The following is a 285,537-nucleotide window of genomic DNA, read 5'->3' as shown; positions in this document are numbered from 1 at the left end:
CCAGGTGCTCTGATGGAAGAAATCCTGGAGCACAAAGCAAGGCCACCTAATCTGGACTGGAGATCGGGAAAGGCTCCCTGGAGGAAATGACTTTTAAGGTCAGACTTGAAGATGAGCTGGAGTAGATCAAGAAAAGAAGGAGCTGGGCAGAGAGACCAGCTTGTCCAAAGGCCTGAGAGGAACTGAGGTGAACTCAGTGTGGCTAAAGAGTGGAAGTAATCAGGGGATCCGACCGCAGAAGAGCCTGGGAGGCAGGTGAAGGCTGGTCACAAAGGACCTCATGAACCAAATTAAGGGAGTGTGAATTTTAACCTACAGGCACCGAGCAGCCATTAATGTGTTTTTTTTTTTTTTTCAATTAATGTGTTTTAAGGTGCTGGTGTGTGTGTGTGTGGCAGGGTTGGGGTGGGGGGGGGTGGTTATATTATCTGATTTTATAGAATTGGTGGTATAACCAGTCATTCTTGGGAAAAGTGACATTGAGTTTTCGGATTCATCATTCATTCGGATTCATTCATTTTCCGATTCATTTCTGTTTCATTTGCAGAGGAGATTCTAGATTTGTGGTCACAGGTAGGGAACGAAGGGAACTACCCAGAGAAGCTGAGAATTAGACATGAGAAAGGGGAGGGGGCTCAGGAGAAAGGCAGCCAACCACATTTCTATTCATCTGTAGATTCCACCTTCAAAAGGTCCCGCCTCCTCCCTTCTTCCCCATTCTCTCTTTAACGTCATGAGGCAAGGCCCCTTCTCATGCCTGGATAATTGCAATAGCACCTTAACTAGTCTTCCATCTGCTCATCTCACCAAATGACTGGCAGACTCAATTTTCTAAAGTACCACTTCTAACATATCTGTCATTCATAGAAACTTCCGGGGCTCCATGTTGTCTCAGAGACAAAGCCTGAATTCCTGACTGGCACTTAAAGACACTTCATAAACTGGCCCCAGATTTTCCCAACTTAGCCCTTCACAACCTCCCATCTCCAGATATGACTGGTCTCCTAACAGTACCCTCACCCCAGGCTGGGCTTTCCCACCTCTTTAAATTTATTGGGACTTTTGCTGCCTGCCTCTCCAGGCACTGCTCAGTGACTCTTCTTTTTTTTTTTTTTAAACTATTCCACTATTAATAGAGAAATTGTCAGCAATATATCCCAGAATCACTTAAAAATAGCATTAGGGACTTCCCTGGTGGTGCAGTGGTTAAGAATCCACCTGCCAATGACAGGGATACGGGTTTGATCCCTGGTCCAGGAAGATCCCATGTGCCGCGGAGCAACTAAGCCCATGCGCCACAACTACTGAGCCTGCACTCTGCAACTACTGAGCTCACGTGACGCAACTACTGACACCCGCGGGCTCTAGGGCCCACATGCCACAACTACTGAGCCTGTGTGCTGCAACTACTGAAGCTCACGTGCCTAGAGCCCATGCTCCACAAAAAGGGAAGCCACCACAATGAGAAGACTACACACTGCCACAAAGCCCACACTACACAAAGCCCACGCGCAGCAACAAAGACCCAACACGGCCAAAAATAAAAATAAAGTAAAATAAAATATATTTTTAAAAAATTAAAATAAAAAAAATATCATTAACTTGTGAAGTCCACAATGATTTATAATGTACTTACACATACTTTGCTTCAGTAGATTCTCAAGACTGAGTAGCAAAATTATATTTTTCCCATTTTCAAATGTGGAAATTCAAGTTTTTAAAGGCCTAGCTGGCTCTGATTAAACATTCAGCAATACCACAATATATATAACTAACAAAAATGTTGACGGAATGGATGAGATCCTCTGATGATTCTTTCTAATGTGCATTTAGAAAAAAAATTTTGTTTTCTTTTTTTCTTTCTTTATTTTTTGGCTGTGTTGGGTCTTCATTGCTGTGCGAGGGCTTTCTCTAGTTGCGGCAAGCGGGGGCTACTCTTTGTTGCAGTGCACGGGCTTCTCATTGCGGTGGCTTATCCTGTTGCAGAGCATGGGCTCTAGGTGTGCAGGATTCAGAAGTTGCGGCACGTGGGCTCAGTAGTTGTGGCTCGCAGGCTCTAAAGTGCAGGCTCAGTAGTTGTGGCACACGGGCTCAGTTGCTCCGCGGCATGTGGGATCTTCCTGAGCCAGAGTTCGAACCCGTGTCCCCTGCGTTGGCAGGCGGATTCTTAACCACTGTGCCACCAAGGAATTTCCTCTAATGTGCATTTCTTAATTGAAGTATAATTGATTTACAATGTCATGTTAGTTTCAGGCATACAGCACAGTGATTCAGGTATCTATCTATCTATCTATCTATATTCTTTTTCAAATTCTTTTCCCTTATAGGTTAATACAAAATATTGAGTATAATTCCTTGTGCTATACAGTAAGTCCTTGTTGTTATCTATTTTATATGTAGTAGTATCAGTGGCTCTTCTACGAAAGTACTTTTTGATTCAGCAGGGCTGCTCCTGAAACACAAACAAAACTTTGTTGAAACTATGCAAGTACAGAAATAACACCCAAGATCTCCTACCAAATCACATTAACTATTTTCAATTCTCAGCTTCTTTCCAAGGTGTGTGTGTGTTTCTATTATATACATACATACAAAAGTACATATATGGTATATATATAGGGCTGCTGTGGGTACATACAATATGTACATAATCTTATGTTCTAGCCATTAGAATTCCAGATTTCTGCAATCTTAGATTTTATCATTTTTACGATGGCAGATGTTCCACTACTAGCTATAAAATGGAGAAAACAATATTGCCCATCTTATGGGTTTACTATGAGAATTAAACAAGTTAAAACAGAGACACTCAAACTTGACCATGTTGCAGAATACACGGAAGGCTTATTAAAATAAAGCATCTTAGGCCTTGGCCTCAGAAATTCTGATTCAGTAGGACAGGGTGGGGTGCCTGAATCTGCATTCCAGATACTACTAGATCAAGTACCATACCACACTTTGAAAAACCACTGAATTTATACATGTAAAGTGTTCAGAATAATGCCTCGCATATAGTAAGCACTCAATAAATGGAGCTATTTGCTATTTCTGTGATAATATATGAAAATTTACTTGTTTGATATTTAGATTGCTTATAGTTTTATAACACTTTTATTGAGACAATTCATATACCATAAAATTCACCTTTTTACAGTGTACAATTCAGTCGTTTTTAGTATATTCAGAGTTGTGTAACCATCACCACTACCTAATTTTAGAACATTTTCATCACCTCAAAAAGAAACCCCCTTCCATTAACAATCACTCTCTAACCCCTTGTTTGCAGTTTTTTGAACTTATAAAAAATGTCTCTGTAAACATATATATATATATATATATATATATATATATATATATGGCTTCTTTTCTTTTTTTGAAAGATTTTGTCAGAATAAATTCCAAGAAATAGATTTCTGAGTCAATGATTATGAGTATTTTTACGTATAGCATGATGGTTAATTTTATGTGTAAACCTGACTGAGTCATGAAGTGCCCAGATAGTTGGTTAAATGTTATTTCTGTCCATGATTTCAAACTATATTACGAAACTATAGTAATCAAAACAATATCATATTGGCATAAAAACAAACACATAGATCAATGGGACAAAATAGAGAGCCTAGAAATAAACCCACACATGTATGGTCAATTAATTTACTACAGAGGAGCTAAGAATATGCAATTGGGAAAGAACAGTCTCTTCAATAAATGGTGTTGCAAAAACTGAACAGCTACATGCAAAAGAATGAAACTAGACCCCATCTTACACTATACACAAAATTAACTCAAAATGGATTAAAGACTTGAATGGAAGACCTGAAACCTTAAAACTCCTAGAAGAAAACATAGGCTGTAAGCTCCTTAACAGCAGTCTTGACAATGACTGTTTTTGGATCTGACAGCAAAAGCAAAGGCAACAAAACAAAAATAAACAAGTGGGACTACATCATGCTAAAAAGCTTCTGCGCAGCAAAGGAAACCATCAACAAAATGAAAAGGCAACCTACGGAATGGGAGAAAATATATGCAAATCATATATCTGATAAGCAGTTGATATCCAAAATATATAAAGAACTCATACAACTTAAATAGCAAAAGAATTACCTGATTAAAAAATGGGCAGAGGATCTGAATAGGTCACAAATTTATGTTGAAATGGAAACTTTTCATAATACAAATCCTGATAAACGGTATAAAACTATTGGTTAATGGACTGAGTAGGCTGTCAAGGCACACTGAGCTTCCATGCTGGGCCTGAAACAGCAAATAAATGCTTGAGGCAGAGGCATGAGGACTGGATACCTAGGCCCTGCCTTTTTCTTCCTGAATCCCTCAAAAGATTTAGAAACCAGGATTTTCCCACCCTGGTTGCCGAGATATGGGAGTTATTCCTTGTTTAATTCCAGAAGACCACTCCAAGTCAGGAAATCTGATTGCTAGTCCTAGCTCTGCTCGACAGTTGCAGGTAAAATTCAAGACCATCATTTCCCCTTGCAGTGCTTACTTCCCAAGGCAGACGATAGGAACAATTAATACCCACCCAACTGACTTCATCAGCCTGTGAGAGCAGGAGTGAGCTGACATACTTTCAAGTATTGGGGAAAGATGAGACAGAGCATAACGAAATACTATATATGCACAGGCTGGGTTTAAACCAAGTTCTGCCGGGGCCTGTGTGACCAGGGCAAGTCACGTAAATCTGAACTGGCTTCATTTGTTAAACGTCCCTCCCTTCACGTCGCCGAACTAGTAGGAAGTGTTGGGGCTGCAGCTGGGGGCGTCTCTCCGCAGCGTCCCCAGGTGCGTATGAGGCGCGTGAGTGTCCTTACTGTCCGTGTCTAAACTGGCTCTGGGCTTCTCTGGCCCAACTCTCCTATTTATAGATGAAAAAAGCTCAGAGAACGAATGACTTCTCCACGATCACACAAGGGCCTTGGGGTCTGTGAGGAATCTAGCGCAGCCCGCCTTGGAACAGCATCCAGCAATGGCGGCTTCATAACGTGGCCGCCTTCTGAGAGAGATGCCGAGGCCCGTCACCTAGCGGCGGGTTCAGGCAATGCAAGAGAAGCCTCTTGAAAAAGATTCTGGGTACTGCGGCGTCCAGGAGCCAATACATTCTCAGTTCGCTCAGTTAACTCCTTTTTTCCATTGGGTCTTTCTACCTGTCAATCAATCAGTTGCCGAGTTTTTACTGGCTTAGCTCCACTCATTCTACTCAATTTACTAATAACATGCTTCTTTCCAATAGCATCTTTACGTCGTTAAAACTCCTCCTAAGTCTGACGAATTTAACCAGTTCTTCTATTCCATTGGCTGGACCCGGCCCCGCCTCTCGTACATCCTGTTCGGGGCGGAAGTGAGAGAGCCCTTATTCCTATTGGCTTAGGTTTGCAAGCGGCGGCGGCCTCTCGTCTATAAAGACAACGTCAGCACTCAGGAAGTACAGTTCCGGAAGGGGCGGGCTTTGTGAAGATGGCGGCGCCGGTGAGTGTAGTGTGTTTGCTTCTTCGGCTTGGTATTGTGGACGTTTGTTTTCTCCTCCGTGCCTCGAGGCAAATTATTGGGGCGAGGGAAGGGTGGTGATGGAAATAACTCCAGGGAGGCGCCCTCCCTTCCGCAGCGGGGCAAAAGCAGTAGTAGGGAGACGTGGCTGGATTTACCGCTCCTTTCGAGTGACCTGAGAGGCTGGCGGGCTCTGAGGCGAGGCTGCATGTGCACCGGAGTGGGAAGGCAGGAAGTCCGGGGTGTTTGAAGGAGAGAGGGGGCTTTTCCACCTCACATGTTCCGTCTTATAATCCTGAGGAAAGAATGTTTTTTTCTTTTCTCTCCCTTCCATAGGAGGTGCTGGAGTCAGACCTGCCAAATGCCGTAGCACTTTTGAAAAACCTCCAGGAGCAGGTGAGTAATGGCACCCCTTCGGAATAGATTAGTCACGAATCGGCTTTGACTTTGCCGCACCTCTAAACTTTCGTGATTTGGGGGCACATATTTGAATGACCAGATAACAGTAAGAGCAAAATGATATAATGAAAACCTTTTCAGGCTACAAGTCAGAGTAATTGATTTCTGCGTCCAAAGGAATACAGAAAACTCCAGAAAGAAAGCATCTGAATCAATTTTCTTTATTCTTAGAGCTAAGGAAACCGATGCCGAAAACGGTGACACGATTTGCCCTTTGGGTGCCTAGCTCATATACGTTTATATAGTTCTATGCATTGCAAGTTCAACCGGTACAAAGCTACAATGCCCCCATCACCACTGTCCCAGCCCCCAGCCCCTCCCCCTGGTTTGGTAAGATGGTCTCTTTAGCTTTAAGAAGAGGTGGAAAGGTTTTTCTACCTTTTGAAGAAGTATCAGAAACCATCTCTCCTATATTTTCTCAGAACTGAAAAGATAGTGGTGTACTTTAGGCAGTGTTTCAGATAATTTTTAGGTGGCATTGTTTAGCTTTTGCACTTCACAGCTCACAGAGATAACTTGATGTATTCTAATCAGTAGTTTTATTTGGATTAATTTCAGGTGATGGCTGTCACTGCACAGGTGCAAGCTCTGACCAAAAAAGTTCAAGCTAAAGCCTATCCTACAGAGAAGGTAGGACATAACTGAAGAGTAAGCACCCCTTGACTTGATGTTCTCAACAATTCTTTCCATCGTAGACTTATTGAGTGTCTTGTATGTGCTTAGTGCTGGAGCTTTGAAGATGAATAAGATCCAGTTTCTGTGCTGAAGTCTAGTAGAGAAGGCAGGTGAAAGCAATAGGTATAAGCAGTAGCAGTCATGATGAGCGGCTGTGCGAGCTGAGGAGCAAGATTAAATATCACGAAGCAGAGGGAATCAGCGGGGGCATCTCAGAGGGGTAACAGGATTGTGAGGAATAAATAGGAGTCAGAGGGATAGAAAGAAACAGCGTGTGCAAAGGCACAAAGACCTAAAAGCATGGTGATATTCTGGGAAAGGAGGTAAGTCGTGTAGTGTGCTTGGGTGTACATTTTGTGTGTGTGTTGGGGACAGAGAAGTAGTCACTCTGTGTGAAGAGCCTTGTAGGCCAGCTGTATTTCATTTAATATAAAATGCTGTTAATTGGCGACGTATCACTGACTTACATTGAGTATACAATGTTGCTTGTTAATCTATGACATAATGCTAAGATACCATTGATTTAAAGATGTATCCTGACTTCAGAGATGTTAAAATATAAAAATGATGTCTATCTTAAAATTAAATATGGTAGTTTTCAAATTAAGGTCTTATAGAACCTTCTCAGGGACCATTGAGTGTGGGGCAGTATAGAAGGAGGTCTCTGGGGACTTCCCTGGCGGTCCAGTGGTTAAGACTTCGCCTTCCGATGCACGGGGTGTGTGTTCAATCCCTGGTCAGGGAGCTAAGGTCCCACGTGCCTCGCGGCCAAAAAACCAAAACATAAAACAGAAGTTTATTGTAACAAATTCAATAAAGACTTTAAAAATGGATCACTTCCAAAAAATCATTTAAAAAAAACAATGGTCTCTGGATCCCTCTTACCTGCTTGAGCTGGAAAACTTGGGTGTTACCTGTTTTATGTATTGAGCTTTCGTCCTAAGATATCATTTAAGCAAAACATTCCATAGGTCAACAGAAATATGCAAATCATAGTAGGTTAATAAAAATCATTGAAGGATTTTTAAGCTGAGATTTACAGTGGATTGTGTTTTAAAAAGACACGAATTTTTTTAAAATTTTTTAATTTATTTTTGGCTGCGTTGGGTCTTCATTGTTGCGTGCGGGCTTTCTCTAATTGGGGCAAGCGGGGGCTACTCTTCATTGCAGTGCGCAGGCTTCTCACTGCGGTGGCTTCTCTTGTTGCTGAGCACGGGCTCTAGAGCGCGTGGGCTTCGGTAGTTGTGGCATGCAGGCTTAGTAGTTGTGGTGCACAGGCTTAGTTGCTCCACGGCATGTGGGATCTTCCTGGGTGAGGGGTCGAACCCATGTGCCCCCTGCATTGGCAGGCAGATTCTTAACCACCGAGCCACCAGGGAAGTCCCCGAATTTTTAATGTATCTTCTTTTTGCCTTTTCTTTCGCATCATTCATTTTCGTTCTTTTCTTGTTTCTCATTTTTTAATCTTCGCTTTTTATTTTGTCTTTCTCTCATACACTTGTAACCCATTACAACTTGACAATGCCCAAGCATGTCAGAAGAGCCTATTTCTCAAATGCTTGGCTATCTTTATTCTGTTATCATGCTTTGATCCATTTTAATGCCTTTTTGAGATGGGCTGTGCACGTGTATCTTAGATCACTATATATTTATTCACTGAACAGATATTTATTAACCTTCAGGATCAAAGACTTCTAGTAGGTGCTTTTTAGGCTACAAAGTACTTTCATATCTTATTTGAGCCTCATAATTACTTTTGGGGGTGGGAAGGAATTACTGTACATATTATAGATGAGGAGACAGAGGTCATGATTTACCCAATATTTGACTGCTAAATGCCTAATTCAAAACTTGAACTCAATTTGTCTGTCTTTAAATCCTTTGCTCATCCTCCTGTAGCATGCTAGTGTTGATCTCAAGAGCTTAGCATGTTGGTTTGCAGATACCTAGGGCTTGGGTGTTGGAGTCAGGCTGAGTTTGAATCCCAGATGTACTCCTATTACTATGTAATCCTAGGCAGAGTATTTAATCTGTCTGAAATAGGTCTTCCGAGGGCTGTGGACTTTTTCATTTTCGTTTTATGCAGTCACGGTGACTTTTTTTTTTTTTCGGTGCCTTTTTTTTAATAACTATAGCTTAGGTCTGCTTACACACATGACTTTTTTTATTTAAAAGAATACACTTATAATTTATGATTTTCTGCCTGTAAGTATAATACTTTTTTTTTTTTTTTTTTTTTTTTATTTTTTGGCTGCCTTGGGTCTTTGTTGCTTCGTGCGGGCTTTCTCTAGTTGCAGCGAGCGGGGGCTACTCTTCATTGCGGTGCAAGGGCTTTTCATCGCAGTGGCTTCTCTTGTTGCAGAGCACAGGCTCTAGGCACGCAGGCTGCAGTAGTTGTGGCACATGGGCTTCAGTAGTTGTGGCTCGCGGGCTCTAGAGTGCAGGCTCAGTAGTTGTGGCGCACGGGCTTAGTTGCTCCGCGGCATGTGGGATCTTCCCAGACTAGGGCTCGAACCTGTGTCCCCTGCATTAGCAGGCGGATTCTTAACCACTGCGCCACCAGGGAAGCCCCTAATACACTTTTAATTTTAGAAAGTTTAGGAGATACATAAAATCACAAAGAAGAGAATTAAAAATCAGTGTAATCACCATTCTGAGATAATCACTGGGGTACATTTTTTATTTCGTTGATTGTAAAAGTAATATATGCTTGATGGGAAACCACTTTTTCAGTACAAGCACTCCGTTTCTTGCTTTTCTTCATCTCGATCCTCAGGGGTAGCAGTTGCTAATTATGTTATTTTCAGATATTTTTCTATACATATAAAATGTGTGTATTATACTTCTCACCTCCCCCCCTTAATTGGAACCACATTATTCACACTTTCTATACAGTGTAGAAAGTGTGTCGACATAAGTAAGTCCGTGTCAGTATGTACAGGTCATTGTTTTTACCTATATCATATAATTCCATTGTATGGGGATAAAATCAGTGATTGTTTTGGTTAAATTAATTTAAAATTCATTACTGTATGGAGACATTTCTGATTGTCACAGCTTGGGGGATGGCATCAATGGATGGAGGCCAGGGATGCTGTGGAACATCCTTCAGTGCCCAGACAGCGCTCCACAGCAAAGAATTACCTGTCCCCCAAATGTCAATAGCTCTGAGTTTGAGAAACCTTGCTATGGTCATTTTGGGGGATACTTTATTGATTTTCCTGCTCTTATTGTCATACAGTAATTCTCTAAGCTGTGCTTCTGTTGTGTTAGCATAATTTTCTCTGTGGCCATTTTAGGTACAGCCACTTCCTTGAGACTACTCCAGATACCTTATATGAACTGCATGGAAAAAAATTTGAACTTGGAAAAAGTTACCGTGTTCTCCCTAGACTCTCCTCCTTATTCTGTGGTTAAAACTGAATTTGCATCTCTTACTGTTTGATTCAACTCAGGGTCTCAGCCTTTTGGAAGTGAAAGATCAGCTGTTGTTAATGTACCTTATGGATCTGAGCCATCTCATTCTGGACAAAGCCTCAGGAGGGTCTCTTCAGGGACATCCTGCAGTTTTGAGACTGGTGGAGATTCGCACGGTATGAGGCATTTGTCATCTTAGAGTTCTGCGTTTCTATATCCTGAACTCCAGGACTAACACAATAGCTCTCATTTAAGTGGGTGTTCTCATGTTTAAGGGAGGAAACCAAATGAAAAAAAGCATTTTTGTCTTCATTTGCTCTACTTTGTGCATATTTTAGGTGCTTTATCTGGCAACTTAACATAGGGACTTTTGGTGTATGCTTAATTTTGAGGAGGACATGTAATCCTATTTAACCACATTATAGGTTTTGGAAAAGCTTCGTCCTTTGGACCAAAAACTGAAGTATCAAATTGACAAACTGGTGAAGACGGCAGTGACAGGCAGCCTCAGTAAGTGGGGGAAGCTGTAAGGTTATGTGTGGGCCATTCACAAAGTTCCAGATCTTGTAAAATCTCTTGGGTCTTTTATTTTAGGTGAGAGTGACCCACTCCGTTTTAAGCCTCATCCCAGCAATATGATGAGCAAGGTAAGAGGTAGCATTATCCTGATTTTCCTCAGGAATCTAAGCCTGAATGAGCCTTGTAATGCTCCTGGATCTCCTGGGATTCTCTTATTACCGTTGATTCCCAGCTCGTGCCTTAGAATGTTGAATGTGAGATTCCCCTTTCTCCCTCTTGTTTGTATTCCCACCTTCCCAGAGTACTTCATCTTTGGATTTTCTTATCACTTGTTTGACTAACGCTTCCTAAGTTTGTGGACATTATGTTCCTTTTGTAGTTGAGCTCTGAGGATGAGGAGGAAGATGAAGCAGAGGAAGGCCAGTCTGGGGCTTCAGGGAAGAAATCTGGAAAAGGGACAGCTAAGAAGTATGTTCCACCACGCTTGGTTCCAGTGCATTACGGTATGAACTGTGGAGGCTGCTTCCTCAGCATGAATTGTGTTTCTCTTCTCTGTTCTGCGATAACCCTTGCTGATTTTTATCACATAGATGAAACAGAAGCTGAGCGGGAGAAGAAGCGCCTAGAACGAGCCAAGAGACGGGCATTGAGCAGTTCTGTCATTCGTGAACTAAAGGAGCAGTACTCAGATGCTCCAGAGGAAATCCGTGATGCTCGGCATCCTCATGTTACTCGGCAGAGCCAGGAGGATCAGCACAGGTCCGAGTCCTTGCAGTTAGAAATTGTTTTCTATGCTGTAGAGACCTGGCCTTTGAATGACGATGATTAAGTCTAATTCCAAGAGAACCCACATTATCTAGAAAGTGGAGTGCAAAATTTGGTGTGACGGTTTCTAAGAGTTAGCGGTTTGAAGTACAGAATAGGAACTAGCGGGGGAAATGTCTTTTTTCTTCCCCCAGGGGTTCAGGCTGAACAAGTGCTACATGGAGGAGAATATATGCAGTTCCACCTAGTAGGATTTTAAAGTTCTGTGTTTCACTATCACTGCTGTTTATTTTCTGCAGAAAGCAAGAAAGTCACGTTTTTATAATGGCATGGAGAGTGCTAGATAAGTTCAGGGAAGAAAAGTAGAAAAGCAGTTATAAGTTGAACACAGACTCATCAACTTTGCCCAGGTGTCCATCTCTGCAGTTGGTAGGTTTGAGTGAGAAGGTTCATGTAGAGGATCCTGTTTATGGAACTGGAATATAAAGAATTTCCTGTTATAGTTTAAGTATTCCTGTGGATGGGCTGTGAGTTCATCTCTGGGGAGGAGGGAAGTTCTAGTGCAGAGAACATTTCATTGAGTATTGAGCATTGAGTGTTGAGCGCACAGTATCACCTCACTAAATACTATAGTGACTTGCTATGAAATTTCTTGAGAACTGTCTGAACGTGGAGTGAGTAAACACCTGGGCCCAGGTTCTTGGCTGCAACTTTCTGCCTCTATGGTCTGAGCATGCTGCAAGTGGTGTCTGTGTTTCTCTGGCAGGATTAACTATGAGGAGAGCATGATGGTGCGTTTAAGTGTCAGTAAGCGGGAGAAAGGACGGCGAAAACGAGCAAATGTCATGAGCTCACAAATTCATTCCCTCACGCACTTCAGTGACATCAGTGCTTTGACAGGAGGAACCCCTCATCTTGATGAGGTGAGGAAGTGATACAGTGATGGGAGGTGACCTTCATGCTTTCAGCTAAATGTATGTGGGCTTATTACCATGAGGAACTTGGGAAGGGACACTAAACTTGGAAGCTCACCGCCATTCCTTCCCTTCTCCATGTGTCTCCAGGATCAGAATTCTACTAAGAAGCGGAAGAAGATACCTAAGAAAGGTCAGAAGAAAAAAGGTTAGTGAATGACTAGGACTTGGGTGATCAAGTGCAGGATGGGGTTTACGAATTGGGATGCCAGCTCCGGATTTGCCATCCTAGGTTTTACCAACCTTTGTAGTATCTCTTCCATACTGGGTGTTAATCTCTTTAGAGGTGGGCATTTATTTTTTTCTTTCCCAAGATGAAAATCAGCATCATTCACAAAAGAGATTTCTGGATTCTATTTCTGAAGGCCCCACAGTCCCTGTTCAGGTTTCCTTAAGTAAACTATGAAAGCGTCACTTGAAGGAACCATTATCCCATTTCAGTTTCTATCCTGCTTCTAGTCTTTTGTCCTGGGAGGATATAGAGAGTATTGCTGAGGGAACCCACTCCTATCGAGCCCTTCTCTCTAGATGTCCTTTTTTTCTGTCCCTTTGGCTTTTCCCAACTGTCCTTTGCCTCATTCTTGGTTTCCCTTCCTTTCAGGTTTTCGGAGGCGGCGGTGATTATGGGTGTACATATTTAATTTATTTTTTGTCATCCTGGAATACTTCTAATTTCACTGTATGTAGGTTTTTTCCTCGGAATTAATTATTTGCTCTGGACATGTGGAAAGATCTTTATTAATAAAATTGATTTTACTTATGAATTGAAGCCCCTTTTGCACATGTATTATATGACTGGAATCACTGGGTATGGGGTATTTTTGGTGAGAGGGTGATGGAAAAGGGAAGGATGAGGTTTTGGGGGGAATAAGAAAGTTTGGCTTTATATGGTTTTCTTTGATAATACATTTTCACCAGAAACTAAAAATTGGTTATTTAATCAAAAAATATTGAGAGATTAGAGTAGTATAATCCACTCTTTCAACCCCACGTTGCCCCAAGTTCCTGTATGATTTGTTATAATTATAATACAGATCATCTGAAATATATGGATTTTAAGATTTATTAATGTATCTTGCTGGCCACCAGGTGGCATTAGTGGCTTAGGAAACCTCCTTCGGTGCTTGACTATAATCAAAAGCTAGATAGAACCTTTTCTCTTTACCAAGAGTTATTCTTGTCTCCACTTCTCTGAAAATTTTTCCTTTCTTTCTAAAATAGCATGGACGTAGGGCTGATCTTAGGTCAGTTATTGAGAGTTAGAGTTTATCTGGAGAGAACAGTAGAGTGAATGAGAGGAGTGTGAAGAATCAGTATAGTCTTGTGTTTTTCAGCCTCTTTGACCCTCTTTCAACAAAGTCTTCAGTTTACCAGTGAGCAAACGCCAGCCCTTTTACAAAGAGCTTGTGAAAGAATGCCAACAAGCAGGCAGACAGAAAATTCCTGAAGACCAAGAGAATGAAAACCCCTCAGTCATATCAGCCCAAGTCAGGAGACTGGTGGGAGTTACATATCTGAGATCTTGTATTCTGTTCAGAGAATGACTTCTGTTAGTGAGAGATCCCTCTGGCCTTGGATAATATAGAAGGTGGAAAGAGGGACGGGAAGAGAGTTGAGTCTAGAAGTAATTCATTGGAGTTAATGATGTGTCATGGAGAGGGATATAATTTGGATCATTACATCAGTAAAACCTAGTTGATTATAAGTCCTATGAATTTGGACTTACACTGGTCTGCCCAGTTGGGGTGGGGGGGGGGGTCTGTTTTCAGTCAGCTGTAGCTTGGTAGGAAGTAGTTAAGAGAGACAACCCAGTACTGTCTTCTGTTAACTCTGTGATCCTGGGCAAATCATGTGACATCTCTGGCCTTTAATTTTCCTCAGCTGAAAAATAAATGTATTAGACTGAGTCTCTGAGATTTCCTCCAAACCAGAGAGCCTAGAGCTGTTTCTCATGGATGGTAACCAAGATGCGCTTACTCCTGGGGCCTCTGACTTAGTCCCTGGCAGATCTGAGTGACCCTGATGTGCCCAGAGCCCTCATACTTCCATCTCCTTGAGTGAATCTAAGCAAAGAGCCTCAAGAACATATTTAGAGATTCTTTTTCCTTTCTGGCTGAACTAACTGGACAAGAGGTTAGGACTACTACATTCTCTTTTTAGGACTAGCTATTGCATTTGCATCTAATTTATTAAGGATTTTTGGATTGTGGGAACTGCCAAGGAAAAGGAGATGCTCTTTTTTAAAAAAAGATCTTAACTTTGTGTTACATCCTGAGCTAAGTGCTTTATACTTAATCCTTGCAAAATATATGTTATCTCTATTTTACTAATGAGGAAACTGAGAAACTTAGGTTATTTATTTACCCAGGGTTACACGACTAATGAGTTAGAGAACCAGTGCTTGGGGAACACAGAGGATGGAGGACTGCCAAGTGTCCTGGGGTTCATGAACGTCTTCAGGATTTTGTTTTTCCTTTTTTTTTCCTTTAAAAATGTATTGGTAGGTAGTTTATGACCTGTAGCTCTCCCCTCTTTACTGCACCATTTCTGTTCAAGCCCTTGCCTTCAAAGAAACCACAAGTTCCAGACACTATTCTGGCCTTTTTGTATTATAGGAGTGAACTGAACAGACAAAAATCCCTGCCTTTGTGGACCTTATATTAATTGAATCCAGTCTTTAATCTTAGGAAATCTTGTTATCCCTGGCCTTCTAGATGACAGGCGATATTTGAAAGAGGTTTCCAATAAAAAATGAGTAATCTTGAGAATATTTGCACCAGAGTCATCAAACAATGTTTAGAGTCCATTGTTGACAAAGTTTTGCGTGGATTCTCAACCTGTAAAACAGGCAAAGGCTAGGTTACTGTGGTTGAAGCGGGGATGAGGGGTCCTGGAGCTTCGAGTTCTCATGGCCCACTTTCCCCAGGATTTCTGAGGAGCTCCTAGGAACCTTTAGAACTCCATAGAATGTACTTTAAAACTCACTTTTACAGTAGTAGGGCAGGGCAACTGAGAAGATTTCAGGGTTTCTTTATGGCTGTCGTTTGCTATTCTTTCTCTTATTCCTATTCAGATTTAGTTCTCTCGTTGTTCAGACCACATGAATGTCAGATTTCATCAGTGCAGTGCTAACGGCAGATCACTTCCAACGTTCACTAAGTAATGTATATCGCTAGTGCTCATGGGCACTTGTTCAGTTTTATCATGTGATGGTAAGGAGAGTCTTAGGATTTATTATTACCTGTTTTAATTAATTAATTATATTTATTTATTTATGGCTGTGTTGGGTCTTCGTTGCTGTGCGCGGGCTTTCTCTAGTTGTGGTGAGCCGGGGCTACTCTTGCTTGTGGTGGGTGGGCTTCTCATTGCCGTGGCTTCTCTTCTTGTGGAGCACTGGCTCTAGGCGCCTGGGCTTCAGTAGTTGTGGCTCACGGGCTCTAGAGGGCAGGCTCAGTAGTTGTGGCGCACAGGCTTAGTTGCTCTGTGGCATGTGGGATCTTCCCGGACCAGGGCTCAAACCCGTGTCCCCTGCATTGGCAGGTGGATTCTTAACCACTGCGCCACCAGGGAAGCCCTGTTTTAATTTATTTAATCTGTCATTATTAAAAATGTGAAGGATCCTTCCTCCCTGGAAGTACAACAAATACCACGGATCACATTTCTCTCTCCCCTCCATCTGCAGAGCTTTTGCATTCTCTCTGTCATTCTTTCTACCCCATCCCCCCACCCCCCAGGTCTGTTTGACTGGTGGGGGAACCCTTCCCTTTCCCTCTCAGAGCTTGGTGGCTCCCTGGGGGTTTCTAATGATGGTTGGGAGTTCCGAGGAAGCAGCTGAGTAAGGGGCATCCATTGCCCCAGGGAGGGAGCTGTACTCCAGCATCCAGTGGGGAAAGGAAATCACTTGGAAATAAAGAGAAAATCTTTTCTCCAGTACTGATAAGCCTTAGTATTGTCATCTGAGGGGGTGGAAGAGGGTTTGATCAAGGCCTTTTTTGTCTCTGAAGCTTTGTTTTGTTATGATTTTATGAAGGCTTGGGCAACTGTCTGTCAGGAGTTCACAGCAGTCTTCATGGCTACTGTATTAGAGAAACATGTTTATGAGGGAAGGATGACTCAATTATGTCCACTTTCAGCACCATGGAGAGTTCAAGCTTTCTCATCTTGTTCCTTGCCTTGGGTTGGTGGAAGGTACAGAGCTAAACCAATCCATAGAGCTGCCTGGTGTAGACCTGCCCTTACGCATAGCGCAGTTTATCTGTTCCATCTCCATTTCTGATTGGTATGGATTGAGTGTGAGTCAGCAGCAGTCCTGAGTATCCCCATCCTCCCTGGGATCTATTAGGTGTGTAAACCTCTGATTCATGTTGAGACTTATCCAAGGATTTGGCTAATTTGACTGAGTCATATGAATGAAATACTGCCTTCTGCTCTATTGGTAACATCATTCATATTGTGATGCACGAGGTTTTTAACAGCCCATGAGAAAAACTCTGTCCGTCCCCCGCTCTTCTTTGCCTTCAGACCCTTGAGGAGACTGAAAGTTGCTTTTTCATTCCTTGGGCTTGGCCTCTTTTTCTGCCTCTGCATGGAGAAAGGCATCATTGATCTGGCTCTCTGCCCAGTCTTGCTTTTGTATTTCTTTGATCTCATTGTTCAGAGGGTCTCAGAGAAGCCCCAAGAGCCATGCCTTTGCATGTTTAAGCTATTGATGCTTTTGAAATAACAGAGCGTTGCTGTGTAAGAAGTGTATTAAAGGTCTGTCTCAAACAAATTTGGGTCAATAGGTGGCAGTAGTCACCTAGTCCCGAGGCCCTGACACCCCCTGAGTACAAGCACATTTAATGGCCGTTATATTTAAGGTTGTGAGAAAGGAGGTCACATTGAAATAAAAATGAGGGAAAAGCAGTCCCTTTTGGTGGGATCTGGGAAATGCTGAGCTGTGCTGGGTTACTTCTGTGGAGGTGTTGTATGTCAGCTGTGAAGGGCACTGGCAGGAAAGAGCGGGGCCTCAGATTGGGCGATACCTGGGTGGGTACTAGAGCTTCTGAGAGCTGGAGTGAGACTGTGTTAAATGAGGACTTGTGCTGAAAGGATAGAGTCTAGGGTTGGGGGAGTAGAGAGAGGGAGAGAGGTGGAGGAGGGAGGGGCAGGGCTGTATGAAGGGACCACGGAAAGGGTGGGCTCTGATGGGGAGGACTGCAGTTAGAGGGGGAGGGGTAGGCTGCTGCAATACTGAGCCTATCTAATGGAGGAAGGGGCCAGGGGAGATATTGGTCTGTGCTGAGCTGCATTGGCTCCCCTCCCCCACACTTCCCAAGGAGCCAGAGCAATGCTGGCAAATCTGTCTTCATGTATTTATTATTATTAAAAATGTGAAGGATCCTTCCTCCCAGGAAGCACAACAAATACCACTGATCACATTTCTCTCTCCCCTCCATCTGCAGAGCTTTTGCATTCTCTCTCTCTCCTTCCCACCCTACCCCCCACGCCCACCCCCCAGGTCTGTTTGTTGGGGGGGACCCTTCCCTTTCCTTCTCAGAGCTTGGTGGCTCCCTGGGGGTTTCTAATGATGGTTGGGAATTTCAAGGCAATGCTGGGAGGAAGCAGCTGAGTGAGGGGCATCCATTGCCCCAGGGAGGGAGCTATACTCCAGCATCCCGTGGGGAAAGGAAATCACTTGGAAATAAAGAGAAAATCCTTCCTCCAGCTAATGAAAGAAGAAGCAGGCGCACACATGCCTTTCAGTACCTGGCATTCCTCCCCTTCCTTACCCTTCTCTTTTCTACTACCTGAATTCTGAGAGGGAAACCCCCTTGGAATGGAAAAAGCCAGGAGTTCTCTGTCCCCCTCCCTTACCTTGTTAAATCACTGTCTTCCCAGGAGAGCCATATAGAATTTAGTCTTCTAGCCCGCATGTTGTGTTACTGAGAGGCTTGAAGGGCAGAAGCCATGACTTCTCCCTCCCCACCTGCACCCCAGGCTCCCGTGCCCAGGCGGGGGCCTCTTTTGTTGCTGTCTGTAACCCTCCGCCATGCCCATAGGTGGTGCTGCTGTTGCTCTGTATGTAGGGTCCTCCCCAGCACCGGTCCTCCCCTCCCCTGGCGCCCTCCCCCTTTCTCCAGCCCTCTACTGCCTGATTGTTATTCCACCAACGTCTCCTCTACTGTTCCCTTTCTCAAATTAATTTTGTGGCGCTCTTTTTTCCGCAGTGCCATCTTCTTCCCCTCCCCCTTGCTCCAGCTCCCTTGCTTTCTCTGTCTCTATTTCTCTCTCTCTGTCTGTGGGATTTCCATCTCACTCCCCTATCTAAAATCTACAGTCTTCCTTACTTCCCTTTTTTTTCTTTATCTCTTCTGCCATTGGCATCTTTCTGATGACTCGTAATTAAAAGGGGCCATGGGTGAGAGTGAGTTAGAAGAGGACAGGGTTGGGGAACTCAGGGGTCAGTGTTAAGGGCTAGGTGAAGAGAAGGCCGAGGCTCTGGGGAGAATGAGTGGAGAAGGGAAAGTACACATATCCTTTGCTGTCCAAGTCTATTCAGTGTCTGGATTTTAGATAGAGTTCAGCTGACAAGGGACCTGGTGTTACCTGAATCTGTAGAATTTAGTTCCACTTGCTGGGAAAATGGAAGATGGAGAGTCACAAGAATTCAGATAATAAGGGCTTCATCCCAAAACTTTTGGTTTAGATTGCTAAGGATAGCTGTGCTTTTGTTATCCTGTGTTTTGTAGAATCTGGAGGAAAACCATGCCCTAAAACCTGTCCTGTGGTCCCTTAGGAAATGTCCTGTTTTTGATCTTTTGAGTCCTCAAATGGTCCTTGCCAGGGCAGCTGTGACGCCTACTTGGTGGGTACCCTGGCCCCCTGGTCACTACTGAGCACAATTCTGGCTGTAGAACCTCCTTTTTCTCTTGGGACTACTTCCTCCTCCTATCATTCCATGTCTCCTTTATCGCAGCCAAGTTCATGGGGTTCCCCACTCAGCCATAGCTCCCTTTATTTGTTTAGTCCTTCCAGAATATAACCCCAGTTCACCAGAGAGTACCCTTGCTCTTGCTCTTGCCCCACCTTGCTTCTTAACTTTATCTGGAAACTGCTCATTCATTGTGTTGACTACTACAACCCCTCAGCTAACTCAGCAGTGTTGTTGGTTGTAAAGTTACCCAGTTTCTAGGATGGCTAATTTTCCTCTTATTGAATTACTTTTGTGGATTAATAGCATCCTGGTAACTCCCTGGATAATAGTGTGGAGTCTTCGCCTTGTGTATGGCCTAGGAATTGCCCACAAGATGGATGGTGTGGCCTCTTTCTTTCATTCCCTGGTGAGAGGAGATCTTCCTTAGCATAAATGGCAGCCTCAGAATGACTGGCTTCCATTTTCCTTGCTGTGTGAGTCAAGGCTGACTCCTAGACTATGGAGAGAGGCAGCGCCCTGGAAAGAGCCACAGTGCAAAACACCACATCCTTCACTTTATTACCTGAGCCTTGGAGGTACCTATGGAAACCTCTCTTTTGCCTGCCTCTCCTGCCGTCTTAAGGTGTGTATATTGGTGGAGACAAATGGGCCAGTGGCTGCTTCGTTTCCTCAGCTTATTTTCCTGCTGTCCTTTTCAGAGACCTCTCATCCTATTCGGGGGACTCTAGTTAGGGTCGTGGACTCATGTAACTTAGAAACCTGTTAAGGTCTCTCTCTCTTTTTTTTTTTTTTTTTTTTTTTTTGTCCACGCCGCACAGCTTGTGGGATGGGATCTTTGTTCCCTGACCAGGGATTGAACCCGGGCTCCCAGCAGTGGAAGCGCTGAGTCCTAACCACTGGACTGTCAGGGAATTCCCAAGCAAGGCTCAGTAAATATTTGTTGCCTGAATGGTAGGGACTTTTCAGCTTTAGTACCTTCTACAAGAGTTATAAAATTTTAACTATTTCTTCTCTAGATGCTTACGGTACTGTAGCTAAAATTGTATTGGTTAAAATTTTTGTTTTCTTCCACTAGGTGCTATAGCGGAAAGTGGTTTGCCCAAAACTGTACAGATAAGTCATTAGCAGAGCTGGCGTTAGAACCCACATTCTCTCGGACACCTAGGTCTGACTTTTTGTTGACTACCCCGATCGAAGCCAGTGTTCCCATTTCATCCCCACAGTCACTGACAGCTTTGAAGCCAGCAGCACAGTCGGGTTTTGTAGCTAAGCCACCCTCGGCTGGCCTGCTGAGGGCGAGCATCAGCAGTGCGAGAGCTGGGGTGTGCAGGCAGAGAAGGTAGCCGACTCCCTGGGAAGGGCTAGCACTCCCCTCAGGTGTTACATAGTCCAGCCTCTTGGAGGGGGCCTTGACAGTAGCAAGGTAGAGAATTTCTGAAGTCTTGGCTGCTCTTGCCCATTCCAGGTTTAATTTGACCTTACTGCTAACTAATATACCCCTTGCCCTAAGCCTTCCCCCGCCCCCCTTAAAAATATTTCAGGGCCGGATAGCGCATGGTTGGTGCTGGATGCCAGAAACTCTGGAGTCTCTGTTTTTTGCCTTGCAGCTCATTTGCAACTAACTGTTGGGTCCGGGGACCAACAAAATAATAAAAGGCTCTGTGGACCACCCACCTCCTCCTATTAGTGCTAATAATGCTAAATTTCTTTTTTTTTTTTTAATAATCCTAAATCTTAAAGAATATATCTCTACTGTAAAGGCATCATTGTGACTTAATAAATGTTCTTACAATTTTTGTTGTTAATTAAAGCCTAGACTAGAAAATAAGCTCAGAAAGCATTCGTGTATTTCCACTAGGACTGAGCCTGTAGCAACTTACTCTGAGAACTGCTTTGTCTCATCTGCCAGCCTTGGGTTTAGCCCCACGGGTGAGATCTGGAGAATAAAAAGCCCTTGAGTGTCTACTTCCTCTTCCCCAATTTCGATTCACTCACTGCTAGCTCTTGCAGAAAGCACTAGGTGGTAAAGAGATCAAATCAGAATTCCTAGCCAGGAAAACCCTGTCTCTTAGCTACAATGACCCTTGTCTGCCATTGCGTTCAGTTCTGTGGCAGTTAACACCAGAGAAGATTCATCTGGCTTCATACCCTCCTTCTCAGTTTCTTTCAGTCAAGTCTTAAGTAATCTATTGCTGATGGCAGGCTTCTCTTGCCCTTTTATTCCCTCCCAAGGCTTCAAGCTCCAAAGCTTCCTAGATGCCTCCCACCAAAAGGGTGCTTTCTGAAACCCAGCCTTTCCTCTCTTTCTCATCCCTCAAGTCCTCAAATTGAGCCCCTAATGGCTGTATTTCCCTCAGAGTGTCAGGTGACACCCTTAAAGAGCCTGCTGGGTGCTGCTAAAAATCCCATTCCTCACCCATCTCCCCGCTGGAGCTCCTGGAATCAGATTCTGCAGCCTCCTCTCATCCTAGCCTCCTTTTGTGTTCATTTGGAAGCTTTTCTCCATTGCTTTTGATAAATTCCTGGTGTGGCAGAAGTATCCAGAATTTAGGAAGATCCTATGGGATGAGTCCCCTGTCTCCGGCACCTTTGTTGACCCTCAGAGGGATCTGCTCGTGCCCCCCTCCCTGCAGTGCCTCCGTACCCCCCTGCCTGGCCTAGGCTGGGCGGGATCAAATGTGGAAGTCCTCTGCACAGACGCTCCAGCCCTCTTTATCCTTCTTGGCAAACAAAGCATGGCTCTGCCCCTGACTTCCTCCTCTTTCTCCTCCATTATTTCTTCTCCTTCACCTTGTCCCACTTCTCCCTTCCCTTCATGAATACCCTTCATTCCTCTTCCTTTAAATCTCCTTCTCGTCCACTTGCTCACCGTCGCCCATCTGCGCCCGCTCTCTCTCCACACACGCACACACACCCCCACCCCGTCTTTCATTTTCAGTAGCCGTCTTCCTCATCGCCTGCCCATACTGAAGAAGCAGCATGCTATGGGAAGAATGGCTGCAGAGTGGGTCCCTGGTTGTCAGAGTAGGCGGTCCCTTTTTCTCCAGAGGATCAGTGGCTGTCTTTCCCCATCTTGTCCTCAGGAGCCAGGGAACCCCAAGACGCTGGCTGTCTTTGGGGATAAACAGCTCTCCCCTTCGCTTCTCCCGGTCGTTCGGCTCCGGCACCCCCTTGTTTGGCTCTTCTTGAGTGTGGTCTGTCCTTGTTTCTCCCACCCTTTCTCTCGTCTCTCGTCTTCTCCCTCTTTCTGTCTCTCCCCAGCACAAAGCGGCGGCAGGACTGAATGTGTCTGTCTAGAGGCTCTGCCAGGCTGTGCCCCTCACTTTTGCCCCTCCCCCGTCGCCGTGCGTGCTGTTGGGGGGAGGGTTGGAGGGCGGTGGCATGGTGCCAACCAACCCAGAACCATCTGCGGTGCCTTCTGCACTGAGGCGGGCTCTGTCTCTCCCGCCCGCCTCCTCTCCCACTCTTCCTCTCCCATTTTTAATTAGCTGCTGAATTAATTAAATCCCACACGCTAATTAACATTCCTACAGGGAAGAATGCTAGGTCAGAAAAGTAGGAGGTGGTAAAGCTTCTGTCCGTTTAGGATAGGAGACTTAGGGATGGAAAGGGGGCTGAAGGGTTGAAGAGGAAAGAACAATCTAAGAGCAGAAAGAAATCTGAGGGAGGTGTGAAGAGACAGAGAAGGGAAATCATGGAGAGTGGAGCCTATTGAAGAGAATAATTAGAATTAGGAACATTGGAGAAATGAGAGTGTCTTGAAGCTTCTAAAGATTAGAGGTAGAGCTCTGGGTCTCAAACATTAGCATGCATGAATAACCTGAGAAATAATGATATAGAGGATGCTAATTTGCTGCCTTGAACGTCTTCTAAAGAAATAAATCTCAATTTTAATAAGAGTGCTTTAGGTTAGAAATGAAGGAGAACTTCCTCCTTGCAAGTCAGTGACATGCTCTAGTGAAGGAACTCTTTGGGAGATAAATTCTTATCTGTCTAGAATGGTTAAAGTTTGCCCAAAGCCGGATGAACTTTGAAGGTTTTTTCTAGACAGACACATTAATCCTTAAATGTGTACTGTGTCCTGGAGAACCAAGAACATCCAGGATAGGAAAATTCAGGATTCATTCTCAGTTCCCTTTCCTCCTTGCATTCAGGGTGAACTTTGAGTTTGATCTCTGTGGTCCAGTCAACATTTTTGGGATGAGCCTTCTCTTCAAATCAGATAATTACTTCCTTGGGGTGTTTAGTGCACTGATTCCTAGCTAGGATTTCAAAGAGATGACTGTCTGATGGCTAGCGTGGCTTCTGTCCTTGACCGAGGGCTGGAGAGACAAGAGAAGAGCTGCAGATGTATATGGAGCAGAAGGGAGGCTGGGGTGTGCATTGACAAGGGTGTGGTTGGCACTGAAGATTCTGTTAAGGTCACTACTGTGATCTGACCTGAAAAAAAGAGGAACATCTTGCTTGTCATCGTTTTTCTCCTCTGAAAAGTAAAGGGACTATATTCAATGCAGATTGAGACTCCTCCCTGTCTAGCCCTTCACCAAAGAACTGAAGTCTGGGAGGAGTCCCTTGGGTTAGCAGAGCCTCCTGATGGCAGCTATCCCAGTGTTTCCCAACTGTTTTCAGTCTGAAATACACCAGGAGCAAGTTCTATCATGTCTACTCTCCTAACCACCGTTCACTTAGATGGCATTCCCCACTGTTATTCATACTGCAGTAATTAATTCACTCAAAAGTTTGCATGTTAAACGTGCAGAGTAAAGAGTGTCATTAAGAAACATTTATTAAGCACCTACTATCTGCCAGAGAAACTAGGCATTAGGTTTAGATATAAAAATAAGGGATGAGATAGAACTGCTACATCTAAGGGGTTTATATTTTGGTTCAAAGGGGAAATAAAGAATATACAATAAAGGGCAGTAACTCACTTTGTGTGTCTATGTGCAAATGGGTGTGAACTCCTTGTAGCACCTATTCCCTGTGCTGCTTTTGTGTCCTCTTATATTGTTACTTACTCTTTCTTATATATGTGTCTTAGCTGTCCACAGAGATGGGATGCTAGCTCCTTGAGGGCAGAAATCCAGGTCTTTAAAGTGAGGTACACATAGCACTAGCCTAAAGCCTTACACATTCCCAGCTGTTCGGCAAATGTGTTGAATTGGCATAGAGCCATATATCAAGGTATAATAGTTGCTTTAGAGTCTGTGACATTCCTAGTTGTGGTAAATATTTGTCCTTTGGAGGGAGGACACAAAAAGTTACAATAAGTATGATGATGAGTAAGATAATTATGTAATGCCCAAGGGAGGTCACTACACAGTATAATAGTGCTTAGGCTCCTCAATAGGATTCTAAGCCAGTTCCTAAAGAGGGGCCGGGGCTGAGGAGTGGCAGTGGAGTGCAGAGGAAAGGACATAGGCTTATTTTTATATGTACTGTATTTCCTTTTACTGTTTTATAGACATTTCTCACCATCTTCCCACTCCAAAATTATGGTTAGGCCATTTGTACACATTTGTACCCTGTTTTGTTCACTTAGCGTAGTGGTGTATTTTCTTATGCTATTAAAAAGTCGGATTAAAAAATACTTAATCAACATGTAATATCTCATCATGTATATACCATAATTTATAAGATCATTTCTTTTTGTTAGACATTTATGATGTTTGCAGGTTTGTCGTTGTATTTTCCTTCTGTGACAGCTACCCACATCTTCATACAGAGTCTTTGCAATTTTCTGAAATGGAATTTCTGGGCCAAAGGATAAAGACCACCATTCTGGTCTGTGGAGTGACTGCATTAGATTCACCTGAAGGAGGTTATGATTATTTTTATTTTTTCTTTTTTAATTTTTTTAAAAAAATATTTATTTTTGGCTGTGTTGGGTCTTTGTTGCTGCCTGTGGGCTTTCTCTAGGTGCGGCGAGTGGGGGCCACTCTTGTAGCTACTCTTGTAGCCGCGTTGCGGTGCGCGGCTTCTCATTGCGGTGACTTCTCTTGTTGCGGAGCAGGGCTCTAAGGCGCACAGGCTTCCATAGTTGTGGCTCGCGGGCTCAGTAGTTGTGGCACACAGGCTCTAGAGCGCAGGCTCAGTAGTAGCGCACGGGCTTAGTTGCTCCGTGGCATGTGGGATCTTTCCAGACCAGGGCTCGAACCCATGTCCCCTGCATTGGCAGGCGGATTCTTAACCACTGCGCCACCAGGGAAGTCCCTATATTCCTTAAAAGAGTTTATTTTTTGAGTAGGCAAAAAATGTAAACACTACAAAAGGGAATACAATGTAATTTCCTTTGTACCTTTGTCCCTCATTTCCCTCCCCAGAGGTGTTCTATGCATGTATAAGCACATGTATAGATAAAGAACGTTTGTAAATAAAGAGATCATTTGATCCCACCTCCCGGAAATTCTAATCTAGTCTGAAGTGGAACCTTGGAATGTCTCTTTTCCTCCCCTAATGCCTTCTAGCTAACTCTACTATGCAGCCAGATTTGGGACCATCACGTTAGATGAATTCTTGGGATTCTTTTCAGGTCTAAAATTTAATGACTAAAACTCACAGAATTAGTAATTTAAAAAAAATAATGATTAATGTTACAACTAAATCATCAAGTATCATAGATTCTCTTTGGAATGATCTCAGAGATCCAATTTTTGATACTGAATTTATTATTATTAATACAAATAATGGTCACCATTTATTGAGTGCTTACCTGTGCCAGGCTCTGTGGAAAGTACTTTTTATACATTCTCACTTAAACCCCATAGCACTCCATGTACTAGGTAATTCTTAAACCAAGGCTTTGGAAAGATTAAGCAGCTTACCCACAATCAAGGGACCATTAAGTGGCAGAGTGAAGATTTGAACTCAGGCCTCTTACTCCAGGCTGATGTTCATTACCCTCTACCTTCCACCCTCATCATTAGATTATACTATGCCTGGTGTTTGGTAACTTGCTTTTTACACTAAAAACATACCTTGAACATCTTTCATTTCATATATAAAGGTGTATATATCTATATATACATAATTTAGTTCATTTTTAGAGGGTGTTGGTCATTATTTACTACACATGAATACATTTCTAAAGCAGGTTTCAAACAATACAGATAAGGGAAACCCCTTTGATTTTCACTGCAGTTCTTACAACCACTATTATCAAATTCATGTATATCTTATGGATTCTTTTCCATGTATTTATGTATGTACAGAAATACATGGTCTTGTGAGTGTTTTATAGTTACTTTATTTTTACATAAATGGGAGCACACTATACATAGGGTTTTATAACTTGCTTTTTTATCTTAATAATATATCTTAAATCTTTCCATATCTCTGCCTAAAGGTCTTTCTCAATTTTTTCACTGCTACATAATGTCTATAGTTTATGTAACTATTTCCCTAATGATGGGAATTATTCTAAACACTGTTGTTGTAAAGAGTATTAAATTATTTTTCTCATAAATGTCTAGAAGTAGAATTGCTGGATAGAAGTTTGAAATGTTAATAGAGACTGAAGTTGCCCTCCGAAAAGGCTAATAAGCCAGTTTATACTTCCACCGGCAGCCTGTGAGAGTGCCATTTCCCTTGCCAGCACAGGACACGCTGCAGCTCTTCCCCTGAATTTGCTTTATGTTAATTGCTTCTTCTGGATAGTCTCTTGCAGAACAGGCCAAATATTGACAGATCTCTTTTGATTAAACTCTAGGGTAACTTTTCCCCTATTATTTTTGACCTCTGTCCTGGGCCTGTTCTCTGACATACATAGACTTTTTTTTTTTTTTTTTTTTAAGAGGCTAAATCTTGTGTCTCTTCTGGAACATCCTCTTGCCTGTCTGCATCTCCCTCCTGCAATCAGTGATAGGTCTGCAGTGGTTCAGGCATAACCCTGCTTACAGCCAGAGTGACTTATCTCAATTACCTATTGGCACAGGGAGAGGCAAGTTGAAGAATTACGTAACACTTTGTTTCAACGAACTGCTTATTTTCTGCTTTAACACTTTCTTTGTTTACTAGCTGTTGTTATTCCACATTTTTGTGATCTGTTCAGAATGTGTGGGTCAGGCTACCTTGAGTGGAAGCCACTAAAGGGCGGGATCATCATCAGTTCATCAAGAGGCCTCTTGATTATAGGGCAGCTTTGGCTGGCACCCAGACTGAAAATGGGCCTGCCCTGCCGTCTTTTGGATCACAGACACAGGAATAAGTAAACAACAATGAGAAACAAACAATTCTAAAATTAAATGAGAAGAAATAAACATTGTTTGATACATTAAAAAGTTCAGTTGCCTTGGGCTTCCCTGGTGGCGCAGTGGTTAAGCATCCGCCTGCCAATGCAGGGGACACGGGTTTGAGCCCTGATCCGGGAAGATCCCACATGCCGCCGAGCAACTAAGCCCGCGAGCCACAACTGCCGAAGCCCGCGCGCCTAGAGCCTGTGCTCCACAACAAGAGAAGCCACCGCAATGAGAAGCCCGCGCACCGCAACGAAGAGTAGACCCCGCTCAGTGCAACTAGAGAAAGCCCGCGTGCAGCAACGAAGACCCAATGCAGCCAAAAATAAAAATTAAAAAAAGTTCAGTTGCTTTAATAATTATCAGAGGAAAAAGAAAGATGAATTCAGGAAGCCTTCTATTCCTAAGGCTTGATTTTTCTCCTATGTGAGTCATGGAAGAATAAATATGTGGAGGGGTAAGAGCCTCTTGAAGCCCTGGGGATCTGGGGTCCTTGAATAATTTGGCGTGTTTGCCTCTGTGGCCATAGAAAGTACAATTGGGTAATTTAGCTTCCAGATCTTCTTTTTTTTAAAATAAATTTATTTATTTATTTTTGGCTGCGTTGGGTCTTTGTTGCTGCGCCTGAGCTTTCTCTAGTTGCAGTGAGCAGGGGCTACTCTTCGTTGTAGTGCGCGTGCTTCTTGATGCAGTGGCTTCTCTTGTTGCGGAACGTGGGCTCTGGGCTTCAGTAATTGTGGCATGCGGGCTCAGTAGTTGTGGCTCATGGGCTGTAGAGTATAGGCTCAGTAGTTGTGGCGCACGGGCTTAGTTGCTCCATGGCATGTGGGATCTTCCCAGACCAGGGCTCGAATCCGTGTCCCCTGCATTGGCAGGTGGATTCTTAACCATTGCGCCACCAGGGAAGTCCCTAGCTTCCAGATCTTGATGGCATGAACTGATGAATGAAGAAAAAAGTGACAGTGAGGGATCATTCAAGAAATTCCAGAGCATTAGATCTGGAAGGAAGTTTGGAGGTCGTTTAGCAATAGCATATGGCTTAATGCGTTTTGGGATCTGAAAAAACCTGACCTTAAAACTCAACTCCCTAGCTGCATAGCTTTTAGCAAGTCACCTATCTTCTCTGAACCTCAGTTGCTTCGTTTGCAAAATGAAGATAATAACTACTTCATAGAATTTTACGAGGAATGGAAATAAGTAGAAAGCATTTCTCATAGTACCTGGCATATAGAAGGTACTTTGTACATGTGGTTATCACATGGGCCAGCACCCTCATTTGCATGAAGAGACTGGTTCAGGGAGTGACATGGACAGCACAAGTTCATGAGTTGTGAGTTGCAGAGCCAGACGCCGATTTAGAGTTCTTGACTTTTAGCCCAGTTTCCTTTCTACCACCCCACAATGCAGGCTTTTTTTCATTCATTCTTTATCTTAAAAAGGAAAAGAAAAAACATGCCACCACCTCCTACTTCCCTCCCCTCCATACACATTCTTCTTTGTGTATAGAGCGTTGTTCTTCTTTGTGTATAGAGTGATAATTGGGACAGAAACCCTACAGAGGTACAGGATAGGAGGCAGTATTCAGTTGGAGAGGCTTAATTGACCAGCTTATCAAAACTGGCAGCAAACTGGTGATCCTGGATCTAGCTCTGGCTGTGAGCAGGGAGGAATGTACTTTGAGTTCCTCCCTTATTTCCAACTGTGCTTGCCGGCTCTGGCTGGCCAGGACTCCCAAATGGATGAGGCTGATTTGAGCCAGCATCCTATTGGCCAACTCTGTTTCCTCCTAACCAGGAGCTGCTGGGAGGAAAATGTCTGGTTGGGCTCTGGGATTTTTCTGCAATCTGCAGAGGGAAAAAGGGAGGAGGGGGTAAAACTGGAAGGTACAAGGCTGAGGCTCTGGCCTCAGCAAAGAGATGCAAATGCCTGGGAATCCTTGGCTCCCTTATGGCTAAATTCTGTGCAGAGATTGCCCTGGATGGAGGAAATTGGCCACACTCACCCCCTCTCCTTCCCGACCTTCTGTCGGGAACTGTTGTATCTTGTGCTGACTAGCATGGCTGCCAGATCCCTCTTCACTGAGGCACCCTGTGCTCTAGACCTTTATCTGCCTTTCTGGATCATATTTTATTTTTTCATACCACCCCTTCCCAAAAGACCATTTTAAAACAAATTAATTTATTTATTTTTGGCTGTGTTGGGTCTTCGTTGCTGCGCGTGGGCTTTCTCTAGTTGCGGTGAGCGGGGGCTACCCTTCGTTGCGGTGCACGGGCTTCTCATTGCTGTGGTTTCTCTTGTTGCGGAGCACGGGCTCTAGAAGACATGCTCATTTTTATCTGCTTACTTTCCAAGATGAGATATTTAAACTTCACACCTAACTGCTAAAGAGGCTGTCAAAATGTAAGGTACAGGGCTTCCCTAGTGGTGCAGTGGTTAAGAATCCGCCTGCCAATGCAGGGGACACAGGTTCGAGCCCTGGTCCAGGAAGATCCCACATGCCGCGGAGCAACTAAGCCCGTGCGCCACAACTCCTGAGCCTGCACTCTAGAGCCCACGAGCCACAACTACTGAGCCCGTGAGCCACAACTACTGAAGCCCGTGAGCCACAACTACTGAGCCCACGAGCCACAACTACTGAGCCCATGCGCAACAACTACTGAGCCCGCGCGCCACAACTACTGAGCCCACACGCCACAACTACCAAAGCCCGCGCGCCTAGAGCCCGTGCTCCGCAACAAGAAGAGCCACCACGAGAAGCCCACACACTGCAATGAGGAGTAGCCCCTGCTCGCCGCAACTAGAGAAAGCCTGCATGCAGCAATGAAGACCCAATGCAGCCAAAAATAAATAAATTTATATATAAAAAAAAGTAAGGTACAGAGTCAAGACTCTGGTGTGTGCCCTTACCTGTGGGCGTGCTTCACCTTAGCTCCACACTGCTGCCTTCCTCCACTAACTCAGTTTCTCTTCTTGTTTCTCCAAGTGCAGTTTTAATTTGTTGGATTTCTGGTGGGAAAGAAAGTGGCACGCCCACCTCACAGGTCCATTTCTTCTGGTCCTAATCCTAGGCAGAGCCACATACTAGAGTTAGGTAGATTTAGAGAAGAGACAGAAAAATGGTGACTTAGTAAGTCACCTAGCTCTGGTCTGCACCAGAGTTCCTCAAGGTGTGGCCCAAACAATACCTGTTATTACAATCACCTTGGGGAATGGGGAGAGTTGTTAAATGCATATTTCTGGGTCCTTCCCCTGTCCTATTGAATCAGAGTCTCTGGAAAGGTGACCTGGGAATAAGCATTGTAAAGAAGCGTATCAGGTGACTCTTGTGCTTACTCCAGTTGGAGAATCAGGGCTGTAGAGGTTGGTGTTTTAGTATGGGGTGGCCTGGAGTAGGGGACTAAAGTCTGTGGAGGAGGGCTCAGCAGCCTCATTGAGCACTGGTCAGGAAAGTGCTCAAGGTTCAGCAGGAAACATCCCACTTAAACATCCAGGTTTTCCTGAGTGGCATGTTCTGCAGGCAGTGATGGAGACAGAGGAGGATGTGGGGTATTCATCAGCCCTCTTGCCAGAAGGTAGAAACCCAGCCCCAGGTGATGGAATTAGTCAGATGGGGCCGGCCGAAACATGTACGCTTTTAACCTTAGCTTCATTCATTCCAATACTTATTGAGCTCCTCCTATGTGTCAGGCACTATTATAGGTGGGATACATTCTTGAACAAAGCCAAGATCCCTACCTGCCAGAGGCGAGAAGTAGAAAATAAACAATAAAACAAGTAAGTCAGATAGAAGGTAATAAATGCAATGGAAAAAAGGAAAAGCAGAGCAGGGTAAAGGGGCTGGGTGGGGTCAGGAGTCAGTATTAAATATGAGGTCAAGTAGACCTCCTGAGCAAAGGGCAGGAGGGAGGGCGGGGTGGCTGGGTGTGCAGTTGTCTAGGGAAATGCACCCGCCTTAGAGAACAGACAGTGCAAAGGTCCTGCAGTGGGGAGCAGATCTGGTGTGCCCTTCAGTCTGGGGCTCAAGGTCTTAAGGCATTTCCCTAGAAAAGTTACTACCATGACCCTAATTTTTTTAGTGCTCAGGACCAAAAAGAAATCTGACAGTAGCCTTAGAAGACATGAGCTGAGCTGCAGAATTGGAAAAGGTCAGCGCCAGAAGGAATACAGGAAGTCCAGTGCCACACTGAAGGAGTGGCAGAGATGGGATCACACTGTGGTTCCCCTTCATGCTCACTAGTGTTAGATTTTTCTGGGGAGTTTTGTTTGAGATTAACCCTCCTGAAGGGTAGGGGGGTTCACGTTGGGCTGTGGAAGTGGTGGGCTTGGAGGACTTTTCATCTTCCCTGAGGGTCCCACCCCCCAGAGGCCATCGCTAACCAGTCTCTCCCCCTTCTTTGCTGCTAATGGTGAGAGCCTTAGAGAGTGGCTGTCAGGCAGAGGGGTGGTTCTAGAAGACCATATACGGTTTATCAATGTTGAATTTTGTAGCTCGCCTCTGCCGCCACCGTTGGAGGGAGCGGCCAGGCTTGGCAACATTATTTGATAATAGAATAATCATCATTTATATTGCAGCTCGGAGTGCCTCTGCTACTGATAACGGCTCAGTGCCTGGGTGTTGGGGAGATAAAACAGACTCTAGAAGGGAAAGTGAACTGGCTTGGAATCCATGACCCTGGAAGGCTGGACTTTGGCCTCTCTCACTGACCTCTGAGAGGGGACAATTTAGCAAAGATGTTCCCCAGGGATAAAAGCAGCCCTAAAATGCTTTCTTTAAAAAATGTGACCTGTGAGCACATCTAGGTCATACCTCTTGCCCTCCCTGGTTGGGTAGTTGACTCCACTTTGTCCCCCCCTTTATCAGATCATTCTTCAGCCGTGGGAGTAGTCAGCAGGTGGACAGTGGGGGCACACTATGAAGCGGCTCTGTGAGCCCAGTGACAAAAGGCCATCCTGTCAGGTACACGGGAGGGAAGGAGGAGAGGGGTCAGCCAGTTCTCTTACAGACTCTTAGGTTGGAGCTCCAAGGGACCTTGTGATTCCTGCAAATTTGGACGTAGACCTCTTCCGCAAATCAGAATTGTATTTCAGAGCTCTTCTGTCTTTCCGATGGTGTGGCGAGCTGTCTTGTGAAGAGAGTCATCACTTGTGAAGTTGTGGGTGTGTTTCTGTACCGGGAGGGTGGCCGTGAACTGGGCAGCGTTCACACAGCAGGACCCAGAGAGCAAAACCAATTTAACAGGGGGACTTCCCTGGCGGTCCAGTGGTCAGGACTCCACACTTCCACTGCGGAGGGCCCGGGTTCGATCCCTGGTCTGGGAACTAGGATCCCACAAGCTGCATGGCATGGCCAAAAAAACCCAATTTTATAGCGTTCTCAACCTTTGAAATGAGCTAGACTCCATCCATCTCCATTGTCCATCAGCTCCCCAAAGGGCTGTGCTGGAAAAGATGGGCCCACGCTGTGGCGGGATGGTGGATGTTCAGAAGCTTGGGGAAGCCGTGGTTCCTGAGGTCTCCGAGGGTCTCCTCACTCTCATGAGATGTGTGTCCCTGCAGGTTGAAGACAGCCTCTCCTCTTGAGGACTCTGATGGCCAGGCTAAGCAACCTCAGGGACTCCAGATGCCAAAGTGAGAAGGACAAGAAAAGGGAAAGTTGCTAGGAATACAGCAGGAGGTGTCCCAGGAGACATTTGGGGTTTCCTGACCAGATTGGGATTGAGGCTGGGATGGGAGTAGAAGCCTTGTGTTGATACCAGTGATGCATAGTGGGGTCGGGGGTATCCTGGAAGGGAGGGCAGAGATGGCTTAGTGCTGATGTTCTGAACCCAGGGTATCAGGAACACTTAGGGAGAGTCTGTAAAGCACGAACTCCTGCCCCCATCCCCACTCCTTTGGGAATAGACTCTCCAGAGGCAGGTAGATGCTGCAGGGTTCCAAAGGGGGGGGGGGGGTGAGGGCCAAGGCAGGGTGGAAAAGACAGGCCCAGGCCTTAGTCCCAGAGGAAAAAGGGAGTCTGGGTGAAGCTTTTAAATAGTATATGTTTGTGATAAACCTCGTGCTGGCCTTGTCCTGAAGATTTTTTGTTTTTTTTTTTTAATATTATCTTGACTTTTTTAAAAAAATTTATTTATTTTTGGCTGTGTTGGGTTTTCGTTGCTGTGTGCGGGCTTTCTCTAGTTGCGGCGAGCGGGGGCTACTCTTCGTTGCGGTGCACGGGCTTCTCATTACGGTGGCTTCTCTTGTTGTGGAGCACGGGCTCTAGGCGCGTGGGCTTTAGTAGTTGTGGCTCCCGGGCTCTAGAGCGCAGGCTAAGTAGTTGTGGCTCGCGGGCTTAGTTGCTCCGTGGCATTTGGGATCTTCCCGGCCCAGGGATTGAACCCATGTCCCCTGCATTGGCAGGCAGATTCCTAACCGCTGCGCCACCAGGGAAATCCGTGTCCTGAAGTTTTAACAACAGAAAATAGAGGAACAGAGCTAGGCTAAAGGTCAAGAAATCTCCGTCCTAACATCAACGCTACTGTTTAGTGGCTTTGTGACCTTGGACAAATCACTTCACCTCTCTGAGTCTCAGTTCCTTTTACTCTAAAATTAAGGGATTAGGCTTAATGGTTGCTAAGGTGTCTTTCCAGCTCTGAAAATACAGGTCTGTGATTCTAAGAGTGATTTAGTTTCTCTGCCACAAGGTGGTTTGGTACCTTGTTGTATTACATCTGGAAGGCGAGAGCTTGGGTGCTGCGCTTTGTTTATGGAATGTGATACCTGGGGCCAGCTCATCCATCTGCCAGCTTCTAGGCCAGGACCACCCCTGATCACTTGACAGAGCTTTCCCTATAAGTGGGACACTGCTTCTGTGGGAATAAAATTCATTAAATTAGAAAATTTTAAAATGAGGGTTCCAGGGTCCAGTGAGTTTGACAATCAGGGTTAAATGCATTCAACAGTTTCTAATTTTAAAATGAGGGTTCCAGCGTCCAGTGAGTTTGACAATCAGGGTTAAATGCATTCAACAGTTTCTTTTTTTTTTTTTTTACAAGATTTCTCAGAGCCTTTAACACACCAGTATGCATCTTGAATCTCTTAAGAGGGAGAATATGTAGTATATACCAAATAATTTGATTGTGAGATCCATTTTTCTTTATTTATTTACTTATTTATTTATGGCTGCATTGGGTCTTCGTTGCTGCGTGCAGGCTTTCTCTAGTTGTGTCGAGCAGGGGCTACTCTTCGTTGCGGCGCGCGGGCTTCTCACTGCGGTGGCTTCTCTTGTTGCAGAGTATGGACTCCAGGTGCACGGTCTTCAGCAGTTGCGGCGTGTGGGCTCGGTAGTTGCAGTGCGCAGGCTCTGGGATGTGCAGGCTTCAGTAGTTGGGGCCCGCAGGCTCGATAGTTGTGGCTTGTGGACTCTAGATCGCAGGCTCAGTAGTTGTGGTGCGTGGGCTTAGTTGCTCCGCGGCATGTGGGATCTTCCCGGACCAGGGATCGAACCCGTGTCCCCTGTACTGGCAGGAGGATTCTTAACCACTGCGCCACCAGGGAAGTCCCGAGATCCATTTTTCTAAGGAGCATCTCATCGGATTCACGTGTCATAGAGCACCCCGAGAATGAAGTTTCACTATACTGACATCTCTTTTTCTTTAAAAACAACAACTCAAAGTTAGATGCCGTTACTCGCTTTTTCCCAAATCCTTGACCTTCAAGGTGGTAGGGGTGTCCACTTTTCCTACGCTGGAATCCTAAAGACAGACTGTCTTGTGTCACGGTCTTCCTAGGGCAGCCTTGCAGGCAGTGCCGGTGATCCTCAGTGAACTGCTGTTGAATCGACATCCCTCACGGTTCCCCATACGCTGCCCCATTCTCCCAGCAGCAGACACTCACAGGGTGCCCCCGACCTTGACAAGGGGTAGCGAAGGCCAAGTCAAGAGGGCTCCTCTGAGCCCAGAGTCTGGTCTTGGTGACCTGGTCTGAGGGTCACTGGGGCTGGATGGACCAGGTAGTAGCTGTTTACTCAGGTTTGGGGTTGGTTTTCTGTAAGAGACAGGGAAGAAAGCTGCCAGAGTCCGCCCCCTAGGAATATATACTTGTCCAGGCTGGGCGGGGACGAGGAGTCGGCTGTGTCTCATTTGGGCAGGAAAGGCTGGGTCACTCTCACTTGGACTCAGTTTTTACACGCCCTTTTCCATGCCTCTGTCTTGTCACTCTGCCCTCCTTCTCCTTCATCCTTCTTTTGGATTCTTTCTGTCTCCCAGCTGCTCTGCTAAGCAGACAAACTCTCCTTCCTCCTCCCCCATCCCAGTCTCCTCTTCACACTCCCTCTGCCCCCCCAGCCTGGCAGCCTGCCCTTTAGGAATGTTAATTAGCATTCCCGATTTAATTAATTCAGTAGCTAATTAATGATTGGGGACTGGGGGTGGGGAGCTGGGGTGCAGGGGAGTTGGGGGCTGGAGGTGGCAGGGAGAAACAGCGGAGGCTGCAGAAGGCATCGCAGATGGCTGTGCGGTGGCTGGCACGGTGCCCACTGCCGTGGATGCAACACTCACACGCACGCACACGTACACACACACACGCACACACACACACAAAAGGAAAGGGTGATCGAGAAATAAAAGCAGGGAGAGAAGGGCACAGGGGCCCTGGGAACTGGGGGTGGGGAAGGCTCTAGATCTATTTGAAGCTGCTCCGGAAGTGGAAGAGGGGAAAAAAAAAAAAAAGAAAGCACCACAGGCGCAGCGAGAAGAGAGCTCTCCCGATACCCCACCCCGCCCCCACCCCACCCCAGCCACCCCTCCTCCCTGGCATGGGATTCATGGGCACCAGCTGAGGACAGGGTCCCCTCCCTCTGCCTGCCATAAACATTGGCACCGAGGACCCAGACTCAGAAGGACACGACATTCCCAAAGAAAATGGTTTTCCTTTTAAGTTGCTTTGTAAAATACATATGTATCTATTTTTTAAAAACATTGCACCCGTTTTGGTGTGAGGGCGAGGCGAAGGAAAGAAGGTGACTGAGCCAGGAGGAGAGAGCACAGATGGCTTGGTGGTGGTGTGGTGTGGTGAGTTGTGGGAGCAGCAGAGGGGTCCGGCAGAGGTTGGGCGTGGGCGGATGAGGACCCTGTTTTCCTCTTTTCCTTTTGCTGCGGATGAAGGAGAGAGAGAGAGAGAAAGAGAGAGAAAGGGGGTGGGGAGAGAAGCGAGACAGATGGCAGAGTGGAGAGGCGGCAGCCAGTGCCGGCACTGCCCAGCCTGGGCGGACCCAGCTCCCCCCGCCTGCCAGCTTCCAAATGCCACCCTTCCCCCATCCTCCCTCTCCCCATCCCCCCAGCTTGGCACTGATCTCAGAGAGAGAGGGAGGGATGCTGGGCAAAGAGCATCTGTTCCCTCCATTCTCCCAGCTCCATCGGCTGCCAACCTAGGGCCATCGCCTGCCTCCATCACCCTTCCTTCTGCCCGCCTGCCCGCCCGCCTCCCCACCCAATCCCAAATGGGTGCTGGATCAGGTGCCGAATCTGGCTGCCTCTCGGGTATACCAGTCACTATGCATTGCTGTGTGTCTGCCACCGCTGCCTGGCACTCAAGGGGCCGTGTGTGTGTATGTGTGTGTGTGCGCGCGTGTACATGTACGCCTAAGTGCGTGCTGTATGTGAGCCTCCTGGGCATGGGTGGGGGTTGGCACTGCGGTTGCCAACCTAGTGTCCAACTAGAATGACAGAGGGATGGAGTGGAAGAAGGAGGGGAGAGGTTTGGGGCCTGGGAGGACAGAAGGAGGGTGCCTGAGTTGCTTCATGCTGCCTGCTTGCAGGCATGGGCACTGCGGCTGCCACCCTCATGCCCGCGGAGATGGAAGGAGGCGAATGGGGAGGGGGCAGCGGCAGGAGTCCTGGTGCTCTGGGAGGAAGGCTCGGGACCCGGGAGCCATTGGCATCACATCCGTCAGGCTGGCGCCCCAAGCGGGGTCCGTGGGAACGGGCCCCAGGGGGCAGAGAGGAGGGGCAGGGATGAGTTCCTGGTGTCGCTGTCCTTCTAGAGCTCAGCTCTGGGAAATGATCGGGCTCTGAGGTGATTGGTCCTCTTCCAGTCTGGGAAAGTGAAGTGGTGGAGAGAGTAGCCAGGGAAGTGCCAAGAGGAGAGGTGTGCCCACCGCTCCCCAGGGAGAGCTCGTTGGGCTGGCAGACCTGGCAGACCGGCCCTTTGTCAGAGCACTGAAGAAGCAAGGGGACCCGGCAGGAGGTGGGCGGGTGCTGGCACTGCCCAGGCAGCCTGGCACAGGCTCTGGTGTTGTGTGAAGTGGGGAGGGTGGCGGTGTCTCTTGCCAATCTGCTTGAGAGGCTTGTTGTGCCAGGAGTGAGAAGGGAGGAGGAGAGATGGTGTGTGTGTGTGTGTGTGTGTGTGTGTGTGTGTGTGTGTGTGTGAGAGAGAGAGAGAGAGAGAGAGTTGTTTGGGAGAACAGACTTTTTTCTGCCGGGACCTCCTTCCCATTCCCTCTTAGGTGTGGGGAGTGGAGCGACAGACGGAGAGAGGCGTGAGGACACAAAGGAGGAAACACGCCATTGCCAAGACCCCAAGGAAGGAGGATGGAGAGGCTGGCAGTCCTGCCTGGCCCCCAGCCAGTTTCCTGCTAAAGATGGCCAGATCCCCTTGCCTGGTCTGTATATGTTACTCTGTGGGCGTCTGCGGGGGAGGGAAGGGCTTGCTTGTGAGCTGGGATCTAGAATGGGAAGGGCACCTTTCTGCGGATCCCATTTGGACTCTCCACTCTAACAAGTGAAGTGTCTGGTTTTCTCCCTGGTGCCCTTCTCCCCTCCCCCTCCCTCTGCCCCAGCCCTCTTTCATCTCTATCACCACCTGGCTCCTGCCGCTTGGCACCCAACCAACTAGATGCCGCCCCGCTTGGCAGCACTGCACTGGCACGTGAACGCCGTCTCAGATCCTGGCACTGCGGCAAACCCAAAGCCACCAAACATGCTCATGACCGCCACTTGGTGGCAGTGAGAGTGGCGCACACAGGCGTGCCACGCGCCGGGTGGAGCCCTGCTGGGGAGGAGCTGAGGACACCCTCAATAGAGGGGCTGAATCCTTGCTCTCCAGCCAACCCCAAGTCCGCCTTCCTTCCAACCAGACACCACCTCCCTCCTCCTACCCCCCGCCACGCCCAAGAAAGGGATTAAGATGGTGCCACTCTGTGTTTGAGCAGAATTCCAAGGGAAGCTGGAGCACAGAGGGACAAGGGCACGTTTAAGAGTCACGCCCAAGGCTCCAGGCTGGTGGACTCTATTCCTCTCTGGGGAGCAAGGACAGAAAAAAAAAAAAAAATCCTAAGAGGGCAAAATGAGATCCTACAGAGAGGCCAGCCAGCTATGCTGCCACTAAGATGGTGCCAGAAGAGATTGGAAGGGAAAGAGTAGGAAGAAGGAGAGCCCCTCAGGCCTTGCTGCTGGGTAGTGGGGTAGTTGGTGCCTGTGTGTATTTCGTTCTTCCCTGTGCCTTGTGATTGGCTGAGCTGTGGTTGAGTTGAACTGGTTCTTTCTCCCTTGTGAAAAGGCCCATATTCAATAACAGTCCTAGAAAGGTGGAGATGTGCTCTAGGCCTAGAGAGGTGGGCAGGTGTTAGGAAGACAAAGGCAACTTGGACTTGTCCTTCCAGAAAGACCACTCAAGGAGGTTTTGTGTTTAGGAATTTCTCTATGGCTTCCCAATTCGAGGTGGACAGATTTCCCTGTCTTTGAAATCCACCTCTGGAAGAGAGACCACGGATCAGCAATGAGCCCTCCCTGGTAAGAGAGGAAGGCCCCTAGGAGTGGAACCCCAGCATCTGTGGTGACACAGACCAGCCCTACACCTCCAGACGCAGTGCCATCAGCAGTCCTGCTAAACTGGACCTTGGGCCTCCATGTGGAAGAACTCCTAGCAGGTTGGGCTTTCCTTGCTTCCTGGGTGGCCAGAGGCTGTGAGTCAGTGACTAGGAAGATACTCGGGTAGAAGAATTGGTGGCTCTGGGTGATGTCAGGGGAGGCTGGACAGCTCAGATGGGGGTAGGACCTGCTCAGAGGGGAGTAATGCCGTTGCCCGGCCTGGGGTCTCTCTTACTTCAGCACCTCTGGAAGTGGATGCAGCTTCAGAAGAAGCAAGGTGGTTTCCACAGCAGAGGAGAAAACAGGGAGGCACTCAGTCAAGGGTGATGCTTGTAACTCTTCTCCTGTTGAAGAATAGGCACCATAAGCAGAAGACATAGTCAGATTTCCAAATGTCAGGGTAATGAGGAGGATAATCTGGGGGTGAAGCTAGTCCCCTGTGGCAGCCCCAGCCGTAGCAGGGTTAGGCCTTGGGTGCTGGAGAGTTGGGGGCAGGTCGCAGATGTAGACAGGGCTGAGCGATCTAAATAAGTGCTTCTCAGACTCCAGAAAGCACTGAATCACTTCAAGAGTTTCTGATTCAGTCGGTCTGAGGTGTGGTCCAGGAATGTGCATTTTGAACAAGTTCTCAGGTGACCATTGATGCAGGTGGGCAAAACTTTGAGAAACACTGTTCTAAGAGATGGCAGTCACCTTGTAGGACAGTTAATCAGGTCTGGATTTCCCACGCCTTTTACATCTTTCTTCATCCCCACCAACCATATTTACGTCTTTATGCGGTCATGCATGGGATATATGTGTTGGGGGGTGTGGGGATGTGTCTTTAGGTGGGGGCAGCAGGAGGAAAAGGAGAGATTGTGAGGTCAAAGCAGGCAGATTTAACTGTTAGAACTATGCTTCTCACTGGCAGGAGTTATCACAGAAGAACCCCTTACGGGACACTTTCGGCCTCCAGGTTCTGATGGATGGCTGCCCTGTTTCTGAAACCAGACCACTGAGAACCCCTAGGTTAGGAGCATTGTCGGAGATTGCCCTCTGCGGTCCGGTCAGATGGGTGTAGATTCTGTGCCTCGGTACGGGATGGGTCCTGGTTACACTTCTCTCTGGAGGCAGGTCAGGGTCCCGGGGAGTGGAAGCAGGGGTCGGCAGAGTCCAGGGCCTGGCCTGCTGCTGATGCTTAGCGAGTTGCTGCCGGTGCTGCTGTTTGAGCACTGGGCGGGGCTCTCCAGGAGCGAGCACAGCGGAGGCCAGGCCAGTTGAGAAGACATGCTGCAGGTTGGGATATCAGGGAGGGACTGTGGATGTGGGGCAGTGCTGAGCTCCTGCTGATGACTTGTTCCAGTCTTTTAGTCACTGTTTGTTTAAGAGTGTGTGTATGGCTGGGGAGGAGTATGAGTCCATCGTGGTCACCTTTCCCCCCTCACTGTCTTTCTGGTCCACCTGTAATCAACCTGCTTCCCCACTAGCCTCTAGCCAGACACCTCTCCATGACTGGAAGCTGCAAGAAACATGAGGCTCAGACTACTGGCAGGGAATAATGCCATTTACCCCTTGTCTCTCCTTTGTCTGAAGGCTGTGGAGATTCTCTATATGAAGGAGAATGATGGGGTGGGTCCTCACTCAATTTTATGTTCTTCTGGGAGTTTGTCTTTCCCCGGGAGGCTTTCCCTGGGGATCGATCACTTCCCATCTTTCCCCAGATTTAACGAGTCCTGGCCTAGGTCTTCTACGAACATCCTCTCTGGCTTTTTTTTTCATCTCATCTTTTCACAATTGTATCCACGCTGTAATGCTGTAAACCCCTGAGGATGGGCCTATAGCCTTTCTTATTGTAGCCAGAACTTCGTTGGAATTGGGTCATTTCTTCCTTACTCAATTCACTGAGAATGACATCCTCAGGGCTTACAGGTTTCTCATTAGTTGCTCCCCAATACCTGGCCCTTCATGTAACACAGGGTCCCAGCACAGTTTATCCCTGTGTTTCATATAAATTTTCCTCAGAGCTTCTTCCTGGTTTCTCTTCTACCTCCCTCCCCTCCCTAGCCAGGCTCTTCTGTCCCCCAGATTACAGGGTTCCTGGTAAGGACAGCTACTCAGTCAGCTCCAGTCCACGACTGTGAATGTACATGGTGTCTCCACACCAGAGGAATTTAAGGTCCTTTCCCATGGATTAATGGTCAACATTTGGTCACCCTTCTTGACACTGGTTACATTTCTCTGTTTATAAGCTTTTCCTACTTCCTGTTGTGTGAAGAAAATTACTACGTATTGGAGGGTGTTTTTACTTAACGGGAGTGAAGTTGATGACTCTGGGGCACGGCCCTTGTGCCTGTATGCCCGTGGGGCCCGTTCTTTCTGGCATTTGTGTGTATCTGTGTAGCTCTCTCTATACATGGTTCTGCTGCTGTTTCTGATGGTGTGCTTGCTTGCTTCGTTGGTGCAGTCGTATACACAGAGCTCTGTATTTCAGATGTGAGTATCTATACAGGGATGAATGATTAGAGGAGCGAATGTGTCTACTCCAGGGGCTAGGGGGTCGGGGGGAAGAACAGGTCTCTTTCTGTGGTCCTATTGCGGACTCTGCCCCATTTGGCCACTACGGCTTCAGATTTTCTCATTTTCTTCCACAGACTTTGATTTTTGTTCCTAGTTGAGAACTGGGTACCTTAAGCCATCCCCATACAGGCTCTGGTTTAGAGCAAAGACAGCCAAGATTATTTCCACCTCCTCCTCCTGGTACTGACCCTGACAGTAAGTAGGGTGGACCAGAATTTGGATGCTTTAGGACCTGGGTATGTCAGAAATCCTAAGCCTTTGCCCCGAGCCATGGAAGACCAGTCTTATGAGCCCTTGATTCAGGCTCACTTTAGAGCTGGCGGGGAGGGGAGGGTACCACAAGATAGGTATGGATGTGCCATGCGCTCGAGTTGGTTTACTGCTGCACAGAAGGAACACAGTTTAACCTGGGCGGCTTGGCATTCACCTCTAGCATTCTGCGCGGGGCTGTGCCGACTCAGCCTCTGTCCACAGGAGCCACCCACTCACTGAATCTCCAGTGCAGAAGTGCTGCTGCTGAGGATTGTGGTCTCAGGAAGGGGTCAGGGAGGAATGCTCCAGCCACTGGGAACATGGAACGGCACACCCTCCAGAAGCACGTTGACTGACCTAGGTCAGCAGTTGGCCAGGCTCTTCTGTCCCCCAGGTTATAGGGTTCCTGGTAAGGACAGCTACTCAGTCAGCTCTAGTCCACAACTGTGAATGTACATGGGATTTTCCACGCCAGGGAATCTGGGTGTAAGAGATTATTAACTCCTGATGAAGATATTCATAGTTCAAACTAAAGCCAACCTACCCTGGCTGTAAATCCCTAAAATGCATGAAACCACACCTCTAATCATCCCATGCAAGGAGTTTGCCAAGGTTTTCTTTAAAACGTTCCCTCTTTTTCTCCTGTTTTTTTTTCTCTAATTTTTCTTTGTTTGTTTTCAACTTTTATACACATATCACATTCCCAGAAAGCACAGAGTGAAAAAGCTTCTTTCCTCATACACATGCTGCTAAGAAAATAGTTTTATACACAGAATTTCAACAGGAGAGAGAAAAGGATAGAGAGGGAGGGAGGGAGGGGTGCACGAGAGATGCTGAGGTGGGGGAAAGGTGGGAGCAGCAACAGCAAGCCCACGGTTGGGCAATTTCACTCTTCTTGCTTGTATTTGTAACTGGCATTTTTGGCATCATCAGAATAAGTAATCCACCCCACCCCTGATGTACTAGGTTAGGAGCTTTTCATTTTAGAAATGAATGGGACCAGAAGTGAGATTCACAGAGCATATGGAGACTAGGAACTGAGCTAAGTTTTCCCTCCCCTTTTCTCTCCTCCTGTCTTTTCTGCACATAAGCCACTGCTTCAGTATTAACATGTTCAAGGAACAGAGTGACAGGCCAGGAAACCTAAATCCCAGGGCTGGCTGAATTTGTGTGTTTGCGTGTATGAAATGGATCCTGGTAGTAGAAGCAGCCTGCAGGGAGAGTTTGGAAGGAGACTGCCTAGAAGGGGGAGGTCTTAGGGGCAAGGGTCGTAGGAGAGACTACCTGTAGGACTGGGAAATTTTTGCAGGCTTTTCTTTGCTAAAACACCTGCGTCTCCACCCAGTGCCACTGTGGCTGGGCTTTGGAGTTGCCACAGTTACTTGATGCTTACAGAGACAACGAGGTTAGAGGTGGGGAACCCTCTTCTAGCACATTCCTCATCTGTTGGTTCCCTTGGTGATCTCACTCTATCAAAGGTTCACCTTGTGCTTCGGTCATCTCCTTGCCCACCCATCCCCTTAGCTGTCATCAGCTTGAGACCCCGTGAGCTTCATAGGGAGGCCCTGACTCCTTTGTGTGTGTGTGTTGCGGGGGTACCTCCAGCAGCAGCTGCTGCTTCCTGGAGGAGATGGGCCAGGCCGGAGGAAGCAGGGGGAGAGGATGGGGTGGTGTGGGAAGAACACAGACAGGGAATAAGGGTCCCCACAAAGGCAAAAAGGTTCAAGAAGTGCCAGAAATCTGAAGGGGGCGCCAGGAAGGGAATGGGAGGAGAGGTTTGTGAAAGAAGTGAATGAGAGGAGACGGTGGCAGCTACATGAAAGGGAAGCATACCCAAGATTCAGAAACCAGACTGCCCGGCCTAGTCCACCCCTTTCCTCCTGAGACAGCCAAGCTACTCTCAGTGACACTGACTTTTGTAACTCACAGCTGAGAATGAGGGGATGTTTGTTACCTGTCCTGATAAATACTCAATTCAGGGGGCAAGGATGGGGTTCTCTCCCCAGCCTCCAGGCTCTTCTCCCCATTACCAGCTCCTGCTTCTGAGGCCGGGCACAGCCAGGGCAGGGCTGCACTCCCGTTAGTCTTGTGGACCACTGAACCCAAGCAAGGACTTAAAGCCATTTGATCTTCCAGAGACAAGGTGGTTCAAAGACGCTTGAACCCTTAAAATGGGGTGGGGTGGGGAGTGACACAAACAGGAAAAAAACCACTTGTTTGATGAGAGAGTTTTCAGGCTTTTTTCTTTTTTTTTTTCCTGTGTTTTCCAAGTTTGTTTTTCATTAGTTCATTCCTCTGGTCTCTCCATCTCTCTCTCCCGCACGTGTGTGCGTGCTCTCTCTCGCACTCGTGGTTTTGTTTTGTTTTTTTTTTTTTTTGGTTGTGTGTTTCAGTTTTTCTTTAAAGAACTTTGGATTTGCCGTTGGTGGGCAGCGCCGGTCCTGGAGGCTGGACCGCCACGTGGCAGGGCTGGGACAAGGGGCAGGCCGACGGCTGCTGAGAGGATCTCTGTGTTTAAAGCCTTTGAGAATAAGTTACTGCAGTTTCCAGGGTGCAGGGTCGGGGCTGGCAGAGGGGTTCCTGGCCGCGGCTTCCCCTAGAGTTCAGGCCACAGGGGCTCCCCTGTCAGGTGAGGAGGGAGGGGTGTGAGGAGAGTGAGCTGGGAGCACTTCTCCCCGCTGACCTCCAGTTTGGTTAGAGTTTCGTGGGCTCCCTGCCCATCCCAGGCTCCAACCTTGGGAGCCAACTGAGTATTTGGAAGGAGTTTGTGAGCGGTATGGCGCTCTAGACGAGGGGGGTAGGAAGGAGAAGGGGGAGTGGCAAAGTTTATTTTCCTTCCCCCTTCCTTGTCTTGGGTTTTCTTTTTCCTTTCTTCTTCTTCTTTTTTTTTTTTTTTTTTTTTTTTTTGGTGTTTTCTCAGTCAGTGGAACAGCATGGGATAACATATTTGTGTGTTTATAGGAGTTGGAAGGGTGACTGGGAATTCAGTAGGAAAGAGGCTGTAGGAAGATGAAACCAAGGATAGATTTTGTGTCTGGTGGGCAGGGTGGATGTGAATGAATAATCGAGATGGCAAGATGGATGTGTTGGCCGTGAAGACCAAGGGGCAAGGATTTGTGAAGGATCGGTGTGTCTGGGGGTGGAGGAGGAGGCAGGACTCTGCTGGAGGTGGGGTGTGTGAAGCCCACTGAGGGTGGGAACTGAGAGATTCCCAGGGGGGTGGGCAGGGCCAAGGGTAGGGTTAGGGATTTGAGCTCCCACCAGACACCCCTTGGGGTAAGAGGAGCCCCGAGGCCCTCCCTGCCCCCGTGTCTTGGTTTATCTGTTTATAAAGCTAGAAGTGTAGAGGTAGTAGTAGTTTTTGGGTTGGAGTCCGTGTGAGGTAATCTTGCTTCCTCTTTGGCAAAAGCCACAGCAGCCGTGGCGGCAGTGGCGGCGTTGGTGGCGGCGCCAGGTGGGCCCCCTGGGGGCGGGGCCGCCTTGCGCCTGTGGGCCGAGGAGCGCAGGTGCGAGGCCAGGGCTTCTCGCCCACTCAGCAGCACCTCACATGCCAGGCAGTGGTAGGTGCAGATGGGCACCCGCAGTGGGGGGGGCATGGAACCCCCAGAGCCCTGCCCAAAGAAGCAGAAGGATCTCTGGTGAGCAGTGGCCAGGGCCTCCCCGTCAAATGCCATCTTGCACTGGCGGCAAAGGTAGCGGTGGGTCACGTCCACGGTGGAGATGCCCGTGCTGCCTGTCAGCAGCTCATCGGCCTCCCCGGCCTCCCCCTCCCCCGGAGCGGGCAGTTCAGGCGGCTTCGGAGGCGCTGTGGCTATGGGCTCGGGGGCCTGGGGCGGTGGCTGGAGGAGGGCGTTGGGGAGCAGTCCGACGAGGGTCTGAGGTATCACGGGGTTCATGGGAAACAGTCCCTTCTTCATGCCATAGAGCTGTTGGAAGTAGGCCCCCTGTAACTGGGGGCCAAAGACAGCTGGCGGCGTGGCCCCCCCTGCAGAGGGCAACGGGAAGGGCAGGAACTGGCCCCCCAACAGGGCTGGGACAGTGGCCTTCAATGCTTTGAGGTTCTTGAGGGCATCGGTAGAGGAGTTGGCGGGGGCTGCAGCTGGCTTTCGCTCACCGGAGACCTTGTCCCCAGAGGGTTCAGTAGGCGGGCCTGGGGCAGGGTCAGTGGTGCCTACTGTGGAGGTGTTGGTGTGGTCGGGCATAGGTCTCTGAGGTAAGGGGCAGCCTGGGCCAGCAGTCTGGACCACTGTGGTAGCAGGCAGGACCGAAGTGGCGAGGCCAAGGAGGCCTGAGGAGGCTGCAGGGCCTAGGAAGATGAAGAGTGCGGATTAGCCACCTCCTGGTGCTGCCATCCTTCCTGCTGGAGGCCACCTCCAGCCACGTACTCATGCGTCCCCACCGCCTGGCCTCCATGCTCCCTCTCCTCCCTTCTCTACCCCACCAGCTGGAAACACAGGGAGGCCAGGGAGGAGACTGGAGATGGGAGGAGTCAAGAAGGAAAAGGAAGGGCACCTCATTAGAGGGAGATGCCCTCTGAGGTCCAGCTTCTCCCAACCTCTCACTCACCTGCGCTGAAAGGAGCTAAGCTGCCCAGCGGGGGCTGGGCCAGAGCTGGGCCGGACAAGAGGACCGGGGCCAGGCGAGGCAGAGCCGGGGCAGCCCCGAGGGGCACAGAGGCAGGTGTGGTGGCAGGTGGAGCCTTGGGAGCGGGGGGTGCCTCGGGTGCTGGGGCCAAGTCGTAGCACTTGCTTTCACTCTTCAGCTGGGCTCGGACTGCCTCCTTGAGCTTGGCCAGGTGCTGGCGGGAAAAGAGGTGGCCTCGGCAGGAGACATAGAAGTCATACTTGACGTCACAGTAGGGGCAGTCGGTGCGCTGGGCTCCCGAGGGGCCCTCACTGCTGCCCCCAGCCCCACCGACTGCTGCCCCCTGCAGCTTGGCCTTCTTCTCCTTGGCACGAGCATTCTGGAACCAGACCTGGATGACTCTCTTGGGCAGCCCAATCTCCTCCCCCAGCACCTCACACTCCTGCATGGTAGGGGTGCGGTAGGCTTCATAGCAGGCTTTCATGATCTTTAGCTGCAGACTGCTCATCTGGGTCCTGTAGCGCCGCTGCCCCATTCCGTCTGGGACCCCAGCCCCACCTCCTGGGCCCCCATTGGTCCCTCCAGTCCCAGGGGACTCTGGTTCAGCCAGGCTGGAAGCTGACGAATCACTTAAGTCCCCTGCAGATGGACTGCAAGCCTCACTCTCTGGAGAAGCTTTAGACGGTTCCTCCGGGCCCTCATCCTCATTGGGTGGAGGGGGCGGTGGGAGAGGTAGAGGTGGCTCTGGTGTCAGAGTGGGGGCCTCTTTCCCAGGTGGCAGGAAAGGCAGAGGCCCAGCAGCAGGGGTGACCGTGGGGTAGGGAAAAGCGGGTGTTTCCCTCTTTGGGGCCTCCCTCCCAGCCCCATCATCCACCTTGCCCAGCAAGTGGTTGAACTTGGGGAAGGGTGCGGGGCTGGGTGTGATGGGGACCTTGACTGCCGGACTGGGCACTGCCCCGGGGGTGCTTCGGAACTGGCCCTTCCTCTCCCGGGCCCTGGTGTTCTGGAACCAGACCTGCACCACTCGCTTCTTGAGCCCCACCTCCTCGGAGATGCAGTCGAGCATCTTGCGCGTCGGGTTGGAGTCCTGCATGTACCAGCGGTACAGGATCTCCAGCTGCTCGGGCAGGATGGTGGTGCGCAGGCGCTTATCCCTGGGGGGCTCACCCTCCCCACCCACCCCTGCTTCGCTGCCCGTGGGTGACAGGCTACCGTCCTCGTGCTTCCGTTTGAGGGGTGGTCCTGGCACTGGTGGAGTGCCTGGCACCGGAGGGTTTCGCTCCCCGAACACCAGCAAGGGCAGCTCTAGGAGGGGGGGGGCAGTGCTGGGCTGCACAGGTGGCAGGAAGTGGAGCCGGCGGTGACTGGTCAGGAGGTCCTGGCTGGGGAAAGACATGGCGCACTGGTCACAGGCGTGGATGGGGGAGGGCGAGGGAGGGGCCCTCCCTTCAGGCTCTTTGCCTCCTGGCTTTGTGGCCTCTGCTTGGCCCAGCTCTTCCCTGTCTGGAGGTTCTGGTGATGGGCCCTCAGGCCCGGCTGGGGGTTCTGGGCCCTGTTCCTCCTCTGCATCTTCCTCCTCTGCATCTTCCTCCTCCTCCCCTCTCTCTGCCTCTTCCTCCTCTTCTGGATGCTGGTCATCATAGCATTTCTTGAGGTGCCGCACCAAGTCAAACACACAGGAGAAGGTGGCGCGGCAGCGCCGGCAGCCAGAGGCTCCCCCAGTGCCTCCCCCGCTGGGCACAGGCCCGCCGTCGCCGGCGCTTCTGCGAGCCTTCTGGCGGGCGTTCTGGAACCACACCACCACCACGCGGCTAGCCAGGCCCAAGAGACTCGCGAGCCGCTCCACCTCTCCGTCCTTGGGGTAGGCGCTGGTCTCAAAGAAAGACTGCAGGGCTTGGGTCTGGAACTCTGTGAACTTGGTTCTGGAGAAGCGGCGGCCTGCAGGCACCAGGGGAGGAAGATTCCCTCTGGAGCTTTCCTCCTCCTCTGGGGGCCAGCGTCCTGCTGCCCGGCCTCGCTCCTCAGGGGGGCGGGCCCCCCCTGCCTCGGGCTCTGGGACCAGGTGGGGAGCAGGTGAATCCAGAGGCCCATCGGGAGGCTTGGGGGACCCTGCCGGGGGTGGGTAGAGGCTATCATAGCTCTTGCGAAACTGAGCGGCATATCGGCTCAGGGCCTCAAAGGGCAGAAAGCGGCGGTGCACGTGCTCCTCGTGTGTCTTGAGGATGAGCATGTTGGAGAAGAGTTTCCCACAGGCCCCGCAGGCCAGCTTGTCCCCACCCCCCAGGGCCTCGGGTGGGGGTGGTGTTGGGGGAGGGGGCACAGCCTGCTTCCCCTCATTGTACTGGATCACCAGCTCAAAGCCAAAGTTTTCTAGAAGGGCTTTGGCTGCAGTGCGGGCTGCCTCGTTGGGTGTTGGCTGGGGGGGTGAGCTGGGCGCCGTCTCGTTCCCCTCTTCTGCCGCCGGTGGCCGCTCCCACTCTCGCTCAGCCAGCTCGGCCTTAGGGGGCGGGGGAGGAGGGGTGGCGGCCGGCAGGGACAGCAGGGGCGCGGGCCCAGCCAGTGCCAGTTTGGGCCCTACCTTGAGGTCATGGAGGTAGAAGGGCAGGAGCAGCTGCTGCTGCTGGAGCTTAAGCAGGGACTCGGGCACCAGAGGGAAGGAGGGCAGGACTGGTGGGGCGAAGAGTGGGGCTGGGAATCGGTGCAGGTCCAGGGGAGGTGGGGGAGGGGACAGGAAGGGCAGTCCACCAGACACGAAGCCACCAGGGTCAGGGCCCTTCTTCTCAGTGCCCACCTCCCCCTCAGTCTCGCCTTCCTTGGGCTCTTCTGGGCCGCGCTCTGGCCCCTCGGCCTTGGCATCCGTCTTGGCTCCCCTCGAGCGAGTCTGGTGCAGGACGGAGCGCATGTGGATCTCCAGGGTGGAGCTCTGGTTGTACGAGACGCGGCAGACCGTGCACTTAAAGGGCTTGTCTGTGGCAGCAGCGGGGGCGGGCGCGGCCCCGGCTTCCCCGCGGGCAGGCCCGGAGGGGTCAATGGCAGCCTTCTTCATCTTGTGCAGGTGGGAGACCGAGTTATAATGGACCAGGAGGATGTTCTTCTGCGTGAAGGACTCCTTACACACAGTGCACTTGTAGGGCCGGGCAGGGTCGAGAAACTTGTCCAGGGCAAAGTTGGTGGTCTTCCGATAGGTCAGAGGGTGGCGAGAGTCAGCCGGAGCTGGCTCTGCCAGGCGGGGCTCCCCGCCAGCCCCCTCTTCCTCCTCAGCCGTGGTGGGTGGCGGAGCTACCTCGTCAGCTTGGGCATCGGGCCGAGGGGCTGGAGACGGGGCTGGAGAAGGGGGCTGGTCAGGGCTTCCCATGGGCTTGTCTGGGGCCTCGGCTGAGGGCAGGGGAGGCTCAGGAAGAGGCTCGGGACTGGCTTCCGGGGTCAGGTGAGGGCCTTCTAGGGGAGAGAGAAGGGGGCGCAGTGAGAAGGGAACCTTGTCTAAGTCAGACCCCACCCACTCAATATCTAGGGCAACTCATCCTTGCCTCAGTTGTCTTTAGACCTTCTTGGTCCGAGGAATCCAGGTCCCCTTTCCTGCCACCTTGGGAGGTCTGCCCTCCCTTCCTTACCTGCTGCTTGGTCTCTGCTGGGCACAGACTCTGGCCCGGGAGCGGGGGGCTCTGGGCCGTCCCCCAGAGGGCTTAGAGTGGGCCTAGGCAGCACTTTGGTCGTCAAGGTCATCTCTACAGTTGTGGCCTGCGATGGAAGAGATCCCAGTGACTTCCCCCACCGTCCCGCTACCCCAGACCCCCCAGCTCTGCACCTGTGTCTGTGCGCAGCCCAGCTCCAGCCTCCTCTGTGGACAAACCTCCCACCTGCCCAGCTCCAGCCTCCTCTGTGGACAAACCTCCCACCTAACTTCTGCCTTCCCCACGGAGGGGAGGGCCTGGGCTGCTGCCTGTCCTGTCCGGCAGCCGTGCCTGCTGTGGAACAGCTCCTCTCAGGACCCAAGGGTGCTTCCTCCCCAGCGAGTAGAGGCTCTGGACAGGTTTTGGCTCTGAGGTTCCCTCCAGCTCTAAACTCCACCTTCAGATCCACGCAGAGCCGCTCCCCTCAGCACACACAGCTGCCCGGACACCGCGGCCTCTGCCTCCCCTCCTGCCTTGCCCCCCAGCCCGTACTCACCGCGAGCAACAGCCTCTCAACGCACTCGGGCACCACGTTGTGCAGGTGGCTGAGGTGGAAGTGCAGGGCAGGCCGGCCCACCAGCTGCTCCTGGCACAGAGGGCACCGGTACTTGGGCTGCACTGCGTGCTGGGAGAGCGCGTGCGCCCTCACCTGCTCGGACTCTGGGCTCAGGAAACTGCAGTATGGACAGCAGAACACCTGGGGCACACAGGCGGTGGGGGGAGGTGTCAGGGAGGGGCGGGACTCACCACTCACCCGGACACAGCCTGGTCCTACCCCTGCTGGAGGAGGAGTCCCAGTCCTGAAAGCTGGCTCCTCCCTCGCTTCACTTGGACGGGGACAAAGGCCTAGGCTGGGCTGCCCCGGCTGGCCCGCCTTCTCTGTCCTGCCCTCTCCCTCCATCCTGGCCTCTCTCTTCCCCTGTCGCTGCTGCCCTACTCCGTTCTCCAGCCGACAGGACGGCCCTGTACCTACCTCCTCTGATTTAGTTTTCTTTTCTTACCTGCCCCCACCCTGCCTGTGCTCCTCCGTGAAATAGCTCCCCTTGCTTCTGGCACTTCCTGGACCCAGAGGCTCCTGAATCCCTGCCACTCTGCTTCTCCAAGGTCCCTGGACTAAGCGGGACGCTCCCTACCTGTCTGCTCGGAAGCCGGCTCTTTCTCCCTCCTTCCCACTTTCTTTGCCTGCCTTTTTCTCCCCTTCCCTTTTTAATGTAAACAAACACCACAGCTCCCCCAGTGGCCCTGGAAAATTCTGGCCTGGCGCTGTTGGCGCATTCCCGCCCGTACCTCCAGAGGGTGGGGCGTGAAGGCCCCCCTACTTCCGCCTCAGTCACCTGACTGCCTGACCTGCAGCCTGCATTTCTGTCAGCCTGCACTTCCTCTCCTGTCGCCTGTGCCACTGGTCCAGGCCCGCATGTCAGGGAGGGGGTGGCCGTAAAGGAAAGGTATTCGGACACTCATCTTAATGCACCCGTAGCCCTGGGAGCAGATAGCTGGAACAGGAGTTAGGAGGCAGGGGAGCTGAGGACATAAGCCGTCACTGCAGCAGTTTGCAGTCGTGATACACACGGCATATTGCAGTCCGGTTTGGAGAGCTGGGAGGCACAGGGTGGCACCTCAAGACCAAAGGCTGGGAATCCCCTCAGAATGAACCCTTTCAGGCCACAGAGCCAAGCTACTCTTGGGCCCTGCCTAGGTCAGCCACTCGGAGACTTGCAGAGCTTCCTGTCTGCGTGGATCATCTGGGTCAGTTCCTCTAGCCTGAGGAAGGAGGTGCCAGGGCAGTTCCACCCAGGCTCGGGGTTCTCTGTAGAAGATGAACTTCACATCTTTCTGCTCCCAACAGGAATAAAGAGCTGGGCAGCAGCTAGTGTTTTATTTTTGCCTTTCTCTTTTCATTCTGTCTCCCTCTGTGCTCCACCCCTCAGGGCTGGCTCAGCTGGTGCTCACATCCGGTAACTGGACCTAGGTGCAATTTCTGAAATGTATTTGGAGTGACGTAAGTCACAAGCATGATAAAATTAGATCTGCCTTTGGTCTGAAATCTCTTGTCTGTAAAGACCTACTAATTAGAAGTTCAGCCTTTAGGATATGAGCAGATCTCAGTAAAATTAGACACCCTCCCCCAAGATCTTCCCAGTTACCCCGGTTCTGACCGTGGTCTGGCCGGCACTGTCTCCAGGAGGGCCAGTCTTGTTCTCTGCCTCTTCAGAAGCTGAAGATGAAAGGAGAGATTAAGAGACTCTGACAGCCCCTCCCTCTTCCTTTCGCAGACCCCCGGCCCTTAAGATGACCTGATTTGTAGCAGAGGGCTTCCAAGGTAGGGGTGGGCTCTGGGGAAAGGGAGAAAGGGCAGGGAAGCACAGAACTGCGCTCAGTACAGGGAGTGGAGCTTGGCAGGGCTGAGCCCGGGTTAGCGCGATGGCCAGAGGGCAAAAGCACCCAGCTTTCTGTGGCTCCGCCTCCCTTCCCTCTGATGAGCCCTTTCTTTTGATCCCTTTAGCTCCTTCTGCACAGGAGGCCTTGCTGGGTGTCTGGATTACCGCAAGGTCCCATGAGCATCTCAGAATGTATAATATTAGGACTGGGGGGTGAGGAGGGCAAGGGATGGAGAAAGAAATGGATCAGATGAGCAACTCACCCAATTGTTCTGTCTTATTCTGGGCCTCTTTCTCAGGGGTGGGTGGCTCAGCTAAGGGGGTGACAGGAGCCTTCCCTGTGTAGGATGAAGAGAGAGTCAATTTAAAAGGATGAAGCATCAGAGGAGGGAGGACATAGGGCAGAAGAAGCAGGACAAGCAGCCAGGCAGTAAAGGGAGAAGATGGATAGATGAGTCAATAGGCAGGAGAGGACAAAAAGCCGCCAAAAAGAAATACAGAGGATGAGGGGGGAAATTACAGTGTTGGAACTGGTAGAGCCTAAGAAATCATCTCTGTGAGTCTAGCCCCGTCATTAAAGATGAGGGAACAGGTCCAGCAGCAGGCGATAGAAACAGGACCAAACTCAGCTCCCTGTCTTGACTGATCCTGGAAGAAGGGAGCCCAGAAATGTAGAGTGAGGGGCGCTGAAGAGGGCAGGTGAGGTTGAAAGGAAGCCGCTGCAGCGAGCAGGAGGCGGCAGGTCTAGCTGGGAGAGGAGATTACCACTCAAGCAAGAATTGACAGATGTGTAGGAATTTATTTTCAGTGGCGGCCTAATTAAAGTGCTAAAGTTCCTTAACTCCATTCAGTCCTGCTCCAGGATCGTTAGCTATTGATCTGGGCCCCTCCGGCACTTAACTCCAGCCAGTGTATTGGCAATTCAATTAGCACCAGTCAATGCTGCCTGTTCCTGGTTCCTGCTGCCCCTGCCCTCACCCTTGCCCACCGCCAGCCTCTGCAAAGCCCGGACACCCGTGCCCAGCTCTCACAGCCCCTTCCAGGCTCTTCTGCACCCTCTGGGTCAATGGTGCCTGGCGGGCTCTGCCCAGTCTCTCTCGTACAACCTCAGCTGCCTAAGGGGGACCCTAAGCCCAGCCTTCGGACTGAAGACCTCCTAGGAGACAGGAAGAGGCTGGGGAGCTCATCAAGGGCTTCCCATCCTGCTGCCTTCGGGCCATGCCCCCAGCTCCCACCTCCTTCTGACAAGTCCTGGCCCAGCCCAAAGCTGATTCTATCTCTGTTTTTCTCCCTTCCTCTCCTTCTGACCAGCTGCTGCCACACCCCACACACGCCCCGCCTCCCGCCCACCCCAAGCTTTGCCAGCACACAGTCACCACTCGGAAAAACTGGGTGGTTCCTTCTCACCTCCCTTCCTGCTCTACCTCTCCACCCAGCAAAATCCCTGCTCTTCTCTGCTTCCTCCTCCAACAGCCTCTTGTCCCCCACTTCCCTCGGCTGCCCCAGTGTTCCTAAAAGCCAGTTTCAGCAGCCTTCCCAGCGCCTTTCCGCTTGCTCTGGACTGTGCACGGCCCCATTTCTCGTCCCCGTGCCACTTTCTCCTGGGCCCCCAGCTCCCGCCCTCGCTGCCCTCCCCGCCCACCTCTTCTTCTCCAGTCCCCTCTTCCTCACCGGGAGGCCGGAGCTGCCCGTGGCTGAAGCTCAGGATGCTCTGAAGAGCTGAGAGCCCCTCGTCGGCTGCGGGGCCGCTCTGTAGCAGCTGCAGGCGCCGCTGGGCCTGGGCATCGCGGTGGGCAGGGGCGCGCAGGTGCTGCAGCACAGCCAGGCGGGAGGGCGTCTCCCAGGCGCACAGCAGGCAGCAGAATAGCCCCAGCTCCGTCCCCGCCGCTGCCCCCTCCATCTCCAGCAGAAACTGGAAACGGGAGGGAGGCTGCTCAGGCACAGAAGGACAGATGGACGCCCCCAGGTCCTGGGGGCCCCTTTGCCTCCCCGGGGGGCCTGACCAGCAGCACCCCGACACCCCTTCCTCCCTCTTGGACTCTCCTCTTCCTTCCTTTGGCCACCTGAATGTGACTGCCTTTTCTCCACCGTCTCCTCCTCTTCCTACTACCAATCCTGGACTCCCTCCTAGTATATGAATGGAATCTGGTTCCATCCTCTTGAACTTCTGGGGACAAGATGGACTGAGCAGACACAGAACCCTCCCGCTAGTCCCAAACGCCAGAAAAGTTGAATAAAGTACCGGAGTCACTTGGTCAGAATCCACCATCCTTTGGTCTTTCTCCACGTCTGTCTCCAAATAGTTTTTCCCCTGGTGCCCTGGCCTTTTTTCTCCAATCCCGCCCCCCTGGGTTTTCGCATCACCTTCCCACTCTGCATCTCCTTGCTCCAGCCCCATCCCCTTCTCCTCTCCCCCTCAGGCTCTGTGCTGTGCCCTTCAAATCCCAGACCCTTCCTGCCCTGCTCTCACCTTATAGATCTGGATGTTCTCTTCGTGGGCCGCACCCCGGGCGTGCAGCTGCATCTTCTCCTTGCTGTTGGACTCAAAGTCACAGATGTTGCAGCGCAGGTGCAGGGTGGGGACAGACCCATAAGGAGCCCCGTCTCCCAGGGGCACTGGGGAGGGGGTGCCCATGGCCCCGCCCCCCTCCCTCAGGTGGGCCGCCAGCTGGTACTTCTGAGCATGTTTGTCGGTCTTGAGGTGGAGCTGGAAGTTGGCCTTGAGCTGGGTGCCATAGCAGCAGAGCTTGCAGCGGTGGGTGTCACCAGCTACCTCCTTCCACTCGGCCTCCGGGAGGCTCCGGCCCACGCTGCAGTGGTAGAGCAGCAGCTCCAGGCTGTCTGTGCTGAAGGCCTGGCACACGAGGCATCGGAACACCTTCAGGGATGGGCTGTCATCTGGGGGCGGCGAGGCAGGCAGCCCGTCGGACAAGGGGCCCAGAAGCTGACTTTGAGGCAGGTGGGCATCCGGGGAGGGGCTGCCGGGGGCTACAGGACAGAGACAGGTTAGTAGCCCCCGGAAGGAACAGGGAAGGGTCAGCTTGCTGTGTGGGAATGGGAGGGGTGGATGCTGAGGGAGCTGGGGTTATTTAAGCGGCGGGGCTGGCCCTGGGGAGAAAGCAGGGAACCGAGTTTGGCCCCGAGGAAGGGAAAAGAGAACACCCAGGGAGCTTACCAGCTGTGGGGAACTTGCGGGCAGGTGCTCCGAGGTGGTGGAAGCCATTGAGAAGCAGCTGGGCTTCCAGGGGCTTGTCTGGCCTCAGCCCGGGGCCAGGCAAGGGAGCCTGAGGCTGCCCTAGGGCCTGCGGTCCGAAGTACTGGAAGAGGTCAGGGGAGGTGGCAGGGGCAGCCCCTGCTGGGGGAGGGGGGCCTGGCCCCACCATCCCCGGCGGCAGCCCCAGCGGCAGCCCCTGGTGCAGCATGAGGACGTTCTGCATGTGCTTCTCGGAGGTCATGTGGATGCGCAGATTGCGGGAGATGTTGGTCTCGTAGCTGCACACCTTGCACTGCCAGGACGCTTTGGTCTTGGGCTCCTTGTCCCCCGCGGGGGGCGGGAGCGCTGCCTCTTGGGGGCTCCCCTGCCCCACCGGCCCCGCCTGGAAGCCCTGCAGGTTGGCCAGGTGCTTGTCAGACTGCATGTGGATGCTGAGGTTGCCCTTGGTGGTAGTGGAGTAGTTGCAGACGTCGCAGCGGTAGGGCTTGTAGCCACAGTTGTAGCTCTCCCCCCGGGCGAGGCGGGGGTGGGCGCCCCCAGCGCTGCAGTAGCTGCAGTGACTGTTGCTCTCAGGGTGCTTCTCCCGCATGTGCACATCCAGGGTCTGCTGGTACTTGTAGTGCCAATTGCACTTGGGACACTTGAGCGTCTTGCAGGAGTTGCGCGAGTGTAGCAGAGCCATGTGGCTGGACAGGCTGAGGCCCTGGAAGGCCGCAGGGGCCGGGGTGTAGTCGTCGGCTGGGCGATAGGGCTGGGGCGGGTCACCGGGGTCTTCGGGGGAGCCCACTGGGGCAGGGAGAACGCCCCCGTCCTTGGAGGTGGGTGAGCTTTGGTTGAGCGAGGGGCAGAGCCCTCCATCCTCCTCTTGCCCCTCGGGGAACCAACCTGGCCCTGCCTCGCCTGCCAGCGTCGGCGATTCTTTGGCTTGGCTTGGGCTGGGGTTCCAGGCGGCTGGGGTTGTCAGCGGGGAGGGCGGGCTGAGGGCCATGTCTTCTTCCACGGGCAGGACAGGGGCCTGGGCTTCGGCCGCGGCGGGGCCATCCTCGGTCTGAGCCGCGTGGGTCTCCATGTTCACGGTGCTGCTGTTGTCGAGGGGTATTTCTAAAGGGGCGTGAGCAGGCAGCTGTGGTTCCAGGAAGCTCAGGAGGGCCACGCAGCCCTCGTCCCCCTCCCGGAGCACGGCTGGGTTGCCTGGCAGGCCCTGGTGTTGAGCAGCGGTTAGCTTCACCCCGTGAGACTGTGTGTGACCCACAAAGGCCTGGGGCCTGCCGAAACCCAGGCGGCACGGGAGGCAGAGCCAGAAGAGTGCCCTGGGGTCTCCTCCCCTGCTCCCCATGGGGCCATCTTTGGGATCTCCAGGTGGGTTTGGAGCCAGCTGGTAGCTCCAGAAGGCTCCACCCCTTCCCTCACAGGTGGCCGGAGATGGCGCTGAGGTATCGTGGGACAGAATTTGGTCAGAAGAGCTAAAGCCTTGGATTGGGTCAAAGCCATGTTGGATGTGAAGGGCAGTGAGGTGTACAGGGGGCGGGTGGGCAAGGAGGGGCAGGCTGGGCTCTTCCTTGATGCCTGCCTCACCCCAGGGGAAGCCCTTTGGTAACGGGAGTTCGCTGCCACCTGGCAGGGACAGCTTGGCCACTAGGCAGGCCTCACCGCCAGCCGTGAAGACTAAGTGGTCGCTCAGGTCCACAGGAGGGAGCCCTCCTCCTCCCTCCCCCTCTTCCGCCCCCAGGCCCTTTGGCGGGGAGCCACCACGGCCAGGCTCCTCTTGGGGCTCCCCTATCTCCTTTGGTGGGACGAGGCCACAGCCTGGCTCCAGGGGCTGCCCCCCGGGCTCTGAGGACCTCATGCTCTCAGAGGCGGAGGGGGCCGCAGGGGGATCTTTGGTGACAGGATCAGAGGGGGTGCGGGGGGAGGAGGTGTCCGGAGGCGGGGACGGGGCATTGTGCCCAGGGGAGGGGGTGGTGCCAGCGGTAGAGGACGAGTTAAGGGTGGCCATGGCAGACGGAGGAGAGCTGGGGGTTCATTTCAGCGTGACAGCCAGGACCCTGTGGGGGAGACACGGAGAGAGCGGAGCTGTGAGGTGGCAGCGGAGACACCCAGTCAGGCAGTAGATTCTCCGGATCCTCCGGCCCCACCCTCCTCCCTGAGCGCCGGATTCAAGCACCCATTTGCCAGCTTGAAGCTTCATTACCTTAGCGTCTAACAGACTTCAAAGTGAACATGTCCAGAATCAGAACTCTTTATTTCTGCCCTGAACTTGTTTCTTCCCATCTTCCCGATCTCAAAACTTGGTACCACCATTTATCTGGTTGCTTAGGCTAGAAACCCAAAGTGTCCTCCCTCTCACCCACAGGCAGGCAATTCGACAGCACTCTCTCAAGCGAGCATCTCCGCCTTCCATTCATCCACGTCTCCGTCAGCACCAGCCTGGCCCAAGCCATTACTGTCGCTTGCCTGAACGAGTGCAACAGACTCCACGTTGGCCTCCACTTCCACCACTGCCCCTCCTTCCGCTCAGAATGATCTTTTATTTAATTCTCAATTATGAGAAATGCCAAACATACATAAAGATAGACCAAACAATATGAGGAACCCGTTTGTACTCATCACCCAGCTTCAACAGTCTCCAAACTCAGGGCCAATCTTTTTTTTTCTTTAATTGAAGTGCAGTTTGTGGCAATCTCTGCTTACAGCAAAGTGACTCAGTTACACACACAGAGACATTCTTCTTTATATTCTTTTCCATTATGGTGTATCACGGGATATTGAATATAGTTCCCTGTACTATACAGTAGGACCTTGCTGTTAACTCATGGCCAATCTTGTTTCATCTATATCCTCACCCACTTCCCCTTTTCCTGTATTGTTTTAAAGCAAATTTCAGGCATCATAATCACCTTTCAAAATGTAAACCATACTATATTCTGCTGAGAACCCATCAGTGAGTTGACTGCACTGTAAATAAAATCCAAACTCTGCTCCCTGATCTACAAAAAAGGCCTATTTGATCTGGCACCTGCCTACTTCTGACACATCTTTAATACTCTCCACCCCACCTGGCTGGCTAACTCCAGCCCACTGACCTTCTTGGTTCCTCAAACACACCAAGTTCATTCCCACCTTAGCAGCTTGCCTGAGCTGTTTACTCTGCCTGCAGTGCTCTTCCCCCAGACTTCTGCCCAGTGGCTCCTTGTCATTCGGTGTCTGCTTAAATAGCACCTCTTCCAACAGGCCTCGCCTCTCTACAGAAGCTAACACAACCGGCGGCGGGCGGCGGGGGGGGGGGGTGGGGGGGGGTGGGGGGGGGTGGGGGATGGGGGGGAGGGGTATTTTCTTCAGAGATTCATCACTACCTGATATTTCCTGGTTTCCTTATTTCTCCCTTCTAGAAACTAAGTTCCATGGGCGCAGGAACTCTGCTTTATTGGTTGCCCTATCATTGGTACCGAGAAAGATGCTTGCCACATACCCATACATGTCTGTTGAATAAATCAGCTCTGGGAAAGACCCTCAGATTTTCCATACCCTGAAGAGTTAGTTTCCCAAAGTCAAGGTCCTCTTGCCAGAGAGGCCACAGTGACTTTCCTCTGGCCTGCAGACACCATGCTGCTCTCAGATGCGTTCCATAGCCATCTCTCATCACAGGTGGAAGAGCTTCTGGCCAATTGAAAGACAATGGCTTGTGTGAGATGAGCCGCACCCCTCCTCCTCCCCAGGGATTAAAAAAAGTAACAGTAATAACATTAAGGTACGTATAGCATGGCCCTGGCACTGTGTTAACTGCTTTAATCAATTATCTCATTTAATCTCACGACAACCTTATTTTATGGGTGAGGCACCCAAGAAAGAGAGGCTGAATTAGCTGATTGTCACAAGCTCCAAGGCGGTGAGACTAGAAAAGGACTGGCGGCCACAGAGCTGGACCCCAAAGCTGTGGCCTGGGCTCCTCCATCTACCCGGACTGCCCCGCAGACACAGTACTGGCGAAATGAGCCTCCCGAAGTCTAGAAGTCAGGATTCCCGAGCTGCCTCCAGCTGACCAGGATTACCGAGCCCCACCCGCTTTTTTACCTTGGTCTCCCCTCAAACTCACCAGTTCCCCCATGCCTCACCATCCCATGCTTCTCCCAGTGTCCCAGGTGGCCTGACTCCTCTTCAGTTCTCAATTGTCAGCAGATATCGAACGATTAAACCTTTAGCGCTCAGGCCAGAGTGCTGCCAGGAAGTGGTGTGGCCTCTCCCGCCTTGGGCAGCCTCTAACCCTCACCTTCAGATTCCCTGATTTGGAATGGGTCCTTGGTCTGGCCGCACTCAGCCTGGAGGCCCCCATTCCCACTTCCCTCCTCCTCCTGGGGGGCCAGCCAGGCGTGAAGTCGAAGGAGGAGCCATTAAGGCGCTCCGCGAGGGGCTGGCTCTGCATGCTAATGAAAATGCAAATCAGCACCTGGGCCGAGGTGGGTGGAGAACTAACAGGGAAGTAAAGGAATTGGACGGGGGGCGGGGCGGGGGGGGAGGCAGTTATCTTACATAACCAGAAAGCAGAAGCCCTGAAGTTGTGGGATAAAGGTATTCTTCCTATGGAATCCTTGGGGTGCCGGGGGAAGTGGGGAGATACATGTGCTGGAGTGTGAGGGCCTGACATTCCACTGTCACCCCCATAATGGGGGCTCACCTGGTAGGAAGAACTGAGACCGGGCAAGAGCGGCCCCTCCTGGGCCCTGACACTGAGGGCTGAACCTGGTGGGTGCTCTCCCCGTGCTGGCCCACCTCACATCCGTCAGCAACTTCTCTCTGGCTCCCGAATCACAACTGTAGATCAAACTGCAGAGGAGGGCTAGGAAGACCTAAGCCCCAAATCCTCTCTCCAAAGCTTTTACTTCCCAGGACTGGAAAAAAGACAGCTGATTCCTAGCTAGAAACCAAAGGAGCTTAGCTTTGGGCTAGCTAGTGGGTGAGACCTGGATCAGCGGAGGGAGGGTAGGTCTGAAGCTGTTTAAAATTGCAAATCTCTTTCCCCCCCCTCCCCCTCCCCTCCCCCTCTACAGGAAAGAATTTCAATTGCAAATTTATCTCTGCCTCAGTGCCTCTCTTCCCGCTCCCCCCACGGCCACCAACTCCCCTCCCCTCTTCTCTGTGCTTCTCTCATCACCCACTATTTATTACAAACCTTGAACTGCAGCAATTATTTTTTCACTTTCCCCCCCTCCTTCCATTTTCCTCCGCCTCAGTCTTTTCTTCTGTCCCTCTCTGAATCTGTGTCCCTTTCTCTGCCCTTCCTACCTTGACCTCAGTTTTCATCTCTTTCTGGAGACAGGTTCCCACGCACCATGACCAGGCCCAGAGTCATATTCTCCCTCAGACCACTGTCATTCTTCCTGTGGTTCCAGGCTTTCCTTAAGGGCATCTCCTCTCCCTCAGGGTACACCTTAGACGTGGGGAAAGGGAGAAGGCAAGCCCTTAAAGGCCCTGGCATTCCTGCGTGTGGAGGAGGGAAGGAGGAAGAGGGCGGATCGGGTGTAGGGTGGAGGTGGGGGGATAGTCAAAAGGAAGGACCTGGGTAGAGGCGAGGGCCGGGGGCCCGCGAGGAGAGGGGTTAGGGGAGACAGAGCAGGCAGTGGTGGCGGTGTGATTAGAGCGGAGATTGATGTGAAGGGGCGCCACAGACGGCAGAGAGAGTCAATAAAACGAGAGGATCACATTAGAGGCGACAGAAAGAGCTTTAAATTACAAGGCTGCTGCCACCGAGGGGGATGGGAGGAGGCAGGCCTGGAGCCAGGGGAGGGTGGAGAGTTCTGAGGGTGTAGTCATCCCCTAAGATGAATCATCTGGCTCCAAAATGGCCCTCAGCCTCCAGAGCTCCCTTGCTGCCCCTTCATTCCATCACCCTCCCTAATGCTTCCTTCCCTCACAGCGTGAGGCGAAAGGGAAAATGGAGAGAAAGCTATGGGGAAACGAGATTTTTGGGGGGTATTGCCCTCTTCCTCTGTCCAGACCCAGGTCCCTTGCTATTCCTCAAGGAGAGAAGGAAAGGATGGCAGTGCTACTTCTTTCAAAGCTCAGCTAGGGACTTGTTGCCCCATCAACATAATCCCTGAACTGAGATATTCTTCCATGGGAGGTGGGCAGAAAAGCACCCTGTAAGTAGCTGGACAAGAATTCCTACTTCTTGAAATGTACCGTACTTAGAACAGGAAGACGCCAGGGAACCAGGAGGCTTCAGGACAGACAGTAGGACCCAGAGAGCTACAAAGAAAGACGTTATGAGAGGGACAGAAAGGCTTGGATGTGAAGTGGAAAGCTGCAAAGGCGGGCTCTGAGACCGCAAAAGACAACACTCTGAGACTTCAGAACCCGAGAATTACAGGAGCCAAAGGAGCAAGGGCAAAGGAAGGACCAAAGAAGTGAGGCCTGAGCAAAGGAAGAATGTGCCCCTCACCGAGGAGGCGCCAGGCCGTGGGGCCTGTAGAACTGGAGGCAAAGCTGGCCAGGGGCACTTCCTCTGGAGCTGGAGCCCCAGCAAGACCAGGACTCCCCTGGGCTGGAGCCCCCTCCCACCTCTGGCAGAGCTGGAGTGGAAAAGTGACACGACTGCCCCCTAGTGGTTATGGAGGGAACATCACCGAGGAGAGGACAGGCCTGCAGGGACAGACTGGCTTTCTCCTCCCAGCTCCCCTCCTTAAAATAAAAAACAAAAACCCCTCTCCTTTCTTTTCTTCAAACCCCAGCAAAGTCGGCCAGAGGGCACTGGCACATTTGCTTACAATTTGCATACAGTGATTTCCAAGTCCCAGCCCTCCAGACATTTTTGCCTTTCACTTTTCCAATTGTTCCATCTATCCTCTTTCCTTGGAGCCCATTTTAGGGACCTTTTCTTTCTTCTCTCTGAAATCCCTGCCTCCAGCCTGCCCTCTTCCACACTAACTTTGCCCTGCCCTTCTCCCCTTTCGGTTTCAACCTGTTGCTTTTAAGAGGCAGCCACAGAGGGGAGGGGAAGAGAAGCAGGAAAGATGGAGTGTGTGTGCCCACATTAGGGGGAATCAGTCGGCACCAACAGCAAATAAACTCTAACCAGGTGAGATTTCTTTTCTAAGGCAGTGGAAGAACATGGGCTATGGATTCACTTAGACCCAGGTTCAGTCCTGGCTCCCCGCCACTCACCAGCTGTGCAGCCTTGGTAAGTTACTTATCCACTCTGTTTTCTCACCTGGAAACTCCCTGGCCCTCACTCCCAAGTGCTCTTACAGGACAAGGGTTTACAGCTGGCTTTGTGCTGTTATCTGAGCCTGGGTCTCTCCAGTACACCTACAAGATCACATAGCTGCCACCGCTGTCCTTACCCAGCTGTTGTGAAGACTAGTACAGGTAACATGTGAAAAGGGCCCATACTGGTGTCTATCAGGTCAGTTTCTTTCCTTCTCTCTGGCTCTCCGCCCTCGCCTCCCCAAGAGGGGAGCAAGGTATGTGCAGCTAGGCTGACGCTTTCCTTCTGTCTTGCCTCTTCTTGACCTGGACTCATCCTCTCATCTCTGCCCTTTTCGACTGAGGGCAGATTCTTTGGCGGGCAGGATTTAAATCTAGTCTGCCCAGCAGCAGACTTCATTTCTCACCAGGCCCTCTTGATTGCTGCGTCTAGAGACATCCCATTATCCCAAACCAGAGACTGGAAGCTTTGCCCAGGCTCACAGTTGCATCAGAACTATTATGGCCTCTCCTTGCATTAAAACTATCACTTTCTCTGTCTCTAAAGCTTACCTTCTGTATTTAAAAAGAAAACAAAAAAAGGTACTCCTATTCCTCCATTTTAATTCTACCTATCTCTCCTAGACATCTCCCTGGCACCCCAATACTTGGGGAGTGTTTACTTTGTGCAAGAGAATTTTTGTCCTAAAGAGAGAAAATAAGAATGGCAGGAAATGAGACAGGCAGGAAAAGGAGTATCATAGAGGGTAAAGAAAGACAGCCAAGGCAGAGAAGAGGATGGAGGAAGAAGGGAGGGAGAGGGAGGGAAGGAGCGGGGAGCTGGATCTCCATTTGTACATGTAAATACCGAATCTTGGAGAATCTTGAATCTCGTTGAGGGCTCCCAGTTTTGGCAGCAGATTGGGCAGGTGGCCTGTCCCCAGTGAGAGGGATGGAGCAAGCGAGATGCTTAAGGTGGGGGGGGGGGGAACTGGGTGGGGTGTGAGGAGAAAGGAGAGGCTGAGAGGAAGAAGATGGGGGTGGGAGGGAGTAGACAGGGCTAAAAGGGAAGCTGTGCATTAAAACCACAACCAGAGAACATCCATCCACATTTGTGTGGCTTTGTTGAGATGTGCTGCAGTATGTCTGCTGCTGGAGGAGAGGATGTTGTGGAGAGGAGTGGAGCCTCTTGCCAGTGCATCTCCCTCAATGATGCCACAAGTGTTAGGACAGCAGTGTGGAGCTGTGTGATCTTGTAGGTGCACTGGAGAGACCCAGGCTTAGATAACCACGCAAAGCCAGCTCTGAACCCTTCTTCTGTATGAGCACTCCAGAGCCAGGGGACAGGGAGCTGTGCCCTTGAACTTAGATTCAGGATCCTATCTGATCCTGGCATGGGGGACCTCTGCGGAAGACCTTTGATCTCCCTGAGCTTGAAAAGAATTACGTGCGATTCTTCTAGAATTACTTGGAAGGATACCATTGTAAGTGTCTGTGTATATAAATAAATCCTTCTGGTTCTCTGATTCTGCATGAACCCTTGTGATAGTAATGACTCTGTTTAAATACTATTAAAACAACAACAACTAATAATAATAATAATAATAATAGTATCTTTAAATGTTTACCTTGTGTCAGGCACTGTGCTGAGCCCTCTGGAAGCATCACATCACCGAATCCTCCACTACAGTCTGATAAAATACATACAGCTACTCATTCCCATTTTACAAACATAGAAAGAGTTAGATGGGTTATGTAATTTTTAAGGTCTAACACTTGGAAAATAGAGTTGAGATTGGCCTCAGGTAGCCTGACCCCAGTGCTCTGCTCTCAAGTTAATTTGTAAGCTTCTGAGCTCTGGCTGGTAAGCATTCTGAATGAGATCCTTGAGTCTGAGTGTGTTACTCTGCTCTTATGTGTGTTGCTTTGAGCATATGTGCTGTCATGCTCTCCTTTGAGCTTGAAAGTGTTAGATGGCCTTCTCCCAGTTAGTGTTAAGATGGGCCAGAACAGGCCACTGCTTTGTGCGACTCCAGGGGGCGCTATTCGCATTGCAGTCTATGCACGGGCCCTGGCCATTCTGTGTGTGTGTGCGCGCGCGCGCGCGCGCGCGCGCGCGCGTGTGTGTGTCTCTCTCTCTCTCTCTCTCTCTCTCTGCTGGGGGCGGGGTTGTGGTGGGTATCAGATTTCTGATAACCTCTCTGAAAGTTGGAAGTCTACACATGTGTATTCTTAATAGCATATGAACTTCAGAAAAAACGGTATGGTATTATTTTAAAACATAGCCTTTAAGGTCAGACACCTGGTATCAAATTCTAGTTCTATTCCCTATGATGTAAATGTCCTCGGGTGGGTTGCTTAAAGCTTGTTGCTTCATAAGTAGAATGGGGAATAGTTCCTCCTGGAGTTGTGCCCGTTGAGACGATCATTACTGAGACTGGCACTTTGCATGTGATCAATAAATGGAAACGATAATTGCGCGTCCACGTGTCTTATTCCCCGAGTTCGGGTGTACGTGTATGTTTATTGCTTTTTATTGTGTGTGTGGCTGAGGGCCTGGGTGTAGCCCTGTCCCGGCACCTCTTCGGGGTTAGTGAAGGGTCTCCCCGAGGCTCTCGGTTACACCCGCGTGGGCCCTGGGCTTCCCGTTCAGCGAGAAGTGGTGTCCTGTGCGGGTGTGCTGCCACGTGCCTGGCGTGCCTGTTTGTGCTCGGTGGCCCGGCTGGCGCGGGCGTGTTTGGGGTGGTGGTAATTACTGGGATGGCCCAGCCCTAATGAGTGTGATCTCGTTACACTCTCACCGCCTCTAATGGAGCTAACCTCATTTCACAGCCGTTAGAGATGGAGATGAGGCCCCGCCCCCGGCCCCGCCAGCTGCAGCTCCCGCACCCCGGCCACGTCCTTTCCCTCCGGCTCGCCATTTCCCCGTGCCACCGCTCCTCTCCCTCCCGGTCCTCTGCTCCTCCTTCCAGGCTTCCCTCTCCCGTTCCCCATTGTTCTCTTCCCTTCCCGTCTTTCCGCGCCTCTCTCCCCTGCCCTCCTCTTCCCTCGTCCCCCGTCCCTCCTCTCCTCCATTCCTGGCTTCCTCTCTCCTTTCCTCATCCCCCTCCCTCTTTTTTCCCCGGGTCCGTCTGTCCTCCGCGCCCTCTTCTCCGCGCCCCTCCCCCGCCCTTCCCTGCTGCTGGCCCTCCCCTCCCCCACGGTGCCCCGTCTGGCCAAAGGACAAATCTCAAGGGGAAACCAGCAAAGACAAACAAGGTGCAGTGACTTCATTATCGTCGTTAATTTGCCACTTCAGTTCCTCCCACAAGGGTCAAAGCCGGCACGGCTTGAACTCAGGACTGACGCGGAGGCTGAGCCGGCCGCCTGCCTTTTCCGCCTTAAGCCTCTTCCACAACCGCTCGGCCTCCCTCCTCCTCTCGGCCGTCATTTCTCTGCAGGGGGTCAGGCTCCGGGTTTTTTCTCTTCCGTTTCTTAGTCCTCGCAGCCTCAGCCTACCGCCTTCCTTCCTTTTTCATTTAAACCGTGGCCTTCTCTCCACCTCTCTCCCGGCTCCAAGTCACATGGTTTTTACCTTTGACTCCCTCTTTCTCGTCCTATTCAGCCTGCTTCCGCTTTTCCCACTCCTCCCTGCCCCGTCCATCCTGAACCAGTATCTTGGTCTTCCCTCTTCCTAACCTCAAGCACACTCCTTTCCCTAAATCACCGGGATTTATCTCTAGGTTTTGAAAACCACATAGCCTGATGAAGCTGGGGATGGGAGGAAGGAGCAGTTTGTGGTCCAAGCAGGAAAAGTGGTACAGAACGTGGAAATGGCTGGATAGAAAGGAAGACAACTGTGATGGGGGGGGGCGTGACAGGCACACGAGTCAAAGCAAGCAGCAGAATCTAGACTCAGACACTTGAGACTCAAGACACACTGGGCCCCAGAGAAACAACCTTGCCAAGACCAGAGAAAAAGGAGGGTGGGCCAGAGGGCCTTGGGCTTGAGACTGGGGGCTGGGGTGGGGTAGGGGTGCATCACCAACAAAACAAGGAGTGAAAAATCTGAGGATGGAAATGGCGTTTACCCCATCAGTTCCTCAGAGAAACACAACCTAACACTCCTGTCCCACCCTCTGCCCTCCTTCACTGAGAAGCCAAATGATTGGCAACTGACTCTTGACCTTTAGCCCAATGCCAGCCCCAAAGGGAGAGGCTGAGGGTAGTTGGCTGTAACTGGAGGAGGTACCAGGGAAATGTCCACACGTGAAGTAAACGTTTCTTCACCCACCCCTGTCCCACCTACTCTGCACATCAAAATGCCACAGAGGACCAGACACAGCATATGAATGCCCTCTTCTCTCCACAGAGAGTGCTTGCTACTTATGGCCCTCTAATTTCACAGGCCCCTGTGCCAACACTGTACCACTGGGTGGCCCTGCTGTGATTCCAAGGCTGGAACCCTGGCTTCAGTGTAATACCATATTCCTGCCCCAATACAGAGGCAGCTCCTGTTCTCTCATTTGACTTTGAAAGAGAGATTTTGAGGGGTGCCGAGCTGTCTTGGGAGGGATTAGGAAAAGGTGTCTTCTTCCAGGTGCACGGCAGTGGTACAGCTTGGTGACAGGAGAGCAGGTGGATCTCAGCCCTGTTACCCCTTAACTGGGCACCCTAGACAACTGGACACAGAGGCCCTGGTCTGCACGAGTGCTTATAAGAGGGGGATACTGAGAGCCAATGGGATTACCTCAGGGTGCTGAAAGGCACCTCTAAATCCTTCACCCTGTCTCACCAGCCTGGCGGGGGGGAGGACGGGTGGGCAGGCAGTCCCCTGGGGCTTTCCACAGTGAGGCAAGGGGCTCTAGAAAAGTGAGGGGTGGGATGACTGAGAAGCCAGAGAAGAAAGATGGAAAAATCAATGAAATGAGTTTCTAACGGTGAGGTAAAGGACCGCCGTGTCGACAGCCTGTCGCCTGCTGCAAAATATGTGCTGCCCAAGTCCATGGCGGTAGCTGACAGTGCATCCAGCCGCCGCTGTCCTCCCTGCAGGCCCCCGCCCACTGGCCCCTTCTCCAGCTGCCCTGGCCTTTCTTATTATAGCTAGACTCTCCCCCAGGGCTCCCAGCTCGCTTCCTCTCATCCCGAGCTTCTTTCCTAGATTCCTTTGATCCATTTGCCACAGGAACAGGTTAAGTTATAATTCCTGATTGGGTGCATCTTTCTCCTCTATGGCTTCCGTGTTTAGACTCCCCGCCCTTCAGACCTCAGAGCTGTGATGAGCTCCGCATCTCCTGCCTCTCCCTCTTTTACTTTATGTCTCTCGACTCCAGCAACGCATTGCGTAGTCGGATGTCAAGGCCATCCCTCACAGGGTTTCTTACATCCAAGTCTGTGCCTCTTTCTGCCTTTTGGCCCACTTGGCCAATGCTGACTTCCTTGTAAGTGTCTGTATTTGGACAGGGTGTTTAGGATGGGCCTGGAATTGATTTATGAACTCTTTGTGATCAGCACGTGCGTGCGTGTGTGTGTGTGTGTGTGTGTGTGTGTGTGTGTGTGTACTTAATTTATATATGGCAGATTCAATTGTGGTTTCACGATTGGGAATGGGGTGGGGTAAGGATGCTACTTCCAATTCAAAATCTCCGACTCTATCTTTAGAAACAACTCTCAACCTTTTCTGGAAACCACCTCCTTTCTCTAGCCTCCTCCATATCTTCCTTCTGGGCGCCTAAGACTGTTCATTCATGTTTTCCTCCCATTATCTCTGCAAAGACTCCCCAGATCAGCCCCTAGAGTCAGCCCTGGATGCTTCCAAGTGGGCCCCTAACCCAGTCTCTCCTCTCTCTGCCTCAGATCTCACAGTTGCTCCCCTCCAGCCTTTTCCTTCAGTGTCTGCTTTCCCAGCTTGCCCATTTATGCAGACTTAGGCCTGAGGGGCAGGGTGAAAGGAAGGTGGGCAAGTCTTTTCTTTAGCCTCTCCCTATTAATTTGACCTCTTGATCAATAGATATTAAGCATCCTCTGTGTGACAGACATTGTGCTAGGTCCTGGAAAACGATGGGAAACTAGACAGATGCAGCCCCTGCTCATATGGCCATCAGGACTCACCCTGGATCTCTCACCCGACAGCTTCTCTCAGAGTCCCCCTTTTTTTTCCCCTCCCTCCACAGCCAAGTTCCACCATGCCCTCTGGCATTTCAGAATCCTTCCCTATTCTGTATCCCTGCTTCACACAGCTCTCACACAGCTCCTATCCCCTCTAATCTGCATTTCCAGCTTCCGGCTCCATTCCTAAACCCAAAGCAAGGTTCATCTTACATTTTCAGGGACTCCCCTCCCTGCTCACAGAGCCCTTCTCCTTTCACATTCTGTAAATGCCATTTCCAGCTCTCTTCCTTCTTTCCTGCTTTTCAGTCCCACCATCCTGTCCTCAATGCCCCTGTCTCCTGAGGTCCCTTTCCCTTGCTCCTGCAGGCTCTAGTGAACCTCAGGTGCTCACAAACAAGACTTCATTTGGAGCTAAGAACAGCTCCAGGGCGGCAAGGTCAAGCTACCAGATGCAGGAATCCTACAGATTTGACTCTGGCCCCGGCCCCATATGTGTGCAGCTCCCCAGCAAAGCAGCAAGTTGCTCCTCTATGGGTCTTAAGGTAACACCGGCTGCTCTGACATCATGGAGGGAGGACCCCTGTCAGGTTGCCAAGGCAACACCAGCAGTTTATGACATCAGAGGCTGGAGGTCTTTGGTGCTCAGGGGGCTAGAAAGATTCCAGTTCCTATCAGCTAAAGTAAATGGGAATTCTACTTTTTCATGTCTTTGCTCACGTTGCCCTGGCTTGGGGTTGAAAAGCAAAGGCCTCGGGGGGGGGGGGGGTAGTGAGGGATTTGGCCAATGGAATGAGCCAAATCTCTCCTTCTCTTCACCAGATATCTCTGCGCTCTCTCGCTTCTCCTTTGGCATCTCCCTCTTTTGGGGCTTTGCCCAGTGGTATTTCTGCTCTGCCTTTTTTCCAAATCGCCCCTCCTGCTGTGCTCTCTTTGCATCCATCATGCTGTGTCCTTCTCACACCAGAGGCATTTGTTTCCTTTGATATCTCATCTCTCCTCTCTCCCCCTACCAAGCTCTGTGCAGCTCTGATCTGCTTCAGCACTCCTCCCTTTGCCTTCCATGTCCCTTCTTTGTACCATACTCTTTTCCCACCTCATCTTATTCTTCCATTCCTCCTTTCCCCCATTTTGCCACTGTATTTATTTAGTTCATATTGCTTTTTCTGATGACCTTCCTCTTGAGGAATAATCTATCCTTTCTCTCCCTCTCTCCTTCTGTATCACTATTAATTCATGTTTTATTTCATTCTCCCAATTTTTCATTAATCACCCCTTGGTTCCTCCCCTGCCCCCCCATTCCACATGTATTTTCATCCCTTCCTTTGCGCGTTCCTCACGCCATGCATTTCTCTACCCCATGCATTTATTGCACCCGGCCTCCCCTTCCTTTCTGTCACTCTATTCACCTCTGAAATTTTCCATTTTCTGCCCAAATCTACCTCCTCCTTTTACCCTTCAAGCTCCTGAAGTCTGGAAAAACAATAATGGGCGTAAAACAAGGTAAACTCTCCAGACTCTTTATCCACCTTTCCCATTCTTCAGGCTGAATGAACCTGGCCCCTTGCATAAGATATCAATCGCTTCCGTCACACTAATGAAAACTGCCTCGTAAAGAATCATGCTGAATCCAAATATGATAAAGAGTGAGGACCCAGGAAAAAGATGAATTAGAAGGTAGAGAAAGAGCCACAGATGTCTAGAATGAACTGAAAGATAAGGGGCAACCAAGCAGGGTGGAGCTTAGAATCCCAGAGAATGTCCCTTTACAAAATCAAAGTTGACAGTGAATGAACATAATGGCCCTGACTGATGAAGGGGTTCTATGCCCCTGGAAGTCCAGTAAGTTGATTTCTTGGCCTGTTTATGTGCTTTCACAAACCATACTTCCCAACTCCCCCAGCCCCTTTGCTCTCTGGTACATTCGCTGCTGCAGTTAAAATGCTGGGTGAGAAGGTAAGGAATACAAGAAACTTAGGGTGACCAAGGATAAACGGTAGGAGGAGTGCAGATTGTGGGAACAAGGGTGAAGAAGAGGCAAAGGAGATCATGGGAGACAGGGATGGGGAAAAAAGGGGGTGAAACAAAATGGGGAAATGAAATGATATATAATGGTAAAGTGAGGGAAGGGAGGAAAACCAAGTCAGAAAGGAAAAGGTTTGTGGTGGGAAGCTCCTGGAGAGGCAGATGACACACAGGAGACCAGAGGTGAGGTCCTAATGGGGGACACAGGCACATGGCAAAGGGGACAGTCAACAATGCTAGGAAGTTCCAAAGCTCCCTGGGTGAAGATGGAAGAGGAGGCCATCCTGGCCATGCTGAAAGGGCACTCGAATCCTTGGGGGAGACACATCTGCTCCATCCCTCCACTCTTCCAGGCCTCTGACCAGTGACTACCACAAACATCAGTCATGACTGATAAGCAAACTCCAAAGCGGCCTGAAAAGGCCAGAGATATCCATTCAGACCCTGAAGGAAAGGGCATGGAGTCCTAGGTGGGTAGAACAGTCAGGCAGCCAAGGTGTAACACACAGTGACAGGGACACACAGGGAAAGGATCACCCGGGTAGGAGGTCACATCCGGAGATAGTGACACACAGACAGACTCGGAGATGGATGGGTGGGGAGAATGAATGAGGTGTAGAATGTCAAAATCCAGAGGTAGGGACACATAGACAGAGACCAGCGGGGCAACAGGAGCAGCAAAACGCGTGGTCGAGTTCTCGTTGATAGGGCTATTCAGAGAGAGGGACAGACAAGAGCAGATGGAGAGCTGGGGGCCAGGAGAGACACACTTCACCTTGAATAGAGGTAGAGGCCTCCCCTCACCTACTACTCACACCTTTCCAAAACAAAACAAAACAAAGAAAACCCAACCCCCCCAAACCAACAAACAACTCAACTTCTGGCAAAACCTAAGATCGAAGATTAAGGGTATCCACGTCCTCTCCCACCCTCCCACCCCCCCAGCGCGCTTGCCCATCCATCTGCCTGCCTGCTAGCCGCCGTTCCTCCCCCATCCTGCGGCCGGCGGGGGGCCACCGAGACCCAGGCGCCTCCAGACTGACAGCTCCGAGCCCCCGCACTCCCCGGCCTCCCCTTCCCTCCGGGACCCCCGCTCCCTGCACAGCTCGGCGCGGCCCGTCTAGGCTCTCGTTACCCTCCATCTGTCCGGCTGGCTCCCGGTCCAGCCTCGAAACCTTTCCCTTCCCCGTCTCTACCTCCACCCCGGCATCTCTCTCTTCACCCCATTCTCGCTCGCAGGCCCTCTCCTTCCCTCCCATACCCCTGTCCCTCCTTCTCCTCAGGCTCTCGGTGTGTCCGTCTGTCCGTCCGGGTCCCCTCCCCCAGTCCCTTCCCGTCCCTCTCCGTGCCCTCCAGAGGCAGTCTCCGAGCGCCTCCTCTCCCCTCCGTCTCAAGCTTCCAAAGAGCAAGGAAGGGAAGAAGAGAGAGGGAGAGGAGAAAAAAAACCAACCCAGCAGCATCGGAAATCGATGCACTTACACCTCAGCTGGAAGCAGGGACGGGAGTCGAACCGCGGCCGCCCAGCAGCGCGAGGCGGGGAGGGGAGGGGGTGGCTCTTGGAAGGGACTTCTCCGATGTGTTGATTCCTTTTTTTCCCCTCCTCCTCCCTCCCTCCAGCGCTCACTCCGGGGCGTCGGGGACGGAGATGGAAAAAATAAATAAATAAATTCACGGCGGTGAGGGAAGTGAAGGAAAATAATCAATGCTATTTGGCTGCGGCTGAAGTGTTTTCCCGGCTTCGTGAGGGGGTTTCCATTGATTCACCCTGGGCACTCGCTCGCTCCCTGCCTCCTCCTCCTCCTCCTCGCCCTCCTCCTCCTCCTCCTCGCCCTCCTCCTCCTCCTCCTCCTCCTCCTCCTCGCCCTCACTCCTCCGCCTCATTCACTGGCTGGAGCCGAGGCGTCCCACACAATGGAATAATCAATACCCAGGCGCCCGGGGCGGCCCCACTGAGCAGGTGCAGCGGCCCGCCCGCCGCGGAGTATGCCGGGAGTTGTAGTCCGCCCGCCCCCGCCCCGGCCCCCCGTTTCTAGAGCTTGTGTCCGCCTGCTTGGCTGGACTGTGGGCGGGACCCGAGGCCCGAGGACAGGCGGACAGCGGTCCCGGCCACCTGCTTGACTGTGGGGCCAGGTCCAAGCCGGTGCCTGCAAAGAGGGCAGGCTCCTTTAAACACTTTCCTGTCTTCTCCTCCTCTTCCTTCTGCCTGCAGAAATCGCACACGTGTTTTGTAATTTTGTTTTAAATCAGCTCTAGAGCAAGTCCTGGCTTCTGCCAGCTTCCCGGAGCCACTCGAGGCCTATCTCTCTTTCTTCACTCCCTTCTTCTTGCTTTATTAGTTCCTGTCCCTTCCAATTGGGCACTAGAACCTTATCTTCCACAGCAATTAGTCTTGGTCCCTGGGAGCTTCTGTCTCCTCCACGTGGTCACAGAGTCCCCAGAGTTGGGTGGGGGGAGCGGAGGTGCTGGCTCCCCATCCTCATCTTCAGTTTATCAGCTCCTATAAGCTCTCCTATATTCTAATAACAATAGCTGCTAAAATTAATTGACCGCATAGGGACAGTTCCAAGCACTTTTACATATATTAACTTATTTAATCCTCACAACTAGTCTCATTTTACAGTTGAGGAAACCAGGGCACAAACAAGTTAATTAACTGGCCCAAGGTCACACGGCCAATAAGTGACCTCGCCAGGATTCAAATCCTGATAGTCTGACTGCAGACCTCACACTAGCTGCTATAGCCTACTTCTCTTAAAAGAAAAAAATCCTGGAGTTCACAGGAAAAAAGGAAGGAGAAAGAAACTAACATTTTGAATCTCTGTGATGTGACAGTTTGTCACTGAATTCCTCACACTTAACTGTGAGACAGTCCACATTTTACCAAAGAGAAAACAGAGGTTTAGGGAGGTGGAGTTGCTAGCCCAATGCCAAACACCAGTAAAGTGAAGATGGGACTCAACTCCAGGTCTGTCTAGCTTTGGAGTCTGGTCTTTCCTTTTCCTTAAACTGCTGCCTTGGCCCTACTGGACTGGACTTTATAACTCACAGAAGAGATTAAGTCTTCTTCCTCTGGGCAACAAAACTGATAAGCAAAGGACAGATGAAAAGCAGGCCAGTGAAAGGAATTAGGGGCTGGGGTCCCTCCCCTCTCTGCACATTGGTACCTGTCATAGGATGTGGCGGGGTACGCCTTAAAGAGATCCCAAGTTCAGGATGCCATGTCTGTAAACCAGTGTCCTCTCCACAGTACCTCCCATGGGTCACGTGTTTCCAGAAACATACTGGGGAGAGGACAGGTATTGAGAACCTAGCACTTCGCACCCATCCTAGGAGCAGGCCCAGGAGCTGACAAGAGCCACTGTTCTTCAGCAAGCTACCTTACTCAAAGAATCAGACATGCAGTTGATGCCTCCAGCTAATCATAGCCCTGGGAGGGAGTAAGGAGAAGAAGCCTTCTCTATTTTGTCTCCCAAAGCAAAGGGCCATTCTCATGTCTTCCTATATTTTAAATGAACATAAGTATTTCTCCTATTCCTGACAAAGCCTGCTCAGGGGCCGCTGGACAAACTCCTCAGTCTGACACTCAAAACCTTTTCCAGCCTGCCCTCAAGTGTATTTCTAGATTCATTTCTTTCCTCTTACACATGGGCCAGGTGCTCTCCATCTTCTGAGCCTTTGCTCATGCTGTTCCTGTCACCATCTTGGTCTCCAACCGTTGAAATTCCATCATGTCTTTAGTTTTCATCCAAAATATCACTTCCTCCTCTTACACAAAGTCTCCCATCCACCCTTCTCCTGAACATTCATGGGGATGTATTAACTCCCCTTTAAAACTCCAGAGTCTAGAATAGCTGTACTGGTCTTAGTTATCCTTTTTTTTTTTTTTCCTAGCTCATTCCCACTGGCCTGCATTCAGTGGGACACCATACTAGTTAATAAAATATTTGCTGGACAGCGTCTGAGTGAGTGGCTTGTATTCCAGGCCCATCTGCCAACGGGGTGAGGGGGTTGGAGACAGGACTGGGGCCTCAGCTCCTTTTCCATCCGACTCTCTCAACTTTAGGTCGAGTCCCGCTGGCGTTAATCGCAGCTTTCCTGTCACCATAGCGACGGGTGGGGCAAGAAAGCAAAGTCTCCCTTTGGAACTACAACTCCCATCATGCACCCGGGCCCCAGGGTGCCGACTCAGCCGGCGGCCTGAGAGCCGGGCCGCCCCCACCCCCGAGAGCGGCAGGGGTCTGGGAAGAGAAGCAGAGCGCAGGGAGATGGCCTCTCTCTCGGCCCACCGCGGAGGTTGCGGCCTCCCATAAGCTAGCAGGCTTGTCGGGCCCCGGCCTGCCGTCGGCTTCGCCACAGCGGGCCTAATATGGCCGCTTGTGCCGGGATCTCCCGGGTGTGCAGAGAACCGGGCCGAGGTCCGGGGCCAGGAACTGCTCCCGGCATTCCTCGCGGGCGTGGCGTGGGCTCCCTTCCCCCTTCTCCAGGTCCCGCGAGAGGGAGATCCTGGGGCTTTGAGGTGAGACCCGAGGCTCCGCTGGCCGTTGCTGTGGGGGGATCGGGCGGGGTCGCCACCGGCAGTGAGCCGCCGTCCTCCCGGGGTAGCATGGTGTCTAGCGGGCGCGTTGAAAGGACACCCGCTACACCTGCTTTCTAGAGAGCCCTTTGGATTGAGGGCATTTTCAGCAGTGGAAGGGGTCTAACTGGAGACTTATCCCTATTGCTGAACCTTAGAACATCAGAGACAAGAAGGGGCCATCCGTCACAGAGGGAGGGAGGAAGGGCCCCCAACAGAGAGCCCTGTGACAGTGTGTGCGCTTCCTAACTTCTTCCGGGGGTAGGGGTCTTTGGGAGCTCAGCCAATGTTTGTTGATTGACTGATTGCAGGTAGCATGGCCCAGGGCCTGATTGAAGTGGAGCGAAAGTTCGTTCCCAGCCCTGGCACAGAGGAGCGGCTGCAGGAATTGGGGGGTACCCTGGAGCGCCGAGTCACTTTCCGAGACAGCTACTATGACACCCCTGAGCTGGGCCTCATGCGGGCTGACTACTGGCTCCGACAGCGAGAGGGCAGTGGATGGGAGCTCAAATGTCCCGGAGCAGCAAGTGTTTCAGGACCCCACACTAAGTACATGGAACTCACAGCTGAGCCTGCAGTTGTGGCCCAGCTCTGTGAGGTGCTGAGGGCTGAAGTCCCGGGGGCTGGAGGCGTGGCTGCTGTGCTGGGCCCGCTGGGGCTGCAGGAAGTAGCTAGTTTTGTGACTAAGCGTAGTGCCTGGAAACTGGTGCCGCGCGGAACTGATGAAGAGGAGCGGCCGCTCAGGGTGGACCTGGATACAGCTGACTTTGGCTACGCTGTGGGTGAGGTAGAGGCCCTGGTGCAAGAGGAGGCCGAAGTCCCAGCTGCCCTGGAGAAGATCCACAGCCTCAGCAGCATGCTTGGTGAGGAAGACAGGCCCTTCTGTGCTTCCCTTGCTCCTCTTCTGGGTGTACCCGCTGGGCCAGTTAGTGGGGAGGGTCTCGAGGCTATTTCTGGGGAATTACTTCAGCAATTTTCTAGAGGACCCGGTTTGCTTAGGGCTCTATCAAATCCGGTTTCCTCTTTTGCAGTAGTTGTCTAACCTGGATTGAATCCTTCCATGTGTCTCTAATCCATCCCAGTCGTTGTCTCATGTAGTTCTCATACCTCTAGTCACTGCAAGTGTCCTTCAGTTCTCTTTGTCAGTTCTCCTCTTCCATCTTTCCATCCATCCTTCCTTCCCCCAACTCCTGTCCTCTCACTTTTACAACTAAATCCTCATTTAATTTGTCCTATTGGCTTGAGTAAAAGGCGAGAACGTTGTGTCTATGTGACTGTGGGGCAAACGTTAGCAGATTAGTTTTTCCATTCCCAGGCTTAGCTCCCTTGTACACAGTTCATCCACAGGAGTATAGTGTCGTGCATGCCGTCGGGCCTTACAGCCCTGGAACGCTGCTCTTGCCTCCCCAGCAAACCCACAGCGAGTTCCCTGCTATCTGCCCGGCATGCTGCCAGGCACTAACATTCAGACACTGGCTTATTGTGACTCCACAGCACACAGGCTAGAATTCCCCGTGAATCCCAGCCCATGGCTGTAGCTGCGTCTCTTCTTCCTACATCCCTTGGTTTCTCTCTCTGTGTGCATCTCTGCATGTGCTTCATTACCAAGCTAATGAGCTTTGGCCTGGCTGGATAGGCTTTAATCTTGATTGGGGGGCAGACGCAGTAATTGAAATGAGTCGCTATTGAGGCACCCTCTGTCTTCATGGTGCCTGAGTGCCTTTCACCACTTCTTGCTGGAGGAGAGGCTCATGCTTGGCTTCCCAGGCCCACTGCTGCCTCAAGTGGCCCTCTTAGGCCCCGCTTCCCTAGGCTAATCAGGGAGTGGGCTGGCAAGTTAGAGAAGCTGGTTGGACGGTGTTCGGAATCCCAGTGCTGCCTTGGAAACAACTTTGGGGTCCAGCTGCGTGGGCAGGGGGAGTCAAAGCATTTTCGGCTCTGTCTGGTTCTCTGCTCATTCTCCTTTTGCCTGTAGGTGTGCTGGCGCAGGAGACGGCACCTGCCAAGCTGATTGTGTACCTACAGCGCTTCCGGCCTCAGGACTATCAGCGCCTGCTAGAAGTGTACAGCTCCACAGAGAAGCCTTAGGGGACTGGAAGATCCAGACGTGACACTGGGCTAGGGTGTCACTTGCCCGATGGGGAAGAAAGCTCCGGGTCGAATGAGGTTCATTCCTGGGCTCACTGTGCCTCTTCCTCTCTGGCTCCCCTTCCCACGGTGACTCCTCTCTCTCCAGCTCCGCCTGTTCCTTCCCCCTACCCTCAGCTATCCTTCCTGGAGCCCTCCCTGGCTGCCCCCTCTCCCTCATCCGTCAGATGCAATCTGTGGGCCGCCCCTCTCCCCTGGCCGCTAAGCAGCCTCCATTGATTTCCGCTCGTGTTTATAGGATTTCCACTTAGCCGTGATCAGTAGTTAAGCACAGGAAAATCCCTTGCCACCCTCCCTCCCTTGGTCGATGCCATTGATTCTGCCAGCGGCTCCTAAACCGCCTTACAGCTGAGTTAGAGATGAGGGGAGGCAGCAGGGATTTCCCTGCCCTGGGGTATGGGGAATAGCAGAAGGCTGGGGAAATGGGTGGGAGTCCCTGTTAGAAATCTAGAAATTCTGGTTTGATGTTGCCCCTGTGCCCTGCTCTGGCCCAGAGGGTAGAGTGCCTCCTGTGGAAGTTTAGGGGCACATTTGCCCCCCAGCCTGGAAAGGGGTAAAAAGAAAACCTTTCTTTGTTGAAACCAGTTCCAAAGGCTTAGGGCAAGATACCTACTTCCTGTGTAAGAAGGCTCTTCCCTGGCTGTGCTTCACACACGTTTTCTACCTCAAATATGGCTTCCCCCCTCAGGCTTTATTGGGCTTTCACTATTTGTAGGGTTGGGGGCAGCCCCCCCACCCCAGTGGCAAGTACAGGACCAGAGTGCCACCTGCTGGCTGTCCTCAGATAGCGGCTCCCCTGGGCTTGGGGACGCAGGAGGGTTTCAGGCTGTGAGTGGAGGCCGAGTTACTGCCACGTCTCCACAGGCAAGTTGTTCACCTCAAAGATTTCCTGCACCGACTGGCCAAAGTGGTTGTAGGTGAGGCGCAGCTTCAGCCGCAAGGGGGCCTAGGAATAGGAGAGCAGAGACCAGGGTAAGCGCCAGTGACTCCCCCTTCACTGGGTCTTAGCCTCGAGGGGCTCCTGGAGCTCACCTTCTTAGGATTGAGGATTCTGAGGAGCTGGGTCATCGGAAGGCCACCCTGAGCTGGAACTGTGTCCCCACTGGGAGCCTGTAGCTGCAGCTGGAAACTCTGAACACAGGAGGTTGGATGGAGCACACCGCAGGGAGCTGGCTGGGCTCAGGTAACCCCTCCACACCCAACAGTTTTCAACCCTCTTCCCATAACTCCCCACGTGCCTGTCTCTGCAAGTCACTCCCTTCTCATCTCATCCTCTCCCCTACCCACCTCCTCTACTTAGTGGCCTTTTCTCCTAGAGTACCGAGGCCACCTCTGAATCCCAGTCTTCTACAAACCTTGGGCACAGCGGCCTGGCAGATGAAGTGGGTGACATCACCCCCTGAGGTGTTGGTGGCAGTGACAGTGATCAACAGCAAAGTAGGGGTTCCAGGGGGTCGAACGAAAGAAAGATCCAGCTGTAGTCCTTCGCGCTCAAACACTCTGAGATGTGGGATGGGAGCTACAGCAGGGAGAAAGAAGTGGCTCAGCGTATGGGCTGAAGATAACGGTTCACTCATTCAATAAAAATTAAACGAGCACCCATTGGGTGCAGGGCCCTGCTCGAGATGCTAGTGACAGAGTGGAGAAGATGCGGCCTCTGATGGAGCTAACAGCCTAGTCGGGGGGAGAGAAACAATAAACAAGAAAGACAATCACAGACTGTAATTGGTGCTCTGAAGGAAGCAAACTATGCCAGGATAACTGGGGGGAACTAACTGAAATAGGAGAGGTAGGGGAAGGCATCTGACAGTTTAGCTGAGGCCTGAAGGTTGAGAATGAGCCAGTCATTTTGATGTGCTGGGGAAAGGACATTCCATGTGAAAGGAATAGGAACGCCAAGGGCTTGAGGTGAGAGGGCCTGAGGAGCTGAGAGGGGGCCAGTGGAGCGGGTAGTGGGAAAGCATGTGAGGTGGGCAGGGAGGAAGCAGGGCCCGCAGGCCAGGGTAAGAAGTCTGGAACAAAGGGAAGATACTGGAGGGTGTCCAGGAGGAGACTGGCATGATGTAATGAAGCCTTTTACTAAGATGGGGATGTGATGGGGGTACACAGCAGGGAAGAGGGTATCAACCTGTCCTTGGCTTAGAAGGGGAAGCAGCCTGTTTCCACCGCCCCTTCTTTAAGACATCTCCCCTTTGCTGAGGCTTACCAGGGGGTGGGGGAGCACAGGGAAGGTTGAGGAGGTGTATCAAAACGCCTCCTGGGGTGGGATCCAGAGGGGGAGGGTGCTGGGCGTCCCCAGAAGGGCCATCCAGGAGATCTAACAGATCCAAGAGCTTTGAGGCCTAGGGGAGAGGGCAGAAGTGTCAGGGCTGGGTATGGAAGCTGGACCATGCTCTTCCCCCTGGGACTCCCGGCCTCCTCACCTCGGGTTCTGTGGGGACAGGGGCTGCTTCCGAAAGCTGGGCTGTTTCTTTGCTTTCCTTTGCTTCCTCATCAACCTGAGAGCTACCTCGCTCCACAAGAGGTATCTTTTCCAGGATGGCAGCCCTGGGAGGATGGAATGCAGGTGTATCCCTCTGGGTAGACCCTGGGCTTTGCGCAAGAGGCACGTGGGAGGAGGGGTAAGAACACGGGGAGTCCTGGGCACATGGTGGGTCAGAAGTGCCCCTCTGATTTCCTAAGGTGGCACAGTCTTGCTGGCCTTCAGATGAACAAGGATGGTGGGAAGCCCACTTAGCTTCAGTGAACTGTGAGTAGGAGGCTCTGACTGGATGAGGAAGGACACAGGTGAGGATGAGACCCCTCCACCCAGAAAGGGACAGCGGGGAGCGGGCCAGGGGTTGGGTCCCACACTGCGGCAGAGTGGCGCACACACCTCATGTGGTCATACTTCCGGAAGAGGGTGTTATACTCCACCGCCCGCTGCTGCAACTCCACGTCCAGGCAGCTGCTGTAGATGGACACAACCTGGCGGATGCGGCTGGGCCGCAGGGTGGTGCGTGAGTGGGAAGGCTCGTCTGCCATGCCCTTCACCTTCAGGATGCGGCAAGAAAGGAAGAGGCCCCACAGACCACGGAGATACCCATGATTCTTGGCTCAAAAGGAAGAAGCTGGGCTTCCCTGGTGGCGCAGTGGTTGAGAGTACGCCTGCCAATGCAGGGGACGCGGGTTCGTGCCCCGGTCCGGGAGGATCCCGCATGCCGCGGAGCAGCTGGGCCCGTGGGCCATGGCCGCTGGGCCTGCGCGTCCGGAGCCTGTGCTCCGCAGCGGGAAAGGCCACAACAGTGAAAGGCCCGCATATTGCAAAAAGAAAAAAAAAAAGGAAGCTAAGGACGGAGGAGTGGGGATCGGGGTGTGGGCCTGGACAGAAACTCAGAAACTGGGGGGCACAGTGAAGGGACATCTCTCAATGGAGGCACCAAGAAGAGGCTCTGTGGGAGGGGTTGGGACCCACTCTTACTTGTTGTCCCCACGGAGCCGGGTGCTGAGCTTCACGAGGGCTGTGAGGGCATATCCTCGGGTGGCCGGCAGGGACATATGGGACTGCAGCACCCTTTCCAGCAGTGCCAACACCTCCTCTTCCTCCACCTTCCAGGGGGACACAGGGAGTGACCCCGGGGCCAGCCCTGCCTCCCCTGGTATGTCCCTCCTCAGTGTATCCTCAATGCAGGACCTACCTGCAGGGGCTCAGTTTCCTCACAGCTCCCTTCCAGCAGGAGGTCCCCATATTCCCCGATGCACCAGGTTGCCACCTGCACCAGCGGTTGCTGCATGGGATGAGAAACATGATGGGCCTGTGTCTATGTCCCCTCCTCACTTCCAGACCCCATGACATCCTTTAGGCAGTGCAGAGATGGTGGAGTTTGGAGGGGTGGGGAAAGGGAGGGGCCTCAGCACAGAGAGCAGTTATGAGCAGTTTTGTTAATTCGCTCCCAGCTCTGTCCTGGCTCCTGGGCTTCCTCTGCCCTCTGGTGGCCAAGTTTCAGAACTACATGGCCTAGGATGGACCTACAGATTATCGTACTAAATTAAGCCAGACATAGAAAGACAAACATTGTATGATATCACTTGTATGTGGAATCTAAAAAGTAATAAAAATGAATCTATATACAAAACAGAAACAGACTCACAGACATAGAAAACAAACTTATGGTTACCAAAGGGGAAGGGGGAGTGGGAAGGATAAATAAGGAGTATGGGATTAACAGATACAAACTACTATATGTAAAATAAATAAGCAAGGATTTACTGTATAGCACAGGGAACTATATTCAATATCTTGTAATAACCTATAATGGAAAGTAATCTTAAAATATGTATGTATAACTGAATCACTTTGTTGTACACCTAAAACTAACACAATATTGTAAATCAACTATATTTCAATTTAAAAAAGTATCCTAGAATAAAATTCTGAAAGTAATGCAAAAACAAAAACAAACCTACATGGCCTAACCACAAGGGGTGCAGCAAGGATGGGGAGAAGTGACGGGGGGTCCTCCCTTGAGAAAGGGGTGGGTGGTTTCTGCCTAGCCTACTAAAGTAATATGGAAAGGGGGCTATACTGGTTGGCATCTGTGAATTCACTCAGCATTCAAGGTAATAATAAAACCGGGGCACACCGGTTAAGAATCTGCATGCCAATGTAGGGGACATGGGCTCGAGCCCTGGCCCGGGAAGATCCCACATGCCGCGGAGCAACTGAGCCCGTGCGCCACAACTACTGAGCCTGCGCTCTAGAGTCCATGAACCACAACTACTGAGCCCGCATGCCACAACTACGGAAGCCTGTGTGCCCTAGAGCCCTGCTCCACAACAAGAGAAGCCACTGCAATGAGAAGCCGCACACCGCAACGAAGAGTAGCCCCCGCTCGCTGCAACTAGAGAGAAAGCCCACGCGCAGCAACAAAGACCCAACGCAGCCAAAAAAATACCTATGGGGGACTTCCCTGGCAGTCCAGTGGTTAAGATGCCATGCTTCCAATGCAGGGGGCACGGGTTCGATCCCTGGTTGGGAACTAAGATCCCACATTAAAAAAAAAAAAAAAAAAACCTAATACATGCAGAAAGAGCTTTTATCTATCTCATTTGATCAAGGCAGCTCCGGGAGATAGGCAGGGTAGAATGCGGAGTGGACCTAGCATGAAGGTAAATGAGTCATCTGTGGTTGCACAGACAGTAGGTGTCAGAGCCAGGACAGAAGTCCAGGTGTTCTAACTACAAACAGGGCTCTGTCTTTGAGTGTCTCCTCTGCTAAGTAGAGAGCTGTGACCCTGAGGGAAAAACAGTTGGGAATCAGATATATGGAGCAGGTGGCCCAGGAAGGGCTGGGCAGCCCCAGGCCTGGTGGTGGGAGCAGTACCTGGGAGATGTCCTCAGCCAGGGCGCTGTAGAGACGGCGCACAGAGTAGGCATGGAGCTCCTGGGCGCCCCCAATCAGCTGGGTCAGGTTGGCCACTGCGTCATCGCGCACATGGGTGCCTGCCTGGAGGGGTGAACGTGGCTGAGTCAGTGTGGTGAACCCTGCATGCTCCCGCCCAGCTCTCAGTCCAGCCCCCGCCTCACCGTCATCAGCACACGTAGGGTGGTGTCTATGTGCCACCGCTTGGTTGGGGCAAACCTAGGGGACATATGGCTCTTCAGTCCTGGTGCTGACGGTCCCTGGATTCCACCCTCTCTGCCTCCTGGGCACCCATCCCCTCACCTCTCTGCTGCCAGCAGGATGCCTGAGGCACAGTCGGCCTGTAGATCAGGGGGGCAGGACTCCAGAAAACCCTGCAGCTCCTGTGTCATGGCTTGCACGTTGGAGCTATTCACCAGAGCCAGGCTCAGTTCCAAGGCCCGCCTGGCAGGAGAGAGGTGTGTTTATACAAGGTAACCCAGGTCACCCTATGACATGCCTCAGGCCCCCGCTTCCCCAGGCACCTGTCTCCTTAGTTCCCTTTCTCCAGCTGCTCTGAGCTGGCCTGGGTCTTGGCCACCAGGTGCTGGGCCCTCTGCCCCGCCCTCTCGTTCCTCTGTCCTGCTCACCGGCTGAGGGACACATCAGGTTCCCGTAGACATTCCACCACGGTGGGGCGGTGCCGCTGCACAGCACTGTGATCAGACTGCACCAGCCTCAGCAAGGACGTCAGGGCTACGTACCTGGCCAGAGCAGGAGAGGCCCTGTCATGCCATGGCCGTCAGCCCTCCCCCACCCCGTCCTGCCCTGGGTATAGGAATAAGAGGCTGGTGAATCCGGAGACTCTGGAAGAAGGAGGGCAGAGGACCCAGGGCTCAGTGACACAGCCCAGCCAGACACCTGGGCCTATTACCTAATGTTCCTGTCACTGTTGAGCAGGAAGCGGCCAAGAATGTTTACAGCTAGAACCTATGGAGGCAGAGGTTGGGGACAGTCAGGGAAGGAGCAACCTGCTCATTCAGGAGTGGGGACTGCGTGGCACAGGATGACCAGGGTGGGGAGGAGAAACCAGTGAACAGGACCTTTCTGCCTGGCTGGGGCGGGTGGGAGGGGCCCCAGGGGGGAGGGGCACACGGAAGGGTACCCGCAGGCCTGCTGCAGAGCGAATGTCCATGATGGTGAGCACCGTCTCAAACAGGACCGCGTTGCCCGCATTTCGGCTGGTGTCTGTGTTCGTGGCTACCTGTGTGGATGCGAGAGAAGATGCATTCTAAGGGGCTCCGTCCTCTCCTCAGGTCTCTGAAAGGTCTCCATCATATCACCCCTCAAACAGCTAACAAGGTTCCCTGAGCTCCCGCTATGTGCCAGGGGCTACTGCACTGAGACAGACTGTGTCCCTGTCCTCAGGGAGATCCCGGTCCAGAGGGAAATGGAGACGTTATCATATGGCCACCGCATGGTGAGTGGTCGTGTGAGGGATGCGCAGGGCCAGTGGGATCACAGAGCAACACACTTAACTGGCAACCCCACCCCCACCTGGGCCAGCAAGTCATTCATGGTCTCACTGCTCTCCTCGTGGTTCCGGCCCAGAATCCGAAGCAGACGAAGTATCTGGACCTGAAATTGGGTTAAAGGTTGGGGGGGGGGTTCTTAGGGGAAGGAGTCGTGGGGCTGAGGAGCAAAGTCCAGCACTGAGGAGAGCGTTGTGAGGGGTTTGGCTGGTTCCCGAGAACCTCCCTGGCCCTTCCCCCACCTCCACTGGTCCCTTGGGCCCTGGGAAGAGTTCAGAGGTGTGTGAGGCCAAGGGATTTGAGGACAGGCTTTTTAAACATATTGTTACCAAACTGGATTTTCTGGCCTTCAGGCATCCCCCTCCCCACAATGGTCCTGGCAGAACCTGGTGCCTGCCACCCTCCCGCCCAAGACACTGACTGAGCCCAAGTGTTCTCTGGGAAGCGACCACTAGCCATGGGCTTACTAAGCTCTTTGTTCTAGGGATATAGCAGGGAAGGGTCAGCCCACCTGCAGGAAGGGGTCGCTGACTCCAGATATGCTGTGTTCTGTGGAGTATCCCGTCGTCACCAGAGTCCGGAGGATGTGCACCAGCTGGGGCACCATCTGGAGAGACGGCAGTGCCTGGTCTGAGGATTCTTCCTAATCCTCTCAATCTTCAGCCCCATTCCAACCCTACTGCCCTTTTCTTCCTGGCCCGGGGCCCACCCCTTCGCCAGCCCACCTTTCGAAAGTGCTTGAGGGCCGCAGGGCTTCGTTCGCAGAGTTCCGTGATCAGCGTGATGGTGCCCAGCAGGATGCCTGGGTCAGGGCGGGGGAAGTGAGTGGTGGGCCGGAGTACAGGGGAGTCTACTGCGTGCGTGTGTTTGTGTGCACGTGCTACCCTTCTCCTAGGAGCTGCTGTTCCCATCCCACGTTTCCCTTCTGTCCACAGCCAGAGCTGAGGCAGGGGACGAGGAGCCCCATGGCCTTACCGTGGTGGTGTTCATGAAGCAGTTGGGCACAGGGTGGGAGGAAGATGTTGGAGAGCTCAGGGACCTTCCGGATCATGTGCACTGCAGTCAGAACAGCCTGCAGAGGTCAGGGGTCTCAGAAGGGGCAGGGGTCTGCTGGGATGGACTGCCCTCCACACCTCTGCCACGTGGCAGACAGGGGACAGTTTCTGGAGGCGCAAGTGCCTAGAACCTGCCATCTCACCTTCTTGCGCACATAGGCGCTAGGCTGCAGGAGCAGTTTCTCCACCTCAGTGGCCAAGTCCCGGCACATCTCAGCAGAGCCCGTGGCACTCAGAGTGCACAGGGCCAGGCCTTGTACAGCCTGAATCCCTTGGCTCAGGTCACTGCACAGTTTTGGGAGGATGGTCAGTCAAGCCTCTGAAGAAGCCAGCCCTTCCCAGTACCTACAGCAGGCAACCCCCTGGGATTTCCCAGTTCCCCACTCTCCCATCTCCCTGATTCCAAGCGCTTCCCAGAACTCTCTCACTTCTTGATGCTGTTGGTAATGAGCAGGTGGGCATCCTGCCTCTCATCCAGTAGAAGCATGGCCCCCAGGTAGCCCACCCTCTTGTCTGTGAACCTGGGGGAGGCGATCAGTTTCAGGCACTCCATCTACAGGGAAGGGGGCAGACCAGGAAGGGGCAGGGGTGAAACCAGAGGCACTAACGTCCCTTTTCCATCTTCCTCCTTTACACCAGATTAATCTGTGAGGGCAGCATATCCCATGACCCTCCTGTCAACAAGAAGAGAGGTCTAGGAGATTCAGCTAGTGGGTAGTTGCAAGGAAACAGGAGGATGGGAAGAGAGGAGGAAGTGCCCTAAATGGCGCTGGCCGGAGAATGAAGGGTTCAGCCCAGCTGATGACCAGTTGGGGTTATACTGCGGAAGGAGGTCTGCGGTGCATACTGTGAGGGCTCAGAAGCTTTGTAGAATAGAGAAATCGGGACACAAATAGGTGGGGGGGTCCCAGACGGTGCTCCACTAGCTTCTCTCATCAAACTTAGAAGGGAGGCGTCCCTGCCCGGTACCTGTCCAAAGTGGGCGGGGTAGCCTAACAGGTGGACGTAGAGCAGTTTGGCCAGCTGGCGGTGCCTGTGCAGAGGGTCCCCATCGCGGAAGGAGGCCCGGATGTGGGCGCACTCCTTTTGGATCACCTCCCGCTCCTGGGCCTGGGTCTTGGCCTCACGAATCTCCTGGATTAGATCCTGAAGCTTCAGCAAGGACGAGGACGCCACCATCCTGGGGGGCAAAGCCCGGGAGCGGAGAGGGCTTTAACCCTCCGGCTGGAAGCGTCTGGCCTTTCTGCACAGGCTTGCCCTGTACCAAGTTCCTGAGGGCTTGGGTCCCACCGCTACCCTAAAACTGAGCCCTTTCCCCACGCGGGTCCCCAAATTCTGCCCCCTCCTCACCGCGGGAGGAGACCTCCACTACGCATGCGTCCCCGCCCCACTCCACGCCCGTTGCTACCGAGCATGCGCCGGAACCCCGCCTATTTCCCCCCCCCCCCCCCCCGCCCCACCTCTTTTCCCTCCGTGTACACCTGGTTTCCCATCTCTAGGTTAGCCATTCCCTTCCTTCTAGAGCCCAGCGCTGTTTCTTCCTCCGGAACCGCCGTTCACTTCTCAGGCGGCCTCAGCTTCCCCACACCAGGACGCCAGCCCTAACGCCAGCCTCACCTGGCTTCAGTCTCAACTCCGCTCCTCTCCCCACAGCGCTTCCTGGTACTAGCCCCGTCGAGCGTTGGCACTTGGTTTGGTCCTTCCCTCTCCCCGCCCCCATCACGGGACCCCGCCCCTCCTGAGCCGACCAGCAGAGCAATCTTGAATCCTCTAGCTCAGGCCTTCCTGGTTTGGAGTTGAGGGGAAAGAACTCTCAACTATTTAGGGCCGGCGAGAGTGTAATAACAGGCCTGGGGGTCCCCAAGAGGGCTCCTTTACCCGGAGAGCCTCTGAGAGCTTGGTTTGAAGCCATCACACCCAAAGGAGAGGACAATTTCCCCCCCCTTTTTTTGAAATTTTTTATTAATATATTTTTTTTTGTTAAATTTCTTTGTATATTTTTTTTCCTGCAAGACTTGGTGTTGGTGGCACTGTTGTAGTTTAACTTCAATCCCAAATTCCATGAAATACAAATTAGAAGTAAAGGTTGAGAGGGGAGGAAGAGGGAGGCAGGCCAAGGAGTAAACAGAGTTTGACTAGAAAAAAAGAAGAGTTTGTGTGTGGTGGGCATTCCCAGGCAAGGCCATTCCTTGAGGGAGGGGGTTGGCAGGCAGCTTGCCTCTGCCTCATGCAGGGGAGGGAGGAAAGATCCTCTGGGGACCCTACAGTACCCTCTTCCTAGGGCTTCCTGCCCCCAGGGGAAAAGCTAGTACCAGGGATCAGCCACAACCTCAAACAGGGCTCTCCACCCACCTCTCGCCCGGGTTTGACTCTCACCTCTGCTGTGCCTGGAAAGTGTGTGAGAGACTGGCTTCCTTTGATCCCCTCCTTCTGTTGGTTTCCCATTTCACAAGATTCTGATATGATGGGGGAAGGGATATAACCCACTTAGGGACTACTAAACAGCTTCTGCTGCCCTGTGATTTCTTATTAGCTTGTCTGGTTTGTTCTCCAGAAATGCCTTCCCAGCCACTACTGCCAGAGTTGGGGAGTGGGGTCCTTGCTCAGGTGCCTCTAACCCTCTGCAGTAGAAATGCCTCCTTCAGGTCCCTTAGAAATTTAATCAAAGGCCACACGTGAGTCCAGACCAACCAAACAAACTTTTAGGGGGAGAGAGAAAGGTGGGAGAGGGTGGGCTTGGCCGCATTGGACATTCTCTTTCCTTTACACGTTGCTCTTGACGTGGCATGCCACCCTAGGGGGTTGGATGAGGGGCTGGCTGTTGAGGAAAGAAAGAGGGAGAAGATGCTGGGGAGCCATCCTACTTTTCCTTCCCCTCATCTCCTTCAGGGAAGGATGGAGCTCGGGAAGAACCTAGCTCAGTGCTTGGAGGTGAGGTAGGATCCTCCAACGTCAGAGATGGAGGCTGCACCCCCTCCAGCTTTATCACTAGGCCTCAGAGGGACGCCAGGCCCCTTGGGTCAGGGAGTCACAGCAGCACGGCCAGTGCCTCGCCCAGGATACAGTCTTCTCCCGTCTAGAGTATACCCCTTCTCCATTTTCTCCTTCCTTTCTGCTCAGCTTCTGGGAGACTCCTCAGGACACCAAACCCCAACCCTCATCCAAGTTCAGGTCTAAAGAAAAGGCAGGGAGGGTGTGGGGCAATGGTCTGACTTAGAATTGTGTGTCTCAGAGAAGAGAGCGACTCTGAGCGAGAAAAGCCCTTCATATGTAAACAATCTAGAGAGAGGAGAGAAGGGAGAGAGAAGAGGTGGGTGGGGAAGGGAGTGAGGAGGACGGAGACAGAGCCAGGAGGGATGAGAGAATCTGAAAGGAGAGAGGGAAAGAAAAAACAAGAGAGAAAACCAGAGGGGGACAGAAAAGAAAGGGAAGCGAGAAGAGAAAGAAAAGAGAAAAAACAACCAGGAGGAAGAAAAGAGAAAAAGGCAGGTCAGAGGAGTGAAGAGGCAGCAAACCAAAGCCAGAACTAGGCCAGGCAGGAGCCTCAGGTGAGGAGCTGGGAGAACAGGAATGCCAGGCTGAGGTCCAGGAGGGCCACGGCTCCCACCACCAACGGGTTGGCAGCTCCCTAGAGAGATGGGGGAAAATGCAGTCTCAGTGCCTGAGGACCGGGTCCAGCGACGGGTCCCACCTTCCTGCCCTGGCTGAGGTGGCAGAACAGAAGGGTCCCAGGCACCTCTCCTCAGAGGCCAGAGCAGGGAAATCTCCAACCTTTGCTTTGGATTGCAAAACATTCCTCTGCTCCCAGGCAGGGCCCCACCTTCTCTCTGGCTCCCTCAAGTCAGCCCATCCTCCCTTCTCCTTCCACTCCCCTCCCTGCAGCACGTGGCCCAGGCAGAAGGTGCCTGGCCTTAGTATCAGACGTTGGCAGCAGCAGCCTTTACTGCAGTGAAGCAGAGAGGGGATGAAGGGGTGAGGATGTGGTTGCTAGGAGACAGGAGAAGGCCTGGAGTCCAATCAGAGTGGAGGGTACTGGGGAAACTCCACCCCTCCCTGTTTTCTGCCTTCTTCCCTATTTCTCTTCTTCCCAGGAGAGGGAGGGAGAGTCAGGGTAGGGAGGGAACAAGCTTTTCCTTTTTTATTTCTGGGCACCAAAGAGAGAAAGTGTGGAGGTGGGGGTGGAGGTGGAGTAGGAAACCAGGAGCCGGAAATGATATGAAAGGAGAGCAGGCAAAGATGTTCTGGCTGTACTGTTAATTATTCGTAACCTTGGTGAGTTACTGTAAGTGCCTCAGTCCTCCCGTGTGTCAAATGAGGGAGTTGGACGTGAAGGTCTCTAAGGTTCCTTCCAGCTTGCAAATTCTCTATTTTTTTGAGGTGGGATATAGTCCAAGACGGGGCAGGCAAAAAGGAAGCTAAGTGCAAATCAAAGCCCCTCAGGGGATCAGAGAGAAGTCTGGAAAGGATGAGAGGCCAGGCTTTGAGGAGAAGAGGGACCAGGAAGGATGGGAGACTCAGAGGGCACAGGGCAGAGTCGGGGAGGGGAGGGTCTCTCACCGGCTGGGCGGGCCTCTCGGACGCAGCAGCCTCCTCAGCCTCTTCCATCAGGCACCCGGCTTCAGGACCCCTCGAGGACAGGCCCCTCAGGACTGGCAAGGCTGTGGGCTCCGGCTCCGAGCGCCCTGGGGTCCTCATCTGGAGCAAGGGCTCTTCATCCTCCCCTTCCTCCTCTCGAAGACTTCCGGAACTGTCGCTGCAGCCTCCGAGGAGTGGGGAGCCATCTCTGGGCTCTGGTCCCTGCAGCCCAGCCTCATCCTCTGCCTCATAGCCAGCTAGTTCTTCTGCCTGCTCACCGGGGCCCCCCCACTCCTCAGGCCAAGCTTTGGGGCTGGAGAAGGGACCTCGGTCCCCTCCAGAAGGCAGTGGGCTCCGGCAGGCAGGGGGTCGCCAGGGTTGGCGGGAGGAGGCAGGGCTGCTGGGCAGTTCAGGGGAGCCCTCTGAGGGGGTCAGTCCATTCTCGTACACCCCAGGGCTGTCCTCATCCAAGGGCTCTGTGTCAGAACCTTCTGAGTCCTGCCTGGGTCTGCGGCCTGGGGCAGGGATAGCTAAGAATCAGAGGGGATGAACTGGCCTTGGGCTGCAGAAGCTACAGCTGTATCCCCCTGCCTGGGCGCCTCCCAGGACTCTGGTACCCCCAGGTTTACAGCCTCTCATTGCCAGACCCCAACCCCCTAGTCCTATGACCCTATTTCATAAATTCCTACTTCGCTCCTCAAACAGCTGGGCTGGTCCCCACCCCCTGTCCCCGTAGATCCTCATACCCTGGCCTTTCCCGCCCCCGTCCCCTGCAGGGATTCCCTTCCCCTTTCTCCATGCCCAGGCCCCCCAGCTCCCCAGGAAGCCACCCCCTCCCCCGGCCCCGCCCCAGGCTGCCCACGCCTCACCTGGGGCCTCCAACATGGGCTGCAGGTCCTGGGCTATCAGTTTGGCCATTCGAGCTGCCTCCACAGCCTTCTCGGCGACACTGCTGGCTGCCACTGCCTTTAGAAGGGCGTCTGCTGCCCTGTTGGGTTCCAGGGACACTGTCTTAACAGACCTACTCCAGTCCCTTGGCCCAGGTCCCCACTGCATCACACCCCCCAGATCTGAGCTCACCTCTGGACTCCTCACCCTTGCTCACACTCTGCCAGCTGCTCCCCTTCCCCGGCAGGGCAGCCGGCCTTCGGTTTCCTCCCCTAGATCTGGGCCACGCTTGCTGTCATCACACCTTCCTGCTCCTCTCTCACTCCCTCCACCATTCCATCCAGTAGTAACACTTCCCTTCCTCCAGCTGCAGGGCCAGGCCCTCCCCACTGCCCTCAACTCTGTTATTCCATCCCTGTCCTGCTCCCTCCCAGTGACAAATGAGGCCTCACTCTCTTAGCACATCTCTCTGCGGCTGCACCTGCTTGGTGCTCACAAGCTATGCCTCTTTGCTGTGTTGCTACCTCTTGTTATGAGAATTTTACATCTTGTTTTCTTCAGCCACTTCTGTTATCACATCATTCTCCCTGCCCCCGATCACTGCCACTGCCCCCCGCCCCATTTCCTCATTTCTGAGCTCTGGAACTGGAGTAAGGGTGGGTCTGCCCTTTCTGCTACTGTCTATTCCCTCTCCCTGCTAACATGCATGCTTTCTCACCATTGTGATTACACCTTCTAAGAGGTGAGCTCTTCATCTCCCTTCCACAACCCCCCTTCAACCCTGCTCTGCTCCTTAGTTACAGGTAACCTTGAAGCATTATCAATCCTTTCCCCTCTGGTTTTTCTCAATTCTCCATCTGATGTCAGATGTTTCCTCAATTTTCCCTTCCCTTTTACCTTCTGCTGTTAATCATAGATGTCTTGTAATTACTATTATTATTTAACATCTTTATTGGAGTATAATTGCTTTACAATGGTGCGTTAGTTTCTGCTGTATCACAAAGTGAATCAGCTATACATATACATATCCCCATATCTCCTCCCTCTTGCGTCTCCCTCCAACCCTCCCTATCCCACCCCGATGCCTTGTAATTACTAAATTAGTTCTGTAATCTTGACTGAAGGTGGGGCGTAAAGGATCAGAGGTAGAGGTAATCAGATATACTTGCCAGGGGCTTGAATGCGTCAAGACCCATGACTCCCTCTGGCCCTGGGCCTGTTGTATCTGGTCTAAGAAAGCAATCTACGTATGGGGGTAGGGAGAAGGGTCATGGTGTCCCCTGTCATCTTAGGTCTACTTCCTCTCTATATACCTTGGGAGATATGGTCAGCCTCCTCCCCTCAAACCTGGTGGGTCAAGACCTTTAGAACCTGCTTGGAGGGATCTCAGATAACCCTGCTCTTCTGTCTTAGGGCTTTCAGGATCTATATGCCTAGCCCTGTCCTGAAACTGAGCTGGTCTCAGAGCTTAAGGCAGGGGATGAGGATCACCGTTTTGGGTTGCATTGAGTTCTGTTGGCAGCCAAGAAACTGCAACATTGACAAGGTCCTGTATTTTTGACTTTGGAGGGTATGGTTGATCAAATCCTAGCCAGTAGACCCAGTCAGTGCTCAGGCATCAGGCCAGGCTCAGGCTACCTGGCAGAGGCACCTACTGCTGGGGCCCTGCTGTTTCCATGGCAACCAGCAGCCAATCAGGTTTGCCAGGCCTGTTGCTGGGGAGACCAACCAGCCTCCTCCCACTGCCTGATCTTTCTGGCTACTGAGATCAGTTTTTCCTGCACATGCCCACTCCCCATCCAGCCTGAAGTGCTCCCTGGTGCTCTGCCCTCCCCCTTCCCTGGCTTAAGGCCCTGGACTCTAACCATCCAGACACTTGGATATATCTACAGATAGACATTCTCTGGTTCAGGCATCTACTCTGGATATGACCTGTTTACTCACTCACATACACACACACACACACACACACACACCCCTTGTCACCCATTTTACAAACTCACTGAAGCATATTTGGACGTATCTTGACTTTTCATCCTCTGAAACACTCTCAAATTCAAACAAGATCCTTCAACTGTGCCCTCCCTTTTAAAGAAAAACCAATATCTAAAAATTCCTATGTGTAAATTGTATAAATCAGGGGCTTACGAACTCCTCACAAATAGATTTTTGGTTTTCTTTAGTCACAAGCCATATGCAGCTATTAAGCACTTAAAATGTGGCGAGTCTAAATTGAATGATGTACTCTAAGTGCAAAATACATATTAGATTTCAAAGACTTAAGAAAAATGGGAGGGGGGATTTAAAATCTCTCCTTAATTATTTCATATTGATTTTAGGTTGAAATGATAATATTTTGGATATATCGGGTTAAATAAAAATATATTATTTAAATTAATTTCATTTGTTTCTTTGTAATTTTTTCATACAGCTACTAGAAGATTCAAAATTATGTACTAGGCTTACATTATATTCCTACTGGACTGCACTGCTTTAGATAATGAGGTTCCTGATGCATGAAATGTAATCTGATTTGCAGAAAGAAAATTTCATTTATAGGCAAGTCTCCTCCCCTTCAACCTTTATCCGTTGGGTTAAGGGAGGCAGAAGAGACAAAGCTGAGAGGGACTATCTTTTCAGGTGGATAGATCAGCTGTACAAACTAGACCTTCCCAAGGCCTAAGGCTGAAATGATAGCAGACTGTGGGCTGGCTTGGATGTGGTTACTAATGTACGCTCCCTGTCTCTCTGCTGGGGGCTGCTGCTCCCAGCAGCAGAGTCCTGGAGGCCGGATCAGCTACAAGAAGAGGAAGACTAGCGACATGTCTGAGTTCCAAGAGGTTTCCTGGGCCGGCACAAGGCAGCGCTCATTGCTACTCCCACACACAACGACACACATCCCCACAAAAGACACTGAGACACGCTTACAGTCTAACAGGGCTTTCCTCAAATACCCAGCCACCCACAGTTACACCCACGTCCACCTGTAGCCTCAGATATAAACACCTCAAATACCCAGGGCTACAAATGCCTGGCCCTAGGCCTGCTCTTCCCCACCGGGCCCTAGGCCTTGTGTCTTGGTCCTCCCTCCTTTAGGCATCGCCCCCTTCCTTATCCCCAGGGTACCTTCTCCCTTTAACCCCGCTACGGCCTCTGCACCGGGTGCCCACCTGGCAGCGGCGATCTCCTGGCGCTGGCGGGCAGCGCTCACGGCTCGACGGGCGCCCTCGACGGCCCTGTCCACCTTCTCCTTGACTTTGCCCCGCCGAAGGGCCAGAGGAAGAAGGCTGCGCACGCGCCCCCCGTGCACCAGCCGGTTGCGCTTGTACTTGCCCTCCTCGCGGGAGCCGTCGGGGCGGGTGGTGCGCCCGTAGCCGTGCCGCCGGTTGCCCAGCCACTCGCCCTCGTAGCGCAGCCCGTTGGAGCGCTGGCTCACGCCGTAGCCGCTGCGCCGGTCGGCGCGCCATTCGCCCGCATACACCTCAGTGGCCGAGCCCTCGATGAGGGCGGGCGGCGCCGGGGCCGGGGGCCCGCTGGCCTCGGAGCCTGGGGGTCCCGTGCTGCCCACCTCGCTGCTCACCTCGCTGCGCAGGGAGCCCCTCTTGCTGCCCAAGGAGCTTCGGCGCCCGCCCGCCCGAAGCCCGCTGAGCAGCAGCGAGCGGCGGAAGAACCCGCCGGCCGCGGGGGTGCGCTTTCGGCAGGCCGCGCTGTCAGCATCCCCAGGCCCGGCCAGCACGAAGCCTCCCCGGGAGCCGGAGGCCGGGCTGCCTCCTTCGTCGCCGGTCAGGGGCAGGGGCGGGGGCGGCGTCGGGGGATCGCTGTGGCCCGAGTCCAGGGAGGTGCGGCGGGGCGAGCGCAGCAGCGCCGCCTGATGGTAGGGCACACTCTGGCGCACCCCGTAGCCGTGGCGCTTCCCAGCCTGCCACTGGCCCTGGTAGGTGCCTGCGCGGGGCGGGGTAGGAGGGAGAGAAAGAGTCAGGACCCGCCGCTCCTTGCCACCCCCAGCCCCATGCGCCCCTGGAAGCCTAAGAGTCGGGTGGGAGCAACTGGCGTGGAGGTCGGGGAAGGGCACTAGGAGCCGGGGACAGGCCAGGTGGGGTCGGAAGGTGTGGAAGAGCAGAGGGAAGACAGGCAGGGAGTGGGAGATCCGTGGATTAGGGCCGTGCAGGTAGACAGGGGAAAGGGGGAGGGACAGACAGGCTGGGGTGTGTGAAGGACAGACAGTCCAGAGGGTGTGAGGGACAGGTTGACGGGGGTGTATAGATGGCATATGACAAGCAAAGAGAATTGTCAAGGGCTGACTGAGGAAATGTGAGGGGACAGGCAGAGCAGAGGTGTTAGGGACAGGCAGGTGGAGAGGGGAGGTGTGTGGGACAGGCAGACAGGGTGTGTGTGGGGGTTAGGTAGATGCGGGGTGTGAGGCTCAGGCAGACAGGGAAGGGGTGAGGGCAGGCAGATTGGGGAGAGGGAAAATCAGGCAGGGGACAGACAAATAAGGAAGGCGTGTGTGATGATGGGAGGAGAGGGCAGAAAGATGGGCGCAGGGGCGCATATTGATAGGGGAGGCGTGTAGGATAACAGCGGGGCACCGGGGGTTGTATGGCTGGGGAAGGCATACGCGGGGCAGGCCAGCGGGGAGGCGCACGCGGACGAGCAGACAGACAGTAGTGGGCAGGGCCCCGCACCTCCGTCGGAGTAGGTCTCGGTGCCGTAGCCGTCCTGGAAGCCGTCCTTCCAGAGTCCGGCGTAGCGCAGGCCGGACACGCTCTCCCACACACCGCTGCGCCCCTTCAGCCCGCCCAGCCACTCGCCGCGGTACGTCCAGCGGCTCTTGCGCTCCACGCCCAGCCCTTCGCGCTTGCCCTGCTGCCAGTGGCCCTGGTAGCTGTGTCCGCCGGGCCCCGTGAAGACGCCCAGTGACTCGAAGCCCTGCGCCCAGCAGCCGCTGTACTCGCCCTGGGCGCCGGGCCCCGTGCACACGCCGTAGCCATGTGCCCGCCCCGCCTCCCAGCCCCCCACGTAGCAGCCCCCGTCGTCAAAGTCGAACTTGCCCCCGGGGGACATGCATGTAGTTGGCGCGGCCTCAGCCCCCCGGTGGCTCAGCGCATCCTGGGGCTGGAGAAGCCGGCTGGGGGCCTGGGAGCCGGGCGAGGCCTGGGGGCGGGGGCAGTTAGACCGGGGCCAGGCAGGGGGCGCCCAGCGCGGGCAGGCAGGGCCGGACCCTCATCCTGAGTGGCTGCGGAGAAAGAGGGGGGAAGTGGCGAGCGAGGCCCCTCCTCTTTGCCCGTCGCTCCCTGGCCCAGTGGCTCCGGAGCCTCAGCACCGCCCCCCAACCCCCCACCCTTCAGCAGCATCTTCCAGCAGCTCCCAAGCTTTGGAGGCACGGGGCTCCCCCATCCTCCGTTCTTGTAGAGGGCCCCTCCCAGGGCTTGGGGTCCTAACCCCAAGCAGGAGTGCCACTTCTCCAACCTGGAACCCCAAAGCATCGAGTGAGGATGACAGTTGCGGGGGGGGGGTGTCCTGGGAGGGGGCTGGGCAGAATCGTAAGCCACCCGCTTCCCTGGCTGCTGTCAGGACCCCTCTACCCCGGTTCTTTGGCTTCCCTGGCAAAGGTCGGGGGTGTGGGTGGGTTGAAAACATAGGGGGGAGATCGGAGCAAGGTGGGCAGAGGATATGGTGGGGGAAAGGATGGGGGAGGCTCTGCAGGGGAAAGGCGAGGGTGCGGATGGGCAGACGGGCAGAAGGGAGGGGGCAGGTTACTCACCATGTGGACTGGGGCTCAGGCTGCCTCCCAGGCACAGCATCCATGGCAGGACACCTCCACTCCCACCTCGCCCAGGCAAGACAAGCCCCCTCCCCTTCCGGAGAGACTGCTCCAACCCGGAGAGCCCAGGTGGGGGAGCCGCAGGAGAGAGTCCCCTCTCTCCCCAGCCGGAGGAGCAGGCAGTGGGGGGCGCGCGAGGTGGTGGCAGGGGTAGGGGGAGATGAGAATAGTGTAGGGGAAAAAAATCTGCCTTGGATGGAGGTCAGGAAGAGGAGCTGGGAGCTGGATGGGAAGAGAGAGGGGGCTATCAAGAGGGGGTGTTTTTATTATTTTCTTCTTCTTATGGTTGGGAGAGGAAAAAAAAAATCAAAATTCTGATTCCATCCCAGCGCAAATCAATGTTTGCTCCATCCCAGCATCACGGGGGAGGCTGGGCCAGGCAGATTTAAAGGGGCAGGGAGAAGAGAGGAGAGGAGAGGGTGGGGAGAGGAGAAGACGAGGAAGAAGAGACAGTGGCGGTGACAGCGTTGGGGGGCGGGGATGCCTGGGCAGAAAAGGATGGGTGCCTGCTCAACCTGCGATGAGGGAGGAGGCAAGTAGAGAGGAGGATGAGAGGCACAGAGACCCCCAGGGTGGAAAGAAACCCTGGGATGCTGGCAGGGAGTGGGGTGAGGCTGAGGGGAGGGGAGAGGAGCCAGGGGGAGGAGACTGAGCTGAAGATGGGGAGGCTGGGGGAGGTCGAAGCCAGCGGGGGGAGGAGAGATGCTGGCGAGGCCGGGAGAGGGCGAGAGGAATACAAAGAAAGAGGTGCAGGGGTGAGAGCTAAGGCAGGGGGAGATACTGTTGGAGAGGGAGAAAGGGAGGGAGACCCATTCTGGGGCTGGTGAGGGATGGCAAGGAGAAGAGAGGCAGGGGAGGAGGAGAAGGAGGGAGAAGAAATAGATATGGAGACTGAGAGAGCAAAATAAGGGTTGTGAGGGAGGGAGAAAGCTCTGCACAGGGAAGGCGGGCTTGGGCAGAGACATCTATCTAGCCAGGAAGAGCCCAAGCAGGGGCTGGAGGGCCGGAAGTGGTGTTCCCGGGGCCCTGGGGAGAAGGATGAACCTGCCAGCTGCTTGGACTGAAGCCAGGAAGCCTTTGGGCCTGGACGCCTGTGTCCACCAAGTCCACTGTCCTCCCTAAGAAACTGCTGCAGGGGACCAGGAGGCTCCCCACTTGTGCTTTCTGAGCAAGCTTGAAATGGGACCCTTCCAGGAAGCCCGGACCCACAGTGCTTTTCCAGGCTGCACCACCTTCTGCCCCCCACCAGCTCTTTCTCCCTGGGTTCTCCCTCTGACAGAGGTGGGCAGACATGAGGGGGTGTATTGGGTTTGAATGGGGAACAGGGGGTCATGTTTGGCAGCGCCATCAAGATGCTGGGGCTTTGGAGTCGTCTCTTTTGCAAACCTAGAGGCAAAGACACATCTGAGGAGGGCCTTATCGTGGCAAGGCCCTCTTCAGCCTTCCACCGCTCCCTGACCATTCACCCGAGGGGCAGCACATCCTGGGCCTTCCCGTTTACAGACAGAAGTAGGCACATACTGTCTTCCCTCCCCTCAGCTTACTTAGATGCTGCATCTACCCTGCCCCTAAGCATTTAGGAAGGAGGACACCATCCAATTACAACAGGGTAGGCAGTCAAATGCACTCAGGTCCTTTTCTTTCTTTCTTCCTTCCTTTCCTTCTTTTCTTTCTCTCTCTCTCTCTCTCTCCCCCTCTTCATTTCTTTGTTTCTTTTTCTCTCTCTCTTTATTTCTTTCTTTTTTGGCCGCTGGCAGGATCTCAGTTCCCAGACCAGGGATTGAACCCAGGGCCCCAGCAGTGAGAGTGCCGAGTCCTAACCACTGGACTGCCAAGGAATTCTCTGAAGTGTGTTTATTTTCATACCAGGTCTGGTCCACCCCATCATTTTACTGGAAGAGAACTGAGGCCCAGGAGGGGAGATCACTCACCCGAGGTCACACAGTAGAGGTGGCAGAGCTAGGATTAGAACAGGCTTCAGACCTTTTGAACCCTGTAATTCTTCCCAGAATTCCTTGTACTTGGGAACCTCTCTTAAACTCAGGAGATCTATTTTTGATTATGGTGGTAAAATAAAGAGCATGAGGTTTGGAATAAACAGGAATTTCCCTTGCACTTTGTTTTTCTAAAGGTGGATATGAGGTTTGAGAAACATGTAAATTTTAAGCCTTTAGGGCTGGGACCACATCTTCTAAGGATGTGGTCGCAGCACATGGCACATGTCCTAGCGTGGAACAGGGCAACTGTGGGTCTACTTGGGACAAGGGTGGTGGTGGAGAGGTTCTTCCTTCCTCCTTCCCTTCCTTCCTTCCTTTCTCCATTCATCAAACATTTATATAGTTTACTGTGTACCAGGCACATTGCCCTGGGCTACAGATCTAGCGGTGAACACTGCAGTGCCTGCTCTCACGGAGCTCACTGTCTAGTAGAGAAGACAGACAACTAACAAGCAACGCTAGAGTAGTTTGTGTTACGACAGGGGTAGAAATAGAGAATAGGGTGGAACCTAACTTCGGCTGGCTCCCTAGGGAAAGAGGCATTGAAGAGGAATCCAGAAGGAGTACTGGGGCAGGCCCAGCTGCATCGCATCACTCACCCCTAGATATTCAGGCCTTTCTTCTCCACACAGTGCCTTGTACTATTCAGACCCTAAGATTCCCCTTTTCTCCAAAAAGACAAAGTGGGGGTGGGGGGGGGCTGTGAGGAAACGAGAAAAGAAAAACAAAGCTATGGACCTGAGGAGATGTGTGCCCTGTTCTTTAGGGAAGAAGGATGGCAGAGTAAGTGGACGGTGGGGAGCGATGCTTGTTGGTAGGGTGGGTCGGTACTGAATTCTAAGCTGCAAATCAAGGTATAGGTCTGATGACACCCTGAAGAAGTCACTGGCAAAACTACCCTGGCACTTGTGGGGCTCACAAGTCTTAGCCCCCCCATATTGCCCTGAGAGAGGCAGTTTTCCAACCACTCTCTGGTCTGTCCCTACAGGTCCTATAATCCCTTCTTTTAGGGTAAAGATGCTTTTTTTTTTTTTTTTTCCTTTCGGAGGATGCACTGGTTTGTTCTGCCACAATTTACCAATGCCTGGGGGTCATAGAAAAGGAAAGCAACATGAAGTGAAGCAGCTCTGGTCTTGGAGCTGCACTGTGGGTGGTCCTCCACCTGCATTCCTTCATTCAATCCTCACAACAAAACCTAGCTGTGAGCAGCCCAGGCTGGAGGCCAAGAGCTGGGCTTGCAAAGATGGACAGACCTCAGTCTGAATCCTGACTCTACTGCCTGCTAGCTGGGTAAACCTGAGCACATTCCCTAACTTTTCCAAGCTGCAGTTTGTGTATCTCTAAAATGGGAACACCCTAACCTATCCCCCAGCTTATGGTGAGGATTGAAATGATCATGTATGAATAGCACGTGTGATTATATACAGAGGGAAAAGCACCTGGTCTAGTGCCTTGTACATAGTAAATGCCCAGTAAATGGGGCTTGAAAAATAGGTGGCATTATGCCAGTCTTATAGGTGAGGAATCTGGGACCCAGAGGTTAATTTGCTCAATGTTGCACAGCTAATATATGGCAGCGTTTGGAATTGAATATCTATCAGACTCCCAAGTGAGTATTATTTTAACAAATGCAATTTGGGGGCCTATTTCTAAAAGTAAAACATGCTGATTGTAGAAATAGGAAAATAAAGCACAATGTCAAGGGTAAAAATCACGCATAGTCTCACCGCCTGACAAACACTTGAGCGTATTTTCATATTGTCTTCTCTTCTACGCATTTTTTATTTAACATAATCAGCTAAATGATTCATAGACAATTTTGTATCCTACTTATTTGCTTTGCATTACACTGTAAGCATTTTTTCATGTCATTAAAACATCCTTGAATTTTTAATGGCCGCATAATATTCCACTGTTTGGATGCAGCATAATTTGTTTAACCATTCTAGCATAGCACTTTTATGCCATTTGCACAGTTTTTGCTATTAAAAATTAACATCTTTGTTTTTGGGCTGCGCAGCAGGGCTTGCGGGATCCTAAACAGGGATTGAACCCATGCCCTCGGCAGTGGAAGTGCAGGTTCCCAGCCACTGAACTGCCAGGAGATTCCCAAAGCATTTTTAAAAGAAAGCATCGGAGATACAAAGATTTGTATAAAAGATGTTAATTTCTGGCAGTTCCCTGGGGGTCCAGTGGTTAAGACTTGGCACTTTCACTGTGGTGGCCCAAGTTCAATTCCTGGTGGGGGAACTAAGATCCCACAAGCTGTGCGGCCCAGCCAAAATAAAAATAAAAACAAAAATGCTTTATCATGGAAAATTTCAAAGATATACCAAGATAGACAAAAGTAGAATAAAAACTCCCATGTGCCCATCCTTCAACTTCAGCAGTTATCACTTTTGGCTAATCTTATTTTCTCTTCTGCCATTTATTTCAAAACTTAGGTATCATGTTATTTCAGTCTGTGGTTTCTTGAAGTTGGATTCTAACAGTATTAACAGACCCAGAATTGCTGGATGAGAGGATAGAAACACTTTGTAAGATTTTGGATTTATTTTGCTAGAATCGCTTCCAGAAAGGTTGTACAAATTTGTACTCACCCAGTGAGAGTGCTGGTATTATTGCATATTGCACCCTGACCTGTATTTCACACACACACACACACACACACACACACACACACACACCCCTTCTGCCAACTTGACAGGTGAAAAGTGCTTTTTTTCATGCACATCTGTTTGATTGCCAGGCTTAGACTGAGAAGGCACTGCAGTGGAGTGAACCCCCTGAAGGACCCTTAGAAACATGCTGATACCTCCTGGGGACCCCAGCCAGGGCCTGTAGGCTTGAGGGTTCATCTTCCAATTGAGCTGCCCCCTCTCCCCCGCAGGGCAGGGAGGAGCTTGGGAAGCTCTCCCACCTCATCCCACCGGCAGCCACCAGGGGTCAGGATGGGGCCAGAGATCCCCATGGTGGGAGAGAGGGTAAGAGTGGCCTGCGTGGCCAGACACTGCATTTCCTCTATTTGGCCCCTGCTGGCAGGACACACAGCTCCCCTCTGCCTATCAGATCATGGTTCCAGAATGTTCTTCCCTGCGTGACCACCCCTGCCTCTCACCGCTCCCGGTTTTGGCTTGCTGAGAAGGGAAACGGTGTTTGAGAACTCGTTTCTGCTTCTTTCTCCACACTCTCTGTGGGACTGGGTTCTCTACGGAGCAGGGATTTTTAACCCAAGGTCTATGAACTGAGGGACCCAAGGATGGGCCTTAGGGACTGTGAACCCTCTGAAAATGGGCAAATGGAGCATGGATATCCATTTTTTTCCCCTCTGGGGAGAGGACAATAGCTTTCATGAGATTCTGAAAGGGGCATCCATGCCCAGCAAAGTCCAGCATCTTCTGGTACCCCCCTCATCCGTCCTAAGCCCATTTGTTTCCTATGGTGGCTGTGAAGGGAGCAGCCTGGTATTGGAAAGAGAAGTAGTCCTGGGGGTTATGCTACGGGGTTGGGCCTTCTACATCATTCAATGGAGCTGAGAGAAAGAGTCTGAATTTTCCCTGGGATGGGATGGGGAGGACAAAGGGAGACGGGCAGTCACTGGGACTGAATTGGATTTGGGTGCACATTAAGGTACCATGCCTCACACTGAGGGGCACATGATTGTATGCTTTAAATGATCTGTGCGGGGAGCAAAGGATCAGGGGAAGCAAGGCCTGGGATCACCCAGGCCATTGGTCTTGGAGCCTGTACCTCTGAGCCATGGGTGGCGGCAAGGGTAAGATGCCCAAGAGGTAGAGAAACCAGCCAGGTGACATTCCACCAGGGCACTGCTCTGTGTCTTATCTCATCACAACTTGCTCGAAGTCCTAGCCCCTGTACATGTGTGGATGGGAGATGGGGTTAGGACCCCCAAGATCCCCAGAGCAGTGCAGGCTGGCTCTACCACAGAGGGAGGAGCTGGGGGCTTGGAGAGGCTGAGAGTCAAGGCTAGAGTCATCCAGCACATCAGATATGAAGAAAAACCTGAGCATTCCTAAATCCCACACGAATACCCTGGTTTATCTCATAATAATGGTTTATATTTGTACATAAAGGTAACCTGAGGATACAGCAAATCATGATCATTACCCACATCCCTTTCTGGCAGCAGAGGAGGAGGCAGCCAGTAGAGACCTCGTGGCTAAACCACAATTATCACACGGGTGTGAATACACGGCCTTCTGCTTCGGGCGCCTCAGTATCTGATGTTCACTCCGCACTCAGTTGCCCCCTCATCTTATCCTCCAGGGTGGAATTTCACCTCTTGCAGCTGCAACTGCTATTTCCCACAGAATTTCCTCATTAAATGGGAAATTAGCATGTGTGAAAGACAGATTAACATCTAGTTGACTCTTTCTCTCGGATGAAAATAGAAAAATGGAAAATATATTTTAAAAGTGACATCTTCGAAATAAAACGGGAACGACGATTCAAAACACCGTGTGCCAGGAATAAATGCAGGGAGATAAGCCTCTCCGTGAAATTCATGTTCAGGTAAAGAGGTTTCTCCTTCTGCCCCTTGGAGCTGGCAGAAAGGTACGCCACGCTTTCCTCCCTTTGCCCTTGTGCGCTGCCTCCTTCCAGACGTGACAACCACAGGCTCAGTCCCTGCTGTTTACGCTCTGGTCCTCCTGGACCAGGCTGTTCTTGGGAACCATAGAGAGTAGAATGTGCCCTTGTAGTAGCCTTAGGTGGGAGAGCAAGGGCATTCACACCATTAGTTTAGCCTCCCCGCCTCCGCTTTGCCTAACAGTGTCTCTGCACAGGCACCTTTACCTATTCAATCTGTAATTTGAGTCATGGCTTTCCAGCAACTCCGGAAGAGGTGGTGGTGCAGGCTGATCATGATGTGAGACATGGAGAAGTTGAGGTCGATTTCACCCTTCAGTGAGGACTGAGCAGCCACTGTGTTCCTGGTTCCGTGGTGTGGGAGGTACAAAGGGAAGCTTCACACCTGACAGCTTCACACAGCTGGTAGCTCTCGAGCTGGGGCCTGAACCAGGGCACCTCCCAGCCCCTTCCCCTCCCTCGATACGCAGTGAGCACCCCCCTGAGAGAGAGGTGCATTAGGTATCTTCCTGTTAGCACTGGCTGCTTGAAAGTGACACTGACTAGGTGACCCAGGAAGAGGGCAACATTAGGATCCGGATTCTTTTTGTTTCTCAGACCAGGTGGGAGATGATAGTACTAACCGGTTAGTACTAACCAGTACTAACTAACAGATAGTTCTGTCCTAGGTTAGCGGTTCTCAAACTCTGGTACGCAGCAGAATCAGCCAGAGTGCTTGATCAAACATAGCGTGTGGGACCTCACCCCCGGAGTGTGATCCAGAAGGCTGCGGTGGGACCCAAGAATTTGCATTTCTCCTGAGTTCCCCGGTAAGGCTAATGCTACTGGACCAAGGAGCACACTTTGAGAACCACTGCCCTAGGCCTTACAGCTCCTGAGTGTAGAGTCATGGCTTTAGAGCAGTTTCTTTGGTTTCTAAAGACTGTGGGGTTTTTTTGTTTGTTTTTTGTTTAGGTCGCACTGCACAGCTTGCGGGATCCTAGTTCCCTGACCAGGGATCGAATCTGGACCCCGGCAGTGAAAGCACCAAGTCCTAACCACTGGACCGCCAGGGAATTCCCTAAAGCCTGAGTTTTTTAGCCACTGCACACACCGCCTCATGGCAGACTTTTCCATGAAGATTCCCCCGAACCCTGCCCTTGGGGGGGCACGCACTGGGTGAGGAGGGCAGTCAGCCTCTCTCTAATCTCCCTCATCACACCCATAGCTTTCTCCCCATCTGGAAAGACCTGTCCCAGCCTCCCAGCTCTTTTTCCTTGTGGCTCCGTCACCCTGTTGGGAATATCTGCCTAACAGCACGACTCCACCCTCTCCTCTGCTCTCAGTTCTGGGAACCATCCTGGTCCTACCCTGCAGATGGGAGGAGCGATGGTGCTCATTGGCTAACTTGGCTTCAAGGCCACGCGGTGGCTGGTGTTGCCGTGATCCTGTTGTTCCTTTGTGCTTCCAGGTCTGTCCTTGTGACTTCATGCTCCAGACCACCTAGGGACCGAGGACCCTTCCCCGGCGTCCCTGGTGGCCAGACCTCTCTTGTGCTGACCTCCTGCTCACTGGACTCTTGGCAGGTCCCCTCCTGCTTGAGTGAGCGCTGTGTGTAAGGTAGGGCCGGAGCTGCCCTGAATATGTTCAGAGTGACTGGACATTCATCCCTGGGGAAATGTCTAAGGTCATAATCCCATCCTTGGAGCTGGGCTACCCTTCACCTTACCCACCACTGTGTCCCTGTGCTGATAAGCTACAGGAAAAGCAGACTAAGTTGGCTTTTATTGCTAGTATTTAGTGGTGATCCTGGTACCTCTCCCCGATCAGAGCAAAGTCCTGGGGTGGGAGTGAGGGAGTAGCGTGACCTTGTAGTATAGCAGAAAGCATCACGCAGGGACAACGTGAATATTGGGACCCAGATGCCACATCCGGCAGCTCCAGTGCCTAGTAAGGCTCCCACTGCAAAAGGCCACTGTCTCATCTTTAATAAATCAAGCATTAGATTAAGCACATTAGAAGGCCAAGTGTCTCTTTTCTATTTCTGGCCTTCAGACACTAGTGACAGTGGTGACCTCAGGCTGCGGACGGGAAGGATGGTTAAAGGATTTGTGGCCCCAAACCCTTCCCAGGAGAGCCCTGAACAACTCAGGAGAGTCTGACAGTTTTCATTTTGGCTGATGACACACCAGGCTCTCTGTCTTTGCCTTGGTTCAGATTTGATTTCTGGGCCTTTGTCTCTATGAGCTTTACCCTTGAACAGCCCTGTCTGTCACACTCTTACAAGTTTCTGGACGGCTCTCCAAACAGAACATGGGACTCTTACGAGGGCCATAAAGTAGGAGAGTTAGGAGCACACATTCCACAGCCAGACTGCCTGGGCTTGCCTCCCAGCTTCACCCTTTACAAGCTGTGTGACTGTGGGCAAGTTGCTCTGCCTCTCTGTTCCTGAGTACTCTGAAACAAGGAGATGTTTATAGTGCAACTTTTTAGGATTGTGGTGAGGATTAAATGAGTTTACCTGTGTAAAAGTGCTTTGAACAGTACCTGGTATAAAATAAGAGCTACATAAGTGTTATTATTATTTGCTTAGGGAGCTTATGCTCCAGTAGCGGAGGTAGTAAACTAATAAACAAGAAAAAAATGTGAGGCAGTGACACGTGCTATGAAGAAAATAAAAGAGAATGGTGGGAGAGACTGCTGCCGAGGGTCCCCTTGTACCAGGTGGTTAGGGAAAGTCTCTCTGAGGAGGTGACGTTTATCGACCATAAAATGTTTGTGGGAAGAGCTTTCAAGGAATAGCAGATGCAAAGACGGTGAGGGCAGGTTTGGGGCAGAAAGAAGCACGGGGGTGAGGGACAATGCGGATGAGGTGCTCTGAGAGATACGCAGGAGCCGGGGGCTGCACGGCTTTGTGAGTCAGGGAAAGGATTTAAGTTTTGATTCTAAGTGGATTCTAGGTGCAATGGGAAGCCACTGAAGAGTTTTAAACAGTGGAGATTTATGTTTAAGAAGATAACTCTAGGGAATTCCCTGGTGGTCCAGTGGTTAGGACTCTGTGCTTTCACTGCCGAGGGCCCAGTTTCAATCCCTCGTTGGGGAACTAAGATCCCACAAGCCACGCCATGTGTGGTCATAAATAAGCAAATAGATAAATAAGTAAATAAATAAAAAAAATTTTTAATTAAAAACTAAAAAACTCTAGTTGCAGGGTGGAGGGAGAATGGCTTATGAGGGTTTAGGAGAGAATGAAGGAGGTCAGTTAGGAGCACTGCATTCATAGTATAGACCAGAGATGACAGTAGAGGTGGAGAGGAAGAGAGGATTTGAACTGTTTTGGACGTGAAATCAACAGGACTGGCTGATGGATTGTTTATTTTTGTTTTTTTTTTGTGGCCTCTCCCGTTGCGGAGCCTGTGCTCCGGACGCGCAGGCTCAGCGGCCATGGCTCACAGGCCCAGCCTCTCTGCAGCATGTGGGATCTTCCCAGACCGGGGCACGAACCCGCATCCCCTGCATCGGCAGGCGGACTCTCAACCACTGCGCCAGCAGGGAAGCCCATGGCTGATGGATTGGCTGTGGGAGTTCAGGTGCAGAGAAAACTCAAAGGCAGCTCTCATGCATTTGGCTGGAACTCCTTTCTGAGATGGGGAGATATGGAAAGCCAGGTTTTGGTGTGGGTGGGAATCAAGAATTCTACTTTTGTCATGTCCAATCACTTAAGCTCTGTGATCTTCAGTTTCGTTATCTAGAGTATGAAAATAATACTAATGTCTCCAGGGGCAGAAGATTCCTGCGCTGGAGAGAATGGGTTTAAATCCCAACTCTTCCATTTACAGGCCTACCTCGTTTTAGTGCACTTCGCGTTTATCGTGCTTCACAGGTAGTGCATTTTTTACAAACTGAGGATTTGTGGCAACCCGGCATTGAGCAGTTCTATCGGTACCATGTTTCCAACAACATTGGCTCACTTTGTGTCTCTGTGTCACATTTTGGTAATTCTTGCAATATTTTGAACTTTTTAATCATTATTTTGTTGTAGTGATCTCTGATGAGCGATCTTCGATGTTACTATTGTAATTGTTCTGGGGCAACATGAACTGGGCCCAGTTAAGACAGTGAACTTAATCGATTGTTGAAATGACAACAAAAGACTTAGAATACGACACAAAGTTAGTTGACAAAGCAGCGGGAGGGTCTGAGAGATTTGACTCCAATTCTGAGAGAAGTTCTGCTGTGGGTATCAAACAGCATCGCACGCTACAGAGAAATGGTCTGTAAAAGAGTCAATGGATGCAGCAAACTTCATTGTTATCTTATTTTAAGAAATTGTCACAGTCACCCCAGCCTTCAGCGGCCACCACCACCCTGATCAGACAGCAGTCATCAACACTGAGGCAAGACCCTCCGCCAGCAAAAAGTTATGACTCGTTGAAGGCTCAGATGATGGTTAGCAATTTTTAGCAACTATATATATATATATATATATATATATAGGTTGTGCTGCTGCAGGGCATGTGGGATATTAGTTCCCTGACCAGGGATTGAACCCATGCCCCCTGAATTGGAAGCGTGGATTCTTAACCATTGGACTGCCAGGGAAGTTCCAGCAATAAAGTATTTTTAAATTAAGGTATATACTTTTCTTTTTTTAAGGTATATACTTTTAAAAAAGTTTTTATTTTTTTCTTCCAGTGTTATTGAGATGTACTTGACATACAGCACTGTATAAGTTTAAGGGATACAGCATAATGATTTGACTTCATATATCATGAAATAATGATCACAGTAAGTTTAGTGAACATCCATCATCTCATATAGTTACAAAATTAAAGAAATAGAAAATAAATTTCCTTGTGATGAGAACTCTTAGGAGTTACTCTCTAACAACTTTCAAATATAACATACAGCAGTGTTAATTATATTTATCATGTTCTACATTACATCCCTAGTACTTATTTATCTTATGTCTGGAAGTTTGTGCATTTTGACTGCCTTCATCCAGTTCCTTTTTCCTCCACCCCTGTACATGTTTTATTTATTTATTTATTTATTTTGCGGTACGCGGGCCTCTCACTGTTGTGGCCTCTCCCGTTGCAGAGCACAGGCTCCGGACGCGCAGGCCCAGCGGCCATGGCTCACGGGCCCAGCCGCTCCACGGCACGTGGGATCTTCCCGGACCGAGGCACGAACCCGTGTCCCCTGCATCGGCAGGCGGACTCTCAACCACTGCGCCACCAGGGAAGCCCCCCTGTACTTGTTTTAAAGACATAACGCTATTGCACACTTAACAATATAGTGTAAATGTATCTTTGGATGCACCAAAAAATTCACGTAACTCACTTTATTGTGATATTCACTTAATTGTGGTGGTCTGGAACCAAACCTGCAGTATCTCTGAGGTATGCCTATATTGGCTGTGTGACCTTGTGCAAGTATTTATCTGTGTCTCAGTTTTCTCATTTGTGAAATAGGAATGATTATAATACCTACCTTAAATGGTTGTATGAGGAGTAAAAGAATTAATATTTACAAAATGCTTGGAATAGTTTCTGGCACATAGTAAAAGCTATACTAGCTATACTAGCATTACAGAAATATAAAAACAAGTAGGACATAGTTGAACCTCATATTAGGTGAGTGGTTCACCTCCCCCAGATAATCATTAACCATTGTGACAGAAAAAGAAAGAAAGAAAGAAAGAGAACCCTGTTCCTTTTGGAGTATACTAGATAGATTCGACCAATTCTACATAATCTCTCCCAGAATATGGAAGAGGAAGGAAAACTTCCCAATTCATTTTATAAAGATACTATTACCTTGATACTAAAATCAGACAAAGACCGTAGGAAGAAAAAAGGAAAGAAAAAGAAAACTATAGCTCAATAACCCTCATGAATATAGATACAAAAATAGGTACAAAAAGCCTTAATGAAAAATTAGCAAATAGAATTCAGCAATGCATAAAAACCATTATACATCATAGTCAACCAAGGATACAAGGCTCATTCAATATTCAAATATCAATCCATGTAATTTACCATATTAACAGACTAAGGAAGATTGTTCTATGTTTTAAAAGTGTTATAGTTTTATGTTTTACCTTTATTTATTTTTTTAAAGATTTTCTTTTTTGACGTGGACCACTTTTTAAAAAGTCTTTATTGAATTTTTTACAATATTGTTTCTGTTTTATGTTTTGGTTTTCTGGCCGAGAGACGTGTGGGATCCTAGCTCTCCCACCAGGGATCGAACCCTCACCCCCTGCACTGGAAGGCAACGTCTTAACCACTGGACAACCAGGGAAGTCCCCAAGTTTTACCTTTAAATCTGTGTGCCATTTTGAATTAATTTTTGTGTACCGTGTGAGGTTTAGGGGCAGGTTGACTTAATGGACACACCTGGAGCTGGGAACCTGGGAGGGAGCAGCTGAGAGTGGGAGGGCAGGAGGGAGCACAGGGGGTGAGTAGAGTCCTGGGGACATCCTTTATATTACCTTGTGAAATGAACACCTTACTGATTCTTAGAAAAATAATATATGACTCGGTGACAGTTTGTTGAGTCAATATTTAGGATTGACAGGGAGAATATATTCTCAGGAAAGAGGAGGATGGGGGTAAAAGGCTCTGGAAAGTCCTTGATATGCAGCCTTGGAGGACAGGCTAACAGTCTTCTCCTTAACGACCTGTAATTTCCAGGGGCCTGACCTGTACTCAGCTGGGGAGGCCTTGGGGTAGATAGGGATTATCTACCCTATAATAGTTAGGGTAGAGTCTCGGAGAGGAGGAGGGTGGAGCTTTTTGTCTGTGGGGGGATGGCAGGAAGTGGTGGCCGTGTAGGGAGCCTGCCCTCTGAGTAATTTTCCTTGGGGCAGGAACAGGGTGGTGGGAATCTGAGGGGAGCCCTGTCAAGGGCCTGGCTCTCTGCCCGGGCTACCCGCTCTGGACTGTCGCAAGGCTATCGTATTGCTCTGCCCGGCAGGTCGCCCGGTGGACTTCTTAGATCTGAGAGGCTGGGGGCAGGAAGGCTGATGGGGAGTGGCTTCAGGAAGTCTCAGGCAGGTACAGGCTGGGAGGTTAACATCTTAGAGAAAATGGAAGCCTCCACCCCATGGGCCTCACGGAGTTTGGGGGCAATGGCACCATGTTCCCTTCTCTGATCTTTTGTAAGGCAGGAGACTGCATCTTCCCGATTCACTGCAAACCACAGGGCGAGTCTGGGACGGAACCTTCTCCAGGCTCCAGCATGGGGTGGCCAGAAGTATTGGGGTTGGCCGTGTAATGTAGGGAAAAGAGTTGGAGAAGAAGTTACCGTCTGATCAATTCTGGGTACGCTCCAAGCACGCTGCCTGGTGCTTCAGACATTACCTGACTCAGCCCTGCAATAATGCTGGCCATATCATCACCTCCCCTACATTTGACAGATGAGGAAACCTATGTGCTGAGACTCTTAATGTTCTCATCCTGTCAACAGTGTGTTCTGTTTACCTGTGCCAATGTCACCGTGTCTGATTCTGCAGGCCTTGTCACAGTGGGTCTGGCATAGCCGTTCTGACTGTGCTTTCTATTGACGATGACAAACCCAGGACTTCCTTTTTTTCTTTGGCCACTGCACCGTGTGGCTTATGGGATTTTAGTTCCCCGACCAGGGATTGAACCTGAACCTGGGCCCTCGGCGCTGAGAGCATGGAGTCCTAACCACTGGACAGCCAGGGTATTCCCCCCAAAGCTTCCTGATTTATCTGCATCCAATGTCAGGCACTGTCACCCAGCCCTTTCCCCTGATACATGAATCTAAGCCACCTGTGATAACCACTAATTACCCCTGTATTAGAATGTTTTCCTTGAGTAAAAAGATTTTCTTATACTGTGCACAAAGAGATATGTACAAAGATGCTTATTACAGCATTGCTTACAGGACAAAAGGGAACATTCAGAAATTGCCCATCAATAGGCAAATAGATAAACCAGGGAAGGCAGGGTTCTCAAACTTTTCTGTCTCAGGGGCCCTGTAGGTTCTTAAAAATTACCGAGGACTCCAAAGAGTCCTCAGTAATTGTGAGTTATAACTGTCAATATTTACTAAAATAGAAATTAAAACTGAGAAATTAAAAATTTTAACTTATTCATTAAAAACAATAAATTGTTCACATAAATAACATTTTCAGCTTTATTGAGTTATAATTGACAAAAAGAATTGTAAGATATTTAAAGTGTACAATGTGATGATTTGATATATGTATACATTGTAAAACGATTCCCCCCATTGAGTTAATTACCACATCCATCATCTCACATAATTATCCTTTTTTTGGTGAGAATATTTAAGTTCTACTCTCTTAGCAAATTTCAGTTATACAATACAGTGTTATCAACTATAGTTACCATGTTATACATATATTAGAGCCTCAGAACTTTTCATCTTATAATTGAAAATGTGCCCTTTTACCAACCTTTCCCTATTTCCCCATCCCCCAGCCTCTGGAAAATACTTTTCTAACTCTCTGGTTCTATGAGTTTGACTTCTCCTTTTAGATTCCACATGTAAGTGATACCATGGAGTACTTGTCTTTCCATGTCTGGCTATTTCACTAAGCATAATGCCTTCCAGTTTCATCCATGCTGTCACAAATGACAGTATTTCTTTCTCTCTCTTTTTTTTTTTTCAAACAAACAACTTTTTATTGAAGTATAGTTGATTTTCTTCTTTTTAAGGCTGAAATATTCTGTGTCTATATAAATACATATACATCACATTTTCTTGATACATCTCTCTGTTGACGGATACCTAGATTGTTTCCATACTTTGGCTATTGTGACTAATACTGCAATGAACATGAGAGTACAGATATCTCTTCAAGATAATGGTTTTATTTCTTATAGACATTTACCCAGAAGTGGAATTACTGGATGATATGGTAGTTCTATTTTAAATTTCTTGAGGAACTTCTACACCGTTTTCCATAGTGGCTGCACTAGACATTTCTTCATAAAATACCATGTTAAATGAAAAATAGTTATATTTTCTAAAATAAATAATTAGTGAGAAGAGTGGCATTGTTGTACATTTTCACAAATCTCTTTAATATCTGGCTTAATAGACGACAGCTAGAGTCTCATACCTGCTTTTGCATTTAATCTGTTACAATATGCTGTTTTGATGGAAGTAGATGAAGCGTATCTGGACCCACAGATACGCAGTTGGAAAGAGGTGTATCAGCTTTCTCAGATAATTGTGAATATTTTTCTTTGATACTACACCAACACTTGACAACTGGTAGTTTCTTAAAGGTTAGCTGTGATGTGGAATCTGAAACCATATCAACAAATTTTTCTACTCTGTTACATTAAAATTGCTCTGGTCTGTCTTGCACTTTGAGAGGATTGTTCATCCATGTGTGACTTTGTAACGCCATGCATTGGTCACCTGGAAAATTTTGGTTCACTGAACTTTGCATACCCTCCAAATGTTGATATACTTTATTGCACAATATTAAAAAAATCACATTTATTAATATCAATATTGATCTCATTGGAAAACTCTTATAGTGTCAGGCAGTTGTCAAACTCAGGATGGCAGAGGCAGATTTTCTACAACTCTAATTTTTGCTGGAAAATTCAAATTTTATGAATGGCAGCAAATATTGTCAGTTATTTTCCTTTGAAGTGACAGTCTCCTTTGTTCTTTTTTTTTTTTTTTTTTGCTGTGTGCAGGCCTCTCACTGTTGTGGCCTCTCCCGTTGCGGAGCAAAGGCTCCGGACGTGCAGGCTCTGGATGCGCAGGCTCAGCGGCCATGGCTCACGGGCCCAGCCGCTCCGCGGCATGTGGAATCTTCCCGGACCGGGGCACGAACCCGCGTCCCCTGCATCGGCAGGCGGACTCTCAACCACTGCGCCACCAGGGAAGCCCTCCTTTGTTCATTTTTGAGAAAATATCTGCCAAATACCCAAGTATGAATCATAGTTTGCCTCAGTCATTCTCTCCAGTAAAAAGAGTGGTACATGAAGAAAGCAGGTAGTTCAGCTCACATCTCAAATGATTGCACAAGTGCTTTTTATTGAGATAAACATTGTTCTTCAGTATGCAGCAGCAATGTTTTATGTGTAATTCCCATTTCTTCACAGTATACAGTGTTTTATGTATACTTCCCATTTCTTCACAAAGAATGTGAATGTGTTTTATATTCAAGATTTTTTTGGGTGTGCTAACTAGCTTTTTAAAAAAAATTGAAGTATAGTTGATTTACAATGGTTCAGGTGTACAGCAAAGTGATATATATTCTTTTTCAGATTCTTTTCCATTATAGGTTATTAAAAGATACTGAATATAGTTCCCTGTGCTCTACAGTAGGTCCTTGTTGTTTATCTAATTTATAGATAGTAGGGTGTATCTGTTTATTCCAAATTCCAAATTTATCCCTACCCCTCTTCCCCTTTGGTAACCATAAGTTTGTTTTCTTTGAAAGTCTATTTCTGTTTTGTAAATAAGTTCATTTGTATCATATTTTATTTTATTATTTTTTATATGGAGCGCTTCACAAATTTGCATGTCATCCTTGAACAGGGGCCATGCTAATCTTCTCTGTATTGTTCCAATTTTAGTATATGTGCTGCCGAAACGAGCACTGTATCATATTTTAGATTGCACGTATAAGTGATATCATATGATATTGCCTTTCTCTGTCTGACTTACTTCACTTAGTATGATAATCTTTATGTCCATCCATGTTGCTGCAAATGGCATTATTTCATTCTTTTTAATGGCCAACTAAACTGCGAGTGTGTGCTATGAAGAATCTAATGACTACTTGGACAGTTTTGTGCCACTGCTTTATCTGTGGCACCAAATAACCCACCATTGCTTTTGTGCCATTGGTGGAAATATCAAAACCGTTGTTTCAGGAGAAACGATGACATTCAAAAAAGTTAGTCAGCACTGAGAATTTCACCACCACATTTGTTCATTACCAAGTATTCACATAGAAGAAGATCTTTAACGATTAGTTAGTGCTGACATGAGATGAATACGAGAAAACAGCACGTTTCTCCTGTGTATGTTGATTCATTCATTTATGAGGCACAAGTACAATTCTTCAGGCAAGAGATTAACTCAGTCTTCATATTTGCTGCTAAATCTTTAATATGACGAGTGACTGTATTGTTGTTAAGTGGAAGCTCAGATTTCTTTCACGACTTTTCATCTAGCAGGTGTTCAGCTATGTCAAGGTATGAGGCTTTATTATCTCTCAGCTATTGAGTTCACTTCTTCAGCGAATGCAGTGTGATAAGTTATCCTGTACGACGCTTCAGTAACTTTTTCATTTCTCCTTTGAAAAGCTGAAAGAAACAATTTTTAGCTTTTGAAAAGCTCAGCATATCTACATTTAAACTAAGCAATTCCTTTTTCTCTAAACTCTGAATGATTGGTCTCACAATGATGCTGCAACTTACCTAGTGCTATAATACTATTCAAAATGTTCTGTTGCGTAAGACATGATAAGATAAACAACTAATATCTATATAGTTGAGGGAAATACAGATTTCATCATATTTTTGTTTCTTACTTAGTTTTGCACAGTTGCTTTGGAGTCTATCCCTCCTCTCCACTAGTCAGAGAACTCTGACATGTCAATTTCATCTTTTTCAGTATTTTTAGGCATAGATGGTGTAGAGGTGGGTTGAAGAAACAAGTCTTCTAATCTGTCTGTCTTAAGCCAATGATAAATTCTTGAACATAAGAAGAAATATATTGTAAAGAAATGATGGGGACTTCCCTAGTGGCGCAGTGGTTAAGATTCTGCGCTCCCAACGCAGGGGGCCCAGGTTTGATCCTTGGTCAGTGAACTAGATCCCGCATGCAGGCCGCAACTAAGTTTTTGCATGTCACAACTAAGGAGCCTGCCTGCTGCACCTAAGACCTGGCGCAACCAAATAAATAAATAAATAAATATTAAAAAAATAAAGAAATGATGATGTGTGTTAGAATAAAACATTATTACATTATTACATTTATTACATTTATTACATTTCAAAGTAGCAATTTTAGATAAAATTTTTATTTTATTATTATTTTAGATAAAGTTTTAAAAAACTTTTTATTTTTTTATATAGCAGGATTTTATTAGTTATCTATTTTATACATATTACTGTATATGTGTCAATCCCAATCTCCCAATTCATCCCACCACCACCACTCCACTCCCGCTTTCCTCCCTTTGTGTCCATACGTTTGTTCTCTACATCTGTGTCTCTACTTCTGCCTTGCAAACCGGTTCATCTGTACCATTTTTCTAGATTTCACATATATGTGTTAATATATGATATATTTTTTTCTCTTTCTGACTTACTTCACTCTGTATGACAGTCTCTAGGTCCAACCACATCTCTACAAATGACTCAATTTCATCCCTTTTTATGGCTGAGTACTATTCCATTGTATATATGTACCACATCTTCTTTATTCATTCGTCTGTCGATGGGCATTTAGGTTGCTTCTATGACCTGGCTATTGTAAATAGTGCTGCAGTGAACAGTGGGGTGCATGTGTCTTTTGAATTATGGTTTTCTCTGGGTATATACCCAGTAGTGGGATTGCTGGGTCATATGGTAAATTCTATTTTTAGTATTTTAAGGAACCTCCAAACTCTTCTCCATAGTGGCTGTATCAATTTCATTCCTACCAACAGTGCAAGAGGGTTCCCTTTTCTCCACACCCTCTCCAGCATTTCTTGTTTGTAGATTTTCTGATGATGCCCATTCTAACTGGTGTGAGGTGATACCTTATTGTAGTTTTGATTTGTATTTCTTTAATAATTAGTGATATTGGGCAGATTTTCATGTGCCTCTTGGCCATCTGTATGTCTTCTTTGGAGAAATGTTTATTCAGGTCTTCTGCCCATTTTTGGATTGGGTTGTTTGTTTTATTAATATTGAGCTGCATGAGCTGTTTATATATTTTGGAGATTAATCCTTTGTCCATTGATTCATTTGCAAATATTTTCTACCATTCTAAGGGTTGTCTTTTCGTCTTGTTTATAGTTTCCTTTGCTGTGCAAAAGCTTTTAAGTTTCATTAGGTCCCATTTGTTTATTTTGTTTTTATTTCCATTACTCTAGGAGGTGGGTCAAAAAAGATCTTGCTGTGATCTATGTCAAAGAGTGTTCTTCCTATGTTTTCCCCTAAGAATTTTATAGTGTCCGGTCTTACATTTAGGTCTTTAATCCATTTTGAGTTTATTTTTGTGTATGGTGTTAGGGAGTGTTCTAATTTCATTCTTTTACATGTATTTTATTATTTTTTTAAAAATTAAAAAAAAGTTCTTTGGCTGCACCGTACAGCATGCGGGATCTTTGTTCCCCGACCAGGGATTAAACCCATGCTCCCTGCAGTGGAAGCTCGGAGTCTTAACCACTGGATTGCCAGGGAAGTCCCATAAAATTACAAATTTTAGGAAGTTTTTTTGAGAAACATTAAAAAATATTATTGCAAAACAAGATGAAGCATACTTATTTCTCGTGTTTCCCCAGGGGTCCAAGGAAAAATTCAGAATTTCAAAATAACAATATTGGATAATAGTACAGAAATTATAGCAGGTACAATTGAAGTTAGTGAAGAATAGCACAGTAAAAGTTCAAGAACAAACTGAGTTCACCTCTTGAAAATGCACACATTTATACTCTAATTCTACTTCTTTAGAACATTTCGGAAAATATTAGAAGTACACGTACATATTTCACTAGCTGTCAGAGCAATGACATCATCACATGTCATGGAGCCTCTGGAAAACTCCACTGTACATTTGTGAGAGAGTGAGGGTGCAAAAGACAAATGATGTCTTACTATTATGAAAATAATTTTGACCTTATAGGCCCCCTGAAAGGATCTCCCAAGTGGTTCCCAGACCACACTCTGAGATCTGCTAAACTAGGGTAATGTTTGTTCTGTGGAATGTTATGCAGCTTTTAAAAGCTATGAGGTAGATCTATATGTACTGTCATGTAACAAGAACAATGGAATAGCATTTACAATATGATACATACAAACACACAAAACAACTCTACATATTCTGTACTTACATATATGTATGCAAATGCATAGAAAAGTTCTAGAAGAACACGCTGTTAACTGTGGTTACTTTTGGGAAGCATACAGAAATTTGGTGGCTTACTTATGGACAACTTTTGCTTTATTTGGCTTTTTTTAAATGGTTACAAGGAGACTGTAGCCATGTATTGCTGGTGTCCTTTAAATATATTTCATAGGGAATTCCCTGGCGGTCCAGTGTTTAGGACTCGGCGCTTTCACTGCCGGGGCCCGGGTTCAATCCCTGGTCAGGGAACTAAGATCCCATAAGCTGTGCAGCACAGCCAAGCCAAAAAAACCCCATTATATATATATTATATAATAGTTAATTTTATATAATAATTTGTCTTCATCTTTCTCCTGGGTGATATGTAAATTTACACAATTTTGGTATTTTTTTCAGATCAGTGAATAAGTTGACAGCTGTCGTTGTTCTCTGGAGAATCACTATCACTAGGGTGAAAGGGTATGGTTGCTAGGTAAAATACAAGACACCCAGGTAAGTTTGAATTTCAAATAAACCAGGAATACGTTTTTAGTATAATTATGTCCCATGCAATATTTGGGACATACTTATACTAAAAAATCGTTTGTTGTTTACCTGAAATTCAAATTTAACTGGGCATCTGTTTTTTAAAATTTGCTGTTTGTCAATCTCATAAAGGGGATATGGGGGATGACCCTTAGGTGCCAAGTTGTGGAGTAGAACCCAGATCCATTGGCAGCTTGCTGGTGCTCTTTGGACATCTTTGTGAGCCAAAGCTCACTGGAAGATAAGATAAGAAGCTCTGAGAGGAGGATATTGGGGCAAAGAAATGTTGGCAAACTCACTCTTCTCCTGATAAATGCCTTGCAGCTTGTCAAGGTTGTGAGATGTTGTGGTGAAAGGGATGAGCAGGGAATGAATTGGAGGGAGGTTATAAAATGTTGCAATGGGAATTTTTGCTTTTAAATACATATAAACTTTCACAAGATGTAGCCTTTGGCATTAGGTTGCATAACTCTTCCGTAGTCACCATGAGACTGGTACTATGTCCTGTGCTTCTGGGCTCCAGCAGGTCCCTGTTTCTACATTACCCCATGGCTACCAAAGGCCTTGGCTACTGAGGGGGTTTTCTTGAGGTGGTAAAAGGTCACTCCAGAACTTTCTTCCCCATAATCTCTTTTCTTCCCCATCAGGGGAATGTATATATGCCATTTTTCCCAATTCTTCTTTTTCTCACTTTTGTCTTAAGAAATTTCACCGTGGTCAATATCCTCCTCAAATGTACAGAACTTTAAGTTTTTTCTTTCTTTTCTTTGGGTTTTCTCTTCTTCTTCTTTTTTTTAAAAAATTATTTTGGGCTGTGTTGGATCTTCATTGCTGTGCGTGGGCTTTCTCTAGTTGTGGCGAGTGGGGGCTACTCTTTGTTGTGGTGCGCAGGCTTCTCATTGAGGTGGCTTCTCTTGTTGCAGAGCACGGGCTATAGGTGCGCGGGCTTCAGTAGTTGCAGTACTCGGGCTCGGCAGTTGCGACATGCGGGCCTTAGAGCGCGCGCGCTTCAGTAGTTGCAGCGCTTGGGCTCTAGGGTGTGTGGGCTTCAGTAGTCGTGGCCCATGGGTTTAGTTTTTCCGAGGCATGTGGGATCTTCCCGACCCAGGGCTCGAACCCGTGTCCCCTGCATTGGCAGGTGGATTCTCAACCACTGCACCACCAGGGAAGTCCCTCTTATCTTCTTTTTAAGGTTTTTCCCCCCTTCTTTCCTTCTCTTTCAGATTTTGCCCATAGAAAAATCTCTCTTGCTTTTATCATCTCTGCAATTTGTGAACCAACCAACCTTCCAAACAACAAATCAACTAACTACTAAACCAGCTGACCAACTTGTCTTAGTCTGCTTGGGCTGCTATAGCAAAAATACCATAGTCTAGATGACTTAAACAACAAACATTTATTTCTCATAGTTCTGGAGGCTGGGAAGTCCAAGATCACAGTGATGGCAGATACAGTGTCTGGTGAGGGCCTTCTTCCCTGTCCACAGATTGTTGTCTTCTCACTGTGTCCTCATGGAGGAAGAGGTGAGGGACCTCTCTAGAGTCTCTCTTATAAGGGCGCTAATCCCATTTATGAGGTCTCCACCCTCATGACCTAAGCATCTCCCAAATGTCCCACCTCCAAATACCATCACATTGGGGATTAGGTTTCAACATATGAATTTTTTTGGGGGGCGGGACACACAGACATTCAGTCGACAGCACCATCCCAGAAACAAAGGTTGGAGGATGCTTCAACCTGGTACAGAGACCAAAGCAAAGTGATGCTGTGCTTCATATAGACCTCAACTCTATGAAGAGAGTCTCCCATTCTGTAGGAAATCAGCTTTGAATCACCTATGCCCAGGAAAAGCTGGGGAAGGGTCACCACTAGAGAGGAAAGGGATTGAGTGTAGGTCAGGATCCAGGACTAACAAGTCTCATGGAGAAATCTTGCTTTTTAAAAAACTCAGACCTACTGGTGTTTGCCCTCAGTTCGTTCTTTCTTTCTTTTCTTTTCTTCTTTCTTTCTCTCTTTCTTCCCTCCCCGCACCCCCCCCAACCCCGGTTTCTTTCTGCCACGCGGCACGGCTTGTGGGATCTTATTTCCCCAACCAGGGATTGAACCCATGCTTTTGGCAGTGAAACAAGGAGTCTTAGACACTGGACCACCAGGGAATTCCCTCTTTCTTTCTTTTAAATCAACTCTATTGAAGTATACTGTCGATAAAATAAAATGCACACAATTTAAATGTACAGTCCCTAGGATTTTGTCCAATGTCTATATCTGTGTATCCACCATCCCAATTGAGATGCAGAACATTTCCATCACCCTAGAAAGTTCCCTTGTGCCCCTACACTCAGACAACCATTGATCTGATTTCTACCACCATATATTAGTTTTGTCTATTCTAGAACTTTATATCAATTGTACTTTTCTTTTTAATTTATTTATTTTTTAAAAAATCTTTGGCTGCGTTGGGTCTTCGTTGCTGCGTGCGGGCTTTCTCTAGTTGCGGTGAGCGGGCGCTACTCTTGTTGCAGAGCTCAGGCTCTAGGCACGCGGGCTCAGTAGTTGTGGCTTAGGGGCTCTAGAGAGCAGGCTCAGTAGTTGTGGCGCACGGGCTTAGTTGCTCTGCGGCACGTGAAATCTTCCGGACCAGGGCTTGAACCCGTGTCCCTGCATTGGCAGGCGGATTCTTAACCACTGCGCCACCAAGGAAGCCCTAAGTTGTACTTTTCTTTTGGCTTGGCTTAGGTAGTTTTCTTTTCCATGCAGAAGCAAAAAAGGTTCCTGTAATTTTTTGTATTTATGGTCTCATTTTTTATATTTAAATCTTTGATACATCTGAAATGTATTTTGGTGTGTGGTGTGAAAGGCACAGGTCTAATTTAAGTTCTTTTTCCCCAGAGAGCTACCCAGTTGTCTCAACATCATTTATTGCTACATGTATCTTTTTTCTCACTGATTCAAAATGCCACCTTTATCACATGTTAAATTCTCAAGTGTGTTTGTATCTCTTTCTGAACCTTCCCTTCTGTTCCTTTGATTTGTTTGTTCAAGTATCAATACAACACTGTTCTAACTGTGACTATATTATTTGTAAAAATATTATATTTTAGGATTTTCTGCTCTATCTCTTCAATGAGGTAAATTTTTCCAAGGTTCCTGTACTGGTTATCTGTTACTGCATAACAAATTACCCTAACATTTAGCAGCTCGAAAATTTATCTCACAGGTTCTGAGACTCAGGAATGAGAGAAGGGTAGCTGGGGGTTCTGGCTCAAGGTGTCTGGTGAGGCTGTAGTTAAGCTCCCAGCTGGGGCTGCGGTCATCTCAAAACTCGGGCTGAGACGTTTGCTTCCAAGCCACGTGGTTTTTGGCAGCCCTCAGTTCCTTGCCACGTGGGTCTTGCCATATAGGACTGCTCACGACGTGGCAGGCAGGACTAATCCAAGAGGGAAAGAAAGAAACAGCGAGGGCCCAAGACGGAATGTTCAGTTTTATATATCCTAATCTCAGAGGTGACGTACCATGACTTCTGCCAAGCCGGGCATGATGTGGGAGGGAACTATACAAGGTAGTGAATGCCAGCCCCCAGGGGTCCCAGAGACCATCTCAGAGGCTGGCAACCACATTTCCAGTTTTGGCTGTCCTCTCTTTCCACATTATTCACTTTCTTGGAATATCTCATCCGTTTTATGAGGCTGCTTCTACCTATGATCAATAGTTTGCAAATCATTCTTCTGATTACTAACTTGCTCTCTGGAGTGCCAGCACGATTTATCCAATTGCCTGGGTACCTCCTCTGAAAAAACCCACAGGCATCTCTACGTGGCTTATCCTCTGCTCTCCTTGGGTTTGAGGTTGAGTCTCAAACTTCCTTCTATTTGACATGTAGTGCTCTGCACTGCATTAATTTGATTCCTCTAATAGACTGTAAGTTTATTGAGGGTAGGGATTAGGTCTTCAGTGTTTTGATATTCTTGGTACTTAACACAGTGCTTAGCGTGAAGCAGGTGCTCATCAAATATTTGGACCCAGGTGACAGCTTGGGTAGTGGGCACCTGCAGCTCTGCGGCCATTAGTCCTGTATGGTGCCAGGGGCCCATAACAGGGAAGGGCAGGATCACTGGCTTTAGGACTGAGGTCTATGGTCTCTTTTTGGTGCTGACTTTGTACTCAGCTCTGCGTCCCCAGCCAGCTGAGCCTATAGGCTGCCCGTCCTTTCATTCACTCCCCTCCACCCCCTGCCCAGTGTGGGGTCTGGAGCCTGCTTGGACCCACGGGTCTGTCTGCTTCTGTTGTGTGTGAGAGTCTGGGGACAGCTGGACTGGCAGGACTGGGTCATTGGTAAGTGGTCTGTGCAGTATTCTGCAGAATTTCACTCAGACAAGTACTTCCTACACTTTCCCCCTCCTGAGGCTTCCTCACCAGCTGTGTGGGGGAGGCCTTTTCTCACCTCCAACTTTCTTAATTCTAGGACTGTAAAGTCCATGAATCCTTGAGTTTTTCAGATAGAAACAGCAGTGCCTGAAACCCAGCCTGCTGCCTACTCACGTTCTCACACTCAGCTGCAGGCTCCACGGCGGAGGGGCCCCTGACCAGTGCTCAGGACAGCCAGGAGCACAGCCAGGTGAGGCTGAGCTGACGCTGCCTAAGGGCAGGGATGCTGTGCCCAGGTTGGTGTTCGTGATGCCGGAACTGCCCACCTTCACTCCTGTTTACTTTTCGTGCTGGTGCTTCTTTCTGCTGGGCTCTGTCTGCAGCTCAGTCTTTTTTTTTTTTTTAGGCTGCACTGCGTCTTAGTTGTGGCACATGGGATCTTCGTTGCAGCATGCAGGATCTTTAGTTGCAACATGTGGGCTTCTTAGTTGCAGCATATGGACTCTTGGTTGCGGCATGCATGCGGGATCTAGTTCCCCAACCAGGGATCGAAACTGGCCCCCTGCATTGGGAGCTTGGAGTCTTAACCACTGGACCACCAGGGAAGTCCCTGCAGCTCAGTCTTGATTTCTTCTCTGATTGTCATAAAAAAGCTCGTGGGACTATCAGAGCCCTTAGGATCACCTAGCTCAACTTTTCTTACCAAGGTGCCAATGGAGCCAGAGAGGGGAACAGACACCCAAGATCACGCAGCTTCTGTTGACATCTCCCATGTGGCTTGCAGGATCTTAGTTCCTTGACCAGGGATTGAATCCAGATCCTCAGCAGTGAAAGCACGGAGTCCTAACCACTGGACCGCCGGGAATTCCCTCTCTTCCCTGATTTTCGATGTTTCTAATGACTGTACGTCTCTCCCTAGTCTTTGTTTTCTTTCCTTTACCACTCTCTTATCTCTTTGGACCCAAGAGATAAGAGAAGGCCACCTACCTCAACATTGGGACTAGGTTGAGGTGTGTCCATTTGACTTCCCGTCTTCCACATTTGGGCATCTGAATTGACCAGCATGGAAAGGGGAATCAGAGTGGGCAGTGCCAGGTTCAGAGGCCACTCCAAGCTCCCAGGACCTGCATTCAACTCTGGCCCAGTTGACTGCTTCAAAGTAAAGATGAATGAGGGGAGAGGGTGCCAGAGCCTGGGCCTTTGGAAGCCACTCAATCTCAGGCCCTGGTCTAGGGGGACTTGAACAGGAAGGGGAACCAAAAGAGATAGACGAGGGCTTCCCTGGTGGCGCAGTGGTTGAGAGTCCGCCTGACGATGCAGGGGACACGGGTTTGGGCCCCGGTCCGGGAAGATCCCACATGCCGCGGAGCGGCTGGGCCCGTGAGCCATGGCCGCTGAGCCTGCGCGTCTGGAGTCTGTGCTCTGCAACGGGAGAGGCCACAACAGTGAGAGGCCCGCATACCTCAAAAAAAAAAAAAAAAAAAAAAGAGAGATAGATGAGGCCTGACCAGTCTCTCCGCACTTCACCTGCAATAGCCTGGATCTGCTTTTCCTTACAAGTAGGGCAGCTTTCCGGCAAACCACCTTACAGCAAGTGTTGTAGGACGCCGGCTTGCTGAGAGATGGGAACAGCTTCTCAGAGGTGCTATAACTCCAGCCTTCCAGCAGGGGATGTCCTGTCCCGACAAAATGCAAGTCTTCTTTTTCCTGCTGCCCTCCCAGCCAAAGAGACTGATTCCCCCGACACTTGATGGGGTTAATCTGTGCTCACAGCTAGGGGGAGAGGAGTCCCCTGGGGGTCAGAATAGTGTTTAGAATCTGGTGTCCTGTTTAAGAAAGGTAAAACCATCAGGAGTTGAAGTCCCTCATCCCTCTGAATAAAAGCCTGTAAATATGACCTTGCAGAGAAGAGAGAGAGCATGAGAGAGAGAGAGCAAACAGAGTGAAAGCAGCTGGGATAAAAAAGCAAGGAGACGTAGGACCTGCAAAGGGTGGTTTTGGAAATAGGGTACCAGAAGAGACATAAACTGAAAACAAAGGCTGTCCCTCCCAAAGCAGAGCAGTTGGTCACCTTCATTATGGCACTATGACACTGATACAGACTGATATTTCATCTGAAATTTCTCCACAATTCCTGAGCAGCACCCATTCTCTTATCATGTATAGATACCAACACCTAACTCCAGGGAACTGAGTTATGCAAAGGTTGCTAAGGAACGAGGGGAGATGCAGTAGGTACGGCAGGGGTTGCTTAGTAACCAGAGTCCCTTTGTGATGGAGTGGCCAGAGCAGGTGTGGAACTGATGAAGATCTGTGGACAGAGTCAGCTCACACCAGAGCCTCCTGAAAGGGCATGTCCATTGGCCCCTGGGCCCAGAGCGGCCAGAGCCTGCCTCTCTTCAGCTCCCTGACACTGCCTTGCCCAAAAAGTACACCCCAAGTCCTTGAGTATCCTCAACAGTCCTTTGCTCCAACCATGCCTTCCCCACCTCCCTTGGCAGGAAGCTAATCAGATTGCTAGATTCAAGAAGGGGCAGGGCTCTCCAGCAGGCGAACGGGAATCTCACCACAGGGGAGGCAGGAGCCTCTGGGCTCACACTGACCTGGAGCTGGGAAATTTGGGGTTGGGCGGAAAGAGGGTCCCCTAGGCAAGCATCCCTGATGTATTTGCAGTTCACAGGGAAATGTCTTCCTCTCTGAGTCTCCCATGCCACTCTTCATCCTGCGCATAGCTAGGGTGGCACGCCTCTTCCCTTCCCAAGGGTGAGCTGGGTGCGTGGGTCTCCACACAGCAGCCTGGCTTGGGGCTCCTTTGGCTGCCTGGGTTCCTCACAGCTGCCCTTCAGAGAGCTTCACTTCAGCACAGCCTGGAGGAGTCATCATGCAGGCATTCGGAACCAGTCAGGTTTTGCAGCCAGGAGTCCTCCATTCTCTGTTCCCCAGGCACAGAGGTGGCCCTGCTCTCTCCCAAACACCATGGACACTCACACCCCTCTGCTTCTCCTCTCAGTCTGTGCCCTGGACCAGAGCACAGGCCACCTATCCCGCTGCTTCCCCCATCAGACCTCCCTTCACCTTCCAGGTCCTGTTTATCTGCAGCCTCCCTAGTGATGATTCTCCCAGCCTGAGCAGAATGAGCTGTGCACCCCTGTAATGTATTGGACTGACGAGCACCCCTGGACTCAGGCCCAGCAAGGCTCTGGGGCCCCAGAGAGGGAGCAAGTGGCACTGCCCTCAAGGAGCCCACTGAGCCTCTGCTTCCTCCACCATCTGGCAGGATGCTCCCAGGAAAACCTTTGTGGATTGAGCGTTTATACACGAAAGCTTGTTGTTTCATACAAAGCCCTTTGCACAGAACATCTCTGAGAAAGTGTTTGAGACACTGGGAAGTTTCCTCCAAGAAGAGAACTGGGAGACTTAGTTTTTGAACTAGTTTTGAACCGCTTGAATTTAAAAATCTACCATGAGCAGATAATCTTTACTTTTTAAACATTTTGATTGTGAAATATAACAAATACATAAAAAGTATATATGTATGTATATACATGTACATACGCAAGACACACATATCTTTTATTTTTCTTGTGGAGGTATATTCTTTTTGAAAATTTGAATTTATTTTTTAATTAAAACTTTTTTTTTTTTTTTTTGCAGTACGCGGGCCTCTCACTGTTGTGGCCTCTCCCGTTGTGAAGCACAGGCTCCGGATGCGCAGGCTCAGCGGCCACGGCTCACGGGCCCAGCCGCTCCGCGGCATGTGGGATCTTCCCGTACCGGGGCACGAACCCGTGTCCCCTGCATCGGCAGGCGGACTCTCAACCACTGTGCCACCAGGGAAGCCCCCAATTAAAACCTTTTTTATTGAAGTATAGCTGATTTGCAATGTTTCAGGTGTACAGCAAAGTGATTCAGTTATATATATATCTATATGTGTATGCACATATAGATGTATATGTATTCTTTTTCAGATTCTTTTCCATTACAGGTTTTTCTTTTTTGGGGCTACACTGTGAGGCATGCAGAACAATGCGGGATCCACATGAGGGATTCCCCGACCAGGGATCGAACCCACGCCCCCTGCAGTGGAAGTGCAGAGTCTTAACCACTGGACCACCAGGGGAGTCCCCATTACAGGTTATTACAATATATTGAATATAGCTCCCTATGCTATACAGTAGGTCCTTGCTGTTGACCTATGTTATGTATAGTAGTGTATGTCTGTTAATCCCCAATTCCTAATTTATCCCTGCCCCAAGGCACACATATCTTAGTGGACACCATGGAATCATACAATGGAACACAGACAGCACCCCAGAAACCCCTCGGTTTGCCACTCTCCAGTCGTCCCCCCTCTTTTACCCTAGGAATATCCACTCTCCTGACTTTTGTGATAATTACTGCCTTGCTTTTCTCTGCAGTTTTATCACCTGTTTGCATTCTTAAACAACATAGAGGGGTTTTGCCTGCTTTTGAAACTCGTGTCTGTGGAATCACATAATAAAGGATTATTTTCTGTCTGGCTCCTTTCCCTCAATGATATCATTTTTTAGATTCATTTATGTTGTTCAGTGTAGCTTCAGTTCACTAATTTTCATTGCTGCATAGTATTCCATTATATAAGTGCAACCCAGTTTGTCTATCTATTCTACCATTAATGGACATTTGGGCTTGGTTCCAGTTTGAGGCGATTTCAAAGCATGTTGCTGTGAACGCTCGTGTGCAGGCTCGTGGTGCACGTGTGACAGCACTCCTGGGTTGTGAAAGTGCAGAGTCAGAGGGCCGTTTGTTCAACTTCCCTGGGCAGTGCCAAACCATTTTCCAAAGTGGTTGTGCTTATACTCCCTCCAGGTTTGACTGAGACTTTCGTTGATTTCTACTTTTTCAACTATAAGCAGCTCATTAAAATTGATCATTGGTGTCATTATTAGTTTGGTATCTGGCATTCTCACTCTACTGGGAAGCTCCGTGGGTGGAGGTTGGGGGCCATGGTTGCTTGCTTATGGAATGAATGGGAAAATAATCATGTCTACTTAATTCTGGATCTCACATTCTAATTTGCCCCTTTTATAAATAGAGAATTTTCAGGAAAGTTTCCCTGACCTGAGGCTCACCTGTTTGAAATTCACCCTGACTGGCCCGACTCTTTCCCACTCTCTGCCACTGGCCTTGTCTGTCCGGAGGAGCTGGGGGTAGATCATCATCATTCTTGCTGATGGCATCAGTGATAAATGAAGTTGATTCTTTCCCCCAGGGCCGAGTTCAGCAGGAAGTAGACCAGTCACTGGCCGCCATGCAGGGCCTGGGTCCCCGGGGCCTGTTCTGTCCCTGTGCTGGGCTCTCTGTGCTGCTGAGCAGCAGTGGGATAGAACAAAATGGCATTCTGGCCAATCAGGTAGCTGGGGTCACAGGGTCCACTGATGGTTGAGTATCCTATTGCCCTGTGGGTCTCGACCCCTCACAGGGACCCTTACTTGCTCAAAAGGACCTCAGGGCTATAGAGCAGGACAGCTTTGTTGATTTCCAGGGCTTGGGGGGGAAGGAGAATAGTAGCGAGGAGCTGAGGCTTTGTTCCATTCATCTCCACCGCAGGATCAGCTTCGCCATGGCTCAGCGTCTGGCCCAGGATGGGCCCCATGTGGTGGTCAGCAGCCAGAAGCAGCAGAACGTGGACCTGGTGGTGGCAGCGCTGCAGGAGGAGGGGCTGAGCACTGTGGGCACCATGTGCCACAGGGGAAGGCAGAGACCAGGAGCAGCTGGTGGCCACAGTAAGGGGCCCCGGGGGTGGAAGGACACAGGGAGGAGAGTGTGCAGAACACCCTGCCTGCTCAGCCCTGGGAGGGGTGGGGGCCAGGAGGGGGGCTTGGAGGTCCTGGAAGGCGGTCTGAGGCCACAGCTGCTCGCAGTCTAACCGGGCGGACATCACTGCTCACGCCGGCTCTCTGGAAAGGGGTCTGTTCATGGGAGGACCTCACTCCTACCCGTCCTGGGAGATCTGTGGTTGAGGAGGGATCTAAAGGGATTTCTCCATCCCCAGTCCCCAGAGGGGTTTCCTCCCCTGAGGGCCTCAGCCCCGGAGAGCCTACCCCTGGGCCTGTCCAGGGCACTTACCTTCACTGAGAGTTTGGTTCTCACAGGAGCCTTGTGAACATTCCTGCTGGAGACGGTACATAATTAGCAAGCTTTTTAAATAAATTTATTTATTTTATTTATTTATTTTTGGGTGTGTTGGGTCTTCATCGCGGCATGCGGGCTTGCTCTAGCTGCAGCGAGCGGGGGCCACTCTTTGTTGCGCTGCGCAGGCTTCTTGTTGCAGGGCATGGGCTCTAGGCATGTGGGCTTCAGTAGTTGTGGTGCGCGGGTTCAGTAGTTGTGGCATGTGGGCTCTAGTAGAATGCAGGCTCAGTAGTTGTGGTGCACGGGCTTAGTTGCTCCGTGGCATGTGGGATCTTCCTGCACCAGGGCTCAAACCCGTGTCCCCTGCATTGGTAGATGGATTCTTAACCACTGAGCCACCAGGGAAGTCCCTAATTAGCAAGCTTTGCCTCAATGTCCCATGCACAGGGTTGCTCAGGGAGGACGAGGCCTCCTCAGGCCATCTCCAGGCTCACCCAGCCCTTCATGTCCCCCCATCCCCCCAGGTCCTGGAGCACTGTGGGGACGTCGACTCCCTGGTGTGCAGCTCAGCAGTCAGCCCCCCCGGTGGGGAGCACCCTGGGCGCCAGTGAGCAGGTGGGGGACAAGGTGAGAGGCTGCCCCTGGGAGTTGGCTGAGGGGTCTGAAGTGCTCCCTCACCAAGACCCTCCTCTCCCCTCCTGAAGTTACTGTAAAAGCAGGCGCTGACCACGTGCCCCCTGGAATGTGCTGTGATGCTCCTTTCTGGCCTGTGTGCTTTTAAAGCTGGTTCCTACACTCTTTCTGCTCTCTTTTCTCTTCCCATCCCTTTTGCATGTATTCATTCGGCAAATATTTATCGAGGACTTGCTATGTGCCGGGCCCTGTTTCAAGCTCTGGGGGTAGAGCTGTGTGATTAAGTTTCTGCTTGTGGTAAGAGTCAAGCATAGTAAGGTGTCTGCTCTCTGCCAACAGCTTATGTTTTTCACATCCTTTGGTGGGGATGTACATTGGTGGTCGTGCTCCTCTTTGGTGACCGTACCTGCCACTGAGATTCTCCACCTTTCCTAGACGAGGGCTTCTCACTGTCCCTCAGATGAATCTGCTGCACCTGTCAAACCTGGACCCTCCCACCAGCTTTCCATGGGCTTGGATGTTCCAACCCACTGCAGTCCACTTAGCCATCCTGCCACCTGGTCCACCAGGATCTGGGACAGACCTCGTAAAATGCCTTGAGGTTCATCTCTGGCTTTGTTATTCTCCTACGACTTCAGTTCTGTTCACTCCTGTGTTTTTTCCCTTAGCCCCTCTGACAGACCACATGGACTGTGATGGGGTCATGTTCTTCCTGTCATTGTTAGCATCCCCTGCTGCCCCAAGCACAGGCCAAAGCTGTCCTTCTGCCTCCCCAGCTCTCTGGGTTCTGCTGACATCCTTCTTGGGCTGGTCCCTCCTGTGTATCTGCCCTTGGCCGGATGCCCTTCCCTCCACCCTCAGAAATGGCCTGAAATCCTAGCTCCCTGTGGCCTCCCCAGGCTCTTCAGCTTCCTTAATGTCTCCTAAGCCTCATTTGTGAATCTGTAGCTGGGATTTCATTGCTGACAGTCTCCTAACTCTCCTGAGTCATTTTCCCTTTTAGTGTCTCAGTTCATGGGATCATGACTCTTCTTGGAACTGTTTGAAATCTTCACTCCTGAAGCTGGGTGCACTAGATGACAGCCTTCTCTGCTGCTCCCCTATTTTCCAAGGGCTTGCTATTCTACAAGCGCTTCTGCACAGCTGGACAGAAATCTTCCCCCCGTCACATCTGCCACCATCTCAGAGGGGAAATGCTCACAAAAATGAGTTTCTCTGTTTTCACCCAAATGCGATTTTCAGCAGGTGCCCGGTGAGGAGAATTTCTTCTCGCTCATCTTATCCATGGGCCATTTTGAGCACTTCCTTCAGGCAGACCCCATTCTCTCCAGCTGGCTGGGAAATTTCGAATCTATCACCCCTCCACCTCTCCTCCATCCCATCCCCAAGGACTCTGCAGACTCTCTGCACCCTCCTCAGACTCACAGAGCTCCGCAGAGATGCACAGGGCAAGGTATGCAGAAAGGACGCAGTACTTCCATGCCTTCTCCAGGCACTGCTCTCCCCCAGTCTCCATGTGTTCACCAGCCCAGAAGCTCTCTGAACCCTGCCCTTTGGGTTTTGATGAAGGCCTCAGTGCATAGGCATGATTGATTAAATCATTGACCACTGGTAATTTTTTTTTTTTTTTTTGCGGTACGCGGGCCGCTCACTGTTGTGACCTCTCCCGTTGCAGAGCACAGGCTCCGGACGCGCAGGCTCAGCGGCCATGGCTCACGGGCCCAGCCGCTCCGCGGCATGTGGGATCTTCCCAGACCGGGGCACGAACCCGTGTCCCCTGCATCAGCAGGTGGACTCTCAACCACTGCGCCACCAGGGAAGCCTGACCACTGGTAATTTTTAAAAATTAATTTTTATTGGTGTATAGTTGCTTTACAATGTTGTGTTAGTTACCATTGTCTATTTATTCAACTTTCAATCCCTCTCCCCTCCCCAGAGGTCAGGGGGATGGGGCTGAAAGTTCCAACCCTCTAATCACAGAGTTGGTTCCCCTAGCAACCAGCTCCCATCCTTAGGTATTTTCCAAAAGTTACCTATTAACAAACTCAGGTGTAGTTGAAAGGGACTTGTTATGAATATCGAGACACGTTTACCACTTCTATGACTTAGGAAATTCAATGAGGTTTCCCTGGGGTTGGGACTGGTCCAGGCCACATGTTCAGGGCAGGGTGCCACCTGGAGCAGCCTGACTGAGGGCTGTGAAGTGGGGAATCAGAATTTACCAGTGAACCAAGAGCATAAGACTCTGGGGCCAAAGGTTTCAGTCAGTGCAGAGCAGGTTTTACGGGCCTGCAAGAGTTGGGGCCATGGGGGGTGGGCAGTGAGGTGTGCTGAGGAGATGCAGACAGACAGGGCAGGACAGACTGCTTCAGTGGGAAAGCCAGGCCCAGAGAGGTGACTTGCTGGGGTGTCCCACAACCTTTTAATAGCCAAGGCCATGGGCAGAACCTTGCCATTGGATCTCCAGCTCCAGCCCCAAGACCTTCTCCCACACTCCACAGGGGCTGAGTGCAAAGACAGTGAGGGAAGTTGCTAGGCAGGCCAGGCCAGTGCCCCAGAGGCCTGCAGGAAGACACTGAGGGTGGTGCAGAGGGACCACAGGGGCCCCCAAGGAGAGAGAGGCCGCAGAGAGGGGGCGGGGAACAGCAGGCTGACAGCAGGGTCAGGGCTGCTGACCCCTCACCCTCCTGCAATGAGTTACAGAAGGTGCTGACTTCCTGGGTAAGAGTGGGGAGGGGTGTTACCAAGAAAAAAAAAGCCCTATTTCTGTACCCTGAGCAGGAGGCAGGGATTTGAGGCCTGGAGAGAAGAGAACTTTGCTTCCAATAAGGCAACGCTCAGAGAGGGGATTTGTGTGTGTGCAGTGCCTGTGTGTGTGTGTGTCTATGGTGGGGAGACCTCAGGGATGGGAAGGGCTGGGGGAGAGTACAGGAGAAAGGGTAAGGGTGCAGGGGGGGGTTGCACTCGATTTATGGCCCTTGCCCCGTCTTCTGTTGAGAAGCGTCTGGAAAAGCCCGCCCTGGGCTCAAGTAGTCCAGAGCCCTGTGGGGTGAGGGTGTGTCCCGAATGGGGGGGAGGGGAGGGGGGAAGGGGAGGGGGAGGGGAAGGGGAGGGGGAGGGGAAGGGGGAGGGGGGAGGGCATAGGGAGAATGAGGAGTGGGGCAAAGAGAAGGGCAGGCCCTCGTGTCCACCACTCACACTGCCCTCACCTCACAGCCTCACAAGAGGACAGGGGTTCCAAGGAAGGCAGCTTCCCGGGTTGGGTGAGGACACGGACTGGACTTTTTGGATCTCCCCATCCCATTCCCCCAGAGTCCTCCTCAGGCCAAGTTTCCAGCCAGAGGCTGTGGACTGTGGATAATCAGACACAAGTGCTTCCTTGGAATAAATAACCTCAGTATTTCTTTGGTTCCTGACAGCGCTTGGGGAGGTACTGGGATGCTTTCACCTGGGCTAATAAGTGAAAAACAAAACACCGAGTTTGGCACATGAGAGAGTTCCTGCTGTTTTGCGGGTATTTGTGTGCTGGAAGGCCCCGGGGTGCGGGGCACAGGGGCTAATTCGCTTGTAGCTCCCACAGGAATGGGAGGGGGTTCCTCAGGATGGGTCAGGCTCTGGCGCTGGGCGCTTGGCATATCCAACTCTACCTGGGAACATTTTGTCTGTATTTATACATTTCAAGTTAACCTCTTCATCTCTGGTCTCTTAAGAAAGATCTGGAAAGAACTATTAGGGCAAGGGGGAATTCTAGGGCATCCTGGGATGGCCACAGGTGAGGATTATGATAAACGGGGGTGACGGCATTCCAGCCTGAGGGTTCTCTGTCTTGTGACCCAGTCTTGTTTGGATGTTGGGCCACCTGGGAATAAAAAGTGGCACCAGAGCCAGACCCTGGCTGTTTTTCTCTTGTTTTTATCCCAGACCACTGTGGTGGTGGGTCCCTTGTCCCACCACAATGCAGCCCTCACCCCTGTGCTGACATCCCTGGCTGCCTCTGCCCGGGTCCCTCTTGTGGGGCTGGGCTCACGGGCAGGAGGGCAGCTGGAGGGGCAGTGTCCGGGCAGAGGCTCCTGGTGCTGCACTGGAGCAGAAGGGGTGGTCCCTGGCTGGCCTGAGGCGGTGTCTCTGAGCTGAAGAGTCAAACACATGAGTTTTCATGGAGGCTGGGTTCTGTGGGGTGAGGCGAGGGCAAAAATAGCTGAATGCCTGAGGCTATGCTTGGTCAATGCTGAGTTCACCAGCGAAGATCCTCGGTCAGATTTTACCAAGAAGTTGAAGAATCCTTTCATCTAAAGCAAATGGTCCTTTTGGCCAAGTAAGCAGCGGGGCAAACATTAGTTGATTAACAGAATAAATGAAAGATTGAGAATAGGATGGGAATGGAGGACAGAAGTGATCAGGGGAAAGGTTCAGAGCTGAGGCTACAGGCCACAGCGTGCCCTGGGGCTTCCTTACACGTGGGGATGGGACACCGTGTGGAGGCAGTAGAGGGACTGAAGGAGCCATGCTGGGCTGGGCTGTTGTGTGTGCCCTGGGTGCCTGGACTCAAGTTTAGAGTTACAGTTGCCTTAGCCATTGAAGGCCAAAAGATGCTGTCCCCTCTGCAGGATGGGTCCCTGCGAATCCCAGTGGGTAAAATGTCTCCCTTTGCTGATCATTTTATCATAAATCTTTGATGTTTTCCAATTGCAACCTGCTCCAGAGAGGTTAATTTGTCTACATACGTGCAGCTTGTAAAAGGCAAGGCTGAGATTTGAATCCCCGTCTGTCTCTCAACCACCCTCCATGACAAAGTGATGGCCAGGCTCTGTCAGCCCACTTCTCTCTGCAGGTCTGTCTTAGTTTGGTTTCTCTTGAAAGCAGAGACAAGGGCTTTTGGACAGGAGATGGGAGGAAGCAGGAGTGAGGGAGGGAGTGATGAGTGATCAGGGAAGCAAGGAAAGCCCATTCAAAGACTTCCCTGGTGGCGCAGTGGATAAGACTCCATGCTCCCAATGCAGGGGGCCTGGGTTCGACCCCTGGTCAGGGAACTAGATCCCACATGCATGCCACAACTAAGAGTTCACATGCCACAACTAAGGAGCCCACATGCTGCAACTAAGGAACTCGTGTGCTGCAACTAAGGAGCCCACCTGCTGCAGCTAAGACCAAAAACAAAAAAGCCCGTACAGGGGTGTGCAGGGAGGGTGGTACTGCTTGTCACAGACTCTGTTCCCCAACTTCCAACAGCCCAAGGAGAATATGGAATGCCTCTCAGATGGGAAGTGTCCACCCTAAGGCTGGTAGCAGAGCGTTTAATAGAGTGCTTCATCTCCCATCCATCGAGAGCGGCCCCTGGGTTTATCAACACCCCCATACTTCCAGTCAAAGAGAAAGATGCTTTCTGCAGTGTAGCAAGGCTCACAGGTACAATCCACCCGTCCACATCAGAAATCAGGCTGAAGGCGGGAGGGGTGAGTCAGGGCGCCTAAAGTGTCCACCACAGGTTTCCAGGAAGTAACCGTCCAGGGTCTCAGATATGTTTCAAGGACAAAACACTCAACCATTGCTCCAGTGAGGCCCCAGGAAGAAACACAATCTCTCCTCTTCCGCAAATAACAATTAGTCCACTTCCCCCAAGTGATAGCCTTCAGAAATTTTCACTGGAGGCTTTCAAGCCGCCAGATCACGGATCTATGGTTAATAGTTTGAGCAGTCCACGTGGCTGTCCCGTGGGGTTCCCAGAAGAAAGCAGAGGATTGAAATGAGGAGAAGGCAGGAAAGGAAGATCTGAGAGGAAACTCAGAATAAACTCATTACACACTAATAGAGCTGGACTGGGGTCTTTCAACAAGCGAATGCTCTACTTGTCAAAAAATAGAATCATTTAGGGCTTCCCTGGTGGCGCAGTGGTTGAGAGTCAGCCTGCCGATGCAGGGGACACGGGTTCGTGCCCCGGTCCAGGAAGATCCCACATGCTGCAGAGCGGCTGGGCCCGTGAGCCATGGCCGCTGAGCCTGCACGTCTGGAGCCTGTGCTCTGCAACGGGAGAGGCCACAACAGTGAGAGGCCTGTGTGCCGCAAAAAGAAATAAAAAAAAGAATCATTTAAATGCAACACTTAATATGGTGAAATTTACATATTAACAACTCCCTTTGCTTTTCCCTGAGTAAAAATCAGGACAGTTTAGAATGTGAGGACCTGGGAGGGGAGGAAGACAGGGCACGTTTTGTCCCATTTTGACCCAGCTTCTGGAGACAACTGACAAAAGACACTGGTGGTGAGACTGGGGCCTTGGTGACCTGATACACCTCAGGTGTGGGACTGAGATGTGGAGCCTTGGGCTTTAACCACTGGATATCTCAACAGTAATCTTGACCAGAGCACTGGGCATTTTGGGTCTTGAGTGTCCTGGGTTAGATTTTATCATCTAAAGCAAATGGTCCCCGTGGCCAAACAGCTTATGGAGAGCATAGTTGGCTCACATTGGGAGAGTTCCTTTTAACAGGCACCAGGAAGGAGTATGAGATGCCAAGCAAAAGAAACCATCATCCCTATCACCCAACTTCACAACAGACCCCAACAGCCCATATCAGATTGAGTCGTCTCAGAATCCTCCTCTCACTCCTTTCTTCCCCGTACTCCTAAAGTGCACCAGCTAACTCCATGGCAAACATTTCAGGGAGACTCAGTGCCCCTCCTGCCTTCACTTGTTGGGGGTTAAGAACTGAAATGTTTCCCAAAGACTGGAGTGGACCAGTAGAGATCTCTTTCGTTATCAAAGGCTCTGTAATAACACACAGGTATGTGGGAGGAGGGGAGACATTGTTTTCAGCTGTATCAGCTCACACCTTAGTAGGGAGGCCGAGGGTCCTGTCAGAGGGGGAGAGAGGGTGGCAGGGAGAGGTCCCAGGAGGAGTGGGGTGGGCAGGGACGCTGGCTGTGGAGCACGAGAAGGGCAGGTGTTCTGTCTCTCAACCACGCTATCCTGACTTGCAGTTTTTGCTGGTGCAGCCAGGAATCTGGAGTTGGAATTCTCTGTGGCTGGCGCACCGCCGTTAGAGAGCTGGGCTCCCCAGGCCAGTGGAATGGCTGAGGAACTGCGTCTTCAGGAGGGGAATGTCTCCTGACCCCCTTAGAGGAGCTTATTTCCCAGGAGTGTTCCTGTGAGTAAATTTCCAAGGCCAGCATCCTTTCTCCACAGATTCTTTTTATTACCATGGAGACAGTCTGCGGCTCTGTCCAATGAAGAGTCTGAACAGCAGGCACCATGACAACCTGTGGGGGTTGGAAGGACAGCTCCAAAGCACCTCACAGACCACAGCAAGGACGGAGGCCTGGGGACAGTATGATTGTCACGAGTGTGGCTGATGAAAGGGGACAGCTTGACTGTTCGCTGCCTTCTCTCTGTGAGCAGTGAGCGAGGGACGGGTGTGACAGGTGGGTCTAGGGCTGGCGGTGTTGAGGTTTGGGGCTGCCGAAGCCCCATTCTTTTCAGCTTCATTCTTCTTCTGACTCTGTATTTTGCTTACCCCCACCCAGGCCAGCTGATATGTGCCTGGAGCCGTGACAAAGCCAGAGCAGGGCAGATCTGTCCAGCCCTGGGTGGGGTGAGGGGGCGGAGAGGAGGAAGCAGCACATTCCTAGGAAATGACCCACAACTAAATAAGTGCTCTTCTGTAGAAATCACCCCACCCCTCCCAGGATTGTGGAGACAAACAACTTGCTGCCAACTTGAAGTGAAGCTTCCTAATTCCCATGTTGGGGTATCCTGGCTTTGCCGATGGCAAGGTGTTGGCAGTATGAGGCCAGAGGCCTGTGCACGCTCTCTGCTTGTCCCCAGCATTTGCCCAACTCCTGCTGGAGTCTGCCAGACACAGGTGGGTCCCGTGACCTCTGTGTTCAGCCCATAGCTGGTTACTTTGCAGAGCTGGGTCAGGAGCCTTGCCCACCTCCTTCCTTCCTCCCAGGCGCTCTCTCTAGTCTATCCATCCCCTGGCCCTGGGCTTCCTCACTCCCAGGCCAGTGCTCTTACCTCACTATTCCGTGGTTGGGTTATTCAAAGAATCAGCCTGTGTCTCTACTGCAGGCCTCACCCTGAAGGGCTAGAGAGGAGCAGAGTGGTACTGAGATCTCTCTGTGCCTGGAGTGTCTTAGGAAAGTCACAGACATGACCTAAGGTCTGCTCATCCTGCTGGTGGCATCCTGGTGAAGGCCACATCTTAAGAGAGAGAAGGTGGTCTGTGAAAGCAACCCTCAGGACTAAACTCATAACCAAATTTTTATAATAGATGCAAGACATGACTCCAGTTCTGGAGGGTCAAACTCTGTGTGACTCAGTTTTCTCATGTGTAAAATAGAATTAAATGAATTAACAGCTGGGCCTGGTTTATGGTAGGTTTTAGCTGTTATTATCATGTTTTATTACCAAGTCCTCATACAGAGCTTGGGAACACGACTTACTGTTCAGTTATTCTCTGCAGATGCTCCTATGCCTGCCCAGCAGGGGGTTTGCTTATTTCCATCAACTCCAGGCCTGGGGAGCAGCCTCTGCCCTGCTCTTCCACCGTGTACACTTATTATGTGGAGATTGGTAATCCCAGCCCAGAGCTATTCATCTTCATCTCCCAGGGATCCCCTGCTGGTGTGGTTTGCACTTCAACCCACCTAGATAAGAGAGCATCTCACGAAGACAATCCTTACAGGTGACGGGGATTACAATTCTTTCTTGTGGCATCCTCCATCTTTTTTTTTTTAATATATATTTTATTTTATTTATTTGACTGCGTTGGGTCTTCGTTGCTGCGTGCAGGCTTTCTCTAGTTGCGGCGAGCGGGGGCTACTCTTCTTTGCGGTGAGCGGTCTTCTCATTGCAGTGGCTTCTCTTGTTGTGGAGCATGGGCTCTAGGCGCACGGGCTTCAGTAGTTGTGGCATGTGGGCTCAGTAGTTGTGGCTCGCGGGCTCTAGAGCGCAGGCTCAGTAGTTGTGGCACATGGGCTTAGTTGCTTTGTGGCATGTGGGATCTTCCCGGACCAGGGCTCAAACCCGTGTCCCCTGCATTGGCAGGCGGATTCTTAACCACTGCACCACCAGGGAAGTCCCGCATCCTCCATCTTCTATCCTACGAGCACAGATCACAAGCCTCCAACTGCCCATCATAAGCCCTTTATGTTCTCATGTAACCTAGGGATGAGTTCTGTGTTCAGTGCTCTGATTTGACAGCTGGTGGCCTTACCTCTTTGCCCAACACCTCACCTAGTGCAAGTACATGCCTCCATTTCCTCCAGCCCTCAGCTGTCCAATTAGCCTTTAACCCTTAGCAGTGGTTCTTCTGAACCAGTCCACAAGGCATGCCTTACATGAATCACCCAGAGTCTGTCTTCAGAAGCTCCTCCACCCTGGGTCATCACTCTTTGGTGCATCCTATCACTGTATCCATGTGCTGTCTTCCTCCTCTCCCCATGTCAAAACCTGCTCTTAGGAAGTTTGCAAACTCATTCATTCTGACGGGTAAGTGACTTTTAGAACTCAGTCACTCCAACGTTCAGACGGCTTCCGGGTAGCCATCCTTAATGCTTAATGTGGATTAACTGTATGCTCATATGTTCAATAAACACAGCCTGATGATACGCTCCAGTGGATGCTGCTGTAATTATCTTTGTCATCGTTGTCACTGATAACCATTTACAAGCACCTACTATGTCCCAGGTAAGATAATTGGCCATAGTAGAGTACAGTGGCCAACATCTGTACTGGACCCCTACCCCATTTGTTATGCCAAATTTTCCAGAAGGACCGAGGATTTACATGTAAAGTAATATAACTTGTGTTGCGGCTTATGGACAAGAACACATTTTATAGCCCCATGTATAATAGTAAAAGGCAGGAAACCACCTAAGTGCCCAACAATAGGCCATGATTAACAGGGGATGATTAAATAAGTTATAATACATCCACTTATGGACTACTCTGTATCTTGTTTTTCTTACGTCTTTATTGAATTTGTTACAATATTGCTTCTGTTTTATGTTTTGGTTTTCTGGCCGCGAGGCATGTGGGATCTTAGCTCCCCCGACCAGGGATCAAACCTGCACCTCTTGCATCGGAAGGTGAAGTCTTAACCACTGGACCTCCAGGGAAATGTATCTTTAAAATTAAAAAAAAAAAAAAAAAAACATGGGCATAGGTTTGTAACTACTCCAAGATAAAAACTCCAAGATAAAAGTTAAAAGGGAAAAACGCAAGGTGTGGCACAGTGTATAGAGTGTGCCACTGCGTGTGCAATGAGAGGAGAGCTATAAAAGGGTGTGTGCAGAGATTATTTTTAGAAGGAAAAAGGAAGTTGACAAGAGTGGTTGGTTCTGGGAGTGGGATTGTTGATCTAGGTAGGAGGATGGCTTACTTTTTATCCTTTAATGGAGTTTGGATTCTTCTTATTCCTCACCACCTGTGGGTATTATTTCTTTATTTAAATATTTAAGAGATGAGCAAATGTTATGGAATCAGACAGACTTGGACTGAAGTTGAATTCCTATCCATTTCTACCTGCGTGGCCTTGAGTGTGGTACTTACCTTCATCTACTCTCTTTCTCTGTAGAATGGGGAGTAAGAGCACCCACCTCTTGGGCTGTGCTGAGGATTAAGGGGGAGAGAGCCTGCGAAGTTCTCAGCACAGTGCCTGGCACAAAGCGGACCATTCGTTGTTAGGCGCTTTACATAATTGTCTCTAATTACCATGCTGGGTGCAGTACTACTCAACTAAGCTGTGCTCTGTGCGTCAAGCACCCAGCAAAGTCTGGTGATATAAAAGCAGTGGGACAGGGCTTCCCTGGTGGCGCAGTGGTTGGGAGTCCGCCTGCCGATGCAGGGGACATGAGTTCGTGCCCCGGTCCGGGAAGATCCCACATGCCACGGAGTGGCTGGGCCCGTGAGCCATGGCCACTAAGCCTGTGCGTCCGGAGTCTGTGCTCTGCAACGGGAGAGGCCACAACAGGGAGAGGCCCGCGTACCGCAAAAAAAAAAAAAAACAGTGGGACAATCAGGCAGCAAACAACCAACCATAACAATCCTGGAACAAAGGATCTCAGAGGAAAGCATGTTTAACTCTGCCCGAGGGGTATAGGGTAGGGGTCCAGGAAGGGTTCACTAAAGAAGCGACATTTGCCGTGGGAGTTTTATAGGATGGGAAGGAGCAGCTCCAGCAGAGACAGCACACGAGGAGAGGCACAGGTGTGAGGGCTTGGGGCCCTCTGTCCCTGCCATAGGAGAGCAGAGTGTGAGGGAGAGTGTTGGGGCAGGACCCTCAGATTGTCTGAGGCAGGACCCCAGAGTGCTGGGGACAGAGGTGAAGCACCAGTTCCTCTCAACAGCATGCCTTGGCTCCTCCTTTTCCTCGTGGCCACCTCCTAGAGATCATCGTCTGTTTCCAGTTGCTGCAGTGGAGTCTGGGGCAAGAGCACCGGGGGCCTTTCTGTAAATGTGCTTTGGAGACGTCTCGTCTAGCCACAGCCCTTGGAAGTAGCAGCAACACGTGCTCTTTAGGGAAGGCATGTTTCTATTCCACATGCTCCTAATACTGCAGTCTGTTACCTCTAGACACTTTCCTTCTCTGAAATATTCACACCGAGGACTTGTATGGATGTTCTGTTTTCTCTATCAATTATATATCTGCCTATAAAATATAGACATGTTTCTCCCTTTCTGGATAACCAGGGAAGGATCAATGCAGGGAACTGTGATTGAACCAGATGCTCTGGAAGGAAGAAGAGCTGCAACAGCTGATGGGCTGTGGTGGTCACCCTACAGTCGGAAAAGAGAGAGCCCACCCTGATTGTCAGATGATGGTTTAGCCACGCCTGGGGAAGAGCTGAGTGTGCAGCCTCCCTCCCTGTCTCCCGGGTAACGAAGCCTCTGGATGACCCTGCCAACAATAATGAGATGAAAATGAAGAGCCCTGCAGTATAATGAGCGCGATAAAAATAGAGACTTGCTGAGTAAAGGGCCGCAGCGGTGGAGAAGCGGGAGGAGGAGACAAGCCTGGAGCAGGTGGACCGGGCCCCCCAGCCAGACTCCCTGCTCTGTCGCTATGACTCTAACGGGCCAAGGCTGGTTAGGGCTCTGTAGGTGAGGTGGTAAGGATGTCAGAGAGGGATTAAAGAGTGGGCCTGAGCGAGCATCCCGAGCAGACTCTATCCTGGTCACTGTGACTCTGAGCTCCACAGGGGATGGACAAGGTGTGGCCAACATGCACGCTGATGGGGGCTGTGAGATTCCTGCCCTTAGCTTGAGCCCCTCGCCTGCCAGTGAGCATCAATCAGAAAATGCTCTGAGTAAATGTACCAATTTTTTTCAAAACATTGTACCCCTTGTCTGTAGTGTATAGTGTAAGAAGCCTGCTAATTATGCTTGCCTTCCCTCCTCCCTCCCTCCCTCCTTCCTTCCCCCTCCCTCCCTCCTTCCATCCCCCTCCCTCCCTCCCTCCTTCCCCCTCCTTCCCTCCCTCCTTCCCCTCTCCCTCCCTCCATCCTTCCCCCCTCCCTCCCTTCCTCCCTCCTTCCTCCCTCCCTTCCCCCCTTTCCTTCCTTCCTTCTTCAGTTGGCAGCTTGGAGTATCTGCCAGGAGAGGCAGCTGCTCCTACAGAAGGAGGGCTCTGCGCACTGCAGGGACAGCTGCATGTGATGCCTTCTGTCACCTTGTCCCTCTGCAGTCTTTATTTTTTAAATTATTTTGTAAAAGAAAAATTAAAATTTATTGATTTTGCGGTACGCGGGCCTCTCACTGCTGTGGCCTCTCCCGTTGCGGAGCACAGGCTCCGGACGCGCAGGCTCAGCGGCCATGGCTCACGGGCCCAGCCGCTCCGCGGCATGTGGGATCCTCCCGGACCGGGGCACGAACCCGTGTCCCCTGCATCGGCAGGTGGACTCTCAACCACTGCGCCACCAGGGAAGCCCCAAAATTTATTTTTGATATTCAGCCACAAGAAAGATATCCTCCCGTATGTGACAACATGGATGGGCCTTGAATACATTATGCTAAGTGAGATAAGTCAGGCAGAGACAAGTACTGGTGGTATCACTTATATGTGAAATCTAGAAAAGTGAAACCTGTAAAAAACAGAGAGTAAAGTGATGGTGACCGGGGATGGGGGTGCTGATAGGAGTGATGGTGTTTAAGGGTACAAACTTGAAACAAGTAGAAAATAAGCTGTAGAGAGCTAATGCACAGTATAATGAATACAGACAACAATATTGTAATATAATTGTATAATGTGATACATAGTGCTACATCGGCAATCATATTACCATACATAAATGTATGAAAGTAACGCACTGTACACCTTATACTTACAATGTTACATGTCATGGGCTTCCCTGGTGGCGCAGTGGTTGAGAGTCCACCTGCCGATACAGGGGACACGGGTTCGTGCCCCGGTCCGGGAAGATCCCACATGCCACGGAGTGGCTGGACCCGTGAGCCATGGCCGCAGAGGCTGTGCGTCTGGAGCCTGTGCTCCGCAACGGGAGAGGCCACAACAGTGAGAGCCCCGCATACCGCAAAAAAACAAAACAAAACAAAAAACAAACAATGTTACACGTCACATTCATTCAATTAAAATATTCACAAAACTTATTTTGTAAGTCATACATGCATATAGTACAAAATTCAAAAGGAACAAAAGGGCTTCCCTGGTGGTGCAGTTGTTGGGAGTCCGCCTGCCGATGAAGGGGACACGGGTTCGTGCCCCGGTCCGGGAAGATCCCACATGCCGCGGAGCGGCTGGACCCGTGAGCCATGGCCGCTGAGCCTGCGCGTCCGGAGCCTATGCTCCGCAACGGGAGAGGCCACAACAGTGAGAAGCCCGCGTACCGCAAAAAAAAAAAAAAAAAAAAAGGAACAAAAATTATACAGTGAAAGTGAATATCCCCTTCTTCTGCTCCCCAAGCCACCACTTCCTAGAGGCACCACTGTTAGCAGTTTCTGTGCAGGTTTCTGGAGATGTTCTAAGCATATATAAGCGCATGTCCCCCCGTGGCCCCCACCAACATGCATTTTTTTTTTTTTACATAAGTGCCTAAAACTGTATCAGTCAGAACCCTGACAGAAAACAGGTGGCACAAATAACGAGTCATTTGAGTTGACTTTAATGAATGGACTGCTTACGAAAGTGTGGGCAGGACATAGGAGAAGCCCAGGGAGAATGCAGTAACCAGCCAGGGCCAGCAACAGTTGAGTGAGATGGCGCAGTGACCCAGTATGAGCAACACAGCCAGCTGGGGTATCCCAGGGAAGAGGCAGGGGCTAAATACCCATTCCATGCTCTCTTCCCTCCCTGCGTCCCAAAGGCTGAACCCAACCTGAGCCAGAGAACAAGAGAGTCTGTACTCTCAGGAAGAGAGTGAGGCCAGAAGGGGAGGATGGGTAAGGAGGACAAGCTGTGGTATGACACCAGCACATGCACTCAGCCCCTCCACCTGCACTTAAGAGTCTATCTGTACATCTAGCTTCATTCTTTCTGGTTGCCTAGAGCATTCTACAGTATTCCTGCTCTGGAACACTATACCATATATGTATACTATATACAATTATATATACCATATATAATATATAATAATATATACCATGTAAATATAAGTATATATGGTATATGGGAAGTCCCTGGTGGTCCAGTGGTTAGGACTTGGTGTTTTCACTGCTGGGGCCTGGGTTCAATCCCTGGTTGGGGAACTAGGATCCCGCAAGCTGCGTGGTGAAGCCAAAATATATATAGATGATGTAAATATAGGTATATGTAAATTATACATATATGTGTATATATATATATATATATATATATATATAAAATCCCTCACTGATGGACTTGAAAATTGTTTCCAATCTTCTGCAGACAATGCTGCAAGGCATATCCTTTTACTTGGTCTTTCACATGGCATGGATATGTACAGAATAAATCCTAGAGAAGAGATTGTTGGATCAAAGAGCATATGCTTTTGATAGATACTGCCACGTCACCCTGCATAGCCTTTGTACCAATTTACACACATATCAGCAATGTATGTGACTCCTGTGCAGTGTCTGAACACCTGGGTTACAAAGATGTGAATAAAGTTATTACAGCATCTTTCTGGCAGTGTCTGTACCTTCACAAAATGCAAACTTCTCTCTTTTTTAGGAAATTATGAAAATACACATTTCCCCTTGTTTTCTGTCATCTCTTTCAGATTTATTCAGCAGGGATAAAATTCCTCCACTCCTGAATGGAATTCTGCTCCTTCTTTGGGAAGTCTTGTGTCACTTTAAGTCACAAATAACAGCTTCAATTTAGAAGTTAAAAGTTTCCTGTTTATCTTTCTGTACATGAACAAACCAACCATATATATATATATATATATATATATGTACACATACATATATATGTAAGACACTTTGGAGACAGTTAAGGAAACTATATATGTGTCAGGCACCAGGAGACTCCAGAGAATCACCATTAACCCCACTAGGTGTGACAGTATTGCTGCGGCTGCAAGAAAGCGCCCCTGTTCTCTGCAGAAGCAGTCTCAAGTATCTAGAAATATGGAATCCCTGATGTCTGCAAGCTACCCCAAAACACCTTAGAAAAAAAGATGAAGCAAATATACAAACACTAACAATCATTAAATCTAGGTGATGGGTCTTCTTACATGCTGAAACACCCTCATAATAAAAAAACTTAAATGTCCAACCAAGATGATAATCGACACTTCACACTGCATTCTTAGGTAAGACTTCTTCTCCGCCTTCCCATCTTCCCCTCCTCCTACTCTCCCACCTCCTCTGGCTTCTGTTCCTCTGGCTGCTGCCCCCATCCCACCCCATCTGGATCCGGTGGTCACCAATACACCAACAGTTGGAACCTCTTCACTCTCCACGTGGTATTCTTGGGAAGATCTTAAAATGGTTCCAGCCTGGCTTCCCCTCTGCTGAGTGGCAAACATTTATTGTATGGAAAACCCTCAACCCTCTAACAAACCCTGGCAATGCAGGTCCCCTGTCCTGTGGCCACAGGCAGCTTCAGCTTTCTAAGGCCTGAGTTAGGCAGGAGTCTCGGATCCCCTCCAACTGCAGATAACACACACCAGGCTCTCCAGTGGGCCCTGGAAGCCATCTCTCAATAGGTTTACATTGGAAGGTAGTTTTCTCTCCTTTCCCTGGAGATTGGGGAATGAGAAAGTATCAGCATTCTCCAAAGAAATCTCTTAAATCCTCCCAATATATCTGTTAGACAATACACTTTCCCCCCACCATGATGTTGAATATATCTTAGCATTATTAAACATTTACTTTCCATTACATACATTTAAAGTTTTGTCCATATTTACATAGTAGGATTTACTACATTAAATTCCATTTGTTTATAACTGTGTTAGAAGCATGTTATTTTATTATCTATTGTTACAGTGGCTTAAACCAGCCAACATTTATTATCTCATACAGTTTCTGAGGGTCAGGAATCTAAGGCTGGCTTAGTTGGTGGCTCAGGATCGCCCATGAGGTTGCAGTAGAGACGTTGGCCAGGTCTGCAGCCATCTGAAGGCTGAACTGGGACTGGTGGGTCCACCTCCAGAGGGCTCACTTACGTGGCTGAGCCTCAGTTTCCCGCCAAGCAGCCTCCTCCATAGGGCTACTCAAGACAGACAACTGCCTTTCCCTTGAGTGAGTGATCTGAGGGAGCGAGGGAGAAGCCATGATCTTGGTCTTTTATGGCCAAGCCTTGGAAGTGGCATGCCATGGCTCCTGCCATATTGAAACTGCAGAAATGTGTCTCTGGGGGCTCCAAGGAGCTCCAGTTCTTTATGTCTCAGCACAGAAAGAATTCAGAGAGAGGCAAAGTGATAGATAAGAAATGCTTTATTAGAATAGGACGCTTGTGAGGCTTACAAGCAGACAGGTGAGCATTGCGCCGCCCTGAGTACTTAGTGGGTTACATTTTTATAATCAAAGGAAAAGTGGGGAGGGGGAAAAGACCACGTTCTTCCTCATTCTTTAAAAAAACTTTTTTTAAAATATCTTTATTGGAGTACAATTGCTTTATTTATTTATTTTTATTTTTGCCTGCGTTGGGTCTTCGTTGCTGCGCATGGGCTTTCTCTAGCTGTGGAGAGTGGGAGCTACTCTTCACTGTGGTGTGCGGGCTTCTCATTGCGGTGGCTTCTCTTGTTGTGGAGCATGGGCTCTAGAGCATGCGCTCAGTAGTTGTGGCACACGGGCTTTGTTTCTCTGTGGCATGTGGGATCTTCCCAGACCAGGTATTGAACCTGTGTCCCCTCCATTGACAGGCAGATTCTTACTCACTGTGCCACCAGGGAAGTCCCCTTCTTCCTCATTCTTGAGTAGACGTCACACTTCTATCATCAGCTCCTCCTCCACATTGGGTGGGGGAGTTTTCTTGCTCCTACATGGTCAAACTGGGACTGTCATGGTGCAATGGAAATGAGCAAAAAAGTGGTAACATATATTAAAATATGGTAAATCATCTCAGGTTTCAGTATAATGTCACCTTTTCGTTATATTTTTGTTTTACTGTGCGCAGAGGAGCATGTCCTAGGAATCACTAACTTACTGACTTCACTGGGCAGGATGTGGTTCTCAGTCGCAATTCTTTTATTGTTTTGGGGCATGTATTCATGTTTCTATTGCATGGTTTTGTTGATAAGCAAGACGGCTTGGTTTTGTGGTTAAGCAAACCTGCTTTCTTGAGTGATCGTTAACTTACAGGGGTCTCCCAGCTTTTTTTCTCTACTTACAATCCCTTAGTGGGATTAACTATTTAATCACCTACTTTTTGTCCCTTTACTCTGTCCCTATCAATATGCTATTGGTCACAGAGTTCAACCATGGCACATGTGGAAGGGGACAAGGGTGTGATACCAAGAGGCAAGGTCATTGGGACCATCTTGGAGGTTGCCCACCACACCTATTGATGTCATCCTGCATGTGTCTTAGCTGTCAGTGTAAGTTGTGTCTTGTGGACTCACGGCGTGCAGAGTTGTATTCTGTGGAGGAGAATCCCTCCAAGGTTTTGAGTGTGTCACTTGGTCACTGGGTATCAGTACTGAGTGGAGTCTGTGTCTCCCAGAGGTCACAGTGATAATAGCACAGGCATTCTCTGCAGTGAGTCTGGGCCAGAGGATAAATCTTCCAGACAGACCCTGCTCTGTGTTCTTAATTTCCCCCCATAGTGTCCAGTGCTCTTTCGTGCCCTTACCATCGAATCTCTTATAAACAGAAGGTCCTGGGTGGCCTGGCATGTCCAGACATGACTGAATCCTAGCAGGGATCAGGCTCAGGCAGATACTTCTAACCGTTCCCCACCAACCCCGAGCACACAAATAAGAAGCTCTATCTACAGGGTTCAGGGTGATAGACGGGGACAAGGTAGCAGTGGAGTTGTGCTCAGGTCGGTGCTTAGAGCATCCATCTCCCTGTCACAGGGGGAGTGAATCTTGACCCAGGGCGGCTTCCATGGAGGGGAAGAAAAGACACCAGAAGCAAAGGTACAGAGGACACACCTTTCCCCCCACAGAGGACCTTTAAGCAATCTGTGAATTTAGTGGTCCTGCCACACCATGGACCTGATTCCCTAGGAGAAGGAAAGGGAGAGAGAAAGGGAAATTTCTTCTTGAATCTGGGGAGACACTGTCTACTTGGCACTTATACTCACTTAAAACTATGTTTGGGTTTGCACATAGTTTCTTGTAATTTTCACTTGTGTAAATTAGGTTTGCTGGAGGTGAAAAAAAATGAGATTCTGGACCATCAGGGCTGAGAACTAAGTCCTGGCTGAGGTGACCCCTGAGGTATTTAACCCTGGGAGTGGCACTACTATGTTATATCCAGTCTTTTTTTTTTTTTTTTTTTTTTGCAGTACCCGTGCCTCTCACTGCTGTGGCCTCTGGACGCGCAGGCTCAGCGGCCATGGCTCACGGGCCCAGCCGCTCCGCGGCATGTGGGATCCTCCCGGACCAGGGCACGAACCTGTGTCCCCTGCATCGGCAGGCGGGCTCTCAACCACTGCGCCACCAGGGAAGCCCTGTATCCAGTCTTTGACTTGGTAATCGGTAATAGTGGTAATAGAGGCTGTTTGCCGAAGGCTTACCATGTCCAGGCACTGTCACCTAATTCAGCCTTCCCCCAAACTCAGAGAGGTGGCATCACTGTCTTTATTCCATGGGTGAAGAAACAGGCGTGGAGAGGATAAACAACTTGCTAAGTTATTCCTAAAACTCGGGAGGAGGTCTACACCCAGACGAGACAAAGCTCACATCCTAACTGCTGTGATAAATTGTCTCCCATGCTGCTGGAGACAGATTTTTACTACTGCTTGTCATTTTCTTTACAGACCATTATCAATTGTCCATCCTCAGCAAAGCTTTTCATGTTGCTACACTCTCTGGTCAGAAAAGAAAGCACAATCTGAACTGACTCACCCACTTTTTGGGTCATTGGCCTTTCCTGCCCTACCCTCCACTAACAGTGGGCTTATCCCTGTTAACCTGTGGCTGCAGGTTCTGGTGATGGTGTGGTTTCCACGCGGGTCATTCCCATGGAGGTCATGGTTGAAGCCAAAAGGATAGATGAGCTTCCTGTTTTCGACCTTTCTGAGGCACTTCATTTAAGGCTTGTCTCTTTAAACAGCATTGAGCTGGATTTAAAAAAAAAGCTGACCTGAGACACCCCATTTTTAAATAGGTGAGTTTAGTTTGATTGCATTTTTTTTTGCCATACCTGATGTATTTAGACGTTTTTTTTTACCAGCCTTTTCTCCCCTGTTTCTCTTTTTCTTCTCTCCATTCTTGCCTTTTGTTGGATTAATGAAGTTTTCTTGTCTCTTTCACTGATCAGAAGTAGTGACTTCTATTTATACATCCATTTTTGCAGCTAGGTAAAACTTTAAAAACTGTGCATACCTAACTATATTTTTCTATAAAAGTCAAAAGTTAATAAAAATGATGATCCTTCTCCTCCACTAAAGATGTAACATGACTTAATTTCCCTCTGCAATCCTTCCTCTTAAATTCTACCTTATAGTTGTCTAGTATTTAAATTCTTGTATGCGTTTAACCTCTCAATAGTTACGATTTACCATCAGTCAAAGATTAGATGTGCCAATGTGTTTTATTGCGCTTTTGGCCCACTACCGCCCCTTGCATTCTATTCTTCCTTTCTGGTTCATTTTCTTTTTGCTGAGGTGATACTTCTGAAGTTCTTTCAAGTTGCTCTTTCTCTCTGATGCCCTGTGATTGCACTCTGATGTCTCCAGCAGAGGTGAGCATTCATCTTTAATTATGTCGCTTGATATTTGGTGTAGTCCTTCAATTCTGGAGAGTCTCAGCCATATTTCTCAACAGGACAATGTCATAGAAGTCTATGGAGATGGGGATAACATTGCATATGATGGTCACGGAAGGGTCTCTGTGGAGGGGATGTGGGAGCCAAGATGTAAATGGCTAGGAAGAGCCCTCCTGGTGACAGTAGTATTCCAGGTGGAATGAAGGGATAATGCAAGCACTAGGTGGGATTCAGGAATCCGAGGAAGCCCCATGAGACAGGGACGGAGTGAGTGTGGGTGGGTGGCTGGAGATTAGATTAGATTAGATTAGATCAGAGAGGGAGGTAGGAGCCAGCTGGGTAAGGGTTCCTGGGCTCTTCAGAGGGGCCTGAGTTGACAAATGAAAGAGTTCCATGTGAGCTTTTGTGGCAGAGACACCCAGTTGTTCACCAAATCCACTGATTCTTTCTTTCTTAGGCTCCCAGCAATATATCTGCCATGCAGTTGGGTGTGGCCATGTGACTGAGTTCTAAATGAAGGAATGGGAGCAGAAGTGACGTCTGCTACTTGAGTCCTGGCCCGTAAAACACTCCAACAAATTCTCCTCCTTGCTCCTTTTCCCTTGTCTGGTTGACTGAGATGGAAACAACCACAACAATGGTGAAACCTCCGTGTTGAAGATGGCAGAGTTGCCATTAGTCTGGGTACCCGAGTGACTTTATGGAACAGAACTCCCACCCCCATTCTCAACCCAGCCTTTCTGACCTGGAACTGCCCTGGAGTGACACATGTGAGAGAAATCAACACCCTGTTCTCCAAACCATGGAAGGCTGGTTATTGCAGCACAGCCCAGCTAATGCTGCCGGGAGGACCTCGGCAATGAAACCTGAAGTCCCGTGGGCCACAGGGGAGAGGATGGAAGGTTCAGGGTAATATGAAATTATACAGATTAATAATGTCAGAGATGGAATGGCTTGCTGAGGGACTATGACTCCAAGCTCACCTCTTAACAGATGAAATAGTCATGGCGCAGAGAAATCAGCTGCTCTTCCCAAAGACACTCAATGGCAAAGGCCAGATTATAGAGCAGAACTCCCGATTCTTAGCCCAGGGTTCTTTCCTCGAGATTGCAAGAAGAGAGGTGGGAGACTTGGAGGAGAGGGGTGAGTGAAATTAGGTTCACTGGCTACCTGAGGGCTAGGCTTTTCACGGGTGCCTTTAGGACACCTCGGCGAGAACTTTAATTAGCTGCCCCTTTAATTCTTTGGACAAGTTTCTTCTCCCTTCCTGTGGCTGAGGACACTCGAATCCTGGCAATGCTGCTTTGGGCTCAGTATCAGTTTAGAGTCTCAGCAGGAAATGGGTAATAACTCAAACGGGGTAATTGTAAACAGTTTTTTTTATTAAACACCCCTCAAAGGTTTAAGGGGTTTAGGAAACCAACTAGGATGGTGCAGTGCCCTTGGGCCTGCAGTGATGCTAAGGGATATATTTGTTGGTGTTATAAAATGTTAACACAAGTCTAGTGCCTTAAAACAACACGAATGTATTGTCTCACATTTTTAAGGGGTCAGAATTGTGAAGTGGGTCTCACTGGGCTAAAATCAAGGTGTGAACAGGGCTGGGAAGTTCCAAGGAAGAATGGTTTCCTTGATTCTTCCACGTTCTTTGGCTCCCGGCCCCCTTCCATCTTCAAAGCCAGCAATGGCTGGCTTTCCAATGATGTCATTTCCCCACTTCTGACTCTCTGCTTCTCTCCTCCACTTTTTTTTTTTTTTTCATGTTTTCCGTTGCGGAGCACAGGCTCCGGACGCGCAGGCTCAGCGGCCATGGCTCACAGGCCCAGCCACTCCGCGGCATGTGGGATCTTCCTGGACCAGGGCACGAACCCGCGTCCTCTGCATCGGCAGGCGGAGTCTCAACCGCTGCGCCACCAGGGAAGCCCTCTCCTCCACTTTTAAAGGATCCTTCTGATGACACTGGGCCAACCTGGATAATCCAGGATAACCTCCTTATTTTAAAGCCAAATGATCAGCAACCTTAGTTCCATCTGCAAGCTTAATCCTCCCCTTGCCGTATAAACTAATATTCTCACAGGTTCTGGGAATTAGGAGATGGACATCCTTGGGTGCTATTATTCTGCCTATTATAAAGGGGCAAGGGCAGGGAGCAGCTACTGGAACCCAGAGGAGGTAGCTGTACGGAAAGAAAGGGTCACCTAACAGGAATGTGACCTTGCTGAGAATGGGTCCCCCAAATCAGGAGTGGTAGATATCATCTGGCCACTTTTCTACCTGGCCACAGTGGACCAGGAAGCAAAGGAAGGACTTATTGTGCTGGTTGGGTGATCAATCCTGATTGGCATGAGGAACTAGGGTTTCTTCTATGCAAGGGAGCAGCAAAGAGAATTTCCAGAACTCAGGGTGTTGATTTGGGTGTCTCTTAGTACTCCTATCTCCTATAATAACACAGGAGTTACAGCAACTACATAACCATGGGAATAATCATGGGAATCACAGCAACTACAAACCACCAAGGGCAGGAAGAAAAGGAGCCTGAGGGTCTGGGTTACACTACCTGGCAATCAATCTGGACCAGCCTAAATGAGGTCAGGAGATAAGGGATATTTAGAATGGGTGGTGGAGGAGAGAGATGATAATTATCAGTTATGGCCTGGGAACAGGTGCAACAGCAAAAACTCTTGTTTCTGACTCTTGTATCTGAATTCTTCCAGGGGATTGCAACTGGCCACCACCTTAAGGGACTCTGTGACTACTGATTGGACCCCATGCCTCCTGCTTGGGGAAGGAGTGAGAGCATCTTGTACTCACAAGAAATGGAGTCCCTACAATGTACTATGGGAGTCAATACGATGGGAATGAGTGACTCTGAGTGGTTCAAGGGCTGGATTATATTTTATTCAAATCTATGTTCACCCTCAGATTTCCTCGGTACCGACAGCCTCCTGGCCTCTGCTGACACTACCAGGGGCTGACCATCACTTTCTCTGGGAACAGTAAGTCCTTCACCTTGATTGCCACCAGACAGCCAGGCTGAACATCCATGAACCCAGAGTTTCTGGCTCCTCCCACCACATCCAGACTTGGATGGAACGTCACACTGACTCTCACTGCAGAAAGAGCCACCTGACAACCCCAGGGGGCGTTGGGGAGTCAACTTCCTGTGGACTGAAATTTCACTAATGGAAAGCAAGAGATGAGAGGGAGATTGGCAGATAAATTCCCCTTCCTCCTCCCTCCCATGGCTATCATGTCTCTTCGCAGCCTGTTGGGAGAAGAACCATATGCCAGCCAGACAGTCTTGCTGAGTAACCTTCTGTGATCTTTGAGGCTTAGCATAAAGTGTCAGCCAGAAGGACAGCGCACCGTTTCACACCTCCTCACGTTTCCTTGCTTCGCTTCTCCTTTTCTCAGCCTTGCTGCTCTCTGTTTGCACTTCCCCAATGTAATGGTTACTTTTATGCTTCAACCTGCCGGGGCCATGGTGCCCAGTCATGTGATTAAACATTATTCTGTGAGGAGATAAATTTATATATTTGGGAGGATATTTTGGGAATGAAATAAACATGTAAATCAGTGGACTTTGAGGAAAGCAGACTCTGCCCCATAATGTGGATGGGCCTCATCCAATCAACTGAAGGTCTGTAGAGAACAAAGGGCTGACCTCTCTCGAGCAGGAGAGGTTTCTGCAGCAGACAGCCTTTGGAGCGAAATGCAGCATCAACCCCACCCTGGGCTTCCAGCCTGCTGGCCCACCCTGCAGATTTTGGACTTGTCAGCCCATCATTGCAATCGCCAATTCCTTAAAATAAATCACTTTTTATGTAAATCCGCATCTTATCAGTTCTGTTTCTCTGGAGAACCTTGACTAATACACCAAATAATGCTTGAACTCTTTCCTCCTTGCTTTAGCCTCTGTTTTAGAGGGAATTAGGTCAAAATAAGGTCCCTGATTTTCATGGACCTGAAGCCTCATTTCCATCCCCATGTGGATATTAAAGCCCCAACCCTGGACCCTAAGGGTCTATCTCCAGGTCCAACACTCCACTGATGGCTCTAGTTTCACCTTCTTTACCTGATGGCTTTGGTTTCCCTATTTGTTTCTAGGACTTGAAAATTTCCTATTATTTATTAATTCCTATTATTTTATCATAAAATTGCTTTTTATTAATTTCCTTCCTCAACTACATATTTCTAATATTATTATCTGTTGTGCAGTATCTCTCTGTATTTGTTAGCAGGAGGGTCACCCTGGCTCTGATCGGAATTCCTCATGTAATTTGCATGTTGTCTTTTACACGTGTATAACAATATAAACAACACAAGTTGTTTAACAATAACAAACTCTTCATATATGTGTGTGTGTGTATGGGAGGTTCATACTTTCTATCATATGGGGATTTCATTTTCCTGACCATTGTACTAGTGTTAGATATTTAGATTGACTTTCATTTTCACTATTATCAATCATTTTATGGTGAATGTATTTATGGACTAAGCTCTTTTAAGTATTTAGTATTATGCCTCTAGTATAGATTCCAAAAAGTAGAATCACTGCATCAAAGAATATAAACATTTAAAAATCCAAATCGCTCCCATCAATTATGCCTTCACGTGACTTCACTCTAGACATCCTGATTGAAGTGTGCATGCACTTGTCTCTTCTGACTTTGATCTGTTCCCTAAAGTGAATTCTTTAGCTAGCTACTCTCATCCATTAAAGATTTCTTTTTACTGGTTTGAGTCTCAGAGGGCAGGCATCTACAAGTTTTATCTTTCTGGGTCTAAGGACACAGTCATGTTAATGAACAAATATCTCACATATTCTTCCATAGCTATTGCTTTGGATTATATCCCTTTTTTGTATATAAAAATATTTATTTATCTGGCTGCACCGGGTCTTAGCTGTGGCATGCGTGATCTTTGTTGCCACATGCAGGATCTTTAGTTGAGGCATGCAAACTTTTGGTTGCGGCATGTGGGATCTAGTTCCCTGACCAGGGATCAAACCGGGGCCCCCTGCATTGGGAACATGGAGCCTTAGCCACGGAACCACCAGTGAAGTCCCCTGGATTATATCTTAATGCCATGATAAGTGTATGGACATTTACTTCAGTTTACAAGAAAACCAAAATTGTAGCAGAGAGGTTAGGAGGCTGGGGTTGGACACACCTGGATATAAATTATAGCTCCACTGCTTACTTGCTTTGTCACTTTGACAAATTATTTATATTCACTGATCTTTAGATTTTCCATCTGTCAAGTGGGAACAAAAGTAATACCTAACTCAAAAGGCTGCCGTGAGAATTAAATGAGATAATGAACCCAGAGCCTTGGATATACAGAAAATAAGGCATATAACAAGTCCTCACAGATGTAGCTGTCATTAATAAGCAGACATCAGGTTCCGCTGGCCCCTCCCTGTGGCCCCCATAACCTGATGGTATATCCAAATCCCATTAGGGTACATTTTGTCGTGCCCTCCTTTATACTTCTAACAGCACTTTATAGATTAGCTAAGTGTAACATAATTACCTGTTTTATTCTATTTTCATTTCAGTCTTTTAAAAATTGTTTAGTTTAAAAAAATTTAAAATATTATAGATACTGCTAAGTCCTTTAAAAATTTTTAAAAATTGTTGCTCAAGGCACATAACATAAAATTTACCATCTTAATCCTTTTGAGAGTACAGTTCATTGGTATTAAGTACATCCATAATGTGCAGCCATTACCATCATTCATCCTCATAGCTCTTTTCATCTTGTAAAACTGAAACTCTATATCTGTTAAACAATAACTCTCCATTTCTCCCCTCCCCCAGCCCCTGACAACCATCCTTCTACTTCCTGCCTCTAGGAATTTGACTCCTCTAAGAGCCTCATATAAGTGGAATCTACCGTATTTGTCATTTTGTGATTGGCTTATTTCACTTAGCACAATGTCCTCAAGGTTCATCCATATTGTCACATATGTCAGAATTTCCTTCCTTTTTAGGCTGAATAATATTCCATTGTATGTATAGACCACATTTTGCCTATCTGTTCACACTAAATCCCCTTTGGCAACATTCCCACTCTCTCATCCCTCTCCCTCACACCCAAGTTATCCAAACTCAAGAACTTAGTATTTTTCCTTCCAGACCTAAGCCTTTTTTAATTCAAATATTTGTATTCACAGAAAATATATAGTAACTGTATGATGTTTTACATAATTAACATCAGACTGCATATAATATTTTGCATCTTGTACTTTTCACTTAATGTTTTTAATTTATCCATGTTGATACATACAGATCTAGTTGCTCCATTTTAATACTGCATAATTTTTCCATTTTATGGATATATTCCAAGTTGTATTTACCTATTCTCCTATTGATCCCCGGATCTGAGCCCAGTAACTTTGATAGCTTTCTAATACCTTAAAATGCATAAAAAATATTTTGTCCGGTGTTTCTAGTCCTTAGAGGGAGAGCTGATCTTGGCTTTGCTTGCAGCTCTTTATTCTGCAAACCAAATACACAAGAATATACCCACAGAATTCTTTACAAATCAAGCCACAGAAAAATGTCAATAAAATTTTCCACTCGACAGAGAAAGAGAGAGAGACAGAGAACCAACTATGTCTTCTGACTTCAGTTCAGCAAAATTAGAAATATAAATAGCTAACTCTATTAAGTACTTAATAAGGGCCAGGCACAAATCTTGATGCTTTAAACATAGTAAGCCATGAAATTTCATCTAATCAGCTCGATAATCCCATGAAGTGCGAATATTATTATTATCATACACAAATGAGGAAACCGAGGTGAAATAACTTGCCCAGCTTCTCACAGGGTGTCATCGGTAGAGCAAGGATTCAAAAACAGAGTAGCAATCTGATTCCATAGCGCTTAATCACTTCATTACACTGTTACATTGAAAGTAGAATTAGAAAAAAAGAACAAATACTTGCGAATTAAAAGTCAAAGAGAGACAGTAGAGACGATCCTATGGTGCAGACACAAAAAAAGAAAAGTCTGAAAGTCTCAAAATATGTCTACTGGAAAACCAGAAGACATTACTAAATGAAGGCAAACTGAGAGAGAAGGTGTAGGAAAAAAGAAGCAATGGTAGGGCTTCCCTGGTGGCGCAGAAGTTAAGAATACATCTGCCAATGCAGGGAACACGTGTTCGAGCCCTGGCCCAGGAAGATCCCACATGCCGCGGAGCAACTAAGACCAGACGCCACAACTGCTGAGCCTGCGCTCTGGAGCCAGTGAGCCACAACTACTGAGCCCACGAGCCACAACTACTGAAGCCCCATGCCTAGAGCCCATGCTCTGCAACAAGAGAAGCCGCTGTAGTGAGAAGACCACACACTGCAACGAAGAGTAGCTCCTTCTCACCGCAACTAGAGAAAGCCCGCTCACAGCAATGAAGACCTAATGCAGCCAAAAACAAAAATAAATAGATTTATTTTTAAAAAAAAAGAAGCAACGGTAATTATTGAATTTTGTAAAATATTTTGGTAAGTGTAATTTTTAATTGACAGGAAATTACTTGTTAATATACTTTATGTGTTATTTTGAAAGTAAAATAAAGTCTCTAAACAGGTGGTATCCAAAATGGAGTGCATGCACCCCAGAGGGTTAGCAAAATGATCTCTTGGTGTTCAGGAAAAATATTAGAATTTTTATCTTTATATCCTATTTCTTCTTTTTTATATTTTTGTATATATTTTATAATTTATGTAATATGTTAAGTGATACATTATATAAACTCTAAATAAACAAAAACATACATTGCAGCTGTATGCTCAGAGTTTATTAATTGGGTATTTGGAATTTTTGGACACCAGTGTTCTAGACAAAATAACAAAGAGGATTGGGCTGGGGGTTATTCAATGGGAAATGAAAGTACGCTAATTTTGGGGTCTACTTTGTGAAAGGACAGAAATACTTTAAAAATTAGATTTTATTAGAAAATTTTATGGCTATCTATATGTTAAAATTTAAGGACAGTTACCAAAATTAATGTAAATAGCCATAGCTTCTGAACAATCAGAGGTAAAAAGATAAACCTTTATCAACCTGACATTAGTCAAGAAAAGACCCAAAAATTTTAAAAAGCAAAGAAGAAAGAATAAGGATGGACTTGAATGATAGCCCCTCCCCCAAAGATATGTCCCTGTCCTAATTCCTGGAATTTGTGAATGCAACCTTATTTGCAAAAAAAAGGTCTCTGCACATGTAATTAAATTAAGGATCCCTAGGGCTTCCCTGGTGGCGCAGTGGTTGAGAGTCCGCCTGCCGATGCAGGGGACACGGCTTCGCGCCCTGGTCCAGGAAGATCCCACATGCCGCGGAGCGGCTGGGCCCGTGAGCCATGGCCGCTGAGCCTGCAGGTCCGGAGCCTGTGTTCTGCAACGGGAGAGGCCACAACAGTGAGAGGCCCGCGTACCGCAAAAAAAAAAAAAAAAAAATTAAGGATCCCTAGATGAGATCATCCTTAATTATCTGGGTGTGACCTAAACCCAGTGATAACTGTCCAGAGGCACACAGGGTGAGGAGTTGATGGTAATATGAAGACAGAGGCAGGATGGGAGTGATGTAGCAACAATTCTAGGGATGCCAGTAGCCACCAGAAGCTGGATGAGGCAAGGAATGGAATCTCCCCAAGAGTTTCTGGAAGGAACTCAGCCATGCCAACACCTTGATTTCAGACTTCGGGCCTCCAGAACTGTGAGAAAATAAATTTCTGTTTTTTGAAGTTTGTAGTTATTTGTTAGAGCAGCCCTAGGTAAACATTACAGTTGATAAACAGAAAACACAATAAAATATGGTAAATTTATTGCTAATCACAATAAATGAGAAGTAGATAAACTCATCTATTAAACAACTCGCAGGTTAGATTTAAAAAGGAATATACAATCCAGTTATATGCTGATTACAGGAGGCTGAGTGGAAAGAGTGATTGTGGAGGTTGTAAACATAAGGATGGAAAAAGATATACTGGGTGATTACTAACCAAGAGAAAGCCGGAGTAGCAATATTAAATCAGACCATATAAAATTTAAGACAATAAAGAATTAATGAGAATAAAAAGGGATAGCACATGATTCATAATTCTATAGGGAAGAGTCCACCAAGAGGGCTTTATTTATTTGCAAGAAAAGTTAAAATACAAATAACAAACTAGAGGAAAGTATTTGCAACTCATATTATAGACTAAGGCCTAATTTTCCTAATGCATAAAGAACCTCTACAAATCAATAAGAAAAAAACAAGAACTCTTAGAAAAAATGGTTAAGGAAAATGAATGGACATTCACAGAAAATGTTCAATTTCACTAGTATAGAAAGAAATACAGTTTTAAAAAATTTTTTATTATTATTATTATCTTGGCCACACCACACGGCTTGCAGAATCTTAGTTCCCTGACCAGGGATTGAACCCATGCCCTCGGCCGTGAAAGCACAGAGTCCTAACCACTAGATTGCCAGGGAATTTCCAGAAATGCAGTTTTAAACTGAAATACCATTTAAAAATTATCGGGTTGGGGCTTCCGTGGTGGCGCAGTGGTTGAGAGTCCGCCTGCCGATGCAGGAGACGCAGGTTCGCGCCCCGGTCTGGGAAGATCCCACATGCCGCGGAGTGGCTGGGCCCGTGAGCCATGGCCGCTGAGCCTACGCGTCTGGAGCCTGTGCTCCACAACGGGAAAGGCCACAACAGTGAGAGGCCCGCGTACCGCAAAAAAAAAAAAAAAAAAAAAAAAAAAATTATCGGGTTGGTAACGATCCAATAAATTGATTAAACACTGGGTTAGCCTGTGTTTAGGGTGTGATGAAACATTGTCTCACACATTGCAAGCAGCAGTGCAAACTGGTATAACATCTATGGTGGACAATTTGGCAATATCTAATAAAATAACAAAAGCGTATACCTTTTGACCTGCCAGTTTTATTTCTCCTAATTTCTTCTATAGATACAGCAAAATTATGTATGAAAAATGCTATTAATTGCAGTAGTTATAAAAGCAAAATATTGAGTCCGTTATAGAAAACATCCATAAAATACAAATACTATTTGTAACTAGTAAAAAGAATGAGGAATCTCATTTTGTAGTGATTCATCATGATCTCCAAAATATATTAGTTAGTGAAATATATAATGGGTGGGACAGTGTGCACAGTATGTTGCTCTTTTATGAAAAGGAGTTAAAACTATATAAGTGTGATTGATAAATGTATGTAGTTCCTCATATAAGCACATTAGTTGCCACTGGTGAGGGGAACTGAGAGGCGGGTGGAATGGAGTGGGAGGGAGACTGAAAACCAACTAACCAACAAACCAAGCAACTACAACACCAAACCAAACCACGACCAGCATCCTCCCATCTCCTTAGAAAGAAGAAATTGTAGGGATGATGGGCGAAACTAAGCGCTGTTTCTTTAAAGATGACTAATGACAAACCTCTGGGAAAACCAGAGGAAGGAAAGGAGAGAAGGTACAAATAGTATTTGGCGAGATGTGTCCATCGCTGGTGCCCACCTGTTGTGTGTCAAGGTTGTGGATGAATTCCACGTCATCTAGAATGGGTTAAGGAGTAGACTTCATCGGGAAAGGGATCACTTACAGGGCCGAGTTGTCGAGAGAAGGCAGGAGTCCCCTGACCCTCTCGTCATCCCATAGAGGCTTGCTGGGTATTGCTGTGCCCACGCAGTGGTCTGCATTCCAGTGAGGGTCCTCTTCCCCTTGTTAGCACCTCCTTAAGTGCAAATGTAGGAGCAATCTTATCAGTGGCAGAACAAACAGATTGTTTGGTACCAAGAGAACTTGAAAAAAAAATTAGAGAAAAAGAATCACTAGTCAAATTCAGTCTCCCTGCTTCCTCTCAATAAAAGCACTATGACAAGATGGTTTTATAGATGTATTTAGCCAACTAGAAGTGGATCGTTCTTTTTTTATACACAAACTGTTTTGCAGGGGAGAGAGAACACACGTGAGAGAACTATGATACTAGTTTGCATCCACCAAAGTTTGATATATTCTGCTTTCATTTTCATTCTATTAAAATATTTTCTAATTTCTCTGATGATTTCTTTTTTGATGTTGAATACTTAGCAGTACATTTTTTAATGTCCAGACATTTAAGAATTTTCCAGGTATCCTTGTTATTTACTTCTAGTTTAATCTTCTTGAGGCCAGAGAACATACTTGTATGATTTCAATCCTGTTAAATTTCTTGAGATTTGTTTTATGGTCCAGAATATGATCTATCAGGATGAGTGTTCCATGTGCGCCTGGGGAAAAAAAACATATATTCTACTCCTGTGTAGGGTGTTTTATACATGTTAGTTAGGTCAAGCTGGTTGATAGCATTGTTCATGTCTTCCACATCCTCTCTGATTTTCCATTTACTTGCTCTATCTGTTACTGAGAGAGGAGTGTTGAAGTCTTGAACTATAAATGCAGATTTTCCTATTTCTCCTAATTCTATCAGTTTTTGCTTTATCTATTTTGAAGCTCTGTTTTTAGATACATACATATTTAGGATAGTTACATCTTCTTGATAATTTAATCCCTTTTAAATTATGTAATTTTTATTATCAAATATTATGTAATGTTTATTCAATGTTGGTTCTTTTTTTTTTTTCCAGAAAAGTTCAAGGGAGGAAGAGAGGAGCAAAGGAACAACTACACATACAAAGAAGTGACTATAATGATGGAATGTGGATTCTAAGCCAGATAAGGTATGAGGTGGGGACATGAAGGGGTAGGGGATGTAAAATATTGGCAGGTCAATGGATAGCAGGTTCCATTAGGGTTGCAGAATTATTGAAGTCGGGCTGTTGGAGAGAGTGTGTTGAAGGATAAACACTGAAGGAGTGGGATGCTTGTCATCAAGATAATGAAGGCAATGCTAATGGCAAGGTCTGTGGCATGACTGTGGAGTGTGTGGCTTGGGGGAGGGGATCAGGAACTAAGAAGATCATCCTTGTGAATATTGAAGTCCCTAATAATTAAGGCAGTGCTCGTGCTGGAAAGAGAGACAATGAACAAGGTGCTAAAATTTTAGGATGAACAAGGAATAAAGAGTGATAACCTGGACATCAGATGATTACAAAAAGTAGGGGGAAAAAGAGTAGTCTATCAAAAAGGATTAGCATTCAGAATATTCAAATAACCCTTAAAATCAATAAAAACCAGACATACAATCCAATAACTAGTGGACAGAGAACGAACAGGCAATTTACAGAAGAGGAACCCTGCATGGCCATCAAACATGTAAAGAGGACCAACTGCATTGGTAGTTAGGAAAACAAGATGCTATTTCACATCTATCAGAGTGACAAACATGGAAGTGTCTGAGAGCACAGGCATTAAGAACGATGTGGAGGAACAGGAGCTCTCATACGAGTGCACATCGGTACAATGGCTTCGGAGAACAAATTTAGTAGTATATACTAAAGATCAAGATGGATGTGCCCTTTGACCCAGCTCCCCTCTTCCAATATAAACTCTACAGAAAAGCTCACACATGTGTGGAGAAGGAGATGGCAGCATTATATGAAATAGATAAAAATCAAAACAACCCAAATGTCTATCAACAGGAAAACAGGTAAGTAAACAGTGTCTATTCAAACAATGAGAATGCTCATTCTATGCAGTGAAAGTGAATGAACTAGAGACATGTGCTGTGATTCAATTCCCAAAACACAAAGCTGATGAAAATCGGTAAATTGCAGCATGATAGGTACAGTGTGGAAATACCACTTTTGGTAAAGCTTAAAAATAAGCAAATCAGGGCTTCCCTGGTGGTGCAGTGGTTGGGAGTCCGCCCGCTGACGCAGGGGACACGGGTTCGTGCCCCGGTCCGGGAAGATCCCACATGCCGCAGAGCGGCTAGACCCGTGAGCCATGGCCGCTGCGTCCGGAGCCTGTGCTCCTCAGCGGGAGAGGCCACAACAGTGAGAGGCCCGCGTACAGCAAAAGAAAAAACAAAAAGCAAAACAAGATATATTATTTATGAACATATATACAGAGTAAAAATGTAAAAAAATGGGCCTGAAAGAGGCACACAACTTTAGGACAGAAGCCACCTCTGGGGAGGGTGGAGAGAGGGGAGCGGGATCTTGGAGAAGCACAAAATGGCTTTCTATTCAATTTGGAATGTTTTAGCTTTGAAAAAAAGGTGAAGCAAATAGGGCAAAATGTTAATATTTGTGAAACGTGGGTGTTGGCTATATATTATGCTGTTCTTTTCCATTCGTTTGAAATATTTCGCAATAGAAAAATTTCATGGCTTATGTAGGATGACAGCACTATCTGAGATCAGATAAACACATTTTTAAAGCTCATGTAAGCCCACTGTTCAGTGTCAGTCTGTCAAATTACAAGCATTTCTGGAGCACTAAAAATTGCATAACAGTGCTCTCCGTGTCAGGACACCTGCAGAGAATGAGCAGAATTTTCAAACAGATGTCAGAGATCTGAACATGCAACTCATAGAAACATATAATTCATCATGACAAATGTGCATCAAGAGGAGGTGGTGCTGGTGGCTTGGCCTAGAATGGGTTGAATTTGACAAAAACCTACTGAAATATTTCTCCATGGCCATAGCTCTCCAGTTCTTCAATATGTGACTGCTTTCCTCCAGGCTCTCTCTGAGCCATTAAGGGACATTTGGATACATGTCTCTCCTTTTTCTGTGCCATATATATATATATATATACACACACACATATGTAATATTTAAGTATTTGACAAATAGATACTGATGGCCTCCTAAGTGTCAGGCAATGTGCCTGCGTGAGTGCAAACATATGCACGGCCCCTGTATGGTCCACTCCCTTTCCTAGGTCCTCTTCCTCTTCCTGCAGTCATCACCCCATGCCCCTCTGCCTGCACTCTCCTGGGAATGTGAACCCCTGGAGAAAGGTCTTCCTCCAGGACTTTGTGCTACCAGAAGCCTAGCTGGGACAAATTTGGAGGTAGGATGTTGCCTTATAAGGGGTCACTCAGGGATATTACATGTGACTCTAAGGCTATCACATTTTGCTTAGATGTTTTCATGACTCAACAAAGGGCTTGGGAGTGTGGTGGGCAGGGACCAGGTGAGCTTAAGGGCAGAGTCCTAAGAGACAAGAGGAAATAGGATGACGCTCTTATACAGCAGAACACTCAGGATGATCAGCAGAGCTCCGTGCCTGCTGCAGCCCAGGCTTCTGTTCAAGGAACAGACAAAAGCATCTGAGTCCATCAGTCCCAGGTAGGAACGTTTATTTCCTTCAGGGGATTCCCTGGGGACAGAGGGCTGTAGACACTGGAGAGGCCAGAGTCCTCTAGGTGACACATAACTCTTCTCGGCAAAATTCCTGCTCGGCAAGGCTTAAGGTTGGCTTTGGGGGGCAGGGAGGCAGTGGTCAGTGACCTGCACTGGTCACCACCGGGAGGGCCAGAGTATAGAGAGGGAGAGTCTTAAGGCCAGGAGTCAAGTTCTTATCAGAGAAGTGTTTACCTCCTTATTTCTTTTGTACCCAGAGATATCAGGTCAAATCCCCATTCCTTGCTGTGGTCAAAAGCATCAGCCACTGCCAGGGGCACCACCAGCCTAAATGGCCCCACCCTCAGAGACTCAGGAGGGCTCCCGCAGGGCTAGGCCAGGAGGGATGAGGGGGTTCCATCTGATCCCTCCTGTGAATCCTGCTGCCTTGGAAGTGTGTCTAGAGGTTTCCACAGTGAAAGTGGAACATATTCTTTCAGAAAATTTAAGAACAACTCAGTTCTCATATGTTACCTTAAAATCTCTAAATGTATAGCTAATTTAAAGTTGTGAAATTTTAGTAACAGATTTACCTCTTCACAATTGTAATAATCATTGCCAAATTCTACATTCAAAGTTTAAGAAACAGTCTCTTGAAATCCGCTGAGGTACGTATAAAAATTAGCTTTTTATTTTGGATTTATTTTAGATTTACTAAAAAGTTGCAAAGATAGAGCTCCTATATACTCTTCACCCAGTCTCTCTTAATGTTAACATCTTATAGAAAACAATGGCACATTTATCAAAACTAAGAAATTAACACTGGTACCATATTACAACTGAACTATCTGCTTTATTCGTATCTCACCAAGTTTCTTTTTTTCTGTTTTTTTGGTTGCACGGCTTGTGGGATATCAGTTCCCTGAACCTGGGCTCCAGCAGTGAAAGCACAGAGTCCTAATCATGGGACCACCCAGGGAATTCCCAGCATCTCACCGAGTTTTCCACTAATGTCCTTTCACTGTTCTAGGTTCTATTCCAGGTTCCAATCCAGGCTCCCACACTGTATTTAATCCTGGTATGTCCTGAATCTCCTCCTGTCCGTGACATTTTCTCAGTCTTGTTTTCTATGACCTTAACAGTTTTAAAGACTGTTGGTCAAGACCACGTAGAATGTACCTAAATTTGGGCTTGTCTGATATTTTCTCATGATTAGACTGGGATGATAGGTTTGGGGAAGATAACACAGAGGTGAAGTGTACTTCCTATCTCATCCTATCAGGGAGTACAAGACAGCGGCATGGCATTTATGGTGGTGTTGACCTTGGTTACTTGGATAGGGAAGTGTCTGCCAGGTTTCTCCACTCTCAAGTTACTATTGTTCCCTTTCTACACTCAATTCTCTGGGAGCAAGACTCCAAGTCCAGCCCACCTTTCACGTGGGGGAGGAGGTATCAAGTCTCCACCTCTGGGAAAAGAAAGCATCTACTTATATTACCGTTGACCCTTGAACAGCACGGGTTTGAACCGCACAGCTCTACTTATGCACAGATTTTTTCAATAAGTACATATATGTGCTGTAAATGTATTTTCTCTTCCTTATGACTTTCTTTAAAACATTTTCTTTTCTCTACTTTATTGTAAGAATACAGTGCATAACATATAACATACAAAATATGTTAATTGACTGTTTATGTTATCAGTAAGGCTTCTGGTCAACGGTAGGCTATTAGTAGTTAAGTTCTGGGGGAGTCAAAAGTTATACATGGATTTTCGACTGCACAGGGGATCGGCACCCCTGTCGCTTAGTTATTTATTCAGTCATTTTTTGGTATCAGTATGGATACATGTATATTAATTTTCTACTCTAGATTAAAATTCAGTGCTACCTTATTTATTTTCTTACTCACTTGTTCCAGTTTGGGGTCCTCTGTCCATTTGACATCCCTCCATCTCTATTCTTTTCTTTTTTCTTTTTCCCTTCCTCCCTCCCTCCCTCCCTTCCTTCCTTCCCTCCTTTCTTTCTTGTTTTTCTTTTTTAGCAATTGTTTACTTTCTGGCCGTACAATATGCTCCAGGCTCATATTGTATTTTCCCTGCTCCAGCCCTAGAATCAGCCATTTCTCCAAGGAATAACTAGGCATTTAAAAATAGTAGATTTTTAAATACAGAAGCAATGTATACTGCTTGTGGGAAATTTGATAAGTACATATTTAATCTGTCACTTTTATTCCAAGCTTATTTACTTTCAAGCATTTTTATATGTAGACATTTATGTTAGTATAATTTCAGCCTTTCCGTATATAAGTTTGTGTCATGATTTTTCAGTTAGCATTTTAACTGAAGCATTTCCATACTATTACAAACTACTTACAAATGCCTTTTTTTTCTGCCTTCTTATCTCTCTCTTTTTTAACATCTTTATTGGATTATAATTGCTTTACAATGGTATGTTAGTTTCTGCTTTATAACAAAGTGAATCAGCTATACATATACATATATCCCTATATCTCTTCCCTCTTGCGTCTCCCTCCCACCCTCCCTATCCCACCCCTCTAGGTGGTCACAAAGAACCAAGCTGATCTCCCTGTGCTATGCGGCTGCTTCCCCAAAAAGTTGGCAACACCACAAGCAGGGCAACAATGTATCTCAGAAATAATTTATGAAATGTTGCGAGCAAAGGTTAATGTGTACATTTTCATCTGTTGGAGATGCAGATAATTTCTGTCTATTAGAACTGATAATCCCAAAGATTATGGTTTATTGTCTTGTTGGACATTAATCAGTTTTTTGTCTAACCCCCAAATCTTATTCTAACATTTCCTATAAATACCTAGCTTCTCAAATGTCCTTTGAACTGGTTGTAACATCTTATTGGTTCTTCCGTTAATTAATGAGTTGAATAAGATTTTGACACCTATTCATTTTATATTTGTATGAGAGTCATGATATCATTTTTTGGAAAATTATACTTTAAGACTGATTTATTGCATGTGGAGGGTAAACAAAAGGGAGAGGCTATTAGACTTTGCAGTAGAACCATTTTTATTAATTATGCTGCTGAATTTCTCCCTTCCTACTATTTGTTTACCTTTCACATGAAAAATGTTTAAACTCTCTCTCATTTATAAAAAGAAAGCTTTCCCAGTAATCCTTTATCATTCTGTAGCTGCCATACAATACTTACCTTTTCCTTAACAAAGTGGTTTTAAAATGTTGTGTGGGACTTCCCTGGTGGTGCAGTGGTTAAGAATCCGCCTGCCAGTGCAGGGGACATGGGTTCGAGCCCTGGTCCGGGAAGGTTCCCACAACTAAGCCCATGTGCCACAACTACTGAGCCAGCGCTCTAGAGCCCGCAAGCCACAACTACTGAGGCTGCGTGTCACAACTACTGAAGCCCGCATGCCTAGAGCCCTTGTTCCGCAACAAAGAGAAGCCACCGCAATGAGAAGTCTACTCACTGCAACAAAGAGTAGCCCCTGCTCACCGTAACTAGAGAAAGCCTGCGCGCAGCAACGAAGACCCAATGCAGCCAAAAATAAATTTATTTAAAAATAAAATGAATAAAAAGTTGTCTAAGTTGTCTAAAAATTTGCCTCAGACCAAATATGTAAGGCAATACATGAAAAACATCATTGAATATGGAAAGTTACTGTGAGATGCATGTGAAAAGTTTCATGCCTAGGAGAGGTAATTGCAATGACAAGAAATGAGTTCTTTATGCTTTCCTACTTTTAACTTTGCTGCAAAGTTTTGGCCTCTGCTGGGCCCTTTAAGGATTTCCACTGACTCTTTACCTCAATCAGCTTTAACCAGCTCTTAAAATAAGTGAAAGTTGCAACGTCCCTGCACAGACTTTCTCTTGCATCACCATAGACACATGACCCTTTCTGTGGAAAAAAAAAAAATCATGTTATAATGAGGAAGACTGCTGTAAAATATGGACTAATGAGTTGAACAGCAAACAGGGTGGAACCTGTAGTAGGAAGGAGCTGAGTGACAGCAAGGGCGGTTGGAGGAAGGAGATAGGATGCTTTCCCGGCCTCGAAAGAGAGAGACAAAGTGTAGAGTTCTATGAGCCTGAATCTTACATATAGCAGTACCTTGCTGGAGACTCCCACTGTGGTGATGGAGCAGTGATAACAAGCACCGTATTCATGACCCTGAGCTATTCCTGCATATTATTTTGGGAGATCCAGTAGAAATGACAACAAGATTTAATAAGTGTTATGGACTAAAGGTTTGTGTCCCCCCAAAATTCATATGTTGAAATCTAGTCCCCAATGGGATGCTATTTGGAGGAGGGCTTCTGGGAGGTAATTAGGTCATGAGGGTGGAGCCCCCATGATGGGATTAGTGCCCTATGAGAAGAGGCCAGTGAGCTAGTTTGCTTTCTTCCCACCCTGTGAGGATACCATGAGAAGTCAGCAGTCTATAACCCCAGAGTGTTCTCACCAGAACCTGACAGTGCTGGCACCCTGATGTCAGACTTGCAGCCTCCAGAACTGTGAGAAATAAATGTCTGTTGTTTATAAGCCACCCAGTCTATGGTACTTGTTGTGGCAGCCTGAACTAACACAGTAAGTTTAACAAAGGGACTGTGCAAATGGATAAGGAAAATACTAATGCCTAAGTAGGTAAATGAGCAACATTTATGAAAAACAGTGCATAACAAGGAAATCTAACCAGCCAATAAACATATAAAAATTTCAATTTAATTAGTAATCAAGTAACTATAAATAAAACAATAATGGGTTACTATTTTTGCCCACCAAGTTGACAAATATTTGAAAAGGAAAGCACTTAATGGTAATGAGAGATAAGATGAGTACCTTCCTACATTTTTGGTGAAAGTGGAAACTCTACACCTTTCTAGGAAGTGAACTTGACATTATGAATCAAGAACCTGACTCCATTTAATCCAGGATTTCCATTTATGGGAGTCTCTTCTAAAGAAATAATTTATGAAATGTTGAGTGCAAAACTATTTATAAAATAAAAATATCGGAAATAACCTGAATGACCCTGAATAAAGAAATTGTTTGTTATGTGTATCCTGCCCATCGCCCCCCCTTGCTCACTTCACTTCAACCGTATTGTCTTCACTGCTATTTCCTGGGCAGCCATGCTTTGTCCAACACGAGGACAATTGTACTTTCGGTTCTCTCGCCTTGGAATACCTTTCACCCAATACCTGCATGGTTTGCAAACTTACCTCATCCAGGTCTTTATTCAAATGTCACCTTCTTAGTGACACCCTTTTAAAAGTGCACCCCTCTACCCATACTCCTCTCCCTGGCTTCATTTTTCTTCCTAGACCTTATCATCATCCAACATTCTATGTAGGATCTCGATTATAAGTCAATCTATCTACAAAGTTCATCATTGTCTAGTAGCCTTGAAAAAGGTTTTAAATTTTAAAGCCCAATTAAATTCTACATTTCATTATACTGCAAGTTATTGCATGTTTCTAAAAATAAGACAGAAAGAAGAACCTTGAGTCAAATCAAGATTTAAAAGGGTAGAGAGACTCCAAAATGTGAAATTGGCTGAGTGAGAGGCCCTTTCTGTGTTAGGTGATACTGACGTAACTGGTTAAACTCTTTCTCACTGCAGTTTAACTGTCTCAGACCGAATGGCTATTGAAGCTGGAGCTTTAGGAAACTTGGTAGAAAAATACCAGGATGGTAGAAAATATTGGCTGTTTCTTGTGTCTCTGTTTAGTAAGGTCTTACAAAACAGAGACAGCTTTGATTTGAGCTGAGCTGGCTGAAAGCAGAAAAGGGACAACACAGAGACCCCCTCCGCCTGTGGACAGGATTGCTGAGGCTGGGTTAACCGTGCTTCTCACAGAATTGCAAAACCCAGAATCTCTGCCCCTTCTAAAATTAGCATAAAAGTCAAGGAGATGGGAAATCAGCAGGGAGATAAAATTGGGACAGCTGAGAGGCCAGAAAAATGAAGGAAAGCAGATTCCTTGGTCCCTTCTCACATCTCTCCTTCCTTGAACTGTCTCAGTAATCCTTCTCTCTATATGAGGCCAGCAAGTGGGCTGCAGCCTGGTCACAGGTACAGGTTATTCTGCCTCACTTATTATTTCACAGTTGCATTTAAGCCTGGGGCTAAGGGCAAAGTTCCAAGGCTTATGGCTAAGAGAGAGAACAGGAAGGGTAGGGCCCAGTTCTGTGAACACACAGTTCTAAAGTCTATACAGTGTTGGGAGAGTTGACTAGCAATGAAACCTCAACCCTGGACAAAAGAGGAGGGTATGTTTCCTCAGTCTCAAAGGCGACCCTAGACCCCCACCTCTCATAAACTGTGCCAGCAGAAAGTGGGCTACTATAGAAGTTCACGTTCTAACAGGGATCTTTTTGATGACTCTCTTCTATTCCCCTCTCAGTCATGGCCATGGAGGGCAATGGACAAAAGAGTTCTTTGAGTGGGCGGGGTGGCAGGCAGTCATACTGGCTGACTAATAAACTCCTTCCTCCATCCTACCCCTGCCCAGAAATATATACTTTGGATTGGGGACTGTTGTTTGTTTCCCTTCCTTTTCCAGGTGATAGCTTTTTTGTTAATTAATTAAAATGTTTTTCTATTTTTCCTCCATCATTTTTTAATCTGTCAGGAGTGTTGAAATGTATCAGTCAAAGGTTGCATAGACGGAAAGAGTAAGATTTGAGAGTAAGAGGAATGCACTTGTTTCAAGGATCTGGATGCAATAACTAGACATGACATTCAGTTGTTTCTCTTCAAGAAATGGTGCATTTTCATTTGCAAAGGGGATGGCTGCATCGTATCAAGTGGGGACATTTTTGATTCTGTACCTATGGGCAAATGGAATGTTAAGCAGCTAAGGTGTGGAATATGGTAGATATATATTTCTTCTCTATCCAGAATCTCTTCTTTCGGGGAAACATCCTTCCCCTGAATATAGGCTATGCAAGAAGAATACTCCATTCACCTGGCCACAGGGTTTGATTCAGGGATGGGCACATGACTTAAGATGGACCAATCAGAATTCTTGCTGGATTGCCCTGGAGCTAAGATTTTTCCCATTCTTCTGATTTTATAATTCTGAGAGTATTTGAAATGCGGTAGCTAGCTACATGCTTCTTGGAAGAAGTCTATCTGAAGGAAGAGGCCAACACACAGATTTAAGCAGAGCTGAGAGATGGTGAGAGAAGGAAGAAAAAGGAGATATGAGATAGATAGAGATTCTGACCATCTTCTGAAAAGCAATGTCTGAGCGTCCCTGGATCTATTAATAACTATGATAGAAGCCAATTCTATTCTGTACTTTCCATTTCCATGCTGAGTCTGAGTTCGGTTTCTGACACTTGAAACAGAGACGATCCTGACTCATAAAGGAACTAACCATTCAGTCTTTCATATGAGGCAACCTGGCTTCTGTCCCCCGACTCCTCCGTAACTGCTCTTGCCATTCACTCTTGACTGTCTAGTTTCTAAATCTGATGAACCCTTTACCATCCTGGTTCTCGAATCTGATGCTGCTTATAATGTTTTTTTCTTGAAATTCTCCTCCACTGCCTTTTAAGAGATGTGGTTCTTTTTGTTTTTCTTCTTCTAACTTTTTTTTTCTCCTCAACTTATTTTCTAGACCAATGTTTATCTCTAAGATGACTTGCTCCTCAGTGCTGTATTCTTGACCCTCTTATGGTCTCATTACACAACTTCTCCCGGGGTAATCCATTCACTTCCAGAGCTTCTATCTCTACTTACACACTTCAAGATCCTCATCTATAGTCTAGAGCCTCTTGGTCTCTACACTCATATAGTCCACGGCCTACCAGGGTATCTTTTCTCAGGTGTGCTTCAGACACCTCCAAAACAACATCTCCCAAATCGAATCTCATTGTTCATCTACCCAAATATGCCCTTGTCCTAAGGTTCCTATCACAGTGACTAGGACCACATTTAAGTGTTTGCCTCTGTTAGAAATCTGAATATTATTGCTGACTCCTCCTCTTCTTTACTCTCTCAGCAAATTCTGTCAATTATATTTCACAAACTTCACAATTATATTTCTCAAATCTGTCTCTGCATATCATACCGCCTTTGCTTTTGTTTGGTCCAGGACTATGTAGGCTTTGCATTGCACAGCTCCAGGAGCAACCATCCCTAGACATCATGGGGAATGGAGTCATGATGGTAATGGTCCTGGGGGAGACCCTCATACCTTCTCACTTAGCTTACTGCTGCTGCAACTTTCTAATATTCTCCTCACTTCCAGGCTCATTTCTCTTTAATCTTTTCTCCAAATGTGGCAAAAGATTTCTTCTAAATGCAACTGGGAGTATGTCACTTTTCTGCTACAAATCTCTTTGCTTGCCTGACCTTTCCACCTTAACTTTTCACCACTTTAACTATCTATGTTTTCGCCTTACTAAATATTTGGGCTTCCCCAAATGTCCCATGCTTTTCCTACCCTCTGCATTTGCATATATGCTCCCTGTGCTTTGAAAATATATCACTCTTTATCTTGCTAACTTATTTATCCTTTCAGGTGCAACCTAGGGTTAATCTTCCAGACCACCCCAGTTTGGGTTGTAATCTTTCAGAGGTCTTATAATCACACCTTACATTGCCTCTATCACAGCACATACTACACTATGTTGAAATATGCATTTCCTTATCAGTCTTGTCCATCAGGTGTGAATTTCTTAAGGGAAGAAACCTTGAGTTATTTATCTGTATATTCTCAGGGCTTGGCATGTCACTGCCTATTAAATGCTCAATAATTTTAAGAAAATGGTAAAAAGAAAAATAATTTTTTGGCATCTGTCAACTACCTGCTTGCCATTCTAGTCACATCTATCAGGAAGATGGAAGGGAAGGGAAAATATTACTTATTGATTGCCATTCGCTCCCTTAGCGTTTGTCGAGTCCCTTCCATTGTCAGTCACCATGCTAGGCACTTTCACACAATTACATCACTTAGTCAGTTCAGTCCCACAGTCAGGAAAGCATTATTTTCGTTTTAGACATAGGGATCTTTTATGCAGAAGCATGGCTTTTGAAGTTAAACTACCTAAGTTGTAAGTTCAACGACTTGGCTGTTCAGCTAATGATGGTGATGGGCTTGCAACTCAAGTGACCCCTTTTCAAAAACCATGTTGGTATCAGTGCTTCATATTTTCCCAGCGCTTCTTTACAGATGTTTTTTTTTTTTTAAATGACACTTCCTGTTCAAGATGGCAGGCTGAGTACATGTGTTTGTCTCCACTGACTCTGGAACCATTATTGAAATAACAGTATAGAAGCACAAAACCCATCCACATAAAAGTGAAGTGAGTAGAAGGAGACGGAAGTCATTAGCTGACTGTGTCAGTTATAAATCCATTGCCTTTCTGCTCCAAACCCACCCATTGTTGCCCTGCTTGTGGTGTTGAAACATCGCCCCCTTGCCAGCTGCCATGTTGTTAGACTTTATCACAGGGCACTGGAGTGACACTAGCGGAGGAAGGGGTATTTCCTCCTGCTCTAGCAGGCTCTTGTGGTCCAGCACCTCCCCACACACTGCTTCTCCTGAAGCTCCAAAATGCAGTTTTCCAGTAAGTTCCACCAGTGTCACACCTCTGCACATATGGCTTCCACCAGCACCTCTCTGATGGCTTTGCAGTGAGTTCTGAGGCTCAGAACCTTCCTGAGATGGTTCCCCCTGGCACCCCTGAAGGTCACTCTCCAGTAAGTCTTCCTGGCATGGTACCTCAGCTGAATTCACCATCCAGTGAGCCATAGCCATGCTCTCTCCAACCATATCTGGATCAAAGTCCTGGGGGAGGGGACCACTTTCCAGATTTCTTCCTTCCTTGGGGGCTCTGCTTCAGCCCTGGGGTAGTGGTTGCTCCCTACATCTCCTATTCCTGGCTCCAAAGATAAAGTCAGTGTATCTATTGTAAAGAGCAACAGGGATATACCAGTAATCAGAATGACTTGGCTCGCAGAGATTTTGGCAGGAGCTAACTGATCACAGTGTTTATAGGAACAAAATAGATGGACATCTCATTAGAGGATTGTTTGATCTATATAAAGGAAAAACTCTAGTCTGGTAGTAAAAAAAACCTGACTTGAGTCACCTCTGTGGAGAGTCATGATCTCTTACTCAGTTTCCAGATCTAAGTCAATTTATAGATCCAGAGCCCTTTGATTGAGAAGGGAGCTGGATCCCCTTGAAGAATAGTTCTGCATCATTTCCAAAAGTACATACCATCATTTCCACTTATACATACCATAAATCTTCTTCCCCCAAAGTACTTGTGATCATATTTTAGGTTACTATTCATTGGAGAAAGACAATACCCAGACATTTCAGGGATTACTAAGACACTAGCTCTGAATTGATGCTAATTCCTAGGGACCCAAAACACCACTGTGCCTACTAGTTAAAGTAGGGGCTTATGATGGTCAAGTGACCAATAGAGTCTGAGCTCAAGTGTGACTCACAGTAGGTCTAGTTGGTCCACAGACTCACTCTGTTGTTATTTTCCCCATCTTAAATGTGTAATTGCAATAAACATAATTAGTAACTTGCAGAATCTCCACAGTGGTTCTCTGACCCATGTGTTGAGGGCTATTGAGATATAGCCCATAAAATTAAAGATCTACTTGCACCCCTTTGTTCATTGCAGCACTATTTATAATACCCAGGACATGGAAGCAACTGAAATGTCCATTAGCAGAGGAATGGTTAAAGAAGATGTGGTACGTATATACAAAGGAATGAAATTGTGTCATTTGCAGAGACGTGGATAGACCTAGAGACTGTCATACAGAGTGAAGTAAGTCAGAAAGAGAAAAACAAATATTGTATATGAATGCATATATGTGGAAACTAGAAAAATGGTATAGATGATCTTATTTGCAAAGCCGAAATAGAGACACAGACGTAGAGAGCGAATATATGGATACCAGGGGGAACGGGGCGGGTTGGGATGAATTGGGAGATTGGGATTGACACTTATATACACTACCATGTATAAAATAGATAACTAATGAGAACCTACTGTACAGTACAAGGAACTCTACTCAGTGCTCTGTGGTGACCTAAATGGGAAGGAAATCCAAAAAAGGGGGGATATATGTATACGTACAGCTGATTCACTTTGCTGTACAGCAGAAACTAACACAACATTGTAAAGCAACTATACTCCAATAAAAATTAAATTAAAAAAGATCTAAATGTAGACAAAATTTAAAATAATATTTAGGAATAATCTTAAAACGGATGAGACATGCTTAAACATGGCATGAAACTCAGAGCTTATATATGAGAAAGATAAATGAAAAAGATAAATATATTTGGCTACATAACCATTTAACATTTTTGCATGGCAAAAGGCACCATAAACAAAGTCAGAGACAAATGATATACTGCAGCAAATATGTGCAACACATATTATTGATAAAATATAAAGAGCTTCTATAAATTGATTCCCCTCAAACCCCAAACAGTCCAATAGAATAGTAGGAAAATTATGAGTAGAAAATTTACAGAAGAGTATAATCAAATAAATGATTAATAAACGTGAAGAGATTCCTAACCTCTAGTAGTAAAGAAAATTCAAATTTAAGCAGATATGAAATAACATTAGTAGTGTTAATTATGTTATTAATGTACCCCATAATCTTCACCCTCTCTCCTAAATAAAAAGGAATCTAAACCAACAGCCTTAGACTTCCTTGGCGGTCCAGTGGTTACGATGCTGCACTTCCACTGCAGGGGGCATGGGTTTGGTCCCTGGTTGGGGAATTAAGATCCTGCATGCCTCACAGCACGGACAAAAAATAGAAAAAAAAAAAGGAATAGCCTGGTTTCTACCTTTTTGCTGCTTTCTCTAGACTAGAAAATGTATACAAAATATGATTACAAACGTATAGAGTTTTGTAGTTGATGTTTGTTTTTATAAAAATGATATATATTTCTCTACAACTTGCTTTTCTCACTTGATAATATATAAGGACCATCCATTCAGGTAAATAATACATACATAATTCATTCTTTTGAAAAGCTGCATAATAATCTATTCAATGGATGTGCTATAATATATCTAACTTTTCATCCATTTTTCATTGCATAGAAAGCAAAGTAGGTAATATAGAAAAAGAATAACCATTAGATTGTCATCAGATTTCTTGTCAGGCATAACGGATGTTAGAAGACAATGCATTTAAACAAGGATGTTTCCACTGATAAAATTTTATAATTCCTGAAGAAGATACAGCAGTCATAAACTTTTATGTTTCAAATACAACAAAACCTGATGACTTTTGCCAGGACACATAACTCAGACATGGCCACACTGGGTTTGCACACTTTCTTTGAATTTCTATACACATTATTACCCAAATAAGCAATACTTAAAAAGCGTTACCATTAGTGAAGGAAATGGGCCCTTATACACTGTTGTCTGGAGGGTAAAATGGTACAGACTTTTGAAAAGCAGTTCGACAGCTGCATTAAGACTTTAAAATATTCATATCTGTTTCCTAGCAATTCTACTTATCTGCCTTCAGCCTAAAGGTTTCATCAGGTAGGGGAGCAAAGCTTTATCAACAAGGATAAACACAGCATTATACATAATAAGGAAAAACTGAAAACAACATAAATAATTCAACAACAGGAAATTGTTAATTAATTGTAGATCATCTATTAGGTGGCATAGACAATCTTCTGAAAATCATATTTTAAAAGACTAGTGCCATGAAGACTGCTCAGGATATAATATTAAGGGTAAACACGAAACAGAAAAGCATGGGTTTCAAAATACTTCCAGTGCTGTGGGGTAAAATACTTTGTAGCCTGGAAGTTTGTTGCTTTAATATCTACTTAGACTTTCAGTTATAAAATGAAACAAACCATCACAGAACACTAGGATCAACTACAAAGTTGTAAAAACTAGATATTCAAGGAGAAGGTGTTGGCAAAGTTCATCGCATAAGTAAGGACATTGGTGCTTCTGCAGAGGATGTGGTTCGTTCTGTTAGTCTGTCAATCAGCTAGAATTGCAGAACAATGTTCTGGGCGTGGCAGACACCACTCGGAATAAGCAGTCACCACAGTAAAGGATTTGAATGGTGCAATGTCAGAAATACAGATAAGTATGTTACCAACTGAAACATAATTACAGCCGTTACAAAGTGCACTGAGTAATATGGAGAATCATGGTTGTGTTGGTGGCTTGAACATCAAATGACACTCTTGATGTGGGATGCACATACCTCCTAAAATCTCTCCATGGGTGACCCATTCTCCTCCCCTAATTTTGCACTCATTCCCTCCTGGGGCTTTCCCACTATCGTATGGTAGTGACCCCTACTTCGACCTCCCTTCCTACTACCTCCAAAGATAAGGCGTCTGAGCGTGATGGAGCCAGTTGTAGACAGATTCGGAGGGCTGGCCTTTTTTTGGGTCTGGGCTATGTCCATGTGTGTGATTTGTGCAAACAGAAAGTCTGTTCTGATGCTCTAATGACTCTAGAAGAAGACTAGGAGGTAGAATAGGGAGGGGAGGCTGAGCTCATCGGAATATTCTGAAGGGGGTGTGAGAGACGAAGGAATGGGGGTTGAAGCTAAGCCTTAAATGTCTATGCCCATGGGAGACAGTATCTGGGAATCTACAGAGAGGAGCAGTTGCTTTACGAAGCTCCCCATCCATAAATCAAAGAAGGATCATTAGGATCCACATCTCAGGGAAGGTTCTGTGCTCTCCAGAAAGGTAACTTATCTCCTAGGAAAGGTGGGTGGGAATATTCCCCCAGGGCTGGGACTCTAGACAGGAATTTACCTCTGCCTAGCTTACCCTCTATCCCGCAAGATGCCAGGATTGTGTTGCGGGAGCCTAGAGGTGAGGGATGTGCCTTGGTCACCATCGTGAGTGACCAGAGTGTGGCCAGTGAGGGGCTGTTCATAGTCCAGCCCAGACTGCAGTAAGGGTGTGTGTGTGTGTGTGTGTGTGTGTGTGTGTGTGTGTGTGTGTGTGTGTGTATGCCTGTGCTCTTCTAAAGACTCATTTCTGGCCCTCCCTGGTTAGCCTTTGGGTACTAGGTCCTTATCCAAGGGAACACTGACTTTCCCCCTTCCTTCCTTCCTTTCTTTCTTCCTTTTCTTTCCTTCCTTCCTTCCTTTCTTTCTCTTTCTTCCTTTCTTTCTTTTTAAATTGAAGTATAGTTGATTTACAAACCTCCTTCTTTCTTTTTAATCCCTGAGGATAAAACTCCAAATCTCCAGTCCAGGCTGCAGAAGCCAATAGCCACTGATCAAAGAGGCACTACTGGGCCGGCCACTCTCCACTTTCGGAGGCTCTGGGCTTTCCTCTCCTCAGAACACAAGGTCAGGCTGGGCCGAGGCTCCTTAGGATTCTGCTGTGGGGGAGAGGAAGCCTGATCTTATCCCTTAGGGAACTCCTTCTAGAGTTTTCCTACTGATCCCTATGTCTAGGAAGTGTGGCTGACGTTTGCTGACAGCTGATTAGGACCACGGTAATCGTTCAGGAAATCTAAGAACAGGCCAGTTTTCATACAGTTTAAGTGTGCAACTTAGCCAAGGTCATCAAATTTAAAAAGCAGATTTTACTACTGGAGATTTAAATGTGTTGCCATTTGAAGATAGTCTTTCAAAATCCTCTGTGGTAAGTGTTACGGGACTTTTTTTTTTTTTGCGGTAGGCAGGCCTCTCACCGCTGTGGCCTCTCCCGCCGCAGAGCACAGGCTCCGGATGTGCAGGCTCAGCGGCCATGGCTCACAGGCCCAGCCGCTCCGCGGCACATGGCATCCTCCCGGACCGGGGCACGAACCCGCGTCCCCTGCATCGGCAGGCGGACCCTCAACCACTGCGCCACCAGGGAAGTCCTACAGGACTTTTTTTTTTTAAAGAAAGTCTTTGTATTATAAAAGCAATACTATTCCTAGAAAATCTAGTAAGAGAAGTAAAGTAGAAAGTCAAGGGAAAGAAAACACCTGAAGCTCCATCACCCATCAAAACTCCATCAGAAGAAAATTACTTTTGATGTTTTTGTAAATTTCATTTCAAATTTATTGTTGATTTGTTAAATTTAATAATTTCTGCCTTAATCTTTTAAAATGTCCTTTCTTTTTTTTTAAATAAATTTATTTATTTTGGCTGCGTTGGGTCTTCATTGCTGCACACGGGCTTTCTCTAGTTCTGGTGAGCAGGGGCTACTCTTCGTTGCAGTGTGTAGGCTTCTTATCGCAGTGGCTTCTCTTGTCGCGGAGCACAGGCTCTAGGCGCATAAGCTTCAGTAGTTGTGGCTCTTGGGCTTAGTTGATCCGCGGCACATGGGATCTTCCCAGACCAGGGCTCCAGCCCGTGTCCCCTGCATTGGTAGGCAGATTCTTAACCACTGCGCCACCAGGGAAGTCCCAACAAATATATATTGAGTGCTTACTGTGAGTCAGTCACTCTGGGCTCTTGAGGTACGTCAGTGAACAAAGCAGATAGAGATCAGTGCTCTCTGGAGCTTATAGTCCAGGCAAGGCGTGTGGATAATAAACAAGAGACATTATAAAAAAGTAAATGACATAGTGTGTTGGAAGGTGATAAGTATGGTGGAAAAGAAGAAGTTAAGAGGGATCCAGAGTGATGGAAGGAGAGGGGAGTAGAGAGTGGCCAAATTTGGCTTCATTGAGAAGTGACATTCAAGCAAAGCCTTGAAGAAGGGGAAGTCGACAGATGTGTGGCTATCTAAGGGAAAAGCATTTCAGCAGAGGAACAGCCAGTGCAGAAACCTTAAGGCAGGAGCGTGCTCAGCATGTTTGAAGAACCCAAGGAGGCCACTGTGGCTGGGAGGAGAATAGTAGTAAGGTTGGAGATGCAAGGGGGAGCACAGATCACTTAGAGCCTTCTAGGTCATGGCAAGGGTTTGGGTTTTGCTATGGTCTGAATGTTTATGTCCCTTGCAAAATTCATATATTGAAATCCTAAACCTCATGTTGATGATATTTGGAGGTGGGGTCTTTGGGAAGTGCTTAGGTTCTGAGGGTGGAGCCTTCATGAATAATGGGATTAGTGCCCTTATAAAAGAGGCCTGAGAAAACTCTCTTACCCTTTCCACTGAGTGAGGCTATAGTGAGAAGAAGCTGTCTATGAACCAGAAAGTGGGCCTTTACCAAACAACAAATTTGCCGGCACCTTGATCTTGGACTTCCCAGCCTCCAGAAGGTTAGAAATTAAATTCTACAATTCTGTTGTTTATAAGCTACTAGCCTATTGTATTTTTGTTACAGCAACCGGAACGGACTAAGATGGGCTTTCACTCTGAATGACATGGGGAGTCACTGCAAGTTTTTAAGTAGAGGAGACACCTGCTCCAGCTGACATGTTTAAAGGCTCACTCAGACTCCTGTGTTGAGGTTAGACTTTAGGCAGGCAAGGATGGAAACAGGGAGAGAGATGACAGTGGCACCCACCAGGTAGTAGCAGTGCAAGTGGTGACAGTGTTACATTTTGATACATGGTGAGTTAGAACCAACAGGATTTTCTGAGAGATCAGATGTGAAGTATGACACAGGGAAATCAAGGATGACTCCAAACTCTTAAGTGTGGGCAATTGGAAGGATGGAGTTACCATCATCTGAGAGAGGGAAGGCGGAAGCTAGAGCAGGTTTGGGGAAAATATGAGAAGTTTAGTTTTGATATTTATTAGTTATCTATTGCTACATAACACAATACCCCAATATTTAGTGACTTAAGACAACCATTTATTAGCCCAGTTTCTGTGGGTCAGGAGTGGTTTAGCTGTGGTTCTGGTTTAGGGTTTCTCCTAAGGTTCCAGTCAGGATGTCAATAGGGGCTTGAGGGCTTAACTGAGGCTGGAAGATCCACTTCCAAGATGGTGCACTCACATGGCTGTTGGTAGGAGGCTTAGTTCCTGGCTACATGGACCTCTCTGTAGCTACCTGAGTGTTCTCACAACTTGGTAGCTGGCCTCTCCCAGAGCAAGGGATCCAAGAAAGAGAGAAAGAGAGAGCAACCAAGATGGAAGCCACAGTGCCTTTTTGTGACCTAGTCCCTGGAGTTACACACCATCACCTTCACTGCACTAAAACCAGCCCACGTTGAAGGGCAGAGGAATTAGTCTCCACTTCTGAAGGAAAGCATATCACAGAGTTTGTGGACATGTTTTAAAATTGTCACAGGTGTATTAAGTTTGAGGTATCTACTAGGTATCTCAGTGGAGATGTCAAGTAGGCATTTAGTCCACAAACCATAAATGCTGGAGAGGGCGTGGAGAAAATGGAACCCTCCTACATTGTTGGTGGGAATGTAAGTTGGTGCAGCCACTATGGAGAACAGTATGGAGGTTCCTCAAAAGACTAAAAATAAGGTTGCCATATAATCCAGCAATCCCACTCCTGGGCATACATATGTGGAGAAAACTCTAATTCGAAAAGACACATGCACCCTAATGTTCACGGCAGCACTATTCACAATAGCCAGGACATGGAAGCAACCTAAAGGTCCATTGACAGATGAATGGATAAAGAAGATGTGGTACATATATACAATGGAATACTACTCAGCCATAAAATAGAATGAAATAATGCCATTTACAGCAAAATGGATGCAACTAGAGATTATCACACTGAGTGAAGTAAGTCAGAAAGAGAAAGACAGTTACTATATGATATCACTTACATGTGGAATCTAAAATATGGCACAAATCAGCCTATCTGAGAAACAGAAACAGACTCATAGACATAGAGAACAGAATTGTGGCTGCCAAGGAGGGTGTGTGGGGGAGGAATGGATTGGGAGTTTGGGATTAGCAGATGCAAGCTATTACCCAGAATGGATAAACAACAAGGTTCAACTGTATAGCACAGGGAAGTATATTCAGTATCCTGTAATAAACTATAACGAAAAAGATTAGGAAAAACTATATATATATAACTGAATCACCTCGCTGTACACCAGAAACGAACACAACATTGTAAATCAGCTATACTTCAATAAAATAATTTTGTAAAAATGTAGACATTTAAATACGCTAGTCTGGGGTTCGAGAGAGAGGTCTGAGCTAGAGACATAAATTTGGGAGTCCAGAGCATACAGATGGCATACATATTGGGCCACTCCCTCTCTCAATGAGAATGCACGGCAGTAGGGCAGACAGGAGCTGTGCACTGGCTGCCAAAATGGCTGTGGTCACCGAGTCCACATGTAGCTGAGTAACGGGAGTACCCAACTGGGATGCATCCAAGGGATGTAGCAGCCCCATTACAGAGTGGATCTGCTGTCAATTTCCTTCTCCCACATCCCTGCCCAATCCACTATCCTGTTACTCAGCTCTGGAAGCTATCATGTTTCCAAGAGTGAGCTTCTGTCATTAAACACTCCCATTTCCCAGGAGGCAGAGTGAGAAGCTGGAAAGAGCAGGTGCTTTGGACTCAGACGTGGATTTGAATCCGGGCTCCAGATTTGTTTCCCTGGGCAGTTTGTGACTTGACTTAACCACTTCTGTAAAATATTATACTTGGATAATAATGCCTTTATGATAGAATGGATGCTAGGACACTGTGAAAGCTCAGCACATAGTATGTGCTCAGTAAAAGTTAGTTTCTTTTTTTCTCAGACAGATTTGGAGTCTGGGACACTGGGGAATACATTTTATGTCTCATGATCAGGCTCCCAGGTGGAGGTAGGGAAGGGGCTGAAGCCATCACAGCCATCTCTGCTGCGGGATCAGCTTCACCATACCTTGGCGTCTGGCCCAGGATGGGACCCACGTGGTGGTCAGCATCTGGAAGCAGCAGAACGTGGACTGGGTGGTGGCGGTGCTGCAGGGGGAGCAGTTGAACATGACGGGCACTGTGTGCCACGTGGGGAAGGCTGAGAAGTGGGAGTGGCTGTTGTCCATGCTGAGGGGTCAGGGATGGGGGTGATACAGGTGCAGAGATCAGAACACACAGACCCAGCCTACGGAAGTCAAAACACTCCTTAAGATAATTTTGGATATTTCCCAGTGCCAGACATATACCAACACCCCATCACATTAGTGTGTGAGGCGCTCAATGTTGTTATAACAGCTTTACGGTGGGAAACAGACCTTAAGTGTCAGGGATGATTCTGAACCGAGCTCTGCCTCACTCCAAAACCCACATTCTTTTTTTTTTTTTGCGGTACACGGGCCTCTCACTGTTGTGGCCTCTCCCATTGTGGAGCACAGGCTCCGGACGCGCAGGCTCAGCGGCCATGGCTCACAGGCCCAGCCGCTCTGCGACATGAGGGATCTTCCCAGACCGGAGCACGAACCCGTGTCCCCTGCATTGGCAGGCGGACTCTCAACCACTGCGCCCCCAGGGAAGCCCCCAAACCCACATTCTTAAGCAGGACTGTGGCTCTGCCCCTGGCAGGTCCCTGCAGGGTACAGATGCCCGAAGCCTGGTGAAGCTGGGACAATGCCCATGACAGGGGCTGGTCTGTGGACCGGAGCAGGGGAGATGCCAGGCTGGGGACCCCATCGTGGTCATTGTGGGAGTGGGTACTCTTCTTGGGGGCTCACAGGGAAAAGGTTGTTTTTGAAGAGCCTTAAAGGACAGTGGGAATCAGCCAGCTATGTTTTCCAGAGAAGAGACACCAGGTGCATGGGACTTAAAGGGAGGAGGTTTCTGATCCACAGTTTCGTCTCTTCCTCACCCTCTGTGCTGCCTCTGTCTACCCCCAGGCCCTAGAGTCCTGGGGGCATCAAATTCCTGGTGTGAGTGCTGCAGTCAACCCCCTGGTGGGGAGCACCCTGGGGGCCGGTAAGCTGGTGGGGGACAAGGTGAGGCCCGGGGAGCATGGAGCTGTGAGGTTCTCTCCGTCTCCCAAGTCTACTCACACACCTGCACGTGTTCCCAGCTGCCCCCTGTTCCTTGGAACTGCAGCCCCCGGTCCCAATGGGTAGAGCACACCTGGGTCAATCTGCCGCGGTGGCCAATGATGCTGCAGACCTTCTCTACTTCAGCCTTCCTCCAAGCGCAAGGTGTGACGGGACACACCCGCTCAGGGCCAGATCCTCTCTCCTGGCTCAGAAACCTGAGGTTGTTGTAGTCTCGACTCACTGGCACCCATTCTGATCCCTCCAGTCTGGCTGTCCCAGGGACACCTCACCTGTCCTCAGACACGGCTGAGAAAAGGGACCCTTGCCCGGCATCCCAGACGGAACACACTAAGCACAGCAGGGACTCCTGCTGCCTCTGCAGACTCCCTGCCCCTGCTGTTCTGAGGGCACCATCCTGACCTCTCCCACAATGTGCGCAGAGGTGGGTCCTGCGATCAGGCACAGCCGTTCCCTCTTTCCTCCTTGTCGAGTCTCCCTCCGCTGACCACCCCTTCCTTCCTCTCCTTGCAGACCCTGCCCCACTTTCTCTCTTTGGTTCTCACATTCCCTGGCTCTCCCAGCCAAGTTCCTCTCCCTCCCTCCCTTGCCCAGCCTCAGGCTCTTCTAGGAAAGTCAGATTTCCGCATCTGCCCCTAAAAACAGCACCGTTGTTTACCTTGTGCAAATTCTCACCTCTCCTCATTAAAGCAGGCACTAACACCCCAGCTTTCCCAATGTCCTTTCCTGATAACTATTTTCACTGACCTTGTTCTCTGGAGGGTGACATGCCATGAGGAGAGTCTGGCGTGAATGACAGTGAAGGGCTCGTGAGCCAAGTGCTCCTGGTGGGCGAGCAGGTCCCTCAGACCCTCCTCCGCACTCTGGGAGAAGAGCACCCACACCCCCAGCTCCTCCCCATGGGACTCCAGGGAGCGGAGGTGGCTGCCTCCCCACCCTGTTCTGATTGCAGATCCTGGTCGTGAACGTGAGGTCCCGGCTGTGCTGCTGAGCCGGCTGCTGCCCCTCGTGGAGAAAAGGGGGGAGGGCAGGGAGGGCCCGTGGAGTTGGGGGGACTCGGCCTTGCTGTCCTCTACACCAAGGGGACACTTGGGGAAGGAGCCCTCAGTGGAATATCCCAAGGAGAGGAGGTAGAAGGAGTGTGATCTGGCTGCCAGGGTCTGTCCCCGTCGCCTCCTGAACCACGTCTGCAGGCTGCTTTGTCCCCGGGGATGTGGCCAACACAGCGAAAGGGACTGTCTGGAAGGAATGTGGTCGGCAAATTCCAAACCCACAGAAGAGCCCCAATCACCCCTGACAGGCTGTGTCCCCTGAGAATGGCAGGCCAGATGCCAGGCCCAGGGCCTGGTAGTGTAACCCAGAGAGCCAAACCCCTCCAAAGAGGCCAGAGGAAGCCCCTTCAGTCCCTCCCCTGCATGCCTCTGGTAGCCAAGTTTTCCCCCCTTTGCTTTTCACCTCTTCTTGTCTGAATCAGAAACAGTTCTAGATTTGAAACTCAGCTGACTCTAAACGCATTTCTCTCCTATGGGAGTGGCTGTCCCCTGGGCTGCACCGACCTCACCCTGACGGCTGCCTCCAGGCTCCCAGCTCTGTTCTCCAGAGACCCAGCTACTGATTGGCCCTGCCCCTGTGACTGGTTCCAGGGAGTCCTGGGCTTTCCCAGCAGGGGAGGCTGTGTCAACACCCTCTCAGGCCCACAAGATTTTACTTCTCCCCAGAGACCCTGGCCCCACCCCCAATTTCCCTTCTTCTCCCATTACAGCTCAGCTCTGTCGCCTCGTCAGAAGCCCATTTTCTGGGAGCATCTGCTTCACATTTGTGCTCACCTTTTACCTCATCACACCTGTTTCCTCACAGGGGAGGCTCTGCGGTGCTCATTGCCACTGCTGCTGTCTATGTACCTCCACACAGTGAGTGGGGAGCTTTGGAAGGGGGCAGTGGAATGGATGCCAGGGTGTTGGGGAAGTGAATATTGATCCTGTGTAATAAAAATATCCAAGTGCACAAACACTGAACATCTCTCTGGTCCACACTTAAAATCACACTCATTGCCTTTATCTCATTCAAACCCCACACCCCCAGGGATGCCGTGGACGGTTGTACAGGTTGTTCACTGTGCAAAGGCACCAGGTCCAGGGACAGGGACAAGTGGGAGCTGAAATCCAGTCTATGCTCTGCTCGCCAAGCCACGCACCCTGGAGAGGTACTCTATTCTCCTGAAGGAAAGGGGTATCTTGAACATGCATTCACCAAGTCTGGCACCAGAGGGGCTGTATGGGCTCAAAGGAGAGTTCTTTTAAAAACTCACACCAGGGGGCAGTAGAGACATGGCATTCCTGTGACTATCGACAGGCAGCGCTTATAAACCACATAGCAGATGAGGAAATTGAGACCTAGAGATCTTAAGTGACTTGCCCAAGGTCGACCAAGTCATGGTACAGCAGGGGTCTGGCCTTGGGTCTCTTCAGTCCCATTCCCTGACCTCGCACCTAAGCTTTTCTCTCTGGGTCGAGCACAGACCAACATAGCTTCTGCCTTCCTGACCTTTCTTTAAGCCCGGGCTTCATCCTGCTCCTGCTTCAATTTTGTTCCTTGGTAATTCCCAGGGGTGGAGTGGGAGGCGCGTCTGAGTTGGGTCTAAGGGAGAGCAGGTTTATCCACCACAGCGCTGGAGGTTCAGCAAGAGCTCCTCCCCTCACTGGCAGTGTACTTTTACTGTTTCTTTTTCCTTCTTAGATGCTGGACCAGTACCACCAGCAAACTGCCCCACTGGGACTTACCAAGTCCTTGGCTGTGGAGCTGGCCGCATAAGGGCATCCGAGCGCATGGTGTGTCTCCAGGACTTGTCAAGACTGACTTCAGCCGAGTGGTGAGGATTCAGCAGCTGCCTGCAGTTCCCATGCCAACCACCCTGTGCTTTCCCTGGCTGGGCAAGCCGCTCGGGGCTCTGAGAACAGCAGCCTCTCACTCCTCTGTAGCAGAATCAGGGCTCTGGCTTCTGTGAGAAGATCCAGTGGAATCCCCAGCCCCGGGCCCTAAGCAGGGTCATCTTCGCCAAAAGGCACACATCTGGCAAGAGTAGCCAGGCTTTTGCCTTTCACAATCCTATCGAGCACTGACTCTCTGAATTTTTTCAGGTTGAATATAATCTGGCTGTGCAAAACTCTTTTAAAAATCTCTGTGGATCACAGAGGCAGGTGGGGTCCCCAGAGGAGACAGGACTCTGATTGCATCCTGGCTTATCAGAAATTCCTCTCAACGAGTCTGGGGTTGCACAGCCTGGGAGCCGGGAGCTGGAGGACAGGAAGAGCCTGGGAGGTGGGAAACAGGGATGGAGGTATGCTGGGCCCTCCAGCCAGGTCAGCAGGGAGACAGAGGTCAGAGTTCATTAGCACAGGCATTGAGACTGCAGTTCTGTTCCCCTTCCATGCAGGGCAGGGCAGCCAGAGGACCGTGGGGACTCTGTCCTTCCTGTGCTCTCCAGACGCCAGCTACATCACTGGGGAGAACGTTGTGATGGCTGGCTTTTCCTTGAGGCTCTGATATCCACCACCAGGACCGGAGGCTGTTGCTCTGGGTTTGGATATTGCATTTCGCCCTGGGAACCAGATGGTGATTGGCTAGGAGAATGAAGGCCAGGCCTCTAGGAGGTGTTGTAGGTGAAATCTAAGACAAATCTAGTGTAGGGTATGGAGGTGGGGAGACAGAGTTGCTGCTGAGCAGTTGCTGAGCTGAAGTCTTGATTTTTTTTCTTTTTTTTTTTTACTGGCAATGAACTTGTTTTGAAACTCTTAACCTCAGCTTCCTTGTGAAGATGGCAAGTATGAGCAGCTGCTTTGCCTGCAAATGCTATCCCTGCATCAGTGGTCCATCTCCTCACCACTACCCCTTTCCCTCCTGTTTCATCCTGAGATGCCGGAAAAAAGTCTTTGCCTGGGGAGTTAGGGAGGTGGTAATTAAATGTCTTGCCCAGTCTCCCAGGAGCACACCCAAGAGCCTATCCCTCACATGGTTAGTGGCTCCAAGAGGAGATTCACCTCCTCTTAGATGTCTCCCTCCCCACCTCCCTGCCTGGGAGCCATGGAAATAACCTGGATGAGGAATGGATGATCTGCTAAGAGTCCTCCTCTGCCACTGTCTTACCTTCTCTGGTCTTCATTTTTCTCAGCTATTAAATAACGGATTGGATTAATAGCCCCCACCCCTGCCCCCCTCTATTTTTCTGTGAGGCTCCCTCTGTTTCCTGACCCTCTAGCTTCTGGGTCCTAGTGGTCTCGGTGGTTCCAGCTCCCCTCAACATGTGCCACTCTGAGCCGTGTCACCACCGCAAGGTTATGGCCTCTCTCATAAACACGTTCCTATCAGGGAGCAAAGGAAGCTGGAGAAATCTGGGTCCCTCAAGGGGAGGTGGCTCAGACAGACCCCCAGCTTCACCCCACACAGGGGGTGCCCTTCCAGTCAAGTGGCTGTTACACTCCAGTCCTCACCCACATCCTCCTCAGAATTCACACCACCAGCTCCACCACCTTCATCAACACCGAGCCGTGAACCTTCCCTCACACGCCTCCATGGCTGGCCCAGGCCCCCAGTTTTCCCCAATGGCTTTTGAAAACTGCCACCACTCTTTCCTTACAGCTTCACTTTTATTCACTCTGAGCAAGGACCTTGCTGTGCACTTCACAGAGAGAACAATGGCAGTAATGAAACAGGAGGGAAGGGGGCAGGGCACAACCTTTAAGAGAATGACGTAGCTCTAGGTCATGACAAAAACTAGTTAGAACCAGCTAGGTCCAAGATGGTGGAAGATTTGACTTCCAGTGGACCTTGAGCCCCATTATATGCTCATTGTACTACATTAGCATATGCTAAATGACACACCCAACAGCACCATGACAGTTCCAAGGCTGACCATCAAAGATCAAAAAGTGGGGGACTTCCCTGGTGGCACAGTGGTTAAGAATCCGCCTGCCAGTGCAGGGGACATGGGTTTGATCCCTGGTCTGGGAAGATCCCACATGCCATGGAGCAACTAAGCCTGCGAGCCACAACTACCGCGCGTCTAGAGCCCCTGCTCCACAACAAGAGAAACCACCGCAATGAGAAGCCCGCACACTGCAAAGAAGAGTAGCCCCCACTTGCCACAACTAGAGAAAGCCTGCCTGCAGCAACGAAGACCCAACGCAGCCAAAAATAAATAAATTAATAAATTAATTTTTAAAAAAAGTGGGGAGTGGCCCAATTCCTGGAAATCTCTGCCCCTTCCCCAAAATAGTTGGAATAATCCTCCCACTCACTAGCCTATGAAATTATGCAGCCCATAAAAACTAACCATGCCATATTTGGGGCCTCTCACCTTCTGAGATGGCCCTCACTCTTGTCTGTGGAGTGTGTTTCTCTCTAAATAAATCTGCTTCTTACCTATCACTTTGTCTCTCACTGACTTCTTTTTGCAACGAGATATCAAGAACCTGAGCTGTATTAAGTCCTGAGAGGCACAAGAGGGAGGGGATAAGGGGATATACGTATGCGTATAACTGATTCACTTTGTTATACAGCAGAAACGAACACAACATTGTAAAGTAATTATACTCCAATAAAGATGTTTAAAAAAAAAAAGTCCTGAAACCAGGAATGTGATATCAATTAAAAGACCGTGGGTTCAAGTCCCAATCTGAGTTGCATGGTTTCAACAAGATGGTACTCATCACCTTTCCCCACTCTGGTCTAAAACTTAATTGCATTGCTTCTATTCCTCCCCGAAAGCCCACACATCAGTGAAGGAGGTGCGTGTGTCTTCTCTCTCCAGGGAACTCCTTCCTTACCCACTTGGGATCTCATTCACTCCCACCCCTCTAGGCACCTCATTCCTTGAAATTTCTTCTCTCTTATCTGCAGCTTCAACCTCTCAGAGGTTTAAAGACAAAACAAAATCATCCAACAAACAAAACTCATATCTCTGATTATCCTGGAGCCATTATATTATTTCACTCCTTGCTGTAATAGTTCCTTGCTCCTGTGCCCTCTGCGGGGGTTTTCTCATCATCAGTGTGCGTGCTGAAGTTTTCTTTTCCTGCCTTTTGGGGTGTTTAGGAATTTAACATGCAGATCGCTGCTGCTCTCCACATACTCAGATACTCAGCAGGGTCTTCAAGCGTTCTTCCACAGTCACAGAAGTAAGCCTCTAAGTCTGTTGCTATTTTATTTTTTGTTTTTTTTTCTTTTCTGTCTCAGAAATTCTTCATTTCTGCACTAAGTCTACAGGGTCCCGCCTATGGGTTTCACGGCCTGCCCGATCACCTATTCTGTCATTTGAGTCCTGCGTCAAGGAAATTTTCCTTAGATATCTGAGGATTGGGGGGTGGGGGGAGATTTCTGCCATGGATCTCCTTTCTGATTCTGGAAACAAGTTAGTGTCCATAAGTGCCACCTTCCAGACAGGCTTCCGGGACACACTCGTGACATTTCTCAAGAGAGTTTAAAGTGTGCTACCCACAGAACTGGGGAGTCTCTCTTGGCCTGACATTTTGGGGCCTTAGTCGTCCATCTGGGGCTCCAACCGGGCAAAGTAGTTTCCCCAGCTCTCCCCTGGTGGGTATCCCAAGGCTCATGAAGGGGCAATCAGTATCCCACAGCCCCAGCCAGGAAGCATTTGGCCACCATGGTAAGGAGCCATGCCTGGACCTGAGAAGTGGAAAACCTCACACCCATTGGGGGAACAAGGGAATTTACAATATTGGAATCCCTTCAGTAGGGCCTCCAAAATATGGATTGGTATTTCCAAGCTATCTATATGTGTGTATGTAGAAGAAGGGTCATAACAAGAGTTACAAATCACTATCTTCCCATCAGCTCCCAAGGAGCTCCATTGGCTTCACAGACTTTTGCAGGAAGGACCTTTCTCTACACATTGTTGCTTCTGCTCATAAAAGAGGACATTTTGTAGAACTCAGCCCTTTCAAAAGTGTCGGTGGGGAAACACACACCCTTCGCTCTGCTGCCTTATTCACTTTTCCCTATAGGCTGAGGAGTAGATAAACTGATTGGTCCACATTACCGATGGGGGCTTACAAAGGCAAGGCAGTGTCCCCTGTCTCTTCCCCTTGGGCCACCTACACTTAGGTGGGCTCAAGTGACCTTTCTAGTCTCTAGTGAGCAAGGCTTGCCATGTCTCTGTTCTGGGTTGAAGACGTTTGACCTGAAACTTGCTGGGCACATCAGGTCTGCTCTACTCTGCCAGTTACCTTCCATTTAAAGATGAGGTAATGGAAAGCCTTGTTCTCTAACTTAGCATTAACAGTATGAAGGTGACCCTGACTGTGATTCCATCTGTCCCCTTTGGTGTAAGAGAGGACTGTGATCAATAACTAATGGTCCAGAATACTTATATTTCAGTTTGGGAGAAAGTGATAAATAATAACTGTGAGTCCATGGGGGCAGATTAGCTCCAGTCAGTGTATAAATCATAGTTTATGAGCTATTTTACAAAACCCTAAGATGTACTTATGGATTATCTTAAAACAAAATATCTCATTTGTACCTAAGTGGTGTGTACCATTTCGTAGAGTTCAATTTCTGACAGTTCTGCTCTGCTGGGGATTTTACTGTAATTGTCGAGGTGGGAGCAGGTTAGGAATAGGGTTTGTGGCATGGGTTGGCTGTTACCAGGGCTGACACTGCTCCCATAGATGTCTGCACATCTTGTTCTTTTGTCCTTGATATCCCTCAGACCATCCTTTCCTTCTAGAAAGAAGCACATATGTGCCTCAAATAACTGATGTACAGTTAAATTGATCTGTATATTCCTAACTTGCCATCTCTATCACTATCTGCTTTTATATCTACCTAGGTGTACATATTGTTATCCACCATCTATTATACCTAAATTATCTATTTATCTGTCTAGATAACTGGCAACTTCCTGTAGTTCAACTAAATATCTGTCCCTTCAACCATCCTGCAATCTGTTCAGATAAGGACCCATTCTCCTTAGGACCCACCTGCTCCTCATAAAAGGGATTATGGAGGTGAGTGGTGAAGGCCTCCTGAGTTGAGCTCCAAGGCTACTCCACCTGCCCATCTTTCACCTACCCTGCCAAGCATGTGTCTGGCATTGAGGATGACAAGTGCTGGACCAGGAGTGCCCAGACAAGCAGGGAGGGGGTTCACAGGCTGGATGGCCCTGGGAAGAGGAAGCGAGGGTGTGTGTGAAAGGAAGAGGGGTGGGTAGGACCGTCTCCAAACCTCAGTTCTGTTCCTGAGTGGTTTCCCCTCTGGATCTAGGTCCTTATCAGAGGCTATTTTTGCTTCCTTCTCTTCTGCTTTTGGCTCGTCCTGGGCGCAAGCAGCAGTCAGTCAAACGAACAAGAGCCACCATCTCTTCCCCCCTACCCCCCCCCCCCAGAATATTCCAGGTCTTCCTTTCCCCTGGTGACAAGTCAGGCTGCCCTGGGGCTCCCACCAGGTAAGCACTGGAAACACTGTGGTTGCATTTGGGGTGGGGATACCTCAGTTTTAAGGCCTGCTCCTATCCTTCTTGCTAGACGTGAGGTCAAAGTTTCCATTATGATTTTGAGTCAGAGGCAAAAGACTAGCCCAATGGATGCCAAATTGGCCAAAAGGCAAAGCCGGTTCAAAAGCTCCAAATTTAAGGAATACATTTCACTCAGCTTTACTAGCACAATGTTAAAAATTGTAGCCAAGTTTTATATATAGTCAGATGGAGACTTTTAAAAAATTTAGGTACTGTGACATTTCTAAATTTTTTCAATAGGCGTAAATTCAAAAAACGTCTTTAGGTGAGATGCTGGGTTAAATATAAGGCTGTTTATCATGAACTTAATGTACCTTTCAGGGCTGGAGTTGGCTATTTAACAGCAGTCATGTTTTCTTAAACAAAATAGAGACATATGGCTTGAAAAATGTATGCTTATTTGTGGGAAAAATGGAACAAACACTTGAAAGTGGGACTTTTCTGGAAAATCTGGGTCACAGAGTTGTGTATTTTTTTAGAGGATCCATGCGCCATCAGCAGAGCCCAAACTGTTTAATAAGACTTTAGCCTTTTTGTTCTGTGCTGGGCAATCTTGAGCACCTCAGTTGCTCTGGGCTCAGGTGCAACCAAGGGTGGTTTTGTTGCAGAGGCAAAAGGAATGGACATTCTTTACCAGCTACTGGAAATGTAAATCCAATGTAAGTTATTATGTTATCCGTGATATATCATTTTTAGTTGGTAGTGTTTTTGAATCAAATATCTGTAAATGCCAAGAGTAAAACAACTCTTCAACATATGTAGTTATTGCTGTACTCGTTAAGGCTGGGATTCATATTAATTCACTGACTCTTTCACCAGATTCTACGGAGAACCAAGTAAGTGCCAAGTATGCCATAGGGTTTGGGGGTATGGAAAACAAAGTGGTCCCTGACCTCAGGATGCACCCAACCAGGTACGTAGACAGGTATATCGACACGTCAGAACATGATAAGTGCTGTAACTGAAGGATGAGCTGGATTTGTGGCCATATGGACGATAAGCACATCAACGACTCTCACCTCCCAGTCTAGGTGGGATAAGAGGAGATGGAGGAGTTAAGCTAGGGAAACAAGAAGGAGAATGACATTCCTGACAGAGGAAACGGCATGTGTAAAATTGCCAAACATTTAGGGAACTTGGTTTGGTATTCCTGGGGCTCAGACACAAAGAAGAAGGAGCAGTGGGAAAAGAAGATGGAGATAAGAGCAGAAGCCAGAGTCAGAAATCCCTCAATGCCAAGGTGGGAGAACTGGACACAGTCTTGAAGACAATGGAGGGACAGTAGAGGGAGCTTTCTTATCCAACATTTTGTGTCTCCCAGCTTTATGCAAGGAACTCAGACTAAGTTCCTGGCCATGTTCAGGCCTGAGGCATGATCTTCTGTCCCAGACAGTTGTTGAAACTCCGGACTCTGTGCTTCGAGTCTCTCCATTCACTCATCACTGAGTATCTACTCTGTGCCTTGCATCACCCTGAGTAATGCTGACACAAGATTGAATAAGAAAAGTGAATTGATTAGTGTAGTATTCTGCTCTAACAGATAAAATCCAAAATTGTAGTGGCTTAATCCAGGGGTCAGAAACTACCACCCACAGTTACCAGATTGCTATCTGTTTTTGTAAAAAAAAAAAAAAAAGAAGTTTTATTGGAATATAGTTGTGTCATTCATTTACGTGTCACCCATGGCTGCTTTCACACCAAGATGGCAGAGTTGAGTAGTTGCAATAGAGACCATACAGCTTTCAAAGCCTAAATATTTACTATCTGGCCCTTTATAGAAAAAGTTGCTGACCCTTGACTTAACATAGTAGAAGTTTATTTCTTTTTTATGTAAAGTCCAGTTGGAAGCAGAGAGTTCTGCTCCACAGAATTGAGGCTGATGGAGGCTCTGCCATCGTCAACACATGATTTCCAAGCTAACCCTAACACCAACATCTGGGAAGCTAAGAGGGCAGAGAGAGCGTGCAAAGGTTTTATGGGCCAGGCCTGGAAATGTCAAACAACACTTCTATCCATATTCCATTAGCCAGAACTCAGTCACATGGCCCCATCTAAACACAAGGGAGTCTAGGAAATGTTGGAGCTGGCTGGGAAGCAACCTTCTAGTCATAGCTCTACTGAAGGGGAATCAGGGTCTTTGGTGGAAAGCCATCTGTCTCCCACAATATGCCCCCGGCTTAGAAAGCTTGTGTTTGCAGTAGGATCACCACAGGTGCACAAATAACCAGAGTGTAATCTTTTTTTTTTTTTTTGCCATACGCGGGTCTCTCACTGCCGTGGCCTCTCCCTTTGCGGAGCACAGGCTCTGGACGCGCAGGCTCGGCGGCCATGGCTCATGGGCCCAGCCACTCCACGGCATGTGGGATCCTCCCGGACTGGGGCACGAACCAGCGTCCCCTGCATCGGCAGGCGGACTCTCAACCACTGCGCCACCAGGGAAACCCCCAGAGTGTAGTCTTTTAAGAGGCTTAAACCTTGATGACTTTATCAGTATCCCAGTAATGATGGAGCTTAACAGGATACATCACAATAAAATAGGTGACAATAGTACAAAGACTAGGCATAGTCCCTCTTCTTTTACTGTCTAATAGAGTGGAAACATCAAATGTATACCTAATGAAAATAAATGTAAATATTTATTAAGCATCTGTCGTATGCTGTACTAGACCTTTTGAGTACACGATCTCTTTAAACATGTGCCGTGGCCAGAGGAAACCAAGACCAGGTGCGTCTGCGCTGGCCCTGTGAGTGCTCTCCCACCTCTGTCTCTCCTCCCTCCTGCTCATTTTAATTCTGGGGGAGTAGAGGCAGCCTTGTAAGAGGGAAAGGAGAAGCCCTGGAGAGGGAAAGAGAGAGAAGAGGACCACGCTCCCTCCTCTGATAAATGCTTCCAGGATAAAGCCAACACCCAAGCTGGAGAGGGAAGAAGCTTTCACTAAGAAGAGATTCCAGAATTGTTATTACCATATTGGACTGGACCAATAATCACTAACATGAGACTATTCTTGTGACCGAAGGGGAACAGAGGGCTTTTATCATCTAAGAGGAATTTCATCCAGAGGCAGGGCAGGGCATTGGAATAGGGAATGGGGTGAGGGAACAACAAAGGTGTTTTTCTGATTTCATCCTGCTCGTTCACCTTGCCAATAACATTTACAAATACTGGGACCCATGGAGTCAGCTTAAGCAAAAAATGACTTTATTAAAAGGTTATTAGGGAGCTCCTAGAACCTTGGAAGGCTGGAGAACCGGGCTAGAGACTAAAGCTCCAGGTACGTTGCCCACACCAAAACACAACACTGGCTTGACTGTTGTCACCACGGAACCCAAATGTTCCAGGTTGCTCTGACCTGAATACCAGGGACTTGACATCACTGCAGTTGCCACCGATGCCACATCAGTGCTGTGCCTCTGTCAGGAACCCAACCTTGAGACCACCACAGCCTCCGAAAGCCAGCTGGCTCTGAAGCCACAGTTGCAGCAGAATGAGGAACTTATTTCATTTCCTTCTGAATCAGTCTTAGGTGAGGCCCTCTGATTGGTGGCACCAGTGCCTGTGTCTTACTGCAGAGAAGGTGGGAAGAGTCCTTTTTGGCTAGAGAGATTATGGATGGGGAATCGTTAGTCAAAATTCTTCAAATATTAAAACTGTCTTCAAAAGGTGCCAGGCAGCCATAAGACATTCTATGTCCAAGTTCAACACAAGTTTAAAAAATACGTGTATAATCTAGGAAATGTTGGAGATGGTTTTCATAATACAAAGATGGTGGTTCTAAACTCAACAAGAAGTGACCTTGGGCGAGTCATTGAACTTCTTTGTGCTTAATTCTTTTAATCTATCAAATGAGAGACTGGGCTAAGTAATTCTAAGCTCCTGTCCACAGAAAGAAACAGAGATGTATTTGCAAAACCACTTTCAAGTCAATCAGAACCTGAGGACAAGTTTTGAGCTTGACAAGGGGCCATGGGGGCAGATGCGGAAAGGGGGACAACTTCTATTAAAGAGCAGTCTAGTCTCAGACTATCCCCCAGGACACTCACTGAATTCTGACTTGCACTTTGGGGCGGCACTTGGTTCGCCCCGGGCGCACCTCTGCTGCACTGCCTCTTCCATTCACCGCTGGTGAAGATAGATAATGGTGGCTGATAACTGAAAACAGGAGCAAACTGAGGCTTGTGGGCTTGGTCTGCTCCTGACCCAGCCCTGCCCCACCTTCCAGTTTCCCTCACCCTCTCCCACTCCCCAGAAGACCTTTGTTCCTTCAGGTAATTTTAGCTGTTGCGTGCTCGAAACTCAGACTTATATGACATGGTCACCTTCGAAGATTATCTTCAAGTCCCACAGCAGAATTCTTCAGAAGTGGGGGCGTGTTTCCATAAATGCCAGCGATATCCCAGAAAAGCAGAGGTTTTGCTTTTGTTTGTTTTTTAAAATAAAATCATCCTGCACTTTTCCTGTCTCTAGCGCAGTTCCCTTGGTGACACCCAAGGGTCTCTGAGTCTCTGGACAGGAGGGAGCAAGCCCATCTTTCCTAGATCGATATAGCAAATGAGTTTCTAAAATGAGGTCCTCATCTCTCGTGTACCTTCAATTTCAAACTTTAACTATGGATCTAGAGAAGAAAGTGCAATCGTTGTATGATGACAAGACACAAATGACTAAGACTATGGTTAGGAGGATATTTAACGTTCTGATTAAGGATAAAATGTCAAATTAATTTCTCCCATCAAATCAGTTATCTACCCGTTGTGGAAAGCAGCAGAAAATTAATGACAGGATATATAGAAGCCTCTTAGGAAGGTGGAAGTCTATTTAAAAATGAGTGAATTTTAATAACTTACTGGCAAGTGAGGAACTTAGAATTCTAAGTACATGGAGATGAATTTAGCAAGCTGTTTTCCTCGATGGAAATAACTGTAGTTATTTATGTTCAAAATGCTTTGAAGGGGTGGAAATGCAGCAATACCATCTAACATCATGTCCAGTGGAAAGTCGTGGGAACTGGAAATCCAATGCTATATAATTAATTGGGCTCAAATTGTTTCTACTTTTTCTGGGCTTCAAATGAGAGGATCTTCGATAAGAAAGGGGAGCTTAGTGGATTTGGGATTTGCAAAGAATGAACAAACGTATGTGTTAGGAGCATCCGTAAATGCAAGGTAAATAGGACCATTAGGGGCTGGTACCCCCTCTGAAGTCATACTTTTCTTTGAAAGAATTTATCAGATAACTCTAACAAATGGAAAGAGATATGTCATTGCCAACATCCTCAAGAAGATCACTACAACAAATATAGTTCCTGGTTTCATAACCTCCTGTCTGATCATAGAGGAAGGGCCAGATCTGAAGCCTAGACATAGAAAAGACCTGTAATTACTAAAGGCATTTGTCAAACAACTCTGGTAGAGAGATAAAATAAGGAAAATAGGTCCCTCCAGATTCATAAAAATGGCCTCTGTGCTCCCAAAGACTTCTATTACTCAGCTCCTAATGGCCAGGGCCACTGACATGCCATCTACAGTCTTAGCCCAACCCTTGTTTCTTTTTCTTTTCTTTTCTTTTTTTTTTTTTGCGGTACGCGGGCCTCTCCCTGTTGTGGCCTCTCCCGTTGCGGAGCACAGGCTCCGGACGCGCAGGCTCAGCGGCCATGGCTCACGGGCCCAGCCGCTCCGCGGCATGTGGGATCTTCCCGGACCGGGGCACGAACCCGTGTCCCCTGTATCGGCAGGCGGACTCTCAACCACTGCGCCACCAGGGAAGCCCCCCAACCCTTGTTTCTATATCAGTTGCCACCGAGGCAAGTACAGCATTAGTGATCTCAGTCCGAACTCATCCTCCTCGGCCCAGCCTTGACCACTCCCTTTTACTTCCCACATCTCTATCCCTGTCAGTCCACATGAACATGGGTCCAGCCCTCCCACCACCCTCCTTCCTTTCAGGCTGGCACAACCTGTCAGCCAGGGCCTCTGTTGGTTCCCAGGCCTAGACTCCAAACAATCACTGGTCCAGGATCTAGGTCAGGGCTCACGCTAAACCCCAGACAGGTAGAGATCCTGCTGCCTGTGGATGGATATCTTAAGTCACAATATCTGCCCCAGGGGATCCCTGGTCCTCAAACAACCAGAAGAATCTCCCTCTCCCTTTCCCCAGCTGCTGTTGTGAGCCATGTTGTAACTCACGCCGTTTGCGGTGTTCTTTGTACACTTGACTTCACACTCTGAGCTGAACTTCCGGAGCCCTCTTTGGCGGGGGCGGGGGCTCCTCATATCAAGAACTTACCGCTGTTGTCTTTTAATTGCTTCTGACTTATTCTGCAGATTATATGAAAAAATTCCTCAGTCTGTAGAGAAGTGAGATCTGTGACAGATTCCACCTGCTCTGTGTTTAGCTGCAGTTGCTACCACCTTCACCAAAGGAGGAACCCATAAATCCTTGGCTCTGTTTGAAAATGGACAAAATGGTCCAGCTGCCATGTCATCCCTGATTCAGCCAAACAGGTGTCAACTGTTCTTCATTAAAACAAGGCCTCCTTTTTTGACAATTGTCATTGTTCGTGGTTTCTTTACATTAAAAAAAAACAGCAACTGTTCACCCCCTCCTTATCCATAATTACAATATTCAGAATTGAGAAGGAGTGAAAAAAGTAAGGAAATAATTCAAGAGAAGTTGTTAAATTTGGAGATCTGATTTCCAAATAAAAGGGGTTTCCAAAGGTGAAAAAAAAACAAAAGGATAAAATCAATACTCAGAGAAAACATTATATTTGAAAAAAAATTACAGCAAGTACGTCCAAAGCTCCAGGCAAAATCAATAACAAAAGCAACACCATGACATAGTTTCATAAAAAATTAAAACTATAAGGGAAAAAAAGAGAATTCTGCAAGTTTCCAAGTAGAAAAAGTAGGTCATTTTCAAAGAGCAAAATATCAGACTAGCTTTGGCTTTTTCCACTGCAAGGAGAAATGCCTAATGACATGGTGATGACATCTTCTATGGAAGGGATAAGCTGCAACTCTAGAATAATGGGCCACATCAAGCCACTTGTATAGGGAGGCAACAGAGAGACATTCTCAGATCGGCCCAATTTCAAAAGAAATGTGGCAGCCAGGGGCCTCGTTTGAAAAGTGCTCAAAGCCACAATGTACACTATGCAAGGCTAAAATTAGTGGTAGAAATTTTGAATGGCTAATGGCTAAAAAATGAACCCGTGATAATTATTGATAGCAACTATTGTTAAAGAAGTAAGGATAACTCTGGAAGGGTTATTTATGACACCAGCTTAATTATTTGAAGAAAAGTAAGACACAGAAAGCATAAAAGAAACATGAAAGAGAAAACAGTGAGAAATATCATATTTAATTATGAATGGGAAATTAGCGTAGGGAACAAGAAGCACAGACAAAAAGAATAGTAGCCTTTTTCTTCCATGAAGAGGAGTGGAACAGGCTTTTGATTTGGGAAAGAGATCATTAGAATGCTTACAGAATGGTTTACGATATTCATGTATGTCTTTAAAATAGGGCTTTTTTTGTCTTCCAAAACTTTTTCAAAAATAAAGGGGGTAATATAGTTCATATAAGCAAAGAGACAGATCCTAAACATTGAAAGAATGAAAACCAAATGTATCAAATACCAGATTTAATATAAATCATCTAAACCTACCGTTAAAAGCCAGTTTCTGCCTAAATCAATAAGCAAGATTAATACTCCAAAACGTTAAAGTTAGAAAGTTGGTCCAAGATAGGTCATTTAAAAACAGTAAAAACAAATTAAAACAGAAAAAAGAAATTAAAATTAATAAAAATTAATATCAGATAATAGAGTCGGAAACAAAATTGATTAAGCATAGTATAAAGTTTCAATAATAAAAACACCAATATTCAATAAATGGTACGATGAAACAATAAACAGTAGGAATATAAGATATTTTCCATTGCTATATTTTCTTTCATCTTACAGAGAGCTGAACCAAGCCCAATAAAAGACTATTTTTCACTCTCACTGATCTATCATAGACCTTTTTTGTGATTCTATGGACAGAAGATGTATATTCTTGGCTATTAATATTTCTGCAAACTTGTATGCTAACTTAATACTATTGTGGGATCAAGAGGCAGACATACATAAAACCTACAACTGGGTAACACTGACCAGAGAGGGTTAATCTTGATATAAATTATTAAAACATCATTGGATAATGTTCACTAGGCCTTTGGTGAACTTTTGAGCATTTCCACGAACTCTGGTTCATTTAGTGTAATGGTGAATGTGAATATTAAGGCTGGAAATAGATCTTTCTTAGGCATCATTATACAGGTAGTAATTTTCTCATTTGGATTAATATTAAGGTAACTGGAAAAACAATCTCACTCATTTATAGCTTTTTTTTTTTGTACAAGAGAATAATATATCCTCAAAGGAGCCACCCCCTTCCATTTACAGAGATTACCAGAGAATAGGGATTCTGTGAAAGAATTTGACCCTGCACCTCAAATAAAGAAAAGCTCTAATGTGGAAAGGTACGTGCCCTGAAACCCTTCATTTGTCAAGCCCTGGAGCAAGTGCTGAAAGAAGGTGTGTGAGCAAAGGGGACTGTCTGGGGCTCTGTATATCAAAAGGCCAGGTCTCACCTGGGGAGGCTGAGGAGCTGATGCTGCCTCGAGGAAATTGTTTCTGCCTATGAATATTAATTTAGGCTCTAAAGTCTCTGAGAATTAATGCCTGTCCCGGGGAGGTGTGTGTGTGTGTGTGTGTGTGTGTGTGTGTGTGATCAGTAGTTGTCTACCAGATGATTAGGATTAATAAGAAGACATATAGGCCTCACAATGGCAGGAGCCCGCAGGAGGGCAGGACTTGGAGGCAAATTTCCACCAGACTTCCTGCTGAAGTGCTTATGATTAGTTTAGGCAAAATAACCCAGCCTTTGGAAAGTAGACTGTGGAGTTATTACTGTGCTTCACTGATACAGGCAGAAAGGGAATTAGACCCTAGAGAAGGCAAATCCATTTATTGATGCTAAAATTAGTGAGCAAAAGTTTGAAGAGAAACAGGAAATTTGATGGTCTCAAAGTGTCTCTGCACAAGATATTTATGAATTACAAAGGGAGAAATAGTCTCCACAACTGTGGAGAAATCAGGCAGGCATCACCTTAGCCGAGTGATCCAGGTCAACATCACCAGTAACAAGACATATTGACATCATGTACCCCCTGCTAGGATGCCCTGGGGAGGGCACAACGTCACCTCTGTGGGATACTAGCTAAAATGCACAACCTCAATCTAATCGTGAGAAAACATCCGGCAAACCTGACGGGCGTTCTACAAAATCACTGAACAGAGCTCTTCAAAATTATCAAGGTCATGAAAGACCAAGAAAGACTGAGGAATTATTACAAATTGGAGGACACTAAACAGACAGATCAATTAAATGCAGTATGGGATCCTGGGCCAGGAAAAACCAGTGAAATTTGAATAAACTGTGGCGTTTAGTTAATAGCATTGCCTCAGTGTCAATTTCTTGGTCTTGATCATCATACCATGATTATGCAAGAAGACAACAGGGAAAGCTAGGTGGAAGGCATATGTAAACTTTGTGAGTACTAGTTTTGCAATTTTTCTGAAAATTTAAAATAATTTCAAAATAAAAAGCTAAAAGAAATCTAAAGAAATAAACTTTGCTTCTAATTGGCTTTTAAAAACAATACTAATAAGTGGGAAGAACAAGAAATTCAAAGATGTCTAAAAATATTTTTCTACTTCTTATACTTTAAATATGTAGTCGCTTTCAGTAAGTGAATAGTCTCATTTTCCAGGTATTGACAAGTTTAGACCAGTTTCACATCAAAGCTGTAACCTCCTGCAATTTAAACCTTTTCCACAATCCCTGGATCAGTCCTGACTCAGGCTCAGAAACCTGAAGCCCGGAAAGGGGGTCCTGGTTGGCTTTTCATTCTTTCACCTTGTTCTTTTCCCTCCATTTCTCCCTGACCCTGTGAGCTCCAGTTCCCCTAGGGTTGACGCTGGGAGAGGAGACACGCAGAGGGTGGAAAAGGTCTTTGATGACTGGGACAGTTGTAATCTGGCTTTGGTACCCTCTGTGTGTGACCAGTGCCCAAATGCTTGTCTCTTATGGGATGATTCTGGGGTTCATTGGAGACCTTAACCTGAGCATTCCTGACCCCACCGACACTCTCCTGCTGACAGTTGTGGCTCTCACACTCAGCCCTTGGCACCCTGCCTCCATCCCCACCCCGGCGCCTCCAGCCTGTTCTTGGTGGGATCCTTTTCAATTCCAGCTCCCTTCCACAGGGCCCACAGCAGGTCACAGGAAACACACACCTTTCCCCAGCGTCGGGGAGGGTGCCGCTGTTCCCATGGCAGCCTCTTCTCGCCTTGCCCACGGAGGCAGCTTTGCCACAGACTGTGGCTTTCAGAAGCTTTCCCCAGCAGTGACTCAGGTACTAAACCCTACATCCCCCAAATTCCACGGGATTCGTGACAAGGTCTCTGAGTTGCTCTTATGAACCCTCCCCAGCGACTTGCCTTAAACTAAGAGGGAAACAAACTCGGGAAAGGAGAAACAGCACGCTGCTCTGACAACTCTCCAGTTTCTCACTCTCTAAAGAAACCGTCTCTTCTAACATGTGTTCTGCCTCTCGATGAATTCCTGGCCTTCTCTTATATGACCCTGAGGCAGAGATGAGGCTAAAGGTGGAAAGAAAACAGGTATTACCATCTCTTCCCAGCTCCTGAATAGTAGTTCGTGACTTAGTTTGGTCTTTGGGGCCTTTGCTGAAAATCTAAGACAACAGGAAATGTCACATCTAATATCCTATTATTCCATCAAAATTAAAAACGTACGTTTCCTAGGGAACCCTCCTACTCTGTTGGGCGGAATGTAAATTGATGCAGCCCCTATGGAAAACAGTACGGAGATTCCTTAAAAAACTAAACATAGAGCTACCATATGATCTAGTAATCCCACTGCTGGGCATATATCTGGAAAAGACAAAAACTCTCATTTGAAAAGATACATGCACCCCAATGTTCATAGCAGCAGTATTTACAATAGCCAAGACATGGAAGCTACCTAAGTGTCCATCAACAGGCAATTGGTTTAAGACGTGGTGTGTGTGTGTGTGTGTGTGTGTGTGTGTGTGTGTGTGTGTGTGTATATACACACAGTGGACTATTACTCAGCCATAAAAAAGAATGAAATATTGCCATTTGCAGCATCATGGATGGACCTACAGAATATCATACTAACTAAGCCAGACAAAGACAAATATTAGAGCTTCCCTGGTGGCGCAGTGGTTGAGAATCTGCCTGTCGATGCAGGGCACACGGGTTCAAGCCCTGGTCTGGGAGGATCCCACATGCCGCGGAGCAACTAGGCCCGTGAGCCACAACTACTGAACCTGCGCGTCTGGAGCCTGTGCTCCGCAACAAGAGAGGCCTCGATAGTGAGAGGCCCACACATCGTGATGAAGAGTGGCCCCCGCTTGCCACAACTAGAGAAAGCCCTCACACAGAAACGAAGACCCAACACAGTCAAAAAAAAAAGAAAGAAAGAAAGACAAATATTATATGATATCACTTATGGTTACCAAAGGGGAAAGGGAAGGGAAGGGAGAGAGGGATAAATAAGGAGTATGGGATTAACAGATACAAACTACTCTACATAAAATAAATAAGCAAGCGTTTACTATATAGCACAGGGAACTATTTTCAATATCTTGTAATAACCTGTAATGGAAAATAATCCTATCTATCTATCTATCTATATCTATATCTGAATCAGTTTCCTGTATACCTGAAACTAACACTATATTGTAAATCAACTATGATCCAAATAAATAAAAGAATAAATAAATTTTACAAACCTCACATTTCCTCCTACACAGCAATTCTACTTCTATGCATTTACCTCATATGTACATGTTTAGAGAGATGTCTATACAAAGATATTCATTGTAGCTCTACTTGTAAAAGCAAGAGTTTGGAAATAATGTGAGCGCCTATTGATAAAGGATGCATTACAGTGCATCCACTCAATAGAATACTATTTAGGCTTTGAAAAGTAAGAGGCAGCTTCCAGTTACAGATACAGCATCATCTCCCAAGATGTATTTTTAAGTGGGAAAAGCAAGACACTAGCATGCAAAATTTGGTGCAATAAACAGCCCGTGTGTATGAGCGTCTGTTAGCAAGTGCACAGAATATTGTTGGAAAGATAAATAAAGAATTTGATAACAGAGTCTGTCACCGAGAGGGGAAACTAGGGAGTAGGTGGGAAGGTGATTTAGTTTTCACCGTTCATTGTTTGTATGTTTTGAATTTTTTACCATGTACATCTACTGGCCTTCCAATTTATACGAATCAGTAACTTCCCTCCTGTCCCTTGTAGGGTCCTAAACTCGATTTAGGAGCAGAGCTTCTGGCTTGTGATCCCTGTCTGTTTTCCTGCCCTCTTTTTTGTTTTTTAATGGCCTAGTATTTGTATTTAACCTACATACCTCCTCCTGTGTACTTTATTTTTATTTATTATTTTTTAGGCTGCACTGTTCAGCATGTGGGATCTGAGTTCCCTGACCAGGGATCGAACCCATGCCCCCTGCATTGGGAGCATGGAGTCTTAGCCACTGGACCACCAGGGAAATCCTTCCTTCCCTCTTGACCTGGGTCAAGATATGTAGAAAGCAGCCCCAAACTCCACTTCTCCTTTCTGCCTAAAAGCCAAGGTTCTAGGACAATTATAATCACCCCAGCTCGTGGGTTCTACTGGTGCCTTCTATAGTCCTTTAGAGCCGTGCATCCCTAAATCCCCCACCCACACACACACCATACCTATCACTCCAGAAGTTAAAGAGAAGGATAGAAAGTAGAGAAGGTCCTTATAATCCCTCACTCCAAGGATTTCCCACCCTCCTCTCTCCAGGCTTGGGTCACTGTCCACTGGTGACTTTACTGTAGGTTCTTGCTGCCAGAACAATCCTCTCCTCTTCTCCCCAGGAAGGAACCTGGAGGACGGAGGAACAGAGTACAAAGCCAACCCTTGGCTCTAGTCCTGGCTCTGCCTTGAGTGAGCTGTGAGACCTCATTAGTAGTAGGAATAATAACACATTTTCACGGAAACCCACCACAGGCCAGCCAACATGCCAGGCATCTTATACACTGTACTCATCAAATCCTCACAGTGACCCCATGAAATAGGTGCCGTTACTGATTCTGTTTTATAGATAAGTTGACGACCTTGCCCAAGGTCACACGGCAGAGCTAGGGCTCTATTGCCTGCCGAGCATCTGGAACTGTTTACTTAAGCTCTCCTGTACTTTCATCCCTCATTTGTATGATGCAGGAAGACGAAACAAGGCTTTCATGGTCTCTCCCAGCTCCGATGATGCCAAGACTTTCATACTGTGACTCCCTAGAACCTGGGCCTTGTCTCCCTTCTCTGTCTCCAGGGACCTCCCCAATATTAGACCAGGCACTTTCCTGCTCAGCCCAGAAACCCTAAGGGCTCATCCCGACCTCACGCCTCTGACACTTCCCTCTGTGTTTCTAACTCTGTCAGCCCAGAACCCCAACTCAGCCTCTTTGTTAAGTGTGTCTTGGTAAGTTTTTCAAGTGTCTTGGTAAGTTTTTCAAGTGTCTTGGTAAAATTTTCTCCCCTTTCCCACAAGGTCTGCAGCAGAACACCACACCCTCCTCAAGTCCACCTGCCTCACTGCAAGGCGCCCACACTTCCTGTGTGTGCCCCAGCTTTATGGGGGTATTTGAGGTGATCTCCTGTGAAGCGCTTCAAATTCCTCCTCCCCTGACCTTCTCTGTGAATTTCTCTGATTCCCAAGGAGAATTAGGGGGCTCTTCCTCTCTGACACTTGGCACCTTTACCTTAGGTAAGGAGGAACTTAGAGATCATTGCTTACATCACAGTGAATTCCAACTGCTTGTCTTTGTCTTCATCAGATTATGAGATAATTGAAGACAGAGACAAGGTCGTGTTTATCATTTTATCATCAGCAAATTAGCGCTGAGCCCGACACACAGCACGGCCTCAATAGATGCAGCGAGGTTTTAAGTAGCGTAAAAGCTCAGTAATACGTGTGTTTTAAAAGGACTGTTCTGGCACCAACATGGAGGGTCAAATGACAGAAGTGAGATGAGACGAAAAGAGAAGTGTTAAAAGGCAGTGAAGATGAGGAAGAGGAAGAAAGGATGGATAAAAGAGATTGGTAAGATTGACAATTCTTGGACCTACTGTGACATTGAGGGTGAGAGAGGTGGAGCTATCTATATTGACATTGTGATCCCTGGTTTGGGCATTGGTGGATGTCATTGTCATTGACTGAAATAAGAGAAAGTAAATTTACCAAAAAATATCAAATTTGGTTTTCGTCAGGTTGATTTTGAAGTAAACTTTTCGTAAGAAAATTAGCTATTTGGATTTAAAACGTAGACGAGAGGTTTGGGTGAATGAGATATTTGAAAGGCACCAGTATCTGCAAAAATAATATCAGTAAGAAATTCAAGCCAAAAGAAAACAAAATCATGAAGAAATGAGAAATGTCAGTATTTGATGAAAAAAAAAAAAAAGTAGATCCTCAGGAAGAAGAGTTTTCTGTGTTTATTGGATGTTCCTCCATTTCTACAAGGCTGTGGCATAAACCATCTAAAAACTACTGGAAACTATGCCTCCCATGTGAAAAATTTTTTCAGGGACCCCTGGTGTCATTCCCTTAGCTGGACAGTAACCCGGGGCTCCAGTAAACAAGGCACTTGTTACCAGAGACCCAAAGACTCCCTCACAAAAGGAAGGAAGCCAGATTCTGATAGGAAACTAGAATCGTGTCTATAAATGCGAAGAAGAAGAAAGGATATTTTAAATAAATCCTGGCAGACAGTGAGCTTGCTTTGCAATTATAACACAATACAGCAGCCAGTGAGTTGTCCCAGACACTTTGTGTGCGCTGGACGGCTGCAAGCTTTATTTTCTCAAGTAACTTAAATTCCAGTCTTAGTGAGTCTGTCTAAAATCAGGTCCATCTTCAGAAGTTGCTGGGATGGATGTTTTCATCAAGGAGTGTTATCTTGGTTCTGGCGTGAGAAACGCTCGGTGAGGATTTGCCTTTGGCCAAATAGACCAGTGAAGAAAATATCCATGACATTTTCTTGTGTGTGCAGGCCAGACCCCTGGATTTCCAGAATCTGAAAATCAGGGAGTAGAATTGCTGTGGAAAGCCACAATGCACACAATTTTTTCCATTTCTATACCAGTAGTTATTTATCTCTTCATCCTGAACAAACAGAAGTCATCAGTCAAGAGGAAATGATACAAATGAACTTATTTACAAAACAGAAATAGACTCACGGACATAGAAATCAAATTTATGGTCACCAAATGGGATAGAGGGGGGCGGGGGAGATAAATTAGGGGTTTGGGATTAACATATACACACTACTGTATATAAAATAGGTAAGCAACAAGGACCTATTTTATAGCACAGGGAACTATATTCAATGTCTTGTAGTAACCTATAATGGAAAAGGACCTGAAACAGAATATACATACATATATACACGTATATATGTATGTATAACTGAATCACTTGATGTACACTTGAAACTAACACAACATCGTAAATTAGCTATACTTCAATAAAGAAAAAAAAAGAGGGAAGGATTCTGACTAGTGAAGAAAACTGATAAAACTACAGAATTTTGAAGAGCAAAAAATGATGAGGTTATGGACTCTCTCTGTCCTGAATCATGGATGAACTGCGAAAAGTCAAATCACCTCTTGGCATTGATGGGGGCAAAGATGGGGACAGAGCCTCATTAAGGAGAATGTATTTAGAAACTTAACCAACATGCATGACCTTAATTTTATTACTGTAATGTTAGTAGACTAAGGAGAAAAACTTGGAAAAAGGAGAATCTGATGCATCAACAGATGATGATTTTGGTGGAAAGCAAAACGTGACAACAAACAGATATTGTTAAATTATTGTGAGAAGAAATTTCAGAAGCAGATCATTCCACTAGTGTTTCAGAACAGAGTAAACAACAATGCCTGGGAAGAAATGGCAAATATTGTGCTATAGACAAATGCTGAAATTGTTCTGTAAACACAGAGTGTTTTATGGTGCATTGGCGTAATTTTGCCAGAAAAAGGGTGGAGGAGAAAACCAAATATATTGTTTTGCAACTCATTTACATAGGTATTTAGTTATATGGATACTATAAGTTACTAAACCTTTCTCACATTGTTAAATTTCCAGGTTGCTTCTATATTTTGCTATTGCAACAATGCTACAGTGAACATCCTTGTATCTTTTGAGTTACTGTAGGATGAGTTCTGAGAGACTGCTGAATCATATGTTAGTCCTATAAATTCTGACACAAAATAATCGAGTAATGTTTGCTTTAAATCCTTTAGCTAAGGATTTTTGCATTTGTTATGCTTTGTTTATGCAAGAACTATGCTATTCAAATGGTTTTATTTCACTCCCACACTCTGGTTTTGATTAATAAAGAATTATATGAGCTTTCTAATGGTATGCTCAGAAATATATAAAATGCAAATTTTGATTTCATTTTTCTTTAAGAAGTGTTTAAAACACAAGGCTATTAAGATAATGATGGAGATATGACCTGTCGTTTGGGATTATTTTTAGTCTGTTGTGTTTTGTGTTTAAATGGGGAAGAGAGGAATAACATCTTTGGGTACAGATGCATTAATCAAATCATTCTCCAATAAAGAGTTATAATAAACTCTAATGCTTCTGAATTGAGGATCTCAAACATTTTTCTCTAACTTTAATTTGCCAAAACTGTACACAGGTGATTTAAAAATAAATGAATGAATTCAAAGGAGATATGGGCATTTAGTATATAAACAATAGTTAACACCATACAAACATTGTTGACTGTCCTCATCAATAATAATGAAATTACTTTCAGAAAAGTATATTATCCTATAGTAAAATTGAAAAATACCTCGATTGGTATGCACGAAAAGACGACTTTTCTAACAGTTCCCTTGAAAGGAGATTCTGAAGAAATCACATAAGCTGGGAGGCATGTGAATGTTAAAAATATTGCCTAAATTCATCTGTCCTTGTATAGTAAATGCATATGTGAAATCGAGTTATTTCACACATAAATTTCAATAAGTAAGATAGAGGGACTACATTTTTAAATGGAAGAAATCACATGGTAAAAGTTTGTTTTAAAATATTCAAAACTCCCTGTGTCAAAAATCATAAATAATAAAATAGTCTCATATTGGTGTAGGAACTGAAAAGTAGAACTACCAGAGCAGAGAGTCAAGAAACAGATTCAAGTGTATATGGGGATCTAATAAATGATTAAGGTGGCATTTTAAATCAGTGAGGAAAGAATGGATTCTTTGTTTGGGGAAACTGACTACTGAATGGGAAATCAATGAAGTTAGACCCTTGCCTGACATCATATATACAAATATGTCCAAAAGGATTAAATATTTAAATGAGAAAAATGAAATGATTGAATTGCTGGGTCAAAATATAGGAAAATGTTTTTATAATCTCAAAATGGGCAAGGAATTTCTAAGTATAACTTGAACCCCCCAAACTACAAAAATCTATAGATGTGATTATAATAAAATTAAACACTTCTGCACAGGAGAAAATAAACAGGCAAAGTAAAAATACAGATGACCAACGTGTAACACATAAAAGTTTCTGCTGCTATTACAGTCTAGGGAAGTCAGCCTCCTTCATGCTCACAGCAAGTTAAAAGGAGACATGCAAGCTCATTCCAGTTTCCATGCACACATAATTACAGGGTGTGTGCTAGATGCCGGCCATGGTCCAAGGCACTGGTGATACACACCAGTGTATGAACTTTATGGTGAGGGCGGTAAGGTACCACTGAAGTGTTTTAAAGGGTTCAGGGAGGTTCATGCTCAGATTTGAATTTTAGAACAATTGTGCTGGAGAACCAGTTGGGAGGGTATTTGGGTAGGCAGATTTCAAGGTAAGAAAACCAACTGGGAGGCTGGCGTGGCAGTCACCCAGGTGGAGATGCTGCTGGCTTGTATGGGGGCTAAGAATGGTATGTGAGATATGAGAGAAAAATGGTGAGTGAGCTATTTAGATGGTAAACTAGGCAAGATTTTGTGGATTGCATATAGACGTTGAAGTAGATACAGGAATAAAATATGATGCAAAAGTTTTTGGCTTGAGTAACTGAGAGAAAATGGTGCCAATTTACTAAGATAAGGAAGCCAGTGGAGGAGAAGGGTGTAGATGAAAGACAATGAGTTCAGTTGTTGGTATGTTGCGGTTTTGGTAATGTGGGACGTCCAAGTAGAGATGTCCAGAGCAGAGCTTAGTAGAGAAATCTGAGCTGAAGTGTTATGTATCCCAAGTGTCTCAGGTTTCAGCATCCAGGGACAATAGATTTAGTCCCATTATTATTATTTCCCAAGTTTTGTGGGTTCAGATCTACCACTTTTTTTTTTTTTTTTTTTTTGCGGTACGCGGGCCTCTCACTCTTGTGGCCTCTCCCGTTGCGGAGCACAGGCTCCGGACGCGCAGGCTCAGCAGCCATGGCTCACAGGCCTAGCTGCTCCGCGGAATGTGGGATCTTCCCGGACCGGGGCACGAACCCGTGTCCCCTTCATCGGCAGGCGGACTCTCAACCACTGCGCCACCAGGGAAGCCCCAGATCTACCACTTTTATGACTATAGGAATTCTAGTCTCCTGTACAAGCTCTCCCTCCAAGGAGTTCCCATGGGATGCATATAAGTGTCCAGGAATTTAAGCCATCCTTGCTTTCCAGAATTTAACCCATCCTTGCTTTCCAGGATTAGAACTTCCCATCACCCCTGCCCCACTTATGTTTGGCTGAGCCCAGAATTCACGATGCACAAGGCTGGAGAAACTAGTAACACCAAAGGCCAGGCTACACCACAAGTCACACTCAGGCCCTGATGAAGTATTAGAATGAATCTATTTCATAGTGTCCACAGCCCCTCTCTCCTATGGCACATACACTCTGGGGAGGTGATCAGGTCCCAGCGAGCCCAGACCTAGCAATGCCCTCTTATCTGAGGCATCAATACTGATCCTAGTTCTTTTTGCCTAACTTTGTCCAGTACAGTGAACTCTCTTCTATGTTTCTTGATGTCTATTCCTGCAACTTTTCTCCTTTGAGGTCCCCCCAGCCATCAGACATTTTTCTGTATATCTGAATCTCAGGGGCCCTTCAGCCCTTATGGAAATAAATGGCTACATATAGACAGGGGAGAAGCATCATTCAGTCTTCCTCACCTGCAACATCTGAGCTCCACTTGTTGCCGGGACAGGATTCTATCATATATTCAGTACGACACTGCATTTGCCTAAGCCCAAGCCCTGCTTAAAAACTTAGGAACTCCGAAAGTATCATTCAAGACCCTCCGCATTCTGGCAGGGGTCTTTCTTTACAAACTTCCATCCATTTCACACCACCTGTTGTCCATTGACACCAAATCACATCCCCTTCCCTAATGTGTCTCACACTCTGCAGACGTGTCTTGGGTCGTGGACAGCATCATTCTCCCACATCCATTCCTCTGAGTCCCATCTGCCTCCCAGGGACCATATGAAACACTACAGCAGACAGCCATCTATGGAATCCAACTCTGTCATTCCTTAGGCCTATAGCAGTTTGCTTGAACTTTGATATAAACCTCATCGTTTATTCTTGCCACAAATATTTCTTGAACAAAATTACTAAAAGGTGATATATATAGCATAATAGTGAAGAAAACTGGAATAACAATGCCTGGGACCACTGCCAGGATTTGCCCCTTACTAGTTGTATAAACTGTGGCACGTGAGTTCATCTCTCAGTGCCTCAGTTTCCTGATAATGTAAAAATGTGGATAATGGAAACACCTCTTTCTTAGGGTTCTTATGAGAATTAAATCAATGAATTCATGCAAAGCACTTAAATTGGTGCCCGCACAAGTAAGCGCTCAATACTTTTTCGTTATTGTTATATATTTTATGTTTAAAATGCAGCATAGCACATGCTACATTAAGTTGCCTCTCTTGGACTTCCCTGGTGGCGCAGTGGTTGAGAGTCCGCCTGCCGATGCAGGGGACACGGGTTCGTGCGCCAGTCCGGGAAGATCCCACATGCCGCGGAGTGGCTGGGCCCGTGAGCCATGGCCGCTGAGCCTGCGCGTCCGGAGACTGTGCTCCACAACGGGAGAGGCCACAACAGTGAGAGGCCTGCATACCACTGAAAAAAAAAAAAAAAAAAAAAAAAAAAAGTTGCCTCTCAGTCACTTTCTTTGGGTCAGCATATAGGACAAATACAAAAGCTTAACATCTGCCTCTGATCATACCGCACCTAACATGCTTTATTGAAAATGCTTTGACACCTTCATTTTTAACAATTTTTATCCAGCAGAGAATTGTCCCAGAATACATGAGCTGAACAATTTTTTTTTTGTCATGACTGCATCAACTTTTCTTGGCTCCAGTTCTCATTGAATGGTAATTATTTGAACCCTACTACCTGCCAGGGCTCTGCTAAGACTAGATATGCCATTATGAGCAAAATGTATGTGATCCTGTCCTCAATAAAACTTAAGGGAAACAAGCACTCAGTACGTAAAAAAAAAATAAATGCACAAATAAATATATAATAACAAAACTGTGGTAAGTGCTTGAAGAAACAGGGCAGGAAGGAGGTAAGACCAGAGGCATCTAATTTACACTGAGTAGTGAGTGAAGATCCATTTGAAGAAGGGAGGTTTAATCAGAGACCTGAAATCTGGGCAGGACTAGCCAGTGAAGAGTGAAAGAATCCAGGTATGTGCAAAGACCAAAAGGGAGAGAGCAACCTGCTGAGATTCTTGAAATGAACTTCAGCCCAGGGAGTGAGATGAGATGCACGTGGGTGGTGGGGTCAGGTCACATGGGGGCTTGTAGGCCACACCAGGGATCTGTGACTCTGTTCCAAGAGCACTGGAGAGCCTCTGAAGGGTTTCATGCAGTGAGGTGACAGATAACTGGATTTCTGTCTTTAAAAGACTGCTCTGGCTGCATGCAAAGTGTAGATTGGAAAGCAGTGAAAGCCGATGAATAACAGCCTCCCGTAACAATGGATATGACTCCCAAAAAATTCACAGAAGAATGCATTCAGATTGGTTTCATTTATACAAACGTCAAAACCAGGCAAAACTAAGAAAAAACATTAAGGAGCTATACATATATGTTAAAATATAAAGAAATGCAAGGAAACTGTTATTTCAAAATTCATGATAGTGGTTACTTCTGGGAGGCATGACATAGCTTCTGGTTTGGAAGGGGCATATGGGAGGCTTAAAGGCATTTGGTAATATTCTACTTCTTAAGCTGAGTGGCGCATAATATGTTCATTTACATTATATATATTCTTCCCTATGTGCAATATACAGTTGACCCTTGAACAGCAGGCCTTTGAACTACATGGGTCCACTCATATGCAGATTATTTTCAGTAAATACGTATATGTATTGTAAGTGTATTTTCTTTTCCTTATGATTTTCTTAATAACATTTTCTCTTCTCTAGTTTACTTTATTATAAGAATACAGTATATAATACATGTAATACAAAATGTGTGTTAATTGACCATAGTATCGGTAAGGCTTCTTGTCAACAGTAGGCTATTAGTAGTTAACTTTTGGGGGAGTCAAAAGTTATACACGGATTTTTCGACTGTGCCCCTAAACCCTGCATTGTGTCAACTGTATTTCATAATAAACATTCATTTAGATTATCTAACTCCAGAAAATTTTTTGAAATGTTAAAATATGAGAACGTTGGGTCATGGATGCGTGAGTGCGTATTATATTACCCTTTATATTTTTCTATTTGCTTGAAACATTCCAAAACTAATAGTAAATCACAAAGAGAAAATAGATCCGAGGAAGGAGACAGAAGGAGGGAGAGCAGCGGGCAGGAAGCATAGCAGGACTTTAAGGGCATCTTCTTATTGTAACCTGTTGTGGGAATAGAGGTGTGCCGGGCGCGGGGCTGCCTATATAGGCTTCAACGTTAAAGTTCATCCTGGAGCTCTGCTATGATGGCCGCGTCACTGGTGAGGAAGCTTCTGCAGAAATCTAGGCTGTAGATAAACAGTGACTTGCACCAGGGTAGTGGCAGTGGGGATAAAGAAAAATAGGCATTTTCAAGTTACATTTAGCAGGTGGAGGAGCAGACGATAACGGATTGGATGCTTCACTGTATCAAAGGGCTGGGAGACACACCTGCTCCGTGTCATCTGGCTTTTCACAAAATGCTGTTCCAAAAGCAGGTAGTCTGCTGGGTCGCAAGTGCATCACAGATGCTAGTAACACCTCACCTGGAGACTCTGAAACTCTGATACAACTCTCTCAACCTGTGGTTTTTCCAAAGTCACCCCAAAGACTTTCCAGTTCTGTTTTCAAGCCAGATTTCCCAACAGCAAATGCCCAGCAGCTGTGGAGGGAGCGTGACACAGAGAAGGGACTCCTGAGGGACCCCAGAGGCTGGACTGACTTCAAAATACCTCTAGAATGCCACTTGTGTGTCCATTCCTGCTAAACACTATGGTTTATACTCACGTACTTAGGTTCCTAAGATATAGGTTTCACAGGAAAACAGCTGCTGGTGTGTGCCCCAGCTCCTGTCCCCCGGCACATACAGCACATGATAAGTTATCACGTGGTCCTGCTTCTCAGCAGGAGTCGGCCAGCCTTCCCGGTGCACCTGCCTCCGCAGCCACCCCAGCACACGGCATGGCAGCCATGATGGCTGAGGAGGCAGAGCCCAGGGGTCCCCCACCCTCCCGCCTCCCCTGTACCTCGAGGTACAGACATGTGTGCAGTGGCTGAAAAGAGGTTGACTAGGCATCATACTCTGAGCTCAGCGCATCAGCGTAGAACTGGGGGGATCTCCAGTGCACTGTAGTTTGGCTTGTGGGCACTCACGACCCCCATGTGATAGCTGGACAACAAAGAATCGTCTCTCCTTGGTGCCTTCAAAAAATGCTTATTGAGAGTTTCTCTGGTGGGAGGCACTGGGTCAGACTTGGTATGAAAAATGAACAAGACAGTCAAAATACCACTTGTGCTTTGTGAATGTGTATTAAGTATTCTGAGAGCTAGTCATGGTCTTTCCTACCCATGTACTAAATTTTCCTACCTTCCTTAAAGGTTTGGTTATGTAACAGTCTTTTATCCATTTTACTAGAAGGGTTATATTCAGTTTGTCTTTATTTTTAACAATGGAATATTACTAAGCTGATTTTCAAAACTCAATTGGATATTTCCTGTCCAGTACGTATTTCTACGGGGAGTTTTTAAAAGCCTATGGTCTTAAGCTGATGCTCATGATCTGATGGTATTTTTCCTGGCTTGTCTCACCCACGGCAAAGGAATATTAATGATGTTTGTTCTTGGGCTTCTGTGTGTAAGTAATGAACAGGGAGCTAGGTGTGAAACACCACAGCAGCCAGACTCAATTCAATTCACCAGTGTGTACTGAGCAACCTGCAGTGAGGAATATCATGGTTTATGTTAAGACTTTGATCCTAAAACATGACAAAGAAAGCAAAAGAAGTGAATATCATAGACCAGTTTTAGTTGTGAATATAGATGGAAAAAAATAAAATGTTAGTAAGAGTAGATTCAGCATTATGTTAAAAGAATAATGACCAAGGAGTTTCATTTCTAAAATGAAAATATAGTTTATTATAAACAATTTATTATATTCATAAATTATAAGAGAAAAAACAATGAAATCATTTCCGAAGATGCCAAAAAGGGACTTAATATAATTTAACAGGCATTTCTAATTCAATAAAAGTTATTAGTGTATTACAATAAAAAGAATATAAGAGAAACTAAAAGCAACATTACATTAACAGTGAAACACTAGCAGCCATTCCATTAAAGTCAGGAAGAAGACAATGATACTCACCATCACTGCTATTTAAATCATGCAGGAAATCAATTTAATAGGCCAACTAAAAAAATTCTAAAAATCTTAGAAGAGACAAACTTTTCACTATTTTCAGATGTTATCATTGTCTTTCTAAAAATTTCAAGAAAATGAACTGGGAGGAGACTTCCCTGATGGTCCAGTGGTAAAGAATCCACCTTACAATGCAAGGGACGCGGGTTCAATCCCTGGTCAGGGAACTAAGATCCAACATGCCGTGGGGCAACTAAGCTCATGCACCACAACTGCTGAGCTTGCACGCCTCAACTAGAGAGCCTGCATGCCTCAAACTACAGAGCCCATGCTCTCTGGAACCCACACACCACAACTACAGAGCTCATGCTCCCTGGAGCCTGCACACCACAACTAGAGAGAAGCCTGTGTGCCTCAACAAAGAGCCTGCGTGCCACAACCAAAGATCCCGCATGCCTCAACGACGATCCCTCATGCCGCAGCTAAGAGACCCAATGCAGCCAAAAATAAATAAAATAAATAAAAATTTTAAAAAGAGGTTAACTTGTTTTAAAAAAAAGAAAATGAGCTGGGAAATTATTAGAAAAATAAGAGTGTAGTATAGTAACAAATTAGAAAATAAATATTCTGAAATTAATAGCTTTCTATATACTGGCAACAGACAGAAATACAACTGAGAAGAATCCATTCACAGTTGTGACAATAAAGCTGTCAAATATCTAGGAGTAAGTGTAAATTGACAATAAATGAATAAAATCTATATGAAAAAAACTGTTCAACATTGCTGAAGAGCAGAGAAGAAAACCTGAACATGTGGAGTGACATACCATGTTCACAGATGAGAAAATTCGATATTGTCAAGATGTTAATTTTCCCCCAAGCAGATTTTTAAATTCAAAGCAATTCCATTAAACATATTCTACATTTGAAATAGTGAACATGTATAATCTACATAAAAGATGAAAATAGTGCAATGAACATTTGTACACCCCTCAACTCAATTTACCAGTCGTTAGCATCTTGCCACATTTACTTCATCTCAACTACTTTTATTTTCTGAACCTTTCGAATGTAAGTTGCAGACAGCAATGTCATTTTGCCCCTGAATACTTCAACATGTATCTCCTAAGAATTAAAGCATTTTGACAGAGCCATACTCATCAGTTTCACACTTGAGACAGTTAACAATAATCCTATAGTTCCACCAGAAACAGTGCTTATCATATTTTACTATGCATGTGAGCCACCTGGGGATCTTGTCAAGATGCAGCTCCTGATTCAGTGGGTCTGGAGTGATGGCCGAGGTTCTACATTTCTAACAAGTTACCAAATGATGATGATGTTGCTGGTCTGGCAGAACACACCTGGAGTTTCAAGGATCAAAAGTTGTTCCTTCTATACCCCCTTCCCAGGTTATCACTCCCCTCTCCTCCTCTAAAGAAGGAACCATTATCTTAAACTTGGTGTAGTTTATTCCTATGCATGTTTTCATACACTAATTAGATATATGTATCCCTTAACTATATACAGTATGTTTTCCATATTTTTAAACTTTACATATGGTATCGCATTGAACATATTCTTGGGCAACTTGCTATCTTCATTCAGCATTATGTGAGGTTTATCCATGTTAATAAATGTAGTTCTGAGCCACTCATTTTAACTTCAGTAAATCTAAAAGAGAAAAAAAAGAGATAATTGAAAAAAAGATTATGTATTACCTTTGTCTGTTCAGGCTCTATAACAAAATACCAGAGACTGGGAGGTTTAGAAACATAAATTTATTTCTTACATTTCTGGAAAATGGAAGTCTAAGATCAAGGTGCCAGCATGGTCACCTTCTGGTGAGAGCCCTCTTCCTGGTTCATAGCCAGCGCCTTCTTGCTGTGTCCTCACATGGTGAAAGGGGTGAGAGACCTCTCTGGTGTCTCATTTATAAAGACACTAATCCCATTCATGAGGGCTCTGCCCTCATGACTTAAGCACCTACCAAAGACCCCACCTCGGGGCTTCCCGGGGCTTCCCTGGTGGCGCAGTGGTTGGGAGTCTGCCTGCCGATGCGGGGGGCGTGGGTTCGTGCCCTGGTCCGCGAGGATCCCACGTGCCGCGGAGCGGCTGGGCCCGTGGGCCATGGCCGCTGGGCCTGCGCGTCCGGAGCCTGTGCTCCGCAGCGGGAGTGGGCACGGCGGTGAGAGGCCCGCGTACCGCCAAAAAAAACCACAAAAACCCCACCTCCTAACATGGGGGGACATCAACACTCAGACTGTAATTAATGTCCACGAAGCCTTTAGGAACTTAGTATTTCCATGTGTTATGATTGGGTTTAATGTTCATTCTTTTATTCACTGAGTATTTATTGAGGACCTACTATCAGCCAGAAACTGTGTGAGGCACTGGAAATACAATGATGAGCAAAACAGACCAAGACCATGTTCTCAAGGAGACAGTGATTGTAAAGTAAGGCTCAGACATTAATCAGATAATCACACTCATTTATTAATTACAAACTGTGGGGCTTCGCTGGTGGCGCAGTGGTTGAGAGTCCGCCTGCCGATGCAGGGGACACGGGTTCGTGCCCTGGTCTGGGAAGATCCCACATACCGCGAAGTGGCTAGGCCCGTGAGCCATGGCCGCTGAGGCTGCGCGTCCGGAGCCTGTGCTCCGCAACGGGAGAGGCCACAACAGTGAGAGGCCCGCGTACCGCAAAAAAAAAAAAAAAATTTCAAACTGTGATGACTGTGGTCTCTGAGTTGTGGAGATGGAACTGAGAGCTTGGGAAGAACTAAGCAGCTAGAATTTGCAGGACAAAAGACAGAGAGGAGAGAGCTGCAGAGGAGAACTTCACAGATCTACAGAAGGTGCCTCCTGAGTATTCAGAAGAGTACTGATCAGCACATGCATGTGAGAAAACTAACCAAGGCCAGAGAAAGAACCACTGGAAAGTTGCCCGGCTGCTCTCACAAGGCCAGGAATAGCGCCTGTTCCCATCAGCAGATTGAAAACCTTATAATTCATGGGGCATTGGGCAGAGTGCTCTGAGGGGTCTCGCTCGCCTCAGTAATGAAGAATAATCATTCTTAGACTGAGCACTGCTCTGATCCCATTTAACAAACATTCAAAGCAAGATCCAAAAGGATCAAACTGCTCCTAAGTAATTTAACTGTATCCCAGAACAAAATTCAAGAAGATTAATAGGAATACAAAAATATCCAGCATCTAAGAAGATAAAATGCATAATGTATAGCTTCCAATCAGAAATTACAAGGCATGCAAAGAAGCAGGAAAATCCAATCATAATGAAGAAAAAAAAATCAATCGATCCCAACTGACACAGTTGACAGAGATGTTAGAATTAGCATAATATATTAAATAGATGTATTCCATACGTCCACAAAATTATGTAGAGACATGGAAGACTTTTTAATTTAATTTTATTTATTTTTTTATACAACAGGTTCTTATTAGTTATCCATTTTATACATATTAGTGTATATATGTCAATCCCAATCTCCCAATTCATCACCCCCACCCCACCACCACTTTCCACCCTTGGTGTCCTTACATTCGTTCTCTGAATCTGTTCATGCGCTGGAAGAGCAAAATGTCATTTCTCCCCAAACTGACCTATAGAGTCAATGAAATCCAATAAAAATTTCAACAGCTTTTTTCATGGAAGTTGACAGACTGATTTTAAAATCTATATGGAAATACAAATGACCTAGAAAGCCAAAACAACTTTGTAAAAGAACAAAGTCAGAGGGCTTCCCTGGTAGCACAGTGGTTGAGAGTCCGCCTGCCGATGCAGGGGACGCGGGTTCGTGCCCTGGTCTGGGAGGATCCCACATGCCGTGGAGCGGCTGGGCCCATGAGCCATGGCCGCTGGGCCTGCGCGTCCGGAGCCTGTGCTCCTCGGTGGGAGAGGCCACAACAGTGAGAGGCCCGCGTACCGCAAAAAAAAAAAAAAAAAAAAAGAACAAAGTCAGAGGACTAACACTGATTTCAAGACCTATATAAAGTTACAGTAATTAATACAATGGTATTAATACAGTTGGTATAAAGATAGACAACTAGGGAGTCAAGAAAGAGACCCACATACATATAGACAACTGATTTTTGACTATGATGTAAAGGAAATGAAGAGGACAAAGAATAGCCGTTTCAGCAATGGTGTTGGAACAATCGGATAGCCATATATGAAATAATAATGATGATAATAATAATAACATTGACCCCTACTTCACATCATATACAAACATTAACTCAAAAAGGATCCTAGACCTAAGTGTAAGATCTAAAACTATACCATTCTAGAAAAAAATATAAGAGAAAAATCTCTGTGATCTTGGGCTAGGCAAAGATTTCTTAGATAACATGGTCCAAACATCTACAATAATCACCTCTTCTGGGAGGCCCTGACCCTCATCCTGGACAGCTTTTTTTTTTTCCGTATTCTACCTGAGCACTTTGTATATGATATTCATTAAATCATACTGTATATGTTTATATTTCTCTCCTGCATTGAGCACACCTAGAGTAAAGATCATGTCTTAATTATTTTAATGTCTCCAAAGTTCAATAAATGTTAATTACATGATGTCTCCAACTTTAAGCTTAATCAGGGAGAAAATTTTTTCCTAGGAGCCTCTCAGCACATTTCTTGATGTCTCATTGGCCAGAACTGGGTCATAGGGTTACCTCTAAGCAAATCACTAGTTAATGCAATTACCATGATTTACTTGGACCAATTATGCTTCACTCTTAGGGGATGGGCTTACCTTCCCCAAGGAGCTATGGCTGTTGGGTAGGCTGGCTGCAGAGAACTCTCAGAAGTGTGGTGATGGTGGAGTCGGTGACATTAACCAGGCTGCTTCATTTTCCACTGTGAGGTTGTAATTCACAACCTAGCTTATACCTAGATTTTGGAAGGAAAAAGTGCCAGATATCTCTATATTAGAAAATAAAAAGAACAACACAGCTCTGCTACAGTAGGAAGAGTGAAATTATTCGTCTGAAACAGCAAGACTTTGCCCTGGGATTTTTATAGCTTTTTAGATAATGCATCTATAGAAAAAGCTTGGTAAGCTTTACTGCTGAATCATTTACATACAATTTGAATATTTATTATTTTTCACAATAGCCATTGTTTTAGAACATATGTTGTTATATAAACATTCTTCACAAACCTTAAAACTAACTGAAGCAATAGATATCATTACAGTAAATGTTAGAAGCAAAAATATATATATATATCTAGCCAGTGGGTCCTAGGAGTTTGTATTGATATTTTCTCTGTGAATATAGCAGCTTAGAGAAAATAGGGTGCAAGGAAAAAAACATGTAAATGTTGTTTCTAACCTAAAAATCTGGCAGCAAGCATTTCACTGAGAAAAACTGACTTCCTTTCTTAAAGGAAAAATTAATATTTCTAATTTTATGTGTTTTTGTCAGTTGTTTGGTTTTGTTTTGTTAAATAAACTCTTATACTTTTCTTCCACGCTGTGAACCGCAGGCCCTGTCTGGACCACTTCAGGATATGGAAGCTCTGAAGCAATCTCTCAGTCCAGAGTACATGAAAGGACAGTTTTCAGGTCTGGGAACAAGCAAATGGGGAGAAGAGGAGAATTTGGAGCTGCATTTTCATCCCCTCCCTCAGTCTCTATAATGACTTACACCTTTAGAGCTCTGAGAAAAAATGTGGGTAATCTGTGCTCACTGCCCTTCCTTCAATCCATATGCCAAAGGGAAACCTCTCAGCTCCAAGACTGAACTCCCCAGCTACCTAGTCCTCCTCAAACCAGTCTCCCGGTCATATCAAAACTGCCATCAGGGGGCTTCCCTGGTGGCGCAGTGGTTGAGAATCTGCCTGCTAATGCAGGGGACACGGGTTCGAGCCCTGGTCTGGGAGGATCCCACATGCCGCGGAGCAACTAGGCCTGTGAGCCACAGCTACTGAGCCTGCACGTCTGGAGCCTGTGCTCTGCAACAAGAGAGGCTGCCATAGTGAGAGGCCCGCGCACCGCGATGAAGAGTGGCCCCCGCTTGCCACAACTAGAGAAAGCCCTCGCACAGAAACGAAGATGCAACACAGCAAAAAAATTAACTAATTAATTAATAAATAAACTCCTAACCCCAACATCTTCAAAAAAAATAAATAAATAACCTGCCATCAGATCCACCCTAGCTGATCCAGAAGGTTTGACAGGCCCTCCTTGTTTTGACCTGAGCAGTGTCAGGAACCAGAAGTGCTGACTTCATAGTGGGCTCTATATGCAGCCTCGTTCCTAGAGTCCTGTTCTCTTGAGACCAAAGAGTCAGCAGTAAGTAGGGTTTGTAGCTTCATCTGTCTCTGTGGAGTTGGGAGAAGGCACAGCCTCAAGAAGAGACATGATGAGACCCTTTCCATCTCAGTGGCCATTCCTTTTTCTGAAGTTTGCGACAGCATTATCTGGGGCTGGAGACTAGAGGACAAAAGTGGTACTGCTGAGTAACATTTCCCTCCGTGGACCCCAGCCAGTGCCTTGAGGTATCTGGAGCAGCAGGACCCCAAGGGTGGAATGTGTGCTAGGCCCTGCGTCCAGAGCAGAGAGCCAGTGCCCAGAGCTCATTGGTTACCAGCTCTTCTCACTGATCATCCAGGATTGAGCAATGGTAGACTGACCATATCATGTTCTCCAGGTGCTTAGAGAGCATCACTGTGGCTGCATTTTCCTCCAGAGCTCTAAGGCTTGAGGATGTATTGCCACAGGATCCTAGGTTCTGGAGGAAATATGGACTGGACTATGAGTCTGGAAGGTCCTGAACAATGACACCAGGACAAGTGTAGTTGGTTGTAATTGTTTGCAGTATGGATGTAACAGTTATCTTAAATTCCCTGCAGTACTCAAAAGCTCATTGAAAATAATTTGCAGTATTTGCATAATCCAGACGCAAGCTGAGATAAATCTGCCATTTCAGAGGAAAATAAAATTATATTGAGGGTCATAGCATAAAAACTTTCCTCATTCCTAAAACTATGGCTTCATAAAAGTGACTTTATCAATAAATAAATAATAAAAACTTCCCTCAAATCCTTGGCTGTGCCTGAACAGGGCAAGAATCTAAGAAGCTCAATGGAAAGCAACAGCTGGGGTTAGTGGCAGAGATTTCAGGAGTTGTCTGGTGCTCTGGAGAGGGACTTTCTATTGACCTCCAGAAGGGCCATGTCTTAAGAACAAGGATCATGCTCAAGGACGAAGGACTTTACTCTAGGACAAAGGATAAAACTGAAATAGCCCCATTCTAATATAGCTTAAGACCAAGCCTCCATAAGATCGGGGTAATCTTCCAATGATTTAACAGCTGCTAGGACAAATCCAGTGCTCTTCAAAGGAAGATAAGAGAATCCATAGTCTCTTACAATGTATCATACAAAATGTAGAAAATATATAGTCAAAAGTTAGCAGATATGTGAAGAAGCAGGAATATGGGACCAATAGTAAAAAAAAAAAAAAAAGTGGTCATTAGACATAGACCCACAGACCACTTAGATGTTTCAATTAGCAAACAAGAATTTTTAAAACCTATAAATATTTATCAAAGAATTTAAGGGAAGGGTGGATATAATGGATGAAAACCGAGAATCCTGAAAAAGAACCAAATAGAACTCTTAGAACAGAAAAATACAATACATAAACTTTAAAAATCTGTTGGATGAGATTAATAGCAGATTGAACAATGCAAAGGAACAGACTGATAACCTTGAAGATAGACCAGTAGAAATTATCCAAATTGAAGTACAGAGAAAAAAAAAATTGGAACAAGGACCTGGGGAACAGTCTTAAGTAGTCATAACTGGGGTCCCAGAAGGAGAAGAGAGAATGGAGCAGAAAATATATTTGAAGAAATAACAGACAAATTTTTTTCCAGATTTGACTAAAAACATCAAGTCACAGATCCAAAAATCCTGGTGAACCTCAAGTAGGATAATTACAAAGAAAACTACATCTAAGCACATCATAATCAAACTTCTGAAAAACAAAGATCAAGAGAAAATTTTAAAAGCCATGAGAGAAAAAAAGGACACGTTATGTACAAGAAACACTGGTAAGAATTAGAGCTGACTTCTCATAAAAAATAATGGAGGCCAGGGGACTTCCCTGGTGGCACAGTAGTTAAGAATCCGCCTGACAATGCAGGGGACATGGGCTCGAGCCCTGATCCGGGAAGATCCCATGTGCCGCGGAGCAACTAAGCCCATGCACCACAACTACTGAGCCTGCGCTCTAGAGCCCGTGAGCCACAACTACTGAGCCCACGTGCCACAACTACTGAAGCCCGCGCATATAGCCTGTGCTTCGCAACAAGAGAAGCCACCGCAATGAGAAGCCCGCGCACTAAAAGGAAGAGTAGCCTCCGCTCACCGCAACTAGAGAAAGCCCGTGTGCAGCAACGAAGACTCAATGCAGCCGTAAATAAATAATAAAATAATGGAGGCCAGAAAACAATAGAACAAACTTTTCAGAGTGCTGAGAGAAAAACAATAACAAAACTATCAACCTATCATTCCATTAAGTAAAAACATCCTTCAAAATTGAAGGAGAAACGTCGACATTCAGATAGTGAAAAGCTGAGAGAATTCATCACTAGAAAGTTTGTGCTATAAGAAACACTAAGGAAAATTCTGGCGGAAGGCAAATGATACCAGATGGAAACTTAGAACTATAAGAAAAAATTATGATCACTGGAAACTGTAGATATATGGGTAAATATAAAAACATTTTTCCTTACTTTTCTTCAATTCTCTATAAAATAGTTGACTGCTTAGAGAAAAAAAAAAAACCCTACAAGGTAACATGGGATTTATAATTTATGTAGCAGTAAAATACATGATGGCAATTACACAAAGGATGGGAGGATGAGTTAAATAAAATTATACAGTTGAAAGATTCTTATGTTACATGTAAAGTGGTGTAATAATAAATCAAGTTAGATTACAATAAATTAATGCAGACTGTAATTGCGATAGCAATCACTAAAAATGTAATACAATTTGTTTTGCTTAACAGCTAATAGAAGAGATAAAATTAAATAGTTTTAAAAATGCTTGACTAACCCAAAAATGGCAGGAACAGAGGAAAGAACAGAGAGGGCAAATAGAAATCAAATAGTAGGATGGTAGACCCGAATCCAGTCATTTCTATAATTACATTAAATGTTCAGGAATTAACCAGTCCATAGAAGCAGAGATGGTCAGAGGGATAAAAAAGCAAGACCCAATTATATGTTATTTATAAAAGACACAACTTAAATACAAAGGCACAGATACATTGAAAGCAAAAGGATAGCAAAAGTTGAATCTTCAATGGCTTCCCTGGTGGCGCAGTGGTTGAGAGTCCGCCTGCCGACTCCCACAGGGGACACGGGTTCGTGCCCCAGTCTGGGAAGATCCCACATGCCGTGGAGCGGCTGGGCCCTTGAGCCATGGCCACTGATCCTGCGCGTCCGGAGTCTGTGCTCCGCAACAAGAGAGGCCACAGCAGTGAAAGGCCTGCGTACCGCAAAAAAAGATGAATCCTCAAAATGCTAAGCATAAGAAAGCGGGTGTGGCAATGTTAATAACAAAGTGGACTTCAAAAAAAGAGTATTTTAGGAGATAAAAGGATCATTTCACAATGATAAAGGGACCCATTTATTCAGTAGATATAACAAACCTAAATTATATGAGCCTAAAAACAGCTCTACAATACATGGAAATAAAAGCCATAAAACTACTTAAATTAAAAAGTATCAATAAGTAAATGTTTATCAAATCACAGTATTGTAAAACTTCCTAAAAAATATGCAAAGACAGACAACATAAAAGAGAGATTTGAAATCATAACTACTTAAACTTTGGCACATTAAAAAATAACCAGAGGGGCTTCCCTGGTGGCACAATGGTTAAGAATCCGCCTGCCAATGCAGGGGACACAGGTTTGAGCCCTGGTCGGGGAAGATCCCACATGCCGCGGAGCAACAAAGCCCGCGAACCACAACTACTGAGCCCACGTGCCACAACTACTGAAGCTCGTGCACCTAGAGCCTGTGCTCCACAATGAGAAGCCCACACACTGCAACAAAGAGTAGCCCCTGCTCGCACAACTAGAGAAAAGGCCCGTGCGCAGCAACGAAGACCCAACGCAGCCATAAATAAATAAATAAATTTATATTTTAAAAAAAAACAGAGACAACAAAAAAGAAAAATTAGAAAAAAAATTATACCTATGAACAGCAAAACATCTATGAGCAAAGTCCAAGAACATCACCCAATCAAGGCTTTTGTTATTCTAGGAAGAATAGTTTCAGACTGAAGGCCCGCACATGACTCCATCCTTAGGCAGACAATGTGATTGATTACAGGCATACCCCAGAGATGTTGTAAGTTCAGTTCCAGACCACCACATTAAAGCGAATATCACAAGAGTCACATGAATGTTTTGGTTTCCCAGTACTTGTAAAAGTTATCTTTACACTATACTGTAGTCCATTATGTGTGCAATATCATTATGTCAAAAAAATACAATATACATACCTTAATTAAAAAATACTTTATTGCTAAAAAATGCTAACCATCATCTGAGCCTTCAGCAAGCCATAATCTTTTTGCATAGTAACTTCAAAGATCACTAATCACAGATCACCATAACAAATATAATGAGAAAGTTTGAAATGTGAGAATTATCAAAATGTGACATAGACATAAAGTAAGCAAATATTGTTGGAAAAATGGTACCAATAGACTAGCTCGATGCAGGGTTGTCACAGGCTTCAATTTGTAAAAAAAACACAGTATCTGTGATGCACAGTAAAAAGAGGTATGCCTGTACTTCTCCAGTGATGATAGTACTTGCTTGAACACCTAGGAACCATCACGAGAATTGTATCAGTTAGCTGTTACAGTGTAACAAGCCATCCCAAAACTCAGTCACTTAAAACAATCATTTAGTCATTTCCCAGTAATCTGCAGTGTGGATAGGTGACTCTGCTAATCTGGGCCATGCTTGGTTTATCTTAACTAGCTCACCCATGTGTCTATAGTCAGCTGGCAGGTCAGTTGTGAGTCATCCTAGGTTACCCAGTCCCAGCCAAGGCAGCCTAGACAAGAACTGCCAACCCAGACAACACACAGAATTGTGAGATAAATGATAAATGCTTGCTGTTTTAAGCTGCTAAATTTTGAGATGGTTTGTTATGCAGCAAAAGTTAGCCAATGCATCCTGCCAGGAAAAGCTTTTTGACTACCCACAAATTATATGATGAACAGGATGATGATACAGGAGAGAAAATAAGCACTTCCCTTCCTTGGACCCTTATAAACTTTTAGCAGAAATAAGAATAACCGTGTAATTAGCTGAAATGTTTTATTACAGTCATTACAAAAGTGCATTTTAGTGGTAGAGATGAGCCAGAGATTCTCTTGATTACTTGGAGTATAGGTTAGCCTTTCTAGAATCAACCATAGCCCTCCAGTATATTTCGTGCTGGTCTCTCCCCCACCTCACCCGAAGCTCTGCAAACTTTCTTTTCGAATAGGAAGAACTAACTAAACTCAGGGGAGACTTAAAATCATCCATGAGAGTGCAGGGAAAACGATAACTTCTTTTTTATATTTATTTTTATTGCATCTTTTAAGAATTTATGTTTTTGTTTAAAAATTTTTTATATACAAAATATATTAGTATAGTACTATAAGCATAACATTTTAAAATTTATAAAAGCTCAAAATAACTTTTATAGATAGCATTATAGACATCTGGAGACCCATAATATAGACATACCTCTAAATTTCTATATGTCAGACATCACAGCACACAGAAAATGTAGCTCCGTCTAATCCATCTTGAAAGAAATTCTCAGGTACTACAGCCATCAGATCCCACACTTCTATGCTTCTTCCCAGGAAACTTCTTCTTCTCATGGGTCTTAGAGCTTGTTCTTTAACAGTAATTAATTGAGCACTTGTTCTGTGCCAGAGCTAGTTCCTGAGTATAAGTGATGAGCGAGAGTCATAGCCTCTACCCTAATGGAGCTTGCAAGCTGTGTTAGTCTTTTGGGGCTGCTATAACAGAACACCATAGAATGGCTGGCTTATAAACAACAGAAATTTATTTCTCACAGCTCTGGAGGTGGGAATTCCAACATCAAGTCTCCATATTTGATATCTGGTTAGGGCCTGCTTCCTTGTTCATAGATGGCCAACTTCTTGCTGTGTCTTCACGTGGCAGAAGGGCAGAGAGGAGTAAGATCTCTCTTGAGTCTTTTAAGGTACTAATTCATTCATGAGGGCTCCAACCCCATGACCTCATCTAATCTTAATTACCTGCCAAAGGCCCCACCTTCTAATACCATCACCTTGGAAGGTAGGGTTTCAACATATGAATTTGGGGGTCAGGGGGACAGAAGCATTGAGTCTATAGCACAAACTCTCTCTTGTCACATAACCCCGTGTCTCTTCCTGGAAAAAGAGAATATATCCACCTCCACGATGCGGAATCCCAGCTCCTAATCCCTGATCCTGAGAGAGCAGAACACCATATGGTTTCTATGGAAAACTCAGATCCATTTTGATGCTTTCATGACTCAGCAAACAGGATGTGGAGGGAAAAAAGAGAACCTAAAGAGGTGTTTCCTGAAAGAGGAAGGCAAGTAAAAACATTCTCCCTGTCTGACTTTGCCTCACTCCACAGCTAGCGATAGCCTTTCCCTAGCCACAGGTGTCTGAAGAAGGCAGGTAGGGGAGTGTTTTAAGAGTTAAAGGAGGGGCTTCCCTGGCGGCGCAGTGGTTGAGAGTCCGCCTGCCGATGCAGGGGACGCGGGTTCGTGCCCTGGTCCGGGAAGATCCCACATGCCGCAGAACGGTTGGGCCCGTGAGCCATGGCTGCTGGACCTGCGCGTCCGGAGCCTGTGCTCCACAACGGGAGAGGCCACAGCAGTGAGAGGCCCACGTACCGCAAAAAAAAAAAAAAAAAAGTTAGCCCTGGTCCGGGAAGATCCCACATGCCGTGGAGCAACTAAGCCCGTGCACCACAACTACTGAGCCTGCGCTCTAGAGCCCACGAGCCACAACTACTGAGCCTGACGGCTGCAACTACTGAAGCCCGCATGCCTAGAACCTGTGCTCCACAACAAGAAAAGCCACTGCAGTGAGAAGCCCGTGCACCGCAACAAAGAGTAGCCCCCGCTCGCAGCAACTAGAGAAAGCCCACGCACAGCAACAAAGACCCAACGCGGCCCAAAGTTAATTAATTAATTTTTTTTTTAAAAAAGAGTTAGAGGACAAGAAAAGATACTGTCTCCCACTCCCATCCCTTTCTTCCCTCAAAGGTGGGTGATGACAGAGGAGCTCACTGGACACCTGATTATATCCACAATCTGAATACTCTTGATGGTGAAGAGAGAACTCATGCCTGCATACATTTGGGCTGAAGAAAGGAAAGAAATGAGTTGGTGCAATGAAGGAGAGGTGAAGAATGAAGGAGGGAGAAAAGTGTCTGTTCTTTTGATGGCATCAATTTTACTCTCTCTTTTTGAAGGGTCAAATGGTTTCGGAACCACTCCGCCACTTTCTTCCCTCTCTTCCATACATTTTTTTCTATTTCTTTCTTCTTTGTTCTCTCCCATACCCAAAGCTGTGCCAGGAATGGAAGAAGGAAAACTTATGCTTTTATAGGATGTACTTGATGAGTGTTGGTAGGAAAAGAGACAAATCATTTTATTTCATTTTCTTCCTATGGGCCAAGGGGAGTAAACAGAAGAGAGGTGACTTCACATCATGGTATTTAAGTGTTGTTAACTTTACATTATGGTATTTAAGTTACAGGATATCAAGGAGAAGAGTGAACATCACCCAAGGACTTTGCATCCTCTTCTAGGGAAAGGATTTGTGCATTTTCAGTTGATGCAGAAGAGTTATATCATGTTCGGTAGAAGTATGACTTTGTCATTGTCTTTATTTAAAGATTAAGTATGTTTTAAGGAGAAGCATAGAGATGCCACGTTGACAAAGGGACGGCTTGTAATGGTTAATTTTAAGTGTCAACTTGGCTGGGCCACAGTGCCCAGATATTTAGTCAAACATTATTCTGGATGTTTCTACAAAGGTGTTTTTTGGATGAGATTAACAGTTAACTTGGTGGACTTTGAGTAAAGCAGATTACCCTCCGTAATATGGGTGGGCCTTGTCCAGTCCATTGAAGACCTTGAAAGAACAAAGACCTCCCCTAAGCAAGAAGGAATTCTGCCAACAAATGACCTTTGCACTTAAAACTGCAACTCTTCCCTGGATCTCTAGCTTTCTGGCCTACCCCATCAGATTTTCATTTGCCAAGCTTCACGATCGTGTGAGTTAATTCCTTAAAATATCAATAAATCTTTATCTGATATATTTGGCAAGATGCATGAGCAGTTTCTGAAAACTCCATACTTGTGTGAGCTGCCTTCCCAGTCTTCACTAGGCAGTAGGTGCCCACCTGTCTTCACCAAAGGAGAGATAACTGTTAGCCCAGGGGTCTCACCGAAAGAGGACAGGATAGTTCAGTTCCCAATCCCATCTGATTGCTGGTTTGGCAGCCAAATACTACAAATAAACTTTAAAATAAAGTCTCTTGTTTATCCACTACAATTCTATCATATCTCACCATTTGTTAAACCATTTCAGAATTTTTAAAAAGGAATGAATAAAAACATGGAAATATTTCAGAAGATGTTGCCAACATAGAAATCCAACAAAAAGATCAACTCTCAATTAGCAGAAGTTTACAAAAAGAATAACACAAGAACAATAGGAGTAGAATTCATTTTTTTTTAAAGAGAAGGAAAAAAACTCCAGAATTGCAAAAAAGATCACAGATTGAAAATCACACCAACAGTGTCTCTGGAAAAGTAAGAAATTCTGAGACACAGCTTCTTCAACATTTTCAACTACAGGGAAAGATAAACTGGCACATTTCTAAGAAAGAAAATATGGGTAGTGTTCACAGGAACAAGCCCTCAGGCTGAGCTCTGGATTTCCTGTCTCTCACTAGCAGTGCCAGAGGATGGTGGGGTGGCATCTTCCCTTGAAGATTGAGTGGAAAGGTGTGACTTAAAAGTGACATTTTTCATTTTCTGTTGGAAGGCAGAAGAAAGACTCTTCGTAATGTCTAAACTCAGCCAACAGCCTTATAAAAAGGGGGCTCAAAGAAGCACGATAAAATACTAAATGTTGTAATTAGATAACATACCTTGGTATATAGTTATTTTTATTGAAGAGAATGTGTAATAACTTCCAAATGTCATCAGAAAAGTAACTGATTTTTCATTAAATGTTGGAATTGAAACAGTAAGGAAAGGGGCAGGGCATAACCTTTGTAAGAATGACATAGCCCGAGGACATGACATAAACTGAGTAGAACCAAATGGGTCCAAGATGACGGACAAGTCAACTTCCACTAGACCTTGAGCCTCAGTATATGCTCATTATAACACATCAGCAAGCTAAATGACACACCCACAGGCGCCATGACAGTTCCAGACTGTCCATAACGATCAAAAAGTGGGCAGTGGCCCAATTCCTGGAAATCCCCGCCCCTTCCCCAAAGAGCTGGAATACTCCTCCCACTCATTAGCCTATGAAATTACCCACCTCTGTAAGAACTGACAACCCCATACCCGGGTGCCTTTCTCACCTTCTGAGGTGGCCCACACTCTGTCTGTGCAGTGTGTTTCTCTCTAAATAAATTCACTTCTTACCTATCACTTTGTCTCTCACTGAATTCTTTCTGCGATGAGACATCAAGAACCTGAACTTCATTACATTAAGTCCTGAAACCAGGTGTGTGATCTCAGTTGGAAGACCATGGGTTTTGGCCTGGTTCAAGTCCCCGCTGCATGGGTTCAAGTCCCAATCTGGGTTTAGGCTGGGTTCGAGTCCTGGCACATGGGTTCAAGTCCCAATCTGAGGTGCACCACTTCAGAATCAGTAAGGCCTAAAAGCAAATAAAGCAACCTAAAAGAGAAAAAATAATGGGGGATGGGGAGGAACTCAGGTTCTTAAGAACAAGAAAAGTTAAGAGAAGCGACAAGCTGTGTAGACCCAAAGGGCAATGTTGTTTGTCTTCTTAAAAAGAAGTGCCCCAAATTGCAATTAATGCAGTAGCTTTGAATTAAGAATGATTCATAAAATATTTTAAGATATGAAACAGAATTTTTTTGAGTTTTTTTTTCAAATACTTTGAAAGGCTCAAGGGGAAGGAAAGCTCCACCCTGCCTCAGAGTTCAGTATCTGAGTGGGAGGGTGGCCCTGAAGCCACTGCACGTGACCTTGCCTTAAGTAGACAAGAGACATGACCCGATTTGCATTTTAAAATGTCAAAAGTAGAATGGATCCTTCCTATTGCTTTCTTTATGCTCCTGGTCTCTCACTTGAGCTAATATTGAGATTAGCATGCTTCCTGAATCAGAATACGTGTGTGTGCTGACAGCATATCTCTGGGAGAAGGTGCCCTCAGCCAGTGTGCAGGGCAACGGTGCCCTTATTGTCACAAAAGGTGTATCTGGTTATCACCTTTGACAACATTAGCCGTTATGATTCCAGGACCACCAAACAACCCTGATTATAACTAACTTCTCTTGTAGCTTTATCTCTAGCAAGATACTAAGCTGATCAATGAATGTTCTTTTTTGTTGTAAGTCAAGAACTTAGCATTATGGTTTTATTTTTCTTAAGTGTGTATTTCTATGAATTCTCAATCTGCTATCTTTCTTTATTATTTTGATATAAGCCTATAATCCCTTATCCACTACTCTGAAATCCAAAAAGAAAGTTGTTTTTTTCATTTGGCAGCAAAACTTGACATGAACAGATGGGAATCTATTTATAGTCTATCCTCCTCAAGGAGAATACTTATATATTTTGCTGCAAAAATATAATGTGTTTGATTACAAGGTATCCTTTATCTGTATATACTGAGATACAGTTTTTGTCCTTTTTCTGCATCTATTGAGATAAGATGGTGTTTGTCCTTTATTATGCTTTATCGTGAATTATACCGATTGATTTCTTAATGTTAAATCCAATTTACTTGTAGTGTATTTTTTTTAATATATTGCTCGATTTGGTTTCCTGATATTTCACTTAAGATTTTTACATCTCTGTTCGTGAGAGATTAGTCTGAAATTTACTTTTATAATATTTTTGTCAGATTTTGAAATGAAAGTTTATGCTGGCCTTATCAAGTGGGTTGGAAAGTGTTCTGTCTTCATTTTGGGGGAGCATCTGTGTAAGATTGGCATTATTTTTTCATAAATGTTTGGTAAAATTCACAGGCCTGGAGTTTTCTCTGTGGGATTAATTTTTTAAATTGTTATCCATATTTTTCTATTTCTTCTGATGTAAAATTTGGTGCGTTGTATTTTTCTAGGGATTTTTTTCATTTCATCTAAATTTTAATGCCATGGGCACAGAATTACTTACAATATTCTTCTATTATTTTTTATTGTCTGCAGGATCAATAGAGATGCTTCTTTACATTCCTAATGTTAGTTATTTGCATCCTCTCTCTTCTATCAGTCATTTATCAGTATTATTAGAGAACCAAATTTTGGCTTTTTTGTTCCTCCCGTTACGGTCATCTCTTGATTCATTCTTGTCTTTCATCTACTTTCTTTGAGTTTATTTTGCTGTTCTTTTTATAATTTCTAAAAATGATGCTTAGTTCATTTATTTTTCAGCTGTTCTTCTTTTTTGTATAATTCATTCAGAACTTACAATTTCCCTTTAAGAAGCTTTATTACACAGGTTTGGATATGGAATATTTAATGATTATTCAATTCCAAATAGTTTTAAATGACCATTATGACTTATTCTTTAACATGAGTTATGTGGAAATGTATGCCTTAATTTCCAAACATATGTAGACTTTCTAGTTTTTGGCGGTTGTTAGTTGAGTTCTAGCACAACTGAACTGAGGACAGAGAACATGCTCGATATGATTTCAATATTTTTGAGACTTGTTTTATGGTCCTTCATTCCGGCCATAGACTTTTGCCAGGTTGGTAGTTATTTTCTTTCAGCTCTTTTTTTTTTTTTCTGTGGTATGCAGGCCTCTCACTGTTGTGGCCTCTCCCGTTGCGGAGCACAGGCTCCGGACTTCTTTCAGCTCTTTGAAGATATCTGTTTGTTGTCTTCTGGCTTCTGTTGTTTCTGTTGAGAAAACCAACCCACTCTTTGGCTGGTTGAGAAACTGATTACATTGGGCCACTTCATTCAGAAATTCATCCTAAAAAAAAACGAATGTATATATATATATATATATATGTATAACTGAATCACTTTGCTGAACAGCAGAAATGAACACAACATTGTAAATCAACTATATTTCAATTTTTTAAAAAAAGAAAAAAAAATGCATCCTGATGGTGACTGACATGTGTTCTGGGTAAGAGGTGTGCTTTTCCTACTAACTGTTTCTGCACCAACACCATCAATCAAGGACTCACAGGGTGTCTGATTTACCACCGTGACATTCCACATAATGTTACCCTAGGCAAAAAACCCACTTTATGTCAAAGAGGGTGTGACAAGGGGCACATGACGGCAGAATCTATGGGTTCTACCATATGCCATGTCACCCAGAAGCTGCTCATATAAAAGAGCATGGTAACTGTTTTTTGAAGGGATGCTAAGGCACCAGCATGGAGATAAGATGCTGTCTTTCAGGATGCAGTGTACATCTTAAACCAATGGTCATTAAACCAACGATGCTGTGTCCCCACAGACAGAACACATGTGTCCAGGATCAAAGTAGGAGGAGTCCATTTTAACATCATCCCCAGCAACTCACTTGGCTAATCTGTGCTTCTTATCCCTGTGACTTTAATTTCTACAAGTCTAGAGGTCCTGGTTCCAGCAAAAACTAAAACTGGCTGCTCCCTAGTCATTGAGTCATATGACTCCTATGCATAATTTATTAAATTTCTACCATCATCTTCAATTCTTATGTTAGTTTTCTTCTTATCAATGTATTTCTCTCTTTCTTTGGAATTATTAATACTTGATAGCACCCTTCATCCACTTTCTTTCCTCCCTTTCTTCATCCTTATAGTCCAACATTTGCAGTGAATGTTCCTGAATTCACGTTACAATACAAATGTACCTCTCTCAGTCCCCGAATCAGATGCTGCTTCTGTCCAAATACAGCCTGCCTCTAGGGGTTGTGCATCCTCAAGAAATGGGGTGTGGCTATGATTCAGGAAGTCTAGGGAGGGGCCTGAGCATCGTCATCTTCATAAAGCTCCACTGGCATTCCTGACCTGCTCCTCCAGTTGAAAACTGCTCCCTAAGAGGATCTGTACCTGCTTCTCTCTGCATCTCTGCTCCATTCCTCTCTTGCTACCAAATAGACACTCCCCGCTATGAGGGAGAAGACATTCCAGCTATGAGGGTGAGTAAAAGATTCACCATCCCTGAGAACGGCCTTTGTTCTAAGGTAATTTCCAGATTGGGTGAGTGTCCTTTGCAATCAAAAGAACTTAAGTAGGGCTCCCCTGGTGGCGCAGTGGTTGAGAGTCCGCCTGCCGATGCAGGGGACACAGGTTCGTGCCCCAGTCCGGGAAGATCCCACATGCCGCAGAGCGGCTGGGCCCGTGAGCTGTGGCCGCTGAGCCTGCGCGTCCGGAGCCTGTGCTCCGCAACGGGAGAGGCCACAGCAGTGAGAGGCCCGCGTACCGGAACAAGAAAACTTAAGTACATAACTAGTAAGCTGTGATGGCTAATTTTGTGTGTCAACTCGGCTGGGCCACAGTACTCAGATATTTGGTCAAGCACCAGTCTGGATGTTGCTGGGAAGGTATTTTTTTATGTGAAATTAACATTTAAATCAGTAGACTCTGAGTCAAGCAGGTTATCCTTCATAATGTGGATGGGTCTCATCCATCAGTTGAAGGCCTTAAGAGAAAATAGCCTAAGGGACTCCAAGGAACAGGGAGTTCTGCCTTCAGACTGTCTTTAAACTTGAGCTACAACATCAGTTCTTCCCTGGATCTGCAGCACAGCAGATTTTAGACTTACCACAACTCCACAATCACTTGAGCCAATCCCTTAAAATCTCTCTCCCTCTCCCTCTCTTTATAGATAGATAGATAGATAGGTAGATAGATAAAGAGATAGAGAGATAGATATAGACATAGAGGTTCTATTTCTCTGGAAAACCTTAACATATGCATTTCTTGGTTTCTCACCCATTGTTCTTAGCTCTCTGAGTAAACCTGACCTCTGGATGCACAGAATCATGCCCTGAAAGAGGCTGCAATTTCTGGACAACTGGAGACAAGCTCATTGGAATAGGACCCAAGAGCTGGACCAGATGTTGGTGTTAACACTCTCATAACTGTTACAGGACAGGTTGAACACGGTGTGCAATGAATAACATTGAAGAAATGTGCATACATTTTCAAAAGGTACTTTATCAATAAGCAAATGTCCTGGTTTTGCTTTCTTTTTTCTGTCTCTCTTGTCCCTGGGGATCCCGAGGAGCAAAGTCCCCCTGACATTCGGGCTCATGACTCTCAATGAAAAATTTCTAATATAATTGGCTTCTTTCTAACTAGCTTTCTTCAGAGTTCACAGTAGCAAAAATTCATTCCAGCAAAAACATAGTACTGAAACAAGAAAGACTCCCTTTCTTTTTTTCCCTTAAGCTTCCATGAATTTTTTGTAAGCTCCTGTAGGTATGTGACACAAAAATGCTTCTGAAAATGTGGCAACCTATGAATCAAAGTGAGAAACTACTCACCTTCAAGCCAGACATTTATCTTGAGTGCTTTTCTAAAATGTACGCATCACTTCTGTGAACGCGTGCTTTCACTCATTCTTTCTATGCCTCTTCCCACCCAATGGTGCTTCAGTTTCCCTAGCTTGTCCACACTCAACGAAACACAAGGGAATTTGAACCAATCTGATCATCTCTAATGGATTCTTGGATGGGTCATCATTTTCTAAACAAATAAACAAGAGTCAAATGACTGCACTTTAACTAAGTGAAGTGTTCTATAGAAATCTTCTTACTCATTAGCAGCTTGTCTGTTTCTTTTCCTCCTTTTTCTTTCCTACATCTCCCTTCACTCATCCAGAGCCTTGGTGAAGACAGGAAACATTCCACTAGCTCTGATACTTTGGCTACAGGCGCTAATGCATTTCTAGAATAAGTGTTCACACTTCTTGCCTCTAACACGCAGAAACATGAAACCTGTCCCAGGCTTCTCAGCCTGATGGGGAGTCCCAGGGGAAAGGCTGTTTGGGGAAAGAAAGAGCTCAGGCTCTTTGTCTGTAGTCTCTTATTTCTCACAGGTCTCCCTAGAGCTCTCCTGCAGGCAATAGCCCTTCTCCCCGATGATTTAGTCATCATGAATTCCAAATCTAACTGTGTGAGAGACCTTGTTTGTTAAAGGTGCAAGGAACTCAAACACTCTCTCTATTTTTTTTAAGCCTTGTATTTTCTTTTCTTTTTTTAAAAAATTTATTTATTTATTTTTGGCTGCATTGGGTCTTCGTTGCTGTGCGCGGGCTTTCTCTAGTTGCGGCCAGTGGGGGCTACTCTTCGTTGCACTGTGCGCAGGCTTCTCATTTCAGTGGCTTCTCTTGTTGCAGAGCACGGGCTCTAGGTGCGTGGGCTTCAGTAGTTATGGCACGCAGGCTCAGTAGTTGTGGCTCACAGGCTCTAGAATGCAGGCTCAGTAGCTGTGGTGCACTGGCTTAGTTGCTCTGCGACATCTGGGATCTTCCTGGACCAGGGATTGAACCCATGTCCCCTGCATTGGCAGGCAGATTCTTAACCACTGCACCACCATGGAAGTCCAAACACTCTACATTTTAAAATTTCTGCCTGACAGGGTCATAAACATTCTAACTTCTAGCCTTCCTGGTTGAATACAGTGAGTTAGTGTTGAGGTGATCGGAGCAGAAGCCCATTCTGACCTAAATCGAGTCAGTGACACATTTTCCAGCCACTTCTCCATCACATTTTTACAGGAAGAGCCTGATGTTCTATGCATTCAACTATTTTGATGCGGTAGTGAGGAGATCGTGACGCTAAAAAGGACGTCACCTTTACCTTCACCCCTTTCCCGATCCCACGTGAGGCTTTGGGAGCTGAGCTGTGGTCCTGTGATGTCTACTGTGTATACTACTTGCAAATTTAAAATAAAGCCCTTTGAGGAGGGGATTGGATGGCAGGTTTGGAAATTTAGGGTTTTAGGGGAAAGTAGACGCTGTTTAAATTAAAGAAAATTGAGGTAAAGCACCTCCTTCCTCTTCCCAAAGTTTGGAGTGGGGTGGGTATTAATAGCAAAGGGTCATCTCTTTCCAAAGAAATCTCTTCACAGATCTCTTCGGAAATGGAGTATGTTCCCCTCCGTACTCTGATTCCTTTTTTGTGTCCTAAAACTGGGTGAGAGGTTTAAAAGTCATAGAACAAGTTTTTAAACATTGTCTTTGAATATTTGTATATGATCACCTGGCTTTGGAATTTCTCATCTAGAGTATTTTGGTGCCTTGAACAAAATGTCAATTTTAACAGCCTGTTACATATACAAAATAAAAATAGAATTACAGGGAGATAAAGACAAATCTAAAAACATAGGAGAAGATCCTAACACATATTTTGGAAACTGACATCACGTAGACAACATCAATCAATACATAGAAAATATTTAGAAATAAACCTAAATAAAAAGCACAAAAATCTTTATAGGAAAAAATTTAAACTTGATTGAAAGATATAGAGCAAAAGGTGAATATAAACAGATGTTTAGGTTTCTGGATGAGAAACCTTAACATTATAAAGATGTCAGTTATCTCTCAAATTAATCTATAACTTCAATGCAATCTCAATTGAAATCCCGGCAGGATTTTTAGGCAACTTGACTGTTCTAAAATGCCAGTGGGAAAGTAAAGGCACACTAATAGTTTAGACAGTTTTGAAAGAGAAGAACACAGGTATGTGTGTGTGTGGGAGGTCTCTTGCCCCGTTAGACAAGACATATTGAAGACTCTAGAATTTAAAACAGTGTAGGGGAGGGGGAAGGAGGAGGGATAAATTAGAAGTTTGGGATTAACAGATGCACACTACTATATATGAAATAACCAACAAGGACCTACTGTATAGCACAGGGATCTATATTCAATACCTTGTGATAACCTGTAATGAAAAAGAATAAGAAAAAGAACAGATATATATATGTAACTGAATCACTTTACTGTACACCTGAAACATTATAAATCAACTGTACTTCAATTTAAAAAATAAAATAGGACTTCCCTGGTGGCGCAGTGGTTAAGAATCCACCTGCCAATGCAGGGAACACAGGTTCGAGCCCTGGTCCGGGGAGATCCCACATGCCGCGGAGCAACTAAGCCTGTGCGCCACAACTACTGAGCCTGTGCTCTAGAGCCTGCAAGCCACAACTACTGAGCCCATGTGCCACAACTACTGAAGCCCATGTGCCTAGAGCCCATGCTCTGCAATAAGAGAAGCCACCACAATGAGAAACCTGCACACTGCAAAGTGTAGCCCCCGCTCACCGCAACTAGAGAAAACCTGCACGCAGCAACGAAGACCCAACACAGCCAAAAATAAATAACAATAAAAATTTTAAAAATAAATAAAATAGTGTAGTATCATTACAGGAGAAGAAAAATAAATCAGTGGGATAGAAAAGAGAACCCAGACACAGCATGCACATGTGGGTGAATACTAGAGAAGGCATTAAAACTCACCAAGGAAAAGATAAACTATTCAGAAAAAAAGTCTTGGAAAACTGGCTCATCTTTTGGAATAAAATAGAATTAGATCACAATCTTATAAGTGGAAAAACCAAATTTTAGATCAATTAAAACATTTAAACTAGTAGTAAAATATATAGAAGTATATCTCTGTGCTTTGGCAATGGGTGGACTTCCTAAAGCACACACAAAAAGCACAAACCATAAAGGAAAAGATTAATACATTTGATTATATTAAAATTGAAAACTTCTGTTTGGCAAAAGCCACTATAAACACATTTAAAAGACAAGTGGCAGACTATGACAGCACACTTGCAACATATGTAGCAGATGAAGGAGTAGTGTCCAAAGAGACAAATAACTCCTACAAATGTAAGGAAAAGACAATATGGAAATGTTGCCAAATGAGGAGCAGACAATTCACAGGAGAGGACACTCAAACAGTAAAAAGAATTATAAAAGATCCTCAAACTCCTAGTAACTATGGAAAATAAAATTAATAATTTATATATCATCTTTCACTAATCAGAATGACCAAAATGTGAAAGATTGCTGTTACAAATGCTGGCAGATATAGCAGTTATGGGCTACACTTTTATACAATATTTTTGGAAAACAATTAAAAATTTAAACGTTCCTACTCTTCGGTCAGCAGGAGCCATCATGAATTCTATTTACTTCCTCGTCCAAATCAGGACATCCTTGAAGGCCTGTGGCTCTCCTCTCAGTTAATTTCTAAATATGACACACCCCAGGCCTTCCTCACCTGTTCCCGCACTGGCCCAGGGCTTGGAAAGCATAAGACTGTCTCTGACCTTCTGTTGCCCCACATGCAAAACACCTTCTGTCTGTGTGATTCCATGGCCTGATAGCACAGGTATTCTTCCTGATGCCTGCTGCTCTGAAGTATGGCCTGGGCAACTGCTTCTCGGCCTTTTGGCTAAGATCAGGTGTAGTATCTATTCTTATCAGAAGTACGGCCTGGGTTCTCTTTATTCTCGGACCCTAAACATTATGAAGAATTTGTCAGGTTGTTAGTTATCCCCACTCTAGACTAGGCAGGGACAGGAGATTTACACCATTCCCACTCTGCATCTCTGCCCCAAATTCTTCTCTTACACCAGCTCATAGAAATTTTCTAGTCTGTTCTATTGGCTTACTTTTTTTTTTTTAAAGTCTCTTTTGGTCTGAGACTTGGACTATACTTCTCGAACTTAGAGGCTAAAAATGTGAAATTTCCCAACCTTCTACTTCCTTACTAGGTGTGGTGGTATTAAAATATGTTCAAAATTTCATTGGTGCACCTCCCTTCAAGTGATGGAAGCCAAATTCCTCTCCCTTTGAGTGTGGACTGAACCTAGTAACTTGCTCCTAATGAATAGAATACTGTGGAAGTGACAGTGTATAACTTGGGAAAATAGGTCGTGAAAGGTCATAAAAGGTACTCCTGCTCACTCTCCTTTGGATCATTCACTCTGGGGTAGGCCAGCTGCCATACTGTGATGTCACTCAGGCAGCCTATGTGAAGCCCACGTAGTGAGGATGCCTGCCAACAGCCATGTGAGCAAGCCATCTTGGAAGCAGATGCTCCAATCCCTTTCGGCCCCATCTGACATCTTGATTGCAACAACACAGGAGTCTGTGAGCCAGAACTACCCAGATAAACTGACCCACAGAAACTGTGAGCTAATAAATATTTGTTGTTTTAAGTCTCTAAATTTTGGGGTAATTTGTTACTCAGCAATAGATAATTAATACACTGAGGAAATTGGCAACATCTTGTCTCATGGCCAAATGGGATAATCAAAGAGAGAAGAAAAGAACATACAGGTTAATATTTTTTATGGGCTGAACTGTCACTCCACCCCCCTGCCATTCCTATGTTGAAGCCCTAACCCCCAGTACCTCCAAATGTGACTGTATTTGGAGATAGGGTCTTTAAGGAGGTAATTAAGATTAAATGATGGGGCTTCCCTGGTGGCACAGTGGTTGAGAGTCTGCCTGCCGATGCAGGGGACACGGGTTCGTGCCCCGGTCCGGGAACATCCTACATGCTGCAGAGCAGCTGGGCCCGTGAGCCATGGCCGCTGAGCCTGCGCGTCTGGAGCCTGTGCTCCACAACAGGAGAGGCCACAACAGTGAGAGGCCTGTGTACCGCAAAAAAAAAAAAAAAAAAAAAAAAACTGTAACAGATATATAATGAAATCCCAATAGATAAATTAAAATGGAATATTTAAAAGATATTCAAATAACTCAAAAGAAGGCAAATGTAAGAAAACCAGTTTCTTCTACACACAGAACACTCTGACATAAAATGTGCAGTTTTTCAACACTGAGTAGTTTTCCAGCTGTCTATGGATGCCAACTGGGTATCCTACAATTTAATTCAATTCTGACACTAAGTACCCCAAGTAAGTGCAGATCCACAGGCTAAAGGCTTCATCCCAGAAACTGCCTCCCACTTCGGATGCCCATGGCAAGTCTGGGCCTCCCATACTTCTGACCAACCAGCTATAAATCAGGGGTTCCTACACCCACCTCTTCAGTTTCAATAATTTTCTATAACAGCTCAGAGGACTCAGGGAAACCCTTTACTTACTATGACCAGTTTATCATAAAAGATACAACTCAGGAACAGCCAAATGGAAGAGATGCACAGGGCAAGGCGTGTGGGAAGGAGTGTGACGCTTCTGTGCCCTCTTGGGACACGCTACCCTTTCAGTACCTCCATGCATTCACTGACCCAGAAGCTCTCTGAACCCCTTAGTTTAGAGTTTTTATAGAAATTACATGATGTACGCATGACTGATTGAATCATTGGACATTGGCGATTAAGTCAATCTCCAACCCCTCTCCTTTCCTTGGAGGTCGGGTGCGGGGCTAAAAGTTCCAACCCTTTAATCAGGTGGCTGTACCTCTGGCAACCACCCCCAGCCTCCCAGAGTCATCTCATTAGCATATAAACAGACTTATCACAATGGAGGTTCCAAGAGTTTTAGGGACTCCGTGCCAGGAACTGGGGAAGATGACCGACTATATATTTCTTATTATACCACAACATTACAGCAATAAAGGGGAAACAGGAGTGAAACACAGAAGGAACAAGCAAAAACAAATTTATAAAATGGTATACCTAAACCCAAACATGCCAATAATTACATTTAAAAGAATAAGCTGTTTCTATATGCACTAATGTAGAAGAGTCTCTAGGACATATTGTTATATAAAAAAAAGTTACAGAACAAAGCATTCATTATAAACCAGTTAAGTTTTTTATATATTCCTGTATGTCCATGTACATTTGTATTTCCAGCCCAACATAAATGCATTAGAAAGATCTGGAAGTATATTCAAATTGAAAATAGTTCTTGAAAATTCGCTGGGATCAGAGAGGAGAAACAGTGTCAAGAGGAACTTTTTTTCTATATAATTTTAATGACAAGAATGTATTTATGTATTACTTTGTCATTAAAAATAAATGAATGGAATTAATTTTAAAAGAACATATTGTTTCACAGTGTGCTGGTGATACCATATGGGAATTAGACATTTTTAGGTCCCCTGACTCAGGAGTAGCCAACTGCTTTTAGCAGAATTTGTCAAATGAAGTTATTAGTATTTCAATCTATTTCCTATCTGTGCCATTTATCTTTTACTCCCATTTTTCTTCCCCTTCCCAAATTTAAACCCTCAAGTCTGGAGCCCTGTAACCCTAAGGGTTATGGATCCAATCTCCCTTTATCTTCACCGACTCCAACATCATATTACTCTTTTAGAATTTAGCACTTTTAAAATTTTAGATATTCCCAGGAATGGCTTTCATAAAAATATATTCAGCAGTTTTTCCACTATTATTTTTAAAGTAGTTTTAAGAGCAATGTTTTTCAAATTGTAGGTCTCAATTAGTAATGGGTCATAAAACTTATATAGTGGGTCTCAATTCATATTTATTTTTTAAGAAATGAAATAGAAAATATCAGAGTACACTGAAATTATAGCGTGGGTGAGATTTGTGAAATTTTCGTGTGTGTGCACGTGTGTAGTGGGTTGTGATGGAAAATGTTCTTTGTTTTCTGTAGGTTGAGGTAAGGGAGGTGGAGCAGGCAGAGAAACACTGCTGTTGTGAAAACATTTAAAAGAAACTTGATGCAATGTGCCTTCTTTCCTTCTTCTACTTACACTTGTAAGTAACGTGTAAATACTTACCCCTTAAACAAATGCTTGTTTAATGACTAGCCAACAGATTCTTAGCTATATAGGCCTAGAAATGTGAGGTAACTGGAAGTTTTACAAATAATGCCATTCATCCATCCATTCATTCATTCATTCAATATTTATTTAGCATCTATTACGTGCTAAGCCTCAGTGAAAGAATCTTTGGAAATTTCAGGGGAAAAAAAACTAACCTCTTGAATGGAATAATGAACAAAAATAAATAAGACATTTGCACAGGGATTTAAGCCAGTTTTGTAATACGAATGTAATACCGTGAACAGATATCCCCTGAGAGGATAGGGAACAACCAAGCATGCATACCAAGACTCGCTGTCTCTGGTGGGGCAGGTGGGAGGCTGGAAAGGCTTTCAAGAGCAGAGTAGGCCACCATGGCGGTACCACAGTTCCACCTCAGCGTAGGATCCCCCTGGGTAGGGAGGCGAATTTTCTGGGGCCAAAAACTATTCTCCTCACCGGGACAGGCTTGACTCCTGCTTACAAAACTGACTCAAAGTATGTTACTTAAGGGGCTGGAAACAGTGATGATTGTGACTAATATTTTTTTTAAGTACTGAGAATTTTTTTATTACGAAAATTTTAATGATCATGATACAGCACAGCACTGGTTGCAATGACTCTAATTTCAGTGAATTTGAAAGCATGGTTCCCCCCACATATTGATCTCCCCACCTAATGGACATCCTAACATAAAATTTTGTCTTCTGATCATTCACAATAGAGACAGTAAATATTTCCTTGAAAGTCTTTGCTCACCTGCCCTTAGACTTGAGTGTGTGCTCAATCATACATGTAGAGTTACCGACGCTGGTGACGGACTTACATTTATTCCTGCTCCTTGAATCTGGGGTGACAGCGATTATTTCCTGAAAACTTAGAAAGTCATCAGCCTTTTCAGTAAGAGCAAACAGGATTATGATCTATTCTCCATTCATTTTAAGGCTTTAGTACTTAAACTGATGTTTCTTGGTAAAGTATGATCTCAGGTGGCCTTGAGCTGCAGCGGCTTGAAGCAGGATTTAGGTTCCCCAGCCAGAGACTGAGGTCGGGCAGCAGCAGTGAGAGCGCTGAATCTTAGTCACTAGACCACAAGGGACCAGTGGCCAGTGACAAGACCCTGGCCCGTCAGCTGTGTAGAAATGAATTTCCACATAGAGATGGAAAGTAGTGAAGTAGGTAAAGTGTTTATTAGGAGGAAAAAGAGTACGTACAGTACATGTGGATAGACACACGGGGGCGCTCAGAGAGAAAGTCATGCCCTCGTGGTAGTTTGAATCAGTTTTACGGGGTATTTCTTCCAGGTTTCCTTTGACCAATCATCTTGCTTTGCCTGGTTCTTTTATCTCATATGGATTTTTATTTTTTCTAGTTTCTTTACATTTTTATTTATTTATTTATGTATTTATTTTTGGCTGTGTTGGGTCTTCGTTGCTGCACGCAGGCTTTCTCTAGTTGCGGTGAGCGGGGGGCTACTCTTCCTTTCAGTGCGCGGGCTTCTCATTGCAGTGGCTTCTCTTTTTGCGGAGCACGAGTTCTAGGCGCACGGGCTTCAGTAGTTGTGGCACGTGGGTTCAGTAGTTGTGGCTTGCAGGCTCTATAGCGCAGGTTCAGTAGTTGTGGCGCACGGGCTTAGTTGCTCCGCAGCATGTGGGATCTTCCCGCAGCAGAGGACCAGGGCTCGAACCTGTGTCCCCTGCATTGGCAGGCAGATTCTTAACCACTGCGCCACCAGGAAAGTCCCGCTTTGCCTGGTTCTAAGTCCATATTTCGTATATTACAGGGTCCTCCTCTGTGTGCATGCACATCTCTTAGCCAAGAGGGATTCTAGTGAAGAGACCTATGGGTAAGTTGACATCACTTACTATGGGGTGGTGCCCCCTCCCTTTTTGACCTCCAAGGAGCCTTTCTATGCATGTGTAGTCGGGAAGGTCTCCTTAGCTTTGAGGATGAGGAATATGTGGTCTTTTATCTCTTATCTGGGCAAGGCTCAGCCTCCTCTCTCGATTGTCCTGTTATTGATATTTTGGAGTTTCTGTCCACAGGGAATGAACTCCTGCTGCTTACCCTGTGGCCCATCTATCTCCTGCCTCAGGTATATGCATTTTCTTTATTAGATAATAGGTGGATATATTTCTTCTGTCTACTATTGACGTAATTTCTGTGACTGTAATTTTTGGAAAGGAAAAAGGAGTGAAGGAAGTGAGAGGGGGAGGGAAATAGGGAGGGAGATTCACATGGGAGGTGCCACTGGTAGGGACATGGATGGTCCATGCCATGCCACTGTTGCTCTTCCGTGATGGCTGAAGGTGAGCCATTGGGAAGTTGGCAATATATGCCAATGTGTAGCTGAGTTGAAAGACATAGAAGAGGGACAGCCTCGGAGTGAGTGTAAGTAGTAGATATTGTGGTATCTGACCAAGAGAGCCTCAACATTCCCCTCAGCTTGATTGGACTTTAGGCAGGCTTCTTCCTGACTCCAAGCCCTTACCTCCCTTTTCTTAGAGTTTCCTTTTCAAAACCTGTCACTGTGAATTCTTTCTGCCCCTTTGAGTTGTAAATCTTTTTAAAAAGCATCTTGCCAGTTTTACAACCCAAGAATGTCTTTCTCAAGGACCAGGGAGCCATCCCTTTGAAATATAAACATCAAGGGAGACAGCATCCCTATCTCCCAGTTTCTGTGGGAGGATAGGAGCCTAATTTAGGTGGGCACCTTGCTCCAAATTGTAAAACTAACTCCTGTCATGAAGATGCAATAAAGTTTAGTTTTCCTTTGGGTAAGGCCAGTTAACAAACACAGATGGCCTGGAACTTCCCCACCCCAGCTCTTAAAAACTCTCCTGCCCTTTGTCTCCCTAGAGGTGAGCTCAGCCTGAGCTGAGGACCCCAGCCCCTGTTGCAATAACCTTGAACAAAGTCTTCTTTGCCTGTTTAATTTTGTTCCGGAAATAGCACAGCTATGGGCTAGGCTGGGGGGAAAAATACTTGAACTGAGAGTTGGGAAGCTGGATTGAGGTCCCCCCTTTGCTCCTAAATTATAGGAACTGTGGGCAAAGCACTTCACCCCCCTGAGCTCAGGATCTTTAAAATTTAGAGGTTAAAAAGATGGAACTCCAAGATTTCTTCCAGCGTCAAGGTTTTTTGATGGCGGATGTGCTTGATTGACAGTAGGGAAAATTATAAATTCTCCAAGAAACATATAGCGATTTAAATGCAGGTGGGTTGTTGTGTCGCATAGAAAACATCAAGGACTAACAGGATTATACACTGTTGCACTGCTCTTACCTGGTCCTTAGAAGATGAAGGGGCTCTTTAGGAAGCATGAACGTGACCCCCTGTGGAAAACCCTTGTTCTAGAGAAGTGACTAACCCCCAAGATGCTACCCATCTTGAATCCCCAGAGACGCTTGTTTCCAGGTGGGCACGTTGGAGGCCACTTTTAAATAAATATTCTTTCTCTACAGACTTTATAGTTATCATAAACACTACTCTGTCCTATCATGGGTCAGACACCAAGACAGCTGGTGGGAATTTGGAACAGAAGGATCAGAGTAGGGATAGGAACCCAGATACCCAGTTAAGGGTCTGTGATGATTACTCCATACTACTTAACTCACTATGCACTTTTATTGTATAAACCTATCACCTTCCACTCATTCTCCCCAAACAGGAATGTCATTCATTCATCGATAGGCCAACCAGCCCATCTTAAGTGAAGGTGCTCAGTCTCACAGAGTTCCAGCAAATGAAAGGCCTCGAGATAAGAGGCAATAAGAACTGACCGTGTTTGTCCTGCTCCATCAGGAGCGAGTGCTGCAGTACAACGCATACTGCAAGGACCTCTGGTCACAGTGCCGAAGGAATCATCCAGAATCTTCCTGGTCTATTATACTAATAAATCTAATACTAATATACGTATACTAATATTAATATACTTACACGTTAATAATTAATAGGAGTGAAAGTTGCCTCCAACCACCACTGTGACCCCCATCACGAGGCAGGTGCTACAGCAATGTTCTATCAGTCAGGGCTCTCTTGCTAAAGGAGAAGCACTTCTGTATTTCAAGGAGAAAGGAGTTAGTTAGAAGCTTACACAATGCTTTGAAGGGTTGGAGAAACAGTATGGAAACTAGCTGGTTCATGAAATCAAGCAGGGGTGGATCCTAGGGAAACTGCTGACAACAATCCCAGCTGTGTCTGTAACACCAAAGCAGGGGATTCTCAGGAGGGGGCCGGAAGCTGCAGCAAATCATATGTCTATCATATGTCCAAGCGTTTGTTCACAACTGCCAACAGACACACTGACTCTTCTGCCTTCCTCATGTCCTGTGAGCAACTTTAATTGGCAGACTGTAACCCAATACAGGAAGGTGATCCTGGGAAATGGAGCTCCAGACTTCCCTGCAATGCAGAGAATGGAGAAAGCGGTGTGGATGATATTGAATTGACAAAGATAATCTGGTACAAGCAAATTAAGCCAAACACCTATATCGAGGGTAGAAGGCACACAAGATGCCATCAAAGCCCATGATTCCTCGTATATTAGTACAGAACCTCAGGGACACTCTGGGCAGAATCCCTAGAGCAAATTAAGCACAGACAGACATAGTGGCTTAATAATTCACCCAGCTTCTCTTTCCTTCTCAAATGTCAAACTGCCTGGAAGTCTCAGATATGGATCTGACACACACGTAACCCCCATGCAACACAGGCTATCTTTCCTCAACCTGGCAGTGCCCTCAAGCATAACAAGACTCTTCAAAGCCCAAGTCCAAGAGAGCAAGGTCCAGAGAGAGAAAGGAGTTTCCTCCTCCCCTAGGTCCTCCCTGGGGCATCCCTTTGTAGGGTCCAGAGCCTCCCTGAAAATTGACATGAACACCCATGGCCATGTGCTTTCAGTGACACCAGAAGGGTATGGTGTGAACCTATGGCCCCTCAGAACAGGGCAAAAAAATGTGCATTGTGCAAAAAAATGACCATTCACCATATAAGACATAGCATACACAGTAGCAGGGGCCTCATTTTGTTACACTCTCAGATGTCTAACTGGGGAGATGATGGTATCGTAAGTACAGGAGGCAAAGGAGATTGAGAGGAGGAAGGTGAGGAAAGGGACCCTCTGACACTGGGTGGGAATGTAAATTGGTGCAGCCACTATGGAAAACAGTATGGAGGTTCCTCAAAAAACTACAAATAGAGCTACCATATGATCCAGCAATCTCACTCCTGGGTATATACCAGACAAAACTATAATTTGAAAAGATACATGCACCCCTATGTTCATAGCAGCACTATTTATGATAGCCAAGACATGGCTATACATATACATATATAGATGTGTATGTAAAAAGATGCTATATATATATGTGTATACACACACAGTGGAATATTACTCAACCATCAAAAAGAATGAAATAATGCCATTTGCAGCAACATGGATGGACCTAGAGATTATCATACTAAGTGAAGTAAGTCAGAAAGTGAAAGACAAATACCATATGATATCACTTACATGTGGAATCTGAAATACGATACAAATCAACATATCTACAAAACAAAAACAGACTCACAGATATAGAGAACAGACTTGTGGTTGCCGAGAAGGAGAGGTGGTAGGGGAGGGAAGGAAGGGGAGTTTGGGATTAGCAGATGCAAACTATTATATATAGAATGGATAAACAACAAGGTCCTACAGCCTAGCACAGGGAAGTGTATTTAATATCCTGTGAAAAACCATAATGGGAAAGAATACGAAAAAATATATATATATGTATAACAGTGACTTTGCTGTACAGAAGAAATTAACACTACATTGTAAATCAACTGTACTTCAATAAAATTTAAAAAAAAATAAATAGAGGAGGAAGGGGAATTCAGTCAGACACACTGAGTTTAAGCTGTCTGCAGGAGAGCCAGGTAGAGGAAGCCAAAATGCCCTGGAGCCAGGATTCTCTGTATTTCTCCTGTTGAGAATACACAACAAAATTACCACTGGGCAAGCTCCCCAGCCCTTCCAGATTCACTGTTGTTGAAAGGCCTCCAGGCCTTTCATGCCCTAAGGGAACCCTTGCAGATCTGTCTCCTCTCCACCACATTCTTGCCTCCGTTCTTCTGCCACATCAACTGTAACTGTTTACAAAAGCAGGCTGCATGTTCTAGGCCTACGATACTGAGTGTGATAACTTGGTCCTCAAAGAGGAGTCACTCGATAAATATTTGTTGAATTGAATTGAACTGATGGGAAAGGCTAAACTTGTTTAAATTATTTTACCTGAAGCTGTTTCCAAATCAGATCTGAGGAGAAGACAGTCAGGGTCAGACTGAGTCAAAAGGAAGAAAAGACCATTTATGCCTGGGGTCCTGGCCCCAGACCCTTAAAATTCCTTTTGGTACTGCCATAACCAAATCCATGAGCTAACAAATGCTAATCCCTTGGCTAACTGCAGTGATGCAGAAAGAAGATTCCACGTGACACGAGGGTGCTGTGGTCAACTAGAGTTGGCATTCTGGTTTAGAAGAAAGAAAGAAACTCACTCCTTCCCCTCCCCTGCCTTGTGCTTTCCCCACGTCAGAGACAAAACGTGGTTAGTTATCTTGGTCCCCTACTTCCCTTTGAATTTGGCTAAAACACTATACCTGTGATGCTGGCCTGGATCTTCTCCCATGAATATACCCAACAGAGAAGATCCTTGCTGGCCCTTGTCTCCATTGAAGGAAGGCAAAACTCCGAGGCCTGAGCTAGGCTGACCCTGGCTGGGCTGAGCTTTCACTGGAGCTGGCCTGGCTTTTGGGATGCAGATGCACTGACCATCTGGTACCCGCCTCTTCTGGGGAGCTGAAACTCACAGGACAGAACTTGAAGGCTGCAACTGTACTTCGTCATTATGTTAAAGGTCCAACCCCACTCCAACACCAGTTAGAGAGCTGTGTCTCTGTGGGGTCCTTAGAAATCAGAACTCAAGGCAAAGCTTGTAAGCTAACACTTTACTGAGGGTCCAGGCTGCAAAAGTGAAGGACAGAGGGCAGTGAATGGGGGAAGGAGGGCAAACATATACAACGGGGCATGTTACAGAGCTGTCCACAGCCTCAGCAGAAACACTCCAGCTGCTCGGTCATGCCCGATGTCTGGGAGAGGCTGGGCAGAATCACAGTGCCTCACAACAGTCTGGCTGGGACAGAAAGGACAGCAACTTTACCTGTCAGCTCCTTCCCATTTCCTGTCACTCACACCCTTAGCGTGTGAACTCTCCTATACTTCCTGCTCTGTTACCAGCTCCTGGGGAGCCTCCGGGTCTAATAAAGTCAGGCTGCTTTTCTAGAATCCTTGTGGTCATAGAATACGGGAGAAAGAGCAACATAGTCTTACTTCCCTTTGACGTCACCATATTTTTTTTAAACTGGTCATCATCCAAAGGAGAGAGTTTGTGCAGTTGGGGAGTTTAGTTGTGATGACTTGAGTCTTGGCCAATGTCTAAACTCGCTGAGGTATTTCTCAAGTACTTGAAATCAGTTTTAAGAAACAGGAGACAAATATTTAAGAATTGATTATTTTTTTAAAAAATAAATTTATTTTATTTACTTACTATTTTTGGCTGCGTTGGGACTTCGTTGCTTTTTAATACAGCTAGATTTTTTTTTTTTTTTTTTTTTTTTTGCGGTACACGGGTCTCTCACTGCTGTGGCCTTCTCCCGTTGCGGAGCACAGGCTCCGGACGCGTAGGCTCAGCGGCCATGGCTCACGGGCCCAGCCGCTCCGCGGCACGTGGGATCTTCCCGGACCGGGGCACGAACCCGTGTCCCCCGCATCAGCAGGCGGACTCTCAACCACTGAACCACTGCGCCACCACGGAAGTCCCAGCTAGATATTTTTAAATAGTATGCATTCGATTTTTTTAGTGCACAGAAACAGTCTAAAGAAGATAACCACAAAGGACAGTGAATTGGATACATTCTCTGGGCTCCCCTTTTATTCTTTCCATTGCTGCAGCTATAAGCTTCATGTGGGTGTAAACTGACACCACCTTCCTCAGCGCTCTGTGTTTCTCTTGCTCTCTTCCCAGTGTGTCTCTAATGCTGGGGCATGGGACTCATGGGTGGTCTGAAACTGCAAAGGAATTAACAAGCCCTGGGACAACCCTTGACCAATGCAGGAAGGTGCTGGTGAACAACTGATCCCCCTACCAAACTCTTTTTTTTTTAATTTTTAAAAATTTTTTTATTTATTTATTTTTGGCTGCGTTGGGCCTTCGTTGCCGCGCGCGGGCTTTCTGTAGTTGCGGCGAGTGGGGGCTACTCTTCGTTGTGGTGCGGAGGCTTCTCATTGCGGTGGTTTCTCTTGTTGCGGAGCACAGGCTCTAGGCGCGTGGGCTTCAGTAGTTGTGGCTCCCAGGCTCTAGAGCGCAGGCTAAGTAGTTGTGGCGCACGGGCTTAGTTGCTCCGCGGCATGTGGGAATCTTTCTGGACCAGGGATAGAACCTGTATCCCCTGCATTGGCAAGCGGATTCTTAACCACTGCGCCACCAGGGAAGCACCCCCTCCCAACCTTCTGAGTGGAGAATCCAAGGTGCATTCTATGTGGCTTCTCAGAGGATCCCAGTGGCTTCAGCCCCAGCCTCCTACAGTGGTGACCAACTGAAAAACACACTTTTGCATTGGCTTTCCCTTCTTCTCTGTTTTACTTTCCCCACTTCCTCCCTCCTTCTCCTGAGATTATTCCCCCAAAATTGCCTATATGCAAGTCTTGTGTTGGGCTTTGCTTTTAATTTTTGGGGGGGATTGGGGAGGGGGAGGCTAGGAGCGTTGGTAACAGAAATGGTAGAGAGCAGACCCTAGAGTAGGATCCTGGATCTGAATCACTCTCTGCTCAAATGGAAGTGAGGGCTCCACTGCCGGACAGCGTGGAATGGGCATGACCCCTGGTGTGCCATAGCGGTCACAAGATTCCTAAGATGGGGATGAGCGCAGGGTAAAGGTCAAGTGTTGGGTTACGAGGTTGCTAAGGCACTTGAACGATATGAAGGCAGTTATGATTATAAGGACTGAGAGTTTGCCAGCTTTTATTAATTGCTTTAGAAGCCTTGTAGAAAGAAAATGACAAGCCCAGGTTAGCCAAATAACAACACAGGTCACTCTGTGAGATCCAGAAGGACTCTGTAGCTTGTTTAAAGAGACCTCACCTCCGTCAGCCGGAGGGAAGAATGTGCTGAAAATAAGTATTTAATTATATGAGTGATGGAATTGCAATGACGATTGAATGCATGGCTTCAAAGGTCTCTTTACTCAAAGCCCTTTGAGGAGTTCTCAGGAGAGCTCCGGGAGCAGGAATAGGGGCATTTGGGTGTATGAGCCTGATAATATCGTGGAGGCTTACTCTAGAGGAGTCATGAGAAGACACATTATATTAGATAAGAATTCTTGGGAGCTCCCTGGCGGTCCAGGGGTTAGGACTCCGCGCTTTCACGGCCCTAATACACCAGCACTTCTTTTCTCTCCCTCCCTTTTCCCTCCTTGCACACAGACCCCCAAACTGGCAGTGTGTCAGCCAGATGTGTTTTGTAGACCCTAAGTATGGTTTTAAAATTTGAATTAATTGTCAACATTTTAGAAATCACGTCAATCCACATAAAACTCTAAATGTCCACCCATTTTATTATTTACATGAACTCCATAAAATGTTAGAGTTTGAAATCTCTGCCCTGGAGTTCCCCTGGGGGCCATGCTTGTTCCACCCAAGAGGCAAAGGCTGCCTTGGGGGTTTTTTTCCCCTTACAGTCAGTATCGTAGACTGTGGGAATGGGACTAGACAAGGATATTAGTTATGACCTTTCACTTCATTTTGCAGATGAAGAAATTGATGAGTAGGAGATCATAGAACATAGTCAAGATTATACATTGGTTCGTAGCAAAACCAGGAGAGAGTTTAAACCTTTGTTTTCTGAGTACATAGCATTTTCCTAGTGCACCCTTCGCATTTTGGAGGTCAGAGTAGGGGGGAGGTGAGGAAACCTTTCTCATTTCTCCCTTTAGCAGTTATATTGACTTGACATCTGCTGTGCCCTAACCCAAAACTACCTCTCCTGCCAAATTTGGGTGTAACCTACCAGTGTATGTACCACTGTTGGGTAATCAAGCGATTATTTTTTAATGTAACCCAGGGATCACACTTCCCTTAGGATAGTCTCCCTGAATCCCCATCCTGCTTACTCATAGAAAACCCCATCTTTTACCAAGATTCCCTGATGTTTCTGACTATCCCCAAGGAATGCTTAAAGATCCCACAAATCCATCCGAATTGTCTCTGCCTCCCCTGCCCCCTTGCCTGGGTCGGGACTGCTGCTCATTTCCAGCACAGGACAGTCTTTCCATCTCATCACTAGCTTCTCCACGCAGACCATTTTCCCCTCAAACCACTTTCTTTCAAGTCTGGACACAGATACATTCCTATATTTCTCAGGCATAACATTTCACGAAACTTTGCTTTAGCCTTATATAATAACAGGACCAATTCATGCTGCAGAAAAGAAAATGTATAACAGGTAACTAGTTGCATCTGCTCCTAGATTGTCTATGTTATGACCATCCACAGGAGATTAACCAGTGCTCTCCTTTGCCCCCACCCCCACCCCAATCTGCAGCAAAGTTGCAGGGGCCAGAGACGGGCCAAAGATGGGTTATTTCTGTACCTGGGAACACATTTCCAGTGAAACAAAGAAAATCTAAGTTTAAGGCTAGCTTTCCACCACGTATAATGATTTACAGAGATGCCAAATCTACCCACAATGAAAACAAACAGTTGCACTGTTTGCATAGTAGTTTGTTTCTTTCCTGTCTCTCCACCCTAGAGTAGTATTTTGGTTTGGCTTGGCATAACCAAAGGGCCTTTGAAATATTTGCAGTGTCAAAAAAGCAAGGCCCCTGCTCCGCAAAGATGAATTTGAACCTTCACCTTTGACGAAACAAAACTTGCTGGCCTTTGAAAATATTCTTCATACTTCTAGCCACTGAGTTAGAAAAAAAATAAGTAGAGGTTTAACCTCAGCTAGAAAAACCAAGAAGAAATGTTTTATAGTTTCTGGAGAGGTGAGTGTTGTATTTTTAATATTTCAAGATTGACATGGTTTGTGGGGAGTGAGTGAATAATGAAACTAACTATGGAGAAAGAGAAGGGTATCTGTTTAAGAAAACAAAGGGGTATCTCTCCGAGATTGAAAGGAAAGAGGCCCACTCAGGGAAAAGCAGGCCACCGAATTTTAAAGCTCATCAAACACTCTGCCTACTCTCTACTTAATAATTTAGCAAAGTACAGCCCTGAGAAGTAGGTGATTTAGCTCAAAGGAGACATCTAATTAGTGGCGGGACAAGTGAATAAATCAGGCCTCCTGACTCACTAGGCATTTTTCTTTCCACCACATCAGGCCGCCTTCAGCAGACAACAGGTAGGCAAGGCAGTAACAAGGAGGCCCCTTAAGCAGGGATTTCAACTGCCACCCTAGAAAGACAGTGGAATCACTCTCCCCTTTTAACCGTGAACCCTTTGTGGAGTGATAGGGACAGAGTAAAGGGACAAAGTAGGTGATTAAATAGTTAATCCCACTAGGGGATTGTAAGTAGAGAGAAAAGTATGGGAGACCCCCGTAAGTTAACGATCACTCAAGAAAGCAGGCTTGTAGGGACTTCCCTGGTGGTCCAGCTGTTAAGACTCCACGCTCCCCATGAAGGGGGCCTGGCTTCCATCCTTGGTCAGGGAACTAGATCCAGCATGCTGCCATGAAGACCTGGCACAGCCAAATAAATAAATATTAAAAAAGAAACAGGAAAGCAGGCTTGCTTAACAACAAAACCATGCAACAGAAGCATGAGACATGCCCAAAACAATAAAACAATGGTGGAATGAGATCCACATCCTGCCCAGTGATGTCAGTAAGTTAATGATTCCCAGGACACGCTCCTCTGCATGCAGTAAAAACAAAAATATAGGGGAAAAGGTGACTTTATTCTGAAACCTGAGATGATTTACCATATCTTAGCATCTATTAGCACCCTTCTGAATAGCACCATGACAGCCCCAGTTTGACCATGTAGGGACAAGAAAACTCCCCCACCCGACGTGAAGGAGGAGATGACAATAGAAGCTTGACATCTACTCAAGAATGAGGAGGAAGGTGGCCTTCTTCCCCTCCCCACTTTTCCTTTGATTATGAAAATGTAACCCATTAAGTCCTCGGTGCGCAATCCCTTGCCTGCCCGCTTGTATCGCTCACAAGCGTCCTATACTAATAAACTCTTTCCTTACCTGTCACCCTGCCTCTTGCTGAATTCCTTCTGTGCTGAAACAGAAGAACCTATGCTCTACTAAGTCCCAAAATGCATTCTGCGGTTTCAGCAGCACCTTAGGGAGGGTGTTAATGATGGGGAGGGAGAGATGGAGCTGGGAGACAGGACACCTGGCACTTCTGTGTGTTGACTGCATGCCAGCAAAGTTGTTGCCCATCGATTCTGGGAAATCACGTCTATTTAACTGTGGTAAATGTTTTATCATAGTACAAGATTCTGACACTTTACAAAGTGCTTTTTTAAGAGAAGGAAGATGTGGAGGGAAGAGGGCAGAGTGGGGACTTGCTACCAATGGGCACAGAGTTTCAGTGGGGGAAGATGAAAAAGTTGGATGGTGGTGATGCTTACACAATGACATGAATGTACTTAACGCCAAAGAAGTGTACACTTAAAAATGGTTACAAGGGCTTCCCTGGTGGCGCAGTGGTTGAGAGTCCGCCTGCCGATGCAGGGGACACGGGTTCGTGCCCCAGTCCGGGAAGATCCCACATGCTGCGGAGCGGCTGGGCCCGTGAGCCATGGCCGCTGAGCCTGCGCGTCCGGAGCCTGTGCTCCACAACGGGAGAGGCCACAACAGTGAGAGGTCCGTGTACCGACCAAAAAAAAAAAAAAAGCTAAGGAGGAGGTAACCCTAGAGAGGTGATACAGAGCAGGAACAGAGAATGAGATGCTAGAAACCCTGAAGGTTGACAATACTGTCTTCATCTTTTCTTTTCTTTTTTTTAAAAATGGTTGAAAGTATTATATTTCTTCATCTTGCTTTATTTTCTTTTATAAATTTATTTATTATTTGGCTGCGTTGGGTCTTTGTTGCTGCGCGGGCTTTCTCTAGTTGCGGAGAGCGGGGGCTACTCTTCGTTGCAGGTTTCTCATTGTGGTGGCTTCTCTTGCTGCGGAGCACGGGCTCTAGGTGCACAGGCTTCAGTAGTTATGGCACGCGGGCTCAGTAGTTGTGGCTCTCGGGCTTTGGAGTGCAGGCTTGGTAGTTGGTGGCACCCGGGCTTAGTTGCTCCGCGGCATGTGGGATCTTCCCGGACCAGGGATCGAACGCGTGTCCCCTGCATTGGCAGGCAGATTCTTAACCACTGCACCACCAGGGAAGTCTTCACATCTTTTCCGAATCTCTATTTTCCGTATTTGTTCTTGGATTCACAGAAGGTTCCTGGAGGTATCTGCAGCCTATAAAACTGTATACACAGAGAGGAATCTGGGAAGATGGCCAGGAATCTATATCCCCACCTAGACAACAACTGCACCAGCAGAATCTGCCAGGGGAAGGCTTGGGTAGTAAATTGCAGTTAATTTCAGTTCCTAGCACAGTAGCAATTACCCATCCCCCACTCTTAGCCACCTGGTAGGTTGACAGCTGTGCATTTGTTCCTGGAGGAGCTTGTATACAGCTTCCAGGAGCCAGTGTGAGCAAAAAGGACCTTATCCTCCAAATATCAGGGATCAGTGCTCTGACTGCTGATTGCTACTTCTGATCACAGAAGTGCAGACAAAGAGGCAAACAGTCATTGTTATTGCACCTCCCCCCTTTATTGCAAGCCTGTCCTCTGCTGGTTGAAGAGACTTCTGGGGGAATTTAAAAGGCTGACACTAGGGAGTTCCCTGGTGGCCTAGGGGTTAGGATTCTGGGCTTTCGCTGCTGTAGCTTGGGTTCAATCCCTGGTCAGGGAACTGAGATCCTGCAAGCAGCAAAGTGCGGCCAAAAAAAAAAAAGAACATATCATTAAAAATAATAATAATTGGGCTTCCCTGGTGGCGCAGTGGTTGAGAGTCCGCCTGCCGATGCAGGGGACACGGGTTCGTGCCCCGGTCCGGGAAGATCCCACATGCCGCGGAGCGGCTGGGCCCGTGAGCCATGGCCACTGAGCCTGCGTGTTCGGAGCCTGTGCTCCGCAACGGGAGAGGCCACAACAGTGAGAGGTCCGTGTACCGACCAAAAAAAAAGATTAAAAAACAGGAACCCCAAAAGATAAATGGGCAAAGGAAATGAAAAGACAGTTTATAGAAGGGGAAATCAAAAAGGCTGGCAAACATGTGAAGAGAAGCTCAAACTCATTAGCTATCAGAGTAACACAAAGTTTTAAAATAATAAGATATTACTTTATTAAGCTGGTGAAAATAATAAAGCTGAGAATACCAAGTGTTAGCAGGGATGTGGGGATAGCAGGACCTCTTATGCTGTTGGTGGGCGTGTGGACAGGTGCAGCCACCCTGGAGAGCAATCAGACAGTTCTTAGTTATACATCATTGTATTTCGTGACCAGCAAGCCCCACTTCTGGATATATTTCTCCAAAAAATTCCCACTCAAATTCACATGAAGACATCTCCAAGAAGGTTTATGCCACTGTTTGTGGTGGTAAGGATCTGGAGGTTATCCAGAGTCTATCCAAGAAATAAACTGGAAAATAAGGAGTACCGTGTAGCAGTCAGAAGCAACAATTACACGTACCAGAGCAATATGCATCATGCCAAGAGAAAACAGGAAGAAAATAATGAGATCTAGAGTGTATAGCACTTATATAAATTAATACACTATACCCAACAGACAATACACATCTTAAAAGAACACATACAACTGAACGTATATACATTTAACTGGATGGTTGTCTGTAAGGGGAAAGAGGCAAATGAAACTGGGGATTGGGGTTATGGGTCCTGCCCCAACCAATGAGTTCCATGAACCAAAGACTGTACTGAATTCAACCCTCTAAGTCCAAAGTTCCCTCAAAAAAAAGAGGAAAACCTCAAAGAGAACAGGAAGGTTTGCAATGAAAAATAAAATCTTTCTTCCTCCATAGTTTTTCTCTCCATGGAATCTGCTGCTAATGTGTATGTGTGTGTGTTGCACATTTTTTTAGAAAAATGCTGAATGCATTTACTAGGACATGTTTGTATGGACGGGTAATTTTTATTTCTATCACATTGTTCTCTACCTTGTTCTCTTTGCTTCAGAATATACTTTGGGCACCTTTCCCTTTAAGCACTTACAGGGACTTCCCTGGTGGTGCAGTGGTTAAGAATCTGTCTGCCCATTCAGGAGACACAGGTTCCGTCCCTGGTCCGGGAAGATCCCACATGCCGCGGAGCAACTAAGCCCATGCGAGCCACAAGTACTGTGCCCGCATGCTGCAACTACTGAAGCCTGCGTGCCTAGAGCCCGTGCTCCACAACAAGAGAAGCCACCACAATGAGAAGCCCACGCACTGCGTGGAAGAGTAGCCCCCGCTTGCGGCAACTAGAGAAAGCCCGCGTGTAGCCAAAAATCCCAAAGCAGCCAAAAAACAAACAAAAAAAAAACCAACGACATAAGCACTTACAGATCTATCTCCTTTATTAACAGCTGTATTATATTGATATACTCCAACTTAAATGTCCTACCAATAGATATTAGTTTGCTTTTTTTAAAGTTGTTTGCTATTAAACAAATTTGCTTTTTAAATTGTTATTAAACAATGTCTTGCAAACATTCTTGCACATAAATTGAGGGGAAATTTTAGCAAGCATATTCACGATGTAAACCCCAAGTACTGAAATTTCTCAATCAATACAGTCAAAATATACACACACTTAAATATTTGATAGATAGGCTAAATTGCTTTCCCAAAGGTTGCAACAAAATAAAATCCCATCAGGGACTTCCCTGGCGGTCCAGTGGTCAAGACATTGCCTTCCAGTGCAGGGGATGCCAGTTCGATCCCCGGTTGGGGAGCTACGATCCCACATGCCTTGTGGCCAAAAAACCAAAACATAAAACAGAAGCAATATTGTAACAAATTCAATAAAGACTTTAAAAATGGTCCACAACAAAAGAATCTTTAAAAAAAAATAAAATCCCATCAGAAACATCTGAAAGTACCTATTTCCCCATACTTTTGCCAGCTCTGGGTTATGAAGCTTCTCTTTTTTACCAATCTAAGAGTTGAAAGATTGTATCTTGTTGATGTTTTGATCTCCATGTTTTTAAAATGTGAGTGAGATGAGTATGTTTCCATAATTTTATAGACCATTTATACTTTTCCTGTGAACTGTCCGTTCTTATAACTTGCGTATTTTCTTTTGAGTTGTTTTACTTTCTCTCATTCATTTGCATGAGAGTTATTTTGCAAAATAAGGCAATTAGCCATTTTATCATATGTTCTGCAATTACGTTTTCACAGTCTGTCTTTGTCTTTTGCCAAACAGAAGTTTAAAATTTTTATACAGATTTATCAGTCTGTTCCTTTATGCCTTCTGGGGAACAGATATTTTAAATTTTATTTTGTCACTTGGAAGTTTCTGAGAGGATTGATTAAAGTGTCTGAGGTGAAGAGGGAGGAGGGGAGCAGCGGAGGCAGTTGCAACTTCAAAAGGCAGAACAAAGAATTTAAACAAAGAGGTGGCAGGGGTGTTAGTGGGAGCAGAAATAGCAGCCCAACTGGGGCCCATTCCAGGGAAGCAACATCCCAGCAGAGCCTCCTGGATCCTTGCACTTAATGGGAGAGCTCTTAGCTACACCAGTAAGCAGCCCAGACTGGTCATGCGACCTGAGAAACATGCCTAGTTCTTCCCGGACACAGCAGGGAAGGGACCTCCCCAGGTAACTGAAATTCATAATTATCTGGGTCTTTGGAGACATTTCAAAATAGGGTGTCATTGTTTATTAAGCTGGCAAAATTGGGCATACTTATAATGTAAACCTCTCAGTCTGAGTTTCTCAATCAAGTTTCCAAGAGAGATTAAGATTGAAAAATAGGACTTCCCTGGTGGTGCAGTGGTTGAGAATCCACCTGCCAATGCAGGGGACACGGGTTCAAGCCCTGGTCTGGGAAGATCCCACATGCCATGGAGCAACTAAGACCGTGTGCCACAGCTACTGAGCCTGTGCTCTAGAACCCACGGGCCACAACTACTGAGCCCACGTGCCACAACTACTGAAGCCCGTGCGCCTAGAGCCTGTGCTCCACAACAAGAGAAGACACTGCAGTGAGAAGCCCGTGCACCACAATGAAGAGTAGCCCCCGCTCGCCGCAAGTAGAGAAAGCCTGCACGCAGCAACAAAGACCCAACACAGCCAAAAATAAATAAATAAAATACATTTTTTAAAAAGATTGACAAATAATAATAAACAAGTTTTGAACTTTGCAAATTGGGTGATGCTGAAATTTGCCAGTGATGGCCAATGACAGAGCAGCTCCGTTAGCAATTTAATTAGAATACTTTCGAAGCTCCCTGTGGCAGTGAGGGTAGAACTGTGGTCATTTGGTTGAGCCCATCCTCAGTTTTTGATTCGAGATAGGGAAGGACACTGATAATTGGTAAGCACTGTATATTGCATGGAAGGGAGGGGGTAGCTGATGACGTCACCACCTCCCTCTGGATTTACCACTCCAACTTTCCCTGACACAACTCTGACCACCTGGCAGGAGTGAAGGAGCTCTACAGGGTTGACAAAAAATCAGAAGGAAATTTTCATACCACACAGATGCCCCCCAAGAGCTTTGCTACTGTAAATGTTACAAACTTGGATTACGTAGGCTAGAAGTGAATTGTACTGTGGATTTTTTGTTTCTTGCAATTCTCTCATTAAGTTATTAGGCCCTTCTGTTTTATATTTTACTAGCATTTGTATTTCACAAACAAGTCCAGTGGGGCAATTTTTGAAGATAAGGTGTGAGACAGAAGAGGAGAATTCTAGGCCACGTCCTATGGACAATTCTGATAAGATTAGTGATGAAGAATTATAATCTTCTGAGTCATTCCACTGCACCATTGCAAAAAGTGGTCTATAAAAATATCCTCTTTACAATGAAAACTACCCCTCAATTGATTGTTTTGTTTTTTGCTGCACCGGGTCTTTGTTGCAGCACTCGGGCTTCTCTGGTTGCAGCACACAGGCTCTAGAGGACATGGGCTCAGTGGTTGAAGTGTGCGGGCTTAGTTGCTGTATGGGGGATTTTAGTTCCCCGATCAGGAATCAAACCTGGGCCCCCTGCATTGGGAGCGCAGAGTCTTAACTGCTGGATCACCAGGGAAGTCCCCCTCAATGGATTTTTACACATGCTAGTAATCCAAGTTGTCCTAGTGCATGTACTTTATTTGAGGCAAACAACTTACAAATGCAGCAATGGCTCCAGCAAAATGGAAAAGCCACTTAACGATAAATCACAACCATTTGACCCAGAAAAGTGCTGAATATTTCTAATGGCTACTGGAATCTCAAAGCAAACAGAGAAAAACTTTTGTTTACAAAAAAGGTCAGTGGAAAAGCTCAGGAAGCAAGTGATGGAGTAGCAAACTTACTGCCTAAAAAGGAAAAATTACAGAGGTGATGAAAAGCTCCTAATTCCAGGATGTAAAATTATAGTGAGTAAAATACTTGGACAGATACAATACAAGACACTGAAAAATTTCCGTAGCAGGATATGTTGATGTTATCTATGACTTGTCACATGATGTTAAAAAGCTTTTTATCTAATAAACTGAAAACAACCTCTTCTATATCCAGGTTGGTAAGTCGACAGATTTCACTAATGAATGTCATGCTGCAACATTTATTAACGTGTAAATAATGGTAAAATTCAAGAAAAAATTTCTACTGCAAAGTGTTACCTGAAACAAGCAAAGGCCAAGATGTATTTCATGTTTTGTTTAGTATCTAGAAACGAAAGGTTATCTCGGAGGATACTGGCATTTGTACTGATGGCGCCCTATAAACGGTTGGTTCTGTGAAAGGCTTTGCCCCTTGTGTAAAATAAGACAGTCCTGACATCATCACAACACACTGCTTTCTTCACGGGGAGGTGATGGTGTCAAAAAGTCTAGGAGATTAAATGAAAAACAGTTCTGGATGGTGGTACAAAAATGGTTAACTTTATTAACAAAGACCAGGTCACTCAAGTTTGTTTTTAAAGCTGTGGGGAAACCTGGACAAAGAAAGGGTAAAAATCTCTGCTACATAGTGAAACTTCCGGGGTCAGCAGAGGAAGACTTCTAATGGGGTATTTGAGCTCAAAGGTGAATTTCTGGTGTATGTTCCAGAAAGTCGTGGGCCAGATTCTGCTGAGTGCTTTAAAGATAAGAATGGCTCCAAAAACACGCCTACTTAGCAGATCCTTTTTTATCACATGAGCCAGTTGAACAAGCCAATGAAAGCGCTTGGGAAAAATGCTTTGGCTTCAATTAACAAGATTTAAAAGGAAATAGAATCTTTGGAAAAATCATGCTGTAAAAGGAGATCTTAAAGTGTTTCTGCTGCTGCTTGGACTTGAGAGTGAGGAAGAGAGTAGGCAAGTATGAAAGTTAGCTTACTGGGATCACTGCATGGGGTAGAAAAAAAGAAAGCTGATGTGTAGAAAAGAGAAAAAAGTTGAGGTGATATGGGGGAAAATCGTTTGATCACACCATCCTCCCCCCCGTGGGAAACATCCTCCCCACCGTGGGAAACATTGTACAGTCATACCATCATGCCTCCCCAGATCCCCCGGAACAGTGGAGGAATCTATCTAGTGGGGTCCCTCCTAACCCGCCCCATGTTTAGTCTGAGCACACACTCATGATGGAGACAAACCAGCCTTTCAAGGCTCTATCTCCCTCTCATTTTAGGCAAACAATGTTCAATTGTCTGTTCCAATTCTCTATCAAACCATTACTCTGGGACTTCCCTGGTGGCACAGTGGTTAAGAATCCGCCTGCCAATGCAGGGGACACGGGTTCGAGCCCTGGTCCGAGAAGATCCCACATGCCGCAGAGCAACTAAGCCCGTGTGCCACAACTACCGAGCCTGCACTCTAGAGCCCGCGAGCCACAACTGCTGAAGCCCGCACACCTAGAGCCCGTGCTCCGCCAGAAGAGAAGCCACCACAATGAGAAGCCCGCGCACCGCAACGAAGAGTAGCCCCCGCTCGCCGCAACTAGAGAAAGCCCGCAAGCAGCAACGAAGACCTAACGCAGCCAAAAATTAATTAATTAATTAATAATTTTTAAAAAATTACTCTGAGGATGAGTGCGGTCCTCGATCTGAAGAAATGTTATTCGGTGGTCCAAATTGGTACAGTATCTTGTCAATTGAGATAAATATCATGATCACCATAAAACTAATCCACCATGGTTTTCATACAAAGTATATCAGCCCCTTCATAGGGAGAGTTCCACTAGGCATTTATAGCAAGAGAATAATCCCCCTTCTTCAGAGTAAACAAGTGTTAGAGCAGCTTTTATACAGTCCACCAGGCTTAGGAACAACCTCCCGTGTGTCTGGATCATGCATAGATATCTGTATTTGTTTAGTAGTGAGCTGTGGGTCCTACATCAACCCCAATGTGTTCTTCCATGCTGCAGTATTCAAAAGCAAGGAAACTGCCCCTAAATTAGTCACTCTCACAATCATTTTAGTAAACGTTTTTGAGGAAGCTGATGACATTGATTCACAAAATGAGATAACTCCTTCACGCTATTGCCCTCTGGTTTCAGTAGTTTCTTCGTTTTGCCCTCTTCCAACCTGGACAAACTCCTTGGTGACCAGAGGTTGTAGACATGGTGTCTGCTGTTCCAGCATAAATTTTCCAGCACGGGTTTTAAATGAAAAACACAGATTTTATTATTTCTTTTCAGCTTCAAAAATAACACTTTATATGTATATATAGGCCTACAGAAGAGATCAAGAAACTTATATATATGCATAATAACTTTGTAATTGCTAGACCTGTATTTCAGCCTGATCATGTCACTTAGTGAGAAATTTCTTTTTCAGTCTTAATAACATAGTGTCTTAGGCTGTTTTTATTCATATTGCTTTGGCTTGTGATTAATGGCTTTACTATTCAAAACTGTCAAATGTTTTTGTATTATAAATAACATTAATTAAAATAAATTTACAACCCTTGTTTAAGTTAAATCTATCAAGCTGACCTTTCAAAAACTGAATCCCCACTTTGGCTTAAGCCAGTTATTTAACAGAAATGTATTATGTTTGCCTTAAAAGTTTTTAAAATTTATGAAAAGGAAAGAAAGAGATTAATTTCAAGTAAGGTTACTTAATCTTTAGCTACCTGATTCTATTCAAGATACACTGGCCAAAAAAAAAAAAAAACAGAAAAAAAATCTTTTTAGCTTTAAATAGGAGAAATAATTACTCTTGCATATATTAGATACCAGGTACCATACCTCATTAGTATTTCTTACAGTATGATGGTGTGATACAACTTTTAGACCTATTTAGTTAAGTTTTTTTTTAAATCAAGTAGGATTTTTTTTTTAATCAAGGGAAAACTGAAGTCTCCTCGGGTGCACTACTTATGTGCAATAGAGTGAATATCCTTTGTGGGGAAGGGAAACCACACAAAAATAGTAGGCTAATAAATTGGCCATAGTAAACAGATCCACAGAAAGTATGATTCTCTACTCAAAAGAACATTGACTATTAATATTAGATTATTATATCTGTAATTTACTATCATAGTAACGAACCACTGCTTCAGATATAACAGTGTTTATGCCAGAATTCCTTGAGACCTTCCCTTGAAAATTATTTCAAGCATTCCTCGAAGGTAGAAAGATTGAGAATGGCCTCCCTAAGACCCTACTGCCACTGTGTCAGTGTGACAGGTTTCTGTGCCCCTTGTTTGCTCACTTTCTAATCGCTAAGAGTTCTAAAGAACAGTTTCACTGACAGCCAAGCCCAGGTCCCATTACAATACGATTTTTGTCCAACTTGAGCACCAATACCCACTTGGATGTCAGGTTTACTGCAGGATTGAAACATGGCTGCTAGTCTCTGTATAGTCTCACGAGCTCCTTCAGCCAAAAAGGGCAGAATTGCTATTAAATGAGGTAAATGTACTAAATGCTGATGAAAAAAGATTTCCAGGACACCTTATAACATGAAAAAAGCAAAGTTACAAAGTGGTGTATAGCATGTAAACACATTTACATAAACATACCAAGTTACATAGTTACATGTGTTCCTGGCTGATTATATGTTCAGAGACATAGAGGTGAAGCTAAAGGTAAATTTGGAGGCAGAGACCGAATAGAAGGAACAAAATTGCCTCATCAAGAACCATGGAAAAGAAAGCAATTATAAGAAAAATAAGAACGTTAAATGAAGCAAATGGGATGAGAGCTGCTAAATAAAAAATTACAGTGTATGCATGTGTGTATGTATGTATATATTATGTATATAGGTACATGTATATGTATAGATATAATTATATATTTATATATAATTTTATATGATATTCCTAGGAGTCCTCTGCCTGAAGATGGGACAAACTGGTCCTTTCTTGGGGTAGGAACACAGTTATACCTTCATGACCTGAGTCATATTATTATTTGTTCTGAATAAAATAATCAAAAAGAAAACAAATACTTGCAAGAGTAGGTTATAATGCCAGTTACCTGTCAAGGTGCCAAGGATGCAAATCATCTTCCTCTCAACAGCATATGTGGGGAATTCCCTGGCGGTCCAGGGGTTAGGGCTCCACACTTCCACTGCAGAGGGACACGGGTTTGACCCCTGGTCAGGGAACTAAGATCCCGCATTCTGCGTGGCGCAAAAAAGCAGCAAACAAACAAACAAAAAAGCATATGTGGACTCATAGCAGGAAAGCCAAACTATACTAGGCATGCTTTGGCAAGAAACTGTCTAATATAGAAGGATTGTCTCTGTATATTTAAGCCTGACTCTAAAACTGGCTGCAGAATCCTGTATCTTGCTACAAGACTTAGACATGCAATATTTGAAAAAGAACAGAATTATTCCAGGTATAATTCCTATATCAAGGAATTAGGAAAAGGGTAGGCAAGCAAACCCTTAAAGGGAAGCCCAGGCTGAGCCCACATGAAGGCAGGACAGGGAAAGAGGCCCCATAGTTACCTTGGTTCTCATCTTCAGCCCACATTTAGACACCCTCTTACGTCCAAAGATGTGTTGGGTCAGGATGCAAAACTGTTTGAGTTTAAGCTCACAACATTTGATCCATTTCATTATTGGACCCATAAAACACACACATACATAGATATATATAAATAGATATCTTAGAAGTTAAGAGCATGGGGCTTGGAGACAAATCCCACAGCTGATGAACAGTGATTACATGTGGTTGGGCAAGTTATTTAACTTCTCTCTATGACTCAGTTTCCCTGTGTGTAAATGGGGATAGTATCACCTATCAATACCTCAGTGGGATTTTATAAAGATGAAAACACCTAATGAACCTGAGTTTGATACACAGTAAGCACTCAAAAGAAAAAAAAAGTGCTGTTGGACCCTCCTTAGGAAGAAAGATGCTGATTGTAACAGAAAACAATATCAGCTTGGCCACAGGCCCACTTTCTCCAGCTGAATCTCAGGCTTTGACTCTCTGGGTCACAACACACAAGCCTCATGATGTCATAAGAGGCTCAAGGCATCGACAGAGAAGAGAGACGTCATTTTTAAAAAGAGAACTCCAAACAATAAATGCAAACCTGACTCTGGAGAAGTATAAAACATTGACTCTGCCCTTAAGGTGCTATCAGCCTCGTGGGGGTGGGAGGAGGCACAGGGCTGAGACACAGAGTTTGGTTGGAAAGACCAAATAGGTGTATCCAAGAAGGCTTCTCTGCAGACGTGACTGCCTCCAGAGGAGATGATGCCTGTGCTGAGTCTTGAGGAAAGAGTAGGAACAACCCAGATGATGAGGATACAAGCATAGAAATACAGGGAAATTGTTATGTTTCTAGTAAAAGGAGCTTGTGAAAGCAAAGGGAAATGAAGCTAGGGAGAGAGGTCAGGGACAAATCAACAAAATCTTAGTACAAGAAGCCAAGAATTTAAACTTTATCATAAAAGTCAATGGACAGCCATTGTTGAATTTTAGCAACGAGATGGACTTGATCAGTTTTTCACCTTGGAAAGATCACCCCAGCTTAGTTTGGAAGTAACAGCAGAAAAGAGCTACAACTACACTCCAGGCCAGATACATGACCACCGCAATAAGATATAGCAACAGTGGGATGGGGAGAAGATTGACTTAAGTAGAGCAGATATAATATTGGCAGGATTTGGTGACAGTTGGATGTGGAAGAAGTGAGAGGGAGAATCATGGCTGACTCTGAAGTTTCTGACTTGGACAACTGAATGAATAGTGGTTAACATAAAATACAAGAAAAGAAACAGTGGTCCTGGAAGCAGATGAGTACAGTGCTATAGAAAGTCACAGAGGTCACTGTTCACTGTGATGATAAGGGAAGGTGTTCAAGAGGCCCTACATGATGGACAGACAGAACATGATTTTGTGTCTTTCAATAGGAACCTCCATCCTAGTTTGGGGCTCTGATGACTCAAAAAAGTAAAGGCTGGAAAGAGGACATGGAGATCTTGTGGGTGTGTCCTGGGAGGAGGAGAAAGGGATGGCCTGACCTAAAGCATGGAGAGGAGTGGCAGCAGCCCAGACACCCGAGGACCTGCACGACATTGAGAGCTATTATTATCACACGGATTCTCCCCAGGCATCGAGCAAAGCACCTGGGACTCACCACCAAGGTAAGAAAAGTATACATCGGGACTTCCCTGGTGGTCCAGTGGTTAAGAATTCACGCTCCCTGTGCAGGGGGCCCAGGTTCCATCCCTGGTCAGGGAACTAGATCCCACATGCTGTAACTAAGAGTCCGCATGCCACAACTAAAGATCCCATGTGCCACAACTAAGACCCAGCCCAGCTAAATAAATAAATAAATAAATATTTTTTAAAGTATATATAGAATATTTTATACAGATATATATTCTTCCCAAAACCCCATATGCCTGAGACAAGTGTCCCATCCTTTTGGCAACAGAATGCTGTAGAACAATACATATGTAAAGACTTTACAAGTAGGCATACATATCTTTTAAGAAATCAATTTTCTCATTTATATGAAAGCTTCAGAAAAGGCAACTTTATAAAATTTAAGAGGCAGAAAGTAGATCAGTTGTTGCCTGGTGCTGGGGGTAAGAACGGAATTACCTGTAAAGGGCTTGTAGAATCTTATTGGAGTGATGAAAATGTTCTAAGAATGTCTTAGTGAGATTGCTGCACCACTTGGCAAAGTTACTGAGAATGATTCAATTGTATACTTAATTTTTATAGTAAAATAGACTTCAATAAATTTTTTTAAAAAAGAAATCAACTTCCAGATCTTCACCTTCTAGATGTGGTCCTTTCTAAAAACGATCTGCCTGAGAAAGCACCTATGTGCAAGGTTATGTAAAATTTCCTTTCCTACCTCCCCTTACCATTAGCCAATCTCGAAAAGGGAAGAAAGTTATATTATTCTACTATGATGTATTGGTTCAGAATGAGAAAACCTCCCAGTTGCCAACAAAGACTGTTCTACATATTGGTTTCTGGGATACTTCATTTAATATTTAAATGCCTTAGGGCTTCTTACCTTTCTCTTTTTGATACTTAAGTTTGTTAAGAGTGTAGCCTGGTATATTAGAAATTAAGTGTTTTAGCCTGTGTTGGGATGTTCTGAATTCAGATACATTGTCAGGGGCAGTGCGTGTGTGGACAATTTTCATTTAAACACTTTTCCACACCTCAGTTCTTATCAAGGAACACATAATGGGGGAGAGTTCTACAGGAGCAAAGCAAAAATAGCATTGATACAAAATAGCAAATGCTGAAACTAGCGTTTCCAAGTATTTAAAAATAAACATTCTTTTCAAGGACTTCCCTGGTGGTCCATTAGTAAAGAATCTGCCTTCCAAAGCAGGGGATTCGGGTTTGATCCTTGGTTGGGGAGCTAAGATCCCACATGCCATGGGGCAATTATGCCCCTGCGCCACAACTACTGAGCTCCCGTGCCTCAATGAGAGAGCCCGGGTGCTGCAAGCTACAGAGCCCATGCGCTCTGGACCCCACGCACCACAACTACTGAGCCCACGAGCCCTGGAGCCTGTGTGCTTCAACTAGAGAGAGAAAACCCTCATGCCACAACTAGAGAGAAGCCCTCGCGCCACAATGAAGAGCCCAGGCGCCGCCTCTAAGACCTGTCGCAGCCAAAAAAAAAATTCTTTTCAGCTCTTCTCAACACTCAATCCCTAGATTGTGTCATTACTAAGAAAAAAGTCACCTTTGGACGAATGAAGCTGAACTGTTTAGTGACCCTTGTCTCTTTAGACTGTTTTCTAATACTACCAAAATTTCAAGATATATTAAATAAAAGCCATGAATAGAAATTCCAATTGTCTTCTTCAGAGTCAATATGAATTTATCAGAAAGTTAAATAAGTTAAAATAAGTTAAAGCTTATTTTATCAAGTTGCATCATAAAATACATAATCCAGTGCCACTATCACTAACCAATCTTAAGCGAGCCCTTAACGCTGCCCATCATCATACTCTAGTTCCATTACTCTCTCACTCTCTTGACAACTGTTTCATTCTCTCTTTTCTCCTCAAACCTCCAGCACTTCACTCTCAGATGAAGACCTCACTTCATTTTTCCGTGAGGAAATTAGGCAATGAGAGAGACCTTCTACAAGCCCCCAGCACACTTCTTCCTATTTATCTTCTCTCCTCTTACCCCGGATGAATCATAGGTGCTCTTAGCTAAAAGCTCACTCCTTGTGTTCTAGGTCCCATCTTCTCCTGCCTGTTCAAGGATATTCCTCCTGTGATCTGCTCTCCCTCCTACATTGATCATCTTACCCTCTATCCTGGATCACTGAGACCATCCACATCAGTTTACAGATGTGTTGATTTTTCTCTCCTCTTAATCATCTTCTCCATCTGGCAACTGCCCTACTTCTCTGCCTTTTTTTTTTTTTTTCTTAAACAACAAAACTACTTGAAAGACTACAGTCTCTTATTTTTATCTTCCCCTTCTCTATTAAACCCACTCCAATCATGTTTTGAAACCTTTCTTGTCAAGGTCACCAGTAAATTCCACCTTGCAAAATCCAGGGGTCAGTACTCAGTCCTCCTTTTACTTCAGCTACCAGCAGCATCTGGTGCAGCTGATAACTCTTCTCCATAGATGCTGTCTTCACTTGACTTTGGGGATGCCAAATGCCTGGTTTTCCTCCTACCTCTCACCTCTGCAAAAAAAGATGGAAAGTTTAATTGTGCATGAGCGTATGCATGTGTGCGCACGTGCGCACGTGGGCGCACGCACCCCCCCACACACACACAAACTCACACAGAAGTTGTTTCTATAAGGCAAAAATCTAACCATGTCAATATCTGACCCTTTCACCGCTCTTATTAAATTTCAGTGTCTCCCTCTGCCGTCTAGACAAAGCCCAGGTTCTCTGTCTCAGCGTTCAATAATTGCGTTCACCATCTGGCCCTTGACTAATTCTCTAGCCTCATCTCCAGCCTATCCCCACTTCACACTGGATGTTCCAGGAATACCAAACTTGTTGTAGTTTCTCCCACTGTGCTTTTCTCTCCTTGCCTCGATTCATGCTACCTTCCTTGCTTGGTGTGCCCTCCTGTATTCCCAAACTCTGTATTTCATTCTTCGTTTAAGAAACAGCTGAGGAGGGCTACCCTGGTGGCACAGAGGTTAAGAATCTGCCTGCCAATGCAGGGGACACCAGGGTTCGAGCCCTGGTCCGGGAAGATCCCACATGCCACAGAGCAACTAAGTCTGTGTACCACAACTACTGAGCCTGCGCTCTAGAGCCCACAAGCCACAACTACTGAGCATGCATGCTGCAACTACTAAAGCCCGCGCGCCTAGAACCCGTGCTCCTCAACAAGAGAAGCCACCGCAATGAGAAGCCCACGCACTGCAACGAAGAGTAGCCCTCACTCGCCGCAACTAGAGGAAGCCTGCACGCAGCAATGAAGACCCAACGCAGCCAAAAATAAATAAATAAAAATAAAATAAAATAAAAAGAAAGAAGAACCAGCTAAGGAAAGAAAGGAAGAAAGAAAGAAGGAAGGAAAGAAGGAGAGAGAAAGAGGGAGAAAGGAAGGAAGAGAAAGAAGAAAAGAAAGAAAGAGAGAGAGAAAGGGACAGAAGGAAGGGAGAGAGAAGAAAGGAAGGACGAAGGAAGGAAGGAAGGATGGAAAGAAAGAAAGGAAGGAAGAGGGAGGGAGGGATGGAGAAAGGAACAAAGAAAAGCCATGAGAACTATGACCCTTTCTGCAAAATTGAATACATGGATATTATATGAGAACGGAGGGCTTCCCTGGTGGCGCAGTGGTTGAGAGTCCGCCTGCTGAGCCATGGCCGCTGGGCCTGCACGTCCGGAGCCTGTGCTCCACAACAGGAGAGGCCACAACAGTGAGAGGCCCGCGTACTGCAAAAAAAAAAGAGAATGGATATGTAGAGAGGTAACTAGGGGAATTGTTTTTAAAAAAAGCAATATTTAACATGACATCAAATTTTTACTTTCTTCTGTTGAAGGATAATTTTTTAAAAGGTAAAGTCATGACGGTCATGCAAATATAATGTGAACAAGTACCAAAATTTTTATTTAACTCAATAATTCATGAAGGGAACCACTAAGATATTATAAATGATTCAAAAGTTAATTCAAAGAACCACACATAGAGCGAGACCATAAGGAAGACTAAAATAAATTTGCTTAATAGATGCAAAGCTGATTTCTTCCACAGTGGGGGAGGGAAACCAATTGACTCTGCTCCAGATACCATTTATTTGCATCTATGGATGGGAATCATTTGCATGGCTATCAGTTATCTATAACTCATAGAGTTGTAAATAGCTCAAAGGTAATGAAAGGTGTAGTGACCCCCACAGGATCCGATCACCTGGAAGAGTATGCTAGGCAAAGCCTGGTCTTCCACTGAAGACACCCAACCCATTTCAAAGTTGGGATCCACTTTGAAGCCTTTCACAACTTTTCCCTGAATTTTCTCATGAATTTTCCCAAATATTTAAAAAAAAATTTACAGTGAACCTTTTTTGTAAAAAAGCATGAATCTTAAAACAATGGTTCTGGGCTTCCCTGGTGGCACAGTGGTTGAAAATCTGCCTGCCAATGCAGGGGACACGGGTTCAAGCCCTTGTCCAGGAAGATCCCACATGCTGTGGAGCAACTAAGCCAGTGCGCCACAACTACTGAGCCTGCACTCTAGAGCCCAAGAGCCACAACTACTGAGCCCACATGCCTAGAGCCCATGCTCCGTAGCAAGAGAAGCCACGGCAATGAGAGGCCCGTGCACCAGGACGAAGAGTAGCCCCCGCTCACCACAACTAGAGAAAAGCCCGCATGCAGCAACAAAGACCCAACGCAGCCAAAAATAAATAAATAAAATAAATTTATTTAAAAAAAAAAGGTTCTCATGAACCTAGGGGTGGGACAGGAATAAAGACACAGACATAGAGAATGGACTTGAGGACACGGGGAGGGGGAAGGGTAAGCTGGGATGAAGTGAGAGAGTGGCATGGACACATATACACTACCAAATGTAAAATAGATAGCTAGTGGGAAGCAGCCGCATAAGCTAGTGGGAAGCAGCCAGCATAGCACAGGGAGATCAGCTCAGTGCTTTGTGACCACCTAGAGGGGTGGGATAGGGAGGGTGGGAGGGAGATGCAAAGAGGGAGGAGATATGGGGACATATGTATACATATAACTGATTCACTTTGTTATACAGCAGAAACTAACACAACATTGTAAAGCAATTTTACTCCAATAAAGAAGTTAAAAATAATAATAATAATAATAGAAGCTCCTTTTCCTGAGTCCATTCAGGTATTGTCTTCCCCAGGATATTTTATCTAACCACTCCAACCCCAAGGTTAGGTGAGGTACCCCTCCTTCCCTTTTGTCCCCATAAAACTGTGTTGATCATATTTACCTCCTAACACAATGGATAATTACCATTTTTTGTCTGCAGGCCCAGTTCAGAACATGAGAGCTTTGAGTACCAAAACTAACACTATGATAGAGTCATCCTTATATTCTGTGTGCCCAGTACATAGTAGGTTCCCATTAAATGTCTGTTGAAAGAACGAAGAAACTAGTATACTCCTAGATTCTGTATCTTTTTTTCCAAAATAAAGATGTGATGGGAGCAGAGAAGCAGAGAGAGAGAGAGAGAGAGAGAGAGAGAGAAGAAAAGAAATACTTAGCCTTTTGCTTCCCCCAAGCAGATTCTTCCTTGTCAGAAAGACTGAGAAATGGTTTGGGGAAAGGTGAGAAAGTGATTCTGTCCTTGGACAAGATGAAGCCCCAGAGATTTAAGAATAAACTGCCTGGCGTGACACTGAGAAAAAGTTAAGTAGGAGGACAAGGAAACCCTTCTATTTTGAATCCTTGGCTGAAGGAGAGATAAGGAACCATAATGAATGAATAGGAACCACAGGAGCTAAGTTTCTGAGAAAAAAGATCATGAATTTGTGTATATTTGCTTCGAAAGCATTATCTGCTTTGACATTTGCCTAAGATTTACTAAAGTTTAAGTGCTTAAATAAGGGAATTGGTTTTATGTAAATCAGTTCATAGCTATAGATTTGTGGAGATTTGAGCAGAGGGTCAGAATCCTAAACATCAGGAAAACACAAGTTCACTGTGTACACAAGTCCTGATGCCATTCAAAGCCTGAGCACTTAAAAACCAAGAATGGCTACTTGAAAGTAAATGTTTCCAGATCAGAGCTGAACTGACACAACTGGACAGCAGAGGGGAAGAGTGTGGCGAAGGAATTTAACTCATGGGTCTAGTGGGCCCCTACAACATCACTATCTCACTGCAGCCAAATCTCAATTCATTCATAGTTTTCATTCCTTTAACAAATATCTATTAAGCAATTACTAGGTGGTGGGCACCCTGTTAAAAGTGATAAATGCAATACAGTCACTTAGAGTTAGTGAGATAAATGCTAGAAGGGGCATAAGCACAGGGGCCACTACTATTCTTACTAGTTACAGGATCTGAGCAAGTAAAAGCTTACTTTCTCCAGCCTTGTGGGCAAGGCAGGAGTTCATGAAGGAAGCTCTATTTAAATTGGGTTGTGAAGGGTAGTTAGGATTTTGACAAGTAGATAAGAATAAATGGAAACAATTCAAAAAATAATGGGAAGCTTAGAGAAGGTTCAAAGAGCAACCCGAAAAACCACTGGGAAATAAAAAGAAGTGGTCAGACAGCGTGAAACAAGGAAACAAGTATTAATACTGGGTGTCTAGATATTATGCAGTAGGCAGGGAGGAGGCTCTGACTTTTTTTAGCAAGAAGTCACGTGATCATGTATTTTAATAATCTTGAGCATATTTCATCCATCCTTCTAAATTTTAAGTATGAAGAGAAAAAGGACCTTGGTTATGGGAGCCAGTATAAACAGCCAGAAAGAGGAAGAAACCACAAGGACACAATGTAGCAGAGGTAAATAATTTAAAAATCAAAGATAAAAAAGTTTTAATGTATCATCTTAAACACAAGCAAGAAAGTTAAACAGTCTTAAACCAAAAAACTAAGTGAAACTAGGAGCCTTGAGAAGTAAGCTGAGCCCTGCAGTCAGCTTTTGCCTTGTGGGTATTTTCCAAATCCTGTTTGACAAATGCCAAACCCTTTAGCTTCTGTTTCCATGGCCTCGCAGGATATAGGAGACAAAAAAAAGGCCTGCCCAAGGAAGAAAGTCCAGTAGGGGACACTCCAGTCATGAAGCTGGGACCTCAAATAACTACCCCTCAATTAAAAGATGAACTAGAAATAGACCCCTGGAAGACTACAAGGAAAATTAGCTTTTGCAAAGTTAGAAACCAATGGAGGGGACAAGAAAAACATGGCTAAGGATTTGGACCCCAAGTTATGCTCTCATGCAGATTTTTAGTCTAAATTCCTGCTACCGAGATGACTCAACACACACACGCACACACACACACCTCATACACACAAACAAGCAATAAAAAAAAAAAAAGAAGTCAAAAATTTAATTTAGGGACTTCCCTCGTGACTCAGTGGTTAAGAATCCACCTGCCAATGCAGGGGACACGGGTTTGATCCCTGGTCCAGGAAGATTCCACATGCCGTGAAGCAACTAAGCCTGTGCACCACAACTACTGGGCCTGTGCTCTAGAGCCCACGAGCCACAACTACTGAGCCCATGTACTACAACTACTGAAGCCCGCGTGCCTAGAGCCCGTACTCTGCAACAAGAGAAGTCACCACAATGAGAAGCCTGTGCACCACAATGAAGAGTAGCCCTCACTCATCAAAACTAGAGAAAGCCTGCGCACAGCAATGAAGACCCAGCGCAGCCAAAAAAAAAATTTAATTTAAAGTTATCCCAGGCGAATATTGGCCCCAGGTGCTTAACAGAGGCAAAAGAAAAACTTCTTTAAATGAACTTACCTTAATCACAGACCTTACATAGTTCTTAAAAATAAAATGTTAAGGTAAGATCAGCTCACATTCAAAATAATAATTAAAACAGAGGGCAAGGGCTTCCCTGGTGGCGCAGTGGTTGAGAGTCCGCCTGCTGATGCAGGGGACACGGGTTCATGCCCCGGTCCAGGAGGATCCCACATGCCGCGGAGCGGCTGGGCCCGTGAGCCATGGCCGCTGAGGCTGCGCGTCCGGAGCCTGTGCTCCGCAACGGGAGAGGCCACAACAGTGAGAGGCCTGAGTATCGCAAAAAAAAAAAAAAAAACAGAGAGCAAGAAGCAAAAATTAGCATAAACAACAGACAACAGAAACAGACCCTCAAGTTCTTTAAATAATTGAATGATCTGACACAGATTATAAAATAATTAAATATACTTTTTTTTCAAGAAATAAAAGATAAGCTAGGAAATGTGTTAAGAGAACAAAAGAACTATAAAGAATGACCAGGCAAACTTGAAATGTAGAGAAAAAGAATGTTAGAAATTTTCAATATAATTATTCAAATTTAAATGCAATGGATGGACTTAAGAACAAATATGACACATCCAAAGAGAGAATCAGTGAACTGAAAGATGGAACTAAGGAAATTACTCTAGAATGTAAAACAAAAATACAAAAAGATGGAAAATATGATAAATATGTTAAGGACATGGAGGAGAAAGCAAGAAAGTTACACTAACATCTAAGTAATACTCACAATGATAACAGACAGAAAATAAAAGTAGAAGAGACAATAATTGAAGAGATGATATCTGAGAAATTCTAGATCTAATGAAAATTACCAATTCACATATCCAAGAAGTAAGTGTCAAGCAAAATATATATATTTTTAAATTCTACACTTAAATCACAATGATTCTGAGAATTATCATGAGCCATTTCAGAACACAAATGAAAAAGAAAAGATCTTAAAAGACACCCAAAAAGAAAAGAGAGGTTACCTTCAAAAGGAACAGAGGTACTGTAGTTAGACTGCCTTTTCATTGGTAACAAAAGAAATCATAAAGAATGAAATGAGATCTTCTATATGCTGAAAAAAATAGCTATCAACCTAGAATTCTATACCTACAAATATATTTCAAAAACAAGGGCAAAGTAATAACATTTTCAGGCATACAAAAACAGAGTTCACTTTCAGAAGACCTTTATGAAAAGAAAGTCTATGATGTACTGCAGGCAGAAAGGAAAATGAGAGCCCATATGGAAAATCTAAGATGAAAATAAGATTGAAAAGCACAGAATATAGTAACGTATGAACAAATATAACCATTTACTATAAAAAGCAATAATGATGTTTTATAAAAATATACAAAGAAAATAATACTCAAATCAGGAGAATGGAAATGGAGTTAAGGTGTTGTAAGATTTTCATGTTCTTTGAGAGAGAGAGTAAGGGTATTACCTTTAAACTCTAATAAGGTAAACAGGCCTGTTTGACTTTTTAGGATAACAGCTACAAGAATGGCAAGAGAGTACGCAATATATTTTCAAACTAGTAGAGGAGGGAAATGGAAAAAGGAAAAATAATCCAAAAGAAAACAAGAAGGAAAAGGAAAGAAAACAAAGAACTGGGGAACAAAAAATAAAACACAAAATTTGATGTTAGATATTAATTCCAATGTATCAGTAATTACAGTTAAAATACGAAGATAGCCGAGCTAGAATTCTTAATCAAACTATATGCTCTGTTCAAGAGAAATATATTTTTAAAACATTACTGGGCTTCCCTGGTGGCGCAGTGGTTGAGAGTCCGTCTGCCAATCAGGGGACGCGGGCTCGTGCCCTGGTCTGGGGGGATCTCACATGCCGCAGGGCGGCTGGGCCCGTGGGCCATGGCCGCTGGGCCTGCGCGTCCGGAGCCTGTGCTCCGCGGCGGGAGAGGCCACAGCAGTGAGAGGCCCGCGTACCGCAAAAAAAAAAAAAAAAAAAAAAAAAAACCATTACTGAAGGTTGAAAGGAAAGAGTGACAAAAATGAAAGGTAAATTTCAATCAAAGGAAAGCTGGTATCACTATAGTAATATGAGATGGAAGAGATATTAGGTCATTGCTAAAGATAGAAATGTTGAAAGGATCAATTCACTAAGTAGATATAAAAATTTTAATTGCTCTATATACACTGACAGCTTCCAAACATATACAGCAAAATTTTACAGAAGTACAAAGAAAAGAAGAAAAATCCACAATTAGAGTGGGCTAGATAGTGTCACCTCTCTCTCAGTAGTTAATTAGAGCAAGTGGGCCCGTACCCTCAAAAATATCAGTAGAATAAACAGGATTAAAATAACATGATTAACAGACTTGACCTAATGAATGCACATAGAAAAGGTACCAACAACTGTAGAATATACATTCTTTTCAAGCACAGAGAGAATATTTACAAGATTTGATAATGTTGGCCATAAAAGAAGCCTCAACAAACTTCAAGTTATTGAATAAAAAGTACTAGTTTCTCTGACTGCAATGCAATTAAACTAGAAATAAATAACAAAGTTACTTTTTAAAACTTCATATGTTTGGTAATTATAATTGAAATTAGAAAATATCTAGAACTGAATTATAATGAAAATATGTATAAACTATTTTTATGATTATAGTTTTATTATAATGAAAGAATACAAATTAGAACCAGCCAAACAAGAGACATATATATGGCAGAATCTAGAACTGGGAGGCTTACACAGTAGCAAAATAAGTAGAACTTAAACTTGCCCTCCACAGTTTGTGGAGCCAATTTCAGGTACTTTTGATACATTTTAATCCATTTCTTAGTTTTATCTGGTTCTCCTCAAAGGATTTTGGAGCATCTATACTTCTAATATGCTGTTTATACTCCCTATGCTAAAGTGGTGGTGTAGAAAGTCTTAGAAGGGACAGTGTGTCTTCCACATCCTTCTTCTCTCCATCTTCTCTCCATCTTCCTTTTCTGAGACTTCCTCTAACCCAATGACCTCCCTTATTCCCCATGTACTTTTTTCACTGTCTGCCCAGGGTCCTCCATTCATGCTTTTCACTCTTCATCCTCACTGGGTAAGAGCATCATTCAAAATTTACCGAATTTCTATTCTTACTCTGCTCTCAGCTAGCTATCTGCAAGAAAAAGCAATACAGTAAATTCTTAATGTTAGGGTATTATGTCTAATATTGATTCAGTGTTATCCCTCCCAAATATATCTGATTTTTAATAGCTTCTTTAAAAAATATTTATTTATTTATTTGGCTGTACCGGGTCTTAGTTGCAGCACTCAGGATCTTCATTGCTGCGTGTGGGATCTTCGCTGCCGCGTACCGGAGCTTTTAGTTGCCAAGTGCGGGATCTTTATTTGTAGCATTCAGGATCTAGTTCCCTGACCAGGAATCGAACCCGGGCCCCCTGCATTGGGAGTACCGAGTCTTAACCACTGGACCACCAGGGAAGTCCCCCAAGTATATTTGATTTTGAAAAGAAATTCCTATAAAGTCCATGAAGATGATTCTCTTATTGCAGAATTTCAGGCCAGAGGGAAAGATATATTTGACAGAGGTCCTGATGAGGGAGTGAGCCATGAGCCATGGGGATAAATTTAGGAAAGGGTGCTCCAGGCAGAAGATACAGCAAACGCAAAAACCCTGAGGCCGATGTGTGCTTTGTATATTCAAGAAACAGTGAAAAAGCCAGTATGACTGGAGCAAGGGAGGCAGCAACAGGAGATGAGGTCAAAGAGGTAGCTGGATTCCTCTGACTGCTTTGTTCAGAGTCAGCCTAAGGGGGGCAAGGTAGAAACAGGAAGACCCCTTAGGCAGCTCTCAACATAATCTAAGCAAGAGACAAGGAGCATCAGTGGAGACTGGGAGAAATCAGATTTTGAATAAATTTTGAAGGTAGAGTCAAAAGGATTTGTTGACAGTTTAGACACAGAGTGAGAAAAATCTCAATGACACGCCATGGTTTCTGAGCAACTGCAATGATGGGGAAGACTGGAAGGAACAGACCTGGAGGGAAAGATCAGGAGCTGTTTTGTAGATAAATAGTCTGAGAAGCCTATTGGGCAACCATGTGGAGATGTCAAGTAAGCAGTATATTATGGGTATGCAGTCCGGAAAAGAGGCCTGGTCTAGAGATACAAATTTGAAAACCATCAACAAATGGATGATTATTGAAAACCATGAGACCGGATGAGATCATCAAGGACGTGAGCGTAGATAAAAAGGACGAGAGGTCAAAGGAGTGGTTCTGAGGCAGCAGAAAAGGAGACCGAGAAGGAGAAATAAATGAGGCAGGAGGAAAACTACCAGGAACTAGGAAGCAGGACAGTGTAGTGTCCCAAAAGCAAAGAAAGCCCTTCAAGGTGAGATCAACTGTGTCAAATACTGCTGCCAAGTAAGATGAAAATGGGATTGGGCTGTTGAACGTAGCCATGTGAAAGGCACGGGCAACCTTGATCAGAGCAGTTTCATTGGGTTCATGGAGTTCTTACCAAGACAGTAGATTTTTCTTGAATGAAGGTCTCATCGTTCTCTATATGCCTTTAGGACAATTTCCAGTTTGTTTTTTTAAGAATAATTTTCACCATTCATGGTTATTTCCCTGGAGAGAGCTTATGCAAAGCTCTGCACACTGCTGTTGCAGGAGTGACCCCCTTTCTCCTTCCCTTTTAGGAAAAACTTCTCAAAAGTTGTCAGTGTTCAATTCCTGACTGCTTTCCCCTACCCCAAATTCTTTCCTGGACCAATCCAATTGGGCTTTGTGAGCCGTCTCCTGCTGAACCCAATGAAATTGCTCTTGTATACATAAACTACTAAAGCTGTTCTTAGGAAGTTGATAGCCTTAAATGCTTATTTACAAAAGAAAATTAGTGTGCTAGGCATCCATCTTAAGACACTGGAATAATAATAACTAACTAAACCCCAAGTGGTCAAATTCGTGACCATTTTATATAGGATAGGACAGGCCAGAAACACTGGTCTTCTCTTAAGGGATTTAAGATTGTCAAATTTTAGCACTACAGTGAAATTATTTAAGATATTCCTTATGTTCATAACATGTGAGGCTATTTTTTTTTTGTCATGATGGCAAAAAAAAATGTTTTATAAAGGAAAAGTATTTCAAACTGTGTTCATTCAAAGTAAGCTATCAGTTTACACTGAATAGTTTGGCCAACCTAAAAAGTACCGTATGACAAGGGGGAAATGTGATTACTTTAGACAACAATGATATGTTTTATTAAGTTTTTCATTTCTGTTGACTATTGAGTTTGTAGTTCTAGCAAAGGTATAATTCTAGAAAAAACTAGGAATCAAGAAGTTGTTTGGGCTTCCCTGGTGGCACAGTGGTTAAGAATCCACCTTCCAATGCAGGGGACATGGGTTCGATCCCTGTTCCGGGAAGATCCCACATGCTGTGGAGCAACTAGGCCCATGCACCACAACTACAGAGCCTGTGCTCTAGAGCCTGTGAGCCACAACTACTGAGCCCACGTGCCACAACTACTGAAGTCCATGCACCTACAGCCCATGCTGCGCAACAAGAGAAGCCACCACAATGAGAAGCCCGCACACCACAACGAAGAGTAGCCCTTGCTCGCCTCAACTAGAGAAAGCCCACGCTCAGCAACAAAGACACAACACAGCCAAAAATAAATAAGTAAAATTAATTAATTAATTTTTAAAAACTTAAAAAAAGAAAAAAGTCGTTTGAACTAGGACAGATAAACCTCAGTACATTATATAAAATGTACTCAGCTCAACTGCTGTGCTTAAAATACAGATTTTAGATTCCTCTTTACAGACATTGAAGTAAATATATATCTCTGAGTTGTAAATGATAGTGGTTAGCAGAGTATTATATTGTCAATGTTAAACAAAAACCAAAACTGGAATGTACGGGGGGGAAAAGGAAACACACACAAAAAAAAAGAAGGAAAAAATAAAGAAAAAAGAAGAAAGGAAATAATAAAGAGCACAAATTAATGGAAAAGAAAACAAAATATAACATAGGGATTAAGAAAACTAAAAGTTTATTTTTTTAATTTTTTTTGGCTGTGTTGGGTCCTCGTTGCTGCACACGGGCTTTCTCTAGTTGTGGTGAGCAGAGGCTACTATTTGTTGCAGTGCATGGGTTTCTCATTGTAGTGGCTTCTCTTATGGCGGAACACGGGCTCTAGGTGCGCAGGCTTCAGTAGTTGTGGCATGCGGGCTCAGTAGTTGTGGCTCACGGGCTCTAGAGCACAGGCCCAGTAGTTGTGGCACATGGCTTAGTTGCTCCACAGCATGTGTGATCTTCCCGGACCAGGGATCAAACCCGTGTCCCCTGCATTGACAGGCAGATTCTTAACTACTGCACCACCAGGGAAGTCCCCAAAAGTTTATTTTTTTAAAAAAAAAATGATTTTGACAAGTTTATGGTGTGTTTAATCAAGAAAAAAGAGGTAAGGCACAAATAACCAGTATCAGGAATTAAAAAACAAAAGACATCATATGGATCCTGAAGACAATAAAAAGGCACTAAGAGAATGATAGTGACAGAGATCTTTATTCCAAACCTAAACTGGAATTGCACTGAAATGGACAAATTCTTTAAAATTATATACCTATTATATTACATGATATTACCATTAGATAAATGTGATCTATAGTCAAATTTTTTCCTCCAAAAACAAAATCCAAACACAGATGTCTTTACTGGCAATACAACTTGAGAAACATCACTGAAGACCTAAAAGGAAAAGGAGAGATATACCTGCACCAGCAACCTCTCTCACGCTCACAGTCCTCCCCCTTATCCACATAGTCTCCATTCTCAGTCACACACAAGTGTCTTCAGCTCACATGCCACCCCATCTTTCTCTTCCCAGGCAAAGTTCAGTGGTCCTGGTCTCCTCAGTGGCAGCCTATATTCCACTTGCCGTAAATATGACTGTCTGTGGCTCTAGGTGAGCCAAGAGGAAACTTGCTCTCATTTCATCTGGAAGATTGGGTGCATAGAGATATCCAAGGTTTGACAATTGCTCCTCAGGACTCCCCACATGCAGACATGACATCACTGGGTGTCACAGATCTTGCCTTTTACATAAATGCACTTAGTGGGAGCCTCTTACCCTCTTTTTCAGGCATTGTGATGATATGGAGGTGCTATTGGGATGAGCTCCCAGGCAGAACCCAGGAGATCCAAGTGACATTCCCTTATTCTCAGTTCTAGGTTATTTATCTATTTCCCTTTCTGCCCACAGAAAATAGGAGCCTACAGCGTCAGTAAAATGGCCCTGCTGGGACTCACCCAGACCCTGGCAGTGGAGCTGGCATCAAAGAACATCTGGGTGAACTTCCTGGTGCCAGGAATCATCAACACAGACTGCAGTCAAATGGTGAGGACCAAAGGCAGCTCCTGGGCCCTCCCACACTGTCCCATTGCTGTCTTCCCCAGGCAAGACCCTAGCCAAAGAGACCCACGCTTACAAACGTGGAGTTCTATCCTCAAGCCCAACACACCTAGATTCTGGTCCACAGCTTTGAGACTTGGCAGCTTCTGCCCACAATACAGGAGAATGGGTTTCAATTTTAGGGTTTTGATTCTTTAAGGGAGGGGCAGGGAATGTTCCCCCACCTGCCTCACCTCTGAGCAGGGCCATGCTTCCACAAGGGCACGTGCATGGTGTGGCTCCCAATGTAACTGCATCTGTCTGAGTAACAATGACCTATTATTGTTCTTTGCTTTAGCTTTTTGAGGACCCAACTTTGTGGAACTGTTTGGGAAGATTCCATGGAATACAGAGGTATGTTGTGATGAGGCAGTAGCCATCCGGATCTGGATTAACGTGACCTTAGAAGCTTTGTGATGGATAAAAGATCACATGCCATCACTCTGCAGGCTGTTACCCATTCCTCTTTCTGAGATCTGATCACCCGCCTAGCCCTGGGATGAGTATAAGTCCCTGCAGAGCCCATATATCTCCATTTGCAGCCCTCCACTCATCCCCATGAGGGTCTTGACTTCACAGCATCCCACAGGAACCCAGAGCTCATGGGGAGGTGTCACCACTCTCAGCCCCACCTCCTCTTTCTGTGCAGAGTGGAGTGGCCTGAGGACTGTGCAGAACTGGTGTCCTTCCTGTGCTCTTCAGATGCCAGCTACATCACTGGCAAGAACATCATGGTGCCCAACTTCTCCCCCACCTCTGAGGGGTATGAGCACAGAGCTCAGGCTTGCCTCTTGATGTGAAGGCCCCATGTGGTTCTGGGCCACCGTGTTGGAAAACCTCTATTAATGACAAGCCTGTGCTCAATATACACACTTTGAGTTCAGAATCACCAGAGGGTAAAATAGTAAAGGAAAGAAAAGAAAGTTTACAATATAAAACTGTCTTTGAGTATTTTCATTTTTCTTCACCCCTTTCCCACCTTGGTTATTAGGAACCATGGCCTAACAACAGCATAGTTACCAAG

General features: G+C 46.5%; 6 protein-coding genes, 2 long non-coding RNA genes, 2 other non-coding genes and 1 pseudogene across 26 annotated transcripts; 7 read left to right on the top strand and 4 right to left on the bottom strand.

The window, feature by feature from the left end:
• The first annotated feature begins 5,400 nt into the window (after positions 1 to 5,400).
• Positions 5,401 to 13,080, top strand: NGDN (neuroguidin). 2 transcript variants are annotated; one of them, XM_067740043.1, is made up of 11 exons: positions 5,401 to 5,484; positions 5,839 to 5,898; positions 6,520 to 6,591; positions 10,092 to 10,229; positions 10,479 to 10,563; positions 10,648 to 10,700; positions 10,952 to 11,075; positions 11,163 to 11,331; positions 12,104 to 12,260; positions 12,402 to 12,459; positions 12,913 to 13,080. In XM_067740043.1, the coding sequence occupies exons 1-11, from the start codon at positions 5,473 to 5,475 to the stop codon at positions 12,930 to 12,932; spliced, it is 948 nt and encodes a 315-aa protein (XP_067596144.1). In that variant the 5' UTR covers positions 5,401 to 5,472; the 3' UTR covers positions 12,933 to 13,080. The 2 variants fall into 2 exon arrangements, with proteins under 2 accessions (XP_067596144.1, XP_067596151.1); XM_067740050.1 differs by lacking the exon at positions 10,092 to 10,229.
• Positions 13,081 to 36,236: 23,156 nt separating this feature from the next.
• On the top strand, positions 36,237 to 44,224 carry LOC137226076 (uncharacterized). The gene is made up of 3 exons (XR_010944166.1): positions 36,237 to 36,511; positions 37,945 to 38,100; positions 39,130 to 44,224. It is a non-coding gene; the product is annotated as an uncharacterized lncRNA (long non-coding RNA).
• A 747-nt stretch (positions 44,225 to 44,971) lies between these two features.
• Positions 44,972 to 73,069, bottom strand: ZFHX2 (zinc finger homeobox 2). Of its 7 annotated transcripts, XM_067739892.1 has the most exons (12): positions 61,243 to 63,447; positions 60,056 to 60,848; positions 59,488 to 59,619; positions 55,924 to 58,007; positions 55,219 to 55,736; positions 54,420 to 54,660; positions 53,012 to 53,086; positions 52,527 to 52,585; positions 50,867 to 51,067; positions 50,311 to 50,437; positions 46,682 to 50,137; positions 44,972 to 46,421 (listed from the first exon to the last, which is right to left on the bottom strand). In XM_067739892.1, the coding sequence occupies exons 4-12, from the start codon at positions 57,956 to 57,958 to the stop codon at positions 45,442 to 45,444; spliced, it is 7,692 nt and encodes a 2,563-aa protein (XP_067595993.1). In that variant the 5' UTR covers positions 57,959 to 58,007; positions 59,488 to 59,619; positions 60,056 to 60,848; positions 61,243 to 63,447; the 3' UTR covers positions 44,972 to 45,441. The 7 variants fall into 7 exon arrangements, with proteins under 7 accessions (XP_067595993.1, XP_067595991.1, XP_067595996.1 ...); XM_067739890.1 differs by having other exon boundaries at positions 60,635 to 63,447; XM_067739895.1 differs by lacking the exon at positions 60,056 to 60,848.
• A 2,343-nt stretch (positions 73,070 to 75,412) lies between these two features.
• Positions 75,413 to 82,385, top strand: THTPA (thiamine triphosphatase). 2 transcript variants are annotated; one of them, XR_010944057.1, is made up of 4 exons: positions 75,413 to 75,769; positions 76,138 to 76,689; positions 77,802 to 79,157; positions 79,291 to 82,385. XR_010944057.1 is itself a non-coding variant. In XM_067739880.1 (3 exons), the coding sequence occupies exons 2-3, from the start codon at positions 76,143 to 76,145 to the stop codon at positions 77,912 to 77,914; spliced, it is 660 nt and encodes a 219-aa protein (XP_067595981.1). In that variant the 5' UTR covers positions 75,413 to 75,769; positions 76,138 to 76,142; the 3' UTR covers positions 77,915 to 82,385. The 2 variants fall into 2 exon arrangements, 1 of the variants encoding a protein (XP_067595981.1); XM_067739880.1 differs by having other exon boundaries at positions 77,802 to 82,385.
• Positions 78,645 to 87,331, bottom strand: AP1G2 (adaptor related protein complex 1 subunit gamma 2). Of its 8 annotated transcripts, XM_067739842.1 has the most exons (22): positions 87,292 to 87,331; positions 86,911 to 87,121; positions 86,370 to 86,494; positions 86,085 to 86,226; positions 85,862 to 85,958; positions 85,612 to 85,688; positions 85,398 to 85,493; positions 84,912 to 84,992; positions 84,520 to 84,618; positions 84,289 to 84,344; positions 84,005 to 84,118; positions 83,679 to 83,819; positions 83,540 to 83,594; positions 83,337 to 83,459; positions 81,652 to 81,741; positions 81,435 to 81,562; positions 80,850 to 80,954; positions 80,398 to 80,521; positions 80,181 to 80,316; positions 79,330 to 79,493; positions 79,007 to 79,105; positions 78,645 to 78,920 (listed from the first exon to the last, which is right to left on the bottom strand). In XM_067739842.1, exons 1-22 carry the CDS (start codon positions 87,315 to 87,317, stop codon positions 78,819 to 78,821), a joined length of 2,391 nt encoding a protein of 796 aa, XP_067595943.1. In that variant the 5' UTR covers positions 87,318 to 87,331; the 3' UTR covers positions 78,645 to 78,818. The 8 variants fall into 8 exon arrangements, with proteins under 8 accessions (XP_067595943.1, XP_067595947.1, XP_067595955.1 ...); XM_067739846.1 differs by lacking the exon at positions 84,912 to 84,992; XM_067739854.1 differs by lacking the exons at positions 85,612 to 85,688; positions 86,911 to 87,121; positions 87,292 to 87,331 and having other exon boundaries at positions 86,085 to 86,494.
• A 1,829-nt stretch (positions 87,332 to 89,160) lies between these two features.
• Positions 89,161 to 98,069, bottom strand: JPH4 (junctophilin 4). Of its 2 annotated transcripts, XM_067739875.1 has the most exons (6): positions 97,169 to 97,877; positions 96,090 to 96,640; positions 94,575 to 95,346; positions 91,386 to 91,504; positions 90,499 to 91,031; positions 89,161 to 89,569 (listed from the first exon to the last, which is right to left on the bottom strand). In XM_067739875.1, exons 2-6 carry the CDS (start codon positions 96,466 to 96,468, stop codon positions 89,486 to 89,488), a joined length of 1,887 nt encoding a protein of 628 aa, XP_067595976.1. In that variant the 5' UTR covers positions 96,469 to 96,640; positions 97,169 to 97,877; the 3' UTR covers positions 89,161 to 89,485. The 2 variants fall into 2 exon arrangements, with proteins under 2 accessions (XP_067595976.1, XP_067595973.1); XM_067739872.1 differs by lacking the exon at positions 89,161 to 89,569 and having other exon boundaries at positions 90,178 to 91,031; positions 97,169 to 98,069.
• A 16,261-nt stretch (positions 98,070 to 114,330) lies between these two features.
• On the bottom strand, positions 114,331 to 114,437 carry LOC137207172 (U6 spliceosomal RNA). The gene has a single exon (XR_010934963.1). It is a non-coding gene; the product is annotated as a U6 spliceosomal RNA (small nuclear RNA).
• A 13,643-nt stretch (positions 114,438 to 128,080) lies between these two features.
• LOC137218557 (dehydrogenase/reductase SDR family member 2, mitochondrial-like) lies at positions 128,081 to 129,606 on the top strand. The gene is given in 5 exon segments (XM_067725663.1): positions 128,081 to 128,210; positions 128,379 to 128,517; positions 128,519 to 128,555; positions 129,429 to 129,482; positions 129,484 to 129,606. Coding segments are annotated over 5 exon segments (483 nt in total).
• A 1,370-nt stretch (positions 129,607 to 130,976) lies between these two features.
• On the top strand, positions 130,977 to 285,313 carry LOC137218509 (dehydrogenase/reductase SDR family member 2, mitochondrial-like; annotated as a pseudogene).
• On the top strand, positions 235,758 to 249,777 carry LOC137225764 (uncharacterized). The gene is made up of 6 exons (XR_010944017.1): positions 235,758 to 235,898; positions 236,708 to 236,913; positions 244,315 to 244,418; positions 246,249 to 246,311; positions 246,511 to 246,560; positions 248,136 to 249,777. It is a non-coding gene; the product is annotated as an uncharacterized lncRNA (long non-coding RNA).
• On the top strand, positions 241,156 to 241,342 carry LOC137207408 (U2 spliceosomal RNA). The gene has a single exon (XR_010935072.1). It is a non-coding gene; the product is annotated as a U2 spliceosomal RNA (small nuclear RNA).
• Positions 285,314 to 285,537: the final 224 nt, after the last annotated feature.

This window comes from Pseudorca crassidens, chromosome 1 (genome assembly GCF_039906515.1).
Source record: "Pseudorca crassidens isolate mPseCra1 chromosome 1, mPseCra1.hap1, whole genome shotgun sequence".
In the NCBI taxonomy this organism is placed as follows: domain Eukaryota; kingdom Metazoa; phylum Chordata; class Mammalia; order Artiodactyla; family Delphinidae; genus Pseudorca; species Pseudorca crassidens.
This window is presented reverse-complemented; position numbering and strand designations above follow the sequence as displayed.

Bases quoted from the DNA above. Each gene is read 5' to 3' on its own strand.
- JPH4 (XM_067739872.1), bottom strand. From the start codon at position 96,468: ATGTCCCCCGGGGGCAAGTTCGACTTTGACGACGGGGGCTGCTACGTG. The intron at 95,347-96,089 runs GTGCGGGGCCCT...CGCCCCGCGCAG, and splicing joins CGAGACCTACTCCGACGGAG to GCACCTACCAGGGCCAGTGG. The intron at 91,032-91,385 runs GTGAGGCGTGGG...TCCCTGCCCCAG, and splicing joins GCCCATGTTGGAGGCCCCAG to GCCGCAGACCCAGGCAGGAC.
- AP1G2 (XM_067739842.1), bottom strand. From the start codon at position 87,317: ATGCGTAGTGGAGGTCTCCTCCCGCG. The intron at 84,619-84,911 runs GTGGGGGTGGGG...GCATCCACACAG, and splicing joins TGAATGACTTGCTGGCCCAG to GTAGCCACGAACACAGACAC. The intron at 81,563-81,651 runs GTAGGTCCTGCA...TCCCCCTGGAAG, and splicing joins AGGAAACTGAGCCCCTGCAG to GTGGAGGAAGAGGAGGTGTT.
- THTPA (XM_067739880.1), top strand. From the start codon at position 76,143: ATGGCCCAGGGCCTGATTGAAGTGGAGCGAAAGTTCGTTCCCAGCCCT. The intron at 76,690-77,801 runs GTGAGGAAGACA...TTTTGCCTGTAG, and splicing joins CAGCCTCAGCAGCATGCTTG to GTGTGCTGGCGCAGGAGACG.
- ZFHX2 (XM_067739901.1), bottom strand. From the start codon at position 57,958: ATGGCCACCCTTAACTCGTCCTCTACCGCTGGCACCACCCCCTCCCCT. The intron at 53,087-54,419 runs GTGAGGAAGAGG...CATCCTACACAG, and splicing joins CGGGCAGCTCCGGCCTCCCG to GGAAGGCTCCTGTCACCCCC. The intron at 52,586-53,011 runs GTGAGTTGCTCA...TTTCATCTTCAG, and splicing joins GAATAAGACAGAACAATTGG to CTTCTGAAGAGGCAGAGAAC.
- NGDN (XM_067740043.1), top strand. The intron at 10,701-10,951 runs GTAAGAGGTAGC...TTCCTTTTGTAG, and splicing joins CCAGCAATATGATGAGCAAG to TTGAGCTCTGAGGATGAGGA. The intron at 11,332-12,103 runs GTCCGAGTCCTT...TTTCTCTGGCAG, and splicing joins AGCCAGGAGGATCAGCACAG to GATTAACTATGAGGAGAGCA.